Consider the following 288,358-nt stretch of genomic DNA (forward strand, 5'->3'; position numbering starts at 1 on the left):
TTTCCATATACCCCACTCCCCACCCCTGCCCCACTCCTCCCATATCAACAACCTCTTTCATCAGTGTGGCACATTCATTGCATTTGATGAATATATTTTGGAGCACTGCTGCACAGCATGGATTATAGTTTACATTTAATTTATGTTCTCTCCCAGTCCCTTCAGTGGGATATATTATGTCCTGCATCTGTCCCTGCAGTATCATTTAGGATGACTCCAAGTCCCTAAAATGCTCCCATATCACAGCTCTTCTTCCCTCTCTGTACACTCAGCAACTTCCATGGCCACTGTCTCCACATCAATGATACAATTTCTTCCATTGCTAGAGTCACAATAATGCTATAGCAGAATACCAGTAAGTTCACTCTAATCCGTATTTTATTCCTTCATCCTGAAGACCCTGGGAATGTGATATACACTCCACCTCTAAATCGAGAGGGGGCTTAGATCCCACATGGCTGATGGAAGGGAATCTCCTGCTTGCAGTTGTAGACTCTCTGGGTTCCCTGGTGGGCTGGTTGACCATCTTCACCTCACTGTTAGCTCACCTGGGTAAGTCCGACGAACCGGAGAGTAGGTGTTGAAACTCTTCTGAGGTTAAGGGCCCAGCTGGCACATGGACAGTCCAGAGATTCAAGTCTCCTGAGCGTACACCAACACCAGCGCCAACCACAGTTTCAGTAAAAGTGACAGAAGAGGCATGTGTAGAAAGGTCATATTGAGTCCAACTCCATCACACTCAGGAACACAAGTTCCAAAGTAGAGCTCACTGGCAAGGCACTGAACTCCAGAGCCATCTGCCATGACCTTAGGACCTGGATGTCTCTGTAGCCCTCTGGAGCACCTCTACCTGGAGTTGTATCTACTTTGGCTGTATCTGGGATCCTGCTGAGACGTGTGTAAGTGTGACCCCTCTGATGACCTCCCAACTCATTTTGAAGTCTCTTAGCCATATAAACTCATTTGTCTTTACCATTCCCCTCTCTTATTCAAGGTCTTTTTCTAGTTGCATCACCAGCCGGTGATTGGTAGTAATCCCTTGGTGCCAGGGATGCTCATCCCCAGGAGTCATGTACCACGCTGGAGGGAAGGTAATTCATTTACATGCTGAGTTTAGCTCAGAGAGTGGCCACATTTGAGCAACATGAAGGCTCTCAGGAGGTCACTCTTAAGCATCCTGCAGCTCTAGGCCTAGCTGAAATTTCAGGCACACAGGCTCATAAGCATAGTCATCAGAATCAAGGGCCCATCATTGGACCATCCTTCTTCACTGGTCTTTGCCATTGCACTTGGGGGATTGTTGCTGTTCCGTTAGGGAATGTGACAGAGCTCCCCTGGCTAGGAACTCAGCACTCCCTTACATTACGGTTTATATTTTAGACTATATATTTTTATAAATCGTTGGTTACATGATGGTTTACATTTTAGATGATACACTTTTATAAATTTTTGCTGTAATTTTTCATGGCCTGTGTCCATCGTTGCACTATCTCATGGAACACTTCTATTGCCCCCCAGTTACCCCCCTCTTCCAACTATTCTATTCCTCTCTCCCCCTCCCCTCAGGGCCCAAAGTGACAACCAAGCTTCACTGCTTGAAGGGCAAGACTCATAACTACTTGCAACAATGCTGAGGACTTGAGTCTGTCCTCCCTCGTTAGGAGCCACCCAGGCTTTCGAGAGATACTCTTCCCTCTGTTTGAGAACATAGCTGATAAACTTTAAAGCATTAGTCCTTCTGGCTTGTGTTTGCCCTTTAGTGACCTGAGGGAGGAAGTGATGGGAGGGAATCCCTTTAACATCTGCAGGGTCTTCTACTCCCAAAGACTAGAATTCCTGGTACTTGTCCAACTGCGGGGCCAGGAGAGCTATTCTGAGCTAAGACTGTTTCCCTCTTCTTGTTTGCTTCTTGGGTGCAAATAACTACTATATTTAATTGTGTATGTGCGAAGTGGGTAGGGTATCAGGAAAACCAATATAAGCCTGATACTAAGCTAAAAATATTAAATTTTTTGAGAAACACTTGTAATCTCAGATTCTCACAGTATTTGGGGTAAGTATTTTTATCCGCATTTTACAGTAGAGCAAATTAAGCATCAGAGAGGTGAAAGAGCTTGTCTTTGGTCACTCAGCTAGTAGGTGACAGAGACCTGATGCCTGACCTCCAGCTTCACTGTTAAATCTGAAACATGGCAGCTCTCTATCTTCTTTCTCTCTTTCTCTCATCTCAGAGATGGAGATTTTTTTTTTAAGTACCATAGACTGTGATCATCCTATGTATTGCTTAGGAACTGCTGGTTCCTCACTAGGAAGGTGGAAAATCTAGAAGGAAGAGCGAGGTAAATCCTGCACAGGGTACAACTCAGTAGTAACCACCAAAATTTCTTCAGCTTCTGTTTGAGTGTCGAGCTCTGAACACCCATCCTCCTTTGGTTTAAACAAGGAAGTGAGGATGTATATTTTATTTTCATTGTATTTAACCATCCTTTTTTTTGGTCTAATTTTTAAAGTATTTACTTGATTTCCTTAAGGCATAAATCCTAGACTGGAGTTTATATGAGAGTTTTATCAAGCCAGAATCAAAATGAACACCCATTTAGGCTCTAATAGACTAAAATACACTTGTGGACATTTAAAAATAGGTGCAGGAAGGGATTGGTTATGATCTGTAACCTTAAAATATTATGCCTTTTGCTTGGCAACTGGAATGCCTATCATTTTACTTCGTGAAATGAGTTCAAACCACCTGGTCACATTCAAGGCATAAAATTCTACAACATTGTGTGTAATTCTGCCCTGATGAAATTACATTGAGCCATAAAACACAGATTTTTCAAACTGGCACTATTTATGGTCAAAAGAGAAAGCAAAGTTTCATGCTTTACCAGAAAAGATTTAAGATTTTAAGTCAGTGATTGCACTCTAATGACCGACAAATGGAATTCCTCTCACAGATATTTATGGTTTGGCTCTCACAGTGTTTTGATTTTCCTTAAGTTAACTGCCAACATTTAGAAATCAATAGATTTCACAAGAAGATCCAGATTTTCAGTACCACTTGGAGGATCAGAAGACCCTATAATACTGGACTTGGGAGTAGCAGCTTTCGGCTTTTGCGGTGCGCACACTCTCCGGTTTAGGACAATTCCCTCTGAGTTAATTTTTCACATGCTTAGCTGCAGCAGGCATTTGAGATTTTGCTCCTAGGTTTAAAGGAATAGGCTTCAGTTTACTTTTCAAACAAAGTAATTTGTATCTGTTTCCAATTCTCTTTTCTTATCTCCCACCACCTCCACCTTAATTCTCAGAGTGGATGCTGAAGGGAGCATACTAGAGCCCAAGACTAACTTCCAACTACCAGGCACCAACCGGCTACATTGACAGCAGTCATAGGTGACCACGGCGCAGCAGCAGAAACTGGAGGTCCTTGGCAATGCAAGGCTCTAACTCTTCTCTTTCTAAATTATGGGGAGATCCAGGGCATCCTAGGGCAGAGGTTCTTAACCTTTTTTCTTTGTTCCACAGGTCCCTTTGCCAATCAGGTGGACACTATGGACCCCTTCTAGAATGTAGAGCCAGATGGTTTTACGACATTCAACATCGAAGGTCAGAGAAAATAAAGATGTTAATTTTTTCTAGCTTGAGCTCACGAACCCCCTGAAATCTTTCCATGGTTGGTGGACCCTGTTTAAGAAGCCCCATCCTAGGGAGAGGCTTCAGCAGCCAAGGCGGGCAGCCTAGTATGGAAGTACTTCAGCCTTTAAACAAAAAGTACCACGTTGTTCAGGAGCTGATGCCTATCCATTGAGAATCAACTCTGCCTGTGTTTGAAGAGAAGTGGACAGTGTATTTGCCCTTGAACACGATTTTATTAACCTGACTGTGCTTTTTACATGCATTTTTATATTAGCCATATGTGTGTGCATGTGTTTGTGTATCAAGTTTTCTTACTAGATTTAAGCTCTACAAAAGTAGCACAGTGACTTGCACAACACAGATGACCTATAAATGTATTTTAAGTGAAATGGAGTTGAATTATTTATTTCACAGACTTTGCAATGTTCATGGTCATGTAATAAAACATAACTGTGTTATGTTTCCTTTGCTTGTGTGATTTTCATATCGTTTTATTTTATAGCAAGAAGAAATCTTATAAAAACTGACCAACACATAAAGTATCTTAAACAAACTAGCATTTAACCTTTAAAATTGAAGTATAAACAGAATGAGAATTTATGGATTTTCTAATTGTCTTATCCTGCTGTGGACTCTAGCAGGCATTCTGTCTTTAGCTACTACCACGAATGCAGACAATAATTAAAGCAGAGTCTGTGGAAATTCGTCTAAAGTGTAAAGGTCATTTTTAGATCACTAGATATTGATTGTGCCTTTTGTTTCATCCTCTATTATATTTTTAAGCTTTAGGAACTTATAATAGAGATAAAAACAGTGGGAGGAAATAATTGCCAGAGGAAATATTTCTATTAAGGATTAGGGAGAAAGTAAAAATTTCCAGCTAAATACAAATTTCCCATTATAATTATAGAAAGGTCTTTAAAAAATAGTAAAGGATTCTTCCAATGAAATCCATTAAAAGTGGATTTTCTTCTAACTCTGCTGCCTTTTGTAAAACAGATGTCTTTGGAGATATCCGGTAAGACACAGAATTACCAAATGGACTTTATTAAGCAAATCTTCTCTGTTATTTTGTACCAAAAAAAAAAAAAGGTACAGTATTCTGAATATTTGATGACTTAAAAATTACTTTTAGGATAACATGCCAATAACTGATGCAAAAATATTTTTCTTTAAAATCTCAGATTTCCTCTCTAGGTAACTGTATATACAACCTTTCATTTTAATATGATGCCAATAGAATTCTTGTATTTGGTCTGTTACAATGATCTACAATTTCAAAGTCTAGGATACATAATGAATGCACTATTTTTAAGACCATTTTAAAAATAAGCTGAACCTCAGCAGAGTTGCAACTCCTATTCTCTGGTTCATTGGACTTAGGCAGGTCAGCTAACAGGGAGGTGAAGATGGTCAATCACCACACCAGGGAACTGAGAGTGCCTGCAACTGCAAGCAGGAGAATTGCATCCATCATTCATGTGGAATCTAAGCCCCCTCTCGATATAGAGGTGGAGTGGACATCACCATCCCAGGGCCCACAGAATGGAGGAATAAAAATATAGATTAGAGTGGACTTACTGATATTCTATTATAAAAGTTTTGTGACTACTAATGGAAGAAATTGTATCATTGACGGGGAGAAAGTGGCCATAGTAGTTGTAGAGGGCAGGGAGAGGGAAGAAGAGATGTGATGTGGGGGTATTTTTGGGACTTGGAGTTGTCCTAAAAGATATTGCAGGGTCAGATGCTGGACATATTACATATCCTGCCATAACCCACTGAAGGTACTGGGGGAGAGTGTGAAATACAGAGTAAACTATTATCCATGAGGTGCAGCAGTGCTCCAAAATGTGTTTATCGAGTGCTTGAGTGTGCCACAATGATGGGGGAGGTTGTTGGTGTGGGAGGAATGAGGGGTATATGGGAACCTCTTATGTTTTTTATAATGTAACCTTTTTTGTGATGTATGTATCTTCAAAAAAATACAATTTACAAAAATGATGGGGGAGTGGTAGGGTGTGGGTTATATGTTTTTTTTTTTTAAATGTAATGTTCTATGTGATCTATTAACTTTAATAAACATTTTTAAAAAATTAACTATCTTGAGGCAAAAAATGTTAAAAACTAACAAACAAGAAAAAAAAAAATACCCTAACCAAATTAGAGCGATGTCAGTGAAGAGTAAGAGAAACTCTGACAGCAGTGGCCTGGTTTGGTTGCTCCTCCTTATCATCAGAATGCTGATCTGACTCCAGGTTCTTCAGAAGGCAAAGCTGATCTTGGGCTGCTTAACCAAGAGCACCCAGCACCAAGATGATAGCAGTGAACTTGAAAGCAAGGATTGACAGCTGGCAGATGCTGAGTCTGCATTAGGGTCCCAAGGAGAATCCAGAGGATTTGGTGAAGTCAGAATCAGTCCCTTCGGTTGTGGGAGTACCTCTTGAAGATCTGAAGGCTTGCCCCCAAGGTCATGGGTTTGCCAGTCTTAAAGGTACAGGTCTTTGAAACTGGGACATGATCATAGAAGACAAAACATTTCTCCTAATTTTTCCATGTCTTACAACCTGATTGGCCATAAATTCTCAAGAATGTTCATGAACAAACCCAGTCAAATACCAACAAGAATCATTTTGCCTTGATTTATTAAGGCTTCTATGTTAAGCTGACACTTCAGTTGGGTTCTTCAGGGAGGGTTTTTTTTTGTTTTTTTGTTTTTAAATTTATTGCAAAAACAAATTTTGATTTTTAACCTTTAGCTTGATTTAAACATTGCTCTTCCCCTGAGGCCAACACTAATTGTTCAGCAAGGGCTCTGGAGAGATGGTCACAGCAGCACACACCTGTGGGCAACCATTATTACTTCATCGTACATTCTTTAGACCTTTCTGTGTGAGTGCAGAACATTCCACATATTTGACAGCGTCCAGGTCATGGGACAGCTTTTTGGCAATCTCCAGAGTGATAGTCTTCTGTTGGTTCTTGGCAAGTTTCTCAATAGTAGAGGGGTCATCCATGAGATCAATTTGGGTCTCAACAGGCAAGAACGGAGTCTTTCGACAGTGGTAAGTAATCTCAGGTACCCACTGTTCTTTTACATTTTCAAATGAGGATGGAGATACCACTGGGAAAACTGACTAGAAATACATCTGTTTGTGAAAAATACAGTGGTTATGGTCTGTCATAATCCTCTTGCCTGCGGTACCAAAAAGTTTGAGAGTATATGACTCTCCACCAATCTTAACTGTGACTGCATAATTGTCAAAAACAGTCTGTACAAATTCAGATGGAAATTTGCTTGTTGCGTAGGATAGCAAGAGACATGTTTTACCAATGGGACTATCACCCACAACAGCATACTTAATGGTCTGTATTGCTGAAACGGTTTTGTATCACTTTAAATATTTCAGATTCAGTGTTGACCTCAGCTTCTCCACTCCAGGGAATTTTAAAGGGTCATTGTCATACCTTGGTGAGTCTTCACCTCCCTTTCAAGCCTCTTTGCATTTTGTGTTATTGTCAAAATGTCTTTTCAACTGAAAGGTCATTGTCTATGAGACTAGACTAAATCCTAGAGGTGCAATATTAGCAACACATGGACTTGCCAACAATCAAACGAGCTTTGAACCTCAGTCTTCTCTACTTGAAGCTCAGTCTTCTCTACTTGAATAATTCTTACCTTACAGACTTGTGAGAATTAACAATAAAATGGTGCATATTAAATAACTTTATGAACCAGAGCACAAATATCAAGAAGTGTTTTTAAAATGCTTTGCCTATATGTGATATCAGGAGCCAATGGGCAGCAGAACTGATCATGGGGCTCTCTCATGCCCTGTAAGAATATTTATTTTCCTTTTATAATTCTATTCTGAATTATTGAAATATCTAACTATATGAAACTTATATTTACTTTCTGACTATTTCAAACTGTAGGAACAAGGGAGCTTGAGATATTTACAATGTAAGTAAATACTTTCTTCCCTGGTTTTTCTTCTACAGCTATTCTCCTTATTTCTCTATTTCCTTTCCTAGGTTCTTTACCTTTCAACTTATTTTTTCTGCTTCTCTTTATTCTTGTTTTCTCTCACATTGTGTATCTAGTGACCATCCCATCTATTAATATATACCGAATATTCCTCCATCTGCATTTTGAATTCAGAAATTCTCCTGGAACTCTTGAATAATGTTTACCTAGGTATTCTACATATACCCTTGCTTCTAACAAGCCTCTAAATTTGCTATTTTTTTTCTGTATTTTATCCCTTGGTCACATTACATTCAAATCCATTCTCCACTGCAGCTACAGTTATTCTTTTTAAGAGCAAATATGGTCATATTGTGCCCTGATTTAAACTCTTTCTAGGTGTTTTTCATTACTATTATGGGTTGAATCGTTTCTTCCTGCTCCCAAATATATGTGGAAGTCCTAAGCCCTAGTACCTCAGAATGTGACTTACTTGGAAATAGGGTGGGGGCCCTAAGCCAAAATGAATGATGCCTTTGTAAGAAGGGGAGAAGAGGGAAGTGAACATGGCTCAACTGATAGAGCATCTGCCTACCATATGGAGAGTCCAGGGTTCAAGGCCTAGGGCGTCCTGGCCCATGTGGTAAGCTGGCCTACGCACAGTTCTGCCGTGCAAGGAGTGCTGTGCCACACAGGGGCATCCTTGTGTAGGGGTGCCCCATGCGCAAGGAGTGCATCCCACAAAGAGAGCTGTCCCATGCTAAAAAAGCACAGCCTGCCCAGGAGTGGCACCACACACACGGAGAGGTGACACAGCAAGATGATGCAACAAAAAGGAGATGCAGTTTCCCAGTGCTGCAGGATACTGCTAATGGACGCAGAAGAACACACAGCGAATAGACAGAGCAGACAATGGGGGGGAAGGGGAGAGAAAAAAAATAAAAAAATAAAAAATAAAAAATAAAAAAAATAAAAGGAGAGAGGAGACACAGACTCCCACAAGAGAGAACCATGCTATGACTGAGGCAGTGATTGGAGCGCTATAAGCCAAGGAATGCCAAGGATTGCTGGCCACCACCAGAAGCCAGGGGAGGCATGGAACAGACTCTTTCCTGATTTCAGAGGGAGCGAGTCCTTTCTGGCACCTTGATTTCAGATCTCTAGCCTCCCAGCTCTACTGTTTTAAGCCACCCAGTTTGTGGTACTTTGTAATGGAAGAAAAAGGAAACTAAGACCCTTACCCCTTGACTTGTGGTTTCCTAAATGTGTTAGGCAGCCTTTTGCCATCATACTACTATTTTCCATGATTCTCTTTCTGACCTTATCTGTGTAGCAAGCTCCTATTTAACATTCAACCCATCAAAATATCTTCTGTAATATCTTTCATAATATCCCCTAAGAAATCTGCCCTACCTGCCTTCCCTCCAACCAGAGTTAATTACTTCTATTATTGTGCTTAGTTCTCTGTGTTGTGATTATTTCTTACGTGTACTTCTTTCTTAGTAATTCCAATATAAGGCCCTTGCCTTATTCATTTTTATATATGGCTTCTAGCAGGTTCCATACACATGGTGCTTAATATTGTCTCTGGACAGGAATTTAATGAGGACTATAACATTGGTACTCTATTAATCCCCTGAATAGTTTGAGTTTATTGGGTAATGGGGAAATGTGGATGTGGATAGAATATTACTTTTGTCTCTCACCTTTTCACATGTTTCTCTCAGGAATTTATGTGCTCTGTTGAAAAGAATTGTCTTCCTGGGTGAAAACAACAACAACAAAAAATGTTTTTCAAGCCGTGCTATCAATGGATTTTCTAACATGAAGAAGTAACAATTTTTTAAAAAGAAAAATACTCATTAAATGTTATTTACACAGAAAAACACTGTTCATTCATCCAACACATATTTACTGAATACCTACTCTGTGAACAAGCAGATCCAAATACTTATTCTCATGGAAAGGAAGGAGGGGGGGGGGGGTGGGAAGGAAGGAGGAAAGGAGGGAAGGAGGAAGAATGAATGAATTTTACTAGCAGAGAGAAAGCACATGCTTTATTTTTCCATAGCTATTATATTTTCTCCTTCCAAAACTCTTCTCCCTATTTTCTTACCCTAAAATGTCTTACAAACTTAAAAGGAAAGGCGAATATCAAAATTGAAATGTTCTTCAAAGGGCTGGCTTTATTGAGAATGGAATTACCAAACATATCTACAGAAAGAAGAGACTACCATTTTGTTAAGGTTAATTGGGATGCTAATCACAGAAAACCAGTATGTTCTGCAGCAAAGCCACCCCATTATCCTTGTTTTTGGGCAAGGTAAGCTTTTAAAATATATGTTTTGCTAATTTAATGTATCCTTCTCTCGTCAGTCATAGTGAATGTATGAATGTGACTTGCATAAATGCAGCTCTTTAAAATTAAATTGATCTCATGCTTATACCACTTGAGCATATGTTTTAGTAATTTTTCACTCATATAGACAGCATGTAATATTAACTCGTACTTCCCATTTTTTGATGATTCTTTCAATACCTTTTGATGAATATACACATCATATGACTCAAAGCTGTGTCTGCCCATTTTCCATCTTTTCAATTGTACATATTTTAGTTAGTACTAAAGAGGTTACAGTGCATAACCACATTGGAGAATGGAAACAGAATTTTAATGGATGCCAAGCAAGAAAGGAGCATACACTTAGAGAAAAGTGCTTTACACTTCCCTTGAGTAAACTTATATGGGAATAAGACAACTCATTCTTCTTGGCTAGAAGGCAGTTTTTAATAGCATATGTCAGGGGCAAAAAACTAGGTTTTCCATGTACATTTACAGAAGAGTCTTATATTCCTCAAGTAATGATTAATGAAGTTTACTAAGTAGAATTTTAGCCATATGGCTTTTATTTTCTCTTTCATTTAGTCACAGCTTTTCTTATTTCTTTTTGACCAGCTTCTGACTTTGGAAACTACACAAATTCACTTAGGCAAAAGCACCAGAACAATAGTTCTGGAAAATGTAGGCCAATGTTGCTGAGAGTTCTTGCCAGAAACTAATTTTAGTTAAAGGGATCTGTTTTCAAGCCATTCACTTTCTACCGTTCCCTATCAACTCACCCTGGAACATTTCAGATGAAAGTTCCGTGGAGTTTGGAATTTGTGCCTGTAATAAGTTTAAAGAGCTTTCTTTAAACTTTCTTTCATCATTTCATACCAAACTCAAGAGTTTTGCTAGGTCAGACAGAGGTTGGTGACCTCTGGTATACACACCAAAAATGGACTGTTATGTGGGGCAACATCTTGGGTACATTCCTCTTTTCTGACATTAAATCTCATTTTCTTCCTCTACATATTCTTACTTTTATTTCCACGAGGACTCCACATCCATCAAAATCCTCACTCAGTTTCTCTTTCTCTTTTAGTTTGGTTTCCACTTGCAAAAGTGTTAATTGATAGATAAGATGAAACAACTAAGGACAACCCCTCGCAGATAATTTTGCATTTTCAAGGAGACAGTAGGAACTAGAAGAGTCTTAAGGCCAGCTTTAAGAGGGAAGGAGCTGGGGTAGTGGTGGTGTGTATGCTATTTTTAGAGGTGGGCAGCAAGTTTCTCTCCTTGTAGGATTGACCCCTGAGCTTTGTAGCCAGGATAATAAGTAGATGATTACAAACACCTTCTTCAGGACAACACCCCATTTAAAAAAATTTATTGAAATATATCTCTCACACATAAACATACATAAACAATAAATGTATAGTAGTTGTGAACTTACAAAACAAACTTATATAACATCAAACGAACATATATAACGTCTTACCCTACCACCAATAACTTGCACTGTTTTTGAACTAATGATTAAAGATCATTGTCAAAATTTTACTACTAAACAAAGTATTTTCCCCTAACCAATCCGGTTATTATTATCTTTATATCATTTATATATGAACATACATAAACAATTAAGTGTATAGTAAAAGTTGTGAACTTACAGAGCAAACATGCATAACATCATACAGGGGTCCCATATATCAATCCTTCACCAACACCTTGCATTGTCATGAGACGTTTGTTACAAACGATGAAAGAACGCTGTCAAAATCTTACTACTAATCATAGTTCTTATCTTACATTTGGTGTGTTTTTCCCCGAACTCACCCTATTATTATTTTTCAAATATGTTTTTTATGACAGAAGTTGTAAACTTATAAAACAATTATGCACATGTACAGAATTCCCAAACAACACCCCACCATCAACATACCACAATGTGGTTGTGTCACTTGCTATAGAAAAAATAATATCATCTGATTGTTACCATTTCTGTAGTGTACATTTAGCTCACATTTTCCATACTGCCTCAGTATCAACACAGTACATCTTTTGCATAGATGCAAGAATATTATATTATTACTACTAACCACAGTCCATAGGTCACTCCAGCTGTATTTTTCCCATGCTTCTTCACATTCCCCAAACCCTGCAGTAGTGATATACATTTGTTCTACTTAACAAAGCACACTCTTGCATCTGTACCATCAACCACAATTCTCACCCACCTCTTGGTTTACTGTGCTATTCAGTTCCTAGATTATTCTCAACCATTCCGTCAATTGGCATTCACATAACTAGATTACCATTTTCAGTCACATCCCCATTTATAAACTAGCTGTTACTCACTGTGTGTTACCATCCACTCTATATATTTCCACAAAGCTAATTAAAACTTCTACATACATTAAACATCAGTAGTCCACTCAGCCCTCCTCATATCTCCTTTAAGAATCCACCACCTACCTCCAGGTCTTGAAGATATTTTCCAATAATTTCTTCTAGAAGTTTTATGGTTCTTGCTTTTATTTTTAGTTTTTTGATCCATTTTGAGTTAGTTTTTGGATAAGGTGTGAGATAGGGGTCCTCCTTCCTTCTTTCAGCTATGGATGTCCAATTCTTTCAGCACCATTTGTTGAACAGGTTGTTCTGCCCAAGCTGTGTGAATTTGACAGCTAGTCAAAAATCACTTGACCATACCTGTGAGGGTCTGTTTCTGAACCATAAATTTGGTTCCATTGGTCTATTGTGTCTGTCTTTAGGCCAGTGCCATGTTGTTTTTACCACTATAGCTAGCTATTATGATTTGAAGTCTGGAGATGAGGGTTCAATTTTCCTTTTTATGATGTTTCTGGCTATTCAGGACTTATTACCCTTCCAAATAAATTTAATGATCATGTTTTCAATTATTTTCTTCAATGCTGGTGGAATTTTTATTGGTATTGTATTAAAACTGTATATCAATTTGAGTAGAATTGACATCTTAATGATGTTTATTCTTCCAATCCATGAGCATGGAGTGTTCTTTCAGTTATTTAGGGCTTTTTTGATTTGTTTAACACTGAGTTGCAGTTTTCTGAACACAAGTGCTTTTCATCATTGGTTAAGTTTATTCCTGACTATTTGAGTTTTATCTGTCATATTTTATTTTCACCACTCTTTTGATACTTTTAGTTACTTTTATTGATATAATCTTCATTTCTAGACTCTCTTGCAGGCCCCTCTCTCCTGTCTTTTCTTTTCAGGCTCAAGCATATCCTTTAGTATTTCCTGAGAATCTGGTCTCTTGCTTAGAAATTCTCCCAGTTTCTGTTTATCTGTGAATATTCTAATTTCACCGTCATTTTTGAAAGACAGTCTTGCTGAATATAAGATTCTTGGTTGGAAGTTTTTCTCTTGTAGTATCTTAAGTATATCAGAGCACTGTCTTCTTGCCTCCATGGTTTCTGGTGAGAAATCAGCACTTAATCTTATTGGATATCCCTTGTATGTTATGCATTGCTTTCTTCTTGCTGCTCTCAGAATTCTCTTTTTGTCTTTGGCCTTTTACATTCTGATGAGTATGTGTCTTGGAGTTGGTCTACTTGGATTTTTTCAGATGGGAGTGCTTCTTGGGTAGGGATATTTATGTCCTTCCATAGGGTTGGGAAATTTTCTATCATTATTTCTTTAAATATTCCTTCTGCGCCTTTCCCCTTCTCTTCTCCTTCTGGGACACCCATGACAGGTATGTCTGCATGCCTTTTGCTGTCATTTAGTTCCCTGAGACCTTGTTCAATTTTTTCATTTCTTTTTTTTTTCTTTTTTTAAAGATTTATTTATTTTATTTTATTTTAATTCCCCCCCCCCCGGTTGTCTGTTCTTGATGTCTATTTGCTGCGTCTTGTTTCTTTGTCCGCCTCTGTTGTCGTCAGCGGCACGGCGCCATTCCTGGGCAGGCTGCTCTTTCTTTTCACGCTGGGTGGCTTTCCTCACAGGCACACTCCTTGCGCGTGGGGCTCCCCCACGCGGGGGACACCCTTGCGTGGCACGGCACTCCTTGCGTGCATCAGCGCTGCGCATGGCCAGCTCCACACGGGTCAAGGAGGCCTGGAGTTTGAACCGCGGACCTCCCATATGGTAGACGGATGCCCTAACCACTGGGCCAAAGTCCGTTTCCCTTTTCCATTCTTTTCTTCATTTGTTCTTTTGTATGTTCACTTTCAGGAGCCATTTCTTCAAGCTCACCAATCCTTTCTTCTGCCTCCTCAAATCTGCTCTTATATAATTCCAAAGATTTTAAAATTTCATTGATCGCACCTTTCATTCCCATAAGATCTAAGATCTGCTATTTTTCTATGTATGCTTTCAAATTCTTCTTTGTGCTCATCCAATGTCTTCTTAATATCCTTAATCTTTTTAGCGATCTCATTGAATTTATTACAGAGATTTGTTTGAACATCTATAATTAGTTTTCTCAACTCCTTTATATCACCTGGAGGCTTCTCTTGTTCTTTTAACTGGACTATAGCTTCCTGTTTCTTGGTGTGGATTGTAATTTTTTGTTGGTGTCTTTGCATCTGGCTTACTAGAGTATTTTTTTCTGGGTGCAGTTTTTCTTTCTAGCTTAGGGCTTCCTATCATTTCTCTATCGCTGGTTATGCGGTAGGAGCCAAGCATGTAGTTGGTGCTATAGACTGTGGAGGCTCAAGCTGCCCTCATTACACCTGGGACCAATGAAGCTTCTTCCAACTTTCTCCTTTGGCAGGGGTAGGGACAGAGTCACAGGCAATAATCCATGTGCAGGCCTAGACTGTAGTTGCCCAGAGAGACTGATGAAGCTTCACATCCCTTTCTTCCCTGCCTGGGGCAGGGATGGAGCTGCAGGTGTGGGCAATAATCTATGCAGTGCAGGTCCTAAGATGACTGTAGTTGCCCTGGTAGACTTCTGGTTTTCAGTCTATGCCAGCCAAAGTTCCCTGCAGTTACCTGTATAGGCTGGTGCAGGGCTCCTCAGCCTCCTACCTGCCAGAGGAGGGGCTGAAGCCTAGGTGGGCTGCAGACTGATCTGTGTGAAAGAAACTGTCAACCCAGCTTCCCCTCAGGCTGGGGGCAGAGACAGAATGGTGGCTACTGGCCTCTTTCTGACTTGGGCTGATTCACACCCCCTTGTTTCCAGGGTTATCTCTTAGCCTGCCAAGTCTACCAATCAGTAGGTGAAATCAGCAGCCAACAGTCTCTTCTTCCCCTTTTTCTGGGAAATGGAACTTCCAATTCCCATCACAGAGCAGCTCCTGGAGCAGCCTGAGCTACCAGAGGAGGATAATCACTGGCCTCTGTGGCTTGGCTGGTAATTTCCCGGAGAGGTTGGGGCAGGTTCCTCCAGCTTCTTTCCTGCTGGAGCTGGCACTGGGGCCTAGACTAGAGCTGCAATATGATTGGATGGGAAGAAGCTGGTCCCCACCAGTCTGCCCCACTTCCCCTCATGCCAGGAGTGGAGTTAAGATGGTAGCTCCCAGCCTCTTTCTGTCCTGGATAGGCTCAAACCTTAGTTGTTCTCAGGATCATACTGTAGCCCACTGAATTTCCTCATCATAGCTGAAATTGGTGACCAACCGTCTCTTCCTCCCCCATTTTGGGGAAGTGAGCTTTCAACTGCTGCCACAGAACAGCTTGTACCTCTGGTGGAGGATGGGCACTGGCCTCTGTTGTGTGGAGTGCTCTATTTATGAGTCTTCTCTGCAGACAACAGTCTCCTCCTTCCGCTCCCACATGGACGTTGCAGGATGCTCTTCTGGCCTCCTGGAGCCCCCAAACAGGTGCTTCAGCTAGAGAGCTCTGGGTCTTTGCTAACTGCCCTGTAGCAGAAGATGACTCTAGGAGAGCCTTACTCCACTGCCATCTTGATGGTTCTTCCCTCACATTCCATTTTTAAACTGATATCTTCAATTTATACCTTCAATAAAGACAATCTTAGATATATTTTACAAACTTCAAAATCCTTATGCTGTCACTTTTCAGCATCCTATTTTTCATTTTCAACTATTTTAATTCCTATAATTTTTTTTTTTTAATTTTTATTCCCCGCCTCCCCCCCCCCCCCCCCCCCGCCACCTTGAGGCTTGCATGTCTGCACTCTTCTGTGTTTTTATTTGTATCCTTTTTTGTTGGGTCACCTTGCTGAGTCAGCTCTCCTCGGTGCCTTGGGCCAGGTGTCTCTCTGCAGAATGTGGGCCAACCTTCCTTCACAAGGAGGCCCCAGGATGCGAACCCAGGGCCTCCCATATGGTAGATGGGAGCCCAGCTGTCTGAGCCAGACACTTCCCCTATAATTTCTTTTTATAGTTACCTGTTTTAATTTCCTTGCTGCTAAAACAAATACCATGCAATGTGTTGGCTTGAACAACAGGAATTTACTGGCTCACAGTTTTGAACTAGGAGAATCCAAAATTAAGGTGTCATCAAGACAACCATTCTCCCAGAAAAACTGGCATTCTGGATCTGGCTGCCAGTGATGCTTGGTTCCTGACTTTTCTTGTCTCTTCCAGATACCGTTGATTTCAGCTTTTGATTGCTCCCTGTTGCTCTCTATGTGACCTTCTCTATAAGGCCTTCAGTAATAGGATTAAGACCCAACCTGATTTACCAGAATCACACCTTAACTGAAGTAATTGCACCAAAAGATCCTATTTACAGTCACATCCACCAAGAGTTCTTAGTTTGAGAATATATTTTTCTGCATACATAGCTCCAAATGACCACATTATCTTTTCTAATTACATGACAAGTTTCACTGCTTTCTTCTGAATTGTTTCCAAGTTATCTTTTTTTCCTCTTAAATTGTGTTGTCAATAACCAGATAGATCACAACAGTAATATTCAACATGCAGAGAAGTTTGAAATAATTGTCTCAAAATTTCCGGAGGTTATACTTAACATTTTAAAATCATGAAAAAGTTACTTTTAAATTATACCTTCCAATGTATATCTCTTGAGATTATTCAACATTTTTCCTGACTAGTTTTCCAATTCACTTAGATTTCCTTGAAGTTTTATTCAAATTTTCCAAGGGTTAAGCAACTTTTCCTTCCTGGATTTCATCTTTAAAGTGGATAAACAGGATTTTCATTCTAACATCCAAGTTAAGGATAAAATGTGCAAAAGTCTCAGTACCTCCTGCTGTGGAACACATCTAGCAACCCCTCTTAGTGGATTTCCCAGAATTTATAAATAAGAAATACTATTTCTCAAACGCTTAATCACATCTACCACAGTATGGAAAATGAACAGTGAATCCCCAAAATGTTTGTCCAACTTGAATATCCCAGGTAGGTAGAGCACCGGTAGGTACCCTGGTCAATGTCCCAGGCAATGTTGTGAAGAGACATTAAAATTTTCTCTGAGCGAGAGAAGAAGTTGAGGTGGACAAAGGATGAGGGAATACAAATTCCTGAAAGACAAGAGCCCTGTGCAGTAGAAAATGAATTCAGAATATCAGTTCATTCCTTGTTCCATGTTATCTTTGAAGAACTGCTCAACATTAATTTGTAGGAATTGTTTTTAGGTATATGATGGTAGTTTATTCTTTATGACAAATGTCATAACTGATTGCTTTAGACCCAGAGTCAGACCTTGAGGTTCAGGCAGATGATTGACTCTTGGCCCACCTGCATGGTTATCTTAGTAATGAGGAATCACAAAGAGCCAGGTTCATAATTGGTTAAGGATGAGCCATGACTAGCCCATGTTTACTAAGTCATAGGCCAGTGTTCTTGCCAACACACCATCACCCACATGAAACTTTTGCAATCATTATTTATTGGTCTAGTAGTTTCTTTCAGTAAGAATCTATTCCACTAGAGTTGAAAACTCTTTTTCTAAATTTTATCTTTTCATTTTAATGAGCTACTGGTTTTGCTATCATCTGATAAAATTTTTTATTAAAATCAGCAATCAACTTCTGTTGTTTGCATTGCTTATATTTAATCAACTTTCTTTCATATTTCATTTATTTTTTAGCTGACTTTCCTCAGTTCTTTAGTAGATAAATTTTAAAAAGGCAAAAAAGGTACCCTTTCTCTATGCCAAAATTAGGTGACTGTAACTTTTCAGTTGTTTTATTGAAATCCAAATTGTAGTTAAAATGCTGAGTTCTAGCTTTATCAAATATGTCATCTCTATCAAGAAAGAAAAAAAAACTTGCTGATATTGCAGGGGTCTGATTTTATAGTTTTTTTCCTACCTTACACAGTTTCCTTTTAAATTAAGCACATACAAAAAAAAAGGGGGGGATAGTATGTTTATATTTATAAACATTCAAATACTGCGAATGTTCATAACAGAAAAGAATTTAAAATTTTACTAGGTGTCAAGGACGTCGTAATTTTCTGCTAATAATTTTTCATGTCTGGTAATTGGAGGAATTTTCCAGACTCACTTCTGGTTCTTGTGTTTTCACTATAACCTACACCCTTCAGCTCCGGGTACCATCGGGTATGCTCCTATCACAATACAATCTCTGATCTTGCACCTTTATGTCACGGTGCTGATTGAATCAGCAGGGTGGGCAGTTGAAATAGTTATAGAAGCCATTCCTACATGTGTATGGCTAATAATAACTTAACTTTACATGGAAGTGACAACAAATCTCATAAATATGTCCCTGTAAACTAAACTGAATGGATCTCCAACTCAGCTTTCTTTTAGCTGGATTCTAAATATGGTCACAGTTTTAATAATACAGTAGTACACAGGTAATTGTTTAACAATTGGTTTCGGGGTGAGAGGCATATACGCACATATATATTTATATACTGTTATAGATTTTACTGATATAAAGGATTTATACCACTGCTCGGGAAGTCAGGCAGCACAGATTTGTCTCTCTTCTCTAGTGTGAAGTGGTGTGTAGAGCTTCTATCCACTGACCTTGACCTGAGCACTTGGCCTCCCCAGGAGATGGGCTATGACAGTTTGCAGTTTTATGTGGATCCCAGAAAAGATCAGGTCCTTAAAGCTAATTTATTCCTGCACATGTAAAACTATCATAGGTGAGAACTCTTGATTAAATTACTTCTGTTAAGGTCCTTTAATTAGGTTGTGTGACTGAGGGTGGATTTTAATCCTCCTACTGGAATCCTTTAAAAATGGATGATTAAAAGCCACACACACAGAAACAAGCTGCAGAGCCAGAGAAACTCTGAGAGACAGAGAGAGATCTTGGAGGCTGGAAGCTGAAATCAGTGAAGCTCAGAGGCACAGAAAGAGGTCCCTGGAGGATGAAAGAGACAAGGCCTGGAGGAGAGGGGAGAGACGAACCTTGTGCCTGATCACCCACAGCTGAGCTTGGGGAGAAAGTAAGCCTGGAGGAGAAGGCAGAGACCCAGACTGGCAGAGCCGCTGTTGTGTCTTGCTACATGGCAGGAGTCCAGGATCGCCAGCAGCCCACCTTCTGTGAGACAGTATATTTGATAATGCCTTGATTTGGGTATTTTCATGGTCTCAGAACTGGAAGCTTTTAATTTGATAAATTTCCATTATAAAAACCAACACATTTCTGATATACTGCTCCCAGCAGCTTTTAGCAAACACTGGCCATGATGGGATCTCTTCCAGGTTTTTTTGATCCCTTTTTGATACAGTGAAGCAGTCATTTGCTACATGTCTTTGTTCTACCTGAGCCTGTATTCCCATAACCCACCATATAGCAACTTGCTTCACAAGAAGACAATTTTTAAATAGTAATAAAATATGAGCAATAAACAGGATATTTGATTTTTGTTGAAATCTTGTATTGGTGGCCAACTTATGGTTTTAAAAATTTTTTTTAATTTTTAATTTTTAAATTTTATTTCTCTCCCTCCCTCCATTGTCCATTCTCTGTGTCCATTCACTGCGTGTTCTTCTGTGTTTGCTTGTGTTTTCATTAGGTGGCTCTGGGAACTAATCCTGGGACCGTCTGGAGTGGGAGAGAGGTGCCACCTCAGCTCCCTGGTTTACTGCATCTCTTATTGTCTCTCCTCTGTGTCTCCTTTTGTTGCATCATCTTGGTGCACCAACTCCCCATGTGGGCCAGCACCCCTGTGCGGGGCAGCACTCCAGCATGGGTCTGCATTCCTGTATGGGCCAGCACTCCATGCAGGCCAGTTCTCCACACAGGCCAGCAGTCTGCATGGGCCAGCTCGCCACATGGGCCAGCTTGTCCTCACCATGAGACCCTGTATATTGAAACTGGACCTCCTATATAGTAGACAGGAGCCCAATTATTTGAGCCACATCTCCTTCCCCCTATGGTTTTAGTTCAACTGTGATTTGAAAATGAGTTGCTTCCATTTTATTATGAAAGAATGGCAAAAACAATAACAGTAACCAAAACCAAATTAGAAAAAATAAAGAAGAAAGAAATGATATTGCTTCTTAGCCATGTGGCTAAGATCAAGTGTAGTATCTGTTCTTATGGGTTTAATATCTGATACATCCTCTATCTGAGGACAACATATTAAATGGATTTTTGGAACAGGGAGATGGAATAGGAGCTTGCCCCATCCATTCCATGCATCGACCTGGTATTGCAGTACCTCCAGGAACAGTGCAGGAAAAAAAAAAGAAAACTATTGAAAATTCTTTATCCTTACCCCTCCTCCCCATTTCCAGACCCTGAGGTAATCCCTGTTTGCAGTTTCCTTCCAGATAGGTATCTCCCTATCTATCTACCTATCTATCTATCTGGTAAATCAACTGAATGAACATGCAGAAAATTAGGAGTTCCTATATACTCCACCCTTCACAAACACAGTTTTCCCTATTAGAATACTTTGCGTTAGTGTTACAATTCATAAGCATTATTATAATTATATTATTGACTATAGTCCAGTGTTTCAGTCAGGGTTTACTGTGTTGTACAGTGCTATGTGCTTCTTTTTTTTTCAATTTTATTCTATCAACATATATAGATGTAAAATTTCCCCTTTAGCCACATTCAAATATATAATACAGTTGTATTTATATTCACAATATTATGCTACCATCTTTACCATCCATTACCGAAATTTTCCATTGCCTCAAACAGAAACTCTGTACCCATTAAGCATTAACAACCCATTCCCTACCCACAATCAGCCCCTGGTAACCTGTGTTCAAGTTTGTGACTCTATGAATTTCTTATTCTAATTATTTCATAGCCATGCTATAATTCAGTAGTTGCCCTTTGCTTGTTTTATTAGTATTTGCCCTTTTGATTCTGACTTACTTCACTCAACATTATGTTAAGGTTCATCTATGTTGTCACACATATCAGAACTTAATTTCTTTTTATGGCTGAATAATACCCTGTTGTATGTATATATGACATTTTATTTATTGTTGATGGACACTTGGATTGCTTCCACCATATGGCAATTGTGAATATGCTGCTATGAACATCAGTGTGCAAATATCTGTTTGAGTCCCTACTATTAATTCTTATCAATATATACTTAGAAGAGGGATTGCCATATCATATGGTAATTTTATACTTAATTTTTTGAGGCACTGACAAATGGTTTTCCGCAGTAACTGCCCCATTTTACATTCCTGTCTCCAAATCCTCTCCTACACTTGTTATTTTTCCACTATTTGAATAGTACCCATTCTAGTAAATGTGATATCTATCTTATTTTGTTTTTGAATTGCATTTCCCTTACAGCTAATGATGTTGAGCATGTTTTCATGTGCTTATTGACTATTTGTTTATTTTCTTTGGAGAAATGTATATTCAAGTCTTTTGTCCAATTTTTTACTGAGTTGTCTTTTTGTTGTTGAGTTGGATTTCTTTATATATTCTAGATATTAATCCTTTATCAGATATGTGGTTTCCAAATATTTTCTCCCATCCTGTAGGCTCTCCTTTTACTTTCATGATGAAGTCCTTTGGGGCAAAAAATTTTAATTTTGATGAAGCTTCATTTAAGTATTTTCTCTTTTATTGCCCATGCTTTTGTGTAAAGTCTAAAAAGCCTGTAAGGAGAGCCGCCCAGTGCGAAACAAAATTCAGCTGCTACCCAGGAATGGTGCTGCACACATGGACCGCTGACACAACAAGAAGACACACAGATTCCCGTGCTGCTGACAACAACAGAAGTGGACAAAGAAGAACATGCAGAAATAGACACAGAGAACAGACAACTGGGGTAGGGGGAGGGGAGAGAAATAAATAAATAAAAATAAATCTTAAAAAAAAAAGCCATTGCCTAATATGTTTGAGGATGCTTCCCTAAGTTTTCTTCTAGGAGTTTTAGAGTTTTGAATCTTATGTATTGCTAATTCTTTGATGCAATTTGAGTTAATTTTTGTATGTAGTGTGGGTTGGAGTGCACCTTCATTCTTTTGCATATGAATATTAGTTTTCCCCATTCCATTTGTTGAAGAGATTATTCTTTCTTTATTGAGTGGTTTTTGCTCCCATTGTTAAAAAATCAATTAGCTGTTGCTATGAGGGTTTATTTCTGATCTCTCAATTTGATTTCTTTGGTCTCTATATCTGTCCTTATGCCAGTACCATACTGTTTTCATTGCTATATCTTTGTAATATTTTTTAAAATTGGAAAGTATGAGTCCTCTAACTTCATTCTTAAAAAAGGATTTTGCTTCCCCAGGGTCCCTTACATTCCATGTAAACTTGATGACTAGCTTTTCTGTTTCTGCAAAAATGGTTGTTGGACTTTTTATAGGGACTGAGTTGAATCTGTAAATCACTTTGCATAAATTGACATCTTACAATATTTCTTCTGATACATGAATACAGAATATCTTTCCATTTACCTAGGTCTTTGACATCTTTCTATCTACAAATACTTTATATCCTCAATTAAATTTATTCCAGTATACATTATTCTTTTATTACTATTGTAAATGTAATTTTTTCTTGATTTCCTTTTCAGATTTTTTATTAGTAATGTATAGAAATACTACTGATTTTTGAGTTTTGGCTTTCTAGCCCACCAGTTTTCTGAGTTCATTTATTTGCTCTTGTAGCTTTGCTGTGAAATTTTAGGGATTTTCTATATATAGGATTAGGTCATCCTTTCCAATTTGGATGCCTTTTATTTCTTCTTTCTTGTCTAATTCTCTGGCTAAACCTTCCAGCATAACGTTGAGTGACAGTGGATACAGTGAATATTATTGTCTTGCTCTGGATCCTAGAGGGAGAACTTTCAGTCTTTCATCATTAAGTATTGTGATGGTTTGAAGCTGGACGTATACCAGAAAAAACATGGTCTTAAATCTAATCCATGATTGTAGTTATTAGTCCATTTTCAGTAGGATGTTTTGATGAGGTTACTTCAGTTAAGGCATGACTCGCCTCAGTCGAAATGAGTCTTAATCCTATTACTGGAGTCCTTTATAATAGAATGAAATTCTGACATGGGAAGGAAATGCCAAAGAAAGCAAGAAACTGGACATCTATGGACTCCAGAAGAGATGAGAGAGACTAGGGGATGCCACCATGTGCCTTGCCATAAGACAGAGGAACCAAGGATTGCTGGAAGCCAGTCCTAGGATGCCACCGTTTTTGGGCAAGAAACCATCTTGATGACACCCTGATTTGCCCCTTTTCCCATTCTCAAACCATGAGCGAATAAATTCCCATTGTTTAAGCTGATCTATTTCATAATGTTTTTTTTTGAGCAGCTTAGGAAATGAATACAAGTATCATATTAGCTTTGGATTTTTCATATATACCCTTTATCATGTTGAGGAAGTTTCCTTCTATTCCTAATTTTCTGGAATTAAATGAAATAGTGATTTTATCAAGAAGGGGTACAGAATTTTGTCAAATGCATTTTTTTTTTGGTATCAGCTGAGATGATCATATGGGTTTATTCCCTTTGTTCTATTAATGCGGCATTTTAGTTTGCCAAAGGGTTGTCAATGCAGAGTTCCAGGAATGGTTTGGCTTTTATAAAGGGATTTATTTGGGGGTAAATGCTTATAGTTCCAAGGTTGTGAAAAGTCCAACTCAAGACACTATAAGAGGTGCTTTCTCTTTAATGTCAGCTGCCAAGTATTGAAGCAAGATGGCAGGTGATCTCTGACTAGGTCTCTGCCTTCCTTTCCAGGCTACCATATCCCAGAGCTCAGCTATGTGCAACCAGGCATAGAAGCTTGTCTTTTACTGGCCTCTTCTCTCAGGCTTGGCTGCTCTGCTTTCTTCCTGAGTTCAGCTGCAAGCTATCAGGCATATATACAGTTTATTTCTCCCTGGGCCTCAGCTCTTTTAGCCTCTCTTTTCCCTCACATGGCAGGATAAAATATGGTGGCACTCTCTTTTCCTATGTTTCTTTGTTTATATCAGACCTAGCAAGAGGGTGGAAACTCAGCCTGAGTCATCTCTCACTAATGGAGTCCAATTTGAAAGAGCATCCCACCCACAGGAAAGAATTAATTCACAAACATAATCTTTCTCTTTTTGGGATTCATAAAATTTCAAACTACGACGTAGTATTTTATATTAAATGATTTTCCCGTGTTGAACCATCCTTGTGCCCCTGGGATACATCCCACTTTATCACAGTGTATAATTCCTTTAATGTGCTCTTCGATTCAGTTTGCTAGTATTTTGTTGAGGATCTTCGCAAGTGTATTCATGAGGGATTTTGGTCTGTAAATTTCTTTTCTGGTAATCTTTATCTGCATTTGGTGTTAGGATGATGTTGGCCTAATAGACTAAGTTAGGCAGTGCTCCTTTCCTTTGAATAGTTTGGAAGAATTTGAACAGACTTGTATTAATTCTTCTTGGACTGCTTGGTAAAATTCACTTCTGAAGACATCTGGTTCTGAGACATCTTTTTTTTCTGGGAGATTTTTGACTACTGACTCAATCTCTTTACTTTTAATTGGTCTTTTGAGATCTTCTATATCTACTTAAATCATTGTAGGTAGTTTGTGTGTTTCCAGCAATTTGTCCCTTTCATCTACATTATTTAATATGTTGGCATACCACTGTTCATAGTATCCTCTTACAATCCTTTTTATTTCTATGGAGTCAGTAGTAATCACCCCTCCCCCCATTTCCAATTTTAGTTATTTGCATCCCCTCTTTTATTGTCAGTCTAGCTAGAAGTTTGTTTATTTTGCTGAGCTTTCCTATGAACCAAATTTTAGTTTCACTGACTCTTTCTGTTTTTTTTTTTTCTATTTCATTTATTTCCATCCTAATCTTTGTTAATTCCTTCCTTCTGCTCACATTGGATTTAGTTTGTTCTCCTTTTTCTAGATCCTCTGTTGGGAGCATTTAGAGTTATAAATTTACCTCTCAGCACTACCTTTCTGTATCCCATAAGATTTTTTGTGTTGTGTTCTCATTTTCGTTTGCCTCAAGATATTCCTTATTTCTATGAGATCTCTTCTTTGACCCATTCGTTGTTTAACAGTGTGTTGTTTAATTTCCACATGTGTGAATTTTCTAGTTATCCCTCTGTTACTGATTCCAGTTTTATTCCATTGTGGTCAGAGAAGATACATTGTATTATTTCAATATTTTTTAATTTACTGAGGCATTTTTGTGACCTAACATATAGCCTATCCTGGAGACTGATCCATGAACACTAGAAAAGACTGAATTCTCTTACTATTGGATGAAGTGTTCTACATAAGTCTGCTAGGGCCATTTGGTTTATTGTATTGTTCAAGTCTTCTATACCCTTATTGATCTCTTTCTAGATGTTCTATTCGTTTTTGAAAGTTTTGCTTTGAGTCTCTATTAATGTAGGACTGTCTATTTCTCCCTTCCATTCTGTCAATATTTGTTTCATATATTTTGGGACTTTGCCATTAGGTGTATATATATTTATAATTGTGTCTTATTGAATTTACCCCTGTATCAGTTTATAATGACCTACTTTGTCCCTTGTTGTAAATTTTTATTTACTGTCTGTCTTATCTGATATTTGTGTAGCTATTCCAGCTATCTTTTTTGTTATAGTTTGCATAGTATATTTTTTCCATCCTTTCACTTTCAACCTACTTGTGTCTTTGAATTTATGTTGTTTTCTTGTAAACAGCATTCAGTTGGGTCAAAAATTTTTATCTTTTCTACTAATCTCTGCCTTTTGTATGGAGACTTTAAACCTTTTACATTTAAAGTAGCTACTGTTATGCAGTACTTTCTTCTGCACTTTTGTTATTTGGTCTTCATAAGTCTTATAGCTTTTTTTTAATCTTTCATTAATAGCTCCTTTCTTTTGTATTTTTAAAAAAAGATTTTATTTATTTCTCTCCCCTCTCCCCCAACCCTGGTTGTCTGTTCTCTGTGTCTATTTGCTGCGTCTTATTTCTTTGTCCGCTTCTGTTATTGTCAGCAGCATGGGAATCTGTGTCTCTTTTCTTGTTGCATCATCTTGTTGTGTCAGCTCTCTGTGTGGGTGGCACCATTCCTAGGCAGGCTGCACTTTCTTTTGCTCTGGGCGGCTGTCCTTACAGGGTGCACTCCTTGTGCATGGGGCTCCCCTACACGCGGGCAGGGCACTCCTTGTGTGCATTAGCACTGCACATGGGCCAGCTGCACACGGGTCAAGGAGGCCTGGGGTTTGAACCGCTGACCTCCCATGTGGTAGACGGACACCCTAACCACTGGGCCAAGTCCACTGCCTTTCTTTTGTATTTGACTTTTTGTAGTATAACATTTTGAGTTCCTTCTCAATTATTCATCTGTATATTTTTTTCAGATAACGTCTTTCTGATCACTCTAAGGCTTAAATTTAACATCTTCAATCTATAGCAATCACATTTGATTTGATAGCAACTTAACTTCAATAGCATAGACATCGTTTTATACTCGTCTGTCCCTCCACCTTATTCTTGTACATATTACAAATTATGTATTTATAATTAATGTATAAATTACATCTGAAGTCATAGATTTTTCATTATGCATTTCAGAAACAGTAAGGAGTAAAAAGTGGAGTTATAGATTTAAAAAATCAATACAATTGTACTGATATTTATAGTTACCCAGATGGTTGCCTTTACTGAAAATTTTCATTTCTTTATGCCACTTTGATTCACAGTGTAGTGTCCTTTCTTTTCAGCCTGAAGAATTCCCTTTAGCTCTGCTTGCAGGACAGGTCTCTTGGTGATGAATTTCCTTAGCTTTTTTTCCTGGGAATCTCTTACTGTCTCCCTGATGTCTAGGTTTAGTGTTGCTGGATGCAAAATTCTTGGTTAGCACTTGTTTTCTTTCAGGACTTTACATATTTTATTCCATTGCCAACCAGTAATCTTGGTTCTTTTTCTGTTTTCCTTTACCTCTTGAGCATATGGAAGAGCATTTTAAAAAATAGTCTTTTCCAGTATATTTAAAGTCTGGTTATCTTCATTGATGGTTCTTGAATCATCCTTCTTTGGATGGTCTATCATTTAATAATTTAATTTGTTATCTCTGAGATTTAAGTCTGAGTTTTCTATTCCTTAAGTTTCTATTCAGATAGTAATACAACAGATATTTCCTTGAGTTCCAGGAGCTAACAAAAACAAACAAACAAATGCAAAAAATACCCACCATTCACAGCCTTTACAAATTTGCTCTGTGTTACCTCATGCTCTTCTTCACAATTTAGCCTTTATATCAAAAGGATCAGCCCAAAGTGAAAATGAAGTGCAGGGTCCTCTCCATCTTTTCTGAACCTATGCCTTACACTGGGCTTGTGCTCATGGTAGACTTTGGGATGCCTGTATATACAGGAATCCGAATGTCTCCTCTTTTCTCTATGAAATAAAAGTTCTCCTCTTCCTGAGTGCTTTATTGCATGCCCTACAGCTAGTAATCCTTTGACCTGGGCCAATTTGACTTAATTGTTTCTTACACTGTCTTAACTGTCTGAAAGCTGCTTCTGTCTGGAGGGTAAGTACTGGGAGGTAGAGCCAGAGTATGAATGGTGTCTTGGTTCTGCTTATCAGGTTACTTCCTGATGGACTGGCACCAATATGCAAGCCTCCCCTGTATGTGCACAGGGGTTACTCTGTTCCATTTGGAACAGGCCAGAGACCCCCAGTGGGAGCAAAAGCTGACCTCACATTGTGCAGGGGGTGGAAGAAGTAGCAGCAAGGATGCCATGATATTCTCCTACTGTTTTAAAACTCCATTTTCTTGTTTTGACACTGGCTCAGTTATTGCAGCTCTTTATCTGTTTTCTGGACTTTCTGGAGTTTTGGAGAAGATGACTTTTCCAATTTTTACTAGTTGTTCAAAGATTCTGTCGGGGAGCAGTACCTTAGAGTATCTTATGCCACCAGTGTGGTTAACTGGAACTCTTTCCTGGCACTTTTTAATGGAAACAACATGGTGTGGCAGTTAAGAGCTCCACTGCCTAGGATCCAAATTCCGATTCTGCCATCTACTCTCTGTGTGACTATACGAAAGCTACTTTACCATCATAGTCTCCATTGAAAATGAAGATCAATAATAATACCTACCTCATAGAGCTTGTGTGAGAATTACATCAGTTAATACCTAGACTTTAGAAATTAATTAATTAACAATTAAAATAGAGGAAGACAGGAGGGAAAGAGGCAAAGATGAAAAAGACATTAACTTTGCCTATTAAGAAATTAACTTATTTGCACTTTGTAAACTGATTTGCACTTTGGAATTATTCTTCTGGAATTTTGCAGGCTGTCATTTGAAGGAAGACCTCCTTCAGCTTACATTCATTGATTCATATATTCATACATGTATGAATGATCATAATATTTTATTCACGAGGAGCTTGTATAATAGTAATCAAATATGTGTGTATGTATACACATATATTAAAGAAAGAAGACATCTGTTAAGTACAAATAATATATCTGTAATTTCAGAGATGGGAGAGAGAATTTCTAATCAGTAGGGTTTGAAAAAGGAGTTATAACAGTGGAAGGTTTGGCCCGACCTGTTGAAGCAGAAGGTACAAACTGGTGTGTCAAAGCCTTAATTTGACAACAAGTTAAAATACAAATAATATTTTAAAGTCTTTTCAGGTATTATTTTTCAATATCTTAAAATTGGAAATTTTGTCATGAAAAGTCTGTATTTTGGGGTCTGGAAGATCTGGCCTCACTTGTCATTTGTTCTAGCGCTGCAACAGTTATTTGGAGGTGAGTAACAGTTTCTGCTCCAGAAGGGGCATGCTCTTTCTCCATTGCTGTGTTCTCTACCGAGCCCTGTCTGGTTCTCTGAAGGCTTTTGTTTTGAGTAGGATATAGAGAAAAGGAAGACTATTGGAATACTACTAGAGAGGTAAGGAGGGTTGGAATAAAAACAGTAGCTCCAGGAGTGAAAAAGAAAGGCTGGATATTTGAAAAAATGTGGAAATTGAGTCAACAGCTTTGAGTGCCTAATGATCCAACTGGACATAAGAGGCAAAAAACAAAAAAGAAAGAGGCAAAGATTAATCAATGCTCCCCAGTCAGAGTGGCTTAGAGAATATTATCCAAAAAATGATGTCTAGGATTGGAGATCGTTTTGTGGAAAAAATCTTGACTTCATTTGTATATAAAATAAATTCAAATTGTTCATGGGAAATCCAGGTAGAGGTTGTCAGATAGTATTTAAAGTTGTGAAGGCAGAATTCAGTGAACTGAAAATACAGCTTTGATTTGAAGGTGTGACCATGGATAGTTTTTCTAGGAAAAAGAGTCATAGGAGAAGAATATGAAGGTAAATTCAGAACTTGAAAAACACCTATGGTGTATAAATAGAAAGAACAGTCAAGTTTCTGCTCTAGAACCAAATTTTGGTAGTGGCAGTGCAGTGTCCTGGAAAAATTACAATGGGGAGCAGGCATTCCTTCTCCTCAAGAAACTTGCCTTCCCGAGCAGCCCACATGGGCTGGGTGATGGGGATGAGAAGACCCAGGACCCACACTGTTCCATGGGTAAGGAAGGCAGCTGGGTTTCCTAGGGTAGATAGGAAGGAATACAGGAGATCTGTTAATATTAGAAGCAGGAATTGGCATTAAGGGGGTCATGTGAAAAAATTCTAGCCTTCTGTTAGATCAGCTCCCCTAAAGTTCAGTTGTGCAATTCTCTGTATGTGTTGAACCCTTGGATATCCCATTTGCACCTAAAATTCAATGTGTGTCATAAAGCCCAAGCATTTGGTCTTTGAACTCAGAAAGCTCTCTGTTTGAATATGGCTCTACCAGTTATTAGCTGGGAGACTTTGGACAGTCCTTAATTTCTCAAAGCCTTAGCTTCCTCACTTCTAAAATGGAGATAATATTTATTTTGTTAGGATAACTGAGAATATTAATTGAGATAACACATGTAAAGCATCTAGTGTCTTACTAGCTGATATGTAAAAATAGTTAAAATGGGGAAAGGAATGATTAGCACACATACTGAGAAAACACTCAACATCATTACTTATTAGGGATATGCAAATCAAAATCACACTAAGGTACCATTTCACATATACTAGGATGGTTATAACACAAAAATTGAAAAACAGCACATATTGGTGAGGATGTGGGTAACTTGGAACCCTGGTACATTTCTGGTGGAAATGTAAAATGGTTCAGTCATTATGTAAAAGAGTTTGGTGATTCATCAGAAAGTTAAACATAGAATTTCTATATGGCCCCACAATTTCACTTCTAAACATCCAAAAGATTTGAAAACAGGAACTCAATTACATGTATAGGCATGTTCATAGCAGTACTATTCACAATAGCCAAATGGTAGAAACAGCCCAAATGTACATCAACAGATGAATGGATAAAGAGATCTTGGTATGTTCAGGAATGGAATGTTATTCAGTCATAAAAAGGGGTTAAGTATTGATACATGTTACAACACGAATCAGCCTCCAAAGCATTATGTTAAATGAAAGAAGCCAGGCACAAGAGTTCACATATTGTATGATTGCATTATTAGGAAATATCCAGAATAGATAAATCCATAATGAGAAAGTAGATTTATGGTTGCCAGGGACTGGGGGAAATGGAAAACTGGGAAAATTACTTAATGGGTAAGGGGTTTTATTTTGGAGTGATTCAATTGTTTAGTAACTAGACAGAGGTAGTAGTTTCTCAATATAGTGAATGTATTATAGTAAATGCCACTGAATTGCTCACTTTATAATGATTGATTTTATGTTAGATAAATTTCACTTCATTAAATTATTTTTTAAAAAATGAGAGAGGGATATGATCAGACACTATAAGAAGTATGGTCTCAGGAGGGGGGCATGGAAAAGTTAGAAATAAAGTTACTGAACTGGATCAGAGGCAGGTGGTTGGTTGTAAATTAAAAGACAGGAGTTCAGGGTCACTGGTCAAGAGGACCAGGCAAAAGGAGATCAAACCAGCTTGATTTGATGCTAACCAGCTGAGCTCCTGGTCACTTCAAAACAGCATTTTTCCCAGAGTCTGAAGAGATCTAAAATCATTTTGGGCTTCAGTTGGAAAAGGTGACAGGAGCAGAGAGACAAGAGGATCATTACAAAGTGAGAAAAGAACATTGTGAGGGATGAGGGGCTGTCAAGTAAAACAAGTAACGGCTGAGGAGAAAGGTGGATGGAACATTGTGGATAGCATAAAAATCTTTCACAGTGAAATGGGCCATCCATAGGGCACATATGAGGTCCCAGCAGGCAATGTGGGATCTGGGATGATAAAGGACCAGGCTAGAAACATTCTTCGTGTGAGAGGACAGTGGAGGGAAGTGTTCGTACTTTGGTTCTAAGTATGGGCAATAGGAACATATTAGCCATAGGAGAAGGGGACAAGTGACAGGCAGATTTGGAGTAGTTTATAAGGATGATCTGTCAAAATATTGGAATTAGGTTGTTGATGAAGGGAGCATGGGCCTTTACAATATATCTTTAGTGCAGGAGATTCACAGTTGCCTTACCCAAGTAGCAGCAAGTATTAGCATTTAATAAAAGTTTGACTTAGAATACATTTGAACTGCAGTCAAGAACCTATGGATAAAAGCTTGGAAGCTTTCAGCTCCTTACATATTCATTAAAGGATGATCTATTCTAAGGTCTTTGTATAAATTATTTAAGGATTCTTGAAGGTTATTGCATTCAATAAGTATTTGCAAGTATTAAATGGAATGAAAGTTTCCTGACCAATTTTACATTTGCCCTATTGTGATTTAAACAATTACCTAGTGATAGCAGTAGTGATATACTCAAACTTGTGTACTTGTTTCCAAACCTGCAGCCACTGAAGAATCAGTTGTATGTAAGAATTGAAGGCATCTATTGCAGGGTAACATATTGCCTGCTGCCAAGTGGCTGCCCATCAGCATCATTCTTCCACCTGTTTGGCTTTTTGTTAGGAGGCATAAATGTACCCAACAATAATACGGCACATAGTTGAACTTGCTAAACCTCTCCATTGTGCCAAAGGGGACCGACCAGATCTTTCTAGAGGAGATATCATATCAGGGGAAATTTCAAGGCCAAACTAACAGGATCACCTCTGAACAATTCTCCTTTTCGTACTTGCCTGGGTTTTAGAGACATGTGTTCTGTTATGCCATCTCTCCTCCCTTCAGCAGAAACTTCCTTCTGGGTGGCAAATTTTATGTATACCTTAAAATATGGTGTGATCAAAGAAGAATGTTAAGGTAAGTGTCAAAGTGAGATTCAACTTGAGAATTCCACAGAACTAGGAAAAGATCTGTAGAATATATGCTTTTGTTAGGCATATGGAAGCCCTAATCCCCCTTCATCCAAGAAGTTTGCTTCCTTCTAGTTGGAGTGATTTAATGGGTGTTAAAAAGATTGGCAACTTGAGTTTGAGGAATTACAGAATTTTAATATCCATCATAAAACATGTGACACAATGTACTTAAAAATTCTATACAAGGCAGGAAGAAGAAATTGGAATAAAGGACAATCTAAAGTGAATCCCTGCTTGGCATTAAAAGGAGGACTGGGGAACTATTTTCATGGCTATGTTTTCTAAATTACACAATAAAAACATTAATAGGAATGGTATGATACATAGTTTTTAGAATAAGTTCAAATTCATCATACATGTGTGGTCTAGAAACTTAGGGAATCTAAAACTTACAAGGGGTGATGACTGTTCTTGGAGAAAAAAGGGTTTGGAGACATCATTACCTACTCATCTTAGGAGGCGGTGGCTATGGGGAAAGTGGTTTGCAAAGCTTTGCACTGAGTGTCCTGCTATTGGAGAAACATGTGTCGTGGAGATAAGGGAAATTGCTCTGTATTATGGGAAAAGCTTAAGATAAAAAAAATCCTAATTTCAGGTAAGGCGGAATGGAATCCATTCTCTTTCCTCAACTTCAAGACAGAAGGCCTAAAAGAGATTGTAATTTATAGGTATTATGCCACTGTGAGAACTTCTATTAGACAGTTTGGTTAAGTGCTTATGTCCTAGTACAGAAAAAGTGAATATTCTGATGTTTAAAACTCAGTTGAATGTTAGCTTTGTTGGATAGAGTATTCAATATAACATGACTATGTAAAATGATCACTGCTGGGGAAGGGGGAAAAGGGTTTGATGTTGGATATAAGGGAGTCCCCTATACTGTATATGTGAATTACTGTGATCTAAAACTTTTTTGGGGAAGCAGATTTAGCCCAACCGATAGGGCATCTGCCTACCAAGGTTCAAACCCAGGGCCTCCTGACCCGTGTGATGAGCAGGCTCACGTGCAGTGCTGATGTGTGGAAGGAGTGCTGTGCCACACAGGGGTGTCTCCCACATAGGGGAACCCCACGTGCAAGAAGTGCGCCCTGTAAGGAGAGCCGCCCAATGCAAAACATGTGCATCTTGCCCAGGAATGGTGCCACACACATGGAGAGCTGACACAGCAAGATGATGCAACAAAATAAGATGCAGTTTCTGGGTGTGCTGATAATAATACAAGTGGATATAGAAGAACACACAGCAAATGGACACAGAGAGCAGACAACTGGGGTGGGGAACAGGGAAGGGGAGAGAAATAAAATAAAAATCTTTAAAAAATAAATAAATAAAACTTTTTTTGAATACAAAGTTAAAAATTAGAAAAAAAAAAGGATGTAGATACTGAGGAAGAAATGAAAGAAATTGCCTTGCCACTGTACACACAGGGCAACACCTATTACAGTGATGAAAGGCAAATATCAAAACAAAGTTATATAATATTTTTAATTTTTAATATCCCAATTTATTTTTAGTTTATTTTAGTTTTTCTAAATTAGTATTCATTCTATTTCTAATATTTAAACCTATCACTACTATTTCATTTTCCTATTAATTGAATTTGGCAGTATATTAGGCTTCATTATTGAAGAAGTTTTGAACCACAGAGAGGTTCAACTACGGCAGGGGAGGAATGCTGGTGTGGATGTTATTGATGAGCGGCACATGGTTGGGAGGGAGTTCTCCAGGGCATGTATACAGGGTACATAAAAATGTTCAGATACATGTTGGGTATTTTCATAGTAGTTACAGTTACAAATGACAACTGAGGGAGTGCTGAGTTCCTATCACTGGGAGCTCTGTCACATTCCCCAATGGAACAGCAACAATTTCCCCAGTGCAATGGCAAAGACCAGTGAAGAAGGATGGCCCAATGATGAGCCCTTGTTACTGATGACTACGCTTATGAGCCTGTGTGCCTGAAATATGAACTAGACCTAGAGCTGCAGGATGCCTAAAAGTTACCTCCTGAGAGCCTTCATGTTGATCAAATGTGGCCACTCTCTAATGCATGTAAATGCATTACCTTCCCCTCCCCCCCCCCCCAGTGTAGAACATGACTTCTGGGGATGAGCCTCCCTGGTGCTGAGGAATGACCAACAATCACTAACTGGTGATGCAACTAGAAAGAGACCTTGAGTAAAAAGGTCAATTCAGACCAGCAGAATATCTCAGCCTACATGTAGGATCATGTGTTAAAAACTGCTTTTTGACCTTGAATAGAAGGGGGAAATGGCAAAGACAAATGAGTTTATGTGGCTAAGAGTCTTCAAAAAAGAGTTGGGAGGTCATCAGAGGGGTTGCACTTATACATGCCTCAGCAGGGCCCCAGAGACAGCTTTAAGTAGATACAACCCCAGGTACTGGTTTTTCTGAGGGCTACAGAGACCCACAGGTTCTATGGTTATGGCAGATGGCTCTGGAGTTCAGTGCCATGTCTGTGAAACCTACTTTGGAAATCGTGTTCCTGAGTATGATGGATTGGACTCAGATGGGACCTTTCTACATATGCCTCTTCTGTCAATTTTACTGAACCTGTGGTTGGCACTAGAGTTGGTGTATACTCAGGAGACTTGAATCCTTGGACTGTCCATGTGCCAGCTGGACTCTGAGCCTTAGCAGAGTTGCAACTCCTACTCTCTGGTTCTTTGGACTTACACAGGTCAGCTAATAAGGAGGTGAAGATGGTCAAGCACCACACCAGGGAATCAAGAGTGCGCAACAACTGCAAGCAGAGGAATTGCATCCATCATCCATGTGGGATCTAAGCCCCCTTTTGACATAGAGGTGGAGTGGACATCACCATCCCAGGGTCTGCGACGGTTTGCTCGGTCGGTAGAGGTGGGGTCTGGCTGTGGACGAGGGGTCGGTCCAGCTTAGGACGAGGGGTCGGTCCCACTTGGGACGAGGGGTCGGTCACACTTGGGACGAGCGGTCGGTCTGGCAGCAGACGAGGGGTCGGTCTCACAGGGGTTGCGCGGTTCAGCTGACGGGGTCGCCTGGCAAAGCCGGCGACGAAGGGGTCCCCTGGAGAAGCAGGCAACGAACTGGGGACAAGGGAGGCCAGGCCCTTGTCGGGGGCTCTCAGGACTGGAGGGCGCACGGCAGAAGAACTACTGCGGAGACAAGGTAAACATGCAAGTCCAACTTTATTGAGGGAGAGGCAACAGTTTTATAGAGGCTGGGGAAGGCTGATTGGTCGAAGTCACGCCCTGTTCTGATTGGTTGCCAGAGAAAGGTCAGTGGGCGGTACTGGACGGGGGAGGGGTGGTGATTAGGGATTGGCTGTTGCTGTTGCTGGGGGAAGTGGCAGGGTTTAGTGATTGGTGGCTGCTGTTGCTGGGGTAGAGGGCAGACTTGAGTTTCCCGCCCACACCTGACTGTTGCTGCTGTCGGGGGGAGGGAAAAGGGCAGACTGGATTTTTCCGCCCACGCCTGGCTGTTGCTGCTGTCGGGGGGGAGGGAAAAGGGCAGACTGGATTTTTCCGCCCTGCGCCTGTGCAGGGAGAAAGAAGAAGAAGGGTGCCGCCCCACAAGGCATCGTGTGGCACCATCCGGGAGGAGGGGCGGCCGCGGAAGCATGGCTGCCGAGAAGGGGAGACCCGAGGGCACTCTGCGCCCATGCCGAGCTTCCTTCAGGGGTGGCGGTGGGCCCGACCAACCACCCTATTATGGGGGCAGCGGTTTGGAATAGGCCTACCGCGGCCGCCGCCCCTCGCCAGGCCAGCAAACCACACTTCAGCCTGAGGGGTGACCGCAAGGGTCCACAGAATGGAGGAATAAAATATGGTTTAGAGTGGACTTACTGATATTCTACTATAGAACTATTATGACTAGTAATGGAAGAAATTGTAGCATTGATGTGGAGAAAGTGGTCACGGTAGTTGCTGAGGGGAGGGAGAGGGAAGAAGAAATGTGACATGGAGGCATTTTCAGGACCTGTAGTTGTCCTAATGATATTGCAGGGACAGATGCTGGACATTAAATATCCTGCCATAACCCACTGAATGTAGTGGGAGAGAGTGTAAACTACAATGTAAACTCTTATCCATGTGGTGCAGCAGTGCTCCAAGCTCTACTCACTAAATGCGATGAATGTGCCACAGTGATGAAAGAGGTTGTTGATGTGGGAGGAGTGGAATGGGTGGGATGTGGGTATATGGAAGCCTCTTATTTTTTTTAATGTAACATTTTTTTGTGATCTATATATCTTTAAAAAATACAATAAAAAATGATGGGGATGGGGATGGGGAGTGGGGAATATGGGAACCTCATATTTTTTAATGTAATGTTTTGTGTGATCTATTAACTTTAAAAAAAGATAATTAAAAATTTAATTTAATTTAAAAAAACACAAAACTCAGTTGAATTTGGAGTTGTAGAGTCACCAAAAGACTGCTATTGGGCTACCAACTGGTATCCATCAACAAAGCCTGGGGTCATTTATCTCCCTGTTCCAGGAAAAGGAAGCCATAATTTTTAAGATTCTTCTGCTCTAGCATTTTTAGGATCCTTTGTACAGAGCCCAAGTATGGCTCAGCTTCCTTTAAAGCTGTTATATGTATTGTTTCACTGCCTCTGGACTGGAATGGCTCACTGACTTATCACTGTCACCGTTACATTTTTTTTATTAGATTCATTTTATTTATTTCTCTCCCCTTCCCTCCCCACTCCCCCAGGTTGTCTGTTCTATGTGTCCATCTTGCTGCATGTTCTTCTTTGTCCACTTCTGTTGTTGTCAGCGGCACGTGAATCTGTGTCTCTTTATGTTGCGTATTCTTGCTGCGTCAGCTCTCCCTATGTGTGGCGCCATTCCTGGGCAGGCTGCACTTTCTTTGGCGCTGGGCGGCTCTCCTTATGGGGTGCACTCCTTGCGCGTAGGTCTCCCCTATGCAGGGGACACCCCTGCGTGGCATTTCACTCCTTGCATGTCAGCATTGCATGTGTGCCAGCTCCACATGGGTCAAGAAGGCCCAGGGTTTGAACCACGGACCTCCCATGTGGTAGGCGGATGCCCTATCCACTGGGCCAAGTCCGCTTCCCTCCTTTACATTTATTCATTCCAGTTAAATCTTTATAGATCCTCATTAGTTTTTATTTCTAAAGGAAGAATTTAATATAAATTCATTCTGAAACTTGGTTGAATCAGAGCTATGTTACCTTACAACTTCTGTTTGTTTCTATACTTTTTTAGGGGGTATTCTTCTACTTTAGTTGCAAGATGAAGTACCTTTGCTCATAGGAGAAAATTAATTTACTGAATCCTTGTAATATATGTTATTTAACCAGATGAATTAACCTTTGGAACAAAAATGTGTTCTTCCCGTCAATCCACAGGTCTCTCTACTGTTTCCATTCCACACATGCTCTGTGCTTTAAAAACAGATTAGAAATGTCAATTAGTCACATGTCTGAATTTTTGACAGAAAATAAAAATGAGCTTCTGAGCACAGAAATTCCAAAATTCATCTCTCTTTCGCCTAAGGTTTACTTTCCTGAGTATCAGTTATCAGTTTAATATAATATTGTTGACTAATAATGATATATTTCAAGCTGAAGGCAGAAATGAATTTTGCATCAATAAATTGTTTTGAGATGGATTCAAAGAGTATTTCATTATATAAGAAGGGCAGCTATAAAACATGTTTGGTGATCTTTCCATCATTACTACCTGTGGCCCATTTGTGGAGATGACATTTATCAGTGTGACAGGGAATATTAAGCAAGTGATAGACAGTTATTAGCTGAAGTCCTGATATATTTACACCATGGGAAAATGCACTTGGTATTTTCTTTCTGCCAACTGGTCTGCTGTTCATAATTTGATGGAAAATTGATTAATCACACATTTAACTCAATGCAAGATCTTCTGCACTGTAATAAATTATGGCCATTAATCAATAAGTACAAAGTAATTCCAGGAGTCTGGAGACATGCTGGTTTCTAATAGAAAAACTTGCACTTAGGCCTTCCTGCCAGTGACCACTTCATCTAAGGTATTTTGCACCTGCCTCAATCCAATTAGATGACATAATTAATGATCCTCAATGCTCTTGATAATTTGTTATACAAAAGAAAGAATGCTTTACTCCATCCATTAAAACCTGATGTACAACACTTTGCAGAAAATGAAAAAAAAAACACATAACAAAACTTGGTGGACCAAAGCAACAGAGGGTCTTATGCTGGGAATCTTGGAGTTCAGGCATAAATGTGGGAAGCTGCATTCTTAATGTTGGGTGAAGTTTCAGTTGCATTTGTTAAAATAATCCACTGGGGTCTTTGTTCCATTAAGAAAGTGAATTCGGCTTGTGTGCAAGAAGTTTCATGCCATCTTGTTTCTTTTATGACAAATTAAATGGTATGATTAGAATAAGTATTCAGGAAGTATTGTTTCAGAGGCAATCTAATAAATGTTTCCTTGGTTAAGTATCAGTTACAGTTTTACATATCACAGTCATTCTGCACCTGTTTTATGTAGCTAACAATAGGCTCTCAATAGATTTTAGTGAGAGAAAGCCTGGGAAGATAAAAAGAAAACCGGTTTGCAGCTAATTCTGTCACTAGGAAACGCCAGGAGTAGATTGTGTTTAGAGACTTTGAAAAACAATTAGCTATGGATTATAGGACTAAAAGGTCTTTCCTAACTGTACCTGGAAAATACTTTGCCCGTTTAATGCCTTCTAAGCTGTCACTGAGCTTGAACTTCAGTCCCAGTGATTAATGAAAAGCTGCAGGGCACAGCTAGAAGCTAAAGTCTCAATTATGAAAAAGCAGTAACTAGTTTAATGTGCTGATGCTTTTATACTTATAGTGACAGCTATGAAAAATGGCAATATTTCCAATCATGCTTTAATAATTTATCATTCATTTATTGGCATGTCCAGTGTGCTTTGCTTCTACTGTTCTTTTTCTCTTTCTAGGCTCCTGGTATTATAACACTGAAGAGCACAATATGGTCTGGTTTTTTAAAAAGTAGACCTTCCTTTTTGGAAACTAGGGCCTATAACCACAAATTTATTCACATGCACGTGTGCGTGTGCACACACATGTGAGTGTACCTTCCAATTAGTACTGCTAGTTTCATCATATAACAATGGAATTATGAATATTTTGAAAAGACCATAAATTCCAGTGACTTCTGTCTGCTTCCAGGTCACAAACTGCCAGTCTAATTCCTGATAGACACCTTGAATTGTATGCCTTTGGTTGCAAAGAGGAGCTAGATGAGGAAGGACAGAGGAATCAGTTTAAGTCTGTATGTGGCAAGGGAAATTCAACCTAGACGTGTCAACAATGAACAAGCATGAGCAAATTATAGAGCAATAAATGAGCAGGGGGGAGACGAGACACATTTTTGTGGGCAGTGGTACCAAGATATGCTGTAAAGTTATTTAGGCTGGATTTTACATTTTTAATTTCATCAATAAACCCTTTGGTCAAAAACTGTAGCCATGCTGTTTGATACAGTTTTATTAGATTATATTGAACTCTGTCCATCACTATTTGTGCAGGGCTTAGCCCTGTACCTGGAACAACTGATAAGTAGACAAATAAACAAATGAACAAAGTGAGTCCGTGAAGCTAGGCTGTTATTTTATTTCAATTAAATTTCTCAAATACTGTTTGAGTGCTCACTGTACACAAGATGTTGCAGACATAAAAAATGAGTAAAGCTTCAAGGAACTTGTAAATCACAATTATATTTATACTTAAAATTGGGACTATAACATGATATAAAGTTTTATATAGGTTCTATGTTGATTGGTACAATATTTTCCACTCCCCTTACATGAAATGAAGGCACAAATAAATATTTTTAAGAGTCCTTAAATTGCAACACTCTAGGATTTTGTTGAATTTGGCTTTTAAAAATTAGAATGTATTTTTAGCACTTACGAAATGCTAATTTATAATATAGATAACATTTTTAAGTTACCTTACATTCTTTTGTCTAGTTTTCCTTTTCTTTTAAAATGCTTTTTCTGTAATTATATAACATATATTCTTATTTTAAAGTAAAAAATATGCAGAATAACAGTTTACATATGTTCTCAACAAAACAAATCATAGGAACTATTCTTGGGAGCATAGGAAAAAAGGGTATAATTTTAAAAATCTTGCTTATAATCTAAGAAATTATAAGATTTCTTATTGGGCAATATTTTATTTTTTTCAATTTCTGTTATTATGGTGGTAGGTACTATGCCTCTAAAACTTCAGATCTCAAATTTGTAAATGAATATATCTACAAATAAAGTCATAAAACTCAGGTTTCAAAGCAGGTGGCAGTTTTGCCAGTAAAATATGTAAGCAACCACTTTTAACTAAGATGGGCTGAGTACACCTCCTACTTGTTTGTCCAGGTGGAAGGTCAATTTTTGACACATATAGCAGTGCCAGTGCTTGCAAGACCACATAGATCCTGGTTTTTGATGAGCTATTGGAATGTTTTATGAGTCCAGCCACAGGAGTGGCACATGTTATAATCTTTTTGGTAAATACAGAAATGTGTTTTATCTGCTTCTATATATAAAGCAGGCAGATGACAAACTCTTCACATAGGATTGGACTAATCAAAACTACAAAATGGCAACAACAACAAAAACAACCACCTAGAGACTGAGTTGAAAACTTAGTTTTAAATCCAAAAGGCTATTTAATTTTTTTAAGGTAAAGGACCTAAAGCAGAATTTTATTTTGGAGGTTAAGATATTTTAAAGCATTTGGAAAAAACAATGCAATGGCACAATTATATGGAAAATTTATGTCTTTTGGGGGCAATTATATATAGCTATACTAAGAAGTACATAGAATGGCCTAACTTTCTTTCTGATGATTTTCCTCTGTAAAAGATTAGCTAAGAGAGTTGTGTCCATGTTTATTCCTTTGACTTCTCCCTCTGAGTTTATGTAATTTCTTATTATGATCCTCTTTACATTATATGCTACTATTACCTTAAACAGTACAATGTCCCTCTCATATCACCTTTTCATATTAAGGTATATCTCTGTTAATTTTTATTTCTTAATGGCCCATTGTAATCTCCTGTTGTTTAACTTACCTAATTATTTTTTTTTAATGCTTCAGATCACTTTCCAGAATTTAATATTAAATTTTATGCCGATCACACTCTATCTTTAGATTTATATTATGGTTCAGATCCATTCCTGAGCATAACATGGGTGAGAGCTTGCACGATTTGTGAATTTGCCTGCCCACATTGAAATGTTTCATGGTTTTGCCCTGTTAATCTCTGTAGAAATGATTTGTGTACAGACATTTCCTTATTCACGTATGTGGCTGTTCATACACAACTTACAACTATACACATCCCACAGGTACACACACAAACCCACAGTGAATTCTGGGTTTGGACAGAGTTCTAATTGTTTAATCAAGGCTATCAAACATATATATGTTTCCTTTGAGGGAAGGAAAGAAAGTGGGGTTTAAACCCATTTAAGGGTTTAAACAGCAGTGAAGGAAGAAATACTTTTTGGAGGGTAGAACAGCACTAGGCTTTTTAGTTGAGGATGTCATGACCTCATCATGGAACTTTGGGAAATTTTGAAATTTTCAATTATACTGCTCTCTCCAGGGGCAGTTCACCCAAAGCTATGGGGCAACTTGTCCAGATTCTTTTTCCACTAGTTCAAGGCTAAGATGCTGGAGCAGTGGATTTTATCTTCTTCATCTGTCTTCTGGGGTCACTCCTCCAACTCTTAATTTTAAGACAGTTCTTAATGTGGCAGATAATTTTCCTCTGGGGATCATTTAAGGAATTAATATAAGCTTCAATCCTAGAACATTTTTGGTTAAAATGCTCTCTTTCAAAACTTTAAGTGGTCTCTAAATGTGAATTCATGGTCTTGTTTTCATAATAATAGTGTGCAGTTGTGCAGTGAAGGGATATGACAGGGGTGTAGTGATAATATTGGGTTGGGCAGTGCAGGTTTGACAGGGGGTAGGGTGGACTGTCCATGGAACTGGGGGAAGGGTTGGGGGAGGGAGCAGGTGAACATTAGATTTTGGCAGGTACATGGTTGTAATTACAATCTTGGGAAGCCTCTTTTGGCAATATGACAAGGAAGTGTTATTGGTTTAGGGTGTTTAATGGGAAGGGCATTTGGGACAGGGCACATCTGGGGCAGGCTTCTAGGGAGTATGCAAGTGATCATTTTGTCACAGTGAGATGTTTCAGTGGGTGGAGACCCACATAATGAGCAGGAAGGAGTTGGACTCCCATACTAGGGAAGTCCACTATGTTCTCAAACAGAAGGGCAGGAGTCTCTTGAGAGCATGGTCAGTGCCTAATAGGGGAAGACAGACCAATGTGTCAAGCCCTCAGTGTTGTTGCAAGTACTATGAATCTTATCCTTCAAGGAGTGAAGTCTGGTGGTAGTTGTGGGTCCCAAGGGGAGGGGAAGGGAGAAACAGAATAGATGGAACAGGGAGTCTTTTGGGGGCAACAGAAGTGTTCTACATGATCTTGTAATGATGGATACAGGTCATGTTGAATTTCATCAAAAATTTATAAAAGCATATGGTCCAAAATGTAAGGCATAATGTAAACCATTGAACATGGTTAGTAGCTATGCTTCAATATTTGTACATCAGTTGTAACAAATAAAAATGTTATTAATACAAGAAAGATGAAAAGGGGGAGAATGTTGGGTAAATGGGAGTTCCTTTATTTTGTATATGAATTTACTGTGACCTAAATCTTCTCTGAAGACAAAATGAAAAAGTAAGACACTGGGGAAATAAATAGAAGAAAATATCACTGTACATACAAGACAACAGATCTTATAGTGATGAAAGGCAAAATGTTAAAAAAAGTTAAAATATTTTTCATTATTTTTTAATATCCCAATTGTTTTATTTTATTTTTAGTTTAAAAAATTTCTGTATTTTATTTCTCTTGCTTAAAACTGTCATTATTTCATTTTTTAAAAATTGTATTTGGCTATTTTATTGACTTCATTTTTTAAAAAATTTTGGATCACAGAAGGGTTACAACTGTGGCAGGGGAGGATCACTGGTGTGGGGTGTCAGTGATGGGAGCTACATGGGAGGAAGTTCACCTGGGCATACATATAAGGTATGTAAATGTGTTCAAATATACATGGGGCATTGCCACAGTGGGTGGAGATTCACACAATAACTAAAAGAATATGGAATAGCAACTATCCACCAAGTACAGGGGCAATGACTATGAAGGAGGATGGTCCATTGGCAGGCTCTTGACATTGATGACTATGCTTATAAGCCTTTGCTCTTAAAATTGAAAACTTAGCCTAGTGTTGTAGGGTACCTAAGAGTTACCTACTGGGGGCCTCTTTGTTGCTCAAAATTGGCCTCTCTCTAAGCCTGCAAAGTAAAAAAGCAATAACTTCCCCCAGTGAGGGACATGACTCCCTGGAATAAGCTTCCCTGGCACAGAAGGATTGCTAGCAAACACAAGCTAGCAAAGCAACTGGAAAAAAAAAAGACCTTGACCAAAAGGGGAAAATGTAAAGACCAATGAGTTTACATGGCTAAGAGACTTCAAAGTGAGTTGGGAGATCATCCCAGAGATAACGATTATGCACGTCTCAGCAGGATCTCGTTGACAGCCAAAGTAGATACTATCCCAAATAGTGAGGTTCCAGAGGGCTCTGGAAACATCCATACTCTATAGTCAGGGCAGATAGCACAGAAGTTTGGTCCCTTGTCAGTGGGCCCTACTTTGGAATTTATGCTCCCCAGTGTGACTGAGTTGAACTCAGTTGTGGTTTTACTACACATGGCTCTTCTGTCCTTCTATTTGAGCTTGTGATTAGTACTAAAGTTGGTAGGTGTATGTACAAGAGACTTAAATCTTTGGGCTGTCCATGTGCCAGCTGGGCCCTGAATCTCAATGGAGTTCCAACATCTACTTTCCGGTTCATTGGACTCACCAAAGACAACTAACAAGGAGGAGATAATGGATACCCACACACCAAGGAACCAAGAGTGTCTACAACTGCAAGCAAGAGAGTCCCATCCATCAGCCATGTGGGTTTGAAGCCCCACCTCAACTGAAGGTGAAGTAGACATCACCTTCCCAGAATATTCAGGATTGGGGAATGAACTATGGACTAAAGTAGACTTACTAGTATTCTACTATAGACTTATTGTGATTCTAGCAATGGAAGAAATACCATTTATGTGGATGCAGTGGCCACTGGAGGTTCTAAGGGCAGAGATAGGGAAGAAGAGGTGTAATATGGGGACATTTTGTGGAGTTGGGAATCATCCTCAATGACATAATAATGACAGATATATGCCATTATATATGTTGCCATAACCTACAGAATTGAGTGGGAGAGAGTGTAAACTATAATCCATGCTTAGTGGCAATGCTCCAAAATGGTTTATCAATTACTATGAATGTACCACACTAATGAAAGACGTTGCTAATGTGAGAAAATGTGGGAGGTGAGGGGAGCAAGGCATATTGTGAATCCCCTAAATACTCTCTGTAACATTAATGTAATCTAAGTATCTTTTAAAAAATAAAAAAAATTAAAAGAGAAAAAAAACTTTAAGTGGTCTATAAGTGTGAATTCATGGTCTTGTTTTCATAATAATAACATAACAATGATGATTATGGTCATGATTTCTGAATTTATTAAACAGTATTTAAATATATTTGTATACATTAATTTAATAAACAGTATATTAATTTATTAAATTTTCAAAACAACCTCATGAAATAGATATTATTTTCTCCATTAAATAGGTCAGGAAACTGATGCTCACACAATTTAAATATATTGTTTAAGTTTACACAACTGGTGAATAACAAAGCCAGGATTTGCACATAAACAGACATACTTCCAGAGTGTTCATACTTCATTGCCATACTATACATATTTCAACTAATATAAATAATGTTTGACTTTATAACATAGGTGAAATGAAGATTACAAAATACCCTGAGTTGCAGTGATGAGGTCTCCAGCAAGTAAAATTTTTATATAAAACCCTTCTGGGAGTGGGTAGCTCAAGTATTTGAGTACCAATTTCCCACATATGAGGTCCTGGGTTCAATCCCAGTACATCCTTAAAAAAAAATACTCCTTCTACTCTAATCTCTCCTCCTCACACAAAACTTATTTTGCATTTATTCCTTGTCTCCTGATCTTTAATAATAAAATGGAGAGTGGAAATTCATCAAAATTGTCATGGTGATGTCTCCTGGTACAGAAAATAGTGCCCAGACTCTGGTGACTACTGTGCTTTGATTTCTGAACCATCCATTAAATTCTCTTCACTTTCTTTTATCATATTTCTACCTCATCTCACACTACATTAAAATTACAAGTGAGCATGGTTCTTTGGAAATAGCTGTTTATCTCTGTCAAATATTATTTCCTTCATGACACTGAACGGCTCAAATTTCTCTTAATTACAGATCAGATACATAACTGATTTCCAGAAATCTCCCCATACACTTGAGTTTTATCATTCCATTCTTTATTTTTTGATAGCATTTTCTACTTCTGCTTTCAGATCCCCAAACCAGATGTCAAATCCCTAAAGCTCCAAATACTGATTGGTAGTCTAGTAGTAACATTACTAAAGTGTAACAAACTTCAATTTTTTGGCATCTTTTAAACATTTTATGGAGTTGTTTCACCAGTCAATTTTATAGTTACCTCTCTGTTGTGGTTTGAATCAAGTCCACCACAAAGGGCAGGTTAAGTCCTAACCTCTGGAACTGTGAACTCATTTATCAGTGGGATCTTTGGATGTGTTTTCAGTTTAGGTGATGCCAAACAGAATGGGGTTGGGCTTTAGTCATAGAACCAGGGAAGGGAAAGAGATCACCAAGAGAGAGAGGCTAGTATGCATCTATAAGCAGAGGGCCCCTAAGGATTGCTGGGAACACGACTGACTTCAGGAGAAGGCATGGCCTGATAATACCTTGATTTTGGACTTCAGTCTTCCAAAACTGTGAGACAATAAATTCCTGTTGTTTAAGCCATCCATTTTGTTGTATTTGTCATAGCATACCTGACAAACTAAGACACTTTTAAAAATGTATTCTGTTTCATATCGTATGCCATGGTTTTAGTTTATTGTATTTCAAAAATACAAGACTCTAGCATCCAGGATAACATTTAACATATTTTAAATACAGCATATTCAGCTATTAGAAAATATCTGAAGGCCTAGAAAATGCCATATTTTCCAAAAATCAATCATAAAATCTCATTCAGCAGTGAAAGGTAGTTAAGGAATTGAGATTTCAGACTTGTTATAAGGTTGTATTTCCTGCACGTTTTTAAAGAGTAAGTCAGTTCTTGTTATTAAAAGCTAAAATAATGAATCAGATAAATAAATCCAAAAATGCTAAGTGAATCCTGAAGTACATTTGGAGCTGACTAAACTCATTGGGCTTATAGACCATTGAAACAAACTGCTGCACAGCTCACAACTGCCAACAGTAGACCAAAAAATAAATAAATAAAGACAATGCTGAGAATACACCTATTAAATAAAACAGCAATTTATTTGTATAGTGGAGCAAAACAGGTTTGTTTTTTTTCAAAAGGTGTTAGGGAATTCACTTATACCTGTTAAGCAGCTATCATCACCCAGACCTCACCTAACCCCACCTCCTTCTCTGGGGAAGCCACAAACACAGGCTACCTGGTCATCCACCTTGCCTTTCTCTACCCCGACCTCCTCTTCCATTGTGTACTATTCCACAACCGGGGAGATGTTAATTCTAATGAAAAGACCTGATCAGACCATAACCAGGAACAAGCAGTCCCACATGCTTATCAGAACAAGAATTCTCAGTAGAAGTGCCTCTCCCACCAACTTCCTGCCCCAAGGTGAATAAAGACCACACTTAACCAGAGTATTGGTCCCTCTCCTCCAACATGAAGTACGTGTGTGGACTTGCCATCTATCAATCCTGACCTGGAAGAGTTTTCAGCCACCCCTGGAGACCGGCCGTCATAGGACTCCTTCCCCTGCACTTTCCAATTCATTGTGTTATGAACATGCCAAGGAGATTATTTGCCCTTTCTGGACTCTTTATTCTGTGCAATAAAGGATCTTTTGCTGAAAGTTTCTTTTGTGCCCTGAACCTATATTCCCATGAGAAACTGTTATAGTACCTCATACCACAAATGTTCCCAGGACTATTTGCTAATCGCTAGATATTATAACCAGTTGTGGCCTATATTGCATTTCTTAGATAATTGATGTAACATTTCTAGAAATCAATAAGTGATTGGTGTTGATTTTTCAGTTGTGTGCTTCAGCTTTCTTGTACCAGTTTCCAAGAGCTGATTGCTACTTTTTTCTCAGGAATTTTGAGAACTTTTTTCATGTATATACATGAATAAATTAGATAACAAATACTCATATTATCATTTCCTGATTATTTTACTAACATCTATGCTTTTGGATCTATTTATGTCTATTGTGTCTTTATGGTGGAAATACTATATAATGATGTACTACCGCATATTTCGTCCCAATTCTGCATTCAGTGATCATGTTGGTAACTTGAAATTGGCTATGGTAGAAATGTTTAAGTGACAGAAACTGATGAACTCTGCAAATTAAGGCACATGCCAACCATCCCATCCACCACCATCTAGATCTTGTAGTTAAACATTTAACAGCACACCATTTTAATGGAATCAAATTAATATAATCAGATTAATTTTACCTCAGTATGAAATTGATAATTTCAACATTTATCATAAACAATAATAGGAGGTTAGTCAGACTTTCTGATCAAAAATTTTTTTCTTAAAAATCAAAAACAGTAATTAAAATTAATAGATAAATTTAAGGCTTATGGTCATTGTATTAACAGGTAGCCTGTCAGCAAATATTATTGAGCCTTCATGACATTGGCTATAGTGAAGTCCAATAGAAACAGCTGTATAAAACTTTCCTGTTGAATTTCATTGTCATTTATAGGATGTTGTCCATTTTATCACATAAGTAACCCATTTTGAAGGACCAAATGATTCTGAAGAAATTCTTTCAGATTTAAATGTCTGATAGAGCTTGCTTTTTCCTTAGCTATTGGACAGAGTTATCTTCTAGTAGTGACAAATCTTGTAGCTGTTTATGCTTGCATCTTACTTGGACTGTTGTGAAGCTCAGAGACAAATACATAGCCCTCTTTTGTAGCAAGTTTAACAATGGTTTTATTTTACTATTCTATCTTGATTTTCTTTGTTTTGTGTTCTACCTATTACAGTTGGTTGTGTGCTAACCTAATTTGGGCCAGTTGAGTCTCTTTTCTTTAGTTTGGACTGAAGGCAGAGAGAGGCAAGTCAACCTCTTTTTAGGAAACTCTAAAAAAATTAAAATTTGGTGCTTTTGGTGACCTTGTGCTCTTTTGTGGAGGAAGCGCAGAGGAAGTCAGTCAGTAGTAAGAATGTAGAATGGAGCAGATGTTCGATAAGAATGCAGTTAAGAACACTTAGGAGTGTGTCAGCCATATTTGATTCCCTATGTCCAGCTGGTCCTGAGGCTAAGTCACATTCCTGTCCTTGAATTCTCTGAGTTATCCTTGAATCCTTACAGTAAATTCTATATTAGGTTTACTTCTAGCTGGTTTCTGTTATTTGCAAATAAAGGTTTCCTGACAAGTACACTACCTTTTATTCCATTGTACAATATTTTTGTTAAATATCTGTCTATTGGTAATGAGGCAGGAAGTAAATAAATAAAACATTATAATCAGCACCATATTATTCTAATATTTTATATTAATGAAGTTTTCAAAGAGATATTAAGAGAAATACCTTATGTAAAACAATCTAGATACTTCCCAATTAAGTACATAGAAAACTTGTTTATGGGAAGGACTTGGCCCAGTGGTTAAGGCGTCTGCCTACCACTTTACCACTTGGGAGGTCTGCGGTTCAAACCCCAGGCCTCCTTGACCGGTGTGGAGCTGGCCCATGAGTAGGGCTGATGCACGCAAGGAGTGCTGTGCAACGCAGGGGTGTCCCCCGTGTAGGGGAGCCCCACGTGCAAGGAGTGAGCCCTGTAAGGAGAGCCGCCCAGAGCGAAAGAAAGTTCAGCCTGCCCAAGAATGGAGCCACACACATGGAGAGCTGACACAGCAAGATGACACAACACAAGAAAGAAACGCAGATTCCGGGTGTTGCTGATAAGGATAGAAGCAGTCACAGAAGAACACACAGCGAATGGACACAGAGAACAGACAACTGGGGGCAGGGAGGGAAGGGGAGAGAAATAAATAAAAAATAAATCTTAAAAAACAGAAAAAGAAAACTTGTTTATGTTGCAATTTGTAAAGGAGTAGAAAATGCTTTTGCTATTTTGCTTTGTGGCTCAAAATTTTATGACTTCAACCTCAGCCCTTCCTCCCATAATTTGTCCTCCTCTTCCTTTTTTTTTTTTTTAAATTATTTCTAGTTTCCTTTGGTAGTAAATAATTAAAAATAAGTGCAAATTCTAACCATACATAGCTCATTCCTCTTCATATCCTGTATCTTGTTATCCAGGCTATGCTATAACTTGGTGTATTCGTTTTTCTACTGGCTATAAAAAATACCATAAACAGACCATAAAACAGCACACACATTTTATATATCTAAGTTAGAAGTATTTTGACTAAAATCAGGTGGTGGGAGTCTGAGTTCCTTTCTGGAATCTCTAGGGGAGAATGTTTCCTGCTCATTAGGATGGGGCAAAATTCAGTTCATTGTGCTTGTAGGACTGAGATACCAGTTGTTCATGTCAGCTGAGGTCTGTTACCAGCTTGTAGAGAGCATCAGCATTCCATACCTTATGGCTCCCTTCCAATATCTCAATGCAAACCATGGCAGGTGGATTCCTTCTCACATTACATCCCTCTGACTCACTCTCCTGCCTTCATTTTCCACTTTAAAGGACCCATGTAATTAGAATGGACCCATCCAGATAATCCAGGATAATCTCCCCATCTCAAAATCCTTAACCTTAGTCACATCTGCAAAGTCTGCCATGTAAGTTAACATTTTCACAGGCTCTGGGAGATTAGGATGTGGACATCTTAGGGGCCATCATTCTGCCTGTCATGCTTGTTATTGGACTTCTACCTTCCCATATCTTTGGGTTATGATGTGGACTTTTCTATTCAGTCATACCTACTCTCATTATACGCAATCCTGGCAGTCTACAGACATAATGCATTATTTTATCCAACAGAACTGATTTTAGCAGTGTTATGCTTCCCTTATCTGCCCTTCCTTCTTTATTTCTAGAAGTAGTTATTGGCGCTAAAATATAGCCACTTACCGAACAAAGACGATATGCTTTTCTTCACCCTCAGCACTATTTTCTAATTTGCAACTTTCTAAGTCCTTTTGATTCTTCATCTAAAATCTCTTTCAAACCTGTTCCTTCCTCTTCATGCTCAGTGTCTCACTTCATACCCTCATCACCTCTCCCCCAAACTACTGAAACATTCCTAATCATTTTACTAGGCTTGTATTTGTTTCCTTCCCATTGTTCTTTGTGGTAATCAAATTACATACCCTGATTTAGACATGTTTTTAAGATTACCCTCATTTCTGTGGGTGTGAACCCAATGTAAATAGGCTCTCTTGAAGATATTATTTTTAGTTAAGATGTGGTGCAACTGTATGAGGGTAAGTCTTAATCAGAATTGCTGGAGGCTTTATAAAGAGAAGAAACCAGAAGCCAGAAGTTATAGAAGGCCACAGAAAGAAGCCAGAAGTCAGCAGAAATAAGATCAGCTAGCAAAAGGAGAGATAGAAGGCAGAGCTACAAACAAGGAACCTCAAGAACTGCCAGCAGTTAGCACCAGAACACTACAGAGTCCAGGAAAATGCAAACTGTGCTGATATCTTAATTTTCAACTTCTAGCCTCAAAATATGAGCCAATAAATTCCAATCATTTAAACCACCCATTGTGTGGTATTTGTCATAGCAGCTGGACAAACTAAGACAATGCTATTTTAAAAAATTCAACTCTGATGGTGTCCCTCTCCATCTACATATTTTAGTAGTTCTTCACAAGTAGTAAAGGGTGCCCATGACCTAGTTTTATCTCTGTCTTTATCCTGTTGTCACTGTTCTCTTTTTCAAACCCTCAATCCATTCATCTCTACATTTTGCAGTTCCTTATTTTACCTGTTCAAATACTGTTTCCCTTGCCTTTACATTATTTTTCTTTCTCCCACTTTTGAGACCCTGACATCTTCCTGGTGAACAGCTCTTCATTGTTAAAGCTTAATTTAAGCTTTCTCTGAACTCCTTGCCAAAGTTGCCCATGTTCTCCTCTGAGCCATCAATGTACTTTTTGGGTATATCTTTCCAACATTCTATAAACTGTAACAAATATTTAATTTTTTCCTCCTTAAAGTTAGTCACCATGTCTCTTTCATCATTGTTTACCAAAGGGTCTTGCATAATGTGTTACACAAAGAAGGCATACAACAGTGCTAGATGAATGGACCTGCTTTGCGAAAGTAACAAGATATAAAAAACAAATTTCTGGGCTACTTACTTCAAATGCAAAAATTTAAGTACTTGCTCAGGACTGGTATGAGAAACAAAACAAAACTAAACAAAACAAAAACAAAAGAAAAGTTCAGGTTTTCCTAACAGTAAGACTTTAGCAATTGGAAAGATAAAATTTCTTGGATAGGATTTGTCCACCATATAATGTCAGGGCTCCTGAAGACTTTTAAATTACAGAATAAACAAGTTAATAACAGAAGATTTTAAAATATTCACAGGAAACCCATTTGTAAAGCTTGTTGTAAGATCATTTTTCACGCTTTTTCATTGTATCAATTAAAATTAAACACTTCATGTATATAATTATGTGGCATAGTAATCAAGACAATATATAATGGAAACCTGTAAAACAAGTCATACAAATTTGTACTTCTTCAGGGCTCTGTTAGTCCTTAATCTGCTTCTGGCCACCCACTGAGCTGGCCTGGAAGAAGCTGTCTTTTGATCTCTTTTATGAAATGACCTTTGGGGCAAAAATAGATGAGACGAAACCTTAAAAGGTTTGTTATAAATATTCCGTTTAGCATCATGTATCTTTCCCAAATGCCACAATAGAACACTTAACTAAAAAGGGTAACTTTAATGTCTTAGACAAATAAGGCTAAACCCATCTTTATAGGCTGCTTATAATATGCCCTGTCAACAAATATTGCCACAGAGTCCCCAACAATTCCCTTGTCCATAAGTAAGGGCAAGTGTGGATGAAGAAACTCCGTCTACATTTACAGTCCTGGAGCTGGTCTTTTATTATTTTGGTATCTGTTTCACCACATAATCTTCAGTCTTATCAGTGCATAACCAGTCAGGGCTCCCATCTGTCATTAGGAGAACCATGTACTCAGAAGGGAGAAACAGTTCCTATTAATGATGCCAACCTGCTCTGTCCTTCTTTAATGAAAAACGAGACTTTTTAAAGCTTCTGCAAAGGCACAGGTGAAAACAACTCATGACAATCAAATGTAATGTATTCTGACTCTATTTAAAAACTAAGTTTTCTCAATATTATATGCAAGAACAGTGACCATGATGAAATAATATCAGATTTCTCTTGAATGATGGAAAGTGGTTTGATTCCTTCTTTCGGTGTTTTAACTTCTGAACCGGATTAACCAGAGTATTTTACTTCACTCTTTGCTCATTTAGCAAACATTTACTGATGGCCCACTATCTGAGAGGCACTAGTTGCTAGAAATTGAGTAAGGGCCTAAAACTCTCTACCCTATGCTTTCTATTCTCACCATTACATGTCTAAGTTTCTATGATTCTTACCATGCTCAGTTGCTAAAGTTCGTGTGTTTTCAACTTTAGCTTCTTTGCCTAGAACTGGTTTCTATTTTTAGTATATTTTTGACCAAACTTCTACCTGTTTTTGTTGTGGAAGTGCCTGCAAGATGAAGACTCTTTATAGGACCAGCTCAGAAATAAACTACTTTTCTGAAGTTTTTGCAGAAATGATTAGATGGAACCCTAATCCTAACAGTAACCTCCAGGGAAATGGAAGAATCCAAAGAAATTGTGTTGGAGTGTTTATCTTGTGAGGAGGATAGCTTTTTCATGCAGAGGGTTAACATGATGCTAAAGGGGCAGTGAAGACCAGAAGTATTTGAAATGACTTAAAGTTCTGAATGAGGAAATCAGAGAGAAAATGGGACTGTAGATCAAGTTAGTCATTCAGAATATAGAAGATGAATGGATAGAATTCTAAATCAGAATATAGACTTATAAAAACAATAAAGTGATATATAATGCCAATTTTTAAAAAAGTTAATACAAGTTCAAGAAAAGTTACACACATACACATGTTCTCTCTCTTTTTAAAGAGAGACATTCCAGGAGGAAGGCATCAGTAATTCAATGAATGATCAAACTGATTAGGATGAAGAATGAGAAAGGGAAGAATAAGAGTGAGGAGTATGAGAAGATAAAACTTTTCTAGGCAAATAAAGTGTAAAGATAAAAATTAAAATTCTTATTTTAAAAAGTGTAAAAATTAAAATTAAAATTCTTATTAAATAAAGTTAAACATTTGAAACTGCAAGGACTCCTTCCATAGAAAGTAGCCAATCAGACAATTATTTGGCCTGTCTAAAGTAGAGGTTATTTTTTCTTTCTTAGAATATACACAAACACATGCACAAAAGAAGCAGATTTAGATAACTATTTCAAATTTCTTCTATTTTAAATGAATAAATGATAGATTGTTAACTTCTGAATCATAAAAGTGGAACAATTGTATAAAATTTTAGAAATACTTTATTACCTAAAATTCAAGTCTGTAATAGAGTTAATTAGTAATTTAATTAAGAAAATAATTGCATATTTTTAACCTGCCAATTTAATGATTCATGTCACATTAAATTGATTTAATTTTAGTATTCATAACAGTTATTGCGTATCTAATAAACACCAGAGATCTTATCTCTATGATCTCTACTGAAAATCTATGATGTGACTGAGTGTTAAGAATTAACAAATGGGATTACAAAATCATCATATAGATGCCTTTATATTATAAAATAGCTTAATATCTGAAATTGTTGAAACTGGCTGGATTTAACCTAGATCTGCTATTGTGATGGTCATTCTAAACAGGTCTCACCCCTGTTTATAGTTGCTTTAGACTTAGGCTCGCCCTTGTGTGTTCTCACAATTGAGATGATAAATCTAGATTGACTTTACCCTTATTTATAGATTAGGTTCACCCTTGTGTATGCTTAATTTTGTGATGGTAACCACTCCACCCTCTTGTTTCATATTGACATGGAAAACCTTGTGACTGACCTCTACTCTGTACTTTCCTATTTCAGAAAATTGATCTCCAATGATGATTTTAACTTTGTGACTCACCCTTATTTGGGGTCCACCCCCCATCCTTTTCAGTCCCTTAGTGTCTATTAATGAAAGGATCTGTGTCCAGCTCTTCCCCAATTATTCATTAGATCCCAATGATATAAAATACTAGAATTTCTGCAGATTGTAGAGGTAGTTTTGGGCCATTAGGCCACAGTGCTCCTTTGTTTGTGCAACCAAATAAACCTTTTCTCTCTGAAACTCTGGTATCTCAGGAACTGGCTTAAAGGCGTATTGGGAGAAAAGAACCTGCTTTTGCTCATTATCAATGTCTCTGTTCTACCTTTTACATATACTTACAGATACTTGAGTAATTTGCATCACTACAAAAGTTAAAGCTATGCCTGGGACTTAATTACTTGTGGCAGCAGACATATATTCCATAGAAGGTTAAAGTGAGTCTTTAAGTATTTATTTATTCAATGTGTTTGACTGGTAGAAAAGAAGGATAGTGGAGTGTTAAAAATCAAAACTAGCTGTTTATTACTTATTATTCTTTCACACAGAGATAACTATTACTAGCATTTCAGTGTATATTCTTTCATATTCCTTTTTTTTTCCTTCTATTACTATACATATCTATCTATACTTTTTCCTTAATATACTATACAGAGTATGATATCTGGTAATTTCCTTTTCCATTCACTGTATCATGGACATATTTCAATGTCTGCAAGTAAAATAATGGTGAAATGTGTTTCGTCTTTTTAACTGTGCCATAATTTAAGTAAATACTGTTGTGTGTTGTTATAGTTTCCAACTTTCTTCTCTCTAACCTACATTTTCTATATCAATTCTTAGGTGTTTCTCTGCTTGTTTCTTCATGAATTGAGTTAATACCATGCATGTTTAAAATCTTGTAACAAAGTTGCTAAAAAGACTGCATATTTTAGCAATATATGAATTCATTTTCCTGAATTCTGGACAATACAACTTATTTCCATTATTTAAAAATCTTTGCCAATCTGATTTTGGAAAAAAAATGGCATTTTCCATTAAAATTTCAAATTTGCATTTTTAATTAGTTGAGAGGTTGGACTTTTTTTTCATATAATATTGTACATTATATTTATTTTCTGAATAGTTTCAGCATCTAAATAGATTTATTTTAAAATTTTGTTTCACAGTGAACAAAATCAGTCCATGGGACAAAAAGGAAATTCTTATTTTTCAAGTTTTCAAGAATAAGGAGTTCTTATTTTTAAATTCAAGCAGAAAAAAAGTCAAAGAAGCTGTTTCTGTATTCTATTTTAAATAGATTTCCGTAAAAAATTTGAGTTACTATTTCCAATATGCATTACTGACTTGAGGTACTTGAATTCCAGGATTGATTTATAATTTACTTATGCCATTGTTAAATAATAAACTGTTAAAATAGTGACTATTTAATAAGAATCATGAAAAATGAGATATAATCAAAATGACTGGGGTTTAACTTTTGAAATCCTTAATATTCAATCTCATATATTGACTTCTCCGGTTTTGAAAACAGAGAGACTTTTGATCCTTAGACATCTACCCACAGGTATCAATGGCTACCATTTGTCCTTTGCCTAAATGGGCTTCCTGTGAATATTTAAAATTCTCTTTATTGGTGGTAACTTGCTTATTCAGTAACGTAAAAATCTTCAGGAACCCTGACATCATATGGTAGGCAAACTCTATCCAAGAAATAGATTATATGTTTCCAATTGCTAAAGTCTTACTGCTGGGAAATCCATATCAATCAGATCCTTGACATCTGTGCAGTTCCTGTGCAAGATTTTTTCAATGAACTGAGTCTCTCTATTCTGTTTTTATTTGCTGACAGTAGAAAATAGGTCTACTGTTCATTCCCATAATGAATGGGGTGGGAAATTTATTCTATGGGGACTGAGACTGTTTGGGTTGTCATAAGACATACTCGGCATTTAGCTTTTTTCCTTCCTTTTGTGCAATTGCACTACACTATTAAAAGATTGTGCCATAAATCCAAAAGCATGTTTTGCAAAGTTCATATCTGCATTTGCTACCTTTAATATTAATAGGAGTGTATCTTTAAAGTGAGTAAATTGAGAAAGTGGCTGAAACTATAGTTTATAAAAGAAGATTAGTGGGTTTAATATGCACTGGAGAGTAAAAGAAAAATCTTATTACTGTATGGAGAAATTACCTCATAAAGAAGCTAATACAGCAGGCTAGGGAGTAATTTTTAACAAGGTTTTTATGATGCGCAAGTGTAGGCAAGTTAATGAACTTATCTTTCTAGTTATTTTCAGATTGTAACGATGCTCTTCTTTTCTAGTTCTTGTGCTTTAAAAAGTAAAATACATTTAATCACCTACAATAAAACTAATTCATTACTTTAATAAATCAAGTACAATCTTATACTCTACACTTAAATGTTTTTGCAATAATCCTGGAAACCAGATCAGGTGCTAATGGTTAGCATGGAACAGAGCAAAAGGTAACCATGAAGCTTATTTATTATTTAAATTAAAGTGTCTCGTTTTGACAGTACACAGTCATTTTGGGAAGATTTGATTCCCTTTTCAGCTATTGGATGCAGGAAGTAGAGACAAAAGAATGAGAAAATATTTTAATAATCACAAACATCTTTGCGTATGACCATTTAGTCTGTGAAATTCACACAAAAATTCTGCAGAATGTTACATTTTACAGAAAAAATCACTTGGGGGCCATCTGGTAAACCCAGGATGTCTTTCTGCCAGCACCTTTCCTGGATCATTCAGGATTATTTAGGAAAAGCATGCCTGCATTTTTCAACTCAAAGACAAAAGATAAACTCCTGAACCCCCATCCTGATGGCTAAGACACATTCTCTAGTAAAAATGTGATGAATTTGTCCAAATAAAGAGAGGAAAAAGGTAAATGGATAAAGAAATAATGCGGAAAATAAATTCCTTTATAATATCTAACCTAAATCAGATTTATGTAATAGGTTTACCACCCACCATTCCAAATTATGGTATGTAAGGATACGCACACTCACATTCACACCCAGAATAAACAACGGAATAATACCTTATTTAAATGTAATGTTTTGCCAACACTGTAATAACAAAGGAAACATTTTTAATTAAGATGACTACTGTAATGTAAGACTATACCTCCTTAGAACAGTACTAGACTTAGGCAAAACTGTGAAGTAGGTACCCGCTCCCTTCTGTTTCTTTCCACCTGATAACCCAACCTTTCACAGCACACATAGGGTCCTAGTGCCCTGCAGCCCAAACCCTGGATGCTAAGGTCCCTTGTAGTAGTATCTGTCCTGAACGTCATTGGATCTGCTGGATACTTCCCACCTCCTTTTACCCTCCACTTCCAAAGTCAATACTCTGTTGTCTTGTACTACTCCCTCGGTACCTTCTCTGCTAAATTACAGTGGGTCATTTTGAGTTTAAAGTAATTCATGCCAATGTGCTAGCCAGCTGACAGATTAGCATTTATAGATGGCAAAATGCCTATTTCTTTGGATCACTCTCAATGATGCTGATCACAGTAAATTCAAGCATGGTAGCAGGCTGGTCGAGAAGGTACTATACTTTCATCAGTGTTCTTCTGGGTCTGCTTAAATGACTCCATACAAGCGACTGTCTACGCTGAGTTTCTGTGAGGTGGACTTTGCCAGGTAATTAATGTTAGAGAACTGTAAAATATAACTGTGTTTGGAAAAGTTCTCTGCTTTTCGTACAAAGTAATTTACAAAATACTTTGTATAATTCAACATGTAGTTAATATACATTGTCATTTAGATTTTTTGTCTGACATAAACATAGGAAGAGCAAGCATGGACATATTTACTGCTTCAAGGTATTTACCGTGTAAGTTCTGTCCTAGAAATTGGTTTCTGGGTGACAGAAATTAGATCTTTTAAGCGATGTTCAAACCATGACAATCTACTCAAACCAGTTTCAAAGGTAATAAATTGGTACATGGACAGAATTTCTCCATGCCAAAACTATTTTTGTTATGATGAAATAAGTATGCACTGGTGTGTTTTTCTGTATTGAGGTATTTTACTCCCAAAATAATTCTTGGCTTTTGGAAATAGTCTGATGGATTATATGTCTGATATGTGCCTCTTCCAAGGTCTTGGCAGATCTGTCACTGGTGGGGAAAGTGTCACATGCTTACTTTCACTCTGGAGATTTAGTTGAATTATTGGATAGAGCCCTATAATCAGCAATGAACTGAGGTCTTCATATGTAATATCCATCTTTCTGCTCCAAATCATTTATCCTGTCTCCTTTTCACCCCAGGTCATGCCTCTCTAAATCTTTAAGAGCACCGTTCTCCTGTTTTAAGGGAATGAATACCTCTGGGATGCTTTTTTCTCCTAAGCCTGGTCTAGAAGGCCCCTCTCAAATGATAAGATATATACAATAGGACAAAAGGAAGAAAGCAGCAGATATTTAAGTAGCTTCAGTGGACTGGAAATGGAGTTGGTCACTGTGGTTTTGGCAGGGAGGGTTGGGTCAGGGTGGGTCTTGGCCAGAGCAGAAAAGAGCACAGGGTGGTGAGTTCCTGAAAGGTGGTCTGTACCGTGCCAGCCGGGAGGCTCTGTGCAAGCCTCCAGAATTCAGAGAGGTGGCCAGTTGGCAATGCCTAGTACAACAGTGGGACTTACACAGTAGATATTTCAAGTCTTATATAAAATAATAATTTTCAACGTTTTTTCTTAATGCAGAAAAAATTAATTTCCTAATTTTTGGTGTTTAGGATTTTAAATTTTTCCTTCCTTTTTTCCTTTTCTCTTTCTTTCCTTTTTTCCTTTCTTAACAGTGCCATAATGATACTTAGGATAATTCAAGAAACAGAATTGCTTATTCAAGACATATTTGAAAATCAATAAATTTAACAATATTTCCAAAAGGTGCCTTTCACAGCTATTCTACCAACTTGCCCTCCTTCCAGCAATATATGGGTCACCTCACCTTCAGTGGATATTATGATTAAACAGTATTATGGGTAATTTGATAGACAGAAACTTCATATGAGACCTAGTACTTATCATAACTCAATATTCCCCAGAAACTGGACCACAGCATTCTAAAATGAGTTGCAAGAGGGGCAATGGTCTCTTTAAGGAATAATTTTATATACTAACCCTGAAACTATCCTATATACTGGGAGAGTTCAGCAAGATTTCTTATTTTTTCATGTGTCAAAAAAACTCCATATGATAATTCTAAGATGCTGGTTCACCAGTCATTAAAAAACTCCTAATCTGTGGTCACATTCTGGTCTTAACACTAGCAAATTGGTTTTAGGAATTCCATTTTCTTCTATGCCTTTTACGAGGACAATGGAATCATCAGAGGCCCCCAGATTTTTTTGATGGTGTCCTATAGGCAGTCATTTTAAAAGTTGGTCATACGTGCAACTGGGTGTAAAGACCGTGGTCAGCTGATGGTAAATTAGTGATTGTTCACAAAGAGCACAAACACCTCAGAGGTAGTCCACTCGTAACACTAGCATTCAGGGCCAGGCGGCACGTATGTATGTATGTGTATGTATTTTTGCTGGAGGTAAGGAAGTAGTGAAGAAAAGTGAATACATGATCACGTATATGAAAGATTCAATGTGAAGTGGCATTTTCCTGAAACAATAAGAGAGTTTGGTATTATTTTATTTGTGATATTAGAAAAAACAATAAGCAAAAAATTCATCCCCGTTATTTTTTCCATTCTTTGGAAAGGTGATTTTATTTTATTCTATTCTATTTATTTATTTTAAAAATTTATTTTTTTTATTTTTTACTTCTATTCTTTCTTATTTTCTTTTAAATGTTACATTAAAAAAATATAAGATCCCCATATACCCCCACCTCCCCTACCCCACTCCTTCCACATCAACAACCTCTTCCATCATCGTGGCACATGCATGTGGTGAATACATTCTGGAGCACTGCTGCACCACATGGTCTACATTGTAGTCTACACTCTCCCCCTTTCCACCCAGTGGGCCATGGCAGGACACACAGTGTCCAGCATCTGTCCCTGAAGCACCACCCAGGACAACTCCAAATCCTGAAAATATGCCCACATCCTATCTCTTCTTCCCCCTCCCTACCATCAGCACTACCGTGGCCACATTCTCCACATCACTACTACAATTTCTTCCCTTACTAATCACAATAGTTCCCCATCAGAACCCCAGTAAGTCCACTCTAATCCATACTCTATTTCTCCATCCTGTGGACCCTGGGATGGTTAAGTCCAGTCCCCCTCTACATCAAGAGGGGGCTTAGATTCCACATGGATGATGGATGCAATTCTCCTGCTTGCAGTTGTAGGCACTCTTGGTGATTTTAACAGATCCCAAAGCTTCACCAGATAATTCAGGTGAACTAATGTGTCATCTTTCTCCTATGACATGGCAACTTTGCAAAGTCCGTGTCATTCTCTAGTCCCTGTTTGTCCAAAGCTCAGTTATGAGAGCATGAACATATCAACTCATGGACATGTGGTTTATATTACCTATCTTGTTTTGGTTAACATATTCCACATGCCTCTGGCACATTAGATGAAATAGTTTCCTTTATCTATTCTATTTGTCTCATTTTCTTCTGGGCAGAACGTAGCCATTCTCTTTCATGTTATTTGCTACTGAGAATGTTTAATATAAACGTTTTCCATTCATAAATTTATTTTACATATAAATAATGATGCTTTCAGTAAAGCTTAGGACCACAGAGGGCTAATCCTCCCTACACCATATGGTATAAATATTTTACCTTTAAATATAGGCTTTAAAGATTGGGAAGCAGTCTATTTAAAATCTGTTATTCATAGAGACATCAAATAACATCATACATTCTCATTTGCTATTAGCTGTTTGTTATTTGGAAAATCTTTTACATGGATAATCAAACATGGAAACCTTACAGAGCACTTCACAAATCCATTTATTAAAGCAGATTTGCCTAACGTGTCTCTGACAGAATGTAAATGGAGGGTGACTGCATTCATATACAGAAGAGGGGACACCAAGCCCTTGACCATGATGAGAACTGGAGCACACCTTTCGTTCAATAAATCGATGCATCAGGCTAATCCCAGTGTTCTGATTCATTATCCATGCCACAATAAAATGCACCCTCTAAAGAAGCATGAGGGTTAAATACTCTCCTTCCACATCCCCCCAAAGCCAGAGGTTTATGTCATATTAGGGCTGAGACTCACTCAGCCAAAGCTGCCAGCTGCCATGGTCACTGTCTGAAGCAGCTTCCCAAGCAGCTTTCAGAAATGCTGAGAAATCTCTCAGGGCAGATGCAGCCCAAGAGTCTCCACACAAAGGCCGGGCTGTCTTTGTGAGGACTCAGGACTGGTCACGCCAGGTCCTTTCATTTCTGTGTTGAGCTCTGAACCCTGGGGATGACATGCTCCCTTTCTACTCCCCGTGGGCTGCGGTATGGTAGAGAAGGAGAGTTGCCAAGGAATTAGAGCCCAGGGGTAGCCCTGGATCTGCCATGACCCAAAGGCAACAGGCTTTGCACTTTCATTTTCTGAAACAGCTAAGTGGACAATAATCCTTATCTTGCTTAATTCATAAGACTATTGGGGGGATAAAATTCAAGAAAAGCCATGAAAATCTTGGAGAAGGTTAAGTGTTCTTCATCTGTGTGCTTTTCTGCACTTAAATATTTTCAGCAATAAACATATCACTTTTTTTTTAAAATATAAAAGGACTACTGCATTCTCTTTTTAAAAAAATTATCTATATGTGGTATAAACTTGTTTCTGGGAATGTTTGCTTGCAAATTAAAATAAGAATTAAAGAGTGGCAGAAAAATGTAATTTGTTTGCAAATATGCAGAAAGCAAAACCCCAGTGTGATGTGAGTTCATTATTAAATGTTTGAGAAATAGATCATCAGTACAAACATATACCCTCTATATTCTAACTACGTGCTTAAAACAATACAGTGTAATCCTGTTAGCCCATTAACAAAAATATGGATCCCCTTTCCTGTTCCAGTGTTATTTAGGAATCACATGCAGCAATGAAACAATTAGGAATTTGGGAGCCTTAACAAGAGCTTCAATAAGATCCTTCTTTGTGATGATGAACCCTTTACCAAGCAAAGTAACAAGATTCTTAGCACATCTGTAATTTAGGGGCTACTCATTTTTTACTAGGTTAGGCCTGGAGAAAAAAAGAACAGAAAGTAGGAACTGTCTTTCTTATCTAAGAACTTGCTAATGTGCTCTTTGAGTAGTTACCCCCCTTCCTTAGTAAATATCCAGTCTATTCCTGACCATCAGAGCCCCAGTCCTTTCCTCAGGTTGTCCAGGGGATGGTTCTGTTGGTTTATTTTGCTTTCATTCCACTATTAACATCTCCCAAATCACACTGTTGTCCCATGTGGAAATGACATCTTCTTATAAGTGGAAGTGTAGACATTTAAATAAGTGTTGGCCTATCAGCATTTCTTGATGGAGATTACAAGAAACTAGTGGTTGCTGGAGAACATACACTAGAGGGAAAAGAACTTGCCATCCTTTGACTAAATGATGAACTTGTTTAAATGATGTATTGGTTATATTTCTAATGATCTGTTAAATTGCCCTTAGGTAGCCGGGTCAACTGGTTAGTAGAGGGCAGAATTAGTTGGGAAGGAGCTTTGACTCTCCTGAGATGATAATCTTCCCCTCCTGAAGGCAGTAAGCAAAAAATAAAATATAAAAAATAAAAAATGAAAAAGAGTTACAGAATTTTAAATTTTGTTCATGCGTTTTAGCTTCATTTCTTGGCCTGTATTAGTTCCTTTACATTTTTATTTCAATGCCTACCTCAAATTCTCTTCATTTCTGCACTTAAAACTGCATTAGGTCTTCTTGGCAATGGGATCAGCAAAGGGCATTTCATTTCATAGAGCCCACCAACTTTTCCCTTCTGGAAAGTAAATGTAATGCTGGAGATCACTTCCTTTTGACATGCAGGGAAGAGCTTAGTTTGGGAGTGAAGCAGTGTGGTTCCATAAGCAATGCAGGTAACAACTGTATTTTATTACTGAAGGTTCACCTTGAGTTTTAGGTAGTGACAGAAGGTACATTTCACTGTTCAAATCAGGACTCCCAGCACCAACCTGAAAGTTGCTAGGGACTCGTCCTCCTAGGCACCCCCATCAGTGAAATTTATGACTTTCACTTTATTTCCTCTCCATAACAAGTCATTAAGTAGCCTTGATTTTCCCTTTCAAACATCTTGAATGTATTCTTTGGCCTTCATTAACATTGATATATCACTCCAGATTAAGCCCTTTTTACTTCCAATACCAATTAATGAAATATTCTATTTGATTAAATAACCATATAATGGTATAATATCTTGATAGACTATTCATCTATCATGGAATAGAAATACCAAAAGTATTCAGAGACAATAATAATTTTAAAAATGTAACTATAGCAGAGATGCCAAAACAAATGTGGAAATGGAAACATTTCAAAACAAAACTTATTTTGGCAATGGTTATATTGTCAAGTATATTAATGAGATAGCTTACAAAACGGATATTAATGTTTTCACAGTAGTACAGAGATGTACATGCAGATGCTTTCCAGGTCATTTATGACAAATGGTTGTGATCCATTTGAATAAATCTGGACAGAGCTTGTATAGTCTTGGTTATTCCATAGACTTCATTGTCTATTAATAACACAATTTTATTTTGGGAAGCCTGTATTCAGTTTCAATTGTTCCATCCTCTTTTTTTTTTCAATTTTAATACTGCCTTAGTCCTGCCACTTTATCACCATGTTGGAAGTGTCAAGTGTGTGCCTGATTTTGAAAGAGGTATAGTAGTCAGCAATTTTAGAAAGAGGTAGGTTTAGGGAGAAGATGAAGAAATAATTAGCAAAAATAAGTTGAGGGGATATTAGGTGAATTCCTATAAAATTGTGTAATCCTTTAAAAATTATAAACCTTTTTTTTTCTTTTTCCAACTACAAAGCCTTCTTTCTAGACAGTTAAGCATCCATCTGTCAGGGAACATGCATGTTGAGAGATTAGACATGTTACAGAAGGACTCAAATAGAAAGAACAAATGCAAAAGAAGTTTGTACCTCAATACAATAGGTTCATAAAATAGGCTATTGCCTTGAAAGAGGATTCCCAAGTTCTTTATTCTCCTTCTTTAGCATATCAAAAACTCAGATTTGAGTACCTAGCTTCTGGAATGTTCAATGTAGAAAAAGTTCTAAGACAGAGGCAGTGAAACCTGAGGCTTGCCACTGTAGGGAGCAAACAAGCTGGGTTTAGGATCAGTTGAAGAACTCGTCTACCTTGGGGGAAAAGGGAAGAAGAGAGGGAAGCAAAAGGAAGGCATTTGTGAATATGGGACTTAGGCCCCAGAGAATGAAAGCATATTAAGTAAGGCAAGGATAAACCCAAGGGCAGAAGTGTGCTGGGAAGATAATCTTTAAAAAAAATCCCAGGTCTATTTATTTAACCTTTTGCAAAGAAAATATCTCCACTATTTCTTGTTCACATGAGTAAGACTTCAGATTATATAAAGATGTATATGGAGACTTTAGTACCTAGTATACTCCCTGAGAGGTGGAAGATGCTTAAAAAATGTTGGATAAATTCGGAATAATTAATCTCCTTAATTGGGACACAACTCTCCTTATATATTACTGATACTTTTTCTAGGTCACTTCAAAGACAAAAGCTAATGCCGCCTTTTATATTTTTTTAAATTAGGTTGACTTGTTAATATTTGCTCTCTGATCAAAAAAAGGTATGGCAGAAAGAATATTCATAGTTAGCTCTAAGGAATACATATGATGAAAATGCAAGTTGAAAGAATAAATTTTAAATATTATTTTTGGAGAAAAAGGTGGATCATTTTCTTTTCAAACAGGAAGGATCTAAGGAGAAAGCCAATGTCCAACATTGTGTTGCTCTTCTCAACTGATGCAGTCCCCAGTCCAGGCATTCGTCTTGTTTCCAAAAGCTGTGAGCAGCACACCTATGGGAGCCACATGTCCATGGCAGGCCATTGCACAGGTGTCTCGTGAGCCCTTACTAACAGCCACCTTCCCAAAGTGCAGGAAGAGAACAGACCAGAGCAGAATAAGAACATTTAGTAGTTCCGTGTACGATAAGAATGAAATAAGAACAAGCAAAAAATATTAGCCAGGAGGTTTCCCGGGGTTTCACTCAGTTTTAATGTCATGAGAAGATACTGGCCGTTTGAGCCCCTTTTATATAAAAGTTTATTTTGGTGTCTTTCTATCCTCTACCTCCTTTTTTTCCCCCCCTTACCTAATTCTGATGCAACAGGACACAGGCAGCAAGTGACACAGCTGACTGCACTGCAAAGCTGCAAAGTGAAGCGAGGCTAGAACAGAACGAAGTGCTAAAGGTTTCTTTTTAAAATTCATCGGACATTCACACCCAACTTTACAAATCAGTGATGAGTGCATGCAGTACTTCAATCAAGAAAGTGAGGAAATGCATTAATGGGTGTCAGAAAACAGATTACAAGGTCATCATCCCAGAACCAGCAGTCCTGTGAAATGGCAACATTCAACTGTGAAAGACGGCTCCTGGAGATTCATGGTGTCTGTTTCCAAACGTTTTCCACTGCAAACTACTACATAAAATATTAGGCCTTGGCTACTGAGTCTTCAATTCATAACATATTGTTATTGTTACTCTCAATATATTTGTAACAGATCCAAAGGTAACTATCTAGGCAAAGGAAAGTACGGGTTTTGATTGTCTTTCATTTAAGTTCAAGGTTTTGTCAGTAGCTGAAAATAAATTATGTTGGAATAGAGGGAGTAGATTTAAAATAAGAGATGTTAAATGTAAGTTACATGTGGATTTTACAAAGAACAGAATGAGAAATTGAGGGTGGGGAGAACTATGGGAAAAGCACAGACACGGAATATATTCCAGACCCCGTACCGTGAGTTGTGTGGTCTGGTCCTTGCCCACTGCTCCCACCTCATCCCTCCCACACAGGTGACCTCAGGGAGATGCGACCTGTGCAGTCACACCGGGCCCCGGTTCAGGAGGGACTTGCACTGGGTTTATGCTCTGCTGTTGCTGACCTGAAATTCTTAACACTTTTATCCCTGAGTTTGTGTTTTGTAAGTGTAGTGCAGTGAGACGGTGGAGCATGCCTAGCAGCAGAAGAGATGTATGCACATGTGGGGCCACCGCGCCTGACGCCCCAGCTTGCTATGTGCTGCAAGCACAAAATTCCCGTGAACTCACGATGTGTGCGTGTTCCACGAGACTCGAAGGAAGAGCAAGGGACAGGTGCTGCTTCCTCCACTGCTGAGTAAGTGGGGCTGCTGCCAGTCCCCCGAGACTACGCTTTCCTTCCCAGCCAGACCTTGATGGGAGTGTGGAAAGAATAAACTGCAGTTCTCAGAGACACGATTGAGGAAACCTATCATATCCTTCCCTGTGTTAGCCAACCACTTAGGTGGAAAAATGATGACATAGAAGGAAAGGGGAAAGGCAGGCCACTCATAGTTCCTCTTCCACTTCGTCTTTCCTCACTCATTGGTAAAGTGAAGGTAGAATGTGTGTGTATCAGAAAGTGACATAAAAACAGTTAAGTTAGTTTTGTGCAGGATTTTTCCTCTTCTGATAACTCTGTGGGGACTCAGGGACCAGGCACCCCTGTGTGACCTAGACATAACTTAAAGGTTAACAAGCCTTCCCAGAGGGGAAAGGCTGTATAGATGGTATCATAAACCATAATCTCCTCAGAGCTGTGAAGCTCCATTCCTGTGATAAGATCACCAGACCCCATGTGTGCCATCCCAGGACCTTAGTAGGAATCTGTTCTCCTACTCTTCGGGATGCCTTTATTCTGAAACCCCTTATATTACCCCTCATTTTCCGGTATCTTTGCAGAGCGCTACTTTCATTCTCCAGACTGTTGCCACCACTCGAGACTCTCTCTTGTCTGTAAGTCCAAATAGAGCTTGTGTCTGACTCAGTGCCAGGTGCGTTCTTTGGTCTTGCGGTGGCCCCAACTTGTGCCCTTCAGGAGTTGGGTTGGAATAACTGGCAAGCCGTGAGCCAGGAGACCAAAAGACTGCCAGCAGCAGTGGGCATGAACTCAGGGAAAGGAGAATAGGTGGGGGAAATCTTGGGTTGGCCTATCATGTCCACGTAGGGAGGAGTGGCTGCCCTACTGGAGAGGGACTGCTGCGGGAGTACAGGGACACCCTAAAAACTCCAGCAGGTATACTGGCTGTGACTAGTAGCAGAGCAGTTGCACTTTAAGAAGGGAGTCTGCCAAATAGCAGTGGCTACAGCCTGGCCCCTGTTAGGAGTCTGGTGGATGGCCACCACGGGAAAACAAGTGACAAAAACCTCTATGTGCATCTTAGAAGAAAACTTAAAGCTAGAAATGAAAATATAAGAGCATTACCTTGTACACAGAATCACTGAATTACACACCCCTGGGTGGGCTCCTACATGCCTCAGATGAAGAGAAAGAGGAAGAACGGGAAGTAGAAGAAGATAAGGAACCCCCAAGGGTACACCTTATAATACAGGAGAAGTGGAAGGCATTACAAGGCCAACCCCCTGGAGTCCAACATTTCCAACCCCCCAGCAGAAGTTGCATTTAACCATGAAGGACATTACCACTGCTGGTTGGGTGATTTGGGGCAAACACATAGGCAGAGATCTGGAGAGTCCCTGCCTAAATGGCCTCTGAGGCAGAAGGAGTTGGACTATCTGGGGTGGAACTGAGTAAACTGGCATCCTTCACCCCTCACCCTTCTCTATGGCAGTGTTTCTCTACTGCCTCTAGTGAAATAGAAGCAGTGGTGCTATTGGCATGGCTGGTTGATGGATGCAAGGCTGCATGACCTAATGAAGGGCATATACCCATGCCACCCCTCACTGGCAATCCATAGAAGAGTTACAGGATGTTTTACGGGGATTGGGGCTGAAACATGCTATTTATGCCACCAATTTCATGGGCCTGACACCAAAACTTTTGTTGCAGGAATGAAAGATACTGTGCTACACACTGCTGCCAACCATTATTTTGGACCTCTGGTGTCAATTGTGAGCCCCCTAGTAGGGCAACCTGTGTCGCAAGCTGTACAGGCTACACAGACTTAGGGGGATCAGAAAGGCTGTGGATAAAGGGGCTTGGGGCTGGTGGCAGGGAAAATGCCCTAAGGACATGATGGTCCTAATTGTGTGTGCTGAGAGCAAATGTGGGTACATCATATTGCTGTGGGCCTGAACAACAGATAGGCAGCCTAATGTGGTTTTTGGTGAGACTTTGGAGCAAGCTCCCTAAGGACAAAAGATGTATGAAAACGTCTGAGGGAGAAGGTCGCCCCAACTCCGTGAACCTTCTGCTCTCCCGGCAAAGCTTGGCTGGCACCCTTCCCCTTGCCGTAGGGGAGAGGTCAAGATCCCCCAGTGAGGAGGGTAACAGGGGAAGCTGGGGATCATAGGCCACATGTAGAGTTAACTATTTACTGGTCCCCTACTAAGCAACAGCAAATATTAGCCTTAGACATGGGAGCTGAATGCACTTTAATTCATGGTAATGTAGCATGATTCATTCGTGGGCCAGGGCTGGTTATATAAAGCAGTGAGGGAAAAACAATTTATGCTAAATGTGACAGTTTGGTATTGTTTAGGAATTCCAAATTAGATATTGGATTGTGTTTATAAACTGGCCTGTTTCTCTGGTCATACTAGATTGTATTAAATCCAGAGGTTTCACTTTTACTTGATTAAATTATGATTAGGATTTTGATTCAGCCACATCAGTAGGATGTTGAGTTCCCAAACCCTTGGTGAGTGGGAACTCACACAGAAAACAACATGATAGAGGAGAGAGTTTGAAATTTGATGCTGGAGCCCTGGGAAGTAAACAAATAGGAGAAGAACACAGAACAATGGAGACAGTTCCATAGACACGACAGAGGCCCCAGGAAGAAAGAGAGCCTGAGAGTCTACAACTGACCTTGTGGTGAGAACAGCTGCAGCTGAGCCTGGAAAGAAATGAGCCCTGGGAGAGAGATGAGACTTATGCTAAGCTACAGCTGAGAACAGAAGGATCTGGGGCCATGGAGCCTTAGGAGGAAGAAGAAAGCTGAACCCTGGCAGCCATCTTGCTCCAACACTTGGCAACAGACTTTGGTGAGGGAAGTAACTTACTCTTTATGGCCTTGTGATGGCAAACTTCTACCCCAAATAAATACCCGTTACACATGCCAATAGATTTTTGATACTTTGCAAAAGCACCCCTTGGGCTGACTAATATGCTAAGTAAGTAATAAAATTTAATTTTACAAACTGGATGATTATTTCCCCAAAGATATACAGTGTATATTTCTCCTATATCTGAATATATTTGAAGAATTACATTATACAGAATACCACATTACAGATGACTATACGAGAATTCCACCTCTGATGCAGAGTAATAAATGTGGTGCTAAAAGGACAAATTAATGGTCCCTTGTGAAGGTTCCCTCACCCCAAAAAATTGTGGTGATCAAATAGTACAAATCCTGGGGGGACACCAGGAAATTACTGCTACAATTAAGGAATTAGAAAAGGTAGGGTTAATAATACCTACCCATAGTCCCTTCAATAGTCCTTTATAGCCAATACAAAAGCCTGATGGAGCATGATGGTAGAAAGCTTACCTGCTGCAGTACAGTGTCTTCAAAATCAGCCCTTTAAGTATTGAAATGCATGAGATCTGATGCTGAGTGTCTTTCGTGGAAGATTCTTTGGCTCAAATTATAACCCCCACGGTGACCACTGAAGTGCCCACTAAAGAAGGCATAGGAGCAGTTCCAGAGAATACATGGTACATAAATGGTTCAGCTAGGGGACAGCCTTCCACATGGATGGCTGAGGCTGTGCAGCCCAGCACTGACAGTATTTGGTGGGAAACTGGCCCCGTGCAAAGCAGTCCATGGGTTGAGTTAAGAGCTGTGTGAATGGTTATAGTACACAAGCCCAGGGACTCTTTAACAATCTGTACTGATAGTTTGGGCAGTATACGAAGGCTTTACTACCTGGATGGCAATTTAGAAACAAGAGCAATGGACTGTGATGGGCTGCCCTCTGTGGGGGAGACATCTACGGCAGGACATCTGGGATGCCTGCCAGCAGTGACAGGTAACTGTCCATCACATCCCTGCCCATTCTTCTAATATTTCCCTGGGAAATGTTGAGGCAATGCCCCCACAAAGGTCCAGAGCCATACCACTGAGACCTGAGAAGTAGTGGAATGGCTCTACAAAAAGTGGACATCATGGTTACTAGACCCTGTGGTGCTTAGTCCAGCAGTTCCAGCTCCCTGTCACCCATCAGTAGTTCATGGACATCACCCACAAGTGTCTATCATGCTCACTCCAGCGACCATGGCAATTACCTCACTGGATGGGACATATCAGCCCAGCGCAGACCCCAGTAACAAGATGGCAAGTAGATTACATCAGTCTCCTCCCACTCTTGGAAGGGGCAAGGTGTGCATACATTGTAGCAGACACTGCCATGGGACTCTTGATGGCCTTCCCAGTAGGAAGGCCAACCGCAGGCTATTATTCAGTGCTGAGAAAAAGTAAGTGCCTCATACAGGGTGCCAGTCCAGAGTGGCAGTTTGACCACGGAACTCTATTTACTGGTCACCTCACGCAATCTTGGACATTGGACCAAAACATTGCTTTACCCCATAACCCCACTGATGCAGGCCTTCTAGAAAGGATGAATGACCTTTTAAAGGAACAAAGAAAAGGTGATGAAAGATCTTAACAACAATGGACTAAGAGATTGTATCCAGCCTTGACTCGTATTATTCTGTTGTCTTTTATACTGTTGTTTTGGAATGTGGATTCAATATTTGCTTTATGGTCCATGTAGGCAGTTGCATGGGGTTAACTGTGGGGACCCAGGGCCCAGGCTACCCCTAAACCCTCAGCACTTAGGTGCCTGTGTGACCTAGACATAGGTTAAAGGTTAACAACCTTCCCTGGAGGGGATGAATAGATGTTATCATAAACCACAATCTCCTCAGAGTGGTAAAACTACATTCCTGTGATAACATCACCTTCCCCATATGTGCCATCATGGGACCCTAGCAGGAACTCTGTTCTCATACCCTGTGGAATGTCTTTGTTTTGAAACTCCTCATATCACCACTCATTGTCCTGTCTCTTTGTAGAGTGCTACCTTTATTCTTCAGACTGCTACCACTGGAGACTCTCTCGTCTGTAAGTCCAAAAAAGCTTAAGTGTAACTCAGTGCCAGGTGTATTCTTTGCTCTCACAGTCACCGCAGCCTGTTGCCTTCAGGAGCTGAGTTGTAACAAACACAATGCATACGTATGACCTATGAAATTGTGTAAAATTTCAGTGATTCTGTGTACAAGGTAAACACTCTTACATTTTCATTTAAAACTGGCTTTGACGAATCTAAGGATGAATGGTAAAATTCACACTAATGATTTGAAATTTTATTTTATATTTTTTACTGACACTGTTATTATATGGCAAATAAAAAACATGGGCGGTGGACTTGGCCCAGTGGTTAGGGCATCCATCTACCACCTGGGAGGTCCGCAGTTCAAACCCCAGGCCTCCGTGACAGTGTGGAGTTGGCCCATGCGCAGTGCTGATGTGTGCAACAAGTGCCCTGCCATGCAGGGGTGTCCCCCGCGTAGGGGAGCCCCACACGCAAGGAGTGTGCACCATAAGGAGAGCCGCCCAGCGCAAAAGAAAGTGCAGCCTGCCCAGGAATGGCTCCGCACACACGGAGAGCTGACACAACAAGATGACACAACGAAAAGAAACACAGATTCCTGTGCTGCTCAGAACAACAGAAGCGGACAAAGAACACGCAGCAAATAGACACAGAGAACAGCCAACCATGGTGAGGGGTGGGAAGGGGAGAGAAATAAATAAATAAGTTAATTAATTAATTTTAAAAAACATGAAAAATTGACTGTGGAAGAAAGGAAAAAGTTTGTAACTTGGTACTTTCTATGGCATTTTTTTCTTCCTTTTGAATAAGGGGCCTGCCAATTATGTAACTGGCCTTTCTCCCACTCAACACTTTGACCATTATAATCTTTCTTTTTCACAAACTCAGTAGTTCTTTCCACCTCCAATCCTTCCACCAATTCTTCTCTCTGCCTGAAATACTTCCTCTCCTGCTCTTTATGTGGTTGGCTTCCTTCATGTCTTAATTGTCATATTTTAGGGATGTGTGTCCCCGTTGTTCTCTATTACTCCTCCCTGATTAGCTCCTAGCACTATTATTTATAATAACTTATTAATCTTAATTATTCTTTTCATAAAAATCCTTCTTCACAATTATATTGCAGCTCCTCAGGGAAAGGGACCATATCTGTTTATTCACTAATGTGTACTCAGTCTGGACTGAGTAGGCAGCCAATCAGTATTTAATGAATGAATGAGATAATGGAATTTGAATTGAAGAAACTTTACCCGTATACTGAGGAATACAACTCATCTACCCATAAAAGTGCTACTTTACAGCTGGAATGTCCCTAAACAGGGTTACCAAATTAAGTATAAGAGGATGCCCCATGCAATATTTGTTTATCTGAAATTCAAATGTAACTGTGCATCCTGTATTTTTATTTGCTGAATCTGGCAACCTTACCCTAATAAATAATTGTAAAAGCATATGAGTTCTTAAATGAAGTGTGAAGATGCTAATACCACAGGGCAGTAGTTCAAGCCTTGCTTCAGTTGTGAAACCCCTTAAGAATTTGATAAAAGCTATAAACTATATGATTTCTCCAGAAAAGTGTGCATAAACCGATCTATTTTCCTTTTTGGGGAAGATTTGCAGACTCTCTAAAGTCCATATTTGGTTTCTCCTGCTCTCACATTCCCACATCAAATTGATCTTAAGTTCCCTAAATATGCTCAAACCTATCCCCTTGTTCCTATTCCCAGGGCCACTTAGTGTCATCTGGACTAATATGGTGGCTTCTTAGCTGGTCCTTCATTTAGTACTTATGCCCTTTAATTCATTTTTACACAGCCTCTAGGCTAGAGCTTTCTCCCTAGACATACGTGTGATCAAACTTCTCTATTATTTAATATTATCCACAGAAAAAGTCATTAAAATGGTGTATGAAGGAGCAGGCTAGCAGCTGGGACCCCTGGGCAGAGGGATCCTGAGCCAACCAATAGGATAAGAGAATTTTCAACCAATAAGACACCTTGCACTAATTAATAAACAGCCAATCAACACCTCCCACAAATAGCCAATCAACATCTCCCAGTTAGGATACACTATTTACATAAAATGCTAGTCTAGTGTTCAAACCCTAAGGACATTAGTTCGGGAATCAGTGATTGACTAAACAGAGCATTGCAACTGAGGGCTCCATTCCCAGGGGCAATGACATAACGAACCTTTATCAAGTGCAGTCCCAAAGTCCTGGACGCACTTTCCGTCTTAGTCCCAGCCAGATGAACATAGAGCTGTGGCACCAAGCCTAGCTACAACACTGAGCAGAGCTACGACCCGAAGCTGTGCATCTTCGCCTGGGGGTACTTCCACCAGTGCCTTGGCTAGGCTTGTTCCTCTGCCAGCCTTGAGCTGCAACACCAGAGGACATTGCCATCCTGGTCCTGACCAGGTTGATCTGCAGCACTGAGCTGTACTTATATAAATGTTTGACTGCACTGAGATCACATTTCTTCATTGTGAAATCTGTCCAAACTGAAGAATGAAAGTGGTGATAACAGTTTAGTAGCACCCTTCCTCTTCATTTGCAGTTTCCCAAAGTTTCTATGCTGTTTTACAACCCCATTTGCTGTACTCACTGTTCTCTCAGCCTAGAATACAATTTCAACCCATTCACTGTCTGCCAAGCAGCTGATGGATCCTCTGGGAAAGCATTGCCTAAAATCTCCTCCCCAAGGCAGAGCTGGTGACTCTCAGTTCTCTGCTGTTCTTCATGAATGTGCCACACTCAAAAGAAATCATTTACTCATTAGTGGTTACCAGAAATCCCTGTAATTCTTGGGGGTAGTGACTGTGCCATTCATCCTTATACCTGTATTTCTGGAACATTAATTGAGGTATAGTAGATAGTCAATAATGCCTTTTTTCTTTATTAGAGAAGTTGTGGGTTTACTGAACCATCACGAATAAAATACAGGATTCCCAAATATCACCCTATTATTTACAGTGTGAATCAGTGTAGAACATTTGTTACAACTGATGATAGCACATTTTTATGATTGTACAATTAACTGTAGTCCATGTTTTAACTTAGAGTTCACCATTTGTGCAGTGTAATTTCATGGGTTTCTAAAAAGTTTAGTCTGTTACTATATATACAATCTAGCATCCCCCCCCTTTTGTTTTACCACATTCAGATACGTATTTCAGTGCTATTAATTACATTCTCAATGTTATGTTACTATCACCCTCATCTGCTACCAAAGCAGTACCATCATTCCAAATAGGAACCCTGTACATTTTAAGCCTTAACTTCCCATTCCCTATTCCCACCCTGTCCTCTGGTAACCTATATTCTAGATTCTGACTTTATTAGTTTGTTTATTCCAATTATTTCCTATCAGTGAGGTCATACAACATTTGTCCCTTTGTGTCTGGCTTATTTCACTCAACATGAAGTCTTCAAGTTTCATCCATGCTAGCACATGTTTCAGGACTTCATTCATTTTTATGGCTGAATAATATTCTATTGTATGGATATACCACATTTTATTTATTTATCCATTTATCAATTGATGGACACTTGGATTGTTTCCATCTTTTTCAGGGACTCACCAAGGGAGATGCAGACTGTTCCAAAGGAGTCAGGGGAGTGTTCAGAAGAGGTGCGGAGAGCTTCTTCAGTGGCTCCCAAAACTGAGCTTTCTTGACCTGCCCAGCAAAGGCAGCCCTGAGGACGTGTAGGGTCCTTAAGTCTCCTCTGGCAGGACCTTTGCCCTGGGCCGGTGGAAACAATAGCTGTCCTCAGGGCCCCGCCCACTGCTCTCCGAAGTCACTAACCAAAAACCATGGTCAGTGATTGGCTGTGCCCACCTCTGGGCTTGGAGGAGAGGGTTTTTGGATTCCTTTCAGTCACTAGTGAGCTAACCAAGGACTGGACCCCCGTGCTGGCCTGCTGCAACAGTGGACGATGGACAGCGGTAGCTGTTGAGCAGAGAGCCATCTTCCCACAATTCCTTCCTCAATGAAGTGTTGACAAATGAACAAATAAATGTTTGCTGTGTTAATAGTTATTGTCATTACAGTCACAGCCACATACACACACGTATATGTATATATGTGTGTGTGTGTGTGTGTATATATATATATATATATATATATGTATGTATTTTGATAACCAACAAGGAAAGGGGTTGTTAACAGAGGAACTGATGTGGATCATGGTGGTCTCTGAGGATTTATTTTAGTAAGAGATATTGCAATAACAAAAGTATGAACAGTTCTTAGTGCTTTGCTTAGCACCAACCTTATCAATATCTACGACGATCTGACAGTTACGTTTACCTCAAGTGGAAATAAATAAATAAATACCATTTCAGGCAGAAACTGTAAGTTTTGTAATGTATGGAAAAAAATCACTAGGCAATTGTGAAAATTAAAAAATTTGCTTTCTAAGTGCTGGATTGCACAGTAAGCATGCCAACCTAATAAAATGAATTCTATTTGTTATATTACAAATATATATATATATATATATATATAATTCAAACAAAATGTGAAGTCAATTAGGTTTAACGGTAACAGGATGAAGTATGAATGTAATGACATCCTGTTAATAGTGCTTGTCTTGTTCAAGGACTGTTCATTAGGTAAAGCTATAAACTTTTGTCTTAAGGGATATGTGTTGTTTTCTAACTAAAAACTGTTTTTAGTACACAAGTAATTTATAACTACATTCTTATTATAAAATTCAAGCACTACATCTGTACATAAAGTTAAATTTGAAAAATCTCCCCTTGGTGTTATCCCCTCACAACTTCTATTTGTATGACCCACTAAAAATGTAACCATTGTTGGCAGTTTGCTGCATAACTTGAAGTCCTTTTTCTGGTTTTACATATATATTTATGCTTCTCTAAATACAGTTGTTGTTTTTTTAACACAAAGAAAATTATACTATACACATTTGATGGTGAAATTTTCACCTAACGAAACCTGGAGTAGACATTTCTAGACTTTCATTTAGATTGTACTCTCTCCTTTTCTGGGTAAAAGCAATCTGATTTTCTGCTGGGGAATCCACTGCTCCTGCCCTCTTCTCCTACAAGTTCTGAGTAGGATTGACCCTCCCGTACTTCCTGGGTGGGCCCTGATGGGTACACCTAATAGCATATCCTGCCTCCAGGCCATAGTGACTGGCTTCTGGATGGGTCCGAATCTCACTGTAGCGAAGACAAAGGGGAGACAGGATTAGGGTTTATGAGAGGTTCTCTCAGATACTTTCCAAAGGCAGGGGTTGATTCCTTCTTCCAGGCTAGACCTAATTTTTATTTCTTTAACAATAAGCAATAAGATAGGACTTTTAGGGCATCATTTTTCAAACAGATCAGTGAAACCGTTAATGTCTGACCAATATTCCCTGTTCAAAATATTACTCGTCATTAAGGTACTATTATCCTCTGAGTTCAATGGTTGCCTATGAGATTTCCTAATTTGTAATATTTCCAAGTAGGACTGTCCATCCCTCATTTCCCAAACAAACACTTTTTGACAAACAACCTGTGCTTCTACTTCAAAGGAAGAGAGTTTAAAATAACCCCTTTCTTAATGCCTTTTAAGGGAAAAATGATTGGCAGGGATAACAGTCAAATTTCATTACTTAACTTGGGATTATTAGTCAGGTCCTTCTCTGGCCTTCAGGACCAACATTAAACAGCATGTTGAGATAATTTTTAGATATTTCCCATAAGATTTACGTATTTGGCTTTTTTTTTTTTTTTGGTAAGTTTATGAATTGATTTTTTTCCCCAGAAAGATACCCACAGATCTTGGGTGACTTTCATGAGAACTATGGGCACTTTGACCCCATCCTTTTAACCTAGAGTGAATAAAAGCATTATTAAATATGAGGAGAGCATGAAGGGAACTTCAGACTTATTAGAAAATATGACCAAATGTTTGACAGAAAAGAGACAAAAGTCAAAGGAACTCCATTTCCCACTCGAAATGACCCAGGACTGCGGGATGTGGCCTTGCTGCAGCTGAAGTTCCAGGATAAAACCCCACCTCCCCACCCCCACCTGGCTTTAAAAATATTATGTACTTAAGGAGTCTGACATGAGTTTTTGTCACTTTGAATGAAGAGTTCCTGCTAATGGAGAGCACCTGTGATACAGAGATAAGCCATGGTTTCTTATCCTCGAGGAGTTTATAGTATAAAAACGGAGACCGATAATGGAATAGAGGATTATAATGCAATCCCTAGAGTTTACATGCAGAATGGACACCTAAAATATCCACAAAGCCTCCTTAGATGAGCCAATGCCTGAATATGAATCTTAAATAGACCTTAGTCTTAGATAAATGAAGGGCGTTTTCGTTTCCTTGACTGTTCAAGCAAATACCATGCAATGGGACAGCTTAAACAATGGGGTTTGCTCACAGTTTTGAGGTGAAGAGAGAGCCCAAACCAAGGCATCATCAAGGCGATGCTGTCTACCTAAAGGCTGTAACGGTCTGGGGCTGGCTGCTGGCAATCCTGGGATCTTCGCTTGTCATACGGAAAGGCACAGAGTGGTGCCCCTGGTCTCCCCCTTCTCCTTTGGGTTCTGTTGTTCAGCTGCTGGCCGTTCCCCCTGGCGCTCTCTCTGTGTGAATTCATGCCACTTCTAAAAGATTCCAGGCCTAGGGTGTAGACCCATACCGATTGGGGTGGGTCACACCTTAACTGAAGGAACCTCATCAAAAGCCCTACTTACAGTTGTTCACACCTACAGGAATGGACTAAGTTTAAGAACATATTTTTCTGGGGGGACATACAGCGTCAAACCATTACAGAAGACAGTAAGGAATTTCAGGCAGAAAGCAGAATGTAAGAAAGCATGGGGGTAGACGAGGGGAACATAGTGAGCTCAGGGATATTCTGAGCTCTTTTTCATTCAAAGTATGTTTTGAGTGGCTATGCCTATTGGGATACCAGGATTAAAAGACAAAGTTCTTGCTGTTAAGGAATTTACTTTCTCGTGGTGGGAGACAGTCAATAAAACAGCAAACAAATGTAGGTTTGTGTATGTATATACATATATAATATATAAGTTGTTGATAAGAGCTATAAATAAAAATAAGGCAGGTTAAGGAGCATTGCAAAATGAGGAGGGGAGTGTTATTTTATAAAGGTAGGTCACGGAAGATCTCTGTTAAGCCAGAGTGGATTAAAAAACTGCTAATTGACCCTCAATATCCATGTTTACTTTTTCCTTTGATTATACATTTGAGTTTTCATTTGTTTGTTTTTGCATTTAAGGTACCTTTATTCTGCACCTCAAATAAAGTTATTTTATTTCTTACACAATGCTGCAAGTAGAAACATGTACACTGTAAAAGATCCAGAAAGTAAAACAGAAAGAAGAAAAAACAAACAAACCCGCACATGATCCCAATACCCTCATTTAACATTTTGCTCTTTCCTCTTGGGCTTTTATTATTCCCCATCTGCTTACATGTGTAGTTGCGTTATACTGTAAATACTTTTGTATTTTGTTCTTTCCATTTGTGATATGCAATTCCCCATTATAAATATTTTAATGGCTATTTAATATTCCATCATGTGGATAAATCATAGTTTACTTAACAATTTCCACACTGAGAGCAGATTAATGCAATGATGACAACTGAATCTGCAGAAGGAAATGACTACCACTTAAGAAATGTCCTCTACAAGTATAAGCTTATGCTGTTTAAGAAGTACAAAATTAGCTGTGCTTTCTGATTTTGTTTGCATTTTTAAAGCACAGGCTGAAGACTCTGTGCTTGGAAAGAAAAGTTGATTTCCCCAGGCCTTAACTATGTAAAAGAGAAAAGCTCCATGTGAGGACCCAAATATACACATGAGCTTTAACTGGTTACAAATAGCCACACAGCTAAAATTACATTTCCCAGGCTTCCTTGCAATTTGTGATAAACTCTGGTCAATTTAAGTAGTAATGATGGGTGCAATGGAGCACATCCTTCCCTTGCTCTCTACACCCTCCTAATGTTTGGAGGGTGAACCTGTGGTGGGAGATGCAGCAGCTGTCCTAGACAACAAGACGGAGGTTGCATTTTGCAGATGACTAAGCAACATGATTAAAGATGCTGAAGGCCATGACTCAATAAAGCAGAGTTAACAGTCTGGGATCACTTATACTCAGATTGATTCTTGAAAGAGAGATAAACTTCTACCTGTTTAAGCCATTGTTATTTTGGCTATTTTTTATTTTATTATTTTATTTTATTTTATTTTTTATTAACAGTAGTCAAATCTGTATCCAAATGATTAGAGGTAACATTTGAGCAGGACCTGAAATAAGTGAGGAATCATGAGGATTTCTAGACAAAAAGCATTCCTGGTAAAGGAAATGGCAAGAGTAAAAGCTCTGAGGTGGAAGATGGTTGGACTGTTCCAATCACAGCAAGGAAACCAGTGAGTAGAGTAAGCAAGGAGAGTGCTAGGAGCTGAAGTCGAGGGGTTTACAGGGAAGTAAATCACCTAGGGCACTTGGTTCCATTATAAGAACTTGAAATTTTACTCTGAGTGATACCAGAAGGCACTGGGGGTGTTTGAGCAATAAGTAACATAATCTAATTTATGTTTTAAAAGCTCTTCTCTGGTTGTAAGGTGGAGAGTACTTGTGGGGCAAGGAATGAGATCAGTTTGTATGCTATGTCAACAATCCCCTAAGAAACCATTTGTCTGGACAGAAGTAGGGAGGAGGCAATGGTAAAATTTTAAATACATCTTTTAAAATAGTCAATAGGGTTTGTGGTTGGCTTGGTATTAACAAAGGGAGGTGGTAAGAAAAGTACTAAGGCTGTTGAAAGTCAAATCAAAGTTGAGTTTGTAGACTACAGTGTTTTATTCGGGACATCAAAGTTCTGTGGCAGCAAAGGATGCAGATCACTTGCAAGAACAGAAATAGCTTTGGGTTCTAGGGATGCAAATGATTTTATAGACATAAGAAGGAAGTTAGTTTGACTCATTGATTGGATGAGGGTTTGTCTGTCTTACAGGAGTGGGTTTAGGGCAGATGGGCTTTATTTTGTGTTGGGTCAAACATAATGAACTAGGACCCTGATTGGCTATCTGGGTCAGCTGCTTTGGTGGGGATTTCAAATTTCAAAAGATAAACAGGAAACTCAAGAAGGAATTCTAAGAGGAAGTAGAGCATGGGTTTTTTGGTTCTGATGGGTCCCCAGACTTTTTCTATACAGCGCTATCAAGGTTCTTGACTTGAATTATGAAAAAATGGAGGTGCCACTTATGGAGATGGAAAGTCTGCTGGAAAGGCTGTTTTTTGGAGGCATGAAAATGAGTTTGGTATGAAGTCCTGGGTTCTATCTCCAGTACCTCCTAAAAAACAAACAAACAAATGAAAAAACCAACTCTCTTTGGGGAGTGGATGTAGCTCAGTGGTTGAGTGCCTGCTTCCCATGCATGAGGTAGTCCTGGGTTCAATCCCTGGTACCTCCTTAAAAAAAAAGAAATGAAGAGTTTGGTTTTATACATATTGCATTTGAGATGTCTATTAGATAACCAAATAGGGATAAGAGTAGGATTGGGAACAAAAAAAATCTGGAGTTTAAGAACATGGCCTGAGTTGCCGAGATACATTTGGGAAACACAGCATATAGATGGAACTTAAAGGCCAGAGGTGGAAGAGATCACCAAAAAACTGGGTGCAGATAGAGGAGAGTTCTGGGGACTGAGCTCTGGGGCATTCTGTGACCTTTAGGGTTTGGGAAGAGGAGTAGGAAGCAGCAAATGAAATTTAGAAGGATAGGCCAAATGCATCTGAGAAATTGGGAGAAAGTGAGGTCCACATCACTAAGGAAAGGAAGGGTCTCAAGAAAAAGTAAGTTCTCAGTGGGGCAAATACTGCAAGCAGGTCAAATAAATTAAGGGCTGAACATTTTCTGTTGGATTTAGCATGTAGAGATCTTTAATCACCTTACAAAAACATTTTGAATGTATTGGGAGACAAAAACTTAAATGAAATGGTTTGAAGCAAAAATGAACAAGCTAGAGGGAGATGTGCATTTCAAGGACTTTTTAAAATGGGAATTATTAGGAATTATTTTTATGGGATTTTATAGAGAAATTATTGCTATTATTATTTGAATTTTTAATGGAAGTTTTGTGCTGCTCTTTAATGGAGAAGGGTAGATTGCTTGCATAAAGTGGTGTACTTTGCTTTAAAACATGAAGATTTTTATCTCTATGACAGGGGTAAAGACAAAATATACGGGTGTAAATGTAGGTACTTTCACTGATTTGGGGTGGGAGCTGAATTCAGTGTGCAGTCAGGAAGGGAGCAAAGCAAAGTGGACATGGGTATTAAAATGCAGTAAAACTGAGTATTCAGTAGAAACAGCAACTTGGAACCCAAACTGAGAGTACCGAGTAGAGAAGCCATTGGATTTCTTTAGTTTACAACTGGGTTGCGTAAAACACTCAGATTCACTCTCTCCCACACCCACATGTTTTATGATGCAAAAATGAATATATGATCTAAAGTCAGATGATCTAACACCAATATTTATAACCATGAGATTAAGGGAAAATCCTGTCTTCTCTTTGGGTTTCCATTTCAACTCAAAATAGAAATAATATTATATTTACATATAACTTTTGAATTACAGATCCATCTAGCTAAATCCTTTGCTAATATCTCCACTTGATTTTCTAAAGATATTGCAGATATCCAAAACTGAAATCTATGTTCTTTACCATATTTAGATGAATGGACACTGTCATTGACCAAGTTACATAATATATCCAGTCCTCCAATATTTAACCTAGACTTCTTCACCTTCCCATTATCTCAAGTTTAATTCATTAGTCCTAAAGTTTTACCCCCCTAAATATGTCACCTTATCATAATTTATGTTTCTAATATCTGAAGTCTAGGTCTTTGCACACAAAACAGCATGATTTCATACACTTTTCCTTGGATTTTCTTTTATTTTAGTTCTTATTGATTTCTAAATTGTGTTCGTTGTTTCTGTTATTGTGTTCTAATTTTTTCTTCTTCTGCAAGGTTTTGCTGTCATTTTCAAAGATTTAAAAATGAATTTTTAGATCATTTCAGTATTTCCTGTTCCATTTTAAAATATATTTTCTTACCTTTTTTCATAAAATATTTATTTACTAGCAATACACTAATATATACTATATGTATACTAAATATCAAGCATCTTATGCTGTGTCAGAGTTGTAGAGTATTGACCTTCAACTTTGAAAATGGGTTTCTGCATCTGAATTTCTTGCTCATTCTTGCATTTGAATTATGAGTCAAACAACATTATGAGTAATTGGATCTTTTGTGCAATTAGAAATTTTCTCTGTATTATAATTTATAGTATGGTTGAATTGAGCAACATATAATGAGTCATTTGACTGAGGCTTTTAAGGAAGTTATTTCTGAAGGTCTGCTAAGAGGCTAAAATATGTCTGAATTAAAAAGAATGACAGGCTGCAATCAAGACTCTGAAATAAAGGTGCTCAGTAAGCAGCCTTATTACAATCAGAAAGTGAAGGAAACGGATCTCTGTCTTGTGTGCAGAGGCAGAGGAAATGATGAATACCTTAGGTAATGCATTCTGTGCAAAATCAATCTTTCACTGTCAATTTTAAATGAACTAATTTGTTCACAAATCTGCTCAGTCAGTTTGGAAGCATACTCTGTTCCTTCATATTAGCAAATCCTTTAATCTTGACTAGTCCACTGAGTAAGAAATCTAGAAATGTGTTAATATGATTGGACATATGTAGTAGGATAAAAATTGATTCTTTTAATTAGTGTCTGCTCAAGTTAGAGTCCCTTTCTTGGATGAACTATTGACCTACTAATATATCCAGAGATTATGTTATGACTAACATATATTTAAAGTTCAGTTTAACTCTTTCTTTATCTGTCAATATTTCATTAAACTTTCTAGAGACTAAATCTATATTTTTTTCAAGTAATTTTTAGCTTTAGGTCTTCTTTTTTAGAAAGCAGTAAATGTATAAATATCTGAATGTTAATTTTTTATACCATAGCATATCTAGATATTGTGCTTTGATACAACCCTCACTATTTGGGGGATCCAAATTCTTCATGAATTTAATTGTCTTTTAAAATGGAAAGATGTCCAATATCATTTCTTCCATGAGCTTGGAATTTGTATGCAGATTTCATCTACAGGGCTATAGTATCATATGAGAAGGAAATCCAAGAAGTTACAGTGTGAATATAAGATTTTGTTATGAGATATGGAGATGAGATATTTAAGTATCAAGTCTCTCAGTTATTTTACATATATTGACAGTTACTGAATAGGCATGTGCATTTTGATTCAGAAAGGAGAAAATAGACATTCTGTATAAAGAATATGGCTATAAAATTTGAAGACCCATTTCAAATGTATTTAATTTTTTGCTTAAATACATTTTTAAAAAAGTATACTTAAATGAATGACATATGCCTATCTTAGAGTCTGATGAAAATTTTGAAAAGCATTATATACATGTTCTATAGCATTTTTTATCCTTATTGAGGAGGTAATCTCATAAATATTTTCAGTTTTGCTGTTTTACAGGTTTTTCAAAATTTTCCCATCAAATTAAGCACTTAGAGCATAAACACAGTGTTTAACAATGAATTTGAGAATGGAGTTGTTCATATATTTCACATATACCATAGTGAGAAAATATGAAGGTTTGAGCGAGTCAGCAAATATTCATTTTATACCTAATATGTGTAATGTCCTGTAACGGCCACATTGTGGGATTTCAAAAGCTGTCAGACATAGTCCCTGACTTAAAGGAACTTGTAATTAGAACTTTAATTTCTGAGGATAGGTCTTATTTTTAACTCGAAAGTTGGGCTTATACTTTTCCCAAAACCGATGTCCTGATCTGCATCCTCAAAATTCCTCTAATTGTAGGCGTTCTTTCCCATGTACTTGGTAGCAACTCCAGTTGCTTGGGCCCCAAACCCTTGGAATCATGTGTCGTTCTTCTCAGTCCCTCTCACCTCACATCCACTCTGTCAGGAAAGGCTGTTGCCTCTACCTTAAACTACACCCAGAATCAAAGTGTTTCTCCTCCTCCGCGGTTCCCTCACAGTCCCCAACCACCACACTCCTCTCTTGGAATGCTGCTTGCCTCGATCTTTGTCCCTCCCCCAGCCTGCCTTAGGTTCTATTCTCAACACAGCTCAGAGTGGTCCTCTTAAAACTTAAGTCAGATCCTTTTATTTTTGTGCTGCAAACTCTTTAACGGCTCTCTACATCACTCATCAAAAACGGCTAAGTACCTTTTTTTACTCTGACTTGCAGGTGCCCTAAGAACCAGTCCCCTCCTATTTCTATGACCTAGTCTCCTTCCCTTTCACTCTTTTCTGCTATCCCTAAGCACTCCGCTCCACCTGCTGCCTTAGAACGCGGACACAAGCTGTTCCCCTGCCGGAGAGGCTCCTCAACAGAGAGTCACACCTAAGACTTGCACCTCCTGCAAACCTGCTGAAATGTCACATTCTCAATGAGGCCTGCTAAGACAACTGTATTGAAAATCTCAAGCTCCACCACGGCAAATTATATTCCCCTTGACCTACTTTATTATTTTTCCCTTTTTTCTTAGCACTTATCAATTATCAGGTCTGACATACAACAGGGTTTACTTACTTATTATGCCTATGACTAAATTCCTGTGTCCCTAGAATCTCTGTTTTGTGATCTGATGGTATGGTAAGCGCCTAAAATGATCTCTGGCACATAGTAGTGGTCAGTAAGTGTTGAATGAAAGAAGAGGTAAAATTTATACTCTGCTGTGGTTTGAGTGTCAAATATTTGAAGTTCCCAGTTCTGTGATGACTTTGCCCTGTGTTTTCTGTACTACTATTTTAGTATTTTCTTTCTTCCTTTGTATCTAAAGGCATAATATGGGTTTTCTTATCAAGCCCTCAGATCTAACTCTGCCTGCTGATATCTACATTGACTTGTATCTTAATGTCATAGAATGAACCAAATATTGATATATTTTTCTCACTAATTTTATCTGTTGGTGTCTTAATTTCTCGATTTGTGTGAACTCTACTCTAAATCTTTTAGTTTGTTTGTTTAACGATCGTTAATTCTCATTTGCAAATAGCCCTGAAATAAAAGCTCTTAAAAAAAATGTGATGTTTAGATCTCCAGATTTCCTATTTGTCTCGGATGTATGATGAAAGATGTGAAATGTTTTGAATCTTTTTGATAACACCTTTCTCCCAAACTACTCTTTAACTTTGCCTACTTTAATTTACTGATGGTTACTATTTTTTAAGTTTAGATACTTTAGAGATACTTAATAAATGCTTGTGGATTATTGAGTTGGAAGCCTGTTTTTTTGGGGGGTGCTAATGCCATTTTTTTAGTATGTTGAGAGAGATCAGCTACAAGAATGGGGTTGTGTGGTTATTGATAATGCCTTGTAGAACTGGGCTTCACTATTATTTTTTCACTATTTTATTTTAACAATATAAGCTAATGTCTAATAGAAGGTGTAAATAAGCCTCAGAATTGTTAAGTTCAAGTTTCCTAATTAGGTGAAATGGTTTATCAATTTTGAAAGTTTCCAGTTACATTTATCAAAATATTCTATTAACTGGGCCCTGGAGAAAGAATACTCTCGTACAATGTTGGTGGAAATGCAAAACGATGTATGCCCTATGGAGGGAATTTGGGATATTTAGCAAAATTACAAATAGTCATAATCTTGGGTCTAGAGCTCCAAAAGCAGTCACTGTGATGAGGACTCATGTACAAATGATTAACTAAGGAAGTGCTCTTAGGAGGCACTGGTAAGGGAGTGGGAGTATGGGAAGGAAGAAGCCTTGCAAGGATTCAGTTTCAGAGTCCTCAGAAAGGAACCTCACGGAGTATCAGAAGTGAAAGAGCTGGGCTTCATGCTTTGACACTAGTCGATCTTTTGCTAAAAGCCGCCCTGGGAGGATGTAAATTCCCAGTTACTTCTAACAATCTGTGAAATAAGACAAAGCTGTTCCAGTAGCCTGAGGGCAGTCCTCTGTTGCAGCTACAGGCCCTTAGAAAACAAGGCTCAAGAAACTGGCAGAAGAGTGGACAGACATGGGAAGAAAGGAGATCCTGAGTCTGGGCCTGCTGTATTCAGCAGTCCCATCTCTAAAAATATATTCCAGATATACTGGCAAAAAACCAAAATGATGAATGCACAAGGCTGCTTAGAGTGACATTATTTATTTTACCAAAGGATAGCATCAACCCAAATGTCAGTCAATAGGACAGTGCTCGGTACATCAACATAATGGAGAAGCTTAAAACTGCAAAGTGAACGAGGGCAATATCTATCTAGTGAAACAGAATTTTATACAGGCTTTATTGTTAAATGAGAAAAGATAGTATGCTAACTTCTTTTTTTAAAATTTATTGAAATATATCACTCATACATAAATAAACATAAACAGTAAGTGTATAATAGTTGTGAACTTACAAAACAAACATATATAACATCAAACAAACATACATAACATCTCACCCTACCACCAATAACTTGCATTGTTTTTAAACTTTTTAAATTAATGATTAAAGAGCATTGTCAAACTATTACTACTAAACAAAGTAGTTTTCCCCTAACCAATCCGATTGTTATTATCTTTTTATCATTTATATATGAACATACATAAACAATGAAGTGTATAGTAAAAGTTGTGAATTTACAAAGCAAACATGCATAACATCATACAGGGGTCCCATACATTAACTTTTCACCAACACCTTGCATTGTCATGAGACGTTTGTTACAAACGATGAAAGAAAGCTGTCAAAATCTTACTACTAATCATAGCCCTTATCTTACATTTGGTGCCTTTTTCCCCCCAACCCACCCTATTACTATTTTTAAATATATTTCTTTATGACAGAAGTTGTAAACTTATAAAACAATCATGCACACGTGCAGAATTCCCAAACAACATTCCTCCATCAAGACACCACAATGTGGTATGTCATTTGCTATAGATAAAATAATATCATCTGATGGTTACCATGTCCATAGCATACATTTAGCTCACATTTTCCCATACTGCCTCAGTATCAACACAGTACATCTTTTGGATAGATGCAAGAATATTATATTATTACTATTAACCACAGTCCTTAAGTCACTCCAGCTGTATTTTTCCCATACTTCTCCACATTCCCAACACCTTCTGTTGTGATATACATTTGTTCAGGCTCACAATGGACACTCTTGCATCTGTACCATCAACCACAATTCTCAATTCTCATCCACCTCTTGGTTTACTGTGCTATCCAGTTCCTAGATTATTCTCAATCATTCTGTCAATTGGCATTTATATAACTAGACTACCATTTTCAGTCACATCCCCATTTATAAACTAGCTATTACTCACTGTTACATCCACTCTATACATTTCCTTAATTTTACAGTAAAGCTAATTAAAACTTCTACATACATTAAACATCAGTAGTCCACTCAGTCCTTCTCTTATCTCCTTTAAGAATCCACCACCTACTACCAGGTCTTGAAGATATTTTCCAATCATTTCTTCCAGAAGTTTTATGATTCTTGCTTTTATTTTTAGTATTTTGATCCATTTTGAGTTAATATTTGGATAAGGTGTGAGATAGTGGTCCTTTTTCCTTCTTTCAGCTATGGATGTCCAATTCTTTCAGCACCATTTGTAGAATGGGTTGTTTTGCCTGAGCTGTGTGAGTTTGAAAACCAGTCAAAAATCACTTGACCATACCTGTGAGGGTCTGTTTCTGAACCATAAATTTGATTCCATTGGTCTATTGTGTCTGTCTTTAGGCCAGTGCCATGCTGTTTTTACCACTATAGGCAGGTTTTATGATTTAAAGTCTGGAGATGAAGGTACACTTCCTTTTTATGATGTTTCTGGATATTTAGGACCCCTTACCCTTCCAAATAAATTTAATGATCATGTTTTCAATTTTTTCTTTAATGATGTTGTTATTTTTTATCGGGGTTGCATTAAATCTGTATATCAATTTGAGTAGAATTGACATCTTAATGATATTTAGTCTTCCAATCCATCAGCATGGAATGTTCTTGCATTTATTTAGATCTTTTTTGATTTCTTTTAATACTGAGTTGCAGTTTTCTGAATACAAGTGCTTTACACCATTGGTTAAGTTTATTCCTGACTATTTGAGTTTTATCTGTCATATTTTACTTATTGGTGAAAGTAAAATATGACAGATAAAACTCAGACTCTTTCAGTTACTTTTATTGATATAATCTTCATTTCTAGACTCTCTTGCAGGCCCCTCTCTCCTGTCTTTTCTTTTCAGGCTCTAGCACAACCTTTAGTATTTCCTGAGAAACTGGTCTCTTGCTTAGAAATTTTCTCAGTTTCTGTTTATCTGTGAATATTCTAATTTCGCCTTCATTTTTGAAAGACAGTCTTGCTGGATATAAGATTCTTCGTTGGAAGTTTTTCTCTTGTAGTATCTTAAGTATATCAGACCACTGTCTTCTTGCCTCCATGGTTTCTGGCAAGAAATCAGCACTTAATCTGATTGGATATCCCTTATATATTATGTATTGCTTTTCTCTTGCTGCTCTCAGAATTCTCTTTGTCTTTGGCCTTTGACATTTTGATGAGTATGTGTCTTGGTGTTGGTCTATTTGGATTTTTTTTTGGATGGGAGTATGTTGTGCTTCTTGGACAGAGATATCTATGTCCTTCAATAGGGTTGGGAAATTTTCTATCATTATTTCTTCAATTATTCCTTCTGTCCCTTTTCTCTTCTTTTCTCCTGCTGGGACACCCATGACACATATGCACACCTTTTGCTCTCATTTAGTTCCCTGAGACCTTGTTCAATTTTCCCATTCTTTTCTTCATCTGTTCTTTCGTATGTTCACTTTCAGAAGTCAGTCCTTTGAGCTCACCAATCTTGTCTTCAACCTCTTCAAATCTGCTATTATATGATTCCAATGTTTTTTTAATTTCACTGATTGCACCTTTCATTCCCATAAAATCTACGATCTGCTATTTTTCTATGTATGCTTTCACATTCTTTGTTCTCATCCAACGTCTTCTTAATATCCTTAATCTCTTTAGCCATCTCATTGAATTTATTAAGGAGATTTGTCTGAACATCTATAATTAGTTGTCTCAACTCTTTTATGTCATCTGGAGGCCTCTCTTGTTCCTTTAACTGGGCCATAGCTTCCTGTTTCTTGGTGTGGATTGTAATTTTTTGTTGGTGTCTTCACATCAGGCTTACTAGAGTATTTTTTTCTGGGTGCAGTTTTTCTTTCTAGTTTAGGGCTTCCTATCATTTCTCCCTTGCTGGTTATGCAGTAGGAGCCAAGCATGTTGTTGGTGCTGTAGGCCATGGAGGCTCGAGCTGCCCTCATTGCACCAGGGACTGAAGCTTCTTCCAACTTTCTCCTTTGCCAGGGGTAGGGGCAGAGGCAGAGCTGGGTTAGTCCACATGCAGACCTAGACTGTAGTTGCCCAGAGAGACTGACAAAGCTTCACGTCCCTTCATCCCTGACTGGAGCAGGGATGGAGCTGCAGGTGTGGGGAATAATCTATGCAGTGCAGGTCCTAAGATGACTGCACTTGTCCTGGTAGACTTCTGGTTTTCAGTCTATGCCAGCCAAAGTTCCCTGCAGTTACCTGTCTAGGCTGGTGCAGGGCTCCTTAGCCTCCTCCCTGCCAGAGGAGGTGCTGAAGCCTAGGTGGGCTGCAGGCTGATCTGCATGAAAGAAACTGTCAGCCCAGCTTCCCCTCAGGCTAGGGGCAGAGTCAGAATGGTGGCTACTTGCTTCTTTCTGACTTGGGCTGGTTCACACCTCCCTGTTCCCAGGGTTATCTCTTAGACAGCCACGTCTACCAATCAGTAGCTGAAATCAGCAGCCAACCATCTCCTCCTCCCCTGTTTCTGGGAAATGGAATTTCCAATTCCCATCATAGAGCAGCCCCTGGGGCAGCTTGTGCCACCAGAGTAGAATAATCACTGGCCTCTGCGACTTGGCCAGTAATTTCCCAGAGAGACTGGCACAGGTCCCCGCAGCTCCCTCCCTGCTGGAGGTGGCACTGGGGCCTAGGCTAGACCTGCAATATGATCTGGATGGGAAGAAGCCAGGTCTCACCAGCACCAGGATCCTCAGTCTGCCCCTCTTCCCCTCAAGCCAGGTGCAGAGTTAAGATGGCGGCTCTTGGCCTGGACAGGCTCAAGCTTTAGCTGTTCTCAGGATTATACTGTAGCCCACTGAGTTTCCTCTCATCAAAAGTTGAAATTGGTGCCCAACCGTGTCTTCCCCCCCTTTTTGGGGAAGTGGAGATTTCGATTCCAGCAGCAGAACAGCTCCCGAGGTGGCTTGTGCCTCCAGTGGAGGATGGGCACCAGCCTCGGCGGGGTGGAACCTCTACTTACGAGTGCTCTCTGAAGACGGGCAGTCTCCTCCTTCCACTCCTCCAGGACATGGCAGGATGCTCTTCTGGCCTGGCCTCATGGAGCCCCTAAACAGGTGCTTCAGCTAGTTCCAGAGAGCTCTGGGTGTTTGCTAACTGCCCTGTAGCAGGAGCTGACTCTAGGAGCTCCTTACTTCGCCACCATCTTGCTGGCTGTCTGTATGCTAAATTTTGTAAGAATATAGTAGAAATATGGATAGTTCTATATATCTCTGATAATTTTATAAATAACTATAAGAAATATAACCCCAAATTTAATAAAAGTGGTTACTTGAGGAGCACCAAAACATAGAAAGGAGGGGACAGAGATGGAAGCAAGACTTCTGTAAATTTATCTTATGGAACTATGTAATTTTTTAACATGATTGAAACATAAATTGAAATTAAAAAACTGAAAAACAAATGATACAATGTCATATCAATTTAGTGGAATAATCAGAGAGAACAGAGAATTACTTCATTTGACTTTTAAAGACAGTATATTCATGGTGTAAATGTTTAAAAGATTTTTTAAAAACAGCAAATAAATCTTAACCTTTATTCAAAATTCTTAACTTTAATGGTAATATTACTATTTTTATTTTGAAACTTTTATAAGCATATTGAAGAATAAAGGAAATAGTAGTCATTGGAAACCATTATATTTTGAGATTTGAGAAGAAAGAAAATTATAAAATCAGAGAAGCTAATTATTCATATCTTAAATCTAAAATATCAATAATTTATTTAAATATGTATATTTTTTCTATCTTTGAAAGAAGTCATGCAACTATTAGCAATTTGGATCTCTAGATCCATATTGTAGTCTCTAAATATCCTTTCCCAATGAAGGGAACCAGTGTTCCTTGGAGAAATGGATGATTCCAAAGCTGTGTCAGGAAATGTTTAAATCAGGACTGAACTTTTTTTTAATACCAGAAAATAAGGAAGCTCTCAACATTATTAAGCAAACATGTCAGAAGGCTATAGAAGCCAATTTGAAAGGGCCCTCACTGGCATAAAATGGGACAATTTTGGCATAAAAAGAATTATGACTAAAATTGTTAGAAACACATTAAATATAGAAATGCTCATAGACTCTTCAATGCAATTCCTATCAAAGTCTGAGCATAAAAATAAAAAGAAAAAGAAAAGAAAAAAGAAAAAAAATCCAAGGTAACTTTTCTGCAGAAATAGATGAGCTGATCCCAAAATTCACATGGAAATGCAAGGGACATAGAACAGCCAAACAATTTTGAAAAAGAACAAAGTTGATGGATTCATACTTCTGATTTAAAAACTTAAATACAAAATTACAATAATAAAGACTGTGTTACTTGCATGAGGATAGATGTATGAATCAATGGAATGGAATCCAATTTTAAGTTCAGAAATAAATCCTAATGTCTGTGGTCAATTGATTTTCAACAAAGGATGCAGGACATTTCAATGGGAAAAAATGTCTTTTCAACAAATTGTGTTGGGACAACTGGACAAGCACATGCAAAGGAATAAATTTGCATCCATACTTCACATAAAACATGAAAATGAATACAAAGTAATGACAGACCTAAATATAAGGGTTAAAACTATAAAACTCTTAGAATATGAATGAATAATAAGTACATAAATATGCCCAATATCATTAGTCATTTAGGAAATGCAAAAACCAAAATCCCGAATGAGATGTCAATTCACATGATGGCTATATTTTAAAATAGTGAAAATAAGTGTTGTTGAGGAGGTAGAAAAATTGGAACCGTCATACATTTCTGATGGGAATATAAAATGGGCAGCCACTTTCTAAAACAATTTGGCCATTTCTCAAAATATTGATTAATTGATTAGTGTTATCATATGACTTAATCACTTCACAACTAGTTATGTACCAAAGAGTAATGCAGCTATATGTTCGTGCAAAAACTTGAATGTCCATAGCAATATTATTCATAATAACCAAAAAGTGGAAACAATCTAAATGACCATAAACAGATGAATAGATAAATAAAATTGGTATATTTATAAAATGAAATATTATTTGGCAATAAAAAGGAATGCTGCAACATGAAAAAAATCTTGAAAACATCATGCTAAGTGAAAGAAGAGAGTCTCAGAAGACCACATGTTGTATGAACCCATTTATATGAAATGTTCAGAATAGGCAAATCCATAGACACAGGAAGTAGATAGCTCATTGCATAGACTGAGGGTGGGACTAGGGAGAATGGAGCCTGATTGCTAATGGTAAAAGGTTTTCTTTTTTTTTTTTTCCATTTATTTATTTTTTATTTTTTATTTCTTAAAATATTTTTATTACAGAAGTGGTGAATTTACAAAACAATCATGCCCATGTGTGGAATTCCCATCTAACATCCCTTCACCAACACATGATTGTGGAACATTTGTTACAGATTATAAGATAATATCATCATATATTATCAGTACTTTGGTCCATTGCATATATTTGGCATATTTTTCCCATACACCCCTATTATTTTTTTTCATTTTTTTATCTCTTTTAAAAAGATACATAGATCACACAAAATGTTACATTAAAAAATATAAGAGGTTCCCATATACCCCACTCCCCACAACCCCACTCTTCCCACATCAACAGCTTCTTTCATTAGTGTGGTACAATCATTGCATTTGATGAGTACATTTTGGAACACTCATACACAAGATGGATTATAATTTATGTTGTAGTTTACACTCTCCCCCAGTCCATTCAGTGGGTTATGGCAGGATATATAATGCCCTGCTTCTGTCCCTGCAATATCGTTGATGACAACTTCAAGTCCTGAAATTGCCCCAAATTGCCTCTTTTTCCCTCTCCCTCCCTTCAGTGAAAGGTTTTTTTTTGGGGGGGAAGATGAAAATGTTCTAAAATTAGTTTATGGTGGTGGTTGCACAAATACACTAAAAATCATTGAATTGTACACTTAAGCTGATAATGATATGTAAGACATACACATACACATGCACATACAATAAGTTACCACTGAAGACACCAACTTACTAGTTAGAAAATTGATAAAAGGAAAAATTTTAAAAATTACATTAGTCAAATTGTCAATTTAGTCTAAGGAATATTTACTTGTAATGCTGTTTCAATTAGATTCAACTTGAAAATATTTTATACCAAGCCTAAAATATTAAAAAGAAGTAGGTTATAAATTTGACAGTGTTCCTCACAGTGCATTGAGCAAAAAGTCAATAATGTCAGTAAAATTTATGTTTTATAAACATTACAGAACTTAATATTATAAATTATATTTACTTCTTTTTCTTCATATATTTATTTTTTTCCTTTCATGAACTTTTTTCCTTGTTTTTATTTTTACTTTGTACTTCATGGGCTTAACCACTCTCAGGAAGTACTAAATCTACTGAAAAAAATTAAATGCTAACTGGAAACAAATCTTTATGAATATATATTTGAATATATGTAATATCTTTTATGAATAAAGTAAATATATTTGAATGTTATGCATTAATTCTATTTAATTTCCATAAAATAAATATATTTATATATAATATATAAGATGATTTATACAATGTAAGCATATAATATAAACATAATTACATTACATATGTAATATAAATATATAATAGCCATACGATAATAGATTATTATATATTATTAATATATTAACATAGTTTCATATATATATGCAAACAGCCATGGAAAAATTTCTTCCCCTCAGAGAGCATTAATTTTAAAAGTCACCAATTTTAGCTTGAAGTTTACAGTAAGATGCTTTCTAAAGACCACAAAAATCAAGCAGCAAGAGCAAAATACCACCATGCCATTAGCAAAGACATATATTAGATGAAAGCAAAAATAAATTTCAATTTATACTAGAAGTGGAGAAGACAGATAATGATCTAAATGACTTGTTTGATGTTAAACATTTATGAACAGGAAGTAAAACTCTATGCATCTTCTCACCCTTAAATTTTGCTCATAGACACTAATAACTTAAAAATATCATAGTTTTTTGCAAGATGTATACATTTTTAATGGTCCTTTGTAGTTACGGCCCCCCTTTTGACTTTCAGAAGGAATCCTAACCTATACCTTGCTAGGCTGAAAAAAACAACATCGCAACAGTTCCATTTTGTAGTTACAGGGAAATAGCACAAGGGAAAGATTGGCAAGAAGTGGAACTGGTCAGTGCATCTGCCATCCCCATGTGCTGTCATGGTGAGACATGTCAGTCCTCCCTGCCTTGTGCATGGATGCTGAAGGCTCCCTTCTGACTAGATCCTCATTTTCTGCCAGGCTCTCTGCATCATGGGGAGTTAAACAAGCAACTGAACCTCACGTTCACTCTGCCGTCAAGGTATTCCAATTTTTAATCTCTGCAGGACTTGTCAGAATTAATATGAACCACATGGCCACAATAAAAGCTTCTTTAATAATGAGAATGCAAAAAAAAAAGAAAGGAAATTTAGGATTTAGGGCACAGCTCCAGTCAATGTTGAAATTCTGAAATTGAATTGAAAATTTTGTTTACACCTTGAGAAATTAAATTGCTGTCCCCTTAATTCTCACATCAAACCACTATATTGACAAAAGCATGCACCCATACTTACTGAGTCTTCCTAAATTATCCGTTGTCCCTTCATAGAGTATATTTCCACTGGGAAAATAATCTGTCGTCCATGATTAGGGAGGAGACCAGCCAAACTCGAGTTCCAGTTCTTCACACCACTCCTGTCACTTCCTTACCTACTGGGAGACAAATTCTCTTCTTGGCTATATTCAGTTAGAAATGCCACAGCATATTTTAAGATCCTTTCTTAAACTCTGGATGAGAATGTTTCAGAATCAGTGTCAATTATTTCTCTCCCAGTGTTTGAAATTCTGATTTTCCCGAGACTTGGAAATTAAGATGAAATGAAAGGCAAACATTTTATTAATCAACAATGGGAATTAATTTTCTTGCACTTATGTGGGGATAGTGATCCTATGTTTTAGACATGCGCAGAAGAGATGGGTCAAGTGCTGCTTTTTACTGTGTTCTGACAACTTTTTTTCTGTGCAGATGAAAGGCACATCAGCCAAGACGCACTTATTGAATACATAATTACTGCGGACAACCAATTCTAATTCTGCTGCATGACACCAGCATTTTACTAAGAGCTGGTCAATAATAAAAAATAGACTTGCAGTCCCTACATGAATATTCTGGCAGTAAGAAAATTCTATGTTTGGATTAATTCATTTAAAAAATCATCTTCTATTCTGGTTTCGCTCCTTATTTATTTACTGTTTTTAGAGTAGTAGTCATTTGGGTGCCTTTTTAGGCCTTTTTGTTCTAGATGTCACAAGCAGCAAAAAGCTGTGATGAGTTAATCTTTGGTTTTGTTCTTAAAACAGCATCCAACAAGAACTCTGTTGTGTGAAGCCAGGGCTAGTCAAATCCTGGGGAAGCACTAAATGTGTAAGTACTGTTGCCACGTGCCACAATCCCTTAAGATGGAAAATATTTTTTTAAAATATTTTTTTTATTGAAGTGTATCATTCATACATTATCATGTTTATACAATAAGTATATGGTAAAGTTTGTGAACTTATAAAGTAAACATGCATATCATACAGGGCTCTCATACATTAGTCCATTACCAACCCCTTGCACTGTTATAAAACATGTTACAAACTACACAAGGGCATCATCAATAGTCCTACTAACTATAGTCTCCCCAACCCATCCTATTTTTTAAAAATATATTTTTATTGCAGAGGTTGAGAACTTACAAAACAATCATGCACATGTGTAGAATTCCCATACAACACCCCTTTACCAACACATCATGCCGTGGTGGAACATTTGTTACAGATTATGAGCTAATATCATCAGACTGTTACCACCAAACATGGTCGATAGTGTATATTTGGCACATTTTTTCTATACTCCCCATTATCGACACAATGCATCTTTGGCATCGATGCATGAATATTATATTAGTGTTGTTAACCATAAGGTCATCAATTGTACCAATTGTATTTTTCCCATGCTTCACATTCCCACCACCCTGAAATAGTGATGTACATCTGCTCTAGCTCACAGAGGAACATTCTTGCATCTGTGCCATCAACCACAATTTTCATGCACCTCTGGGTTCACTGTGTTATTCAGTCCCAAAATTATTCTCTAGCTTTCTTTCAGTTGATATTTGCTTCCTCAGACTACCCTTTTCAGCCACAATCCTACTTATAAACTAGCTGCTACTCACTATAATTTGTTATCATCAACAATTTCAATTTCCACACTTTTACCTCAAGTTAATTAAAACATCTACATACATTAAGCATCAGTAGTTCTTCTCAATCTTCCTCTTCTAACAACCTATACTCTAGGTTTTAACTCCATGCATTTTATTTTTCGTATTAAGTTCATATTAATGAGACCACATAATATTTGTTCTCTTGTATCTGGCTTACTTTGCTTAGCATAATGTCTTCAAGATTCACCCATGTTATCATATGCGTCCCATTTTCATTTCTTCTTACTGCAGCATAGTATTCCATTGTACGTATATACTGCATTTTGTTTATCCATTCATTGGTTGATGGACACTTAAGTTGTTTTAATTCCTTGGCAATTTTGAATAATGCCACTATGAACATCAGTATACAGATGACTGTTTGTATCATAGTTTTGAGTTCTTCTGGATATATTCCATAGAGGAATTGCTAGATCATATGGCAGTTCTATATTTAGCTTCCTGAGAAACTGCCAGACTGTCTTCCACAGAGGCTGCACCATTTTATCGACCCATCAACAGTGAAGGAGTGTTCCTATTTCTCCACATTCTCTTCAGCACTTACTGTTGTCTGATTTTTAATAATGGCCATTCTATGTGGTATTAGATGATATCTCATTGTTTATTTGATTTTCATTTCCCTAATAGCTAGTGATATGGAACATTTTTCATGTGCTTTTTGCCATTTGTATTTCTTCTTTGGAGAAATGTCTATTTAAATCTTTTGCCCCTTTTTAAATTGAATTGCTTGCTCTTTTATTGTTGAGTTGTATGATGTCTTTATATAGAAGCAAAATCAAACCCTTATTGGATATGTAGTTTCCAAATATTTTCTCCCATTGAGTGGGTTCCCTTTTCACATTCTTCTTGAAGTCATTTGAATCACAGAAGTTTAAGTTCGAGGCGGTCCCATTTATCAATGCTTTCGTTTGTTGCTCGTGTTTTCAGTGTAAGGCTTAAGAATCCACCCTTACCACAAAGTCTTAGGTCTTTAAGGTGTTTCCCTATATTTTCTTCTAGGAGCTTTGTGGTTCTTGCTTTTGTATTTAGATTTTTGATCCATTTTTTAGTTAATTTCTGTATCAGGTGTGAGATAAGGATCTTCTTTCTTTCTGTTGGCTATGGATATCCAGTTCACCCAGCACTATGTGTTGAATAGACTGTTCTGTTCCAGCTGAGTGGGTCTGACAGGCTTGTCAAAAATCACTTGACCATAGATGTGAGGGTCTGTTTCTGAACCATCAGTTCAGTTCCATTGAACTATGTGTCTATCTTTATGCCAAATACATGTTGTTTATTTATTTATTTAAAATGTTACATTAAAAATTATAAGAAGTCCCCATATACCCCCCACTCCCCTCACCCCACATCAATAACCTCCTTCATCATCATGGGACATTCATTGCATTTAGTGAATACATTTTGGAGCACTGCTGCTCCACATGGATAATGGTTTATATTGTAGTTTACACACTCCCTCAGTCCACACAGTGGGCCATGGCAGGATATACAATACCCAGCATCTGTCCCTGCAGTCCCACTCAGGACAACTCCAAGTCCTGAAAATGCCCCCACATCATATCTCTTCTTCCCTTTCCCTACCCTCAGCAGCTACCGTGGCCACTTTCTCCATATCAATGCTACAATTTCTTCCTTTACTGTTTTTACCTCTGTAGCTAGGTAATATGATTTAAAGTCTGAAAGTGAGAGTCCTCCAATTTCGATTTTTCTGGCTATTCGAGGCCTCTTACCCTTCCAAATAAATTTGTTAATTATGTTTTCCATTATGATCAGAGAAAGTGCTTTGCATAATTTCAATTTTGTTGAATTTATCAAGATCTGCTTTATGACCCAACATATGGTTTATACTGGAGAAAGAATTGTGAGCTATTGGAAAGAATGTATATCCTTCTGTATATGTCATTAAGTTTAGTGCATTTATCATATTAATCAAACTCTCTGTTTCTTTATTGATCCTATGCCTAGATGTTCTATCCAAGGCTGAGAGTGGTGTATTGAAGTCTCCAACTATTATTGTAGAGTTGTCTATTACTCCCTTTAGATTTGCCAGTGTTTGCCTCATGTATCTTGGGCTTCCTGGTTAGGTGCATATATATTTATGATTGTTATTTCCTCCTTGTGAATCATCCCTTTTATTAATATGTAAGTCCTTCCTCATCTCTAATAACAGTTTTGCTTTTAAAGCCTATTTCATCTGATATAAGTATAGCTACCCCAGTTTTTGTTGTTGTTGTTGTTGTTGGTTACTGCAACCTTTCACTTTCAATCTATTGGTATCCTTGGGTCTAAGGTGAGTCTCTTGCAGACAGTATATAGACAGCTCAGATTTTCTTATCTATGCCACCAGTCTATGCCTTTTGATTGGGGAGTTTAATCCATTAACATTTAATGTTATTACTGTAAATGCAGTTCTGATTTCATCCATTTTGACCTTTGGGTTTTATCTGTCATTTTATTTTCACCACAGTTTGACACTTCTAGTTACTGTTACTGATACAATCATCATATCTAGACTCTCTTCCAAGCTTCTGTCTTCTGCCTTTTCCTTTCAGGCTTTAACACTCCCTTTAGTATTTCCTGCAAAGCTGGTCTTTTGTTATAAATTCTCTCAGTTTCTGTTTAACTGTGAATATTTAAAATTTATCCTCATTTTGAAAGATAATCTTCTTGGATATAAAATTCTGGGCAGGTAGTTTTTCTCTTGCAGTATCTTAAATATATCATACCACTGCCTTCTTGCCTCCAAGATTTCTGATAAGAAATTGGCACTCAATCTTATTGGGTATCCCTTATATGCTAGGCACTGCTTTTCTATTCCTGCTCTCAGAACTCTCTTTGTCTTTGGCATTGACATTCTGATTAGTATTTGTCTTGGAGTTGGTCTATTCAGATTTATTCAGTTGGGAGTGTGTTGTGCTTCTTGGACATGGATATCTATGTCCTTCAACTGGGTTTGGAAATTTTCTACCATTATTTCTTCAAATATTCCTTCTGCCCCTTCTTCCTTCTCTTCTCCTTCTTAGACACCCATTATACATATGTTTGCCTGTCTTTTTCTGTCATTTAGTTCCCTGATACCTTGTTCAATTTTTTCCATTCTTTTCTTCATCTGTTCTTTTGTATGTTCACTTTTGGAGGTCATGTCTTCAAGCTCACTAATCCCTTCTTTTGCCTCCTCAAATTTGCTGTTATATGCCTGAGCATATTTTTAAATTTCATTTATTGTGTCTTTAATTCCTGCAAGATCTGCTATTTTTCTATGTATGCTTTCAAATTCTGCTTTGTGTTCACCCAGTGTCTTAATATCCTTAATCTCTTTAGCCATCTTCTTAAATTTATTAAGGATATTGGTTTGAACATCTGTGATTAGTTGTCTCTCAACTCCTTTATGTTATCTGGAGACTTATCTTATTCCTTTAACTGGGCCATATCTTTCTGTTTCTTAGTATGGATTGTGGTTCTTTGTTTTTGTCTTTGCATCTGGTTTACTTGATGCATCTACTCTGGGTGCAGTTTCTAGTTTTAGTTTATGACTTTCTTGTCTTTTCTCCCTTTTTGGTTCTGTAGTAGGAGCCAAGAATGTAGTTGGTGCTGTAAGCTATGGAGACTGAAACTGTCCATCCTGCTCCAGGAATTGATAAAGTTTCTCCCACCTTTCTCCTCTGTCAGGCATAGGGGCAGACCTGCACCTGTGTGTAATAATCCAAATTGTGCAGGACAAGACTGTCTGTAGTTTACTAGAGAGACTGATGAAACTTCACACTCTTTCCTCCTCTACCTTGGGTAGGGATGGAGCTGCAGTTGTGGGCAGAAATCTTTGCCGTGTGGCTCCAAAACATCCACAGCTGCCCAGGTAAACCTACCTGCCCTTCCTCCCTGTGGCACCAATGATGGACCCCCTGGAGTGCCCTACAATCTAATCCATGTGGGTTGAATATGCCTGCAGTTGCCTTGAGAAGCTGAGGGAGTACTGTCCCTTCTGCCTTTAAGTGAGTGGAAATGAAACCACTGACATCCAATAATTCAGTCCCTATAGGCCAAAAGTACCTGCTGTTGCCTGGAGTGACTGAAGAAACACCAACACTCTACTATCCTATTGGGTGGTAGGAATAGATTCATGGGGACCCAACAGTTCAGCACCTTTAGGCTGGGAGTACCTGCCACTGCCCAGAGAGGCTGAGGAGACACTAGTCCCCTCCTATCCTACTGGGGATAGGAGTAGAGCCATAGGCATCCAACAGTTCAGTCTCCATAGGCCAAAAGTGCCTGCCGTTGCTTGGAGAGTCTGAGGAGACACCAGTCCCTTTCTATTCTATTGGGTGGTGGGCTTGGATCACACAGGCATCCCACAGTCCAGTCTGTGCAGGCTGAAAATGTCTGCCATTGTCCAGAATGGCTCTGGAAATACCCTTCCTTTCCTACTGGCTGGTGAGGATGGATCCACAAGTACCCACCAATCCAAGCTATGTGAGCCAAAAGCACCTGCAGTTACTCAAAGAGGCTGGACAAATACAGTCCCTCTCTTGTCCTATTGAGGATGGGATTGGAGCAACAGATGCCCAATGGTTGGGTTTGTCCAGGCTAAAAGTACCTGCAGTTGCCCTGAGAGGCTGAGGGAACACCAGCCCCCTCCTATCCTATGGGGGCGGGGGGCAGAGGTGGAGATGGACTTGAAGGTGCTCAGCAAACTAGTTCATGTGGACTGAAAATGCCTGCAGTATTCCAGAGAGGGCAAGGAAACACAGGTCCTCTCTTATCCTATTGGGATGTGGAGATGCAACCCCAGGTGTCCAACTATTCAGTCTGTGCCAGCTGAAAGAACCTGCAGTTGCCTGGCAAGCCTGGTGCAGGTCCTATCAACTCCCTCCCTGGTGTAGGTGGGGCTGGAGCCTAGGCTAGGGCTGCAGTCCAATCTTAGTGGAAAGAAGCTAGTCCCTAACTTCAGTGATTTTCAGTCATCCCAGCTTCCCCTCAAGCAAGGGGCAGAGTCAAAATGGCAGCTACTGGCCTCTTTCCAATGTGGACAGATTCAATCCTATCTGTTCCAGAGATTATACTTTAGACAGGTGAGGCCACCAATCAGTAGCTGAAGTCAGTGGACAACTGTCTCATTGTTCCCTGCTTATGGGAAATGGAGCTTCTAACTCCGGCCATAGAATAGCTCCAGAGACAGCTTTTGCCACTCGAGTAAGATGCATACTGGACCTCTGTGGCATGGCTTGCAGTTTCTCAGAGAGGTGGTGCACTTCTCCCCAGCTTCCTCCCTGCCAGATGTGGGGTTAGAGTTTCAGCTTGAGCTGCAGTCTGATCTGGGTGGAAAGAAGCTGGTCCCTACCTGTACTGTGATTTTCAGTTCGTTCTGCTTCCCCACATGCTAGGGACAGAGTTAAAATGGTGTCTACTGGCCTTTTTCTCATTTAGACAGTTTTAAACTTTAGCTGTTCTTAAGATTACACTTTAGCCTGCCAAATTTCCTAATAAGTAGCTGAAGTCAGTGCCACACCATGTCTTCCTCCCCTGTTTTTGGGAAATGGAGTTTCCAACTCTAGTCAAGGAATAGCTCCCAAGGTGGCTTGCACCATGGCTACCAGCCTCTGCAGCATGGAGGGCTCAACTCATGAACCTTCTCTGCAGATCATCAGTTCTTCTCCTTCCATATTTTCAAGGATGTGGAATGATGCTTTTCTGGTCCCCTGGGGCCACCTAACAGGTGCTTCAGATAGCTCTGGGTGATTACTAACTGCCGTGTAGGATGGCTGACTCTTGGAGATCTTTACTCCGCTGCCATCTTGGCTGCCTCTCTTGAAAACATTTTAATGGCTTCTAGAGTACACACTGTCATTAATCTCCATGTCAAATAAGTCTCATCTGCATATAAAAGCCCAGCTCTTCATTGATCTTTTAATCAGGAAACCAAGGAACAAATTCTACCTACCATTTTCTTTTCTACTTGTCTTAGGTCAGTCCTGGAAGGAGGAATATCTAAAAAGAGGAAATCAAAACAAGTGTTTTAAGTACCAAAAGTCACTTACAACTTCAGAATTTACCGAACAGAGGAGTAGAAGTATTTACAAGACCTCTCTCTGGTTTGTCAAGTACTATGTATAGCAGCAAAGGACTGGATCGTAGCACTCCTTGATGTACTGTGGTTTCTCGGGTGTAACACCACATCTTACTACACTTTGTGCCCACCAGAGGAATATAGTTCCTGGTCATGCATGCAGTAGGTGCTAACTAAAAGATTAGTAAATTAAACTTCTTATGAAGATAGGAACTAATTCCTATTAAGTCAGTAGAATTTTCATCTTAATGAATTTCCTGTGAAAATTTTTAAATTAAATACATTGAAAGAATCATGTTTGGGATTTTCATCTTTACTCTTTGTTATGAACATGCAAATGGAATATATAACACTCTGACCCTTAACTTTTCTCCCATTATGTGAGAATCAACTATACAGAATATCAGGGTCTAATCAACCTATAAAGAAGCAAAGGAAATATCCCATGCCCAGTAAACAAAAAATCCTAGAATATTTCCTATTTACTGGAACTGTAGTTGACAACTTTAAAACTGGAATTTTTTCTTCCTAATTCAACTCAAGCACACCCAGTTAAAATAAGAGGTTGATGTAATTGTGCTGGAATTCCCAATTTCCAAAGGTAGTATAACCATTAAAATCTTAGTCACATTTGAATTAATTGGCTTTTTTCCTCTACTTTGTTAGTAAAACAAATGAACTGACTGGGGCATTACATTATTAATCCACACCAATGGCTACATTTTCACAGAAGCCATTTTTTATTTATTCCAAAAATTCAAATACTTGAGTTTCAGTTATGCATTGAAGGATTTACAGTCATTGTTGGTAATTTTTATGTGGTTTTCTCACATAAAACTGTTTTCTGCTCTGCTCAGAGACATTTTTATTTACTTTTTATTTTTATTTCCCCTCCCCCCTTGCGACTTGCTTGCTGTCTGCTCTCTGTGTTCATTTGATGTGTGCTGTTCTCTGTTCTTTTGCTTGTCTCCCTTTTTCGTTGTGTCACTTTGCTGAGTCGGCTCTCCATGGCGCTTGTGGCCTAGGCAGTGTTCCACAGTGCTTGCGGGCCAGGCAGCTCTCTGCAGCATGCAGGCGAGCCTGCCTTCACAAGGAGGCCCTGGGACACACACCCAGGGCCTCCCATATGGTAGATGGGAGCCCAATTAATTGAGTCACAGCCACTTCCCTGCTCAGAGACTTTTTATGTCCTTGGGAAGCAAAGCTCTCTGCTGTGATGGTCCTAAATTGGTGCACTTGATGCTGCCTTGAGGTGATCCTGCACCTCTAACTCAGATCTTCTCCAAATCACATTTTGCTTTAGACCATGTGATACGATTCACTGAATTCACCACTGAAAACCATGGACATTGTTATAATGGTGTTTAAATTTGTTTATATATATTTTAAAAAGGTTTTTAAATAAAGATTATACTTGAGAGGCATAATCATGAAAAGAACATCTAGTCTGGGAAATAAGGTCTTTTTCTCCTTTCTTTTCTATGATGACATTTAATAACTTTGCAATATATATTTATTTTTATTTGCGATATTATGAGAGTGCTTTACACCACTTGAAAGGTTATATTCCATTAAGGATAAAAAAGTATAAGTGAATGACAGAGTTGTCAGATTTAGTAGTAAAAATATCAGGTGACCAATTAAATTTGAATTTCAGGTAAATAATATATTTTCTTTAAAAATTATGCATTGTGTATCTGAAATTATAATTTAACTGGGTGTACTGTATTTTTTTGGCAACTCCGTTTGTTGAGCTTGATTAAGAATCTATATTAAGAACAGTTTAAAAACTTCTAGAAATAAGAATGGGGTCACAATAGGGATCTCAACATGATGAATTATTACACATATTCAGCTAGATAGAAAGTCAGGTAATGTCTGTCAAAAGTGAAATATGCACCGAGTAAAAGCATAATTTGGGGTGACTTAATCTCAATTCCATTGCCATAAAAGTGGTCACTCATTGAGTACCTATGACATTTTAGAAACTGAATATACTAATCCCAAATATAACTAGGGCACCCAAAGTCACTCTGAAGTTGGGCAGGATCTCTGACACTCAGAACAGACCTATAGCAGGAGAGGTGAAGAGATTATTTAGGAGCAAAATGAAGAGGCCCAGAGCAAAAATTTACTAACCCCGACATGTAAAGACTGGTAGAAAAATATAAAGGAGACCATGAAAGGAAGGGCATCAAAGGAGAGGAGGAAGCATTCCCCAATGAAATGAACCAGAGCCCCTTGAAAAAATTGATGATTCCAAGTTTGAGACAAAAGAAAGTACAAGATGAGCTAGAATATCTGTGGTGCTAGAATTAAGTGCTCAAAAAATGATGTAGAAATGTCACAAGGATCCAGGACCAACTTGAAGGTACTCCCACAGGCCAAATCTTAGGCAATTTGTGCATAATAAAAGCAATATATTATGATTTATTAAATAATTCTATTAATATAATTCTATTAATATAATTCTCTACTGAAGATAGCTAGCTAGCCAGCTAGATAAGAGAAGGGAAAGTTCAATTTGCAGTGGGATGCCAATAAATACAGAAAGAGTGATGGAGTAAGAAATCACCATTTTGCCTCCATGGTTGCAAAAACTGACTCAAAAAAGAATAAATACATGTAAAATCTGGGGTGGGTGTGGATATAGGATATTACATGAAGAGATTAATTACATAATCTTAAGAATCTTCCACAAATGATTTATTAATTATAAAAGGAGAAATAGTAAAAATACAATGGAGAAATTAGACAATGTTCTAACCAAGAGATCCAAATTAATATTATCAATAAAGTTTAATTTTATCTTTAGGAGACATCTCTAATCAAGTTGAAGGACATTCTATAAAACAATTGGCTTGCTTTCTTCAAAAAAGATCAATGACATGAAAATCAGAGTAAGTGGTCCAGATTAAATAGACTAAGAGACAAACATTAAATTCACTATGCATTTATGCACTAAATCTTGTAGTAGAAAGAAATGCTAAGACATTATTGGAACCATTGATGTAATTGGAAAAGGCACTGTGTTAAATAACAGTACTGAATCAATGTTAAGATTCTTGAATTTGATAGTTGTACACTGGGCTGAGTATATTCTTCTTAGAAAATAAAAATGGGAGTATCATTAGCTAAAAGGAAATTATGCATGCAATTTATACTTACAAGGTTCAGAAAGGCACTCTTTCTTGATCAAAAACACTTACAAAACTAGGAATAGAAAGCAACTTTCTCAAAAATGATAAAGGCCATTTATGAAAAATCCATAGCTGACATCATATGTAATGGTGAGAGACAGTTTTCCTCACTAAGATCAGGGAAAAGACAAGAAGACCCATTTTCACCACTGCTTTCAATATTGAACTGGAAGTTCTAGACAAGGCAATTAGGCAAGGAAAAGAAATAAATGGTATACAAATTGGAAAAGAAGAAGTATCTCTTTTTGCAGATGACATGACTTATATATAAAAAATACAAAGGAATCCACAAGAAAACTATTAGTACTAATAAATTAATTAAGCGATCAATTATGTTGAGAATGGATGAGGCTTGAGCAGTTAAGAGGCTGCTTCCAACATGGGAGGTTCTGCCTTTTTTTCCCAGTGCTTCCTAAAGAAGACAAACAAACAGCATGGAAACAATGACCAGACAATGAGCAAAAACAATGACCAGACAATGAGCAAAAACAAATGAGTAGGGGGCAAATGTAGCTGAAGCAGTTGAGGACCTACCTCCCACATGGGAGGTCTTGGGTTTGGTTCCTGGTACTTCCCCCCAAAAAACAGACAACAAGCGGACCATGAGTAAAAACAACAAGCAAAAAAACTAATAAGCAACAACAATGAACAAACATTTGATGGAGCCATCTCAGAAGGAGAAAAAAATAATCAATTATGTTCCTATACTTTAGCTATTTGCAATCCAAAGAGCACATTAAGAAAACATTGTTTTCAACGGCATCTAAAATAATACAATATCTAGGATAAGTTTAGTCAAAGATATAAAAACCTGTGCAATGAAAACTACAAACTGGTATTGAATGAAATTCAAGATGACCAAAAGAAGTGGCAAGATATCCCATATTCATGGATTGGAAGAATTAATATTGTTAAGATGTTAATATTACCCAATGTGATATACAGATTCAATGCAAACCTTAGCCTTTTTCACAAAAATGGAAAAACCTATACTGAAATTCATATGGAACTGCAAGGGGTACAAAAGAGCCAAAACAATTTTCAAAAAGAAGAACAAAGTTGGAGGACTCACACTTCAAGGTTTCAAATTGTCGTACAAACTTACAGTAATAAAAACAGTGTGGTACTGGCATAAAAATAGACATATAAGCCATTGAAACAGGTTTGAAAGTCCATAAATAGACCCACACGTTGATTTATGGCAAGGGTGTTAAGTCCATGCAATGGAGAAAGAATAGTCCTTCAACAGGTGGTGCTGGGAAAATTGGATATCCATGTGCCAAAGAAGGAAGTAAGAGCCCTGTATCACACTATACCATTTTTTAATTAGTTTGTTTGTCTTTTTGTTGCTGCTTTGTAAAAGTTCTCTGCATATTCTGGATATATATTATGATTTTATATGTAATAGGATAATAATAATGCATATTATATATCTATAATATATAAATGCCAGTTTATAGTATACACACAAGAAAGCAAAAATAGTAAAATATTACTAATAGGTGAATTTGGGTAAAGGGGATTATATGTACTATTCTTGAAACCTTTGTGTCTGAAATTATTTCAAAATATAAAGTTTTCAAAGAGCAGGAAGTTCAGGAGTGTCTGTTCTCAGAGGAGGCCAGAGAAGGGGAAGTAGTCAGGGATGTTGTAATGCAGGAATAACTAGATGTTGAATTTAGATTAGATTTAACAACAAAGAGTTGCTAGTGATGCCAGTTATCATGTCTTAGTAGAATCAAAAGCCATGGGCATGAATCCAGTAGTGTTGGAAATATAGACCTGAAACTCAAAAAATTTAGCTGTAAAGGAAAGGAGTAAAATACAGTAGAAACTGAAATAAGAAAGGAGATTGATGTTTTGGTTCATTTGTTTTAAATTGGAGAGACTTGGGTATATATAAATACCACTGAGAGGGAGGAGGAAGAGTTGAAGCCACAGGAAATGGAGTAATAATTGAGAGGGAAGACTCTAATGAAGAAGAACAAGTTGGAGTAATAAGCATTGGTGAGATAGAAGGCAGCCATTTTGAATTCAACTTATGGCATGGGAAAGTGGATCTTTTTATTATAGAAATAGTATTATTGAAATCTCTTTGGTTTTCTTAAGAAATTTCATCCAAAACCATTTTATGAAACTTTTGATTATTTTAGGGGAAGTAGTATATTGGCATACAGAGCGTGTTTTAAAATTCAAGGTGCTGTAGTGTTTTCAAATCTGTCAAAAGCAATGCTTTATCTTTCCTGTTATGATATCTCAAAAGATTTGGGGATATTAATCATAATGATAAGTCTTAGACCTCTTTTCATTTTTCTCTAAAGTATCTTCCTTATGAACATGTTCATTCTCCTAATTTGGGCTCTCCTTTTTGAAGGGATGGTAGCCCAGATCTCTCTAGTTTGTAGCCCATGTTTCTAATTGCCTTCTGGAGCTTTATATACAGATGTTTCACCTTAAGCTCCATGATTTCAAAACTGAACTCAGAGTCTTTCCCCCCAAACTTGTTTCTTTACATCTTTCTCATATCTAATTGAGGTGAAAAATAACATGGTAAATTTTAAAAATCCATTAATAGACATAGTTCATTCCCATGAATGAGTGATAGTATAATTCAGTCTTCTACTCTTAAAGGAAGCTGGGGCAAGGAGTAAGGCTGTGAAGGGAAGAAAAATTTTACATTTCATTTATTTTTTGGCTATAATAGCCAAATGTAAAACTACCCTTATGGAGTAGCCTTAAAAACCAAACAGCACTATTTTAACATTTATTTTAAAGTAACATAATTATATTTTATATTATAATATAAATATAATATATATTATTTATAATTAAATAATTATAAATGTTCAACATTGGTGTTTGTGATCGAACGTGAGATGAAATTGAACAAATGCAACTACTTTGGCTGCTTTTGATACTAGATTTGCTAGCACCAGTTCCAGAATAATCTGAAGTAACTTTTTTTAAAAGTTAATATAGATTATGGGTTGTAAATACTAAATTATAAAAAATTCTAACTCAAAAATAGGACGAAGTTGAATGTAATATTTTTGTTTGCACGGGAACAGAAAGAAATGGTAGAGAACAACTGAAAAGAAAGAGGGTGCAGAGCTGAGAGTTTCTCTAGAAAAAAATAGCAAATCTGTTTGTTTGTTTGTTTTCTTTCTAGTATTATGTGCCAGAATGTTAGGTGACTATTAACTCCCTGCTTATTCTTCTTTGAATTGTTGGAACCAAAGCCATGTGACATTTATTCCAGTGTCTTTGTATGTTACATTTTTAATTTTCTTTGGACAAAAATGCATGAAAAATTACTTCATTGGGGCAACAAATAAATAAGCTTTTAGAATCTTAGAATGTATCAAATTCCTTGAGGGACCAGATGATTTTAACATTTAATTGGTATAATGCATGTTTTTTAAAAAATAGCACAACTTAAAACTTTTTATTATAGGGTTTATTTGTATAAGCAGTTCTATGAGAAATTATCTTTTTTAGTGTTATTTCTCCAAAATTATAAAACCATATATGGATAATGTAAATCTTGCTCCTCCAGACCTGTGGTACAAGCTTAGCTTCCACTTACAGGTTTTTCAGAAACTTTGGATCTGCTGCTTTTCTTTTCATAGTTAATGTTAATTTCACAATTTCACAATTCTATAAAGCATTAACACTTTTATAAAGGATGCTGAAGGCTGTTGGAGCACTGCTCAGCACCCAGGATACTGCAGGGGAACCCAATGAAATCGGATTCTGCTTATCATCTTTCCACGATCTGGGAGACATTTCCTATAGGGGCAAAACAGTCACAGTTTTAAATATCCCAAAAGATCTATCAAAGAATTCCCATTCACAAAATAATGGTGCTTGCTGATTTAAGTTCCTTTGATTACGGAAATTTTAAAAATGTGTTATTGCTTGGGTCATTTTCAAAGCCACAATTTTTGAAAGTGTGGTGTGAGTTGTAACTCTTTCTAATTAAAAACCAGGCAAGCCCTTAGGTGGGAATCACAGTGAGCTGCCTTGAGTTTTTCCCAAGCTGAACAAAAGAGAGAAGGACTTGCCACTGCTTGTGCCTGCCAACTGGGTATTGTTAAAGGAATCAAAATAAAGAGGCAAAGGGGCCAAGGGTTAGGAGCTCATATTTCCACTCTACATGACCCCGTCTCTGACTGGGGGTGCTGTTGTCCTCTCTTTCTGAAGGTCTCTCAACGCAAGACTCTCCTCCACCCTTTTTGGGAGACTCCCATGTGGACTACACTGGTGATTAATGAAAAGGGCTCACAGGAGACCTTCTTAAAGTGCTTTGGACAAAAGAGTCCTCAGCACTAAGGCTTCTGAAGAATACCTGCAGCCATTGCTGTCTTGAGACGATAGTGGCATTACTGCATATTCCACCAATTCCACCTTTTTTTTTTTACAACATTTTGCATAATTTGATTAATGGTATGCCACTTTCTATTCTTGTTACAGGCTGTCACCAGAATGCTTTTTCAAACTTTCTTACTTTATGTACTTGTGGAATAGCTGATTGATGGTTATGTTATCAAAGTTGGAAGGGTTGACTGTTGGATCGAATCTTGAAATTTCATTTAGTCCACAAATGGTAGAAACTTATAATCATGATCTATCAAATAAAATTTAGACAAATAAGACAATTTTTATCAAAATAAGACAAACTAGAACAGAAAATAATTCGTATGTTGCTTGAGACTGCAGATTCATGAATAAACATCACCCCAAAATGTCATTAATAGCCAGTGGTTGTAATCATCACATTCTCATTGGCATATTAATGTAAGTCGAAAGGTGATTTTAAAAGATTTTTACCCCCCAATACTTATACGGCAGTGGAATTAAACATCCTGCGGCTGTTATTCTTTTTTCAGTGGTTTAGGACAGTGAAATAAGACGTAGTCTCTAGCTCTAAGAGCTATCAGGGGTCCAATTTCTGGAAACCCTACAGCCTAATGTCTAACCCACAACTGTACTGATTAGAACAGTGTCTCGCCAATTCCACACTGTTTGTGCTAATGAGCTTATGGAAAACTGGAAATTATCAGTTAAAGCTGCTGGTAAGCTGCTCCCCTCTCAGTTTATCAGCTATGTGACTTTTCTTACTATCCTACAGTTCAACATAGCATCTCTTGAAATAGTCTGCTTCTAGTTAACAAAGAAATTTGTTGTGGTGGAAGAAATGAAAGGAGAAGAGGCTGTATTTGCCTCCGTCTATAAGTATAAAATATGCCCCCCTCACCAAAGTTGCAATTTTAAATACTGCCCCATTGCTGATTGATGGAGTTTCTGGAAATATGTTTTACCAAACGCATTTTTTTACTCCCATTTTCTGTGCTTATACCAGCTGTCTAAAGCAAAAGGTGTTCAGATTTCCCAAACCACTGAAGTGCATGAGACAAGCATGAGACTGCGAAATAACTCTGACCAAACTGAAGAGAAACAAGAAAAATGTAAAGCATCACCTTTCACTAAACCCAAATAACTAGGGTGAAAAAAAGCAGCTACCCCATTTTATCATAGTGTCTGACCTACCTCTAAAATAACCATTGCTGTGAAGAAGTAATATATTTATTTTGAAAAGTACATTAACACTTTCCTAGATAAACTGAATTATAATTACCAAATAGTCTTAGTTTCAGAGAGATATACTGTCAATTTCCAGGTTGAAGAAAAAATGATACAATGGGAAGGTTTAACACAGTACATATCTGCAATTTGAAGAAAATAAATGAAAACTTTTGTTTTCTAAGTTGTTTAGAAGGCCTCTTTGCTTACTTCCTGGGAGCACTGGTCAAATTTAAAGTTTCTGTTCATATTGCCCTTTTCCTCTGAAATGGTTCTTTGATCATATTCAGTTAAGTGCTCCTCTGTCTTCATTACCACAGACTACATCTCCCCTCATTCCTTACACTCCACACCCTCCCCCACTTTCTTTCTCTTCTGTCTTTCTGCTGTAGATTAAGCAAGTGGCAGCTGGTATGACGCGTAAGACCTTGGATGCTGGAAACAGATTTCCTCAAGCTGGGTCTGAAACTTGCTTTTTCAGTTATCAGATGTGTGACCTCAGACAAGTTACTTAATGGCTCCAAGCTTTCTTTCCTCCAATAAAATGGAGATCATAATATTACTTACTCGTTAGGCTTGATAAGAGGGATACATTGCTGTTTTATGCAAAGTACCTAGAACGGTGCTTGAAACCTAATAAGCACAATATCATTATTAGAAATCAGTGCTTACAGGCATTGTTGTCCATGCAAATTTCTTGAAGGAATGAGCCAGGTTATCTTCCTCCTTTTTAAAAAATTCCCTGCATTACCTTGCTTAGCGTCCAGGGGTAGTAGTTTTTAAATTAATACCTGAATGAAGGAAAGAGTTTAAAAATATGGGTATGTTGTTAGAGTTGGAAGTTTTATCATTTGACAACCTGTTTCCTCAGTATGAATTTTTTGACTATTGCTTTCTTCCTTGCTTCCATTTCATCATGGTTTCACCTAAAATGAGTTAAGCAACCTGTCTGCAGCCTGAACCCAAATTTGGTGTGCCATTTTTGAAGCTAATAGGAGCTTCTGGAGAAAAAAGAAGGAATTCATCTCAGCAGCATGTGTCCCAGTACATTTCAAAATGAATTTAAGTATCAGAGTAAATCTAAGATGTTTTTAGGATCTTGGAACTGATTCTCGGTGATAGACATTTTTACTTTAAAAATAAACTTTAATTTGAAAACTAAATCACTTGTTTCTTAAGAAGGAATTGAAGTTTTGTGGAGAGCGAAGGCCAGCAGCTTTCTGCCTTAAAAGATGATTTCTAATTCTGCCAGGGCAGTGAGGACACAGGTATGTTTAAATTTGCATATAAACATAATATCAAGTGCAGATATTCTTCGTGTCCAGTGCCTTTGTGAGCTGTCAGTCATGTCATGTATAGCAGTGAATCCTCTTGCATTTGTATGTGGCAATCACTGCCTTGACAGAATTAAATAAGTACCTGTAGAGATTTTAAAAAGAAATTTGTTCCCTTTATCTGCAAACTGTCAGTACTTTTAAACACCTTTGCCTTACACAATATAGGTTTTTAGTTTGAAGAGTTGAATTAGCGAGATGTTGTAACTGTGGGGGCAGGGAGCAAACCACCCATAACCAAGAGAAGAACTGCACCATTTTAACTGTTCAAGGGAGGACTGGCACAGACTGGCCACAGGAGTTAAGAAATGAATATGTCTAGAGAGATTGTCTTCCAATTTAAAATGCAAGCCCAATAAATCTCTAATTTTATGTATTAATGACAACTGGTGACAATCAATCGATTAAGGAGGGTGTCAATTGTTCATTCAGCTACCTGGCTTATTTGAGGTGGAAATAAAATACTTTTCAAGAACTCCAGAGTGACTTTGTGCTTTGCAAAAAGCACGTTTATTTGTTAGCCTTTATGACATAGACATTACTGTGCCATGCTTTCCAAAGAAGCTTCCCACTCAGAAAATCTAAGGTAATCTCATCTAATATTTTGGCATTCTCAAAAAAATCAGAGTCCAGGAAGTGAAAAAAGAATATTAGTGATTAGACGAAATACCCTTGAAGTGATTAATAGAATTGTAAGACTTCTTTTTTATACACTTCTCTCTGTTCTAGCTTTTATGTATTACCCCTTAAATTATTTTAGAATTTTTTGGTGCTGAATTATTAGAAGTGGTATATTTTTCAGTATCTGACTTGTAGATTATTTATGATGCTTTTTTCCCCCTAAACCACACCATATTTAAATTACTTTACTTTAATATTTCTTTGGTTTAAATTCCAAGCAGATGAAAGATGAAATAATTCTTGAAGATGGATTTTTCTCCAGGCACATTGACTTAGCTTTCCTAACTATTTCATAAAATCCTCTATTGTCAGTCATTTCTGGAAAAAGATAAGAGATATATTAAAAATTCTCAAAGAAGTTTTCTGTCACCTCACAAACTGTCTGATGTTTTTCAAATCACTTAGTCTCTGGTCTTCAGTGCCTGTATCTAAGATATAACTGACTTGAACCAGATGATTTTGCAAGTTGCTTCCGCAGTGGATTCATGTTAGACACTGCTGGTGGACAGGAAGTGGAGGCCCTACCCCGTATGGTTTGATTGAAGCTCTGTAAGTGAAATTGGAGGGTAAGTTAGTCTGGAGAGCTAAGCATTTTATGTGGCATAAAGCACTCTGACTAAAAGGCATGGGATGTAAAATAAGAACTATAAAGTATGCAGTCTCTGGTGATGTTCTATCTCCAACAATACATCCATTTTCTAAACTGCAATCTGCAGGTTCAAACACTCCAATTCAAGACCTCAGGCAAAGTGGCTGTAAAGTGGATTGAATAAACATGCTCCTGGAATCATTTTTAAGAATCATATAGGAAAACAGTCATTGTCAAAACCTATACTTTCATTGAAATAAAAAACACCTTTCTTTCTTGATTGTTAATAAGATAACATTCTAAAGGTACTTTATTTGGTTTCAAATTGCTCATAAAATATGTAATATTCCAAAATATTAACAAATACTTGTCTAAATTTGTAAACAGTACTATCAGTTTTCTCTCTGCCCTTCTCACACTAATGAGACTGGTAGAATCTTTTCCCTAATTTAATTCAACCAAGCTACCCCAATGCAATTGTCTGATTCCCAAGTCTTTCAGTTAACTGCAGAACTGAAGTTCTTGGCTAAGTCAAAGCTATTATATACCTAAGTTGCCATGAATAACGATTCATTGAGAAGAATATGGGTCATAAACATAAAGAATATAATATAAAAGACAGTTTCAAACATATGTTGCTTCATTTCTGTTCAAATAGTCTAGATAGCCTGTTAAGATGCTCCAACTTCCTGTAATAGACAGTGAAATGAACATTTTTCTACAAAATGTGTCCCTCTTGGTTCTTTAATGTAGCAGAACAATAGCAAAATAAAATACCTGCAGAATATCTGATAATTTTTTATTGAGGAAACAGGGAAGTTAGGATGAAATGTAGGACTCTTCAAGTTAACAGGAAAATACACTTATAGCTTTCAAGCCCACCTCAAGATTGGTTACCATTTATCAAAAAATCTCTTCAGTTTTCAAAAGCCCTCTAAAGACCTCCTGGGACTATAAACAAAGGCCATATTGTATCCTTGGCTGAAGCTTGTTAAGTGGCTCATGAATAACACTAAATGCATCCTCCCTGTAAATCTCCTTGATGTAGGACTACCGTTATCCAGCCACAAACTTCACTGACATCCATCATCAACTCGGAGATGGGAGCTCTGTAACTCACATCCAAATAACTGCTTCCAACGTCCCATCTATGTGACTCTCTTCAATACTTGAAATTAGAGAAAAGAAAAATGCAGGACCTTTTTTTTTTTTTTTTGTCTCCAGTACAATGAGTTGAAATCACTTCTGATATTATTTGGGTTGATCTTTCAGAACAATAAATTAATACGATGAATTATTGGAACTTTTTTATACTAGCATTTCAGGCAAAGTAAATGGAAAGAACTGAATGTTGTGAGAGTATTTAAGAGATTATTAGCTTTTTATTTAACTTTTTATTATAAGGGAAAACTACAAGTAATGTCTTTAGAAGCTTATGTAAGTTGGCAACAGCTACAAAGTATTTCTCCTAATGAGCAATCTATTTCTGACAGATCTGTTTGAGGAGAAGGGGAAAATGGATGGCAAAAAAGACCTAATGTTTCCTGAAGAGAAGAAGAGGAAGTCTGAGGTGCTTTTACAAGTTTGGAGTCCCTCTGTGATTAACAGAATTTAGTAGTAGGTCCAGTGTCACCTGAAGGAAGCATAAGTAGTTGTTTTTCTTAACGGGAATATTTATCACATAAAGTTCTATAGTTTCAAAAAGGAAAGGATTTTTTTTAACCGTCTCACAATGGACTTTTGCAGAATAAACATAAGCAGCATGGGCGACTTTAATGGCCAAAGAAGTGAAAGACCATGTAAAATAGTTTTCATCCACTGTCCTATGATTTAAATAAACTAGGGAAATACCTCCAAAAAAACAGAATATTCTTATATGCAACGTTGTAATCCAAACATCATTGTTCTTTGCCAGAAGTATATTTGCTGTTCAGTCCATTAGTGCCTGTGTAGCACATGTAACTTACTGAATGCCTCAGTTTTACTTCTACACAGTGAATATAGATCAAGCTATGACTGCTTATTTAGACAGGTGCATATCAGTCTCCAGTTGTATTTGCATATAAATTTTGTTTAATTCTTCTAAGAATCAGACAATACAGCTTGTCTGCATGTTGATGTATTCTCCAAGTATTATACTTTGGAGTAAAACAAAGAGACCTTCAAAATTTAGCAGGTTCTTATAGCAACTTAAATGAAAATTAAGATCTTGTTGGTGTAGACATAGAATATTAGATTAACCAACTGAGAGTTGCTGTTGATAACAGTTTCCAGACCTGGAGTTTGGGAGGGTTAGGTGGATTTATTTAAGAACACATGGGGATTTTTATAATTATTCATGAAGAAAATTATGAATGCTTAAAATTACTACAGAGTTGTTCCCTGACCTTATCAAGATTGCAGAGTAAGAAACTTCAGGGCACTATACCCCAACAGAAGCTTTGAACATCCAGCAAGAACTGGCAGAAATATCTCTCTCAAAAACTCCAGAAAAATAGTTAAAGAGCTGCAGTGACAGGTCAAGTACTGAATCAAGAAAAAGGCTACTAAAAGGAGTAAGATCTTGTGGAGCCATGACTTGCCCCTCCATCACTCTTCATGGGCTCTTCATGGAGCTGGTCCATGTTTCCAATGCAGATCTCTGGTCCTGGTAACAGAGGGAGAAAAGTATACCTTGTGCACATACTGGGAGCATGTATGTCTGGTCCAATCTGTCTAGTGTTGACCTGAGAGACTCAACATCTCAGAGTTTGTCCTACATGTATAAGATGGCTCATGGGCTTGCTATGGAACACTATTGGGGAGTAATAAAGTGGATACCTAGGGAAAAAGATTACTTGCGGTAGAGCATACAGTGCAGTGCTCAGAACTCTAAGGAAATGGGTTGGGACCATGTAAATGGGGGAATTCCTAGGGTCAGGTGCACATGCCCAAGAGAGGACACATGCACAGAAAAGACCTTATGGTTTGGCCTACAACTATTCTCTAAACTCATTTTATGGATAAGCTCTGAGGAGAGAACTCACAAAGGTTGATCTGCAAAGACTGGTAAAAATGTGGCCTTTTTTTCTTTATTTCTGTTTTTGTTAGCTCTTGGTATTCAAGGAAAACTCTGTCATACTACTAGTTGGATATAAGCTTAAAGAATAGATGCTACAAAGTTGAAATTCTAGTTATAACATATTAAAATATCAAAATTTATAAGATTAAACAAAAAATTTCTTTGTAAAGAAATAGGAAGCAATGACACAGGAGGAGAAGATTAAAGCATTAATAGCCATCAGTGAGAAAGATCGGACCTGAGACATCCAGACAAAGACTTAAAAAAAAAGGTCCTACATATGCTCAAAGAGCTAAAGGAAAAATATAAACAAAAAATTAAAGAAAACCAGGAAAACAATAGAAGAACACAAAGAGAGTATCACTAGAGAGATTGAAATTATGAAAAGAAACTAAACAGAGCTGAAGACCCCAGTAACATAAATTTTAAAGTTCTCTAGAGAGTTTCAACAGCAGATTGGCACTGGCAGAATAAAGAATCAGTGAAGAGACAACTAGCAAGATGGCAGCAGACTAAGGCACCCCTAGAGTTAGTCAGCTCATGCTACACGGCTCTTAGTAATCACCCAGAGCTATCTAAAGCACCGGTTTGGGGGCTCCAGGAGACCAGAAGAGCATCCTGCAACACCCTGAAAGAATGGAAGGAGGAGATGGCCTATCTACAGAGCAGATTCATAAGTAGAACACTCCATGCCATGGAGGCCAGTGCCTATCCTCCACTGGCAGCACAAGCTGCATTGGGAGCTATTACATGGCTGAAATAGGAAGCTCCACTTTCCCAAAATGGGGGAGGAACAGAGAGCTGAGCACCAACTTCAGTTACTGATTAGTAAATTTGGTGAGCTAAAATATAACCCTAAGAACAGCTGAAGTTTGAATATGTTCAAGTCAGAAAGAGGCCAGTAGCCACCATTTTAACTCTGCCCCTGGCACAAGGGGAAGCAGGGCAGATTGAAAATCCCAGTGCTGGTGGGGACTGGCTTCTTTCCCTCCAGATTAGATTGCAGCTCTAGTCTAGGCCTCAGCCACACTTCTGGCAGAGAGGAAGCTGGGTGGACCTGGACCAGCCTTTCTGGGAAAATACAGATCATGCTGCAGAGGCCAGTGATGATCCTACTCTGGTGGTGTAAGCTGCCTTAGGAGCTATTCTGTGGCTGGAGTTGGTAGCTCCACTTCCCAAAAACAGGAGAGGAAGAGATGGTTGACAACTGATTTCAGTTACTGATTAGTAAATTTAGCTGACAAAAGTATAACCCTAAGAACAGTTAAAGTTCAAACCTATCCAAGTTGGAAAGAGGCTGGTGGTCACTATTTTGACCCTGCCCCCAGCATAAGGGAAAGCTGGGCTGACTGAAAATCACACTGGAGCCTATGCTTCAGCACCACCTCCAGCAGAGAGGAAGCTGGCAGGCCCTGCACCTGCCTCTCTGGGTAACTGCAGGTACATTCAGCTGACACAGACAGAATAGTCATTTGTATACCAGGGCAGCTGCAGTCAGTTTGGACTGGCATGGCATAGACTGCTGCCCACACCTGCAGCTCCATCCTTACCCCTGGCAAGGGAGAAAGGGCATGAAGCTTCATCAGTCTCTCTGGGCAACTACAGTATAGACCTGCATGATTTGTATAATTTCACACAGCTGTGGCTCTGTCCCTACTGCTGGTAAAGGAGAAAGGTGAGAGAAGTTTCATTGGTCCCTGGGGCAATGAAGGCAGCTTGAGACTCCAAAGCTTTCTTGTCTCCTACTATATAACCAGCAAAGGAGAAAGGGCAAGGAAACCCTAAGCTAAAGATAGAAACTGTACCCAGAAGAAACACATCTAGTATATTGGTCAGCCAAAAGGGTGCTGGTGTAAAATACCAGAAATCTATCGAATTTTTATAAAGGGCATTTATTTGGGGTAGAAGCTTACAGTTACCAGGCCATAAAGCATAAGTTACTTCTCTCACCTAAGTCTGTTGCCACATGTTGGAGTGAGTTGGCTGCCAACATCTGCCAAGAATTTAGGCTTCTTGGGTTCCTCTCTTCCTGGAGCTGTTTCTCTCTGGGTTCAGCTGCCCTGCTTTCATTACAGGGCCAACTGTCACTGAAGCCACATGAAGAAATAAAGATCTCCAGTAAAAATAATGACATGGGTAAATATAAATACCAGACCTTTTGGAGTTTAGATTTGCAACTATATTAGACTTTTTACATCATACAGGATTTAAAAAAGTAAATCCATAAAATATAGAGATAAATCAATGGTTTAGTACTCATAATGTATAGAAAGGTAATTTGTGACTTAACCTACATAAATCTGGGGAAATGGTGGAGTATAGGAAGATAATTTATGTATGCTATTGAACTTAAGTTGGTATCAAAGTAAATAAGCTTACCATAGATTTAGGGTATAAATTTAAGCCCCACAGTAACTACAAAGAAAATAGCATAGAACATGAAAACTTACAGAGACAGAAAGAAGAATACAAGTTACTTGGGGGGGTGGGAAAGTGTAATGGAGAATGAAGAGTTGTGGCAATTTGAGATTATTTTATGAATTCCCAAAAGAAAGATTTTATTTTAAACTAATCTAATACTGTGCCTGTGAAATCCTTTGATTGCATTAAATTTAGGGTCCTTTGAGTAGGTTAATTGGTAAGATTGCTTTAGGGCTTTTGATTGAACTACGTCAGTGAGGCATAACTCAGGTTGAGACTCTGCCCTTTGCTGATATAAACCCAAGACACAGAAAGAGACAGACATAAGAAAAGGAAATTGCCAGGCTTGATCCTGCCATGTAAAAGAGAGCACTAGAGGACTGCTTAAACACCAATATGCCAAGAGGCTAGGTCCATGGAGCAGCTCAAGAGGAGATGAGCCCTACTATATGCCTGATAGCTTACAGTTGAACTCAAAAAAGAAGGCAGAACAGCTGAGATTGATATTGGAGACCCAGAAAAAGGCAAGCTCTATGCCTGGTTGCCCTCAGCTGAGCTCAAACCTCAGCAGAGATCAGTGGCCATCTTGTTCCAACTCACGGCAGTTGATTTTGGTGGGAAAACAACTCTGACAGTGCCTTAATGTAGACATTTTTACAGCCTTGGAAAATGTAGGTTTTTACCCCAAATAAATCCCCTTTATAATAGTCAATTCATGTCTGGTACTTTTCATCCCAGCCCTTTGGCAAACTAAAACAGGAACGAAGGGAAATTATTAAAATGGTCGGTGGTGAAAGTACTGAAACATTGTGAATGTGAATAGTTCTACTTAATGGTATATTTGGGAGGGGATGGGATGAGAAGATTTATGTTGCATATATACTTCTACAGTTATAAAAAGGAAAAGATAAACTTTTAAAATCTTTATCTCTAGAGAGAATAACAATTAATTACAATACATGGTTCTGGATGTGGTCTAAGAATGGTGGAGAAAAGGCTTAAAAGGACATTATTAGAGATTTCTGGGGAAATGGCATTGGAGTAGGCAGGCAGAGCTCAACTCTTTTACCAAAACAGTGGAAGAAGGTCAAAAAGCTGTCCAAAAAGCTGCTTTGGAGATCTGTGGCCCAGGAGAGTTCTGTTCATTATCTGGGAGGGTGAGCTAAGTGAATAGCCTGGATAAAACCCATGGTTCACTGCAGACCTCTGAGAAGGAAAGAGACATCTTCCTCCCTGGGAAAAGGAAGGGTGCAGGAAGAGCAGAGAGTGGTTTCTCTTTGGTGATTTTCGACAGAATAGCATACTTTGAAACGCACCTCTGTCCAGACCAGATTTACAACTAAGTGAAGGTTGAAAGAGCCACCTCCTTGGAAAGAATCACCTAAGAGTGACATCTGCTGGCAGTTGGGAAACTGCAGGAAAAAAAAAAATTCTGGAGTCTCTCAAGTCCCAACCATCTTGGATCTGATCTGTATCCCATTATTGGATCCTTGGTCTTATTTATATAACTTAAGCTGGGCAATTTTAAAGACTTAGAATAAATTGAATCAAAAATCAAAAACAAACCATGAAACAAAACCACTAGGTAAGAGAGAGAAAATGACTATCAAAGTAAATTCATCAGCATAATCATACTAAGAAACATAGAGATACAGACCAGCAAAAGAAACAAACTAAAAATCCTGACAAGACCCAGAATTTAAGTCAAATAATCAGTGATAATAACACAAACCTCCTAAATTAATTCAAGGAGTTGAAGGAATATATAATGAGATAAAGCATATTGAGAAGACACTGAGTGAGCATAAAGAACAATTTGAAAGTATGCAAAAAAAGTAACAGAGCTTATGGGAATGACAGGCACAATGAATGAGATTAAAAATATATTAGAGACATGTAACAACAGATTTGAAATGACAGAAGAACAAGTAAGTGAAATCAAACAGAACATCTGCCTTTAAAAGATGGGAAAACTGACAAATAAAAAGAATGGAAAATATTGAACAGGGTCTCAGGAATTGAATGACAACATGAAATGCACAAACTTGTGCTTTATAGGTGTCCCAGATGGAGAAGAGAATGGAAAGGGGCAGAAAAAATATTTGAGGAAATAATGATTGAAAATTTCTCAACACTTACGAAAGACATAAATTTCTGTATCCAAGAAGGACAGCATACCCCAAACAGAATAAATCCCAATAGACCTCCTTGGGACACCTGCTATTCAGAATGACAAACACCAGGCATAATGGAAAGATTCTAAAAGCAGCAAGAGAAAAACAAAGCATCACATATCGCATATAAAGGGAAGTTCCATGAGGTTAAATGCTCATCAGAATCATGGAGGTGAGAAGAAAGTGGTATGATGTATATTTAAGGGACTGAAAGAGAAAAACTGCCAGCCAAGAATTCTATACCCAGCAAAACTCTCTTTCAAAAATGAAGGTGAGTTTAAAGTCTTCACAGACAAACAAAACCTGAGAAAATATGTTACCGAAAAACCAGATTTATATGAGATACTAAAGGGAGTGCTGCAGCCTGAAAGGCAAAGGTAAAGATGAGAGTCTGGGAGAAGAGTGTAGAAATGAAGATTATTAGTAAGAGTAACCAAAGAGTAAAAAGACAGACAATAGTAGGATACAGCAATGGAAAGTCAAAGGATAAGTTTGACAAAGTAAGTAATGCCTTTGAAGTAATAACATTGAACATTAATGAACTGAACTCCCAATCAAATGACATAGACTGACAGAATGAATAACAAAATATGACTCACTTCAGATATAAAGACACAATCAGGTTGAAAGTGAAAGTTTGGAAAAAGATATTCCATGCAAATAATAACCAAAAAAGATCTGGAGTAGTGTTACTAATACCAAACAAATTGATTTTAAATACAAAACTGTAATAAGGGATGAAGAAGGTCATTATATATTAATAAAAGGGACAATTCACTAAGAAGAAATAACTATACTAAATATTTATGCACCTAACCTTGGTACCCCGAAATACATGAGGCACACACTGGTAAAACTGAAAGGAGAAAAAACTTCTCTACAGTAATAATCGGAAAGTTCAATACATCACTCTTAACATTGGATAGAACATTTGACAGGATATATAAGGGAACAGAGAGCTTGAATAATATATATTATTTATATATAACATTTATAGAACATTACACCCAAAATAGCATGATACACATTCTTCTCAAGTACTCTTGGGTCCTTCTCCTGGAATGACCATATTTTGGTCACAAGATAGGTCTCAATAAATGTAAAAAGATTGAAATTATACAAAGCACTTAATCTAATCATAACGGAATGAAACTGGAAATCAATAATGGATGGTCAAGGGGAAAATTCACAAATATATGGAGATTAAACAAAATACTCTTAAATAATCAGTGGGTCAATAAGAAATTTCAAGAGAAATTAGTAAATAGCTTGAGATGAATATAAATGAGAACACAACATATACAAGTTTATGGATATAGCAAAGGCAATACTGAGAGGGAAATTTACAGACCTCAGGCTTACATTAAAAAAAAAGAAAGAGCTAAAATTGAAGACTTAACTGCACACCTGGAGGAAAAAGAACATCAAACTAATCCCAAGTCAAGCTGAAGGAAATAAATAACAAAGATCAGAGCAGAAATAAATGAAACTGAGGACAACAACAAAATAGAGAGAATAGAGAGAGAATCAACACATCCAAAACTTGAATCTTTGAGAAGATCAACCAAATTGACAAACCTTAGCTAGAATACCAAAGAAAAGCAAAAAAAAAAAAAAAAAAAAAAAAAAATTCCAAGAAAATATGCAAATAAATAAAATCAGAAAATAGGGGGAAATCACCACTGAACTCACAGAAATAAAGGAGATCGTAAGAGGGAAGCAGATATGACTCAAGTGATAGAGATTCCACCTATCATTTGGGAGGACCTAGGTTCAATCCCTGGGGCCTCCTGGTAGAAAAGAAGAGAAAGCGTGCCCACATGATGAGCCAGTGCTTGAGCAAGTGCCAGCGTGGTGAGTGCAAGTGCCCATGTGGTGAGCCAGTGCCCATGCAAGTGAGTCATGCAGTAAGATGATGATGCATCAAAAGAGAGACAAGGGGAGAGTCAAGGTGAAGGGCAGCAGAAACAAAGAACTGAGATAGCACAATTGACAGGGAACCTCTCTTCACTTCAGGGTCTCCAGGATTGAATCCTGGTGAATCCTAGAGGAGAGAAAATGAGAAAAGAAGACAACACAGACAGCAAAAACAGCAGGGCAGGAGAAGTGGAAGGAGGAAAAATAATTAAATAAATAAATCTTTAAAATAAAGTGATTATAAGAGAATATTATTAGCAACTGTATGCCAACAAACTAGACAATGTGGAAGAAACGGACAAATTCTTTGCAACACATGATAACCTACACTGACCCTAGAAGAAATAGAAGATCTCAATAATTCAATCACAAGTAAAGAGATTGAAACAGTTATTAAATCCTCCCCAAAATGAAAAACACATTACCAGATGGTTTCACAGGTAAATTCTACCAGTAATTCAAAGTTAAACTAGTGCCAATCTTGCTCAATTTCTTCCAAAAATTGAACAGGAAGGAAAGCTACTAAACTCATTCTATGAAGCCAATGTCACCCTAATACCAAAGCCAGTCACAGATATCATGAAAAAGAAAATTACAGACCAATATCTCTAATGAATATAGATGCAAAATTGTTAAATATTATTTGCAAACCAAATCCAAAGCATATTAAAAAAATTATGCACCAAGAACAAGTTTGTTTTAACCCAGGTATGCAAGGGTGCTTCAAATCAAGAAAATCAATTAATATATTATGCCACATTAATAAACTGAAGGAGAAAAAACACATGATCATCTTGATTGACACAAAAAAGTTATTTGACAAAATACACCAAACTTTCTTGATAAAAACAACCCAAAAGAATGGAATAGAGTGAAACTTTTCAACATACTAAAGTGCAAATAAGAAAAATGCACAGCTAACATTATATCCACTGGTGAAAGACTGATAACTTTCTTGCTGAGATTGGGAATAAGACAGTGATGCCCATTGTCACTACCATTATTCAGTATTGTGGTAGAAGTTCTAGTTAGAGCAGTTACACATGAGAAAAAGAAATAAAATAACCTAAATAAGAAAGGAAGAAGTAAAACTTTCACTATTTACTGATGTTATGGTCCTATACCTAGAAAATCCCCAAAAGTCCACAACAAAACTCTAGAACTAACAGATGTATTCAGCAAAGTGGCAGGACACATGATTAATGTGCAAAAATCCATAGGGTTTCTATAGACTACTAATGAACAATCTGTTGAGAAAGTCAGAAAAATATTCTAATTTCATGAATGAATAAAAAAATCAAATATGCAGAAATAAACTTAACCAAGGACATAAAGGACCTATATTCATAAAACTATAAAACGTTGTTAAAAGAAACCAATGAAGATCTAAATAAATGGAAGAATATTGCATGTTCTTAGATTGAAAGAATAAATATCATTAAAATGTCAATTTTACCTAAACTGATTTACAGATTCAATACAATCCCAATAAAAGTCCCCAAAGCCTTTTTTTTTTAGAAATGGAAAAAGCAATTATCAAATGTATTTGGAAGGGTAAGGGGCTCTGAATAGACAAAAATGTCTTAAAAATGAAGAATCATGTTAGAGATTCTCACTTCTGACTTTAAACCACATTGGTTAGCTACATTTGTAAAAACAGCATGGTACTGGCATAAAGATAGACATTTTGACCACTAGAATCAATGGTCAATTGCAAACCCTCACATCTACAGTCAAGTAAATTTTGACAAACTTATCCAGCTGGGCCAAAACAGTTTATTCCAAAAATGGTGCTGGGAGAATTCTATATCCATAAACAAAAAGAAAGATGATAGAACTCTATCTCACACCTTACACAAAAATCGACTCAAAATAGATCAAGGATCTAAATAAAAATGCTACAACCACAAAATTCATAGACAAAAATATAGGGAAACATCTTCAAGATCTTGTGGTAGGTGGTAGGTCCTTAAATCTTGCACCCAAAGCATGAATAATGAAAGAAAAAACAGGAACTCCTCAAAATTAATCACTTTTGGGAGAGTGGATATAGCTGAAGTGATTGAGCATTTGTTTCTATGTAAGAGATCCTGGTTTCAACTCCTGGTACCTCCTAAAAAAAATTAAACACTTTTGCTCTTTAAAAGACTTTGTCAAGAAAGAATAAAATCACCCCACTCAATGGAGAGAATGTTTGGAAACCACATATCCAATAAAGGTTTGATTTCCATGTTATATAAAGAGATCATACTACTCAACAATAAAAAGACAAGCAACTCAATTTAAAAATGGGCCAAAGATTTGAGTAGACATTTTTCCACAAAGGAAATACAAATGGCCACAAAGGAGAGGATGTGGAGAAATAGGAACACTCCTTCACTGTTGGTGAGAAGGTTAATGGTGTAGCCTCTGTCAAAGGCAATTTGGCAACACCTCAAGAAGGTGACTATAGAACTGCCATATGGTCCAGCAATGCTGTTACTAGGAATATATTCTGAATTACGGAAAGCAAAGAAGTGAACTGACATTTGCTCTCTGATGTTCATAGCAGCGTTATTCTCAGTTGCTAAAAGATGGAAACAACCCAAGTGTCCATCAGCTAATGAATGGATAAACAAATTGGCATACCCACAATGGAATACCATTCACCTGTAAGAAGAAATGAAATTGGGATGCATATTATATTGAGTGAAATAATCCAGACACACAAGGACAAATACTCTATGGTCTCACTAATATGAACTAAATACAACAAGTAAACTCACAAAGGTAAACTCTAGAGTAGAAGCTACCAGGAGATAGAATGTGGATTGAGATTGGGAGCTGATGTTTAATGTACATAGAGTTTTTAATAAGGCTTATTGTAAAAGTGTGGAAATGAAAGAGCTGGATTTATTTATTTCTCTACCCCTTTCCCCCACCTGCCCCGGTTGTCTGTTCTCTGTGTCTATTTGCTGCGTCTTCTTCTTTGTCCGTTTCTGTTGTTGTCAGCGGCATGCGAATCTGTGTTTCTTTTTGTTGCATCATCTTGTTGTGTCAGCTCTCCATGTGGGCAGCACCATTCTTAGGCAGGCTGCACTTTCTGTTGCACTGGGCGGCTCTCCTTATGGGGGGCACTCTTGTGCATGGGGCTCCCCTATGCAGGGGACACCCCTGAGTGGCATGGCACTCCTTGCGCACATCAGCACTGCACATGGGCCAGCTCCACACGGGTCAAGGAGGCCCGGGGTTTGAACTGCAGACCTCCCATGTGGTAGACGGAAGCCCTAACCACTGGGCCAAGGCTGCTTCCCTGAGTGTACATTTGAACGGATTGTATGAGGCACCACAGTGATTCTTGTGGTGGAAGAAGGACTGTGGTTAGCAGAGCAAATATGAGGATGGTCTCTCATGAACCATTACAGATATATAATACGAATACTAGCTGCTAATAATTGGGTGGTGTAGCAGTTTGATATTATTGATGAATTCCAAAAACAAATACTGGATTATGTTTGTAAACAGATCTTCTCCTCTGGGCATATTAGATTATATCAGATTCATAGGTTTATTTGATTAAGTAATTATGTAAACCTCTTTTGCCAGTAGGGAACCAAAGGGTGGGGACTCACAGATAAAAGGCATGACAAAGGACAGAGTTTGGGGTTCTTAATGTTGGAGTTTTGATGTTGGAGTTTGATGCTGAAGCTGGAGCCCTGAGAAATGAGGAACCCTGAAGCCAGAGAGAAGCAAGACCCTGGAAGAGAAGAACACAGGAAGCCTGAACCCTTGCTGACATTGGCAGCCATCTTGCTTCAACACATGAAAATAGACTTTGGTGAGGGAGGTAACTTATGCTTTATGGCCTGGTATCTGTAAGCTCCTACCCCAAATAAATATCCTTTATAAAAACCAATTGATTTCTGGTATTTTGCATCAGCACCCCTTTCGCTGACTAATACAGAATTTGGTACTGAGGAGTAGGGAAGTGCTTTTGCAATTACCAAAATGCTGGAACTGTTTTATAAATGGGTAAGGAGTATTTTTTGGGTGAATTGTGAGATGCTTGATGGAAAAGGCCTAGATCACTTGGAAGGGACTGTCGATATCAATATGGATGATAAAGAGACTTTCATGATGCCTTAGAAGTAAATGATGAAACTATTATTGGAAACTGGAGGAAAGGCAATCTGTGTTTTAGAGTTGCAGAGAACTTAGCAAGATTAACTCCTGGTGTTTTATGGAAGGCAGAATTTGAAAATGGTGAGCCTGGACATTTATCTGAAGAAACTTTCAAAGTAAACCTGGAGAATGTGGCTTGGCTTCTGCTTTTAGCTTATAGCAAAATGCTAGATGAGCGAGATAAACTGAGGACTGAACTATTGGACACAAAGAAACCAGAAACTGTTTCTGGAAATTCCAAGCCTCTGGAAATCAGGCTTCCAGAAGAAAGTGCCCCATTGGAGGACTTAACTAAACTTGAAACCTGTAAATCAGGATTGAAGATGCAGTTAGGTTGGAAAGATTGTGGAAATTCTTACTGTCTGATGGCTTGGACCCCTGCTTCTGTATGCTAAACCAGAATGAGAGAGCTATATGAACAAACCACTGTCAGCCTGGAATAAAAGGGACATGGAAAGGAAAGATTGAAGGGGAAAGGACTTCAAGAGAAGAACCCCACCCATGTTTCCAGAGAGGGTGAGTTTGCCCCAGCAGTTGAAGGGAGTAGATGTTCGATTAGGGTGATTAAGGTCAGCACCCCACAGGTCTGTGGGGGATGGACCTGTCCCCCATGGATTAGGGAAAGCCAGGTGGTCAACTCGTTACTCTGAGAGGGTTGAGCCTGTATGCCAAAAGTTTGGGAGAATGTTGTCTTTACATCACTGTACGAGGGAGGTTAAGACTCTAACCCAAAGATTGGGTAAGGTGTGGCGATCACCGCAACACTTTTAGAGGGAGAGGTCTGGAGGTTGGTCAATACTTAGATGCTTGATTAGGGTGGAACCAAGAAAATGGCCATTGGGCAAGGCTGTGGAAAGGGTGGGTTCCCATAAGGCCCTAAGGAGAAGAAACCATCTTCTTAAGAATGACTCTCAGACTTTGAAATCAAACAGAGGATTCCCTGCAGGTCTACTGAACTGTAGAGAAACTGTTACTCATGTTTCCCACTCAATTTCTCCTTATTGTAATGAAAACATTTATCCTTTGTCTGTTCATTTGTGTATTGGAAACAGATGAATTGTTTTGTAAGTTTCAGAGGTCTATAGCAGACAGGGCTTTGCTCCAAGACAAACTGTATTGCTTTAAATTGATTGTGATATGATTTACTACTTGCATTGTAATTGATTTAAGGTTTGTTTGTTTTTTTTAAATATTGTAATCTCTTTTTGTAATTCAGAGGGTGGAGTGTAGCAGTTTGATATTATTGATGAATTTCAAAAACAAATACTGGATTATGTTTGTAAACTGATCTTCTCTGGGCATATTAGATTATATCAGATTCAAAGGTTACTTGATTAAGTAATTATGTAAACCTCTTTTGCCAGTAGGGCGTTGAGTCCCCACCCTTTGGTGGGTGGAGACCCACAGATAAAGACATGGCACAGGACAGAGTTAGGGGTTCCTAATGTTGGAGTTTTGATGTTGGAGTTTGATAATGAAGCTGGAGCCCTGAGAAGCAAGGATCCCTGAAGCCAGAGAGAAGCAAGACCCTGGAAGAGAGGAATACAGGAAACCTGAACCCTTGCAGACATTGGCAGCCATCTTGCTTCAACACGTGAAAATAAACTTTGGTGAGGAAAGTAACTTATGCTTTATAGGCTGTATCTGTAAGCTCCTACCCCAAATAAATACCCAATTGATTTCTGGTATTTTGCATCAGTACCCCTTTGGCCAACTAATATAGATGGTTTGGGAAAAAATACACCAAATGTGAGATATAAGCTATTGTTAGCAGTAATATGTGGATAATGCTATTTCAGTTTGCAACAAACATTTCACAACAATGCAAGGTGTTAGTGGTTAAGTGATATACGTGAGCCCTGTATGATGAGACACATGTTTGTTTTGTAAGTTCACAACTTTTACAATAAATTATTGTTTATGTATTTTCACGTATGAATGATATACTTCAATAAACTTTTTTAATGAAAAAAGGAAATTATTGGGACATAAGAAAAATCAAAAGATAGAATGTAAGCTTATATTAATGTTAAACATTTTGAACTTGATAACTGCACTTCAGGTGATTAAGTAAGTGAATATCCTGGCTCATAGACAGTGTACATGGAAATATTATCTGTTCAAGGATGACAATGATGTATGCATCCCATTCTCAAATGTTCAGAAAATAGCTCTATCTATCTATCTGTTAGCATTTGAAGATTTTTGTGGATCCCAGAAAAGATCATGTCCTTAGAGCTAATCCACTTTATTGTAGGTGGGATTTCTTGATTAAATGATTTCTTTTAAGGACCTTTGATTAGATTGCATGACCCAAGATGGGCCTTAATCCTTTTACCAGAGTCCTTTATAAATGGAGGACTAGAAGCAGCAGAGACAGAGAGAGGCTTCCAGAAGCTGGAGAGAGAAAAGTCCTGGAGGACAGGGGAGAGATGAGCAGATTGTTGAGCCCTGCCATGTGCTTAATTGTGCACAGCCAAACTCAGAGAGAAAGCATATTTAGATGACCCTGTTGTGTGCCTGATGACCTGCAGCTGCAACTTGGTGAGACATCATCTCTTGATGATGCCTTGACTCAGACATTTTCACAGCCTCAGAATTGTAAGCTTTTAATCTAATAAATTCCCATTATAAAAGCCAACATACTTCTGGTCTATCTGACCTATCTATCTGTCTGTCTATCTATCTATCTATCTATCTATCTATCTATCTATCTATCTATCTATCTATCTATCTATCTATCTATCTATCTATCTACCTATCCATCCATCCATCCATCCATCCCTCTATCTATCCCTCTATCTATCTATCTATCTATCTATCTATCTATCTATCTATCTATCTATCTATCTATCTAGAATGAAACAGCAAAGGTAGCAAAGTGTTAAAATTGGTGGATCTGTGTACCTGGGGGGAATTGTGAGAGTATATTGTAGTTCTCTGTATGGGGTTTATAATATTTTTGCATCTGTCCTGTAAATTTGAATTTATTTCAAAATAAAAAGTTAAAAAAATAAATTCAATACAAAGGAGAAAGTAAAACAACTACAACAGCAACAACAAAATCCTACTACAGAATTTAATCCATAAGCAGTTGCATAGAGGGATGTTTTGAGTTAAACAGAAAATAATTTTCAAACATTTTCCCTCACACTGACCATGGGTAGTGGCTAACCACAATTTAATTTACAAATCTGTAGTGTTTACATGAATATATATAGTAAAAGAAAAAGCAAGTTTTAGAAGTAGATTGGACATTCTTGTGCTCAATTGAATAACTTATAAGATCATAAATGAAATAAGCATAATTATATTCTCTATTCCCTGCTTCCTCACTGACTCCCATAAGCTTGTTCAGGGCAAGTTTTCCACAGTTATGCTCATGGGCAATGAAGGTCATATTTTGCATCATTGGCCTAATATGTCAAACCTGACATGCAACATCAGCTGCATTCCAAAAGAAAAGAATATTCTGTTGATACAGCTGTAGCAGAATATGTTTTTCTTACTACAGAAACAATCATTTCTTTACTGCAAATAACCAAAACTGTTGTAGATTATCTCCCCAATAATCTTGAGGCATATGTAGTACATCTAAACATGTTAGTAGAGCAAAAATGATTTTTTTATTGAATTTGTCAATATTTTATGTGAGAACATGTGCATGTATATATGTGTGTCTTTGAGTTATAAGCTTTGTTTAGTTATATTTGCTTCGACATGTGTTTATATCATCAGAAGCTCTACAACTGGACAAGATAATTCCTGCCAATAATAACTAAGAGTTGGCACTTAGAAAGTTAGCCTTGTTCTAGAGCAGGGGATGACAATTTTCTTTTCTTTTTTTTTTTTTCTGTCAAGAGCCATATAGTAAATATTTTACATGTCAATGGCCATCCAGGCTCTGTCACAACTACTGAACTCCCTCATTGTTGCATGAAAGTGACATTAGACAATATGAAAAGAAATAAGCATAGCTCTGTTCCAATAAAAAATTTTATTTATGGACCCTGAAATTTAAGTTTCATACAATTTTCATGTGTCGTGATACATTATTCTTCTTTCAATTTTTTCAGCCACTTGAAAATGTGAAAAACAATCTTAACTCATGAGCCATATCAAACAGGCATGAGTTGGATTTGGCTAGCAGGTCATAGTTTGTTGACCCTTGTTTAAAAAAGTGTTTGAACAAAAAATTATGTCATAATTCATTTCATTATATTTTTAAACTTTTTAAAAAAGAACAACATAAATACAGAAAATTACACAATTCATGAATATGCTTAGCTTGCTAATTACTTTACAAACTGCCAGCTTTTTATTGCATATAAATGGAACTTTACAGTGATTACTCTTGTGTGTCTGATTTCTTTAACTCTGTATATTTTTGAAATTATTCCATGTTGTTATGTGAAGCTTTATTTCAATTATTCTTGTTGCTCTATGGTATTCCATTGTAGGAATGGGATGTACCATAGTTTATTTAGCTGTTCTATTGTTGATGAATGTTAGGTGTTTCCAGTTATATATAGTGCTGCTTTGAACATTCTTAAACATTTTTTGTGAATATGTCTAAATATTTCTGTTCTGTATTCACCAAGGAGTAGAATTTCTGTGTCATAGGATACATGTGTTCCACCTTAATAAATATTTCCAAATCATTTTACCAATTTATATTTCCATCAGCAGCATACAGAAGCTCTAGTTCCTCCACATTCTCATCAATTCTTGGTATTGACAGTCTTTAATTTTTGCTATTTATGTCAGTAGATAGCCATGCTTCATTGAATGCTGAGAAATTGTGTTAAGTCACTTTATGCTTTGTTTTTCTGTTAGGGTAATATTTCTATTTTCCTTTCATAATAATTTTGTAGACCTTAAACATATCTTTAAATTTAATTTTTTCCCTCTTTTTCTCCATTCTTCTTTCCTCCTTTCTTTTCTTCTTTCTTGATAAACTGTCTAGATGTATAATTATTTTTTTCTATAAAACTATGCTAGGAAGAATTATTCTCAACTGCGCTATTTTTATTAGAATCACTTGTGAAAAATAGTAAAAATATCATTATCAAGCTACCACCCCAGTTCCATTCCCAAGTAATCAGAATCTTCAGGGATTGAATTCAGGCATGTGTACTTTATAAAAGCATCTTTGATTATAAATTATTGGTTTCAAACCTACTGAGACTTTTTGAGCTGTAGGATGAAGTATTTCCTCAGCTCAGAAAGTTTTCTTCTATTATATCATTAAACATTTTCTCTCTTTCCAGTAATTTTTTTCATTCTGAGGCTTGGTTTTCCATTTTTTCTCCTCCAAGTCTACTATTTTCTTTCTCAGCAGTCTAAACATTGCAGTTTTCCTCCATTCTACCAGTCAAGGAACACAAAACTCTGTAGTTTTTTACTTCCAGATGCTGCTGCTGCTAAGATTGGTCTCTTTTTGTGAAAAGATAGTTTAAAAATCTCCAGTAAGTAACCAATACTAAGTTATACCTGAGATTTGGTTTGCCTTCATAACTGCCTTATAGTATTTCATGTTTGATTGAGACTCTGTCAATGAAACCTGTAGTATCTGAAATCTTTTTTAAAAGTTGGGCAGAGTTGATATGCTAATATCCTATCTTGAGTTAATGTGTAAAGGAATAGCTGGGGAGACTTTAAGGCAGGACAGCCAGGGGTAAACTTTTTAGGGAGTTGTGGAGCCCTTTTAGAAGAAATTCATTCTATGGGGAGAGAAAGACCAAGCATATAATGAATTTGTCATTCCTGGGTATATATATAGCAGTTAAAGTGAAGGTATTTCATGTGTATTTTCTCCCTTTTCTAACTACTTTAATTGGTTTTTCCATTTGATTCCTTTGGCCCTAACAGACAAACCATTTATTAAGGTACTTGAGCCAGAACCATAGTGATGGGAGGCTGTTTGATTGTAATTTCTCTAAGACTTTAAAAGCACAAAACTCAAAGCATTTAGTATACTGACCTTTAAAAGGGGGAAAGTGATTGATGTCACTTTGGCATGAAACACATCATTGTTTCAGAACAAGGCAGATTCTAGTATAAATAGTATGATTTTGGCATACACAAGGCTTATTAGCAACTTCTATGGCCTTGGATGCCAGTGGTGGGACCCATTACCCATATCTATCTCAGCTTCTGTAAAGGCAACACCCTTGGTAATAAACATTAGCAGCTTTGATGCAAACCTTGGCAAACATCACCAACTTCTGGATCAGCTTTGTCATGTTCAGCACCCTTGGCAATAGATCATGAATTTAAGCAAGCGCAGACCATAATGTCAGTGACACAGAGGATACATATTGGGGAACTCTAGAAATAAATGAATGGAGATTTTGAAGGAAGAATGAGAATTATATAAAAAGAAGTAGACTCAGAGCAATACTGTCTACTTTTTTCATTAATCTGTCCTCTATATTTGCAACTCCTGGCTGGTACAGTCTTAGGAAGCACAAAAGATCCCATTTTTATATACTTGAGATTGGATTTACCTTGTCCATGCAGAAGACATCACTTTGGCAAAACTTTGTGTTCAAAGTTCTCTTTTACACTTCTAAAAGTGTGTCTTTGTTCCATCCTTGGAATCTCTCCATTTTGTGGACTAATCCCAGCTGTGTGGATGTGAAGTTGGATGTGGCATCTACAGTAGATTCAAGCTTTACAGCCACACAAATCACTAGCCATTTTATTTGCATGTTTCAAATTTTTAAAAATAGATTATGCAGAACATTGACTAAAGGCTGTATTCATAGTTCATATGACACTATTATGTCAAGAGAAGCACATAGTCCCAGACTGGCAATATTTATTTCATCATAAAACACAGTACACTTTCTTTAATAAGTAAATATATGGACTGTTAAGTGTAGACTTAATAGCTGTAGCTTATGCAAAGAAATATTTAATCATTAGGTTTTATTTTTTTTAGTTTTGAAATTATTTTTGTGAATTTTATCTTTTATAAGTATATTTTAAAATGGACTCCTCAGTCCATTTCAGACATTAAAGGCCAAAAAAGGCATGAGAATGTGAAATTCATGAGACTCTCTTTTTAGGAAAATAATCATCAATAATTAATATGCCAATTTTCAGAAATAAGTTCAGTGCTAAGCACAGCTTAAAAAACAACAGAAATTTTACACAGTTTAGACTTCAGAGCATTACTCCTTTTATACCAAATACAGACAAAGGAGTGCTCCAGGAAGCCTGCAGACTGGTAATCCATAAAAGTTTGGCTGGTTTTGATGAAAATTAGTGTGATATGATGCTCAGATGAAAGAGCAAATGGTTTTTCTTTATTTGATGAAAGCACTGAATTCTGAAATTATGCACAGCAGGTACAGAAGGAAGATATTGCATAGATTTCAAAAGAGAGTTCACATAGTCTTTATGCTGAAACATTTGTTTTATCCTTTTACCTCACAGCCTTTTTATGGGGAGAGGAAGAGAAACAGTGAGCATGTTAGTCTAAATAAGGCGACCTAATTCTATGGAGGAATGGTAAATGATGAAAAGACAATTATAAATCATGGTGCATACTCTTCACTCATCCATTCATTGAACAAATATTTATTGGGTACCTACTATGTGGTGGATACTGTGCCACCTCCCTCAGTTGATTCGTCTATCATTGTATAATCAGGGCCATTTCTAGGCAAAATGTGAAGCAAGCGAATTTTCTATAGATCTCAGTCTTCTATCTCCCGAGACTCTGACTACTCCATTTTCAGACATTTCATTCAAAGTAAAGCTAGCAGTTCACTTCCTTCCTGTCAATTACGATGTTCTTTTTTAAAAAAAAAACAAAAACAAAACAAAATTAATACATCTTAGTTTAATTTTCAAAAAATTAGTGACACAAAGAAAACAAATTTTGCCATGTTCTCTATGGCAGATAATTCCTGATGACATGAATCATATAATATAAATGTGATTTAAAAAGTCACACATGTTTACCTCCCCCCTTTGTCTTCCACATATCCTCTCCTCAAGGGTAAACATTCTGACTTTCTTATAATTAATAAAACTTCTATATTTTATCTGATTACCTTTCTATGAATTTTTAGATGTATCAGTAATTATGTACCACTAATTAACATTGATTCAGAGATGTATCCCAATTTCAGAAATGTTAAATGTAGAAGAAAATGTATAAGGTGTTCTTTTAAGTACTTCTTTATAGAGACTTAGGACTTGGTAATCCAATGCTAAAATAAAACAGTAAGACGATGTGCACTTGTGTGTGTGCATATGTGTACAGAAAGGTACTTTGGGGTGAAATTTCTATTTAGAGGCCTGCAAACCACACCATGTTGTTGTAATCCTCACCTTCAAAATCAAACTTTAGAATAGGTAATGTATGAAGAAGAGCAGCAGGAATATAATTTATATTGCCAATAGCCCATAACCTCTTGGACTGCACTGGATATTAGGCACACACATCTTTTTTGGGTGATTGCCTTGTGCATACCTTGAAGTCCTTGGGACTGAAACTGTGTCTATTTCTTACGTATCTATTCACTATAGATACTCAATATGTCTTTTCTAGTGTGAGTTAGATATTTTTATTTATTCATTCATTCAATATCAGAATAAATATTAGTTAGTACTTACTCAGAGTTATTCCAGTAGTTTGGGATGTAGTCATGAAACTAACAAAAATACAATCTCTACCTTCATTGAGATTACATTCTAGGGGAATCAGTGGATAATAAAGAATAAGCATCATAAGTAAATTAAACAGTGTATAAGAATGCAATAAATTTCAAGCAGAAAATAATAGAGCAAGAAAAAGAAAAACTGGGAATGTGTAGGGGTGGGGGAATTGCACTTTTAAGTAGGAATGTCAGTGAAGACTTCGCTGAAGTGGCCACCCCCAGCTCTCACCTACCCCACTGCCTTCTCTGGGGAAGTCACAAACACAGGCTAGGAGGCAACCTCTGGCCTTCCACTAACCCCCCCCCCCCCCTTCCTCTAAGTCTAATGAAAAGGCCCTGCCAAAACTTAAACCCAGACACCAGGAACAAGCAGCCCTGGATGCTTATCAGAACAGTAATTCTCCGTGGCAGCTCCCACCCCTGCCCCACTGTGGATAAAAACCACACTCAAGCAGTAAAGACTTGTCTCTCTTCTCCAGCCTGAAGTGAGGCCTGCAGAATTGCCATCTATTGGCCCCAACCCAGAATAATTTTCAAGCAACCCTGGGAAACTGGCTGTGAGGGGACTTCTTCCCCTGCTCTTTTGTGCACTTTGTGCTGTGTAAGTGACAAAGGGATTATTAGCCCTTTCTGGACTCTTTTTTATGGTGCATGTAATAAAGAGATCCTTCGTTGAAAGTTTCTGTTGTTGTTCCAACAATGCACAGTTATAGCAACTTGCTCTACAGTGACATTTGAGCAAATACTACCAGAAGGGAGTGAGGAAATCAGCCATTCAGCTATTTGGGGAAGAGTATTCCAGGCAGAGGGCAAGCCTGTGCAATAGTACACAGGTGGGAGAGTTTGTGGCATGTTCCTGGAACAGCTGAGCAGCCAGTATAGCAGGAGCAGGGTGAGCAAAAGGAAGAGTGGTGGGTGATGACTTCAGAAGGAGGCACTGCAGTTTTACTCTGATTAAAATATGGAGTCATTGCACGGCTTTGGGCAAGGAAAGGACATGACCCGATCTGTAATTTTAAAGATCCCTCTGGCTACTGTGTGACATACAGTCAGGGCAAAAGTGAAAGATAAGGGAACTGTTGGGAAGCAAGTTAAGTAACTGAAGAGCAAGTGGGTTTCTCTGCTTGAAGTGGATAACTGATTTCCTTCAATAGAATTACTCTGTCTAAAGCTAGCATCCACAGGAAGAAAACTTTTACTGATTTGTAGGCAAACTTTGATGAATCCTATGCCTGAGGGCAGGGTGGCATCTCTCTCAAGGGAAAAGACAAGCAGGAAAGGGCAATTCGTGTTGTAACCATTCACTGTACTTAGGTCCTTAAGTGTTCTCACTTTAGAAGCACCATGGAATCCCTATCAACAACAACATAACAATATTAACAGTAATAGCAATAATAGTTCCTAGGCCCAAACCCAAGCTAATTAAATCAGAATATTGCAGCTGACACAGCCACCAGAACATTTTAGAGACTCTCTGAGTGATTCTAAAGTGCGGCCAAGGATGTGAGCCTCTGAACCTCAAGAAATCAATTCCTAGCAAAATGCTTGGTTTGCCAGGGCTGCTATAAAAAAATTACCGCAGACTGGTTGGCTTAAATGATAGGAATTTATTATCTCACAGTTTTAGAGGCTGGAAGTCCAAAATCAAGGTGTCGGCAGGACTATGCTTTCTCTGAAGTCTATTGTTTTCTGGTGGTGATGAGCAGTCAGCTTGTAACTCAGTCTCTGCCTCTAACACCTGGCTTTTTCCTTCTGTCTCCTACTGCTACTGTGTCTAATTTCTTCTGCTTATAAGGAGTCTAGTCATATTGAACCAAGACTCACCCTGACTCAGTTTGGCCTCACCTTAACTAATAACATCTTCAAAGATCCTATTTGTAAATGGATTCAGATTCACAGGACTGGGGTTAGATGTGAACATGTCTTTGTGGAGATATGATTCAATCCATAAGAGGGGCCCAATAAATTTCTTAGGAAACAGTAAATATAGTACAATTCTGTATAGCACAATCAATGTTGGCATATTTTCCCCTGAGGTTGCTTTGCTGGGGAAGATAAAGCCCAGGATGAAATTCAGTTATCAGAATTAGGATTGCTTTTATGAGTCAAATCTATGAGATAGCATTGAAAGTCATTGATGGTATTATCAGCAGAGACTGAGAGCAAATAAAAATAGGATTTTCAATGATCATATGGTAAAGTTAGCCAAGAGTTCACCTCCTCATATGTTTTTAATGCTAGACATAGAGTATTTTTTCTCTAGATATAATTACACACTGTTAGCAATCAAAACAGGAAAGATTGTTTTAGAATACAGGACCACACATTCATTACAATAAGAGAAAGTAATGGAAAGAGCAAGCCTTTTAGAATCTGAAAATGCAGTTTAGATCCTGGATATGATGAATGAATCATGGGACCATAGGGCAAGTTATTTAGTCTCTTGGCTTTTGTAAAAAGTTTTTTTGAAAGATTGTCAAGTATGGCCATTTATGTGTAAGTTCTTTGTAAACTATGCAAGTTGTTATTGTTATAACTTGGGGAATTAAACCAATATATTTTTGTTCAGTATAGAAAATCATGTGTATTCGTTAAGGTGAAAGATAAACTGCTGTAACAATAGAGATCCTTAAAAGTATGGCTCAAAAAAGATGGAACTTTATTTCTTTCTCCCAAACAGTTCGGGGTTGATAGGAGGCTGCTTCTCCAGAAAGGCATGTTGGGAAACCAGTTAGCTGGGCAGTTCTGTCATCCTCTACACAGGGTTTCCAAGGTTACCCCAACCATATCCATTTATTTACAACCAATGGAAAAGAAACGGGAAAAGCATGTCCAGGGCTAGTACCTTTTGAGCAAGTGGCAGGAGTTGTACGTCTCACTTCCTTTGGCATTTCACTGATAAATACTGAGTCTTATGGCCACACCTGACTGCCAGGGACACCAGGTAATATGTTGATTGGGCAGCCATGGGCAGCCAGGAATGAGAAGGCAATAGGTATTGTGGGGAGGAAGGGCACACAGGAGTGTCTGTCATGTTGTCTCATTATGGCTAAGGGGAAGAAAAAGGTTTGGGAGTGACTTGGTGTAGTCCAGTTTTTTACTGGTATTTATAGTTATAGATGAAAGCAAAAGTCCCAAAAAATGGGGATGAGGAAGTAGTTGAATTATGGAAAGTTTTCCTTCCTCATCCACTCTGTGTCAAAGTAACATTTGAAGGGAACTGCAGTTGACTATGAGTGTAAGAATTGTGCCAATGGGTTGTTTCCGTAGTTTCCATCTGGACATTGATGCAAGATCCTGGTGTATGGGAGGGAATGGGATGGTCATAAGATATTGTCCCATTGTGGTGATAACCTCCATCTGCTGAAGACATACACTAGTCATCTGCTACTCCCACTTTGTGCCACCATTGTGGTTTCGCTAAATTATAGTGGATTGGAAATAAAGCATCAGAGTTCGAATCTGTTCTCTCAATCATCTTTTACAAACAGGAATTGCTGTGCAATAAGACTGGAAATTTCATGCATGATCATTGTGCCCTGATGGTCTGTGGTAGCAGGGGAATGGGATGCTGGCATACTGAATTCCTGCTGGATGGATAATGGGGACATCCTCATTTGCCTCACACAGAACAAGCACAGTCTAACACTCCATGGAAGAAAGAGAGAGAAGAGAGGAAAGAAGAAGAGCAAGAGGAAAACAACTTTTCATTTTGGATATAGCTAACTTGAGGTATGGGAATCTGAACAAAGCCTGCTCATATCAGCTGAGCATGATTAGGCAATTAAGAGCTACCAACCCCCAATCCAAAACTCACAGCTGCTTCTTTGGGACCTATGATTGTATCAATTGTTCTCTTAATCAGAGAGATTAATTAACTTTCCCAAGGTCACAGAGATTCATATCCAAGACTGCTACTTCATCAGACTGTGTCTTTTAATCTTGCTTGATTGGTTTATTTTATTATATAACTTTCTTTGGTTTATTACTTCTCTATCCTCTAGGCATTAAGTTGCATGAATGCAAAAAGCTTCAGTATCACTGCTCGGAATAATTCTTTTTATGTAATGGGCTCAAAAAATGCTTATGAAATAAATGCATGAAAATGAAATAGAAAATGTTCTATTCCTCCACATACCAACCAAAGTATATCCTTTTAAAACTCATACATTCCTTTCAGAATGGCATACTGAATTGTGGGAAATTTTGAGATTTTCCCCTCAGAAGTAGTCAGGTTATCTCTCTTGGGATCATTGCTTTAGCAAATACTTTCCCACCGAATCAGAACCCCATAAAAATAACTTTTCTTTAGCTAGATGAAAAATCCACTTGAATAGAACTAAATGGGTTCAATTCCCTTAATGAAACTGTGTACAACATCTGCTGTCATTTATTTTTCTTAATAAATTGTAACAGGTGAGCCAGACTGGCGCTTAGTGGTCGTATTACTCTGGGGCACGCCATTTCCCAGTCTAAATGCCAAAGTAAATAGGGAGAAAAGCTAAATTAAGCTTTAGGATCTCAAATAGATACTATGCTAGCCTATGATGCTGGTCAACTCAAATAAGAGTGAAGCACAGCTGTGTTGTTCTGGGATTGTTTCTGGTGTTTTAGGTACAGACTTGTAAGGAGCTGTTCTGGAGTTCTAGTCTAAATGGATTAAGAGTAAACAAATACAATCGTAGGGAGTGGGAGGAGGAAATGATTTTTATCTCTTTTTCATGGCTACACCCTTATTCATAGACTTGTGCCTGGAATACAGGAGGTGCCCAGTAAGCCTTTGCTACTTTAATGACCAGATCACATTTGAATCACTTTTGTCCCCATGGAATGGTCTTTTCTAAGTGGGGGTGAAGGAGGACAGTAAAGATGTTTGCAGTCTAGCTTTGAGGACCGAAGATTTAAACATGCCAGGGCCATACTGTCTGTCTGGACTCAGTGCCATCTTGTGACACTCAAATGTGCAGGCCCAGATAAAATTCCACATTTCTATGGATGTTGTTCCTAGTTTCGTCACCCAGACGTGATCTTGATCTCTTCTGGTTCCTTTAGGAGTTATGCCCTGTGTAGAATATCACACCTAGCACCTTTATTCTTAGCTGCTACTGTCCTTTAGTCTCATCTCTCTGGCTTGACATAATGCCTACCCTCTAGGAGTTTTATAATCCTTACTTTGATGATTGACCAAACTATGATTACTCAATGTAGAAACCATTTTTTTAAAACTCATGCTTCATTTTAGAATAGAAGAATAATGTAACAGAATAATGGAATTACAGGTACTTTAAAACTTAAGAATATTTCTCTTAGTAAAACTTAGGCAAACAAATCCTACCATGTAAAAGGAATTTCTCAGAGAAGAGAGACTGAAGTTTTAAGAAGAAAATGCTGGGAAATAGATGGCTACCTTGTGTCCTAGATCCTTTGTTCTGATTGATAAAAACAGTAATCAGAAGGGGGAAGGGGAACGGGGGGTAAAAATAAAGAGGCGAGTAAGGAAGCAAGAGAGAGGAGGGAGAGAAAGAAGAATGCGGAGAAGCAATTGTGATATTTTTGGATGAGGAGGCTACTCTGAAGATATAGGAATTCTGTAAATTTTAATCACTTTAAATGTTAGAATAAAGAGGTTTGTAAACTGTATAAAGCTACTTCATATTTTTTTAAAGAAGAAACAGAGTCATTGCCATGACAGCAAAGCACTTCAGTAATTGTATTTTCTAGTCTTCTTAAAGGGGAAAGAGAAATCATCTTTTACTCACAAATTTAGCTGTGTAGCAAGTTAATTTAAAAATATTCCAGGAAAGCAAACTTGGCCCAGTGGATAGGGTATCCGTCTATCACATGGGAGGTCTGCGGTTCAAACCCCGGGCCTCCTTGACCCGTGTGGAGCTGGCCCATGCACAGTGCTGATGCGTGCAAGGAGTGCCGTGCCACGCAGGGGTGTCCCCGGCGTAGGAGAGCCCCACGTGCAAGGAGTGCGCCATGTAAGGAGAGCTGCCCAGCACGAAAGAAAGTGCAGCCTGCCCAGGAATGGCACCACACACACGGAGAGTTGACGCAGCAAGATGACGCAACGAAAAGAAACACAGATTCCCATGCCGCTGACAACAGAAGCGGACAAAAGAAGAACACGCAGCAAATGGACACAGAGAACAGACAAAGGTGGGAGGGGAGAGAAATAAATAAAATAAATCTTTGAAAAAAAATACTCCTTAGCATTCTCTTGGCCATTTTATTGATTTCTATCAAAATTGATTGGTGATGTTGGAGTGCAGATGTATGAAATCTTGCAGATATAGAGGTAAAATATGAAATGACACATATCAATTTCCAAAGCTTCTGAGTTAAGGAAAGCCCTTTTCATTGACAATTATTCTACATCCACTATCTTAGATATGTACCTACAGCAAAAGGTTTTCAACCAGAAAGTTATTAGTCATATTCATAAATATATGATCTTAAATCATTAACCAAGGACTGTATATGTAAAACCATTTTCCAATATCAAAATTTTAATCTAATTTTATAGACCAGGCAGTTTACATTAGGAAATCAAATACTGTTATGAAAAAAAAAATCTAATGTACCTGACAAGCTTGGGTCCTGTACTTTGAATAGTTTTAGTTTCTAAATGATGCCATACTAAATCATGCATCATTTTAACTTTTAAATGTTAAAGTGTTAATATTTGACACCAGTGATTTTTCCCTGGCTAATTTAATTATATCTTATTATATTAATATTAATGTGAAACTACATCTGATATTTAGCCATTTAAAGTACAACAAAAATATCATTAAGCTTTCATATGGTATCTGGCCTAGTGATATAGTGTTTATTAATTGTACATCCTTATCATTATAGATGTTTAAGAATGCTTTTAGGTTAATATACTTAGTTTAAAAAGACTAGAAGATACAATTACTGAAATGCTTTGCTGTTATGGCTTAATATACTTAAGCTAATGTACTTAAGATGTTTAAGAATGTAGTTAAGTTTATACATCTTATAGAGCATAAATGAAACTAAAAATACTGAAGTAGAACTTCTATTTAAATATTTTTCACCTAAAAGAACTGACTTGCAAAGACTCTAAATTGCATGTATCTTTTGAGCTACAGACGATGTTAAATGCATAACAACAAAGGAATATAAAAAACATAAGATTCAGGCCAGTAACTACAACAAAAATGGAGGTAGTAACAATGTCAATGAAGAAAACACTCAATACTTAGTGAATGCTGGCAGGAGAGGCTCCTGACACATGGACACAGAATAATGCTGTAATTATTAATATCACATCAGTTCTAGGAAGGACTATTGTTTTTAATCCCATCTTATCAAAATGATAGCCAGAATATATGGGGTGCATGTGTATGTGTGTGTTTTTCCATAATTGCTAAATGAACAAAAAGCTATTACGTAATAAAGTTTTAAAGGTCACTTCATGTCAAAGTTCAGCTCAAAATGAGCAGCCTAGTTCTTGAAGACTGATTCTCTTCAAATGACATGATGAGAAATGCAAATTAAGGCTTGAGAGCCTCATTTGCCTTTTGTGCCTATCTAGTGCCTTCATTGTATCATAACATCATGATTTAAGTATGTCTTTGGCTGGAAATTTCCTCATGTATTTTTCAAAAGTCATGCTGTAAAAAACACTTCCAGGAACATTATAAATCACATCTTACTATACTGAGATACTTAACTAAATCCAGAGGCATTCTTGCTTTTTCAAGTAAATATGAATTCAGTCTTGTTTAAATATGTACCCAGAATTAGCACTATAAATTATTTTGCCTTTTGTCCCTAAATACACACACATTTCAAAATGGGTATTATTTTAGAAATTGACTGTAACTAAATACTTAGGCACTTTAAAGGGAAATTTTTAAAAATGAATGGACCTTAGGAATTTCTTTTCAAGCCATTAAAGCCCACACTATCTGTAGAGTGCCAAGTGGGAAACATTTTATATGCACGTTGGAAAGGCACACTAAATGTGTTTTTAAAATAAAATTGACCACTTCTAGTTTTCTAAGATTAATAACAAGTGAAAACTCCATTACTGGCAAATAGCCACACAAATTTCCGTTTAGAAATAGAGGCCCAACAGCAGATGTACCTGACTATTTGGATACCTCACATTTAATTATCTTCAGGAATAGCATATTATTGCTTCTGATAAGAGAGTTCTGAAACAGGTCAATTCCCAGCAGGCACCTGGGTATTATGGGAGTACCAGAGTGGAGCTCTGTCACTGAGAAATATCCTAGGAATATCTCAACACCAGGGGAGAGAGGTATTTTTTTTAATGTGGCAAAAATTTTTTTTTCTTCTCTTTAAGCTTCTGGATCCTCCTATATCATCATTCCAATAACACGAGCAGTTGTCATTTTACTTTCTGTCTACGTAACCTCAAGCACAGCTAGGAAATAATGATTTAGGACTTGAAATTCAAAACATAATAGTGTTTCTTTTTTTTTCATTCCTCATTTTACTCAACACCCCTGCAGAGTTGATGCAAGTACTGAGCTCCCTTTGAAGTCAGCTTGCATCATCTTTGATGGAGTATAAAGCAATAGGAGATACCGACTACAGTTTTGAGCATCTCAATTCTCATCTGAGATGATGCTGATACATTTGTCATTAAATGCATGGCGTGAGTAAATCCTTGGAAGAATTGCCAACCAGTTAAAATTGGCAGGCACGGGCTACATAGTTCAACTACAATAAAGCAGAAAATAAAAACACTAACCTGCTTTTAAAGCAATTTATCCCATGTTCCATTTGGGTTATTTTTACATCGGTGGGTGAATCTGTAGCACATTCCCGTTCCGAATACTTTAGATGCTTTGTGAAAAGTTAGGTTAAACAGACAGACGTAGATTCCAAAAACATTTGAACCCCAGAAGGATGATGCTCTTCTTTGTTTAAGGAGTGGCAAAATAAATCACTATCTGTGGGTGGACGCTGTTAGTGTCGACTTTCTGCTACCCTTTGCTCTTGACAACAATTAGATGCCACAGAGTGAAGATGAAAATCGTTTGGGGATAAAAGAAGAGCAAGGCATTCATTCGATTATGAAATTCCTGTCTGCATTTGTGGTAGGCATTCCTACCGTTCACCCGCCTCTGGTTTTCATCTTCTGTGACGCGTACGGGAAAAGGGCGCTTCCCTGTGCCCCTTGAAGTGCGTTTTTACCCATGTGACATGTTTTGGCCAATGAAATAGGAGCAGAGGGACTGTGTAAAGTATTTAATTACCTCAGCTCTCTTCCCGCCCATCTTTTGCAGAGGTGATTATGGAAGTCTGTTATAAGATCAAAGCGGCTCCAATGCCAAGGGAACACATGGACTACAGCTGCTGTGGAGGCTGACCGAGGCTGCCTGGACTTGCCTGATCGGAAATTTAACTTCTGTGTGTTAAACCACTGATATATTAGGGTTGCTCATCACCACAGCACAACCTAGCATGTCCTGACTGATATATGTGTACACACTTTTAAAAGAAAAACAAATCCAATAATTAAAAATGTGTCCACAAAGATACCCAAAATCTGTCTGTGAAATATTACACAATAATTTTGTGATTGCCACTGGAATATATTTTATATCTTCCAACAGTAAATGTCTCTAAGCTTTCACCAAGTGTGCTTATTCTACTTTTATTAGGATGATCGTTAATTTCCATTGCATTATATCTTAGAGCCTTCAAAAATTATTATTTTTTTAAATAACAATTCAGACTCAATTTTGAGTGTTGGAGAAAAAGGAATTTCAGAGAAGGACCAGCAGGGAACAACTTCAGAGGAGTTTTGAAGAGCAGAGTTTATTTTAGATAATGTCTACTTGCTCTGGGTAGGGGGTGGGAGGGAGGGGATGGGGTGGGTAATGGTTTATAAGAAGGCCTGAAGTAGAGAGGAGAATTGTGGTAGAAAATGTGTGTGGATAATTCTTTCCTGTGCTGCCTTACATCTATATATCACAACAAGAGATTGCATTCCATTAACATGTACAACATTTCCATTTAAAAATAATCCGGATCCTAAAAGGAAAAAAACAAAAACAAAAACACAACTGACCACTAGAAATATAAGATTCTCAGCGGGCCTAGCAAACCATATCCTAAATTGCAAGCAGACATATTCGTCTCCTTTTGAATCAATATCTTAAATCTCCCTCTTATTTTTCCATCTAATTTCAGAAGGTCACTCTCATGTCGAAATTTAATTTTATGTGGTTAAAGTGGTAGAGCCAAAATGAAATTGCATGCTGTAGGGGGAAATTTTTTAACCTACTTTTAATAGCCCCTTTGAAAGATACTTTGAAGACATGACTTACTCTCATAGTATGTTGACTATCTGAAGAATGAATTATTATATCCTTGTCAAATTTTAAATATCATGCTGTTAAAAATATTAGTCACACAGGGGCCTGTTTGACAGTAATGTCTAGGAAAAGCTCTGGTCTATATGGACAGGCAAAGTCTGCAAACTAATATCACGGATCCATGGAGCTCTGCCTTCCACTGGCATCCACAAAGGGATGGGGATTGAGTCTGCTTCAAGTTTCCAGGGAACGCTGGCAGAACTCTGCCAACTGATGCATTATACTTCTGTTCCAGCTTGCGGAGGGGCCTTGACTCCCCCTCTCATGCTCCCTTGCCAGAGCTTTAGAGGAGAGCCTTAAAGAAATGAGCGAGCTATCATTTCAAGTGAGGAAGTGGTTTTTATTTTATTTTTTAAAAACATCCAAGAAATATGAGTTGAGATCTAGAATGTGAGAAAAAAACTAGAGGTTGTAAAGAAAGTGATCCAAAGAATTTCTTTTAAAAGACCTTTTTTTTTTTAGCCTAAAAAATAAGATTAGAAACTGGCTTGGATGAGCCCAACTGTGATTAAAAAAAAATAAACCTTTTATAGTTAAGTCAAGATTTTTCTCCCCTTTTTGTTCTTTGACTTTTCCTTGCAGGGAAAGAGGCCATCTTTACCTAATCAGAGTGAAGAAAGAATCACTGAGGCAGTGGAAGCATCCTGTAGGTGAAGGTCAGGCCAATTTTCACCCAAGTAATGCTGTTTTATCACTCTTCGAACAAAGATTGTGGCCTTTCTTTCCTTGATCCTTTTGTGCTTTCCCCTATTACTTTAACAGATCTGAGCAAACCCAGGATTCTTCATCCAAAAGTTCCATTTAGCTGCATTTATTTCAAATCGACCATATTCCACGACTCAATGTTGTAACAACTTAAGGATGACACAAAACCTATGTGTTTAGGCAGGAAGTCCGAATTGCCTAAAAACAGAATTAACACAGAACACAGTGATTGTTTTCGTTGGTGCTTAGCCATTTAGCACTGGGCTTCACGTCAGTCTTATTAATCCAGCCATCTTTTAGATTTCAAGGCTTTCCGTCTTCTGTACAAAACATGAATGTTGTTGATGAAACATTGAGTTACAAATTGGATGATGTTACACTTGGCAGCTTGGAAAAGGGTCAGACTGAGAAGCCAAGACTATAAAACACTCACACTAGGGATTACTGGTGTCCTAAATAAATGTGTTATGCAGTTGCCCTAAGTAACTGCTACAATGCTTTCACACTCCAGGCCACATCATGTCATTCCAGTTAACTCTCCCGAGTAGATTCAGTCAGCTTTTCACAATGGAGTATGGGTAGTAGGAAGTGGGAAAAGTTGTCATTTTGCAAAGACGATAAAGCCAAGAATTAGTTTGATGATTTAAAAAGCCATCTTATTTTAAAAGCATAGCATCTTTAGTTATCAGCAGCACTGAGACCCTCTCTTCAGTCCTGACCATTTGGACTCTGTTTTCTCATGTCTGGGTGACTCTAAATTACCCTTCCTTGCTTGTCCTTGCCCTCTCGTCTTCCTTTCTCTTTTCTCATTGATCTTCTTTCCTCACATCTTTACTTGCCAATTATTTCTCTCTCTTTTTTCCCTCTCTTCCCTGCCCAGAGCCCACACGGGGGTGGGGGTGGGGGTTGGTGGCTGCTTTCAGGATGAGAAATCCATCTGGATACTTGTCCCCTCTTAAAATGGTTTGGAGCAGGTTTTTAAAGCTAAAAGTTGTATGTATAGCTTTCTGGACATACTAGAAATGTTATTTTGAGAATACTATAATGACTCTAAATACTAGTGATCTGTATTCTTTCAAGATTATTAGATTAGGGACTCTACCTTTTGTATTCCTGAAAATGTGCCCAAACTTGACCTATTCTCTGTTCCTCTAACATGGAAAGGAAGGCGCTATATAATTCAATGATTTTTATTCTTTGAACAAATGGTAAAATTAGAAAAGATTCCACACCCCCCACACACTAATTTGTCTTTCATCTCTGGTGACAGATACATGGTATTCCAACATACCAAAGAAGAAAGTGGGGAGAGGAATAGGGCACGCATAGATGTAGACAGGTGAAAGAAGACACTGTCCTGGCTGGGGAGGTTTATAACTAGTTCTGCTAATCCTTCCCACACAGTATCCCTCAGCATGGCCTTTTCCTGGTCTTTTGATCAGCCAGCCCTCACCCAAGTCCTGATCACAGAATGCTCTGGTATCTACCAAAGCCTCTTACTGACCTCCATGCCTCCATCCTCTCCCCTCACCACTTCTTATACTGAAATAAAATGAAGACACTCTGGGAACTCTCCCAACCCTGTAAATTTCATGTCTACTTATTTAAGATTCAGAGCAGGCAGAGCTAGCAGAACTGATGGATAATATAATCCTCCACTACAAGGACAGTACCTTCTTTCTGTTGTCCATAGTTGAGTAATTGGATTATTTTTTACTTTGTTTTGACACCACATTTCTACTCCATTGAAATGAAACAATGAATGGAGGCGGGAGAAGCCAAGCAATAGCGCAAAAATAATAAAAATAAAAGAGTAGAGAGGGGTGTTTTATCCTGCAAGAAGACAAACTCTTTACACACCCTGATACAGCTTTTAAGCATTGAGAGAATCAAAGTATATATTTAATTATAAATACTTTGTGTTCATTAAAAGAGACCCATTGTGGTGGCCTTTCTTTAGCAAACTGCTTGTAATAAAATTTCACATCACTGTTGGTCTTGAAAGAAAAAGAACTTTGTACCTAAAATATCACCAGCATTTTCTTTATTTTGGAATAAACTTTCTACTACCCACTTCAAATCAGTGAACTTTCACTCTACATTTTCTTCCCATTTTCTATTATCTTCAAACGGACTGATTTTAAACCACTTTTTTTTCTTTATTATTAAAATAATGCAGTGACTTCCAGTTTTCTCACAAATACGGCTAATGTAGAAATGCTTACTTAATAACTTCTTATTTGATTCCTAAATCAGTTTTCAGAAACCAATAACCTACCAGTCTTGGCCTGGAACAGTGAGCAACAGAGCATTTTTTATCTGCTCAGCTGATGTTTGCCTGCTCAGTTAACCAGCCCTTGTATGCTCTGTCCCTTTTAAGGGTTGTGGAAATTTAAATACAGTAATTGCTCAATGACAGTGCTGCTGTTGTGGAGTTAATTCATTTCACTGACTAGAAGATCAGTTCACAATTACTTCAGGGCAGTCCATACTGGCCATCTTATTTGACCATTAATTAAGCAATAAGACATGACAGGCAATATATTTCTGGGCCATTTAACATACCTCTCGGGGGAGTTTTAAAACAAGAGGCTAAAGGTCAAGTGACTTTAACCACTGGAGAAGTTCACTGCCGGGAGCTTTCTATTACTACAAGGAAATTTGAATATGAATTGTTGAAACTAAGAATAAGCGCAGGATTTTGTTGATGCGGAGGTAGAATATCAAGCCAAAACAAATTTAAAAAGAACACAGGAAGAACCGGCAAGATGGCAGCGTAATAAGGCGCTGCTAGAGTCAGCAGTTAGTAAACACCCAGAGCCCTCTGGAGCTAGCTGAAGCACCTGTTTGGGGGGTCCAGGAGACCAGGAGAGCATCCTGCAATGTCCTTGGGGGAGTGGAAGGGGGAGACTGCCCATCTGCAGAGAAGTCCTAAGCAGAGCACTCCAGGCCCTGGAGGCTGGTGCCCATCCTCTACTGGAGGCACAAATCGCCTTGGGAGCTGTTCCGCTGCTCCAATCAAAAGCTCCACTTCCCCAAAATGGGGGAGGAAGAGACGGTTGGGCACCAACTTCAGCTATCGATGAGGAAATTCAGTGGGTTAAAGTCTAATCCTGAGAACAGCTGAAGTTTGAGCCTGTCTAAGTCAGAACGAGGCTGGAAGCCGCCATCTTAACTCTGCACCTGGAAAGAGGGGAAATGGGGTGGACTGAGAATCCCAGTGCTGGTGGGGACCGGCTTCTTCCCATCCAGGTCAGATGGCAGCTCTAGCCTAGGCCCCAGTGCCACCTCCAGCAGGGAGGAAGCTGCAGGGACTTATGCCAGCCTATCCAGGAAATTACCGGCCAAGCCATGGAGGCTGGTGATCATCCTACTCTGGTGGCACGAGCCGCTCCAGGAGCTACTCTGTGATGGGAATTGGAAGCTCCATTTCCCAGAACCAGAGGAGGAGGAGACAGTTGACTGCCAATTTCAGCTATTGATTGGTAGACTTGGCTGGCTAAGAGATAACTCTGGGAACAGGGAGGTGTGAACCAGCCCGAGTCAGAAAGAGGCCAGTAGCCACCATTCTGTCTCTGCCCCCAGCCTGAGGGGAAGCTGGGCTGACAGTTTCTTTCACACAGATCAGCCTGAAGCCCACCTAGGCTTCAGCCCCGCCTCTGGCAGGGAGGAGGCTGAGGAGCCCTGCACCAGCCTATACAGGTAACTGCAGGGAACTTCAGCTGGCATAGACTGAAAACCAGGAGTCTACCAGGGCAACTGCAGTCATCTTAGGACCTACACTGCATAGATTATTGCCCACACCTGCAGCTCCATCCCTGCCCCAGGCAGGGAAGAAAGGGATGTAAAACTTCATCAGTCTCTCTGGGCAACTACAGTCTAGGCCTGCACATGGATTATTTCACATACCTGTGACTCTCCCTACCCCTGGCAAAGGAGAAAGTTGGAAGAAGCTTCATTGGTCCCTGGTGCAATGAGGGTAGCTTGAGCCTCCACAGCTTACAGCACCAACTACATGCTTGGTTCCTACTCTACAACCAGCAAGGGAGAAGTGATAGAAAGCCCTAAACTAGAGAGAAAAACTGCACCCAGAATAAATACTCCAGTAAGCCAGATGTGAAGACACCAATAAAAAATTACAATCCACACCAAGAAACAGGAAGCTATGGCCCAGTTAAAGGAACAAGAGCAGCCTCCAGAGGACACAAGGAGTTGAGACTACTAATTATAAATGCTCAAACAAATCTTAATAAATTCAATGAGATGGCTAAAGAAATTAAGGATATTAAGAAGACATTGGATGAGCACAAAGAAGAATTTGACAGCATACATAGAAAAATAGCAGATTTTTTTTTTTAAAGATTTATTTATTTCTCTCCCCTTCCCCCTCACCCTGGTTGTCTGTTCTCTGTGTTGATTTGCTGCATCTACTTTGTCCACTTCTGTTGTCAGCAGCATGGGAATCTGTGTTTTCTTTTTGCTGCGTCATCTTGTTGTGTCAGCTCTCCGTGTGGGCAGCGCCATTATTAGGCAGGCTGCACTTTCTTTCACACTGGGTGGCTCTCTTTACGGGGCTCACTCCTTGAGCATGGGGCTCCCCTACATGGGGACGCCCCTGCGTGGCATGGCACTCCTTGTGCACATCAGCACTGCGCATGGGACAGCTCCACATGGGTCAAGGAGGCCCAGGGTTTGAACCATGGACCTCCCATGTAGTAGATGGATGCCCTAACAGCTGGGCCAAGTCTGCTTCCCAATAGCAGATCTTATGGGATATGAAATATGCAATCAATGAAATTAAAAAAAACATTGGAATCATATAATAGCAGATTTGAGGAGGCAGAAGAAAGGATTGGTGAGCTTGAAGAAATGGCTCTGAAAGTGAACATACAGAAGAAGAGATGAAGAAGAGAATGGAAAAAGTGAACAAGGTCTCAGGGAACTAAAATGACAGCAAAAGGCATGCAAACATGCATGTCATGGGTATCCCAGAAGGAGAAGAGAAGGGGAAAAGAACAGAAGGACTGTTTAAAGAAATAATGATAGAAAATTTCCCAACCCTATTGAAGGACATACATATCCCTGTCCAAGAAGTACAACGTACCCCCATCTGAAAAAATCCAAGTAGACCAACTCCAAAACACATACTCATCAGAATGTCAAAGGTCAAAGACAAAGAGAGAATTCTGAGAGCAGCAAGAGAAAAGCAATGCATAACATATACGGGATATCCAATCAGATTAAGTGCTGATTTCTCACCAGAAACCATGAAGGCAAGTAGACAGTGGTCTGATAAATTTAAGATATTACAGGAGAAAAACTTCCAGCCAAGAATCTTATATCCAGCAAGACCATCTTTCAAAAATGAGGGCAAAATTAGAATAGTCACAGATAAACAGAAACTGAGAGAATTTCTAAGCAAGAGACCAGATTCTCAGGAAATACTAAAGGCTGTGCTAGAGCCTGAAAAGAAAAGACAGGAGAGAGGGGCCTGCAAGAGAGTCTAGAAATGAAGATTGTATCAATAAAAGTAACTAAAAATGTCAAAAGAATAGGGAAATAAAATATGACAGATAAAACTCAAAGAGGAATAAACTTAACCAATGATGTAAAGCACTTGTATTCAGAAAGCTGCATCTCAATGTTAAAACAAATTTAAAAAGCCATAAATAACTGGAAGAACATTCCATGCTCATTAATTGAAAGTCTAAATATTAAGATGTCAATTCTACCCAAATGCAATACCGATAAAATTCCACCAGCATTAAAAAAAAAAATGAAAACATGATCATTAAATTTATTTGGAAGGGTAAGGAGTCCTGAACAACCAGAAACCCCTTAAAAAGAAAAAGTTAACCCTCCTCTCCAGACTTTAAATCATAATATCTGCCTATAGTGGTAAAAACAGGATGGTACTGGCCTAAAGACAGACACAATAGGCCAACGGAGCCAAATTTATGGTTCAGAAACAGACCCTAACAGGTATAGCCAAGTGATTTTTGACTAGCCTGTCAAATTCACACAGCTCCGGCAGTACCATCCATTCAACAATTGGTGCTGAAAGAATTGGACATCCATAGCTGAAAGAAGGAAAGAGGACCCCTATCTCATACCTTATCCAAGAATTAACTCAAAATGGATCAAAAAACTGAAAATAAAAGCAAGAACCATAAGACTTCTAGAAGAAATGATTGGAAAATATCTTCAAGACCTGGTGGTAGGTGGTGGATTCTTAAAGGAGATATGAGGAGGGCTGAGTGGTTTACTCATGTTTAATGTATGTAGAAGTATTAATTAGCTTTTTGGAATTGTGTGGAGTGGATGGTAACACACAGTGAGTAACAGCTAGTTTATAAATGGGGATGTGACTGAAAATGGTAATATAGTTATGTGAATGCCAATTGACAGAATGGTTGAGAATAATCTAGGAACTGAATAGCGCAGTAAACCAAGAGGTGGGCGAGAATTGTGGTTGATGGTACAGATGCAAGAGTGTCCTATGTTAGCTAGAACAAATGTATATCACTACTGCAGGGTGTTGGGAATGTAGAGAAACACGGGAAAAATACAGCTGGAGTGACCTATGGACTGTGGTTAGTAGTAATAATATAATACTTTTGCATCTATGCATAAGATGTATTGTGTTGATACTGAGGCAGTATGGAAAATGTGAGCCAAATCTACACTAAAGACATGGTAACAATCAGATGATATTATTTTATCTATAGCAGATGACACACCACATTGTGGTGTGCTGATGGAGGCATGTTGTTTGGGAATTCTGCACATGTGCATGACTGTTTTATAAGTTTACAACTTCTGTCATAAAAAATACATATTTGAAAAATAATAATAGGGTGAGTTCAGGGAAAAACACACCAAATGTAAGATAAGGACTATGATTAGTAGTAAGATTTTGACAGTGTTCTTTCATCGTTTGTAACAAACGTCTCATGACAATGCAAGGTGTTGGTGGAGGGTTGATGTATGGGACCCCTGTATGATGTTATGCATGTTTGCTTTGTAAGTTCACAACTTTTACTATACACCTTATTGTTTATGTATGTTCATATATAAATGATATAAAGATAATAATCGGGTTGGTTAGGGGAAAAATTGTTTAGTAGTAATATGTTGATGATGCTCTTTAATCATAAGTTAAAAAGATTTAAAAACAATGCCAGTTATTACTGGTAGGGTGAGACGTTATATATGTTTGATGTTATATGTTTGTTTTATAAGGTCACAACTATTATACATTTATTGTTTATGTATGTTTATGTATGAGCGATATATTTCAATAAAAAAGTTAAAAAACAAAACAAAACATGGGAGTGCTGCACATTGTACTATAGTTTACCATATATTGCCTCATTTAATTTTTCCATTAGCTGTGTGAAGTGCCTATCATTTCCCCCAAAATAGTTCAGGCATCTGAAGCTTGGGTAAGGTTGATGGCTTTCCCATTTTAAGAGAAGAGAGTTCCTGCATAACTAAAATGCTTTGCACTAGTATTTAGAATTCTGAAATTAGTATTTATTGGATTATAAACTCTCAGGTTAGCCAGGGCTGAAATATTTTTCTCCCTTCCCCTGCCACCCAAACCCCAACTTTTTTGATGAGAGAAATGCTCTTTTTAGAAAGTATGGCCACCCCATGGGCTGCTGGGAAACCACTTCTCTAGACTTCATGACTGCTTTTGGTGAGTCTTGTAAGAAGAAATAACAGATATTTATTAGGTATATTATTTATTAGTGCCCCAAACGAATAGATATATAATAGATTTTAGTCTCCCAAAAGAATAGACAAACCACCTGGAAGAACTTTTGGGATTCACTGATAAATATTTTAGATTTGTTTAGAAACTGCCCCTTCTCTCCACCCCTACCCCCCTCCATGCTGAGACTTTTTTGTTTTTCTGAATAAGACTTTCCCATTGACACAGCCTACTCCATCTCCTTTGGCCCAGACATTCATTGTCCTTAGATGTCCTCTTCTACTCCATGCTCTCTGTATGTATAGCCACGTTGCCTTAATTTCTTTCATTTTTATTAATTTTCATTTCCAAAAGAATTGTGAAAAGAACACGGCCATCTCTCTTTCAGAAGCTATTGGACAACTTTCCGTATCCTGCTTTTAACCCCACACACAGCACTCTGGAGGCTACTGACTTAACCCCTTCTAACCACTCCCACCTTTCCCTGCTCGTTGTTTTCAGTAAAGATTCTCTGATAAGCCCATAAGCAATTTCATTTTATATTCCAAGTGCTGATCATGGTATTAGACATATATTATGTTCTCAGTAGATAATTGTTTGATTGATAGTATACACAAAACTTTATGAAATCCAAAATTTTAAAATTTTCAAACTACTACTAAGCACTGACCAAAACAGATTGTTCTCTAGAGTGAATGTGATTCCTCCCCAGCCTTTTTGTTGTTGTTGTTTTTCCTTGAATCCTGAAATCATTTTCACTTTTTTTTTTTCAGTAATGGGGCTGGGGATTGAACTTGGACCTCGTAGGTGGGAAGCCTGTGCTCAGCCACTGAGCCACATCAGCTCCTCTGGCTTTCACTTTTAATACTCCTAGCGTGAAAACTCCTAGGTTTTATTTCTTTGCCTTGATTGAAGTAGTTTCTTTTGTGAACATGCATGACACACCACTCTCCTTGTTTATGTTCAGTCTAATCAAATCACTTATTATTCAATATTTACTGAAGAGCTATTATGCTTCTCCTTTTTCATTTTTCATTTTTTGGCAAATTATCAAAGTTACAGTCTTAGCAGGACTCAATCCAAACTCAATGACTTTATGCTTAGTTGAAATTGTCCCCAGGGCCTGATACTAGATTGTGTAAAACTTATTTCCCAAATAGGAAGGTTTTGTTGTGTACATATGTGTGTGCATGTGTGTGTATGAGTGTGTATTCCTACATATATTCCAGGTCAGAATTTATTGAGTCATCAAGTTATTATGACTCATATAATTCATAATCAAATGCATAATATGACTATACTTCCAAATTGCTATTTCTTTTTCCCTTTATTAGAGAAGTTGTAGGTTTCCAGAACAATCATGCATAAAATACAGGATTCCCATATACCACCCTATTATTAACACCTTGCATTCATGTGGAATGTTTGTTACAACTGATGATAGCACATTTATGTAATTCTACTATTAAGTAAAGTCATGGTTTAACTTAGGGCTCACTGTGTAGTGTAATTTCATAGATTTTTATTTAAAAATTTATTCTGTCACTATATATATATATATATAATCTAATACTTCCCCTTTTAGCCATATTCAGACACATATATTTCAGTGCTGTTGTGTTCAGAGTGTTGTGCTACCATCACCACCATCCATTACCAAAACATTTTCATCATTCCAAATAGAACCCTGTACTTTTTAAGTCTTAACTTCCCATTCTCTATCTCCATACTGTCCCCTGGTAACTTACATTCTAGATTCTGATTCTATGGGTTTACTTATTTTAATTGTTTCAAATCAGTGAGATCACACAATATTTGTCCTTTTCTGTCTGACTTATTTTAGTCAACATGATGTGTTCAAGGTTTTTCCATGGTGTCTTCAAGGTTTATTCATGTTGTAAGAAATCTGTCAACTTAACAATAAAAAGAAAACAACCCAATTAAAAAATGGCCAGAAGACTTGAATAGCCATCTCTCCAGAGAAGATACACAAATGATCGAAAAGCACATGAAAAGGTACTGAACATCAGGGAAAAACAAATCAAAACCAAAATGAAATATCATTTCATATCTATTAAAATGGCTGCTATTTTTTTTAAAAAAGGGAAAGTATGTGTAGGAGAGGATGCAGAGAAATAGGAACACTCATTCATTGCTGGTGGGAATGGGCAAAGCTGTAATAGCCACTGTGGAAAACAATTTGGTAGTTTATCAGAAAGCTAAGTAGAGAACAACCATGTGACCCAGCAATCCCACTATTAGGTATATATCCAAAAGAGGGGAAAGCAGGACTCAAACAGATATTTGCACACTGATGGTCATAGCAGCAATATGCACAATTGCCTAAAGATGGAAACAACCCCAGTGTTAGTCAGCTGATGACTGGATAAATAAAATGTGGCATATACATGGAATATTTTTTAGTCATAAAAAGAATGAAGTCCTGGATACATGTGACAACAAGGATGAACCTCATTTTGACATTTTAAGCCAAAAGAATCAATCTCCTTTGCTTATTCTTTTGGTCATACTCATAAGAAAGTCAACATACATGAGTTTCCTGATGTTTCCATTTGGTAAAATCAAAGGAAATCTGGAAATCTGGTAATATATCTTTTATAACTTAAATCTAAACCATTTTAAGTGAACAAATAATTGAGCAGCTGTTGATTTTTGAAAGGTCTTTTTTTTTTGAAAATGAAATTTTTATTGTCTTATTTTTTAAAGATACATAGATTACACAAACTGTTACGTTAAAAAATATAAGAGGTTCCCAAATACCCACTCCCCACCCCATCCCTTACTCCTACATCAACAACCTCTTTCACCAGTGTGTCACATTCATTGCATACGAAGAATAAATTTTGGAGCCCTGCTACTCGGCGTGGATTATAGCTTACATTGTAGTTTATACTCTTCCCCTGTCCATTCAGTGGGTTATGGCAGGATATATAATGTTCTGCACCTGTCCCTGCAATATCCTTCAGGACAATGCCAAGTCCTGAAAATGCCCCCATATCACACCTCTTCTTCCCTGTCCCTGCCTTCTGGACCTCCCAACGACTGTGGCCACTTCCTCCACATTAATGATACAATGTCTTTCATTGCTAGAGTCACAATAGTTCTATAGTAGAATACCAGTAAGTCCACTCTAATCCATATTTTATTCCTCCATCCTGTGGACCCTGGGATGGTGATGTCCACTCCACCTCTAAATTGAGAGGGCTGAAAGGCCATTTTGCCTTGAAATGTTGGTGAAGGGCATAGCTGTTTCCACAGAGTGTGCGCTTGTGAGGACATGTGAGATTCTGGAGCTGCTGGCAGCCTTCTTGGCAGACTGAGGTGGTGCCTGTCTGACAGGAGTGCCTGTGTGAGCAGAGAGATGTGGACCTGAGCAGTGGAGACGGAGCTGTCTTTTGACGGCATCCTGTGCACTTCTGGTCCAGTTTTGCCCTCAAACCTGTTCTGCATTATTGATCGTGCAAACCAACAATGATTGTGCTTATCTCATTTTTAAAAACCAGGGAAACAAATGTGGCTCAACCAATTGGGCTCCCGTCTACCACATAGAAGGTCCATGGTTCAATGCCCAGGGCCTCCTGGTGAGGGCAAGCTGGCCCATTTGAAATGCTGGCCCAGCGGAAATGCACCCCCTCCCCCCCGTGCAGGAGGGCCGCTGTGTGTGGGAATGCCACCCTGTGTGGGAAAGCCACCCCTCGCAGGGGTGCTGGTCGACTGGAAGAGCTGACGCATGATGCAACATGAGACACAGAGGAGAGAAACTAAGATGTAGCAGAACAGGGAGCTGAGGTGGTGCAAGAGCGTAATTGCTTCTCCCCCACTCTGGAAGGTCCCAGGATTGGTTCCTCGAGACACCTATTGAGAATACAGGCAGACACAGAAGAACACACAGTGAATGGACACAGAGAACAGACAACAGGGGAATGGGGAGGGAGAAATAAATTTAAAAAATAAATCTTTAAAAAAAAAAACCAATTTGAGTTAAAAATTTTTATTTCATTTATCACTTAACACTAATATAATCCTGATATGTTTATAAAATTTCTGTTAGAGTAGGGATGAATCATAGGTCCCAAGTGATTATATTCTCCAAAGTCTATTACCTGAAATGTTTACCCAGTCCTCAGATTTAATCAGTAAAAAACAAATTTCAGCTTTGAAAGCACTGTTTATGTGTTTGGGTTATCCACATTTTGGAATCATGGTTCATATTTGCAATCACTTAGACTCCAGTAGGCCCCAGGGAATTATACATAATGCAACTGGTGGATAAAGAGGTTATTTTCAAAATTCAGTATTATTCTAACCTTGATGATGTTCCAAGGGAGAATGATATAAATTACCACAAGTACACTAAACCTAGATCAAATATAGTGTTCTGAGACATAAATTTATGGCAGAAGTAGACTTCCAGCAGTTTCTTGAGGGTTTTTTTATAAGGTGGATTAGACAGAATGTTTACCACATGTCTTTCATAGTTTCACTGTCAAGGAAGACTCTTACCAGTCAAATTATGGTGGCATGTGTTAAGTTACTGAATAAAGTGTTCTTGTAGAAATCTCAGGCAAAATAATGTCCTTACGATGAACCGTTTGAGTAATACTTCCTGTTTAAAATGAAATTCTATGGAGACCACGCAGTTTGAGGGCCAACATGGACACGGAACTTCAGGGAGTATTTTGTTAATCTTTTCCTAGGCATCTGTGGTCTGCACAAATATTAAGCTTTTATCTTTAGAATGCTTTTTCAGACCATTGCCTGGAAGACCTTGTCTACTATTTTATTACAGATGGCTGCCTCTCCATAATATACCAATAGTTATTAAAGGCTCAAATCATGGGTTCTTAGATTTTTTCCTCATTTTTCCCTTTTTTATTTGTAAAAGGCTTCTATGAGAATTACTGCACATGCACAAAAAAGGCCCCATTTAGAAAATAGTTTGTGAATCCCCATTCTGTACTGTAATGGTCCATATAACTGTATTAAGCCAGTTCCTTTAATAGGGAGAGTGCCTTTTTAGTTTGTGAGAAATCTGCCCCTGCTGAGGTTTGAACCAGGTACCCTTGGATCTAAAAGCATTTTGCTTTACTCTTTCGATAAAGTGAAATCTCCTTAAAAAGGGGGTGGGGGTGGGATGGAGGATGTGGAAAGTCTTTCTGACTTTGGTGCCATATCTTGAACTATTTTAGTTTCCTTTCTGCCTTACTTTTTCAGTCTCTTCCCTCCCCTCTTTGTTTTATCTGTTCTGGGTCTTTTTCCATTTCATCATTTACCTAGCATTTAGTCTTTGGACATTTGAACACGAACCTCTGCTTCCAAGACGAGCATTTGATTTCTAATTGTTGCAACATTGTTATAGGAAATAATCTGTGAATGTGAGACCCCAGGTTCGACCTGGAGCATCTCTAAAATCCTTTCCAGCTCTAAGAATTTATGAGTCTAAGTTATCTGTGTGAAGTTAAAAATGGAAATATTTTTTTCTGTGGCAGAAAAATGACCATGTGGTACTTGGAATTGAATATACTCTGTGTATTGTTTGATGGTGACCATTCTGCTAACAAGTCTCTTAGAATCCTTTTCTTAAAACACATGTGGTAATGAGAGAAAAGTTTAATTTCCTATACCCCTTATTATGTATCCACTAGCAAAATTCTAATGGCCCTGTAATTTGTGATGTAGCACACTCATCATACATTATGACGTTTAACAAGAGAATTTACAGATGCTTATAAGCTTTTATGGAATGGACGCATTCTATTTTCAAAGCTAGATTGTGTTCAAAGTGTTTTCCAAACAAAACAGATGTGAGAATCTCTAATAAATAGGACGGATGGGACAATAGGCTATAATATTATAGCAAACAAAGTGTTTTTTTCTCCTTTGTCATAGCAGAATTCCACTTAGATTACAATAGCCACAGGAAACTAGGGTTTAGTTTCTTTGTAGTTGCCATTGTTTTATCATTAAACATTTCTTAAACGCTCACAATATGCCAGGTGCTTTATGGAAAACATAAAGACTAGTTCTCACATTGAGAAAAAAGATCACTCAAGGATGACATTGGGCACATTGTAATTACTCCCACTGGAACCATATGTATAACAAAAAGTGTTTGGGGTGACAAAAAAGAGAACGTAGCAAAGAATGTTTTCTTTTTTGTTGCAGTTTCAGCCCCGTTTCTTTACCCATAACTCTCTGAGGCCAACCTAGTAAAAATCCAAATTGAGATTTGGGAATTTATTCAAGTCCAGAATGCTGCAAAACTTTGTTTTGAAAAACAGGGATGCTTTTATGGATTATTCCTTGGACAGTCTCAACTGTAATCTAGCAATACCAAATTCCTTGAGTAACCTTTCATTTGTCTTTGAATCAGCTTGAAGTTCAGAGATGACCTGAAATCAGTCTGAACACAATGGAGAGTTTCTTTATCAAATAGTAAAGCTAATTCTCTAGCAGATGGGAAACAAAACCCCCAAAATAAATGCTGTTTATGTACCCACAGTCTGTAATGTCAGAGTTTAATTACACAGCAAATATTTAATGAATATCCAGCAAAGTGATTGCAACATAGCAACCATTCAATAAATATTTCGTAGACATAGGAAGTTCCAAAAACTGTGGTAAGAAAATATAAATCATGATCCCTGATGATAAGAAAATGAAATTAACATTTGCAAACCAATGAAATAGATTTCTAATTGAGAAATATGAGGTCTGATTTTCTGTTTTCATGACCTAGCCTGTTGTGGTAGACTGTGGGATTCAGCGATCACAGTATTGAGAGCCAGGACACATGAAATTCTTCTGGGAAGACAGTTTTATTAACATCTGGCTGGGCCTGACAGACTTTTGTCCAAAGACCACGCCCCTAACAGGGTTTTCAGGTCCCTTTTATACAGAGGATTTGGGGTCAGGGTTAGGAGGCATTTCCATGTAAAAGGACTTTCTTTGTTGGATTACGTTTCATTTTCTCGGGATTTAGGGGCTTTTAGGAGACTAGGTAAGCTTAAATACACACACAGCCCTTATCATTCTTGAAAACACATACAACCCTTATCATTCTTGAATACACACACAGCCCATATCATTCCCCCCTTTGATGCATGCTTAAATTTGTTAAGCTTTGGCATCCTTATCATTAGAGTCCTTCTGGACTGACTGGTATGTATACAGGGCCATGAGGTGGGTGGCTGTTTGTGTTTTTACCACATTATTTATCAGGACACATACCCTGTTTATAAAGAGGGGAAGGAGGCAAGGGAATATAGTGCATCCTCCTATGAAGAAGGCAAATATCCCCCCTAGAAGTTTGAAGTTTTCTGCTATTGCCTGCCACCCCTGAAGAGATTACCTGGGTTCCAGCCATTCCAACTTTGTACTGGAACATGAGCAAATTTTACCATTTTGTTTGTAATTTCTTCAGTAACTTTTCCAGTGCTCTAGTTTGAGACAGCAGTTAGAGAGATTGAATTTTCCACACACTCCTCCCTTCACTGCTAAGAGATAGTCTAGGGCAAGGCAATTTTGGTTGATAGTATTTTTGAACTTTCTTTGTTGCTGGGTGAGGAGGGTTAAGACACGAGCATTTTCATTGGTTATTATTTCTACCACTGCTTATTGGCAGATGATATGGTTTAGCATGTAAATGGGGGTACGGTAACTCCACATGCCATCTTCTGCCCTTGTGGCCGACCTGTAATATTGGATTATGCGTTTGGGGGGCCATTCATTATCTGCCCAGGAGGTAATGGTTCTTTTTTCCCTTTTCATTTCCTGATACACAGGTTGGCCCAACATTTCTCCTTCCTTCAAGGGAATTAGGAAAAAGGAAGGTTTTATTGTACTGAGCATACTCGTGCCACACCAGTGTTGGGGAAGCTCTCAGAATGCAACTTTCCCACAAATCCAGTATAGACCATTTGAGGCAGTAAAGGGGCCCCTTGCAGTGGAGTTCCATACTGCAATTAATTTGGGGAAAGTACAGTTTATGAGAATGAGGTTAGATTCATTCCACCTTCCCCATGGTTCTATTCTATTGGTGGTGTGATTTTGAAAATATCCCCTGTGCATGTTAGATTTCTGACAGGTATAGAGGAGTTTAGGCATACCCTTGAAGTGCAATATCTTCCTATGACAGAAGTTTGCAAGGGTCACATACCATCTCGATGGACTACCAGGAGGCCAGTTTCATTATGTGGTTAGCTGTAGTTGTATTCTTTAGTTTCCCAAGGCCATTGGTCTCTCATATTAGTGCCTCCACACACATAGCATGAGGAGACATTTAGGGTTGCTCCTATAGTTTCAGCTAAGTTTATGAAGAGGTTTTTTCCCACCTGCAGAGTGGAAAAGGGATTTTCTATCTCTTCATAGAAACACAGAGGGCTTTACTTGTGAGTGAATGTTACCGATACCCGACCCAGATGTAGACTCCTGGGTCTACTCCTTTACCGTAAATGAGAGTCCCATCTGAATTCCCCCCTTGAGTTCAGCAGAGGATTTTAGGAAGGTAAGGTTTAAGGGGTTACATTGTTTGAGGAGGCATTTGGGTGGAGTCATTCCTTTGCTGAGGATGCTTTATGCTCTTTGCTGGGCATGTACTAGGCATTCCTGTTTGGGTGCCAGGTTGCCTTGTGACACAGGTCCAGTATGGGCAATAAGCTGGCTTTGCATTTAACAGATGTGTGATTTCTTGAGAGTGGCTACTGTTTGGATAACACAAAAACTTATCATTATAAGTGTACTCTTGCTCCCAGCTGAGCCCTCCACAATTACTCCCTTTACCTGCTTGACAGGCATCAAATAGGAGGGACACTTGTTGGTTTGGGCTAGTGACTGGGGTAGAATTAAACAGCTTTCCATATTGATTAGGTACTCTTATTTCCCACTGATGGGAGACTGCTGGGGCCTTGGGGTCAAAGTAGGTTATTTGGCCAGATATGCTACAGACACTATAGGAGACTCCCTGAAACTGGCAGGTGGTTGTATGCCCCTTACAGGTGTAATGGCTATGATATATTAATGTAGTATTGACATGGGCCCCTGTTTGAACCTGTTGGATACATGACCCACACTCTGTGGCATCTGCCCAGGACCAAGGGAGGATCAGGGCCAGAATTAGGGGGAGTAGGCAATAGGCCATTTTTTTAAATGAAGGTTGGACTGAATTCCTGATTTTTGACTGTGTGTAGACCAATCAGCTTCTGGGGTGTGATTGGAGCAGAGCTCAGCATTCCATCCTCAATTTTTGGCCATGAGTGGACCAGTCAGCTTTCAAGGTGTGACTGGGGCAGGGCTCGGTGTTCTGTCTTTTCGAAGATAAGTTTGGTTGAGTTGTGGTTATCTGGAATACAGGTTCAGGATTCTGGGGCAGCTCGTTTGACCTGGCTATGGTGTATCCATGGGATGATTTCTGCCACCTTAACTGCAGTAAGGACAGATAGAATAACAAGATAGTGTCTTCACCATCGGGGGGTTAGTGGGGCTGATTTCCAGTCTCTGACCCAGACTGTATCTTCCAGTTGGTATGGGTTGTACAAAGCTGTTTAGGCTAATGGCTAATGGGGCTTTTTCTTGGATCCAGTGATGCAGGTTTTGTAGGTTTTTTCCTAAGCTGAGCATTTGCTGAGCTATCAATAAGTTCCCTCTTTCTCTGAGGTCCCCTACTATACTTTCGATTAAGAGGTGGGCCTCTGAAAAAGGGTTTCATAAGGGGTTAGGCCTAGCTTTCAGTTTGGGTTGGCACAGACTTGAAGGGGGGCCCTGGGAAGCACTTGCACCCATGTTAGTCTAGTTTCCTGGCATATTTTGGTAATATAAGTCTCTATTGTGCAGTTCATACTTTTCCTGAGCTTTGAGTGTGGTAAACGGTGTGCAGTTTCCATTATATTGCAGTGTTTTGGCAACCTTTCGGGTGACCTCAGAGACAAAGACAGGTCCGTTGTCAGAGCCAACTGAAAGGAGTAGCCCGTAGTGAGGGATGATTTCCTTGAGTAGAACTTTGGCTACTTCCTCAACCTTCTTGGTGAGAGGGGGGAAGGCTTCCACCCAGCTGGAAAAGGTGAAAACTAGGAGGTACTTGTAGCCTCCAGATCACGGCATTTCAGTGAAATCAACTACTAAATCTTCAAGGGAAAGGTTGCCAGTTAACTGGATTCCTGGAGATTCCCTGGGTCCTTAGGAAGGGTTATTTTTTCACATGTCATGCACCGCTGGCATACAGCATGGGTTATAGTGGACAGACTTGGAATATAAAAGAATCTTTTCAATACTTCTCCAAGATGAGTTTTTCCCTAAGTGTGAGCCTTCATGGTAGACTTGTTCTACAATTGTGGCTAGTATCTGGGGCATGACTATTCTGTGATTGGACAGTGTCTACCTTCCATCCATTCCCTGGGTTCCATTTTCAGTGAGGATCCATTCTTTTTCAGCTTGAGTGTACTGTGGTTGCTGGTCATTTAAGGGTCGGGGACAAGGCTTGGTTGTGTATATTGGAGTTCTTGATAATCAGAGGATGGGGAGGCCTGGGGATGAGGGCTGCAGTTAAGCTTTCAGGCAGCTGTTCCTCCTGTGCTCCCCTTCTCATTTTGGTGTCTGCTTTCCAGTTTCCCAGAGCCACAGGGCTATGGCCCATTTGTTGTCCTCTGCAGTGGATTATGGCCACCTTGGCAGGCTTCCAAACTGCTTCTAGTAATTAAAAAATTTGTGTGCCATGTTTAATAATGAGTCCTTTTTGCTTGTACTAGGCTTCATACACATGCAAGTTTAGGAAGGCATATTTGGAATCTGGGTAGATTTGACTTTGGCTCCAGCTACAAGTTGTAGGGCCCAGGTGAGGGCAATGAGTTTGGCCTTTTGTGCCAAGGTGTTGTCTGGGAGATGTTGGGCTTCTACTGTGGATTCAGAGGTTACTAGGGCATACCTCACCTGTCAGTTGTTGTCTTGGACAAAGCTACTCCCATCTGTGAAGAATTCCATGTCAGAGTTGGATAATTGCTGATCCTAAAGGTCCAGCCTGCTGGAATACACTTCTTGCAATGTTTCAACACAGCTGTGGGTAGGAGCTCCCAGCTTGACAGGTAGGAGAGTAGTAGGATTAAGGGTTTTCACGACTTCCAGTTGAATGTGTGGGTTTGGTATTTGACCAGGTGGTTGTTGGAGAGCCAGTGTGTTCCTTTGGCTTCTAAAATTGTGACTATTGCATGCTGAACTTGAACAAACATAGGTTGCCCAAGAGTTAATTTTATGGCTTTCATTGTTAGCATTGCTGCAGCAGTCACAGCTTGCAGGCATGAGGGTTATCCTTGGGCTCAGGGTCCAAATATTTGGGCACGTAGGTTACAGGTCTTTGCCAGGAACCCAGGTACTAAGTGAGTACTCTTACTGTGATACCCTGGTGATTGATTATAGAAATAGAGGTAGAAGAGTTTACTGAGATCCAGAAGCCCAAGCCTTGGTACTTCCATTAGGGCCTGCTTGAGAGCAGTGAAAGTGCTTTTCTGTGAACTCTCCCAGAGCAGGGGCTTACTATATCCCCACTTTGTAACCTTGTACAAGGGGCGTGTAAAGACTCCAAAATTAGGGATCCAAATGTGGCAAAATCCGGCCACTCTGAGGAATTCTCATAGTTTTTGGTGGGTGCTGGGCTCAGGGAGGCTTCTTTTCTTTCAGACCCCAATTCACAAAGCCCCTGTGCTATCCTGTAACCTAGATATTTCACTTGAGGCAGGCAAATTTGGGTCTTCCTTTTGGACACTCAGTGACTCTTTTGTTTTAGATGCCTTAAGAGGGCATGGGTTCCACTGGTGCAGTCCTGGTGGGTGGGACTTCTGAGGATGAGGTCATCTACATATTGGAGGAGGAAACTATTATGCTTTTCTGGTTCAAAGGACTTAAGATCACTGGCCAGGGCTTGTCCAAAAATAGTGGGTGCATTTTTTAATCTTTGAGGGGGCTGTATCCAGGTGAGTTGTTGCTTTTGCCAGAGCTCAGATCGTCCCATGTAAAGGTGAAGATTGGTTGACTTTGGGTTGCCATCCAATTGCAGAAGAAAGCATTCTTGAGATCCAGTCAGGAAAAGTAGGTTATCAAGCTAAGGAGAGTGTAAGGGTTGGAGACCACCAGATATAGAGTCTCTACCTCTGAGTTGACCACTTGCAGGTCCTGGACCAGGCAAGTTGGCCTTTTTAACTGGGCCTTTTTAACTGGGAAGAGTAGGGTATTCCAAGGGAACGGCACAACTTCAGTATGCCTTCATTTAGCAACCTTTGAATATGTAACTGGATTCTTCCTTGCACTTCACATGGAATGGGATATTGTTTCATGCTTACTGGGCTGGCAGTGGCCTTTAATTCAGCAATCAGGGAAATGGCGTGTGCTATCCCCGCTGGGTTGCCTTCTGCCCATACTTTGGGCACATCTTCTAAGGGGAACGATATGGGCGTGGATAGGCTGGCTTCAGTGAGGGAGAACAGTTTCCATTCTTCCTACAGAGGGAGGGTTAGCACCATTGTTGGAGGCTTTGGTGGTCTAAGTGTTAGTGAGGATTGGCCTCTGGCATCAAAGGTAATCTGAGCTTGTATTTAGACAGCAGTTTCAACCCAGGAGGGGGACTGGACATTCTGGGAGATACAGGAAATTGTGTGTGACTTCTTTACCCCCAGTGTTACAAGTTCTGGCTTGGAGGAAGGGCCACTGGGTGCTCTTACCAGTTGCCCTACAATAGTGGCCTGTCTTTTTGATAAGGGCCCAACTGGCCTGATCATCACAAAATGTTGGGCTCCAGTGTCAACCATCATATGTATGGTGCGGCCCACAACTTGGACTCTGACCATGGACTCCATGGGGCCAAGAAAGTAGGAGCCCAGTCCATCATAATAGTCCACATCAGAGCCCTCTATTCCTGCAGGTCCAATGAGTTGATTTGTAGGCTTTCCTTCCGAATTCCTGCAAGCCCAGGGTTTAGTTTGTGGTGCCTTGTTTGCTTTCATGGCCCTTGTTTTCACCGCTTTCTTGGAAGTGATGGGATTGAGTGGTATGTTGGGGCACTCTTGTTTCCAGTGACCTTCCTCCTTGCAGTATGAACATTGATTTTGTCCTAGGGGTGGGCAGCCCCTCCTTGGGACATGGGTGTCCCAGTTCACACTCCTTGGCCAGGATTGCTTCTTTCGACCATTGCTACTCCAAGAAGGTCAGTCTTTTTTTCATTTTCTGGTTTTCTTCCCTCTTGGTCTCTACATCATGGTTGACATAGACCTTGGTGGTAACTTCCATGAACTAGGAGATTTTCATGCTGGAGAACCCATCTAATTTTTGTAGTTTCCTTCAGATGTCAGCCTGTGATTGATTGACAAATGGTGCATTCACCATTGTTTGGCTCTCAGAGTCATCCAAGTTGAAGGGTGTGTATACATGAAACACCTTACATAACCATTTGTAGAACTGAGCAGGGCTTTCATCGGGAGTCTATAGGACTTGGGTGGTCTTGGCCATGCTTACTGCCTTTTGGCTCTCAGCCCTGAACCTTTCGACTAAGGCTCTGTGGAAGGTTTCTAGTCTGTTGAACCCAGTTGCACCATTGGGATTGCATTGGGGGTCCTCCTCTGGGAACTGTGTGTGGGCATATTGACCACTGTCCAGGGTTTCTACAGGTGGGCACTCTTTGAGCCAGGTTAGGGTTCCTTGTGTGACCCACATTCTCTCCTCGAAGTTGAGTAAGGTCCTGAGGAGTTGTTTGCAGTCAGCCCAGGTGGGTCTGTGGGTTTGTATGATGGATTGGAAGAGATCTGTCATGGCCTGAGGCTTCTCTGAGTATGATGGGGTGTGACTTTTCCAGTTAAAAAGGTCAGTGGTCGTGAAGGGTTGGTACACAAACGTTGGGTTTCCTCCTTGAACCTGGACATTGACATTGTAATAAATTGCAGCTCAGATTTCATGGAGAGGTAGCTGCAGGGTGGCCCTCCCTGCTGCACTTGTTTCCAGGGCTCCCTGTGGTCTGAGTTGTCATCTTTCAGGGGCTCCTTCCTGACTGACTGTCAGCACTGGGGTCTGGGAGGACGACACTGTGCTGCCGGAGGACAAGATTGGTAGAGACAGCATCACCAGGGATGATAAGGGTGTGTTACTTGAAGAAAGAGGCTGTGGGGGTGATGAGGCCACACTACTTGAAGAAGGCAGCTCATCCTCACTCCTCAGCACTGGCACAGTAGGAGTAACTGCATAAGATGGTCATCTTCATCTGGTCCCTTCAGAATGGCTGGGTCAGAACTAGATTTTGAGCCTACTTTCCCCAGACCCTTCGCAAGGTGCTTGTTTGACCCAGTCCGCTGGACAACACCAGTGGGCTCTTGTATCAGGCAGATTCTGGCTTCTTTAGTTATACATTTCTTCAACCAGGGCAGACTTTGACTCACAGTGTGCTGCCAGGTGTTGATGTATGGGAACTGGTCAGGGTTCCCTGGTTTTCCAGTCACCATGTCATAAACTTTATGGATGATCCAGGGGTCAAGGGTACCCTCTGGGGGCCAGCCCATGCTGAAAGTTGGCCATTCTAGCTCACAAAGGGCTCTAAGTCTTCCTGGCTGGAACCTTATGCCATATACACCCTTGTGGAATTCTTGGGGAAAATTTTTCAGCTTGCAGCCTAGTGGGGTCCTACTTTGTGTGTTTCCCATGTTCCTCCACTGTGTTGGTGCTGCGCAACACGCATTCAGCCTTTCATTTCATTCATCTCCAGCCACTCCCCTCATAGGGACTTAGAGCACCTCTTAGTATAGCAGTATGGTATAAACCCCCATATAGGATGAAGGGCCCTTAACAGAGCTCCTCCACTGCTTCTAACCATATGAGGTCACTAAGGAACTGTGGATTGGGACTCCACCTTTGCCCCACAAAGGTTCTTTGAGTCTCACTCATTCTTCTCAATCACATGCACATGAACACTGTCGTTCTCCTTTCCTTTCTCAGACCTGGAGAAGACCATTTTCTTCCCCTCTTGGGAGTACTCAGGTATTCCTGGGAGGTGACTGGGCTCCCTTTCTGACCTCCAGTGTCAGACTATCCCTAGACTATGACCCTGGCAGACTTACCCATCTGGCATGTGGAGCCCTATGCTACATTCAGAGAGTCTCCATTGGACCTCTCAGCACCCTGACTCCTTCCAGGAGGGCTCCAACATAGTTCATTGCCCTTTTGCTGGATCAATGAGTCCAGGGGTACCTCAGGCAGGGACATCATCTGGAACCCTCCCGGCCTTCTCGGGACCTGAGAGGGACAACCAAGCGTTACTATCTCTGGCTTTCACAGCAATCCTGGATGACCCCCAGAAATGTGGCAGACTGTGGGATTCAGCAATCATGGTTTTGAGAGCCCAGATGCATGAGACTCTTCTGGAAATGCAGTTTTATTACCAGCCAGCTGAGCCTGAGAGACTTGTGTCCAAAGACTGAGCCCCAAGCAGGGTTTTCAGGCCCCTTTTATACAGAGGATTTTGGGGTCAGGTCAGGAGGCATTTCAGTGTGAAAGGACTTTCTTTGTTGGATTAGGTTCAGTTTTGGGGGCCTAGGGGCTTTTAGGAAACTAGGTAAGCTTGAATACACACAGTCCTTAATAGTCTTGAATACACATACAGCCCATGTCATTCTTGAATACACACACAGCCCCTATCAAGCCTTTTACATGCATAAAACGTTGAAAATAATTTTTCTTTCAGGCATTTTTATATTTTAGGGACAATAAAATGTTTCTAATTAACCCTTCCCAAATAATTTCCCCCTCCTCATCTTTTGTTTTTTCCTGAAACAAAACACCCCCTCACCTTTTTTTTAAGAGAGAGAGAGTTCCAATTTCAGAATTAGTGATATTCCATGGCCATACTACCCTGAATGCAGAAGCTGAGCAGGATCAGGCCTGGGTAGTAGTTGGATGGGGAATTAACGATAAAGGGCTTAACTGTTTTGTTCCACTAAATGAAAGAGCCAAGATAAAAAGGATTACTAGTCCCTCTTATTTCTCTGGGACATGGATAATAGAGTCTGAAGACACTTGGTGCCTAAAGGGAATAAAATAAGTATCACAGAAATGGTCTAAGTATTCAGAAAGGGAAAGGTAAAGATCTCAACAAGAAAATTTAAAGACCTTTCCTTTTGCCTGGAAAAGTAAACATAGACATTGTAGCAGTTTGATATAATTGATGAATTCCAAAAAGAAATATTGGATTACGTTTGTAATCTGATCTGTACCTGAGCATGATAGAGCTATGATTAAGACATTGAGTCCCCACCAAGGGGTGAGGACTCACAGATAAAAGCCATGGTAAAGAACGGAGTTGAGGGTTTCTAATGTTGAAGTTTTGATGTTGGAGTTTGATGCTGAAGACTTAAACTGTAGTCCTGGGAAGCCAGCACACAGAGGAAAGAGAAGCCAGCTCCAGGAAGAAAGGAACCTTGAACCCAGAGAAAAGCAAGCCCCAGGAATGTTGGAACCCAGGGAGCCTGAACCTTTGCAGATCTTGGCAGCCATTTTGCTCCAAATAGACTTTGGTGAGGGAAGTAATTTATGCATTATGGCCTGGTATCTGTAAGCTCCTACCCCAAATAAATACCCTTAATGAAAACTAACCAATTTCTGGTATTTTGCATCAGCACCCCTTTGGCTGACTAATACAGAACTGAGTGCAATTATTTCAAACAATCACAAACACTCCAGTTGAGAATTTTGGTTATTTTTCTCTGATTGGGTTTTCCTGTTAGGTAGCATTAAAAATTCTCTCCAGGCAGTGATTACTGGCTCCTCAACTCTGACTCAAGATAGTCACTGTCTTTTCTTTCCAATTTCAATTTTTTAATAAAGAAGCATAGCCATTAGCAAATTTGTCCTACAGAAAGATAAGAAAAGATGAAATTGCAATTTGTTTGCGTGAATGATTGCTTTACACTGTATTTTCCATTAAATAATTTCATTTTCATTTCTTATAGTATAACATTGAAAGATGGAGAATTGACAAGGTGCCACACAGTTCATCCACTCCCTGGGAAACACATGTCTTTGCTTCTGCCAAGTGAAGGTTACTTCCAAAGTTATCATGTCTCTTTCCTCTCTAGCTCCACAGCCACCTCCAGTGGCCTATAGCCTTTCTTTTTTTTAAGATTTATTTTTTTATTTATCTATTTCTCTCCCCTTAAACCCCCCCCCCCTCAGTTGTCTGTTCTCTGTGTCCATTTGCTGTGTGTTCTTCTGTGTCTGCTTGTATTCTTCTCAATGGCACCAGGAATCTCTGTCTCTTTTTTGTTGCATCATCTTGCTGCATTAGCTCTCTGTGTGTGCAGTGCTACTCCTGGGCAGGCTGTACTTTTTTCATGCAAGGTGGATCTCCCTACGGGGAGCACTCCTTGCATGTGGACTACCCTATGCAGGGGTCACCCCTGTGTGTCATGGCATTCCTTGTGTACATCGCACTGCGCATGGGCCAGCTCCACACGGGTCAAGGAGGCCCTGAGTTTGAAACCTGGACTTCCCATGTGGCAGGCAGATGCTCTATCAGTTGAGCCAAATCTGCTTCCTGGCCTTTAGCCTTTTAATTTCTCAGGTACATGTCAAAAATCACTAATTCCAGAAGATACATGTTAAGATCTCTCCAGGAGGTCTCTTTACAATCCCTTGACCTACACCCTTTCTCCATGATAAGGTAATGAGCAATCTTACAATTTTCCCCAAAGAAATTTCTTCTCTCCAACAGTCATTTCTTTGGCTCCTCCAATCTTTAAATATCCTCAAGATAAGGATAAGGGTAGGAATTAGAAAACTTGTTTACAGCCAAGTCTTGCAAGTCTTACATTAATTATCTAGCACCTTATTTTGTGGGATCCTGAGCACCTATAATGATTTGTTCTTTGTGTTTGGGGTCTTGGCTAAAATAGGAAGAAAGACCTCATTTTAACATCCTGCTATCAATGTTGATAATTAACTTAGTTTTCTTACTGGCGATATTTATCACAAAGCTGAAGCTTCTGCCTCTCTGTGGTTGAAATCTTTAAATCAGGTCAATTAGTTAAGGAAATATTATCAAAAAGCCTGCATCCACATTTACTTGTATTTCTAAATGAAGATTTTCCCCGTTTCAGATAATGTTGCAGCTCTTTTCCTTGTTCTTCATCTGATTTAATTTCATGTAAATTCAGAGACCAAGGCCTTGCCTTTCTCCAACTAGGAGTCTTCCTGTCTGGTCCAAGTATGGGTACACAATATTTACAGCAACTCTAAATCATTTACTGTGAAACAGAAGAGACACCTCACCTCTCTTTTTGGTCAGTTCCTGCCAATTTAGCATACTTTGGAAGTTGTCTGGGGTTTTTTGTTTTTCTCTCGGCTTCCAACAGGAAATATTATTCGGTAAAATAATTTAGTAGCATAAATTCATAACTGAAATAATGTCTTAATTTTACCTCTGAAGAATGTTGGAAACTTCAAGACAAACAAAGAGAAGTAAGACATAAAAAGAGTTAACGTAAATATGATCTGTTGAGTGCTATTAAGACATTCAAGAAAAATATTGGGAATAATGAGAGGAAAGAAACTTCACTCTAGTTTAGAGAGGTGAGCCACCAGAGAGAACTTTTTAGAAGGAATTCCATTTCACTTGGTCCTTGAAAATATGGTAGTATTTCAATGAGAAAGATGTTAGAGGGGAGCATTCCAGATTAAAGAAATAGCATGGATACAGGAGTGAATATTGGGACATGTGTTTAGAAAAATCTTTTAGTTGTATAAGTTATATATAAGAGAAAAAAAAGAAAAACTGAAAAGGAAGAGTGCAGCCAGATTTGGGAGGGTCATAAATGCCAGAATTAGAGAAGTTGGACTTTCTTCAATAAGAAAAGTGTCAGAAGCGGCATTAAAATTTCTGAGGAAGGGAATTAAATGATTGCAACAGCTATTTAGAAAGGTTAATTTGATCAAAGAAAATGTTAAAAAGTAATAAACAGAATGTTTCAAATGGAATGTTGAAAAGGGAAAATAGAAAGTTAACATGAATTTAAGACAATGTTATTATCAAGAAGCAATGAATTACTGAATGCATGAGCATTGTGGAAAGGGAAGACAGAAGAATGAATAAGGGAGGTTTTATGGTGATAAAATGAACAAGAATTGAGTACTGATTGGATGTGGAGATTAGAAAATGAGAGCAGTTGTTATGACTGCAAGATTTATATTCCAAAGATACAATTAAACAATATAAGAAAGAAGAATAAGTTCCAGTACAAGAATAACTGATGGCATAAAATCAAGTACTATTTGGTGTTCAGAAAAGAGCACAACCAAGGAATGGAGTAGTTGGGAAAAGTCTTTTTTGGACACTGAAAGCTGAGCAAGAATTCATAGTAAAAAATGTAAGAAAGAATGGAGAGATAATATTGGAATAAAGGACTCTAATTTAAAATTGGGACTAGGGTTTCTAAAAAAAATTGTAATTATGGTACATCTGTCCTGAAATAGTACCAAAGATGATCACAATTAGACAAAACTGAAGTTTAGATTCATATGGTGTTTAAGGTAGCTCAGTCCAAGAAGGAAGAGACTTTGAATTTGCTTTTATTTTTGGTTTCAATTAAAAAAAAATACAAAGAGTAAAATTCATTCTTGTTGGAGCACAGTTCTAGAAGTTTTGATAAATGCATAAAGTTGTGCAGCCACTATTGAAATTAAAATATAAAACATGCCCATCATTTCAAAAACATTTTTTATGTTGACCTTTTATAGTCAGCTTTTACTTCACACCTAATCCATGGCAACAGCTGATCAGTTCTCCCTCTGTATAGTTTTACCTTTCCCCAAAAGTCATTGTGGTAGGCACAATTTCAGGATAATTCCTGAGATTATGCTACATCATATAGCTGGGCCTAATTTAATCACATGAACTTTAAAAAGCAGAACATTTTCTCCAGTTGGAAAGGAAGAGGAAGTCAGAAATTCAAAGCATGAGTTGGATTCAAGATATTGTTGCTGGCTTGCAGATGGAGGGGTCATGTGAAACAAATGAAAAAACCAAAAAGTTGCCTCTAGGAGATGAGAACAATCCCCAGCTGACAATCAGCAAGGAAACAAGGACCTCAGTCAACTCTACAGTTAACCAAGGAACTGAAATCTGCTACCAATCTGAATGAGCTGGCTTCTCCCCAGGGATTCCAGATAAGAGTTCAGGTCAGTAGATTCCTAATGAGAGAATCCATCTCAGGCTTCTGACCTACAAAAGTATTAACTAATAAATGGATATTGTTTTAAGCTACTGAGTTTGTGGTCATTTGTCATGCTGTAATCTAAATCGAATACAGTCACATAAATGAAATCACAGTTTGTAGATGTTTGAGTCTGGCTTCTTTCATTCAACATAAGGTTGATTCACATTGTTATATGAATTGCTGAATAATATTCTATTGTATGGATGTACCACAGTTGGTTTATCCATTCAACCCTTGTAAGACATTTGGATTATTTCTAGTAATTACAAATTGGAGAAAACCTATTTTAAATGATTTTGTTCAGATTTTTGTGTGAAAATAAGTTTTCACTTCTCTTGTGTAACAATGTAGAGTGGAATTTCTGGGAAATGTAAGCATATGTTGAAATTTATAAGAAACTGCCAAATTGTTTTCCAAAGTGGTTGTAACCATTTTGTATTCCCACCAGCAACATATGAGAGTTCCATTTGTTCTGTGTCCTTGTCAAACTTGGTTTATATATTTTAGCCATTCTAATACATGTATAGTCATATATCATTGTTGAATTTCATTTTATATGTATTTAGCATAGATATTAGAGATTTGATACAAATGAACATTTTCATAAAATTGTAACAGAAACATAAGCACATTTCAGTTTCTTCCTTTGAAAATCAAATACTGAAAATAAGTCTTAGGTCAAAACTGTCATGTTTTTAGATAAGTATAGTCTCTCACTGAAATACTAATGAAGCAGATTTAGGCTAAGAACCGTTCATTCATTCATTTATTCAACAACTGTGTATTAGTCATGATGCTAATTCTAGGGATAAAAGAGTGTGATATATGGACCAGGCTTCAAGAAGTTCACTCTTTCTGGGGAATTCTACATTCTCAATGTGTAAGTGTAATAAAATATGGTAGTTGTCATGATGGAGTTATGTGAACAGTGCTATTAGATCACAAGTAAGGGAGCAATGAATTCTGCTGTGGGAGCAGGCCAACAGGACAAGGAGATGTAACTATCAGGAGTTGGTAGGCAATGACTGATTCATTAGCAGTGAAGATGGATATGATAAAATAGACCACTGGTGTCCAATTGGAACCACTTTCAACAATCGAACGACAAATTTTTCAGATTTTTGGGATCCTTCTCAAATAATGGTGCTGGATATATCATTAAGGATCATATGTAACATGACTTTGTAGATTCCAAATAGAAAGGATTCTTATTCTTCCAGATGTGTTTACATGGTCAAAGCACAAAACTTGACAGAAAAAAAACATGTTCTTGAATTGTATCTTTTTGAGGATACCAATAAACCAATAACAAACTTCTTGATGTAATATTTCTCATTTTGATGTTTTCTTTGTCTTGTAGTGAATGATGTATGCAGTACATAAACACACTCATATGTTAATAGGAATCTATAATACAGAGTTATTTGGGAATTAGCAAAAATGAGTTATCTAGGTGGCCAACTAACACATCCCAAGTTCTTGTTAAGTGGTTGCCTCTGCTAGTGCTATGATCTTGGAAGTTCATATTTAAGAACAATTTACCAATATGCTAAAATATGAATAACTTTATGCATATTAGTGGTAATGAAAGTGACATTGGAGGTTCTGTTTTCCTAGAACATTCTGTATTATATCCAGGTAGCAAAATATATGTGGTAAAGTATATGTGAAGAGAGTAACTGAGGGTACTCATTTCGTTTAGTGACTGCACATAACTGAGTTAATGTAGGGTTAATTATTTAATAATTGTAAAATTTATTAATAATCCTAGGACCTTTACATTTATTTTATATGGTCATCTTATGTAAGTATATAAGGCCATGCCTTTTCAACACTAAGAATCATAAATCATTGATCATAGTACTTAAAACCTTTTGAAAAATCAATCATGTTTTCATCTCATTTGAACATTAGTAGGTCATTCTTACTGGGTTTTTTTTTTTGGTCATTGTTGCTGTTGATGTTGCTTTTTACAAAGGTGATAATATCATAAAAATTGTTCCCTATGGTCAGTTTCTGATACTGAGCATTTAAAAATATTATATTGCACTCTGTCTCTTCAAAAGTAATCTACTAATTTTTGTTGTAAGGTATATCTGGATGATGCTTGGGTCAGGGGCTAAGTGTTTTAATTGAGAAACAATCTTTTGAAGAAACTTCTAAAGAAAAAATTTGGACATTTTGAGCTTTATTTGATTATAAATTTCAGGAAAGTTCTCACTGAGGTAACATTTATTTTTGAGGTGTGTAATCTGAGCTCAGCATGCTGTAATGCTATAGCCTTTGATGTTCACCAAGTTTGTTTATGAACTGTGCTAGAGATGGCAATTCAATATTTTCTATGAAAATTCTGAAACACACAGGACATCTTTTCCTGCTTTACTCAAAATAATGTCTTTACTGCCAGATTGTAACCAAGGGTCTCTTAGAAATGTAAACAAGATTGCCTCTGTGCACCAAAGAGAATGTGATTGGTGTACTAATATCAAATGCCAGTTCATTTTAGTTGACACAAAAGGCACTGCAATGTGTGCAACATTTGAAGCATTTCTAAAGCTGCCTGAAGCATACTATAGGCATTGAATATACAGAATGTGAGTGATTTCTATGTACCAACATGTTTGAAAATATTAAGTACCATTTCTTTTCTTTTTTTTTTGGAGGGGTGGGGTGTTGTTTTGCAGCCTATGAACTTGTGTTAGTTTTTCTAAGAGGTACTGAGATACCATATTGCAATTTTTGAGAGCTCTGCTTTTGATGACTTGCTATAAACCACACAGGATATTCCCAAAGGGGGATAAGAAGTTGTAAACTGTCACCAATATTACAATTTACATGATTTGGAGCTTGGGGATCTCTTGTTTAGATTTTTAACTCTAGCTAATCACAGATTTCTCTGTTCTGAAAACAATGATTTGAATGTAAACCAGCTCAAAGTGGCACAATAAGGCAGTTTCAGCAAGCTAATGAATTTCAATAAAAAAGAGAGAAATTTCACATGCTCTGAATTTCTTTTTAAGGATGGCTCAAGAACATACACATCATTGGCAGAATCAGTCAAAACCAGTTCTACCGATAAGCGTAGAGTAGAACTCAACTGTCTGTGTCTAAAGATGACATCCACCTAGGTAGTACTGTGAAAATATATTAACACTTATCCAAAAGATGTAATTAGGAAGTGTCAGATGAAAACACTAAAAGAAATCCACTACAGACAGAAATGGATTTTCATTTTCATAAAACTATTAATTTAGAATTTTAAATGATAGACTTATCTTCTCTGTATTGTTCAAAGTAGACAGAATAATGGAAGAGCACAATCTCCTTTTATTCATTTTTCCTCCTAAATAAAGATTTTCTTCTTGAATTTTCCACACATGCCGCCATCTTGTCAGATTCACTTTGGAAGGGAAATGTCTCAAGAGTCAGTAAACCACATGAATATGACAATGGAGCATTTTATAAAAGTAAATATCTGTCTAAAATAAATATTCTGTACATTTTCATTAATAAAAGTGTCCATGTACATGTATGGACAACTTTAAATATTTCTACATATCTTTTTTTCAATTTATAAATGTTTAATTTATATGTTTAAATAAAGCATTAGTCATTGCTATTGAGGAGGATAGGCTTCACTATCAATAGTTTGTTAAATATTTATCAAGGACAAGAAGCCAATCACCTCGCATTTTTGATGCTACTCTTTCCATTGGTTTCACCGTCATATCTCTCCTGGGTTGTTACACTGGGCTCCTAATGCTGCCTTGTTTCTGTGATTGATTTCTTATAGTCTATTCTCAAAGAGTAGCCTAAATGATGCTTCTCATGTCATCTCATGGTCCAAAATTTTCCAATGGTTCTCATTTCACTAAGCCTAAAAGTCATCAATATCTCTTTTTCTGGTCTCAGGACTGTAAATGAGCTGATGGGAAATTTGCTGATGAAATGAAAATGAACCTACACATACTTTTCTTCTCTGGCTGCATTTCCTACATTTTCTCCCCCTCTCTTTTGCTATTTCAGATTCTTAGGAAATTTGAACCATTCCAAGAACATTCAAGGTATACTTCTGTCTTAGGATATTAGCACTTATTGTTTTCTCCACTTGAAATGCTCTTCACCAAATATCTGCAAGATTCAGTCTCAATGTCTTTGGTGTATACTCAAATGCCATCTTCTCAGTGAGGTCTTCCATGGCTATCACCTCCCATCCCCTCCACATGCTCACCAATCCCTCTTCCCTTAATTATTTTCTTCCTTAGCATTTATTACTAAGAGGCTATATATTTGTTAATTTTATTGTCTGTCTTTCCCACTGTAATGTAAACTCCCAGAAGGAAAGTAGCTTTGTTGTTTTGTTTACTTCTTTATCCCTAGCAGCTAGAACACTGCCTGACACAAAATATGCTATGCTGGGACAGGCACTGTGGTAAGTGCTGGGATCCAGGAGTGGCCAAGATCAACAAGTTTTGCTCCTATGATATTGACTCTCTCTGGGGAAAAATAGAGTAATAAAGTAGTATCAGATTAGAGTTAAATTTTATGAAGAATTACATTATCAACATAGCATGGTAGGGAGTGACTAGTGATTATGAACAAGGGGATACTTTAACTTGAGAGGTCAGAGGAGGCATCCCTGAGAAGTAACATTTGAGGTATAATATGTAACATGGGGCTTGAAGTACAAGCAGCAGTGCAGAGAGAGATATGTCAAAGGCTAAGTGGGAGAACATATGGAAGAGCAGAATTTTATGTTCAATAACATTCATTATTAATCATCAAGGAGCATTTTTCCCCTCATCTGTGTGCTAGTTGGTATGCTGGTTGTGGTATTATAAAGGTACTGAACATAAGACACACAGATATGAAGAAGCACATTATGAAAGATGGACTTCCATTAAGGTGACATTAGATATGAATGGGGATATAATGTCAGGGCCAGAGAATGTGGGCATTGAGTTGAGCACCAGTAGCTGTGCGATATTTGGATAGAAGAATGAAGATTGGAAAACCATTTGAGTAAAGGGATAGAGGAAGGAATGAGTGTCCTGTGTGAAAAGAATCATAAGGAAATGTGCTTTACTGAAATTGAGGTTACATAGTAGAGAGAGAGAGGAAACTCAGGGTATATAGAAAGGTAAGCACTTGTCTTGAAAGCTAGACAAATGCATTTAGGCTCATTTGCTAGAAACCATGGTGGGCCATGCTTGACTCTTCATTTCACCAATTCCCACATCCAGTTCATCAGCAAGATAAGCAGGCTATGCTCCAAAATATATTCCAAATCATCCACTTTTCCTGTTACAACCTTATCCAATCCACCATCTTCTCTTACCTGGACTAACAGAGTCCTGATCATTCTCTGCTTCCACTCTTGATCCCCTGTCTTATATTCTCCACCCAATGCTTATGTAATCTCTTAAATATAAATCATATTGTGGAATACCCCTGCTCAGAACCGTACAATAACTTCCCATGGCCTTAGATTATAATTCAAACTCTTTAACATGCCTGCATGGACCTATACAACATAGGCTCTGCCCATCGCTCCATCCCAGTCTTTACAAGTACTTCTCTGTCTCACCATGTTCTGGTCACACTGGCTTTCTTTATGTTCCTTGTTTCCTAGAAACTATGAGGAGCTACTAGGATTTAGGAATTTAGCCTTTGGTATGCCCTCTGCCTCAAATATTTTCATCCCATCTTCATAGGTCTGTGTCTTTCTCACTATTCAGGACTCACCATGGATATCAAATGCACACAGAGGACCTCCCTGATCATGTTATCTAAAATACCACCCCCCCCCCATTATTCTCTATAACAGTACTCGATTGCATTATCTTCCTAGTTTGTAACTACTATCTGAAAACGCATATTATTTTTCTTTATATTGGTAAGCCTGTTTATTGTCTGTTTCCCTCTACCAGAATGTAAGCTCTGTGAGAGCAGAGATTTTGTTTGTTTCATCACTGTGTCCCCAGAATCTGAAAATATTTTTCTAGGTATTCCCAGAATGTGGTAAATAGGTAACAAACTTAGTAGAATTAATGAAAATAGGGAATCATTGAAACGTTTTAACCTATTTATAGGACATTGGAAAAGCATATTTCAGATTAGTCAGACAGGGAGATGCTGGAATATCTGGATGGAAAACAGGAGTTGACAGTTGTGAGATATTTTGTGAAAGAAATCTATAGGACACATTCACTAACAGGAGATGGGGGATTATATGAAATCAGAGAATATATCAAAGATGAGTTATTCTATGAACTTCAGTGGGGTCAAAATACTTTTAAAAATGATTCCAGTGACTAAATCAAATAATTATTATGGAATATTAGAAATAAGAAAATATTGAACTATGTTTAGGGATATTTCTTTGTACAAATGTGTTTTTTGTTTTTATCCTGGCATATTTTTGTAATATTATAGTTGTTCTCATTTCTGCGCATTTATTTGCAATCGTGGGCCCATAATGAGGTGTGAAATGTTCCCAAGGAATAAATTAGGCACTTTTAGAAAGTTTGTATCTTGTCTTTGGATCCAGCAGGGTCCTGCTGAATAAGCTTCTACTCCATCCGTCCTGGTTCCCATGTCTGCCTTCCTCATTATCCTCTAGCCTGAAAGAAAAATTGTAATGAAACTTTCAGCTGTTTCTGTTTCCCAGCTCCTTTGTATTAGAATGCATTTTAACCATCATATTTTCCAACCTCTTGAGTGCTTTCTTTTGAGAATTGTTTTATCAATGTACCTCAAGTTCAGTTTTTTTTTTAATTTAAATTTTTTATTTTTTTTTTAAGGTTCAGTTTACATTCTTAAAAATTATTGAAGACCCCAAAGAACTCTTGGTTATGTGGGTTTTAGATATCTATCAATGTTCACCATATTAGATATCAATACTGAGAAATTTAAAAATATTTAACTCTTCCTTTTCAAAGGAAAGCTAATGAAAATACCTACACATGTGAACACAAATAACATATTTTAAAATAATATATTTTCTTTAAAATTCAGCTTCATTACCATATCTACTTTTAGATACTATCTGTTGCAAGAGAATGAGACTGAAAAATCAAATACCTTAGTATTGTTTTGAAAATAGGTTTGACTTCGGGTATTTCTTGAAAGAGTTGTGGGGAGCCAAGGTCCTCAAACCATATTTGGAGAACCACCAGTATATATTATCTAGTTTTGTATTCCATTTCTACTTTATAGGGCTGAATAGCATCAGATGAGGTAATGAATATAAAATTTTTAGTAAGTGTGTAAAGCATTATATGCCTGTAAGAATTATCACTAACTCAGTTTCTAATAATAATGGAGGTTTTTAAGAATCTAACATTTTTCATTGACTTCTGAAGTTTTCTGCCTTCTGTCTTTGTGAAATATGGGAGATGATTTTTTTAAAGCCCATCCAGGGACACACTGTTTCGTTAAAAGCATGACGTAGTTTGGCATATTTGCCAGCAAAATCTATGAGTGTGTTTTATTTCAGTTTATGCTTTGTTCTCAGACTCAAGACATATTGTGGAATATAAAAAGTGCCAGTTTATGCCTTCTTCATAAAGTATAGGATTGTATGGTTAAGGCCAAATATGTAATTGAGAGTGCAGTCGATTCAATTGCTTATTCCTCAAAGAAAACATGAGGATAAGAGGGATTAATTTTCCTATGAAATATAATATCTAAAAATTTCATTGTGTTTATAATTTATATTATAAGTTGTTTGTCCCCACAATAATTCTATGAGTTTTACACAGAAGAAAAATATGGAGGTTTAGGGAATGTATTATTTTTCAATGGCTGCTCTAACAAAGTACCACATATATAGTGGCTTAAAACAACATACATTTATTATCTTACAGTTCTGTAGTTTAGAAATCTGAAAGAACCAAAACAGTTCTTACTGGGCTAAAATCAAGCAGGACTGTGTTCCTTTCTAGAAGTTCTAGGTAAGAAACCATTTCCTTGACCTTTCCACCTTCTGGAGGTTGTCCGCATTCCTTCCTTTATGGCCCTTTTTCTCTATCTTCAAAACCAGCCAAGTTGGGCAAAATTGTCCTCATGTTGCCATCTTTCTGGTTCTTTCTTCTGATTCCCTATTTCACTTTTAAAGATGTTGTGATTATGGTGGGCCCAATGAATATAATACATGATAGTCTTCCTATTTTGATGTCAGTTTATAGCAACTTTAGTTCCATCTGCAAATCTAATTCTCCTTTGCCGTGTAACCTGTATATTCACAGGTCCCAGCAATTAGGAGGTTGATAGTTGATGGATGGGGATATTTTTTTTTTCTCCAGCACAGGGAGGATAATTTACCTAGGTCAGAAATTTACCTAGGTAAGAAAAGCAAGGTTTAGGCTCAAGTCTGACCCTCTGACTCACTTGGTTTTTTCAGGACATACTGTCCTTGCTCTGGCCAGTTTCACTGCAGGGTGATACTGCTGTTGAAGAGAATTGGGATAGGAATTCTAAATCACTTATGAGAGATTTGAGGCCTTCAAGGTGAAGAAGTGGGCTGGAATAAGAGTTGTTTGCTGGAGCAATAAGGTATTTGATTTTTCTGCTTTTGTTCTCTCTGCAACTAACATTTTTATTTTTATTGTTCTGTACTTTTCATCTTCTCTTTATTTCTTTGAATCATTATATGGAGATGACATAGAACTTAAATGTGTTAATTTTACATTCATTGTTATAATACCTATCTTTAATTTATAGTACTTCATTTTTTAAGTTAAATATAAAATAAAATAAATGTGTTTTAATTCTGTAAACCAATGTCAGTGTTGGACAAATAAACTTTTGTTTAGGCTGTAAATAAAAATGAGTCAGTGATTTTTTTTTATAGGAAAGAAAAAGATGTATTCACTTATCTCTTTTTAAAACACTGGAGGTATTTATTTGATACAAATGTATTATCTTGGAAAGTTGACACATTAGTTAACAGATTTGACATGAATTTATTTAGTTGATCAATTATATATTTATATAGATTCTGGGAACACATATGTTTTGATGAGGGCTAATAGAGAAGTGAAAAGAGAGGAAAAAGTTAACAATATCAAGGATTCTGGGAATGGAAGATGAATACTTTTGGTGGTGGATAACTTGGGAAAGCTATTCTTTCTGTGCCATGGTTTCTTCATCTATAAAATGGGGATCATGATAGTATCCTATTTTAGAATTGCTATGAAAATTAATTGAGCTAATTTATGTAAGTTGCTTAGAATACCGCTTGGGGTTTTACATATTTTAACTTCATTTATAGCAATATATGCAGCTATTCTTATTGTACTTTTATTTTTATTAAAAAGATTCCCTAAGAGAAAAATAAAGGGAATGAAAAGAGAAACATTCTTTGCCTAATTCACAATTTCTTCTGTAGCTAGACTGGTCTAGGTATTTAAACTTTTGAGAATTTGTATATCCCTGTTAACATGAGAGAAATACTTTCCAAATGCTTCCTTCTCTCTGGGAAGGAATGTGCCTATAAATATACAGCACTCTATCCTAAAGTAAAGACGCTTCTACTTGAACCTGAGAACTACTATAATCATTACCTTGTTCTCCTAAGTTTTGATGCTAAATATCTCCATCCAGTGGGTGACTCCTAGCCTCACCACAAACTCCTCTCAACTCTCTACAGTCCACCTTTAACTGCTACCATGAAAATTTTAGTTTCCTATCACTATAAAACATTTCTCAAAAAGTGGGCTTAATTAAACAAATTGGTAGAAAAAAGACAAGATTGGAATTCACAAAGATTTAGGTTAAACCCTTATGTTTTTCAACAGCAGAGGGAGTGCTGAGTTCCTAGCCAGGGCGGTTAGATCACATTCCCCAATGGAACAGCAACTATCCCTCAAGTGCAATGGCAAAAACCAATAAAGAAGGATGGTCTAAGAGTGAGCCCTTGATACTGATGACTATGCTTATGAGTCTGTGTGCCTGAAATATGAACTAGGCCTAGAGCTGCAGGATGCCTAAAAGTTACCTCCTGAGAGCCTCCATGTTACTCAAATGTGGCCACTCTCTAAGCCAAACTCAGCATGTAAATGCATTACCTTCCCCCCAGCGTAGGACATGACTCCCAGGGATGAGCCTCCCTGGTGCCAAGGGATTACTACCAAGCACCAGCTGGTGATGCAACTAGAAAAAGACCTTGAATAAAAGGGTCAACTCAGATCAGCAGAATATCTTGGCCAACATGTTGGATTATGTGTTAAAAACTGCTTTTTGACCTTGAGTAAAAGGATAAATGAGTTTATATGGCTATAAGTCTCCAAAAAAGAGTCAGGAGGTCATCAGACAGGTTGCACTTATGCATTCCTCAGCAGGGTCCCAGAGAGAGCCAAAGTAGATACAACCCCAGGTACTGGTTCTCCTGAGGACTACAGAGGCATACAGGTTCTATGGTCATGGCAGATGACTCTGGAGTTCAGTGCCATATCAGTTGGCTCTACTTTGGAGTTTGTGTTCCTGAGTGTGATGGAGTTGGACTCAGATGTGACCTTTCTACACATGCCTCTTCTGTCACTTTTACTGAACCTGTAGTTGGTATATACTCAGGAGACCTGAATCTCTGGACTGTCCATGTGACAGCCAGGCCCTGAGCCTCAACAGACTTGCAACTCCTACCTTCTGGTGTATTGGACTTACCCTGGCCAGCTAACAGGGAAGTGAAGATGGTCAACCACCATACCAGGGAGCCAAGAGAGCCTACAACTGCAAGCAGAAGAATTGCATCCATCATCCATTTGGAATCTAAGCCCCCTCTCAATATAGAGGTGGAGTGGACATCACCATCCCAGGGTCCACAGGATGCAGGAATAGAGTATGGATTAGAGTGGACTTACTGATATTCTACTATGGAACTATTGTGATTAGTAATGGAAGAAATTGTAGCACTGATGTGGAGAAAGTGGTCACTGTAGCTGCTGAGGGTAGGGAGAGGGAAGAAGAGATACGATGTGGGCACATTTTCAGGACTTGGAGTTGTCCTGGGTGATACTGCAGGGACAGATGCTAGACATTGTATGTCCTGCCATGGTCCACTGTGTGGACTGGAAAAGAGTGTAAACTACAATGTAAACCATTATCATGTGGTGCAGCAGTGCTCCAAATTGTATTCAACAAATGCAGTGAATGGCCCATGATGATGAAAGAGGTTCTTGATGTGGGAGGAGTGGGATGAGGGGGGTGGAGGGTATATGGGGACCTCTTGCTTTTTTTGAATGTAACATTTAAAGAAATAGAGAGAAAAAAATAGTAAAAAAAACACACTAAACCCCAAAACCTTATGTGTTTGCCTGTTTCTTGGCTATGAAAGAAAATACCAGAAAATGAATTGGCTTAAACAACAGAAATTTACTGGCTCACAGTTCTGAGCCTAGGAGAAGTACAAAATCAAGGCAAAATCCATTAAAGTGATGTTTTCTTTCAGAATACTTTGGTATTCTGCTTTGGTTGTTGACTTTTTTGTCACATGACAATGCACATGGCAACCTGTCCTGGCTTCTTGGATCCACTTGCTGGCAGCTTCTAGCTGCTCTCTTAGGCTTCTTTCTCTGTGTGTCTGCATTTCAACAAAGGGAGTAAGATCCATCCTGATTCAGATGAGTCACACCTTACCTGAAGTAATTGCATCAAAAGGTCCAGTTTACAATGGATTCACATCCACCCTCATGAACTAAATTTAAGAATATAGTTTTCTGGGGTAAATAGCTCTAAGCCACCACACTTTCCCAAGTTACCCAACCCAATGGGACCTTAATCCCTTTATCTCTAAAATAGGAATAATCAGGAATAAAGAGCACTCAACATATTTTTATCACACAGAAATAACGAGTGAATGGCTTTTCATGTATAATTTGAAATAAGTTAATTTCATAATGTGTGAAAAAAATACATTTCATTTTGTGCAGCAAATTTGAAAAATTGCCAAGAATTCTGTAATTTAAAAGGGCAGGTGGGGTTAATTATAATTTGTGTATATGCTATTGTCACATGGTAACAGCACTTTCTGGATGGTTAGGCTGTGTCAACTTGGCCAGGTAATGGTGCCCATTTGTTAGGACAAGCAAGCACCGGGTTAGTTGTAATAAAAGGACATTTCATGGACTTTAATCATCAATGAGTTGATAGCATAGATGGCTGGTTACATCTACAATCCACTGAGGAACTTCTCATCAGCACTGAGTGACACCTCACCAATCAGTTGAAAGCCATACTTATAAGACATAAGGATCTGGGTGAAAGTATTTTTAACTCCTTAACAGAATTTTGTGGAGTTAAAAATTACAATGATGGTTGGATTTTCCTAAATATGCCAGACACAGTTACAAAAGAAAGGGATGAGCTGAAGGCTTCAAATTTGCAACTTAAGCACCATATGAATGATGTAAAAGTTTCTATGTGTGCTCTGAAAGAAAATCTTGTTTTGTGCAACCTCAAACTTGAGATCCCTGAAAACCTGTCTCAGAGTCTCTTGTATGAGGAGCAGAGTTACAACAGTAATTAAACTTTCAACCTTGTAGGGTGTTTGCTGTTAAAGTGAGGGCGTTGATTAGAAAGCAGTGGATCCCGGAGGATTGGGATGCAGACATATAGGTTGGTGATGATGGCAGTGGGGACACTGAAACTCTAAATTCTGTGGAAACTTTGCCAGATAAACTTGTAATGGTCTGTCCTGAAAAGACCACCCAATGTCAAGCTTTCATCAGCTCACATCCAGCATGCCGTAAGGAATCCAAACCTTCTCCCTGCCCTGAGGCAGGTACCGCCCCACCCCAAGCCTGCACTGACCAATCTCCAGCATGCCCTAAAGAAACAATCACCTAAATTCCACCATGCTCTGACGAATCTGTCACCCAACCCCAGCTTGAAAAGTTTAATCCTGTTTCACCAGATCAAACTACAGGAGATGCCCTGAGGTAATTAGCTTGCAGAACACTTCTAATTCTTCTCCCTACCCATTCCTACCGCTTTTCTTCTCTTCCAGACCTATAAGTAGAATAAAATAACAAACCCCCAAAGGTGAAATACAAAGTGTGACCCATGTGGAAATATGCTATACTCTAAAAGAACTGCATGAGTTTTCCAATTCTGTAGACAGAAATCAGGGGAATATGTGCAGGAATAGATATTAAGGGAATGGGGTAATGGGGGCAATGATGGAAGGAATATAAAGTTCTATCAGACTGAATTTATTGATGTGTAACCATTAAGGAGAGATTCTAGATCAGTGTTTTAATTCAAGGGGTTAGAAAGTGTTCTAACAATTTGTTCAGGTGGCTGGCTAAAACATGGACCAAAAGATGGCCTACGATGACTGACGTTGAGATATCAGAATTACTCTGGTATACTGTAGATGAGGGGATTCAAAGGCTTAGAGAAATTGGAAACCTAGAGTGGATTCACCCTTTAAGAACAGGCAGCTCACCCCAGGAATGTCCAGAGGACACACCTTTTACAAGGACTGTGAAGAATAAATTTGTGAGACTACTCCATCTTCCCTGAAAAGCTCTGCAGTTGGTCTTCTCTGTTGGTCAAATATTATTATGGGATCTGCTGCCATGGAACTAGAAATCTTATACACTGTGGGGATGATCAGATCTCAGGCTTACAGATGCCAAGGAGCACTACTTTCTTGCCAACAACAAAGTGGGCATGGCTATCACAATGAAAGGCAGACTCAAAGCAGCAATAAAAAGAGTCTGAGTTGCATAGACTTATGGCATTGGCTAATAGATCATGGGGTACCCAGAAATAAAATATATGGATGATCTACTAAATTCTTACTTGATCTGTATAAGCAAAAGTGTTCTAGGTCAAGTGAAAAAAACCCTATTTTGAATTACAGAAACAGAGAGTTGCAGCCCCTTAATCAATTCCCAGATTTGAGATGGTTTACAGACCCAGAGCTATTTGAATAAGAGGAAAGCCAGGTCCCCTTGGAGAAGAATCCTGTTACACTATAAAAAATGTATACTGTTAATCTTCCTCCTAGCTTTCCCTGAAGAGACCTATGGTCTTTTAACAGAGTAACTATGCTTTGGGACAAAGGAAATGAACAGACATTTGGGAGATTATTAGACACTGTCTCAGAAGTGACATTAATTCCAGTTGACCCAAAACATCCCTGTGGTCCACCAGTCAGAGGAAGGGCTTATGGAGGTCAGGTGATCAACAAAGTTTTAGCACAGGTCCATCTCATAGTGGGAACAGTGGGCCCCCAGACCCATTCAGTGGTTATTTCCCCAGTTCCAGAATGTATAATACTCAACAGAAATACTCAGTAACTGGAATAATCCCCACCTGGGTCACTGACTTGTGGAGTGAGGGCTATAAAGGTAGGAAAGGCCCAGTGGAAGCCACTAGAACTGCCCTTACCTATTAAAACAGTAAATCAAAAGCAATTATGGAGAATTATGGGAAGATGATGACAGATTAGATAGGAAGGGCCCAAATCTTTCTCTCAAAAAAAAAAAAAACAATGAAGAAAGAACTAAAAGCTGCCCGAAGAACTTGCTTTGGGGGTCAGCAGATAAGGACAGTGCTTCACAACTCACAGGAGGGTGAGGGACAGAGAGATAGAGATGAAGAACCCAAAACAACAAACTTGAGTTACCAAACCTCCATCGAAGCCAAGAAGAGCTCTCTTCACCCTCCCCAAAATATTATGCTGGAATAAAACCCCTGGATCCTGTTGCTGCCTGAGAGAACAGACATCTTCCTCACTGTCAGTTGTTAACAAGGGAGAAGGGAGGAAGGTAAGCAGGCTTTTCTTCAGTGAATTCAGCCAGCAGAGACCACTTTGAATCTGGGCTCTAAGACCAGAACACAGGAAAACGGAGCTTGAAACACTTCTGTGGAAAGGTATGTCAACAAACACCATTTGCTGGTTGGTCTGGAAATTTCCTGGACAAACACTGCTTTGGGCCTCTCTCTACACTAATTCCTGGGAGAAAATCTGTGCCAAATTATTGAGTCCCTGGTCCAATTTTGATAACTTAAGTTGGGCAATTTTAAAGACTTAGAATAAGCTGAACCAAATATCGAAGAAGAGTTGTGAAAAAAAAAAAAGCATTAGGCAAGAGAGAGAAACTGCACATCAGAGTAAATTCACCAACATGTTCAGATGATTAGATATCAGATAAAAACCTTCAAGCCATACTAGGAAGCAGAAAAAGATGGCCAAGCCAAGGAATAAGCCAAAAATCCTGAAGAGATACAGATTTAAGATAATTAATCAATAATAATCACACAACTTTCCTAGATCAATTCAAAGAATTGAAAGAAAGCATGACTAAAGAGATAAGGAATATTAAGAAGATACTGGGTGAGCACAAAGAACCATATGAAAGCTTGCAAAGAAAAGTAACAGATTTTATGGGAATGAAAGACATGATGGATGAGATTAAAAATACATTGAACAGGGAGCTGATGTAGCTCAAGTGGTTGAGCATCTGCTTACCATGTATGAAGTCCTGGGTTCAATACCAGGTACCTCCTAAAAAAATACATTGAGACACTAAAGAGTAGATTTGAAATGCTTGAAGGCAGAATTAGTAATTTTGAAGGCATAACATATGAACTGGAAAAGACAGGAAAAAAGAGAAAGAAGAGAATGGAAAAAATGGAACAGGGTCTCAGGGATTGAATAACAATGTAAAATGCACAAACATATGCATTATTAGTGTCCCAGAAGGAGAAGAGAATGGAAAAGGGGCAAAAAGAATATTTGAGGAAATGACCAAAAACTCCCAACCCTTCTGAAAGACATAAATATCAATATTCAAGAAGGACAACACACCCTAAAGAGAATAAATCTGAATAGACCTAGCCTGAAACACCTATTATTCAGAATGACAAATATCAGAGATAAACAGATGATTCTTAAAGAAGCAAGAGAAAAGCAAAGTATCATATTCAAGGAACTTCAATTAGATTAAGAGCCAACCTCTCATCAGAAACCATGGAGGTGAGAATAAAATGGTATGATGTATTTAAAGCACTGAAAGAGAAAAACTGCTGAACAAGAGTTCAGTATCCAGCAAAGCTGTCCTTCAAAAAATTAGGATGAATTCATAATCTTCACAGACAAACCAAAAAATGATAGAATATGTTACCAAAGTACCAGAATTAAAGAGATACTAAAGGGAGTGCTGCAGACTGAGGAAAAATCTTGGAGAAGAATGTAGAAATGAAGATTATTAGGAAGGGTAAAAAGACAATATGACAACTGAAAGTCAAAGGACAAAATGGATGAAGTAAGTAATGCCTTTACAGTAATAACATTGAGTGTTCATGACTTGAGCTCCTCAATCAAAGGACATAGACTGATAGAATGTATATATAAAAAAAGAGCCATCTATATGTTGTCTACAAGAAATTCACTTCAGATGTAAGGATACAACCAAGTTAAAAGTGAAAGGTTGGAAAAAGATATTCCATGCAAATGGTAACCAAAATGAGCTGGAGTTGTGATATTAACAATGGACAAAATCAATTTTAAATGTAAAACTGTCATTATAAGGGATGAAGAAGGCCACTATATTAATAAGAGGAGGAATTTACTAAGAAGAAATAACCATACTAAACTTATTCACCTAACCTGAGTGCCCCAAGATACAAGAAGGACACACTGACAAAGCTGAAAGGAGAAATAAACATATGTACAATAATAGTTGGAGGTTTCAATACACCACTCTCAATGCTGGATAGAACATCTGAATGGAGGATAAATAAAGAAACAGAGAGCTTGAAAAATATGATAAATGAACTATACCTAATAGACATCTATAGAACATTGCACCCCAAAACTGGAGGATATACATTCTTTTCAAGTGCTCATGGATCATTCTCTAATATAGATTATCCATATATTGTGTCACAAGTCTCAATATATTTAAAAAATCACACAAAACACTTTCTCTGGTCATAATGACATGAAGCTGAAAATCAATAATGGATGAATAAAGGGAAAATTGATACATATATGGAGATTAAACAACATACTCAAATAATCAGTGGGTCAAAGAAGAAATTGAAAGAGGATTTGGCAGATATCTTGAAACAAATGAAAATGAGAACACAACATATCAAAACCTATAGGACACCACAAAAGCAGAGCTGAGAGATAAATTTACAGCCCTCAATGCTTATGTTAAAAAAAAAAAAAAAGGAGAGTTAAAATTGAAGATCTAACTGCACACCTGGAGGAACTAGAAAAAGAACAGCAAACTAATTCCAAACCAAGCCTAAGGAAAGGAATAGTAAAGATCAGAAATAAATGAAATTTGTGCCAAAAAACCCAAAACAATAGAGAGACTCAACAAAGCCAAAATTGGTTCTTTGAGAAAGTCAAAAAAATTGACAAACCCTTAGCTAGACTGACAAATAAAAAAGGAGACTACACAAATAAATAAAATCAGAAATGAAAGGATGGACATTACAACTGACCCTGCAGAAATAACAGAGTGGATAATATGAACAACTGTATGCCAAAAAATTAGACAATGTAGATGAGATGGGTGCATTCCTAGAAACACATGAACCCCCTACACTGACCCTAGAAGACCTCAACAAACCAATCACAAGTGAAAAGATTGAAACAGTCAATAAAACTTCCCAAAGATGAAAAGCCAAGAACCAGATGGCTTCACAGGTAAATTCTATCAATCTTTCAAAGATGATCTAGACCAATCTTGCTCAAACTTTTCTAAAAAATTAGAGAGGAAAGAACACTGACAAACTCATTCCATGAAGCCAACATCACTCTAATACCAAAACCAGAAAAGTTACTACAGGAAAAAAATTACAGAACAATATCTTTAATGAATATAGATTCAATAATTCTCAACAAAATATTTGCAAACTGAATCCAAAAGTACATTAAAAGAAATATACACCATGAGCAAGTGAATTTTATCCAAGGTATGCAAGGGTGGTTCAACACAAGTATTAGTGTAATAATTAGTGTAATAAACTACTTGAATGAGCTGAAAAAGAAAAATCACATCATCCAATCAATTAATGCTGAAAAGTCATTTGACAAAATATAGCAAACTCTCTTGATAAAAACACTCTAAAAGATTGGGATAGAAGGAAGCTTTCTCATTATGGTGAAGTGCACATATGAAAAAACGAGTTAGCATTGTATTCAATGGTGAAAGTCTGAAAGCTTTCCCCCTGAGATCAGGAATAAGACAAGAATACCCACTACCATCATTATTATTCAATATTGTGCTAGATGTTCTAGTTATAACAGTTAGGCTAAATAAAGAAATAAAAGGCACACTAACAGGAAAAGAAGAAGTCAGTCTTTCACTATTCACTTATGAATCCCATATTTAGAGCCTATATCTTATATCTATAAAGTCCTGAAAAATCCACAACAAAGCTTCTAGAAATAAGAGACAAATTCAGAAAAGTGGCAGGATACAAGATTAATATGCAAAAAACAATAACATTTCTATGTGCTAATGATGTGCAATCTGAGGAAGAAATCAGAAAAAAAAATCCATTTATACTTGCAACTAAAAAATAAAATATGTAGTAATAAACCTAACCAAGAACATAAAGGACTTGTATTCAGAAAACTACAAAATATTGCTAAAAGAAATTGAAGAAGACTTAAATAAATGGACATGAAGGACATTCATGTTCATGAATTGGAAGACTAAATATCATTTAGTATTTAAAATTTCAACACACTCCCAATAAAAATCCCAAGAACCTTTTTTGCATAAATGGAAAAGCCAATTATCAAATTTATTTAGAAAGGTAAGGGGCCCTGAAGAGCCAAAATTATCTTTAAAAAGAACAAAGTTGGAGGATTCCCACTTACAGACTTTAAGGCATATCACTTAGCAACAGTGGTAAATGCAGCAAGGTACTGGCATAAATACAGAAAGATTGAACAATAACTGAATTGAGAACTCAGAAATGGAACTTCACATCTACAGTCAAGTGATTTTTGACAAGGCTGTTAAGTCTACCAAGCTGGGGCAGAACAGTCTATTCAAAAACTGGTGCTGGGAGTACTAAAGAAAGAGGACCCCTATTTCATACCTTATACAAAAATTATCTAAAAATTGATCCAGGACCTAAATATAAAAGCAACAACCATAAAACTCCTAGAAGAAAATGTAGGAAAACATCTTCAAGATCATGTGGTAGGTGTAAGTTTCTTATACCTTATACCCAACCAAGAGCAACAAAAGAAAACATAGACAAATGGAACATCCTCAAAATTAAACACTTTTGCACCTTAAGGGACTTTGTCAAAAGAGTGACAAGGCAGCTGACACAATGGGAGAAAATATTTGGCAATCATATATCTGATACAGGTTTTATAACCATGATATATAAAGAGATCATACTCAACAATATAAAGTCAAGTCAAATGATCCAATTAAAAAATGGGCAAAAGATTTGAAAAGACAATTGTCCAAAAAAGAAATACAAATATTGAAGAAACACATGAAAAAAGGTTCAACATCCCTTGTGATTAGGTAAATACAAATCAAACTACAATGAGATATCATTTCATACCTATTAGACTGGCCTTATTAAAAAGTCAGAAAACTGTAAATATTGGAGAGGATGTGAAGAAATACGAATGCTTATTCACTGTTGGTGGTGGGAATGTAGAATAGTACAGTGATGGAGGAGGTTTGGCAGTTCTTAAGGAAGTTGACTATAGACTTGCCATATGACCTCACAATACCATTTCTAGGTATATACCCTGAAGAACTGAAAGCTGTATCATGAACAGACATCAGCACACCAATGTTCATAGTGGTATTATTCATGATTTGCAAAAGCTGGAAACAACCCAGGTGCCCATCAACTGAGGAATGCTTAAACAAATTGTGATGTATACACAGGACGGAATATTATGCAGCGGTAAGAAGAAATGAAGTTGTGAAGCATATGACAACACAGATGAACCTGGAGGACATTATGTTGAGTGAAGCAAGGCAGAAACAAAAGGACAAATCCTGAATGATGGCACTATTATGAACTAAATATATTATGTAAACTCATGGAATTAATAATTAGAATATAGGTCACCAGAAAATAGAATGAGGGTAGAGAATGGAAAGCTGATGGTTATTCTGTGTTGAATGGGTTAAAAGATTATAAATCTTTGAAAATGAATGGAAATGATGAGTGCACATCATGGTGTTTGTGACTAGCAAAGATATTATATGGGTTTGACAGTTGTTGAAAGGGAAAGCCTAAGGACTTTTATTTTCTAGAAGGAAAGCTAAAAAATGTAACATAGGACTGTATAACATATTGAAACGTCATGAAATATATGAATATGGGTGATATTGCATATATAAGTAATTTATATTGTAAGTATATATTACAAAATATAAATACAAATAAACTAGAGAGAAGGAAACAGAATAACAGCTGTACAGTATGGGGAGCATAGAGTGATTGTGAGGTGATGAGTTTTGTTTGACTGGTTTTTGTTTATTATTATTACTGGAATAACAAAAATGCTCTAAAATAATTAATGTGATGAATGCCCGACTATGTAACGATACTGAATAACATTGATTGTACACTTTGGACGGATTTATGCTTTATTAATATGAACCAATACAATTTATTTGCTAAATTAAAAAAAAGCAATACTGGATTCCTGGAGGGACTGTAGTGATTAGCGCTACCATCAAGAACTTGAAGAATGCAGGTATGGTGATTGCCAGCACATCCCAATTCAACTCTCCTATTTGGCCTCTGCAGAAAACTTGATTGATTTTGGAAGATGACAGTAAATTATTATAAACTTAATCAGGATGGGAGATAAATGTAACAAACATGGGCCTTTTACCTAGGTGAAATTTCTAGTTGTCCAGTGGTGTGGGATATGTTGAGATATCCCTTTTAAAGTGAGAATATGCTGTTACATCTGAACCCTTCTATGAACAAAAAAAGAGGAAAAACACTTAGTTGCTCTTTTTGGATTTTGGAGACAACACATTCCTCATTTGGGTGTGTTACTCCAGCCCTTTTATCAAGGGACCAGAAACCTGCTAGTTTTGAGTGGGGAATGGAGTAAGAGGAGGCTCTGCCCCACTGCCAATTGAGCCATATGATCCAGCAGATCCAATGATGTTGGAAGTGTCAGTGGCAAATGGAGATACTGTCTGGAGCCTTTGGTAGGTTCCTTAGGAGAACCACATCAAAGACTGTTAGGATTTTGGAGCAAAGCCCAACCATCCTCTGTAAATAACTACTCTCCTTTTGAGAAAGAGCTTTTGGCCTGCTACTGGGCATTTAGAGACTGAACACTTAACCATGGGCCACCAAGTTACCATGATGCCTTAGTTGCTTATCATGAGCTGGGTATTGTCTGACCCACCAAACAACAAATTTGGACATGCACAGCAGCATTCTATCATAAAGTGTTAGTGGTATATATGAGATAGGGCTTGAGTGGGTCCTGAAGGCACAAGTAAGTTACATGAGGAAGTGGCCCAAATGCCCATGGTCACCACTCCTGCCACATTACCTTCTCTTTGCCAGTCCCCAGCTATGGTCTTTTGGGGTGTTCCTTACAATCAGTTGATTGAGAAAGAGAAAACTTGGTCCCTATTTACATGTGGTTCTGGATGATATGTAGGTACCACCTGAAAGTGGGCAGCTGTAACACAGCAGCCCCTTTCTGGAGACAGTCCCTGAAGGACAGTGGTAAGGAAAGTCCTCCCAGTGGGCAGAACTTCAATCAGTACACCTGGTTCTTCATTTTGTTTCAAAATAGACATCACCAGAGGTGCATTAGTGTATTGATTCATGGGCTGTTGCCAATTTGGCTGGGTGGTCAGGGACTCTGAAAGAACATAATTAGAACATTGCTGACAAAGATGACTGGGCAAGAGGTATGTGGATAGACCTTTCTCAGTGAGCAAAAAACATGAAAATATTTGTGTCCCATGTGAATGGTCACCAGAGGGTGACTTCAGCAGAGGCAGATTTTAATAATAAAGTGGAAAAGGTGAAGATGACCCACTCAGCCTCTTTTTCCAGTTACTCCTGTCATTTCCCAATGAGTCAGAACAAAGTGGCCATGGTGGTAGGGATGGAGGTTATGCATGGGCTCAGCAACATGGAATTTCTCTCACCAAGGCTGACTTGGCTACAGCCACTGCTGAGTGCCCCAATATGGCATCATTTCCCAAGGTGATCAGCCTGTTATCTGGTGGCAGGTTGATTACATTGGGCCACTTCCATCATGAAGGGGGTGGTGTTTCTCCCATAGCCAGGATTTACAGGTCCAGGAATCAAGAAGTGGAAATGGGAGTGGCACCACTCACTATTATCCTGAGTAATCAAATAGAAAAATTTTTGCTTCCTGTCCCTGAAACCTTAAGGTCTCCTGGTCTACAGGTCTTAGTTCCAAAATGAAGAATGCTTCCACCAGGGAAATGCAACTTGATTCCATTGAACTGAAATTAAGATCACCACCCAGCCACTTTGAGCTCATTATGCCTCCAAATAAACAGGCAAAAAGGTAATTACTATACTGGGTAGTGTGATTGATCCCTGACTATCAAGGAAGAATAGGACTGCACTTACACAATGGAGGTAAAGAAGAGTTTGCCTGGAATACAGATCTTCTAGGGCATCTCTTAGTACTTCCATGGCCTGTGATTAAAATCAATGGAAAATTGCCACAAACCAATCCAAGCAGGACTAACAATGGCCCAGAATCTTCAGGAATGAAAGTTTGGTTCAACCCACCATCCAAAGAACCATAACCAGCTAAGGTGCTTGCTGAGGGTAAAGGGACCACAGAATGGGTAGTGGAAGAAGGCAATGATAAATATGAACTTTGATCACATGACCAAGGACTGTAAATGGCCATGAATAGCTCTTCCTTGTTTTGTTATGAGTATTGTATAAGTACATAAAAGAAATATCTTTGTTTTCTTCCCTAACCTCTCCCCTTATCATATGATATAAGATGTATTAGTTTCAGGTCATAGTATATAGGGATGTCATGTTTAAGAATGAATATTACCTAAGGATTTGTGCCCTATTCTGGAGGAAATTAGTGCACTTCTGGTTGTACACAGGACAGTTGAGTATTGTTAGGTGGAATTTTATATATTATATTATATTATATTATATTATATTATATTATATTATATTATATTATATTATATTATATTATATTATATTATATTATTATATGTTATTGCTTTATTTAGAGACTAAGTATGGTTTAAGGTGATGTGTATAGCTGCCAAGTTGACAAGGGATAGACTTTGATGGTTAGGCTAATATGTCAACTCGGTCAGGTAATCGTGCCCATTTGTTTAGTCAAGAAGCACTGGGCTGGGGAGTGGACTTGGCCCAGTGGATGGGGCATCCGTCTACTACATGGGAGGGCTGCGGTTCGGACCCCGGGCCTCCTTGACCCAGCACTGGCCCAGGTGCAGTGCTGATGCGCGCAGGGGGTGCTGTGCTGTGCAGGGATGTCCCCCGCGTGGGAACCCCACACACAAGGAGTGTGCCCCGTAAGGAGAGCTGCCCAGTGCAAAAGAAAGTGCAGCCTGCCCAGGAATGGCTCCGCACACGCGGAGAACTGACAAAGCAGGATGACGAGACAAGGAGAGACAAAGGTTCCTGTGCCGCTGACAACAACAGAGGCGGACAGGAAAGAGCATGCAGCAGATGGGACACAGAGAACAGACAACTGGGGTGGGGGGGGGGGGTGAAGGGGAGAGAAATAAATAAAATAAATCTTAAAAAAAAAAAGATGCACTGGGCTAATTGTAATACGAGGGCATTTCATGGACTTTAATCATCAATGAGTTGATTGCATAGATGGCTCCTTACATCTACAATCAACCGAGAAGCTTGCTGTCAGCAAGCATGACATCTCATCCAATCAGCTGAAGGCATTAAAATGGAAAGTGATTTCAGCATTCAGAGAGAATTCTCATCTCTACTTCAGAGAGCCACTGTGTCCTGGGGGACTCATCAAGGACCTTCATTGTACTCCATAGTATGCAGCCTGCCCTACAAAATTTGGACTTGTGCCTCTCCATGGTCAAATGAGACAATTTTATAAAATCTCATACTATTTACAGGTATCTCCTGTCAGTTCTGTTTCCCTAGGGAACCCTGACTAATGCAATAGGTAACATCATTGGTCATATTTTACTTGTTATCAGAACTTCTCCAAGTAAGTTTCATAATGATCATACCATTATTTTTTAAAATGTCAATATTTAAATACAGTTGTTAATTTTATAACAATGTTGCTCCAGTTTTCCTTAAGCTATGGGACAATAATGTTGCTCAAAATATGAAAAACTTTGTAAAGATATTTAGATGTGATAAAAAACACTCTGAGGAATGCTTAGAATCACCACAATACCACATCCTACTAATTTAGGAGATGGCATTCTGTGAAATTTTAGAGAAAGTATTGAGAATGATAAAAGGCATCATTTGGTTCACACACTTCATCATATAACTTTGTAAATATAATTTAAAAAAAAGGAAAAAGAATCTGCATGTCTTGACATGGTTACAAGACAGAGAAACAAGGCCCAGGTCCGTTAAGCCACATGGAGATGTATGCAGATCAAAAACACAACCTTTACATTTATTTCTATGGGAAAGGGGAAATTCATCTTAAACTCATGCGTATTTGGAAATACATGAGGTCTTCAGGAACACATCCTTTTCATAATATTAGACCACCCTGTAACTTTAATGTCAAGTCCCATTTCAGTCACTGCATGCTGATGGAGTGTTTAAACAAGTTGATTAAATAGCCTTTGTAAAGCTTGCATTTACAAACTGATCCCTTATTTTTTAAAGTACCTCTGATATATCATCCTAAATGAACAAAGAAATGTGTCCTGTGGTGAGGAAGCACATTTTTCTCCTCCGCAGCCTCAAAGAGTGGTCTTCGGCTCAATTCTCATTGCTGAGCTGCAGAAAATTCCCTGACATGTTTGGCCTGTATTAGAGACACTAGTTTCGCAGAGTTCAGCAGCTGTCTGACTCTCTTAGGTATATGGAAGTGACAGAGCAGGGACCAACATCTAGCTCAGCAGCGACACTTGAGAGGCCAGGGATACTTCTTGTTTTGCTAATGGAACCTGCTGAAGACTTTCCCTACCCGCATCAATTCTCCATGTCTTTGACCCCTGGAAACCTCCATCAGAGATTAGTGCTTCCTAGAGATGTGGGGGAATAGAAAATATATCCATCACACTAGCGACCATTTGACAGCCCTTTATGGTCCTCAGTATCAAGTGGCTGGACTGGGATATCTTCTGCTCATGAGCCCCAGAGTTAGCTCTGGGGGTTTGGGAGCTCTGGGGCAGAACTGAGCACAGGCACCCACCCAAAGTTCTAAAGGCAGAGGGAGCCTGTACACGGTTAATTGATTTGGTGTATTTATTAATGGAAACATTGTTCTATATAAAAAAACTATTTGCAAATAAGTTTGCAACACTAACAATAAAAACAAAGCAAAACAAAACAAAAAACACATAACTTGGACCATAATTTGCTCTCAGTTTAAAAATGAGCCACTATAATCCTTGAAAAATTGGAAACCATGAATATTCCAAATGGAAGCTACTTCTGCCAAATGCTACAGACATAATGTATGGAAAAGATTTTTTTCAAATTGCTCAGTATATAAGCTCAGCACATATTTCCTTTTCTTAAGGCTGCCAATCTAACTGTTAAAATAAATACTACTTAGAAAGCTTATATGAGTAAGAGCTTTATTATCTAAGGTGCTCATTTTATGAAGTCTCTCATTCTCAAGGCATACTTCAAATATACACTTTCTCTCCTTTTCTCTAACTCTTGCCACCAGAATTTTGAACCACAGACATAGGAATGTAATGCAGGCTTTTTTAAAAAAAATGCTTACTTCTACACTTCAGTTTATTAGATCCTTTTGAATTTACAAACAAATGAAAACTATAGAAATGTTACAAAAGTATCTTGATTTTAATGTGCACCGTTAGAATGATATGCATATTCCTTAGAACAACAACAAATAAGCTATTTTCTTGCTAAAAATTGCATAGTTTTTTAAAAGTGAGTAGGGAAAAAGCACTTTACTTTTTACTATAAAACTTCTAATTTGGAACTAACATGATAAAAACAGTTTAATGTCATTATTGTGAGTGATATTAAAATATGTAATAAATCCGAAGGGCATGGGTGCCAATCAAACAGTGATATGGACCCAGTTGTTCTGTATTCTGTCATTTACATGGCTTTTTCCTAGAGAATAAACCCAGAAAAAGAAAAATGGTGATGGAGAATTTTTGCTTTTCCATCTACTATGTGTAGGATAAAATACTACATACATTGAAACTTGCAATGCTACTAAAAGGATTCCTAAAGAATATCAATTTTGAATAAGTCAGCCAAGAAATGTTTGCTGAATATATAAATTTGCTCAAATTCTTCCAGTGCATGAGATACCATTTATAAGTTATTGTGCTGGTCAGGACATAGTGACATACAAGAACAAGACTGAAAAATGTAAAATTGCACCAATGAAGTACATTGTTCACAGAAATGGAGATGTGGCCGTCAGTCATTCTAGCCACCGACCCACTATGTAAATGAGCAGCCCACTCCCCTCTCTCCTCAGGAAAAAATAATCATATTGATCATCTACTGTCTTCCAGGCATTGCTGGGGGCATTTTAAGTATCTTACATTAGAGCTGTATCTTCTGCAGGTTTAGGTTCTAAAGTCACCTTGTGGAGGCTGATTCATTAATATCAAAATTATCCTTGTAAATCTCTTACAAAGACATCACCATGGAGACTGAAATTCCATCTCTCAATAAATCCGGAACCATTTTTTCCTTCAGCTTTGGAACGGATTGCTGTTTTTTCATTTGATTCACAGATTAAGTTGTTGCTTGTATTTAAAGAGAAATGCTTATCTCAAAACACTATAAAAATAATTCAATGACAAAATGCTTATACCACAAGAGAAGTATAGGGCCTGAGACTGACTGAAGGAAGCTGGGATTTACACTCCTCAGCTAATGCTCACACTGGGACATACAAGTAATTTGAATATAAAAGTAGGTGGGATCTCCCGCATCTATCAAATGTTGGGAGATTCTTTTTTTCATCCCCCCACTCCTGTGGCCCAAGCTGTAGTTTCAATTTGCCTTATTTGTGGTTAAACATGCATGTAATGTTACTCGACTGCATCTATAATACTTGCAACAATCCTGCAAGATAAGATAAGGTCATTATTCTCACTTAAAAGATGAAGAAACTGCAGCTCAGGAAGTTAAATGGCATACTTAAGGCCATACAGCTGGCACTGCTGAGTTTGAGGCTGCAAGGACATCAAGTTTCCACTGGCACTCATGACCCCGTGAACTAATGCTCTGGTGCCAAATTGTTCTCAGAAGTTCCAATGGGGCCCTTTCCCAATCTCTGAAAGCCTCATCTTCAAAAATTCTGTCCATAGAAGCTTTACTGTAATCTGGGAAGACCACTTAGATAACTGTCTGACCTGTAGACTGAAAGGACTCTCATCCTGTCTGTCCATCTAGGGTTGGACAAAAATACCAAGTCTTAGAGAATTCAGGCTCAGAGCAATTATACATTTGAAACAAAAATTTAAACTAAAAATCCTAACTCTTAAAATTCTGTTATTACTTTTCAGGGTTATTGGCTATTAAGTCGAAACATATGAAATTGTCATTTTTATGGGTGGAAAATGTTGATTATTGGTAATTTCCTGGGGCCCAGTCTAAATTTATTACCATGACTATTATATTTTAGAAAGGACCATAAAATGATATAAAGTAGGAAACAGATGTGGCTCAACCAATTGGGCTCCCATCTACCATATAGGAGGTCCAGGGTTTGATGCCCAGGGCCTCCTGGTGAGGGCAAGCTGGCTCACACAGCAAGCTAACCCACATAGTGTGCTGGCCCACCTGGGAAGGTCTACCCAGGCAGGAGTGTTGGCCAATGTGGAGAGTTGGAAAAGCAAGATGATGCAACAAGAGACACTTGGAGGAGAGACTATAAGAAGACATAGCCAAACAGGGAGCTGAGGTGGCGCAAGAGAGTAATCACCTCGCTCCCACTCTGGAAGATCCCAGGATTGGTTCCTGGAGCTGCCTAATGAGAATATAAGCAGGCACAGAAGAACACACAGCAAATGGACAGAGAGAGCAGGCAATGGAGGGGAATAGGGGGGAGAATTATTTTTTTTTAAATGACGTAAAGTGTTTTCTGATTACCTTATGAAATATAGCCTCCTGGGGAATTTTTATCCACTCAAATTCTCTGCCCCTCCCCCTGCCATGGCTCCAGACTCATCCCCTTTCTAGCACTTATCAAAATCTTCAGTTGCCTTATCTATTTTTTCCTTTTTATTCATTTGCCTACTGTCTCCTCCCAGAAGAATTTAAGCTTACTACTATATCCCTAGCACCTAGAACAGTACGGAGAATATGGGAAGAACTTAATAAATATTCATTGAGTGAATAAACTTGATGGGTTAAAATATCTGCCTAAAAGCTTGAATTATTAAATACATTTTCTATTTGGACTGTTGCTATAAAACATACATTTACAATTCCCCAATGCCCCTTTGAAAAAATAAATTAATTCATTTCATTAATGATATTCTATTGCCTGTGGCATGACTTGTCAGTGTGGTTACAATAGACTAATGATTGGATAACGAGAGTTTATTTATCATAGAACTAATTTCTGCTACAGAACTGAAGTATAAATAATGGTATATCAGCATTTCCATTATAAATACTGTTTTAGGGTTTGTTAGTTGGTCATAAAATTCTCCTTAGGCTGAAAGAGCTATTGGGTAAACATTGCATATACCACATATAATACTTCAAAATAAGATTTCATGCCCTGCTTTTTTAGGCAAAGAATAAATCTTGCATTCAAAATTATTTCTTTACAATGAGAGTGAAGGTATTGAAAGACCCCACCCAATCTGTCCTTTGTCATTTATATTTCTTGTTGACTCTCAGCCCCTTGGAAATAATGATAGGTTTAAAATAATCTTGAGGAGGGGAAGATGTGAACCAGTATGAAAAAATATGAAGTTCTTCTAGAATATTCATTTGGAGTAGAAAATTAAATTTCTCAGATAATATGAGGGGCAAGACTGATTTAATAACTGTGGGGCAAAAACAAAATTTATGGGGTGAGGGGAAAGTGGTACCAAAAAGAGCCTGCAAGAAGTAGAACTCTGGCTGCTGGTATTCCATTGTGCCAGCACTCTTGACATTGAAGTACAAAGTGACCTCTCACAAGTAAGAGATTGGTTTTAGGAAACCTTCTGAACATGTCATTACTTTTGGAGAAAACACAATTTGGCTACAAAATCTCTCTCATGCCCCCAAATCTTACTTTGTAAAACAATAATTTGGCCAGCTGAGACTACTCAAAAATCATTCCTCCTCTCCTGCTTCCTTTAGACCATGGAGGTGCCCACCAAGTGACTTCTACAGTGGAATTATATGATGGAAGATGTTACCTATTAGAAACCAACTCAGTGATTATCCTGAGGATGGAAGACCATCCTGGAACTTCTGGTTTTTTGGTTGCAAAAGGTAGGCAGATTTTGCAAACTCCCAGCCTCAGGAAATACCTATTTTTGTAACCAATAACCATTAAAAGTTATTGTTCTATGGGAAATGGATGTAGCTCAAGCGACTGGGCTCCCATCTACCATACAGGAGGTCCAGGGTTCAATTCCCCAGGTGAAAGACAAGCTGGCCTGCACAGGAGTGCTGACCTGTACAGAGAGCTGGTGCAGCAAGATGATTAAAAAAAAAGAGACACAGAGAAGAGACAATAAGAGATACAGCAGACCAGGGAGCTGAGGTGGCTCAAGAGATTGAGCGCCTCTCTTCCACTCCAGAAGGTCCCAGGATCTATTCCTGCTGCCACCTAAAAAGAAGATAAACAGACACAGAAGAACACACAGAGAGAAGACAAACAAGGGAAGGCGGGAGAAATAAAATAAAATAAAAATCTTAAAAAAAAATTAAAAAGAAGTTATCGTTCTAATTACTTACCTAAAATATTTTAAACTTCCTGTAAAGTAACAAGTCTTCCCACTCCATGGATTTTGCACATCTTGTTTTAATTGCTTAGACTGCTCTTTTCTCACTAAGGCCTACAGTAAACGTCATTTTCTCAGTAAGGTATTCCCTCTCCTTTTCCCATAGAGGTTTCTCCATTGTATTTTCTAATAGTAGCATCTACATTTCCTTCATAGCTCCTAATATACTCACGTGTGTGACCATAGTTCCATAAAGGCAGGTATATATTTTCATTTATTGCTGCATCCCTAGATTCTAGCAGAATACTGGGCACATAATAGGTGCTTAATAAATATTGCCAAATGTTTGACTCTTTAAAGTTGCTTTTATTCTGTTCCTCTGTGGGACTTGTTTCTAGTCTTAACCCTAAATTCCCACTAAACAACGCACTTGTCACCTCCCCTAGAGGACCCAATGGCTCCCACTTGCAGGTGCTGTTCTGGGATCGGCTCTCCAGTAACATTCACGGCTGAGGCAAGTTCCTTCAGCTTCAAGGTTTTAGTTTGTTCAATTAACATTGACAGAGCATCTGCTATTTGCCAGACACTGCACTAGCTGCTTAGATGTAAAAATTAAGAACGTGTACTTTTATCTTTGAAGAACTTTGAGTCAACGGGTGGAGAGAAAAACACCGGAATGGATCAATATGGTGAAATGTGCTAAATGCAGTAACAGGGTCACATTCAAGAGCTTTGGGATTTAGCCTAAAATAGGGGAAAGTCTCCTTACACTCCTGGTAGGCCAGGGTCCCTAGTATTTGTATATTCACTGATTCTCTCATGAGAAGCAAGGGCTCTGCAGGTGATATCATAATATGAGATGGCGATACAAATTCTTCAATATTCACCATAAAAAGTTTTGTCTGGGTAAGGAACTTCATAGGTTTCATTCTTAGGTTTTTTTTTGTTTTGTTTTGTTCTAAAATTAATTTAAAAATTTTGAAATGCAGAGTTCCAGGCTCTAATCTCAGAGAACCTGATTTGGTAGGTTTCTTTTTAATAAGATTTCTAAGGTATTTCTGATGTGGGTAAGCAATGGGTCTACCCCTTTCTTCACAAAAAACATCACCATTAACCTGTTTGGGTTATAGACATTGAATTTAATCTAGCCATAAGCTTCTCTTTCACCTTGCCATCAATGCTTTGCAAGGAATTTAATTGATTTTCCTAGAAATCATCCCTCACATTTTGAAGATATTCCTAATTTAAACCACAGGAAGAAATAACTATACGTGGTGCACAGTTCTGTTTTTAAGTAAATATGCCCTCACACTGTTGCCCAAGGTGATGGATGGAAATGCAGAGTCAGCTCCAGGGGAAGAAGGGTTGCATCCTGGTACCTCACTCATTAATGGCCATTCTCTGAAATGCCCATACACAGTGGTTTGGGGTTGTTGGGGAAGTTGTAGGATGCAAAGTCAATGGGTTTTCAGGCATTTAAATCATCCCATGGTGGAAATCTGTGCCATTATCGTTAGGTCCATTTCAGTTCTATTTGTGAACCTTTCTGCTATTTTCCCGGTAGGATATGATTTGTGTTTTAAGGTTTCTTTTTTTCACTTTATCTTTATTATAGGTACTTCTTTGTTGAAATACAATCTGATGGAAGATAGAATCTGAACCCTGAAAGGTACCTCATCTCCGAAGGACTGAAAAAGATCTAGCGAGCAGGGCTAGCTATCATAGAAACCGTAAGTGCTGCCTTTGGCCAAGTTGTAGCTACCATTTGTTTAACACTTCACATGTTTGAAACACATTTTCCACTTATTATCTCATTTAATTCTCATATCTTTCTTGTTAGTTATTAGCACCCCCATTTTACAGATAAAAAAATAGGGTTCAGGGGAAGTCAAGGGGCTGGCCCAAGATGGTAGAACAAAGTAGAGGCAAACAGCAGTGAAAATGAAGACCTCGGCTTTCCAATTAAGTAATCCTCACACAGCTCACAAGTGCTGTGAATGCAGGGCCTCTTCTCACGGGCTTTCTGGGTCTCCTGCAGGCAAAAGATGTCACTCACCTTTATGTCCACACACCCTGGTCCTTCTAGCTGGCATATTATGGGATTTAAGGTGGGTATTTCTTACGTGGGATTGGGCCAAGCGTTTTATTAGTAATCTTCTATTTTCCTTAGGGGGAAAAAAAAAGTATTTTTCAAATTTATTTTCAAAGTCCGGAAGGAAAAAAAAGAGTAACCCAAAAGCAAAGCAAATAAAACAATAAAAACAAACCAGCATTTACTGTAGAAAGAACGCGATGACATTTCAGCTTCAGTTACACTCCTGGCTCAGCTCCCCCAAGCCGCCGGCCAAGCGCAAAGCCTCGTGCTGACTGAGAGCACATTCGGAGCTCCCCGCATTGTTCCTGGCAGGCCTGCGCCTGGGTAGCAAGCAGGATATTCAACTTGACAAGGCTCTTTCTCCCTCGATCAGGGAGCGAGCAAGGTTCTTGTCAGCTTGAATCACGAGCCCCCAGTTGGCCGAGCCCTGTGGACAGGCCCGGGCAGGGGGCGGGGGCGTGCCACGTGAGCGCCCCCGGCGCGCATGCCCAGTGGCCTCTCCCCAGCCCCCGAAGGACAGGGCTCGAGTCCCCCGGCCGCGAAAGGGCTGCTCTACTGTTTGTCCAGTGGGTCTGCGTCAGATGCTAAATCTCAATGTCCAGATTGTAAAAAATTTTACTGTAAGTCTTCATCTCTATACTCATATAGGTATGTGCGCGTATTTTCAGAGATGGAACAAGAATATCCAATTCTGTACTTAAGATTTTAATGTTTTAAAACACACATTTCTGAGGGTGAAAATGTCCTTTTTGGAGTCCACATCAAAAGGCTTTTAGAAGTCATCAAAGAAAACGGAAAACCTAGTATATGCTGCCCTGAAAAAATAGTTTGACTTTATTACTTTTTAAAAGCAGAGCTTTAAAAGATTGATGAATAGAATTAATGAAAGGTATAGCTTGGAAGTCCTGCTTATGTAATGAAGAAAACAAAAGCACCAAATTATTTCAGCTATTTATCCCTAATGGTTCACACTTCGTTTTAAGAGGGGAAAAAAGAACACACTTTTATTGGATAAAGATCCTAAAAGGCACCTGAAGACTAAATTATATGGCTCTTGTGAAAATACTGTTTCATAAGCACAGAACAATATTTTTATTACATCAATGTGGGATATTATTCCTTGTTGTTTTTGTTTTGAATGATAAAATAACAGTAAAGGCTTTGTCTTAAAATTGTTTGCATCTTTGATTAGAATCTTTTTACTTCAATAGATTCCATTTTTACTATTTGTGATTTTATTAATGAATTTTCTGATGCTGACTAACCAATCTACTTGCTAAACATATCTGCAAACCAGGTGTTTAAGAGAGAAAGAAAAAGAATAACAAAATAATGTTAAATTCAATGAAAACAATTTTCCTGGACTTGTAACAATTTTTTTAATTGGCTCAGCTGAAACTCAAATAATAAATGCAACACTTTTATAACAAAATCTATGTTTGTTAAGGAAACCTTTCTATGAACATTTAGACTGTGGTAAGTATCTCTAACAATAACTATAAAAACATTGTTCTTTGGGACTGTTGACCATATTCTTTTTCAGTTTTTGGTCTCCATGTTCTAGTTACATCCTGTTGGCTCCATTAGCAGAAAAGAACTATAACAGAAAGTTAAGAGAGAAAATATATTATTGTCATTATTATTCTATTATTGACTTAGCCAAGTCAGTAGCTTAGTAACTTTGGATGTGGCTCTTTCCCACTGACATGCTTTATAAATTGCTCCAAGGCACCAAACCATCATTGTCATCATTTGCTGATAATTATATTTTGAGGAACCAACAAGACAGTACCTAACAGGGCCCTGTAATGCTATATTTTTTAGTTATGGTTATAATTTCTACCTTAAATGTAATCTACAACCAGTAATGTGTATCAGCACCAAGGTTTTTCATAGTATTTGAAAAAGAACTCAAATATCTATATGCAATTTACCACTTAAAATTGGAACTACATAGTGTTTGGAATAAAGAAGAGTTGAGAGCCAAGCAAATAGATAAGACTCAGGACAGTTGAATTTAATAGTGAATTATTTAGGACTGGAGAGTTATCTACACCCAGGCTTTCATATTAAGTGTGGTAAGAAAGGGTCGCTTAAACTCTTCTTGGTCACTGTTAAAGATTGAATTGTGTCCCTCAAAAAATATATTGAAATCCTACTCCCTGTGACCTCAGAATGTGACCCTATTTGGAAACAGGGTCATTATAGATGGAATTAGGCAAGGTAAAATGAGGTCCTACTGGAGTAGGGTGGCCCGTAATCCTATGTTAGTGGTATCCATATAAGAGGGAATTTGGACACACACACAGAGGGGGCGGGGGAGAAGATGGCCGTGTGATGGAGGCTGAGATGGAGTTCACTGCCAAATGCCAAGGAGCACCAAGGATTCCTGGTAAACCCCCAGCAACTAGAAGAAGCTCAGAACAGATTCTTTCCTACCGACTTTGGGAGTCTGCTGATACTTTTCAGACTTCTGGCCTCCAGAACCGTGAGACAATACATTTCTGTTGTTTTAAACCACCCCGTTTGTGGAACTCTGTTAGCCCTAGGAAACTAAGGCAGTCACTAACCTCAGGGTACAGAGAACTCTCAGCTGTTTCGAGGACAGTGAAAAAGGACATCTCTGGCCCACTCCCTCGCGTTAACATCAGACTCCACTGGAAATAGGTTTGTGGCAGGGGCTCCCAGTTTACCAGGATCTGAAAAAGGCTCTTCCACATTGAATGATATTAGTATAGCCCTGGGTTGGGGTGGGAGAGGCAGTGATGGGGGAAGGAGGTGGCGTGGGTTACTGATTTCTCATGTCCCAATTTAGTTAATAGATTTCAAAAGTGCAAATAAAGTTAGTTTAACACAAAGCTTGCCTAAAAAGTCTGATTCGACTAATTTTTGGTTCATCAGTTTAATTGTAATACAGACAAATAAGAATATGCAAAAATGTTAAAATAGTTCACAGATTATCCAGTAAATTATTTGCAGTGGAGTCCCTAGAGTGTATTTTAAATTGGAACGTTCGATCACCTGGAGAGGGCTAGATTTTTAACCAACTGGGCACATGAACATGTGTTATGAGTTAGTGGTTTTAAGATTTTCAAATTATGCCACTGTACATAATAGAGTGTTGTTTGACAAACCTCACTAAGTGGCCTGGCATTAAACCAGATCTGTCATCTAGAGAAGTGCAAGGCAATTCTAATTTCATCTAAATAAGCTCATATTAAAAAAGGAAGAACAAATGTGACACAGCTGCAGTAGCCTGGCCGTGTTAAAGTACTTACATATATTTTATGTCTGTAATATAAGACTGCTTACTAATGGGAGAATCTGATGTGTAAGAAATGCCACATTGCCATTGATATAAGTTGGTAATAAAAATGCTACAGGGTTAGAATTTATGATCCCTTTATGTTATAATAACGTACTTCCTGTGTTATTACTTTAACAGACACTAAAAAAAAATCTATACAATATGGTCAATTTCCTTAAGTAGCAAGAACGACAAGTGCACAATCAGCTAGGATATTGAATGAATAGTTTATAGGGCCTCGTTCCATACCTTGGAAGTAATACTTGATGGAAACATGTTCCTATCTTTCCTGGAGAGAATGTTGTATGTGCTCTGCATCATGCTAATTTCCACTGCTGTACAAATGTGAAAATACATAAAACTAACAAACGTCGTGCTGTAGTCAGTACCACACAGTGTTCTTTAGAGGGAAGAAAAGAATAGAGCTGAATTAAAGCAATGTAACGAATGGTTAAGTTCTGAGAGTGAAGTAAAAGATACCTTATTTATTATAAAAAGTTATGAAACTTCCCCTTGGGGAAAAGAAAATGCCACATAACCCTACTGATGTATTTGAAATGAAAAATAGTCTGCTAAATTTCACAATAGTGAAATTCCCATTTTCTTTCAGTCGGCACTGGTAATTTGGAAATATGGGAATACTTGAAGGAAAACAAATTTGACAGTATTGTAGATCATCAGGCTAAAGGAAGATGATACTGATATTTTGGTTTTGAGGCTGACCTAGGATTTAACGAATATTACTTTAGCAAACATACATGTATGGATACTTATATGGGTACATGAATGGATACAAACCAGAGGTAAGAAGGTGCATCTGTAGAAATGTATTAACAATGAATTTGAATCGACCTCCTCCAACACCACCTAACCACATCTTTGACCTGTTGACTATTAACTGGCTATTGATTATGAGCTGTTAACCATTCTGGAGATAAATTTCACAGAAGGATTTGATTGAAATTGCTGTTAGCCTGGGAAGAAATTTTTCAGCAGGTGTGGTCATATGGCATTTCATATGCACCTGCCTACTTTGCCTCCATCCCCAAGGTTTCCTCTTGAAAAAGAGTTCTTTAGGTATTTTTGATATAAACAGGATTTTCATCTGCCTAACATTTAGGGCTAGACCCAGTAATTAAGTGGAAAGTAATATAGTTCGGGGTCAGCTACGCAAACATGAAGATAGCGTGATAGGCAGAATTCCAAGGTGGTCCCCACAATTCCTGCCTTCAGTGTGCATGCTCTGTTTAACCCTCTCCCCTTTATTGTGGGCAAGACCCCTTAATATCCTGGGATGTTGTTCCCATGACTAGGTTACATTACATGGCAAAGGTGAAGTCATTTTACAGGTGTAATTAAGGTCCCTAATTAGTTGATTTTGAATCAATCAAAAGAGGCATTATCCTGGGTGGGCCTGACCTAATTAGGTGAGCCTAGTCAAAGAAGGTATAGAGGTAAGAGAAAACAAATAGCAGTAGACACTTTCCTCAACAGGAAAAGATCAATTTGCCATGTTGTGGAGAGGGCCATGTGGCAGAGATTGGGCCTCAGTCTTACAGATAGAAGGAACTGAATTCTGTCAACAATCAGGAAGCTTGGCAGAGGACCCAGAGATTGGAAGGGACTACAGCTGCAGCCCACACTCCGACTGCAGCTCTGTGAGACCCTGATCAAAGACCCAGTTAAGCAAGGCCCAGTTCCTGACATGTAAAAATGGTGAGATAATAAAAATTTGAGGTAAATTTTTACACCTCATAGAAAACAATGAAGATAGTCTACCATCTTCTTTGTTAGGGTTTAGATACCCTTATATCAATGAGAGTTTCTTATTGAATTAAGTCTATGTCCTTCAGTTCTATGTTTTCAGGAGTCAGAGAGTGGTTGGAAAATTCACTTCAAAATAACTTAGTACACTTTCCCTCAGCTTTTTTAATATAGACATTAAGAAATCTGGATGCTCTTAAACTTTACACACACTTTTTTTTTAAAAGAGATATTGGGAATTGAACTTAGGACCTTGTACAGGGGAAGCAAGTGCTCAACCACTTGAGCTACACTGCCTCCCCTACACATAAACTTTTAATTTCTATATCACTTTAATATTACTGTGACCCATATTTCTAGTTCTTATGAAGTTTCTTTCTGAACACACTTCTATTTCTCACATATACTATCTTAACCCCAACTGAATTCAAGACCCCAAAAAGAACTTGTTACTCATGATAACAAGTTCTTGCCTTTATCTATTATGCATTTTTAATATATTTAATTTTTATTTTTTAAAAGAAACTTAGATTACATAAATGTTACACACAAAAAATAGGGGATTCCAATAGGCCCTGCTCCCAAGCCCTCCCACATTTTCCCACATCAGCAACATCCTTCAGTAGTGTGGTACATTTGTCACAAAGGAGAAAATCTCATTAGACTGGCTTTTGTCTATTTGTTTATTTGTAACTATTTTTAATAATAACTGGAAACTGTTGATTCAAATTCAGTTTGGGAATCCATTATGATTTGTCTCTTTTCTTCGTCCCTTGAGCCAAAACAGACATTTTCTAATTTTTTTCTCTGTAATTTGTTTTGGAACCAATAGAGCCAGGCAGGTGTTGACAGCGTGCTTTTTTTAACTGGAAAGTTTACTTGAATCATTGTCTTCTTTATATAATGCTATAAAAATTTGTTTGATCTTCTTCCTTCAATTCCCTGTTTCTGAATAAATTGTTTAGTTTTCCTCTTTGTTTGTTTTTTTAAGGGGTGGAGGGTGTAGTGGTAGTGATACAGTGGAGGAATCATAATGTAGACTATTATAAAAAACAGGAGAAAGACAGAATTTTCAATTTGTAACTCACTTCATGGCAGTGGAAAGTACATGTTTCCTGTATGCTTGTCTTCTATCATTCTAATTACTTTCAACCCCATAGATTTAATCTCAGAATTACACTAGTCTGAGATTTATGTCTCCTCTTTCCAAAATAGTTTTGAAATAAAAGAAAAAATATAAAAACAAAACCATGACAGTGTTTCCTTTGTTGAAGGAAAGCCAGGAAGTTTTCCATCTGTTGGCTAGAAGGGTGAACATTTTAGGGAAATTTAAAGCAGATGAAAAAGGATTGTTGATAAGATATAAGGAAGTTGAGGCACTCACAAGTCCATGAGGGCAAAAGATAGGTCTCTCTAAAGAGGAAAATTTTCCAACAAAACACCAAGACCAGGGGCTTAGAAACGATGTAGACCAAAAATGGTTGGTTGGATAATTAATTAAAGGGTAGTAGAGTAGTAATATGACCGCCTTCCTTCACAGCTTTCAAAGTGGCTGACTCAGGCGTTTATCATCTGGCTAATACTGAAAGTAAAACTCTCTAAAATAGAAAGTCTGACACCTAAGATTCTCTGAATGAATCCTGGGGCCAGAAAAACAGGGCAAAGATACTTGTTTAAGAGCTGCTGGGAAGGATAAATACTCCAGCACTTGATGGACAAGCAATCTGAATAACTTAAAACAGGCTGTTATATATTTTGTCATAACTTACAAAATTGTGTGGGGCAGAGTATAAAGTATACTGTAAATAATAATCCACAGTTAGTGGCAATGCTTCAATATGTGTTCATCAATTGTAACAAATGTACCACACTAATGAAAGATGTCGTTAATATGAGAAAGTGTGGGAAGGTGAGGGAGTGAGGCATATGGAAATATTCTATATTTTTTATTAACATTTATGTAATCTAAAGTGTCTTAAAAATAAAAATAAATGTAAAAATAAATAAAAATAATTTTTTAAAAAGCCCTGACCTGGGCCCCACACCCATGTCTCATTCTGTAGAACACCTGCAGGCCATGCCTCAAATTATGTACTTTTCTCATTTTTTCTTATTTTTTTTTTATTGACTTTGTAATAATATTACATTAAAAATATATATGTGAGGTCCCATTCAACCCCACCCCCCACCCCCCCTCTCCCCCCCCCAACAACACTCGTTCCCATCATCATGACACATCCATTGGATTTGGTAAGTACATCTTTGGGCACCTCTGCACCTCATAGACAATGGTTCACATCATGGCCCATACTCTCCTCCATTCCATCCAGTGGGCCCTGTGAGGATTTACAATGTCCGGTGATTACCTCTGAAGCACCATCCAGGGCAGCTCCATGTCCCAAAGACGCCTCCACCTCTCATCTCTTCCTGCCTTTCCCCATACCCATCGTCCACCATGTCCACTTTTCCCAATCCAATGCCACCTCTTCTATGTGGACATTGGATTGGTTGTGTCCATTGCACCTCTATGTCAAGAGGAGGCTCAGATTCCACATGGATGCTGGATGCAATCCTCCCATTTTCAGTTGTAATCACTCTAGGCTCCATGGTGTGGTGGTTGTCCTTCTTCAACTCCAACTTAGCTGAGTGTGGTAAGTCCAATAGATCAGATTGTAGGTGCTAGAGTCTGTTGAGGCTCAGGACCTGGCTATCACATTGTCAGTCCAGAGATTCAAATCCCCTAAATATATCTTAAACCCCAACATTAACTGCACCTCCAGCACATTAGCATGAAAGTCTTATGAAGGGAGATCCCATCTGAGTCCAGATTCATCACACATAAACACCATTTCCAAAGAGGGGCCATCTGCCCTGGTAGTTAACCCCATCGGCCATGACCATAACTCCCATGGGTCTCTTTAGCCCTCAAAGGAACCAATATCTGGGGGTTGTATCTGCTTTATCTGTCTCTCTGACTCTGCTCAGTTGTGCATGAGGGCAATCCTTCTGCCAGCCTCCAGACTCTTTTTTAGAAACTCGTAGCCATATAAACTCATTTCTCCTTTCCATTTCCCCCTTACTTTAGGTCAAACAGCATTTTAAAGTCATGGTATTTTATGTAGACATGGATATTCTGCTGATCTGCATTGAACCTTCCGTATAAGGTCATTTTCCAGTTGCATCATCAGTTGGTAGTTGATAGTGGTCCCTCGTTGCCAGGGAGGCTCATCCCCAGGTGTCATGTCCCACGCTGGGGGGAAGGCATTGCATTTACATGCTGAGTTTGGCTTCGAGACTGGCCACATTTGAGTAACATGAAGGTTGACAGGAGGAAATTCCCAGGCACAATGTTGCTCTAGGCCTTGTTCTTATTTTAGGTTTATCAGCTCACAAGCATAGTCATTAGCATCAGGGGCTCACTGTTGAACCCTCACTCCCTCCTGGTCCCCGCCACTGTACCTGGGAGACTGTCGCTGCTCCCCTAGGGACCAGGACAGAGCACCACTGGCCAGGAACCCAGTACCCCCCCTGCTGTGGTTTTTAATTGTTGCCACTATGAGTATATCCAAACATTACCATGCACCCTGGACATATGTTCTGTACAGCTCCCTGTCAGCCATATATCACCTGTCATTGGTATCCCATACCAGTATCCCTCCATTGCCATTGTTGAAACACTCTGTGATCCAGAACTCCCCGAAATTTGAAGCCCAATATAATGTCATGGTCCCTTACTAGGGAATGGCATATGGCGATGGGTTTAAAGGATAGATAAAGAACTTGGATAAAGTTAGATAAAGAACTTAGATAAAGAATGTTGACTTGAAAAAATTCCACATCCTATCTTTTTCTTTTTCTTTTTTTTTTTCCCCCCCTAATTATTCAGCTTTTCTTCACAGGAGTCCTAGACCACAGCAATGTATATATATAATATACAGCACTCCCACACATCCACCAGAAAACCTTTTCCCTTCCACAGTGATACTCTTACGCCCTATTCATATCATATTTACTTAAAGTGATGTACAGAGTCTGAGACATTAGCTTTCTAACAAGGTGACATCTGTGCTTACATTATGGTGCATACTTTAGGATACACAGTTTTTAGTTATCCTATGTTTTACATTATGGTTTACATTATCAGTCTGTCATCTCCTATATGTTATGGTGTAATATTACATGTTTTATATCCATCCTTGTGTACTCTCAAGAAACTCCTCTCTTACCCCCCTTTAACTTTGGTTCCACACATTTAACGTCCATTTTCCCTTCCACCTTGGTGCCCACAGTGACAGCCAACCTCCGTTTCCTGAGGAGCCACTTCCAGAGATAGATGGAATAGTGTTCAGGGCCTAACTTGCTCAACTGCCCCAATGCCCTGGGAGCCACCCTTTCTCTCGAGGGATACAGTTCCCTCTATTGGATGGCATTAGTCCTCCCCAGGATGTGGGTCCACCCCCACTCTCACTACTTGGGTTTCTACCCCATGGTGTCACCCACTCTGGCAGAATGAGCATTTAGACATTCCCCAGGAGCCTGTCCTGCATCAGACCCTCCCCTCCGAGCATTCTAAACAGGTAACCCTCTTTATTATATTTTGATATGATTTTCTCGGCATTTTACTCTCCACCAACACCTGACCCTCTCCTGTGTTCGTATGCTACCCCTCCCTCCCCCCAGTTTTGGGCAACGTTACCCATCCGTCCCTCCCCAGCCACCCTCAAACCCGCAAAGCCCCAACCAAAGGCAACCCCTTGCCCCCCTTTTATCTCTTCTTTGTGTTCATACTTACCACCATCTCGTCTTAAATTCCACCCCTGCAGACATCGGCTCATATCCTTCCTCCACCCTCCGATTTCCTGTAAGCCTATCGTTCAGTCTCTTGCTATCTAGGACAGCTTGTTTATTTCATATCATTGAGGTCATGTAGTATTTGTCCTTCAATGTCTGGGTTGCTTCACTCAACATAAGGTTCTCAAGATTCATCCATGTTATCACATGTGTTTGTAGTGTGTTTGTTCTTACAGCCGAGTAGTATTCCATTGTGTGTATATACCACATTTTATTGATCCACTCATCTGTTGATGGGCATTTGGGTTGATTCCAACTTTTGGCAATAGTGAACAATGCTGCTATGAACATTGGTGTACATATATCGGTTTGTGTCCTTGTTTTCAGTTCTGCTGGGTATATACCCAGCAGTGGTATTGCTGGGTCATATGGCAAATCTATGGCTAGTTTTTTGAGAAACCGCCATACTGTCCTCCAGAATGGTTGGATCCTTCTGCATTCCCACCAGCAGTGGATGAGTGTTCCCCTTCCTTCACATCCTCTCCAGCACTTGTATTCTTCTGTTTTTTTCATAGCTGCCAATCTTATGGGTGTAAGATGGTATCTCATTGTAGTTTTGATTTGCATTTCCCTGATAGCTAGAGATTTGGAACATTTTTTCATGTGCTTTCTTGCCATTTGTATTTCTTCTTCGGAGAAGTGTCTGTTTAAGTCTTTTTCCCATTTTTTAAATGGGTTGTTTATCTTTTTATTTTCAAGATATAGGAGTTCTTTATATATGCAAGTTATAAGTTTCTTATCAGATATATGATTGCCAAATACTTTCTCCCACTGTGTGGGCTCCCTTTTTACTTTCTTGACAAACTCCTTTGAGGTGCAGAAGGCTTTAATTTTGAGGAAGTCCCATTTATCTATTAGTTCTTTTGCTGCTCGTGCTTTTGGTGAGATATTCATAAATCCATTTCCTATTACAAGGTCCTGTAGATGTTTCCCTACACTGCTTTCTAAGGTTTTTATGGTCTTGGCTCTTATATTTAGGTCTTTGATCCATCTTGAGTTGATCTTTGTATAAGGTGTGAGATGGTAATCCTCTTTCATTCTTCTACATATGGCTATCCAGTTCTCCAGACACCATTTGTTGAATAGGCCACTCTCTCCCAGTTGAGAGGGTTTGGTGGCTTTATCGAATATTATGTGGTTGTATATATGAGGTTCTATATCAGAATTTTCAATTCGATTGCATTGGTCTATGTGTCTCTCCTTATGCCAATACCATGCTGTTTTCACCACCGTAGCTTTATAGTATGTTTTGAAGTCAGGTAGTGTGATTCCTCCAATTTCGTTTTTCTTTTTCAGTATGTCTTTGGCTATTCGGGGTCTCTTTCCTTTCCAAATAAATTTCATAGTTAGTTTTTCTAGTTCCTTAAAGAAGGCTGCGTTGATTTTTATTGGGATTGCATTGAATGTGTAGATCAGTTTTGGTAGGATAGACATCTTAATAATGTTCAGTTTTCCTATCCATGAACAAGGAATAGTCTTCCATTTATTTAGGTCTTCTTTGATTTCCTTGAACAATCTTGTATAGTTCTCGGTGTATAAGTTCTTTACCTCTTTAGTTAAATTTATTCCTAAGTATTTGATTTTTTTATTTACTATTGTGAATGGTATTTGTTTCTTGATTTCCTCCTGATCTTGCTCATTATTGGTGTACAGAAATGCTACTGATTTTTGCGCATTGATCTTATAACCTGCGACTTTACTAAACTCATTTATGAGTTCTAGAATCTTCGTTGTAGATCTCTCAGGGTTTTCTATGTATAGGATCATGTCATCTGCAAATAATGAAATTTTGACTTCTTCCTTTCCAATTTGAATGCCTTTTATTTCTGGTTCTTGCCTCAGTGCTCGAGCAAGTACTTCTAAGACAATGTTAAATAGGAGCGGAGACAGTGGGCATCCTTGTCTTATTCCTGAGTTTAGAGGGAAGGAGTCTAGGATTTCTCCATTGTAAACAATATTGGCTTTAGGTTTTTCATATATACTCTTTATCATGTTCAAAAAATTCCCTTGTATTCCAATCTTTTGGAGTGTTTTTATCAAGAAAGGGTGCTGTATTTTGTCAAATGCTTTTTCTGCATCAATAGATATAATCATGTGATTTTTTTCCTTCAATCTGTTTATATGGTGTATTACGTTGATTGATTTTCTTATGTTGAACCATCCTTGCATACCTGGGATGAATCCCACTTGGTCGTGGTGTATAATACGTTTAATGTGTTGCTGAATACGATTAGCAAGTATTTTGTTAAGTATTTTTGCGTCTAGGTTCATTAGAGAAATTGGTCTGTAATTTTCCTTTCTTGTGATGTCTTTGTTTGGCTTTGGTACTAGGGTAATGTTGGCATCATAGAAGGAGTTGGGTAACGTTCTTTCTGTTTCGATGTTTTGGAATAGTTTCAGCAGGATTGGTGTCAGTTCTTTCCGGAATGTTTTGTAGAATTCACCTGTGAAGCCATCTGGCCCTGGGCTCTTCTTAGTTGGGAGATTTTTAATAACCGATTCTATCTCTCTGCTTGTGATTGGTTTGTTAAGATCTTCAATTTCTTCTTTTGTCAATATGGGCTGCTTATGTGTTTCTAGGAATTTGTCCATTTCCTCTAGATTGTCATTTTTGTTGGAATATAGTTTTTCAAAATATCCTCTTATGATAGTCTTTATTTCTGTGGGGTCAGTGGTGATATCGCCTTTCTCATTTCTTATTTTGTGTATTTGCATCTTCTCTCTTTTTTTCTTTGTTAGTGTTGCTAAAGGTTTGTCAATTTTGTTAATCTTCTCAAAAAACCAGCTCTTGGTCTTGTTTATCTGTTCAAGTGCTTTCTTATTTTCTATTTCATTTAGTTCTGCTCTTATCTTTGTTATTTCCTTCCTTCTTCTTCCTGTTGGGTTACTTTGTTGTTGTTTTTCTAATTCCTTCAAATGTGCAGTTAGTTCTTCAATTTTTGCTCTTTCTTCTTTTTTGATATATGAATTTATGGCTATAAACTTCCCTCTCAGTACTGCTTTTGCTGCATTCCATAAATTTTGGTATGTTGTGTTATCATTATCATTTGTTTCAAGGTAGTCATTGATTTCTTTTGAGATTTCCTCTTTGACCCACTCTTTTTCTAAGAGTGTGCTGTTTAATTTCCAAATCGTGGTGTGAAATCTGGGCTTCTGTCCCTTGCAAATCTCCAGCTTGACTCCACTGTGGTCAGAGATAATGTTTTGTATGATTTCAATCTTTCTGAATTCGTTCAGCCTTTCTTTGTGGCCTAGCATATGATCTATCTTGGAGAATGATCCATGTGCGCTTGAGAAAAATGTATATCCTGCTGTGTTTGGGTGTAGCGATCTATATATGTCTATTAGATCGAGCTCCTCTAATATACTATTCAGATGTTTTGTTTCTTTGGTGATTCTCTTTTGAGATGTTCTGTCCAGAGTTGATATGGTGTATTAAAATCCCCCACTATAATTGTAGATGTATCTATTCTTTCACTTAGTTTTTCCAGCGTTTGCCTGACGTATTTAGAGGCACCCTTGTTAGGGGCATAGATATTTATGATTGTTCGATCTTCTTGACAGATTTTCCCTTTGACTAAAATGTAGTATCCTTCTTTGTCTCTCACAATTGTTTCACATTTAAAGTCTATTTTGTCTGATATTAATATAGCTACTCCTGCCTTTTTTTGGTTATTGTTAGCTTGTATGATTGTTTCCAGCCATTCACTTTCAATCTCCATGTGTCTCTGGGTCTAAGATGTGTCTCTTGTAGACAGCATTTGGATGGGTCATATTTCCTTATCCAATGTCCCAGTCTGAATCTTTTGATAGGTGAGTTTAATCCGTTGACATTCAGTGTTATTACTATCAAGGAATTATTTGTGTTAGCCATATTTTGATTGGATTTGTGTTTGTCATATTTTGTTTGTATATTTTTTTTTGTCTTTTTTGTTGTTGTTGTTGGTCTTATACTCTCCTCCAACTTTGCCTTTCCTGTTTTTTCCTTTCTTCCTGCAGAACTCCCTTTAGAATTTCTTGAAGGGGAGGTTTCTTGTTGGTATACTCTTTCAGTTTCTGTTTGTCTGCGAATATTTTGAACTCTCCATCATGTTTGAATGCTAGTTTAGCTGGATAGAGTATTCTTGGTTGGAAATTTTTTTCCTTTAGTACCTTGACTATATTATACCACTGTCTTCTTGCCTCCATGGTTTCAGAAGAGAAATCAGCACTTAATCTAATTGAGCTTCCCTTGTATGTGATGGTTTTCTTTTCTCTTGCTGCTTTCAAAATTTTCTCTTTGTCTTGAGCATTGGATAATTTGACAAGTATATGTCTTGGGGTGGGCCTGTTGGGGTTTATGACTTGTGGAGTGCGCTGTGCTTCTTGGATATGTACATCTGTCTCTTTCAGTAGATTTGGGAAGTTTTCAGCCATTATTTCCTGCAACACTCCTTCTGACCCCTTTCCCTTCTCTTCACCTTCTGGAATGCCTATAATACGTATGTTTGAGCGTTTTGCATTGTCATTCAGGTCCCTAAATCCTAATTGGATTTTTTCTATCTTCTTATTGACCCCTTCTACTATCTGTTTGATTTCTGATGTACTGTCTTCCACATCACTAATTCTCTGCTCTGTCTCTTCTAGTCTGCTGATATTTGCTGCAAGTGTATTTTTGATTTCTTGAACTGTGGTGTTCATTCCCATCATATCTGTTATGTTTTTGTGTATGTCTGCAATTTCCCCTCCAAGTGATGTCTTCATGTTGTTAACCTCTTTCATTACTGCATCAAATTTGTCGGTGATAAATGTTCTGAGATCTTTCATTGCTTGTGCCAAGTTTTGCTCCCCTTCATGATTATTGGTTTGTTGATTGGATTCAGCCATATTTTCCTGATTATTGGTTTGGTTTGTAGATTTTTGTTGCTTTCTGGTCATCTCTTTATTTTGACGAATTTAATCAGTTCCTTAGCTTCTTTGTCTGCTCTTGGAGGTTAATTAGTTGTTATTTTTGCATAGGTGTTATATCTTCTCTTTGTCACTTTTTTCTCCTTATTCTAGTTACTTGTTGTTGGTTAAGTTCACTTTAGAGGAAAGTATTAGTGTTGGGGAAAGGCAAATGTGTAAGCAAGGGAAAAGTGTAAAGTAGTATTGGTGATGTATGTTAACAAAGCAAGAATATGAGATCTGGGAGGATGGAGGTTAGATTCATGTAGATTGTATAGAGTTATAGCTGTAGGTAGAGTACCTTTTATGAAGTAGATGACTGAATATGGGAGGAATATGGTATGAACTACAAAGCTATTGTTTTCATGAGAGAGGGAAAAAGAAAAGAAAGGTAGTAGTTTCAAGAGTGGATAACAGACAGAAAACAGAACAAAGGTATTAGAAATTAAGAGTTAGACACTTTGTGGATCAAAGAACGGGAGGTGGGGGGTGGAATATAGGAGAGACAGTAGATGATAGTGGATATCAAGATGCAGGGGAAGGGGGATAGTGTAGGTAGCCTAAATCAGTTCACACAGAAATGAGGCAGTGGAGGATGGGAAAACCCAGCAAATGTGAGGTGTTCCCTGTAGCACCTATTGTATACTTGAATTAAAATAAAATAAGTGGAAGATGAGGGACAAGAGGGAAAGAGAAAACCGAAAAAAAAAACTAATTATAATAAAGAAAAAAAGAAAGACAAGAAGAAAGGAAGAAAGAAAAAGAGGATGGGCAAACAGTGGGGAATGGATAGGGGGAAGAGAGATATAGGTATACACGTGTCACAATTGCAACACTATCTAAAACAACAACTTCCCCCCGCTTTGCCCTATAAACCCCCGTCTGTCTGCCCAAATGGTTCTGCAAGCACCTCCCTTCCCACAAACCCCCAATAGGCCGCCCAGGGCCCACGAACTCCCCAGTACTGCAGATGCTCCAAAAAAAAAAAAAAAAACAAAAACAAAGAACAGAAACCCCTCCGCAGGCCCGGCTCCGCCCGCCGCTGCCCGCCGTGGAGGCCTGGACCGGCTCTGCCTGGCTCCTTACGCCGCCGCGGCCTGGCCTGGCTCCGCCCGGCTCCGCTTGCTACAGCGGCCCAGCCGGCTCCCGCGTCCACCTCCCGCCGCCGCGGCCTGGACCGGCCCCGCCCAGCTCCGTACGCCGCCGCGGCCCGGCCCGGCTACGCCCGGCTCCGCTCGCTACAGCGGCCCAGGCCCGGCTCCGGCGTCCGCCGCCCGCCGCCGCGGCCTGAACCAGCCCCGCCTGGCTCCGCACGCCGCCGCAGCCCGGCTCGGCCCGGCTCGGCCCCGCCCGGCCCCGCTCGCCGCCGGCGCAGCCCGGCCCGGCTCCGGCGTCCGCCGCTGCGGCCCGGCCTGGCTCAGCCCCACCGAGCGGGGCTAGATGCCTCGTCTCCGCCTACCCAAGGAGGGAATCCTCTACAGGTAGCTGGGATCTCCGTGTGTATTTCACAGACGGATCCTCTGTTACCTTCCCTCCAAATCGATGTCCAGACACCTCCGGACCAGCAAAAATCCCGAAACAATCCGGTCCCAAAGAGTCTCCAACGCCGCCCAGCCGATTCCCTGCAGAAGACCCTAACAGGGATGTTCACTCAGCCGCCATCTTGCCCCCTTCTCTTATTTCTTAATAAACATTTTACTTCCTTGCCTACCCTAAAAATAAAAACAAAGTAAAACAAAACAAAACAGAAAAATTCAAAGTACGCTCTGCTACATGTACTCACTTCCCCCCTCTCTGGAGCCACAACTTCTATAGCGAAAGCCCCACCATCAGATGCTATATTTACTGCCAGGCACATAGGAACTCTCATTTGAATTAAGGAAATGTATGTTAGATACCATACATACTGATCCACATCCCTTCTTCAAATATGAAGGAGGTGGGAAAAACACCAAAATTTAAAAAAAAAAAAAGGAAGGGGGAAGAGCTAATCTGAAAAGATGAGTTTTTATAGGAAACAGAAGAAAATATTAAAATAGGTATCGTTAGTATCCTCATGGAGACTTGAGAGGATAATATCACATCCACTAGAACAATTCAACTACAACAGTTAAAATCAGTACTTAAAAAGTTTTTGGAAGTTAAACTTAACCCTCCATGTGTTACTTTTCATCTTTCATTTTTAAAGCTGATTTCTCTATTCCAGTGATTCTCAAAGTTTTGTCCCTAGACCAGCAGTATTAGCATCACCTGAGAACTTGTTAGAATTAAACAAGTGAGCACAATGCACAAATGAGCCCCACCCTAAGCCTACTGAATTAGAAAGATTGGGGAGGAGGCCCAACAATCCTTATTTTATTGAGTCTCTCAGTTGATTCTGATGCTTGCTAAAGTTTGAGAACCACTTCTTGATTGCACATTTTAATCACTTAAAGTGGTTTAAAAAATACTGGTTCCTGGCTTCCACCCCAGAGATTTTGATGTAATAGACTTGGGGTGTAACTTGAGCTGTGGGATTTTTAAAAGTTCCCCAGGTGATTCTAATGTGCAGCCAAATTAAGAGGAAAAGATCCATGTCAACTAATCTCCAACACTTAGATTCCTCTCCAGGTCTGGTTAAAGCATTGGTTTCCAAACTTTTCTACTCTTTGGAATCATCTGGGGAACATCAAGAACTATGGATGCTGTTTACCACCCCCAGAGATTGTGATTTAATTGTTCTGGTGTGTGGCCGAGGCTTTGAAACTAGAAACAAAAACACAGGTGATTCAAATAAACAGACAAGTTTAAAAACATTGAATTAGATACTAAACACCTAGTTCTAAAGCAGACACTAAATTTACATGGCCTTTATACAGAAAATACAGACTGATTAAGTATGTGTATAACAAAAGTAAAACTGAACTGCCTCCCACCAACTCTAAATAAAATGGAGATTAAAATAATTAAAAGATGGCACCTAGCTTAAGGTAAAGAGGACAGTGTTTCCCAATCTTGATGGCATATTAAAATCACACGGGAGCTTTCAAAGCTTCTAATGCCTAGCCCCCACCCCCGACCACTTAAATTAGGACTTCTGGGTATAACTTAGGTATCAGTATTGTTTAAATTAAATCAAAACATTTCAGAGTACTCAAGAGTTCTGTATTACTTAAATTCCCCAGAAGTTTCCCAAAGGGTATCTGAAGCTGAGAACTATATTGCACCAGTTCAGCTGAGAAGGAGATAAGCTCAATACAGCTTTCTTACAGGTCCTTGAGGAGCTGGACCTGTGTTGTGTGCTCAGGAGAGGAGTAGCAATGTCATCAGAAGGGCTGATACAGACACCAGTAATGTCACAGGCTGTTCTGCAGAGGGGCATAGAACCTATTCTAATATGTGGCTATACAGTATACTTTTGACTTTCATTGAGAGTGGTTTGGCATTTGGTGGCTGGATGCAGCCTGTGCAAGCCACTCACCAATCCTTTAATATGTTATTACTAAGGGTAAGACATTTGAGCCTGATTCAAATTGCTGCCATAATGGTAAGTTGTCAAAGCTGATGATTCTCAACCAACTGTGATCCTCCCCCACCCAGGGGACATACGGCAATGTCTGTAGATAGTTTGGTTGTCCCAACTGCAAGGAGGGGTACTTCTCCTGGTATCTAGTAGGTAAAATCAAGGGAAGCTGTTAAATATCCTACAATGTACAGGAGAGGCCCCCACCCCAAATAAAACATTATTGAGTCTAAAATATCAATAGTGCCAAGGTAGAGAAACTCTGCATGTGTTCAGGATCCAACTAACTTAATTGAATCTGCAGACCAAACTGAGAAAAAAACTATTTAACTGGGAGTGGGTCCAGAGGAGCTACAGAACTTTATGACAGAAATGAATGCTTTGAAGACCAGACCTTGTTCCTAAGAAAATAAGAAACTTAGCCACATCATGACTTTAAATTGGCAAATAACTATCATCACAGCCTCTATTTAAATTTGGTCCCTGTGTTTCTCAAAGTATATTCAGATTTGCAGTATCAAACATACTCTTAACAATATAACCCTATCTACATATAAGATTTCTCACCTCCCTACTTCTATTCCTGATTTTCCCTCAGCTCGAGTGCCCTTCCCTAACTTGTTTCCAGGCCAGCCTAAGTTCACAGTTGGAGTGTCAGGAGTCAAATACTCCAGAAAGCCTTGTTTGACTTAAGGATGCCATGCTAGAATAGTGGCCCTCCTTTGTGTTCTCATAATAACTCGAGTACATTTCTATTGAAGTACTCATGAAAAGAAATAATTTTTTAAAATGTATATCTATCTCTTCCAATAAACTGTATTTCCTAAAGGCAAAGCTTTATCTCTGTAGTTCCAGGACTTAGAAAAACCCCTGGCACATTGAGGTACTCAAATATGTGTTAAATGAACACAAATGATGAACATTTGCATCACTAGCTATTCCTTATGGAATACTAGGAAAACCACCCATTTTGTATTCAGTCTTATATAGGAACCATGTTCAAAACCCTTAGTTTGTCATATCAGAAACCATTCTGAAGTCTATTTAACCACAAAAGTCCAGTTTTACACCTTCTCTCATTTATCTGTGCTATTTCCTTCTTCTGCTAGTCATTTTCAGACCTCACTGTAGAACCCAAGGGCACTGAGCACAAATAATAAATTCTGTTTCTCCTCCCCCAAAAAGCAAACTAACATGAATTAGCAAGAAGTCATGCTCCCTTTAACTTACCTAAGCACTAGAACTTATATTTATAAATAGGCGTGGAAAATGGAAACTTCTCTTTAATCCCCATGTAGATGGAAGATAGCAATCCCAGTCAGAAGGAACAGAAAAGGATAGAGAGAATAAGTGACACATACACTGGGAGGCATTGCTTAGCGCAATTTAATCGTGGACTCTGTGACTCCTGGCTCATTTTTTAATCTCCCTGAACTTCAGTTTCCTCATTTCTTTTGGGGTTGGAGCTCCTACCCCATTTGGACATTTTGAGTATTAAATCCTGTCTTGAAAAATGCTTGAAAACAATAAAAAGATATTTCCATGAAGTTTTTTTTTCAGGCCCCCTATTTAAAAAACAAAACAAAACAAAAACTTCATGGAAATACCTTTTTATTGTGTTCAAATATTTTTATAAAGATAAAAATGGGATCTTGAAACCTTGACTTCTAACTAAAGATATATTTTTCAGCTCCCTCTAGCTATATCTGCCAAAATCCAAGTTGGTACTTGTAAGATTTTTTTTTAAAAACAATTTGTGCCTTTCCAATTTGATTAAAGGAATTGGAGGGAAAAGGAAAGCAAGTCCTTCCAGAAAGGGCGGCAGAAGTATGTCATCAACATTTTTCTACCGCCAAATTTAGTCATCAACTTAATTGCTCAGATTTAATTGTTCTCATGAAGTTTTCACAGTGACTGCTTCATTGAACATCTTGTTCTCCAAAGAAGCTATATGTACAGACTGAAATTATATATTATTTCTGGGAAAAGATAGGAAAGCAAACATATCTAGTTCAAAATATGTAATTGTGAGCACTTTGGAGACTAGGCACTGCTAATCTAAGAATATTTTGCATTCTACCAGTCCCTAACAGCTGAAGATCTCAATGCTCCATTTAAGGCATAACAGAGCCAGCAGCTAGTCAACAAACCTCTAATAAAACCTTCTTTCTGTTCACTTATATTTAACAAAAAATAGAAAGATCATTGAAATGCAGACTAAAGAAAAATCAAGACTATAAACTGTCTGACTCACTAAGGGCTTTTTCTGTCTTCCCTGGTTCTGAATCCCAATTGTTTATGTGCTTTTGCTCCATTTCTGTGAGTGCTTTTCCTGTTCTCCCAAGATAATTTTGCGTTGAGGAAGAGGGAGGACTTGTGTTTTAGAGCTTTGTGTTTTATAGCTGAGAGTCAGGACTCTATATATATATGTGCCTTAACATTGTTACTGACTTGCACTGTACAATTAACATCCCCACTGCATCTGTTCTCTGTGTACCCCATAAATCATCACCGGATACAGGTTAATTCTAAGTTAAAAGGCTCTAAATCTTATTTCATCTCATTACACCTCACCAAAGCTATATTTGTATCTGTGTGTGTGTGTGTGCATATATATATGTATATATGCATCGTTTCAGAGGGAAAGTTTAATGGCTCCAGAAACCACTAATTGAGTAATGTGATAGATGTCATGGAAAGAAAAATACAAGGTACATTTTCAAAGTTATGCACATACACAAATGCATGTGGGGGGTGTGCTTACTGGATATGGAAAAATGGTAGGCATGAAGGTCTGGTTGGGAGTGGCATTTGTCCACATGTATTTGAGTGGTGGCAAAGATGTACAGGCATGAAGAAAGACATAAAAACATGTTATATACATGTTTATATATAACATAAATACATGTTATATGAAAGACATAAATACATGTTATATATAAGAAAGACATAAATACATGTATATAAATACATGTTATATATAAATACATATATATATGTATGTATTATACCTATATTATAGGTGAATCAATTACCCATAAATCAGAGTGTGGAACTAGATTATGTAGAAGATCTCTTAAGTAAAATTTTTGGATTCTTTGAATGCATTTTTTAAAAAGCAATTTTTGCATGGGTGAGGGCCGCAGTCTATATTTTTTGTGGTCCTCCTAACTGTGTTCAGATTTTTTATAAATGCAGATATCGTCACCTTGCTCTATCATTTCATTTTTCTGCTCTTTCTTTTAATTCTCTATGATTCATTCATTGAACCATTAGAGATGGTGTTCAGAGATTTAACCGTGGAAGAAAATTGTAGAGAATGATATGAAACATGAAAAACTAGGCGATTAAAAGTTGTTCTATCTCTTCCCAGAGGCCATACCAACAAATGACAATATAGTCTGCCAATCTTCTCATTGGCAACCAAACAGCATACTTTAAAATATTCTGTTACTTCAAATTATTTCAGAGATGTATATGCTTTTGGAAGAAAATGACTTGTCTGGACTGTTCAACACTTATCACCAACACTTAATTCAGTCCTAGATCCATTATTAGAAGTCTAGAAGTATAATTTGTCCATGTAAAAATGTGACCTCACAGAAGGAGTCACATATAGATTTTTTTCCCAGAAAATGAAATAATAGCTACAGAATTTGCTGTTTTTGAATTATAATGTTCTATTCCAACATATAAACCGTATCAGTCATGGTTCTTAGTTGTAGACAACAGAGTATACTCTAGTCAATTAAAGCAATAGAGGAGTGTTTTAGTCGGCTGGGCTGCCAAAAACAATGTACCAGAAATGGGTTGGCTTTTAAAATGGGGATTTATTGGCTTACAAGTTTACAGTTCCAAGGCTAAGAATACTATCCAAATCAAGGCAACAGGGGATGCTTTCTCCCCAAACACCAGCTGCCAGCGATCCTGGGCTCCTCTGTCACATGACAAGGCGCATGGCAGCATCAGCTGGGCATTCCATTCTCTTCCAGGTTTTTCTGTTTATAGCTTCTCTCTTTGTGGCTTTCTTTCTATGGGATTTCACCTGTTTGTAAAGGACCCCAGTAAGAGCTGACCCCCACTGGGCCCTGCCTTACTGAAGTAACTTAATCAAAAGGACCTGCTTGCAATAGCTTTACACCTACAGGAATAGATTAGCTTTAAGAACATGATTATTTCTGGGGTACATACAGTCTTAAACTACCACAAGGAGTTATTAACAAATATAAATATGAAACAGAACTACTGGAAGGGCTGAGGGCATAGACTCTAGTTAAAGTTTACAGTAATAACTCCAATTATTACTGCAAAACTGTTACTGCCAACAGTAAAAACTCAATAGTTCTACTGAAGTTAGGCCATTTCTGCTACTAATCCTAGAAACATGCTTCTTCTTCCATGACACAAAAACTGTTAGATTGCTGACAGTCTCAGATACACACCATCTTTGACATTCCACAGTCTGTAACCTGACTCCTTCCTCATGCGTCTTACTTCCATAATTAAAGTCTTATTCTAGAGCATCTGATTAATGAAAAAAATGCACATATCCTCAAAGGAGAAATGTGTAGATTTTAAGATTCTACACATTTCTATCATGAGGATGCAGTTCAGAAGATCTGAGGCATCAACCAATGATAGCTACCTACCTATGAATTCTTTGTTAAGCAAAGGAAAACGAAACAACAAACAATAAAAAACAACCAGTACTGTGGAGTTAACTTTATAATAGTTTTACCACTAATTAGCATGGTCAGAATAAGAACCAGGAACTTAAGTGGCTTACAAGAATTGAAATAATCCAACAAAGAAGTCAGGGTTTGTTGTTCACTCTGTGATGAATTATCTATCCAGCAAACATTTTAGTCAGCCTTGATATGACATCAAATTCCATTTTAATGTAGGAAGTCTAACTTATTGGTTCAGGGCCATTATAACAAAAATTAGATTTCTTAGTTATTAATGAATGGCATAGACAATAAGGTCTGGATCAAGCCAATATAAATCCAAAGATTTCAGTTCATATAACTTTTAGACAGCTGAAATTTCCAATTTCATTTGAAACATTTCTTTATGGGAGCCCCATAAACATGGTTTTAATTTTCCCACGTAATGAAAAGTTAGATATTTCCTCTAAACCTAGGCAACTTCTTCCAAATCTATCTTGGGTTAATATAAATGTCTGTCTAAAATAAATGTTATTTTCACACTTTACAAATGAAAACCATTATCCACCTTTATGCTTTCTAGGGTATTCGAAAGAATTCTAAAGGAATATATGAAAATTTAACTCAATTTTGCCAACTTGTCTTCCCTTTGGATTAAGTATATGTGATCAACACTTTATACAAATAACAGCATGTGTTCAAGGTTCAGGCAAGCACATAATTGCTTAATGAAAACAATTAGTAGCATTAGAAAACATCTTGATGTTTTCTTTTTCAATGCCCCTGAATGAATCTATGTGGAAAACACTCTTGCATTCATAGCTATTCCAATATTACTGTTATAATTTATGTTCCTCAAAATAATTTCTAGGGCTTACCTCATCTTTTTGTTTGTTTGTTTTTGTTTTTGTCTTCTGCCTACCTACAAATATTAACTTCAAGGAATGCTTAGGTTGCTCTCTTCTCAATGTATTGTTTTTATTGCTCCCTAAGTTTATATGGACGCATTATCAAAATTTTGCTTCCATGACTAAACTATGCCTTCCTCAGTGTTAAAGATCCCATCTTAATTAATTTTGTAAATCTTTCAACAAAACATGTCTGGTTCATAAGAAGCATCTCCTTCCCCCCCCCACCCCAAAAAAGAAAAAAATGTGAATTAAATGAATCTAGCCTTAATAAAGGATTTAGAACAAATGAAATAATTTGTCTGCATTGCCTTATCTGAAAAAGAGCAAAGAATTTTGACTTCCCTTACAGGTGCATTTTGAGGATCAATATATAGTAGTAGGAAAGTATTTGCTCAGAAGGTGATTATCATTCAAAATCAATGAAAAATCACCATCTGGTGTGACATGTCTGCATAAAATTCTATTCTTAATATTGTGCTGATGTTGCAAGTACCTGAGCAATTTGCTGTTTCCACCCATTCCTGGATCTATGTAGTATTAGTGCTTTATACGATTCTCATCCCCATTGAATAGCTGCTTTTCAGTTTTTGCATAATCTCAGAATTTAATTAGAACTCAGAGCAAACGTCAGTTGGTGTTTTTCTCTGTGGTCTGAGAGAGAGAATTTGAAGATGACTAGTTATTTGCCTGATGCCCACTGATTTTTTTAAAGAAAATATAATCACTGCTCTAATTATTAATATGTAAATTTAAACAAGAATAAGAAATCAACAGAACCTAGAAGAGAAGGGAGAGACTAACAGATGCTGTCATGTGCCTTGCTATGGTAAAAATATATGGATTCAGAGAAACACCACATTTGCAGGTAGAAGACTAGATACACTACCAACTTCCTAGGTGATAAGAATTCAGTTGTGGTGAATTTTAGGGTTAAGATTCATATGCACTATTAACTAAATTGGGATCATGTTATGGAAATACAGTTTTGAAAATTCGTATGTAGTGGAAAGAATGAAAGGTAAATCAGTTATATTCTGGCCATTTCAGGTTTTTAATAAACATACTTAGAACTGCTTGGAAAGAGCTCTGATTGGAAATTGGGCCTAGCAGGGCTTCTTTTGTTAAATCAGATTCTGTCTGGAACTAGAACTGGAGGCAACTTTTTTGTTCAGTTGGATCATATTTCATAATTTAATAACAGTATGTGAGAAATAACTAATAAAATTGTTTTCAGGAATGCTATGAATGTAAAATATGAACAAACACATAATGTGTTTAATGAACTAGAAAAAGAAAAAAAGTAGATTAATATTTGCAAAACTTTAGCAAGTTAATTATGCTACAATGAAGGCAAAGCCATATGTAGTTTACTTTGCTCTGTGTGGAAAGGGATTTTACATATCCCTGGTACCTAGGTGATTACTGGGTGGGCTGAATCACAGAAAGGAAAAAGGACAAGATGTTCATTAAGGCATAGTGGGGAAATTAAAAATGAAGCAATTATGGCAAATATGTCGTTTTCAAGTTTCAATTGTTTATTTAAATATTTAAAGACTCCCAGGTGATATATATTAAGTCTTGCAGTAAAATGATCTAAAAATGAGCAAAGCCATTTTTTGGAGAGTTACAGGGACACAAAATGATAAAGTCACTAGAAATTGGAAATCTTTTCATGGACACTATCAAAATAGTATATGTATGGGCCTACTTTGTAATTTGTGCTCCTGAGAGTGATGGAGCTGCACTCAGATGCGACCTTTCTACACATGCCTCTTCTGTCACTTTTACTGAACCTGCAGTTGGTGTGAGGAATGGTATATACTCAGGGGACTTGAATCTCTGGACTGCCCATGTGCCAGCTGGGCCCTGAGCCTCAGCAGAGTTGCAACCCCTACTCTCTGGTTCATTGGTCTTACCCAGGTCAACCACCACACCAGGGAACCAAGAGTGCCTACAACTGAAAGCAGAATTGCATCCATCAGCCATGTGGAATCTAAGCCTCCTCTTTATATAGAGGTGGAGGGGACATCACCATCCCAGGGTGCACAGGATGGAGGAATAAAATATGGATCAGAGTGGACTTACTGATATTTACTATAAAACTATTATGACTAGTAATAGAAGAAATTGTGTCATTGACATGGAGAAAGTGGCCACAGTAGTTGCTGAGGGAAGGGAGAGGGAAGAAGAGATGTGATGAGGGGGCATTTTTGGGACTTGGAGTTGTCTTAAATGATATTGCAGGGTCAGATGCTGGACATTATATATCCTGCCATAACTCGCTGAATGTACCGGGGGAGAGTGCAAACTACAGAGTAAACTATTATCCATGTGGTGCAGCAGTGCTCCAAAATGTGTTTGCCGAGTGTGATGAGTGTGCCACAATGATGGGTGAGGTTGTTGGTGTGGGAGGAGTGAGGTGGGGGGATGGGGGGTATGCAGGAACCTCTTATGTATTTTATAATGTAACCTTTTTAGTGATGTATGTACCTTCAAAAAATACAACTTACAAAAATGATGGGGGTGGGAGGGCGGGGAGTGGGTAATATGGGAACCTCATGTTTTTTTAATGTAACGTTCTATGTGATCTATTATCTTTAATTTTAAAAATGAATTAATAATAAAAAATAGTGTATGTAAGACAATGCATTAAAGGATTAGCTCATTCATTCTTTATTTTTAGATAACTACTTTAATGACAGTAATGTCACCTTTCTGATAAGATGTACTTACACTCATTGCACTAATTTTAGCAAGTACAGAGAACTAGGCAGAAGAAATAAAGGTCACCAGTTTTTTCCACCACCCAGAGATATTTTGTTGTGCATCCTTAGAAAATAGTCTTGGGAGAGGAGGGATGGATATCAGCCTTAACCTAACCTTTTGTAAACTGCTAGTTTTCTCTTAATGTGATGCATAGTCTTTTCAATATAAACCATTGGCAATGGTTGTAACCCTCCTGCTCTGGGACCGTAAGTTCTTACCATTAAAAAAAATATATAAACAAAATGGCAATAAACATCCTTGCATGTATACTTTCACACACTTATCTAATTACCTATTTAGGGTAACTAAGTTATTAACATTAAAGTTAAATGACCAAATTGACTTTCAGAAAGTGCTAATTAATGCTAAAACTGTTTAAATCCTAAGTGATTTCATAGCTGAAAATATGTCTAAACAGACTTTTAATGTTTTTTTGACATATATGTATTCTTTTTTTTTTACACTTTTTAAAATCAAAGTTAATAGATCACAAAGAATGTTATATTAAAAAAGGAGAGGTTCCCATATAACCCACTCCCAACCCCCATCATTTTTGTACATTGTATTTTTTAAAGATATAAACATCACAAAAAAGTAACATTAAAAAACATGAGGTTCCCCTAATACCCCCCATCCCTCCACCCCACTCCTCCCACACCAACAACCTCCCCTGTCATTGTGGCACACTCATCACACTCGGCGAACACATTTTGGAGCACTGCTGTACCACATGGATGATAGTTTACCCTGTAGTTCACACTCTCCCCCAGTACGTTCAGTGGGTTTTAGCAGGATATATAAAGTCCAGCATCTGACCCTGCAATATCATTAGGACAACTCAAAGTTATTCTTTTATACATAATCCTGCTCATTACTACATTTTATATTATATAAATGTTATGTAATTCAATCTAGCAATCTTTTCTTTAAAAAGTTATTCCCACACCTAAATTATTAAAATAACTTCTTAAATTTTCTTATAATTTTATGATTATTTTTCTTACAATTAAATCATTAATTCATTTTAAATATTTGGCATAAGGTATGAAGAAAGGATACCTCTTTCTAAACTGGAATAAAATTGTCCCAAAGTCTTTTATTATCTAATCCACCTTTTCCCCACTGATAGGAAAATGCCAATTTTGTTACATATTAAATCCCCATATATACTTGAGTCTCTTTCTGGACTCTTTAATCTGTTGCATTAATATTTTTTCCTATTTTTGTGTTAGCAACAAGCAGTTTAATTGATTATATTTTTACAATAGATTTATAATACCTGATAGAGTAAATCTTTCTCATATTTCTATATTTTTAAAAAACCTGATTATACTAATTTCTTTATTATTTTTAATAACTTTAAAATAAATTTATTTTTCCCATTTCAACTGGAATATTAATTAGGATACATTGCATTGATAGATTATTTCTTAGAAAATCTATATCTGTGCAATACTGAGTGTTACTGTCTAAAATCTTGGCATGTAACTCTACTTCAAGGCAATTTTTAATCCTTTTGTTGAGGTTTGTAGTTTTCTTTACAAAACTACTGCCTATTTCTTTTTAGATTTATTCCTAAGTTTATTATGTTTTTGTTTGTTTTTATTGTTGTACTTATTGCTATTTTAGATGCATCTTTTTGCCTAATATATTACCTTAATGATTTTGCATATTAATTTTGGGATTAACTGTTTTACAGAATTCTTAATGTTCTTGAACATTTACCTTTGATTCTACTGGATTTTCCTTGTATCATATAACTTGAAAATTATGCTATTTTCACCCTCTCCTTTTCATATTTGTAAGTTCTATTGTAGGAAAGGTAAAGCAATATTAAAATTAATAGTGACAATATGCAAACCCATGTGGTCCTGGACTTTAATAGGTTTATTTATTGTGTTTTGCTATTGGGCATAGCTGCCTGTAAATAGATAAAAACATACCACACACACTCACAACATATTGAATTTTAACAAATGCCTTTTTTTGTAATCATTTCATATGATTAGCTGTTGACTTCCTTTATTTTCTTAACCATTAATATTGCAAACACTATAGATTTCCTAATATTGAACAAACCTAACATTCCTGGGATGAAAACTCTTTATGTTATTTGATATTTGATATTATTCTTTTAGTGTAGAAGGACTTTAAATTTGTCAACATTTTAATTAGGTTACTTGTCTCTCAATTCATAAGTGATATTGGCTACCCTTTTTTTTGTGTCATTTGTGTAAATTTGGTATTATGTAGCACAAAATTTTTCTAAGAAATGCCTTCTTTTTTTAAGATTGTTTGATTTATTTTCTCTTCCCTTCCCTCACCTGCTCCGGGTTGTCTGCTCTCTTGTGTTCATTCGCTGTGTGTTCTTCTTTGTTCACTTGCATTCTCAGCAGCACCAGGAATGTGTGTCTCTTTTTGTTGTATCATCTTGCTGCGTCAGCTCTCCATGTGTGCAGTGCCACTCCTGGGCGGGCTGTGCTATTCTTGTGCAGGGCGTCTCTCCTTGAGGGGTACACTCCTTGTGCTTGGGGCTCTCCTACGTGGGAGACACCCCTGCATGGTATGGCACTCCTTGTGTGTGACAGCACTGCGTGTGGGCCAGCTCACCACATGGGCCAGGAGACCCTGGGTTCGAACCCTGGTAAGCAAATGCTCTATCAGTTGAGCCACATCTGCTTCCCAGAAATGCCTTTTTTTTTTTTTAACCACATTTTTTTTACCGCCATGAAACCATGGTTAATGAAAGTTAATCAGTCAGTACTCATCCCACAAAGACTTTCTCAGCAGCCATGCCTGCTACCCCCCACCCCCAGATCAGCATCCTCTCATGTTTTTGGGGGCCTCCATCAGTCTAAAATCTTCTTCTCATCTCCTCTTCAAAGATCCCAATTCTATTCTCATGGCACCAACATAAAATTATGAAATTCTTACTTATTCTGCAGAGCAACTTAAGTATATATATATATGTGTGTGTGTGTGTGTGTTTAATCTAAAACCAGTGGTCCCCAAAGTGGAGTGGTACATTCAGGTTAGTGAAAGAAAAAGTAATAATAATACATCTATGGCAATCTTCTAAGTCATTTTTAAGCTATTATGTAAAATATTAGTAAAATGTTACTTCTATATAAATTTTAAATAAATTAAACACATATTTGGTTTGGACACTCAAAATATTTTATCTTTCATAGTCTCCTAGATAAGAGGTAGAGATATAAGGGGGTTCCACGGTTTTTTTGAAACAAAGAAGAAATTATCTCCCTCAGTGAAATTATGCTACTCTCTGAGATCAATCGTCTCTAAGTATAGTTGATCTTTACAGTTGCAATTTGTTTTCCTCCAATCACATTGATTACATTGGTGCTATGGTATTTGGCATATTAACATCTGTTCATAAAATTAAGTTTCATACAGTCTATCTATTACAAATGGAAAATGTTCTCATGTTCCAATTTAATGTTTTGATATTGACTATTTTCTGACATTGATATTGTGCACCCTAATTTTTTGTTGCCTGCCTGTTGTATTTTTACCCATGCAAATCTGAGACACCTTTATTCAAGCTCTGCATTATGCACAATAGTTCTTTCAACTTACTTTTCAGATGAGATGAACCCTTGTTCTTGTATATCCAGAAATTCATCTCTATAAAAATTCAATCTTAGTAAATATTTTTTTAAAATAAAACTACTTACCATTGTTGTGTTCAATGTCCATATAGCTGCCCAGGCCAGGGATCTGTATTTAGCTTTAAACATGTTACATCTAGACCTTACATTCATACAAATATAAAAGGAATGTAAGTTACTTAATGGTGTGAAATGTTCTTCACCCACTGTAGGTAACTGTTGTAAATCTAGCACTAGTTTGCGAGTACCTCAGGGACCAAGTATTTTCGAACATGCAGAAAAACAAGAAAAAAGATGATTGGCTCTGTTGTGAAAGAATTCTTTTTTTTTTTTTTTAATGTATACACTTTTATTATAGAGAAATAAAGGTTTCTTTAAAATTAGTAAGCCAGTATTCAGCAAGTTAACCTTGTTGCATTTTTGGCTAAACAACATTGTTCTATATATATATTTTTTGTCTATTTTTTAAATATTGCATTAAAAAAATATGAGGTCCCCATATACCCCCCACCCCCCTCACCCACTCCTCCCCCCATAACAACAATCTCCATCATCATGACACATCCACTGCATTTGGTGAATACATCTCTGAACACCGCTGCACCTCATGGTCAATGGTCCACATCATAGCCCACACTCTACCACGTTCCACCCAGTGGGCCATGGGAGGACATACAGTGTCCGGTAACTGTCCCTACAGCATCACCCAGGACAACTCCAAGTCCCGAAAACGCCTCCACATCTCATCTCTTCCTCCCATTCCCTACCCCCAGCAGCCACCATGGCCACTTTCTCCACACCAATGCCACATAATTCTTCGATTACTAATCATAATAGTTCATGAATATATTATCAGTAAGTCCACTCTAATCCATACTCTATTCCTCTATCCTGTGGACCTTGGAATGGTTGTGTCTACTCCACATTTGTAACAAGAGGGGGCTTAGATTCCACATGGATGCTGGATGCAATCCTCCTGCTTTCAGTTGTAGGCACTCTAGGCTCCATGGTGTGGTGGTTGACTTTCTTCAACTCCATATTAGCTGAGTGGGGTAAGTCCAGTAAACCAGAGTGTAGGAGCTGAAGTCTGTTGAGGCTCAGGGCCTGGCTATCACATGGTCAGTCCAGAGATTTAGGTTCCCTGGGTATATATTAAACCCCAGCACCAACTACAATTCCAGTAAAGTAGCATGAAAGGCTTGTGAAAAGAGATCACATCTGAGTCCAGCTCTATCACACAGAAACACTAACTCCAGAGAAGGGCCAACTGACATGGCACTGAACTCCATCTGCCATGACCATAGAACCTGTGGGTCTCTGTAGCCCTCAGAAGAACCAATACCCGGGTTTGTATCTACTTTATCTGTCTCTGGGACTCTGCTCAGGTGTGCATAAGGGCAACCCCTCTGATAACCTCCTGGCTCTTTTTGGAGACTCATAGCTGTATAAACCCATTTGTCCTTTCCATTTCCCCCTTGATTCAGGTGAAAAAGCATTTTTTTTTTTTTAAAGATTTATTTATTTATTTAATTTCCCCCCTCCCCTGGTTGTCTGTTCTTGGTGTCTATTTGCTGCGTCTTGTTTCTTTGTCCGCTTCTGTTGTCGTCAGCGGCACGGAAAGTGTGGGCGGCGCCATTCCTGGGCAGGCTGCTCTTTCTTTTCATGCTGGGCGGCTTTCCTCATGGGCGCACTCCTTGCGCGTGGGGCTCCCGCACGCGGGGGACACCCTTGCGTGGCACGGCACTCCTTGCGCGCATCAGCACTGCGCATGGCCAGCTCCACACGGGTCAAGGAGGTCCGGGGTTTGAACCGCGGACCTCCCATATGGTAGACGGACGCCCTGACCACTGGGCCAAAGTCTATTTCCCAAAAAAGCATTTTTAACTCCTGGTGTTATATGTAGATTGAGATACACAAACCGATATATACACACCAATGTTCATAGCAGCATTGTTCACTATTGCCAAAAGTTGGAATCAACCCAAATGCCCATCAACAGATGAATGGATAAATAAAATGTGGTATATACATACAATGGAATACTACTCGGCTTTAAGAACGAATACACTACAAACACATGTGATAACGTGGATGAATCTTGAAAACCTTATGTTGAGTGAAGCAACCCAGGCATTGAAGGACAAATACTACATGACCTCAGTGATATGAAATAAGTAAACCAAGCTGCCTCAGAGAGCTAGAGACTGGATGATAGGCTTATAGGAAATTGGGGGGTAGAGGAAGGATGTAAGCTGACACCTACATGGGTGAAATCCATGATAAGCTGGAGGTAAGTATTTGTACAAGGAAGGGATAAAATGGGGGTATAGGATTACCTTTGGGTGGGGCTTTGTGGGCTTGAGGGGAGCTAGGGATGGGAGGATGGGTAATATTGCCCAAGAAATTGGGGGGAGAGTAGGGCAACATACGAACATAGGAGATTGTCAGGTATTTGGTTGAGAGTATAATGCTAAGAATTCTTTATCGTAAGAAATGTTACAGTCATGCTTCCTGAGATGAAGTAGTTTGCAAGTATTTCTGCTACCAAAATTCTCCTCCAACTCTGAAGCAGGGTTCATCTCTGCTGGTACAACCTCGAAACTCTCACGGCATTTGGATGACTATATGCCTTTTGTTTGGAGAACAATGGGCAAAAGCTGTGGACGAGAGTTCCCCAGGCCTGGATGGCATTAGTCCCAAGAGCTGATGTTTAGGCTTGTGTGGTGCTAGCACTGAGCATTGCACTCTTTACGACAGAGAGGCCTGTATGTGCTCTAATGAATTTCCTTTTTTGTGATTCTAATATACAGTATAAATAAGACCTCTAAAATGTGGGACCCAGGACAGGGATCCCTCTTTCCTGTGTCAGTACTGCTCATTACTAAGGGCAGTACAATGATTAAAATCCCAAAGAGTCTTCCTAGTCTTACCATAGCTCACGTCTGCGTCTGCCTCTTGCCCAGGTCCCACCTCTTCAACCTGTTTGTAGTAGAGCCATTCAGAATTGTCGTGCTTTCTATCCTCTAGAGATTTGTTTTTAAGCTGAATATTGAAATCCTATGTCTTCTATTGCTTTGCTTTAAAGTTCATTATGTCTGGTTTTCACCTGCCTTCCTTCCCTTGATAAATCTAAACTCCATTCACGTGAGGCTAACAAAGGGGGCCTGAGAAAAAATACAGGCTTTGAGTTAATATCAAAAGAATGGGCAGTTACTGAACAGAACCCAAGAAATGAGAATAAGTAACATCAGGGAAAAAAACAATAATGTATTAATATATATAGAAACTTTGTAGACCACGGACTCTGGTGTTCAAAGAATATTCTTAAAGTGTGCCTATAGATCCATTTTATTTCAAAACAGAAAATGTTACAACTTGGTTAATCAGAAGAAAAAGAAATATAACAATTCTGTAAAAAAGCAGTTATTAAGTTAATGAAATTTTAAAAATTAAAAACTACTGATTAAAATCTACTCTGAAATAGATTCTTGTTTCCATAATTATTGAGTAGCAAGCCTTCTAAAATACACATTTAGTTCCTTCTTTAACCCTAGTTTATGGCATGCAAATATTTTCTGGAAATTAAAGGTTACACAGCACCTCTGGGTCATTCTATACAGTAAATAATTTGGTATATACAGGCACATTGATTGATTAGAACTTCATCTAGAGCAGTTGTTCTTTGGGTCAAACTTCTACCTGTTTTACTGCTTTTTAATTTTTTCCCTAAGATTCAAGTGTAGATAGTTGTTATCTGCATATGTCCAGAAAGTATTATTGCTGTGGAATTCCATCCTGCTTCACCTACTCAAGAAAGTCCTTCAGGGAGTTCTTTTCTCTCTTCTTTATATTATAAAAATTCCCCTCCCTACTGGTCATTGCCAGTAGCATATAAATATGCTACTATTACTGTCATTTAAAAAATATTTTCTCAAAATACATTCCATGTGAGATGCCTTCCCATTTCTCTGAATGATTTTCAGAAAAACTCCTAAAAACAATGGCATAGATCTGCTGCCTTCAATTCCTCTGCTTATTTTTCCCCTTTAAATTATTTCATTTATGTTCTTGGGTGGACCACATCACTGAAACCTCATTTTTCAGGGTCATCTCCATGTTGCTAAAATCAAAGTCACATTCCAGTCATTACTAGATCCTGCAGCAGTACTTGCTCAATTAATCACTTTCTCTTCCTTGATGCACATTCTTTCTTTGACTTTTAGGATACCAAGGACAATCTTGAGTATCAGCCTATATCAGTGCTTACTCTTTCTCACTCTTCTTTTGTTCAATCCTTCTCTTCTTTAAAACTCTTAATAGTGGAATTCTTCTTTGTCTACACTTATTGTCTTGATGTTCTCATGCAGACTCACATTTATAAACATCGTTATAGGTCAACAACTCCAAAATTTATATCTCCAAACCAGCTCCCTATCCTAAAGTCCAGAATGTATATCCAACCACCTGCTCAACATCTCCACTTGGAAACTGAATAGATAACACAAACTTAACATGTCCATAAGCGGACTCCTGGTCTTCCCACAAAAATCTACTTTACTTACAGCATCAGAGGATGACAACACTTTCCTTCCAATTGCAAGGGTGACCCCTGTTTGACTGGGACTGAGGGGGTTTCCAGGATATAGGACTTTCACTGCTAAAACTGGAAAAATTCTGGGGAAAACCAGACCAAGCTGGTCATCCTGTCAGTTTCTCAGAGGATCCATCCTTGATTCTCTCTCTCACATCTCCTATCTAACATCTTAAAAAATCCTGTTGGTTCTACTTGTAACTCGACTGATTCCCACCACCTCCCTTGCCTTCATCTGGTCAAGTCACCATCATCTTTCACATGGATAGCTGAAGCAGCTTCCTAAGTGGTCTTCCTGCTCCAACTCCTTCTCTTACCATTCATTTCAATACAGCAGCCAAAGCAAACTTTCTAAAAATGTAAACTAGGTGGACTTCCAGGAAGATGGCATTGGAGTAAGCAGGCAGGGCTCAACTCTCTCACAAAAGCAATGGAGGAAGGGCAAAAAACAACCCGAGGTTGCTGCTTTAGGGATCTACAGACCAGGAGAGTGCTGCACATCATCGAGGATGGAGAGGGACAGAGAGACAAAAAGGCCAGATGAAAACCTTGACTTACTTGCCCCTGTGGCTGGGAATGGCACATAGACCCCACCCTCAAGGCAAATAGCCTCAATAAAACTCCTGACTTGCTGCAGCCAAATGAGTGAGGAAAGAATATCTGCCTCTCTGGGAGGAAGAAGGTTCTGGCAGAGGGTGGAGTGTGGTTTCTCTTTAGTGAGATCGGCGGGCTGAGCTGCCTTTGAATCTCAAAAAAGAAGCCACTCAGCATGAATTGGTCCCAGGGAGAGGGGAGGAGTGATTTGATCAGGCAGGCTGTCACAACCAGTTGCCCTGGGAGAGAGGAACTAGGTCAGTGAGGAGTTCCTAACCAGAGAGATAGCCAGCAAACTGTTAGAAGTCCAACTTGCCTGAGGGAAAAGAAGGCAGGGAGAGCAAGACAAGCTTTCAGAACTCTATCTAATCGATGGAGTGGGTGTTGGTCAGTAGAGGAGTGCCTGCCTCACATATACTAGGTCCCTGATTCAGTTACCCGTACCTCCTAGGAGAAGGAATCCAGAGAGTGAGTGATTCAGTGTTTTGTCAGGCACCCAGCTTGGCTCCCTGTGACAGGGAACTTAAACACTGAGATTTTTTTGTTTGTTTTCAGTTTTGATCTGTTATTTTATATTTATTATTATTTTTTTATCCTTTATTTTATTTGCTAAAAGCAGGTAACTTACCTGTAGAAGGCAGGCTGCAGGGTGATTGAGAAGCACTGGTAGCCTGAGATGGCTACTAGGGGCCTAAGACGGAAGGCTGTTTTTCCTGGGTTGATTTTGGTTTCTCTGTTTGTTTTTTTCTCTTTCCTTTTTTTATTTTTTCTTATTTTTTTCTCTGTAGTTTCTTTATTTCTTTTCTTTCTCTCATTTTTCACTCTTTTGCTGCTTTTCTTTCATTCTATCTTCTCTTGTTCTCTTTCTTTTTTTCCCCTTCTCTTCTCATCTTTCCTGTCTTATTCAATTTTTTTCATTTAATTTTTATCTGACCTTTTTTTAATTCTATTTCTTTGTATTTTTAAATGATTTTTCACTTTTATTACTTATTTTGTTATCCTGGCTCTTTCATTGGTTCCTTTTCTATCTTTTAAAAAAATTATTACTATTGTTATTTTTCTCTTCTTCTCTCTTTCCATTTCTATGGTGTTAATATTTTTCAAGGGAACAAGACAACTACAAGGATATAGAATAAGTAGAAGAGTGTCAAAGAGGAGCCTTAACTCTAAATAAAACAAAATAATACCCTAGAGTAGAAAGAGCAGCTAACCATCTGAATAAGTTCACCAAGATAAACAGATGCTTAGACAACAACAAAAAATTACAAGGCATACTAAGAAACAGGAAGACCTGGCCCAGTGCAATGAACAAACTGAAAAACAGGAGGAAGTACAGCACATGGAACATCTGATCAAGTATATCCAAACAAACATCATGAATCAACTTAATGAAGTGAAAGAAGAGATAAAGGATATTAAGAAGACACTGTGGAACACACTGAGGAAATCATAAACATACATAAAAAGATGATGGTAAATGGCACAATGCAAGAAATAAAAAATATGCTGGAAGCACATAACAGCAGGTTTGAATAGGCAAAGGAAAGATTAGTGATATCAAAGATAGTACATCTGAAATCAAATAGATAGCATAATAGATAGACTTTAAAAATTCATCAGGGACTCAGGGACTTGAATGACAACATGAAACACACAAACATGCATTATAGACATCCCAGAGGGTGAAGTGAAGAGAAAGGGAGCAGAAGGAGTATTGGAGGAAATTAAGGCTGAAAATTTCCCAACTCTTTTGAGGGACATAGATGTACATGTCCAGGAAGCACAGTGCACTCCAAATAGTATAAATCTTAACAGGCCTACTCCAAGACATATATTTATCTAATTGTCAAATGCTCAAGACAGAAAGAAAACTGAAAGCAGCATGCAAAAAGAGATCCATCATATACAAGGGAAACTTGATAAGATTATGTGCTGATTTCTCATCTGAAACCATGGAGGTGAGAAGGCAGTGGTATCGCATAATTAAGGTGCTAAAAGGAAAAAAAAAACAACTGCTGGCCAAACATTCTGTATCCAGCAAAAGCTGGCATGGAAAATTAGGAGAGTTTAAAATATTCACAGATAAAAAGAAACTAAGGGAGTTTGTCAACAAGAAATCTGCCCATCAAGAAATACTAAAAGGAGTTCTGCAGGTTGGAAGGAAAAAAATCATGAGAGAGACAGTTGGAGGACATTGCAGAAAAGAAGATTATTAGTGCAAAAAAAATTGAAAAGATGAAAAGAGAAATAAAGACAAAATATGACATATATAAACCTGCAGGAAAAAAATGACTGTTAGTACTACTTTGACAATAATAACATTGGATGTTAATGGATTAAAATTTCTAATCAAAAGACATAGATTGACAAAATGGATAAGGAAATATGTTCCATCTATATTCTTTTCTGTCTACAAGAAACTCACCTTAGACCCAGGGACAAAAAGTGACTTGTTGGAAAACAAATTTACATGCAAGCAATACCAAAAAAGGGTGGATGTGGCTATATTAATAATAGACAAATGACTTTAAATGCAAAACTATTGTAAGAGACAAAAAAAGGACACTATGTATTAATAAAAGGGGATATCTATCAAGAAGAAAGAACAATCACAAACTTTTATGCATCTAACCAGGGTGCCCCAAAATACATGAGGCAAACATTGGAAAAACTAAGTGGAGAAATAGATGCCTCTTCAATTATAGTGGGAGACTTTAGTACACCATTATCACCATTAGAACATCTTGACAGAGACTCAATAAAGAAACAGAAAACTTGAATAATATTTCAGATGATCTAGACCTGGTAGACATGTACAGAACATTATGCCCACATAATGCAGGGTATACATTCTTCCTGAATGCACATGGATCATCCTCTGGGACAGATCACATGTCAAGTCACATACCAACTTTCAATGAATTCAGAAAGATTGAAATTATACAAAGTGATTTCTCTGACCACAGTGTAATGAAGCTGGAAATTAATAAAGGGCAGAGGACAAGAACAGGCACAAAGATATGGAAGTTAAGCAGAGTCTTGGACAATCAATGGGTCAAGGAGAAAATTGCAAAAGAAATCAGTAACTAACCTTGAAATGAGTGAAAAGTGAGAACACAACATATCAAAACTATGAGATGTGGCAAAAGCTGTGCTGAGAAAGAAATTTACAGCCATAAATGCCTATAATAAAAAGAAGAAAGACCTAAAATCAAAGACCTAACTGCACACCTTGAGTAACTAGATAAAGAACAACAAACTAATCTCAAAGCAAGCAGAAAGAAGGAAATAACAAAGATTAGAGCAGAGCTAAATTAAATTGAGAATAAAAAAACACTAGAAAAATTAACAAAACTAAAATCTGCTTCCTTGAGAAGATTAATAAAATTGACAAACCCTAACTAGTATAACAAAGAAAAAACAGAGAAAATGCAAATACATAAAATAAAAAATAGGCGGCAGACTTGGCCCAGTGGTTAGGGCATCTGTCTACCACATGGGAGGCCTGCGGTTCAAACCCTGGGCCTCCTTGACCCATGTGGAGCTGGCCCATGTGCAGTGCTGATGTGCACAAGGAGTGCTGTGCCACACAGGGGTGTCCCCCATGTAGGGGAGCCCCACGCGCAAGGAGTGTGCCACGGAAGGAGAGCCGTGCAGCGTGAAAGAAAGTGCAGCCTGCCCAGGAATGGCACCACACACATGGAGAACTGACATAACAAGATGATGCAACAAGATGACGCAACAAAAAGAGACACAGATTCCCATGCCTCTGACAACAACAGAAGCGGACAAAGAAGACGATGCAGCAAATAGACACAGAAAACAGACAACCAGGGTCGGGGGGGCAGGGGGGGGAAGGGGAGGGAAATAAATAAATAAATAAATCTTTAAAAAAAATAAAAATTAAAAAATTAAAAATAAAGGAGGGATATCACCACTGGCCCCACAGAAATAAATAGTATCATAAGGGAATATTTTGAAGAATTATATGTCAACAAGATGGATAACTTAGATGAAAAGGACAAATTTCTAGAAACATACAAGAAGCCTACATTGATAAAAGAAGAAATTGGTGAACTCAACTGACCAATCAAAAGTAAGAGATTGAAGAAGTCATCAAAAACCTCCCAACTAATAAGAGTCCAGGGCCAGATGACTTCACAGGCAAATTCTACCAGTCATTCCAGAAAGAACTAATACCAATTCTGCTTAAAACTTTTCCAAAAAATAGAAGTGGTTGGAATGTCACCGACTTGATTTGATGATGCCAACATCACACTAATACCAAAGACACTATAAAGATGCCACAAGAAAAGACTACTACAGACTAATCTCTCTTAAGAACCTGGATACTAAAATTCTCAACAAAATATTTGCAAATCATATTCAATAACATATCAAACTAATTATACACTATAATCAAATGGGTTTCAGTGCTGGTATGCAAGGATGGTTCAACATAAGAAAGTCAATCAATAGAGTGCACCACATTAACAGATTGAAAGAAAAAAATCACATGATCATCTTTATTGAGGCAGAAAAAACATTTGACAAAATATAGCACTGGTTTTAGATGAAAACACTTCAAAGGATAGGAATGAAGGAAACTTCCTTAACATAATAAAGAGTATATATGGAAAACCCATAGCTAACATCACATCCAATGGTAAAATGCTAAAGGCTTTCACTCTAAAATCTGAAACAAGACAAGGATGCCCACTGACACTGCCCTTGTTTAACATTATAAGTACTTGCTTGAACCCTTAGGCAAGAAAAAAGAATAAAAAGCATCCAAATTGGGAAGGAAGAAATAAAAATTTCACAATTTGTTGATGATATTTTCCTATACATAGAAAGCCCTGAAAAAGCTAAACACAACAAAGCTTCTAGCACTGACAAACAAGATTAGTTAAGTGACAGGATGTAAGATCAACATGCAAAAATCAGTAGCAGGATATCAAGAAAAAAATTTCATTTACACTAGCAACTAAAGTAATCAAATATCTAGGAATAGTCTTAACTAAAGATGGAAAGGCTTATACTCAGAAAACTACATAACATTGTTAAAGGAAATCAAATAAGACCTAAATGAAAAATATTCCATGTTCACAGATTAGAAGATTAAACATCATTAAGAGATCTCTCCTACCCCAAGTGAGTTACAGATTTAACACAATCCTAATTAAAATTACAACAGCATATTTTACAGAATTGGAAAGGCTAATTATGAAATTTATTTGGAAGGTAAAAGACCCCAAATAGCAAAAACATATTGATAAAGAAAAATGAAATTGATGGACACATGTTACCTGACTTTACAGCCTACAAAGCTACAGTGGTCAAAACTGCATGATTTTAGCACAAGCACAGACACACTTACCAATATAACTGAATTGAGAGTTCTGATATAGATTCTTACATATAAAGTTAACTGATATTCAACAAGGCATCAAGCCCACAGAACTGGAATTGTATGGCCTCTTAAAATTGTACTGGGAATATTGGATATTTATATCCAAAAGAATGAGAGAGGATCACCATCTCATGGTTAACTCAAGATGGATCAAAGATCTAAATATAAGCTCCTAGTAGATAATGTAGGAAAACATCTATGAGATCTTGTAATAGGAAATTGTTTCATAAACTTTACACCCAAAGTGTGAGCAAAAGCAGAAAAAATAGATAAATGGAACTTCCTCAAAATTAAACTTTGCTTTTCAAAGGAGTTTGTAAAGAAAGTGAAAAGGCAGCCTGCTCAATGGGAGAAAATATTTGGTAAGCACTTATCCAATAAGGGCCTAATGCCCAGCATATATAAAGAAATCCTACATCTCAAAAATTAAAAGACAAATGACCCACTTAAAAAATGGACAAGAGATTTGAACAGACACTTTTCCAAAGGGGAAATATAAATGGTTAAAAAGCCCATGAAAAGATGCTCAGCAACACTAGCTATTAGGGAAATACAAATCAAACTACAATGAAATATCATCTTATACCTATTAGATTGGTGGCTATTAGAAAACAGAGAACTAAAAGTGCTGGAAAAGTTTTGGAGGAAAGGGAACCCTCATTTGCTGCTGATGGGAATGTAGAATGGTGCAGTCATTGTGGAGGATGATTTAGTGTTTCCTCAGCATGCTAACTATAGAACTGCCGTATGATCCAGCAGTGCCACTGTTGGGTATATATCTAGAAGAACTGAAAACAGGGGCACAAATGGATATATGCACACCAATGTTCATAGTGGCATTATTCACTATTGCCAAAAGTTGGAAGCAACACAAATGTCCATCAACAGATGGATGGATAAGCTAACTGTGGTATGTACATATGCTAGAATCTTAGTCAACTGTAAGAAGGAATTAAGTATCGACACATGGGACAACATGGATGAATCTTGAAGACCTTAGGTTGAGTGAAGTAATCCAACCACTAAAGGACAAACATCACATGCCTTTACTGATATGACCTAAGTAAATTGGTCAGACTCACAGAGCTAGAGTTTGGAAGATATGTTATCCGGAGGCAGAAAGGGAGTAGAGTTTGGTGAACCAATGTTCTATATGGGCAAAACCTATAATATGTGGAAGGTGGTGGTTTGGCAGTGGAGGGGTGTGATAGTGGTACAGGGATGTGAGGGGGGGACTTGTAGGTGTGTGGTTAAAATTACAATGGTGGGAATGTTCTTTCAGCAAATATGGCAGGGGAGGGTTATTGTGCTGGGCATCAGGGATGGAGGAATATGTGGGAAAGAGTGCACCTGAGGCATGCTTCTTCAGAGTATGAAAGTGTTCATACTGTCTTAGGGTGTTATCTCAGTCAAGACTCACATAATAAACAAGAAAATGATAAACTCCCATCCTGAGGAGTCCTGCTGGGTTTTAAAATAGAGGGGCAAGAGTCTCTCGAGAACATAAGCAGTACCTAATAAAAGAAGATGGACCAATATGTCAAGTCTTCCCTATTAATGCATGTAACTATGAACCTTATGCTTCAAAAACTGCAATCTAGTGATTACCATGGGTTCTGAGGATGAAGGAAGAATGGATGGAGCACTGGGCATTTTTAGGGCCTTGGAATTGTTCTGCATGATTTTATAGTAACAGATACAGGTCATTATGCATTTTGTAAGAACCTATAAAATATATGGTGCAGAATGAAAATTTCAATGTAAACCATTGACCATGGTTAGTGGCACTATCTCAATATTTGTTCATCACTTGTAACAAATATATTAAATACCATACTCATGTAAGATATTATAAATAGGGAAAAATATGAGGGGGGAGTGGTAGGGTATATGGAAAACCCCTAAATCTTCTTTGTGACTTTACTGTTACCTAAAGCTTCTTTGAAAATAAATTGAAAAAATTTGACCCTGAGGAAACATACAGAAGAAATTGTCATTGTATATAAAAGATAGATTTTATGGGAAAGAAAGGCACAATGCAAAAATAAATATATTTATTTTATTTTACTTTTTATTTATTTTAAAGAAACTTTAGGTTACATAAATGTTACATTAAAAATATTGGGGATCCCCTTATGCACCATTCCGTATGCCTTCCACACTTTCCCACATTAACAACATCTTTCACTAGTGTGGTACATTTGTTACAAATGATGAACACATATTGAAGCATTGCCACTTACCACGGATTATGGATTACATTACAGTTCACATCTGCCTCATGCAATTTTGTAAATTATGACAAAATATATAATGGCCTGTATCCATCACTGCAATGTCATCCAATGTCCTGAAAATGCTCCTATATTACACCTATTTTTCCCTCCGCCTTTCCTCAGAACCTCCAGTGGGCACTGCCTTCATGTCATTGATAAAAGTGCTTCCGTTGTCAGAATAACAATAAGTCTATAGTAGAATAATAGTAGCTTACTTTAGTCCATTGTTCCTGCCCCAATCTTGAGGATTTGGGGATGGTGATGCCCCTCTGCCTCTAATTGAGATGGGGCTTAGATCCCATGGGGCAGGTGGATGAAACTATCTCGCTTGCAGTTGCAGCCTCTCTCTGTTCCTTGGGATGGGCATTGTCCATCATCATAACCTTGTTACTTTTCCTGGGTGAGTCCAATGACCTGGAGAGTAGGTGTTACAACTCTTCTGAGATTCAGGGCCCAACTGGCACATGGACAGACCAAAGATTTAAGTCTCTTGGATGTATACCTATCCAATTTAGCACTAAATATAGGTTCAAATAGAAAGGATAGAAGAACCATGTATAGGGAAACCACAATGAGTCCTACTCTTCACACTGAAGACCATAAATTCCATGGTAAAGCCCACTTCAGGGTGCCAAACTTCTGAGTTGTCTGTCCTGTCTATAGTGTCTGGATGTCTCTAGAGCCCTCAGGAGACCTGCTCTTTGAGGCAATACTTACTATGGCATTCAATGATATCCTGCTGAGATGTGCATAAGTGTAACCTTTGGAATGACCTTTCAACTCACTTTTTATTTTTTTATTATTTATTTTTTTGGCTTTGCTTTTAGGGAGGTTTTTAGATTGCAGAAGAGTCACAACTGTGGCAAGGGAGGATCACTGGTGCAGTCTGTCAGTGTTGGGGAGTTGTGTGGGGAGGGGTGCACCTGAGGCAAAGCTCTATGGAATATGAATGTGTTCAAGTGATCATGGGATGTTGTCTCAGTAGGTGGAGATTCACACAATAAGCAAAACAATATAATTCCCTTCTATTCTCTACCACAGTGGCAATAATCCCTAGAGTATATGGGCAGTGCCTAGCAAAGGAAGACAGACCAGTATGTAGGCTCTTGATATTGGTGCTTGTACTTATGAACCTTTTTTCTTGTGAAATTGAAACTTAGCCTAGTAAGATATATTGCCTAAGAGTTACATCCTGAAAGCCTCCTTGTTGCCAAACTCAACATATAAACTCACTACTTTCCCCCTGGCATGGGGCATGAGTCCCAGGGATGAGCCTCCCTGGCACTGAGGGACTATTACCAAGCACCAACTAGTGATGTATTTGGAGAAAGATCTTGACTAAAAGGGGGAAAGGGTAAATATATTTGAGTTTTATGGCTAAGATATTTCAAAGTGAGTTGCGAGGTCATTCCAGAGGTTATGCTTATACTCACCTTATGAGGATCTCACTGACTTCTACAGTAAACAGTGCCTCAAGCAAGGGTCTCCTTAGGGCTATAGAGACATCTGGACACTATGTCAGTGAGCTTTACCTTGGAATATATGATAACCTATCCCCTCAGTGTATTGCAGTTGGACTCATTTATAGTTTTCCTACACATGGTTCTTACACCCCTTTTATTTGAACCTATAATTAGCACTATACCTATTAAATATGTGTCCCAGAGACTTAAATTTTCCAGCTCTTCATATGACAGTTGAGCCTTGAATAATCTCAGCAGTTTCAACCCAGACCTACCCCCCCAATTCATTGGACTCACACAGGACAACTGCCAATAGTATGATGATAGTCAACACTCATCCCAAAAAACGGAGTATTGACAACTGCAAGCAAGAGAGTTCTACCCTTCTGCCCCATGGGATCTAAGCCCCCTCTCAGTTGGAAGTAGGATGGACATGGCCTTCCCAAATTTATCAAGATTGAAGACTGAACAAACATAAGAGGGAAATGCAACTATGGACTAAAGTAGCCTTATTATTATTCTCATAATGGAAGAACCTGTAACACTGATATAAAGGCAGTCATCACCAGAGCTTCTGAGGGGAGGAAGAGGGAAGAATAGGTGTAACATGGGGCATTTTAGGGACACTGGAATTGTCCTGCATGGCATTGCAATGACAGACACAGGTCATTATACATTTTGTCAAAACCTACAAAATTGTATGGTGCAAAGTGTAAACCATGATGTCAACTATAGACCATGATGAGTAGCAATACTTCAATACATGTTCATCAATTGTAACAAATGTATCACACTAATGAAAGATGTTAATGGGGAAAAATGTGGGAGAGGTGGGGGTGAGGTATTTGGGAATCCTCTGTATTTTTTATGTAATGTTTATGTAATCTAACACTTCTTTAAAAAAAATATATAGATAGATAGATAGATAGATTTATATATACCAGATCATTACACTCCTTAATTATTTAATAAACCCTCTTATCCATTACTGTTTTGATCAAAGTAAAAATCAAAATCCTTAAAATGGCACATAAAGTCTTTATGATCTAATTCCTATTCCTGCCCCACCCAAGCCTCCACCCCCATTCTTTTCTTTACCTCAACTCCTACAGTTCTTTTCCTCTTTCATTCTACTGTAGCCATTTTAGTTTACTTGCTGTTCTCTTCCCCACAGAGAGGCTATTGTTTAAGGGCCTTTGCATTGGCACTTCTTTCTGTTTGAAACACTTCCAAAGGATCTGTATGATTCACTCTTTCCCTTGCTTTAAGTCTTGGCTCAGATATCACCACCTCCACACTGATAACACTAAAAAATTACACTCTTCTCCATTATTTTTCTCTCCTACTGTGCTTTATCTTCACCCCCAGTTCATTTAAGAATCAACTATTTTGCTCTTGTGCTATAATGGCAAAACTCAGTAGTTGTCACAGAGACTTTATGGCCTCAAAGCTCAAAGTATTTACCAACTGGCCCTTTTACAGAAAAAATTTTATGATTTCGGGGACAGAGAGTAGCTGGGTATTTTTCAATTTGCCAGAAGGCTGTAAGGAAGTACCAGGCACTACTTGGTTTATACAGCAGAAATATATTGTCATGGTTCAGAGGCTAGAAATTTGAAATTAAGTTGATGGCAGAGCTATATTACTTTTTTAAAGGAGAATCAGCTCCATGTCTCTCCCCTGTCCTGCAATTCTTGGCTTGTGCCAGCATGACTCAATATCTGCCTCTGTCATATTTCTCTCTGACTTTGCCTTTCTTAACTGTGTCCAAATTTACTTTCCTTATAAGGACAATGTCATATTGGATTAGGGCCCTCTTTAATCCATCTTGACCCATCTTAACTAATTAAGTTAGCTTAATTAGTTAACTAACTAGTAAACTAACACCTTCAAAGATCCTATTTATAAATAGGTTCACATTCATATGACCAGGGTTTAGGAACTGAACATGTCTTTTTGGGAAACACAGTTAAGCCCATACCAGCTTTCCTCTGGACTCTAAAAAGACATGTCCTTTCCATAGGCAAAATACATCATTCCATCCTAGCATCCTCAAAGCCTTAAGCCATTCAGTAACAACTTTAAGTCCAAAATCTTATCAAATTCAATTTTTGGTATGGTCCATCCTGGGCTTCTTCAACTGTTGACCTGTGGAACCTAGAAAACAAGTTATCTGCTTCCAAAATACAATAATGAGAAAGACATAGGATAGACATTCCCATTCAAGAAGGGAGAAATTGGAGAGAAAAAAGGGGTCTGTATTAGTCAGTGTTCCCTAGGGAACAGAATCAACAAGAGATATCTGTCAATAGTAAGAGATTTTTATAGAGTCTCTTACGTGACCATGGGGATGCACAAGTCCAGGTTCCGCAGGCAGGTTACAACCAGGGACTCCAATGAAACTCCAATGAAGGTTCCTGATGAGTTATGGAACATGTTCTCTGTCCAAAGGTGAGCTGGGAAATTCTCACTCAATCCTGGAATCACTTCCCCTTTTAAGGGATAAAACTGATTGGATAAATCATTCATTGACTGACTGATGTAATTGTAATCAGCTATCTATGATTTACCACTGCAGTAAAGTCAATGGTGACTAAAGTCCATAAATGCCCTTGTATTACAGTTAGCCCAGTGCTTGCTTGACCAAACACCTGGGCACAACTACCTGGCCAAGTTGAAACAATAGCCTAACCATCACAGGGTCATTTATCCTCCCCTCCCCCTCCCCCATCATTTGTGCTTACTCTCTGCTCTCTGTGTCCATTTGCTGTGTGTTCATTTTCTCTTTAGGAGGGACAGGGAACTGAACCTGGGACCTCCCATGTGGGAGAGAGGCTTTTAGTTGTCTGAGACACCTCAACCCCTGCTTTGTTGTGTCTCCTTGTTGCCTCATCTTGTTTTGTCAGCTTGCTCCATCTGCTTATTGCACCAGCTGACTGTCTTGCTTAATCTTCTCTAAGAGGCACCAGGAACTGAACCTGGAACTTCCCATGTGGTAGATGGGAGCTCACTCGTTTGAGTCACATCCTTTAGATTTTAAGGCCTGAGAGTAATCTATGGTTCAATATTTTGTCCTCTTGGCCCATGGCAGTGGCTGCCCTACCCTCTCTGAACCTTCAAGTAGTGGCCCATCCACTTTGAACACTGGGGAAGTGGTCCAACTCTCTCTGAACCCTAGGGTGGCAGACTCATCCTTCCTAAACACTGTCTAATTAGGTTTCTTTAGCTCATATCTCTCCATCCCATGGTTTTGCCTTTTGGGTCATTTTTTTCTTCATTTTGTTTTGTCTGTTCCTCTTGGTCCAGGCTGACAGTGTTCTGCTCATATAAAACTAAAAATAAACTTGCTGATTTTCTGTACAATTCACTGATATCCATGCCATCAGACAAAAGGATCTTCTGCACATCTTTCCTGAATAATTTCATATTCATTCCTATCTTCCTGTGAGGTGGTTGATTGGCACCATGAGTCATATGCCTAAACTCTTTAGCAAATTCTTGTCCAGACACTCATTCTGACCTAATAGCCAAGCACACAATAGGCTGAGAATTTTCCAAATCATCAAGTGCCGGTTCCTTTCTCCTTAGCAGTTCATTCTTCAATTTATCCCTTTCTTTTTGAATTTTACTATAAGCATTAAGACTGCACCTTCCATACTTTGCCTCAAAATCTTCTCAGCTAAATATCTGAGTGAATTTCTGACAGCTTCTATTTTATACCTGACATCAGAGCGCTATTCCACCAAATCCTCAGCCACTTTATTATAAATATTGCCTTTCCTCCAGTTTCCAATAATGCATTAATCATTTCCTTCTAACACTTCCCCAGAAACACATTTAATATTTGTATTTCTATGTGTAGCAGTTTAATATGGTTATGAATTCCAAAAATAGATATTGGAATATGTTTGTAATCTGATCTGTACCTGGGCATGATTAACTTATGATTAGGGCTTTGACTGGGTTACATCATTAGGGCATTGAGTCCCCACCCCTTGGTGGGTGGGGCTCACAGATAAAAGACATGGCAAAGGACAGGGGTGAGGGTTTTTGATGTTGGAGTTTTGATGTTGGAGTCTGATGCTGAAGCCTTAAGCTGGAGCCCCAGGAAGTAAGCTCACAGAGGGAAGAGAAATAAGCCCTATGAAGAGAGGAAGCCTGAGTCCAGGAAGAAGGAAGCCCTGGGAAGAGAGGAACCCTGAACTCAGAGAGAAGCAAGATGCTGGAAGGGAAGAATCCAGGAAGCCTGAACTCTTGCAGGCATTGTAAGCTCCTACTCCAAATAAATACCCAGCAGATTTCTTGTATTTTACATCAGCACCCCTTTGGCTGACTAATACACGATGAGCAGTTTTTTCAGGCAATCTAGGTTTTTCCTATCAAGTACCTCAAAATTCTTCTAGCCTCTCCTATTACCCAATTCTAAAACCACTTTCACATTTTTAGGTATGCAGTATAGCAGTATCCACTTCTGGTACCAAAAATATAGTCTTAGTTTTCCAGGGCTGATATAATAAAGTACTAAATAATGGGCTAGCTTAAAAACAGAAATCTAAATTGTCTCACAACTCTAGGAATTTGACATCAAACTTGGCAGGAACATTCTTCCTCTTAAAGGAGAGAAGGTGTCCCATGCCTCTGCCTAGATTTTAGTGTGTGACTGACAATTCTTTTTATCACATTTTCCCCTCAAACTGTTAATTTTACTCTATTATCAGTATTAAAGTTACATAATATGAGAAAAATATTTTCAGCTGGGCTAAGAAAGAAAAATTTTACTTTATACTGCATGCAAAAGTTATACCTAAAGTAAACTGAATTGAAAAGGTTAAAGATAAAAACATGAGCAAAAATATACCAATCAAAGGCAAGTAAGAAGAAAGCAGGGGCTATGATCTTGATCTAAAACAAGATAGAATTCAGGCCAAGAAAAATTAAACAATACAAAGTAGGACACTCTATAATGCTAAAGGCTACAATTCACTGTGAAGATATTAATATCTATTCACCAAATACCAGTAGCAACTTTCATAAAGCAGAAACTAGAGAAGATGAAAGGAGAAATAGACCCACATTAAAAATAGGAAACTTTAACACACATCTCTCAGATCTAGATAGATCAAGGGGAAAAAATGTTAGTAAGGATATAGAAGACCTGAAAAACATAATAAAATAGAACCTGAAGATATATAATAAGCAATCTGTTTTTAAAAAATTACTTTTTTTAACTCTTTTTTTAAAAGATGCTTTAGATTTACATAAATGATACATAGAAAATCTAGGGGGATTTCCATATACCTCACACTCTCCTCTCCCACAATTTTCCCCATTAACAATATATCATTTTTTACAACTGATGAACTCATATAGAAGTATAAGCAATATATTCTGATAGCAAATATATCTTGGTTTCATGTGTACATAAACATCTGTAAAAACTAACTATATATTAGGTTACAAGTAGCTCAAAAATAGAAATAGAAATAACATTTTCTGACCATAATGCAATAAATTCTGATTTAGTAAGACTAATAAGAAACAAAAGCCCTTGTACTAGGAAATTTTAAAAAAATTAAATAACCCTTATATGGAAAGAAAAGGCCTAACCAAAATTGTAGAATTTTTAGTAGAGATATTGAAAAAAATTACTCTAGAATCTAATGAAAATAAGAATGCCATAAAAGAGCTTGTAGAACATCTTGTGTTTGGGAAGGTCTTTCTAAGCATAAAGGACTAGGTAGAACCATATTTTAAAATCTATTTAATGAGATAAATGGGACCACCTCAAAATTTAAATATTTTGCCCCTCAAAGGAGTTTGTCCAGAAAGTGAAAAGACGGCTTACTCAATAGGAGAAAATATTTGGTAACCATATATTGGATAGGATCCTAATACCTAGCATATGTAAAGAAATCCTGTATCTCAAAAATAAAAAGACAAAACAACCCATTTAAAAAATGGGCAAGTGATTTGAACAGACACTTCTCCAAAGAAGAAATACAAATGGAGAAAAAGCACATGAAAAAATGCTCACTGGCTATTAGGGAAGTGCAAATCAAAACTATAATGAAATACCATCTTATACCCATTAGACTGGTGGCCATTAAAAAAACAGAGCTACAAGTGTTGGAGAGGATGTGGAGGAATGGGAACCCTCATCCACTGCTGGTGGGAATGTAGAATGGTCCAGCCATTGTGGAGGACAGTTTGGCATTTTCTAGAAAAACTAACTATAGAGCTACCATATGACCCAGCAACTCCACTGCTGGTATACCCAGAAGAACTGAAAACAAGAACATGAATAGATATATGCACACCAATGTTCATAGCAGCATTATGCACTATTGCTACAAGTTGGAATCAACCCAAATGCCCATCAACAGATTAATGGATAAACAAATGGAATGTTACTCAGCTGTAAGAAGGAATACAATACTAACACACGGGATAACATGGATAAATCTTGAGAACCTTATGTCAAGTGAAGCAAGCCAGGCATGGAAGGACAACTACTATATGACCTCTCTGATATTAAGCAAATTGAATTAAGCAAATTGAGCTGACTCAGAGAGCTAGCGTCTGGAAAAATAGGTTTACAGGAAATAGAAAAGGTGAAGTCTATGAGCCAACATCCACACAGACGAAATCTATGATAAGGTGGAAGTGAGTGGTTGTGCAGTGAAGGGATATGACAGGAGTATAGGGATGCTATTGGGTTGGGTGGTGCAAGCTTGACAGGGGGGCTAAGGTGGGGGAATGGGTCATATGGTCCATAGAAATGGGGGAAGGTTGGGGGAGGGAGCAGGTGAACACGGGATTGGAGGGTATGTAGTTGAAACTACAATGTTGAGGAAACTCTTTTGGCAATATGACAAGGAAGGGCTACTGGTTTAGGGTGTTGGATAGGGGGGCATTTGGAAAAGGCACACCTGGGGCAGGATTCTAGAGAGTGTCCAGGTGTTCATCTTGTCATAATGTGTTATGTGGAGACTCATATAATGAGTGGGAAGGTGTTGTATTCACGTCCTGGGGAGGCCCGATAAGTTCTTAAACAGAGGGGAGGGTGTCTCTCGAGAGCATGGTGGTTCTTAATAAGGGAGGAGAGACTAGTGTGTCAAGTCCTCAGCATTGTTGCAAGTATCTATGAATCTTGTCCTTCAAGCAGTGAAGCCTAGTGGTCACTGAGGGCTCCAAGGGGAGGGGGAAGGAGGAATAGAAGAGATGGAAGAGGAGGTGGTTAGGGGGTAAAGGAAGTGTTCTGCATGATCTTCCAATCATGGATACAGGCCATGTTAAATTTCTCCAAAAATTTATAAAAATGTATGGCCTGAAATGTAATAATTTAAACTACTGACCATGGTTAGTAGCTATGTTTCAATATTTGTATTTCAGTTGTAATAAATGTACTATTCACATGTAAAAAGATCACTAATAGGGAAGGGGAAAAAGTGGGCGGATGTTGGGTATATGGGAATCCCCTATATTCTGTATGTGACTTTACTGCGACCTAAAACTTCTTTGAAGACATAATAAAAAAAAGTAAGACAATGAGGAAAAAATGGAAGAAATAGCCACTGTACATACAGGACAACAGTTATTAGAATGATGAAAGGCAAAATGTCAAAAAATTTTTAAAAATATTTTTCATTTTTTTAAATGCATCGAATTTTTTTACTTTATTTTAGTTTTCCTAAATTATTATTATTTTATTTCTTATGTTTAAACCAATCATTACTATCTCATTTTCCTATTAATTGAATTTGGCAATATATTTGGCTTCATTTTTGAAGACGTTTTGGATCATAGAAGGGTTCAATTATGGCAAGGGAGAATTGATTGGGGTGTCAGTGATGGGAAATACATGAGAGGAAGTTCACCTGGGCATACATACAAGGCATATAAATGTGTTTAAATGTTCATGGGGCATTGTCACAGTGGGTAGAGCTTCGTACAACAATTGAAAGAACACTGAGTTCCTATCTTGGGGAGCTCTATCACATTCTTTAATGGAATAGCAACAATTCCCCAAGTACAGGGGCAATGACCAGTAAAGAAGGATGGTCCATTGATGGGCCCTAGATATTGATAACTATGCTTTTGAGTCTTTTGCTCTTGAAATTTCAACTTAGCCTAGTGTTGTAGGGTGCCTAAGAGTTACCTCCTGAGAGCCATTTTGATCAAATGTGGCCACTCTCTAAGCCAAACTCAGCATATAAATGCATTACCTTCTTCCCAGCATAAGACATGACTCGTGAGGATGAATCTCCCTGGCACCGAGGGATTATTACAAAGCACCAGCTGGTGATGCAACCAGAAATATACCTTGCATAAAAGGGGGAAATGGTAAAAACAAGTGAGTTTATATGGCTAAATTCATTCAAAATTAGTCAGGAGATCATCAGAGAGGTACCACTTCTGCATGTCTCAGCAGGATCTCATAGACAGCCAAAGTAGATATGATTCCAAATAGTGGGGCTCTGGAGGGCTACAGATACACCCAGGTCCTATGGTCATGACCGTAGTTCAGTGTCTAGCCAGTGGGGCCTACTTTGGAGTTTGTGCTCCTGAGTGTGACCAAGTTGGACTCAGATGTTACTTCTCTACACATGCTTCTTCTGTCCCTTTTGTTGAACCTATAGTTTGTGCTGGAGTTGGTAGCTGTATGTCCAAGAGACTTGAATCTCTGGGCTGTTGATGTGCCAGCTGAGCCGTGAGCCTCAGTGTTGTTGTAATACCTACTCTCCAGTTCATTGTACTCACCCAGGACAATTAACAAGGAGGTAAGGATGGACAACTACCACACCAAGGAACCAAGAGAGTCTACAGATGCAAGCAAGAGAGTCCCATCCAGCAGCCATATGGGATCAAAGTCCTCTCTTAATTAGAGGTAGAGTGGGCATCACCATCCCAGAACCTCAGGACTGGGGAATAAAATATGGACTAGAGTGGACTTACTGGTATTCTACTTTAGACTTATTATGATTCGAGCAATGGAAGAAATTATATCACTGGCATGAAGATAGTGGCCACTGGAGTTGCTGAAGTCAGGGAGAGTGAAAAAGAGGTATAGTATGGGGGCATTTTCAGGACTTGGAATAGTCCTGAATGACATTGCAAAGACAGATGCAGGACATTATATATCCTGCCATAACCCACAGAATTGAATAGGAGAGAGTATAAACTACAATGTAAACTATAATCCAAGCTGTGTTGAAATGCTCCAAAATGTGTTCATAAATTGCAATGAATGTGCCACACTAATGAAAGAAGTTGCTAATGTGGGGAAAGTGGGAGGTGTGGGGAGTGGGCCCTATGAAAAGCCCCTATATTTTTTTATGTAACATTTTATGTAATCTATGTATCTTTTAAAAATAAATTAATGCATTAAAAAAATCTATTTAATGCATGTTATTTCAGTTGCATATGTTCTCATCAATCTTTTTAGGGTGTGCACATGAATTTTTAGCTTATATCAATGGAGATCTTTGAAATTAGCAAAGCTATCTGCACAAAGCCTCATTTTAAATATACAGATAAAAAAATCTCATTAAAGTAAGAAACACAATGAATGTATCAAGGTAAAATACCATGCGATGTTATGAAAAGAGAAATGAAAAGAAGTATTAGCATAGCATTCCTAAAGACAATGAAAGTCTACCAGAAAGACTTACTTAAAAAGCAGAAACTATTGCATGCTATTTAAAAATAAGACAAAAAACATTAAGAAAATTATTCAGGACATGAATGTGATTGCTATGTTCAAGTGTCTAGTTGGCCAGCTTATGGTGTCCAGTTGTTTAGTCAAGCAAGTGCTGGCCTGATTGTTACTGTGAGGATATTTCGTGGACTTAAATCATCAGTAAGTTGAACGCATCTATGATTGATTACATCTACAACCAGCTGAGGAGATTGTCTTCAACAATGAGAAAAATCTCCTCCAATCAGCTGAAGGCTTTAAAAGGAGAAACAATTATTTCAGCAGTCAGAAGAGAGAATTTCCATCTTTACTTCAGCCAGCAAACTTCTGGGAATTCATTGAATACCTTAATCAGAGTTCCCAGCCTGTGGCCTGTTCTAAGGAATTTGTACTTACACATCCCCACAGTTGCCTGAGATAATTCTTATAAAATCTTACAATATTTAGATAATTTACATATATAGATTGTGTTGGTTCTGTTTCTCTAGAAAACCCCTATTAATATAATGAAAGAACAGCATTAAAAAGAATTAGAAAAATTCAGAAATCAGGTGATAGAAGCCAACAAAAATTAGGATTGTAAGAAAAAAGTAATTTTAGAAATAGACTAAATGTGTAGAAATGCTAAAACAAATAAAGCAATATGATCATGTTTTAGGACACTTAGAAGGTAAAAAGGTAAATTTCAAAAGGAAATTAATAAGAAAAAAAAGGATTTGAAAAGAAAAGCCAAATCATGAAGGTAGATAAAATATACCCAATATAGGGATAGAGGAGTTCCTTGAGAGCAAAACTAAAGAAGGGAACAGAAGCAACACTAAACTATAATTCAAAACATTTTTGTTGGCTCAAACAAAAGACTTGAACCTACATATTAAAAGAGCCTGCATTGTACATGAGATTATCAATCCAGAAAGACCAACACCAAGTAATATTGTAAAATTACTGGACCTCAATGAAAAACAAAATATCCCCTGAGCATATTAGTTTATCATGAGAACTTTGGACCGCCATTCTTGAACCCAAAAGAAAATGAGTATCACATTTAAGATACTCAGGAAAGAAAATTTAAACCAAAGTTTTTTTTTTTTTTAATGAAGCAAAATTATTTTCGACTATAGAGGGCAGAGGAAAGCTGTTATCACAATGGTAGATCTCAGGGAATATTGTTTCCATGAGCCTTTCTAAAGAACCTACCAAAGGACTGGCTTCATAGAAACCAAAATTACTTGTGAGACATCAACTTAAGAACTGGTGGTGAGCATTAAAACATCATACCTTATAGAAGAAGGCTAAAATCAGGATTAAAAGAAATAATAATATGTAAAGGAAATATGACTTGATAATGTAAATATATTACAAAAACTAAAAATGGGTAAATTGAAAAGGTACTTGAAAAAAATTAACTCCCTCTCTTCCTCCTTTCCTCCCTTTCTTTGTTCCTTCCAATGTGACCAAGTTTTTAACAGCTTAGAATTCAGAAAAAAAAATTAAATTTTTCTCCCCTCCCTGTTTTAGCCAAAGAAGTTGACCACCACAAACAAAGTGCTAGAAATAATAGAAATAATATTCAGTTGGTAAAGAAAATAGGCATTTGAAGTAACTTATTTGGTAAAAGGGAGGTTTATGGACAGTTAAAACAGTGCTGACTCAATGAAAAGTGAGAAACATTGCTTTGAAAGCATTTTTTTAATGCAAAACTTTTTCCCAAAATGTGTTTTAGCTTTATCAAATTCTGCTTTTGAATCTTTGAAAAAAGTATTATTGATCTGTTCTGAAGGCTTTCTTCAAGAATAAAAATTGGTTTTCTTAGCTTCTCAAGTGATCTTTAAACTCCATTAGATTTTTATTTTATTTTTTATTTAACATAGTTTCTCATTCTTTTAGTTGTCAACTGATTCCCTCCTCTAGGCAGTATAGGCCTACTAATTACTGCTGCTGCATTTGGAAGCCACTAATGAACAGCCACCATTATTGAACATGTCTTTGGCATGTATATACCCTATGTTCTCCCCAACTTCTCCAGATATTCTGAAATTTTCCTATATAAATATCATTATGTGGGTGAAGAAATCAACAGATTTCCTGGAAAACTCCTGATCCAAGGAGTTCAGGTGTTTATGTTTTAAAATAAATCTTCAGCTGAGATCATCACCTCTTTAAAAATTAAATGAATACATTTAAAATCAATCATTTTAAATAAATAATAATGTCGTTTCAAAGCTATCTTGTAGTTACATGCGTGTGTTTTAATAACCCTTCCTCTCTCCTCTTCCATATCTTAGGGTTATCATTCTCTAACATTGTGCCACCAGAAAATAAGTCACCTTGTATTTTGAAGTCCAGGTTTTTACTGGCTTTCTCTCTACAGTTGTTTCTGAGAATACCAATGAAATGCTTGCATGTTCCACAAATCTATCCTGGTGATCCTTTGCCAAGACAGATAGTCTTGGACCTCTCTTGCAATTACTATAGATAACATTTTATTTCTTTACAATGGTTTCTCCAGGCTCTTAGTGCTATTCCGTAATTTCCCAAATATAGCTAATACCAGGATATGTTCATTTACCTAAGCTTTACTGAAACATTGGAGATAACAATAGGAAATTACAATGTGAAAAGCAAAAGATTCAAAATTAGATGTTGGACATCACAGCTTCCTGCCACAAAGATTAAAACTGCCAAAATGTCTGTCTCCTTAGCTTTGTCATTTGTCAGCAGTCAGCTTAATTTTCCTTAACTAAACTGTTTTGCCCCTAAATAAACTCTTTCCAATTTTCTCTGTCCCAGTGATAATTTTTCAGTGATGTAATGAATTCTGCTCTGACAGAAAACTGCAAAATGACAGTGAATTAAATAAGGTATAGTTTATTTCTCTCATGTAAAAGAATTCAAGAGGCAGTCACCCAGGGCTGGAGTGGGGGCTCAGGGCTGTATTTTGTTGCTCTTCCATCTTTAGCATTCCACCCATAGTTCCAAGTTGGACACTTGAACTGCAGTGGTAGTTTTCTTATTCTGCCTGGAAGGAAGGAGAAAAAGGGCGAGCTCATTCCCTTGGATGAAGACAATCTTTGGTAGGACTACATAAGCCATTGCTTATATTTCATTGGCCATAAATTACTTAAATGGCCACAACCAACGTCAATGGTGGGAAGGAAATGCAATCTTTTTGCTGCAAGACCATGTGCCCCCCTGAATAAATTTGAAGGTCCGTTACTAAAGGGTAGAAGCATTCTAGTAGTAGGCAACAAGGCGTCACTGCCAGAGAAAGGATAAAATCTAAATCGATTTGGTCTTCAGCTCAATTTCTGTGGCCTAACTCTCTATTATTCAACACATGGCTATTACAAAATATTATAAAATACATCATTTTATAAAGAATAATTTTGTTATGTTCATAATACTGCCCCATCTGGTAGGCTTCTTTTAATTAAAAAGAAAAAATTATTTCTCTCCCCTTCCCTCCCCCCCTTCCCCCACTGTCTGCTCTCTGTGTCCATTCACTTTGTGTTCTTCTGTGTCCGCTTGCATTCTTGTCAGCAGCAATGGGAATCTGTGTCTCTTTTTGTAGTGTCATCTTGCTGCATCAGCTCTCTGTGTGTGCTGTGCCGCTCTGGTGGGCTGCACTTGTTTTTGTGCAGAGCGGCTCTCCTTATGGGGTGCACTCCTCATGTGTGGGGCTTCCCTACATGGGGGACACCCCTGCATGGCATGACACTCCTTGCATGCAGCAGCACTGTGTGTGGGCCAGCTCACCACATGGGTCAGGAGGTCCTGGGTTTGGACCCTGGGCCTCCCATATGGTAGGCAGATGCTCTATCAGTTGATAGCTTCTTTTAATTTAAAGTGTCCAGAAACTCATCTCAAACTCTTAAACAAACAAGAACATTTATTGGATCCCATGATTGAAGTTGTCTATATTGTTTAAATACACATCAACTAAACATAATTGCTTGAAATATATTTGGAATAACCAGTGCCCCAAGTAGAAGAGTTACTGTGTGTAACACATAATTGTATCTAATGTATGCTGGTAGATGTCATGACAATAATATCTAAACATCTTTTTTGGTGATTATTATTTGCTTAGTGTTAGTTCAAACACGTTTCACACATTATTTCATTTATCATCAGACCACCCTAACAAGGAATGAAGCATTACCTTTGTCCCTGTTTTGAAGATGGAGAAACTGAGACTGAAAGAGTCTAAATAACTTGCCTCATTTTAAGTCTAAATCTTTCTCATATTCATTCATCAGATTATGCATCATTTCACTGATTTTTTTTTCTGGCTTTTACCTGCAGGCATGAAAGATCTCTTTGACTCTACTTAAACCCCATTTCAGTCAGTGAGAAACTAATCTTGGAAAAACCACTGCCAGTTTACCAGAAGCAGTGGGGGCTTTCTACCCACACTTATTTAATCAGTTAAACTATTCATCAAATACCACTTCTAGTTTTGCTTATTACTGCATTTTAAGCTTCTGTTTCATTATTTTCTTAACAACAGAACACAACAAAATAAAAAACAAATATAACAAAAAGCTTGTATTTTACTAGCGTTGTCAGCAAAATATGGAACACCCAGAAAAATCTGAATTTCAGATAAATAAAAAAAATAATTTAACTGGATGTTGTGTTTTTTACTTGCTAAATCTAGCAACCCTAGGTTTTTGCAATTAGTCATGTAATCATTTCCTATTGCTGCTGCAATAAATTACCATAAACTTAGTGGCTTAACACAAAGCAAATTTATTCTCTTACAGTTCTGGAGGTCAGAAATAAAAAATCAAGGTGTTAGCAGGTTTGTGTTTATTCTGGGGGCTTCAGTAGAAAATCCATTTCCTTGCCTTTTTCAGCTTCTCAACTCTGCCTGCTTCTCTTGACTCATGGTCCCTATCTCCATCTTTAAAACTAGCAGCATATTCTTTCTAATCTAAATTCTGCTTCCCTCTTATAAGGACCCATATGATAATAATGGGTCCTTCCAATAAGTTAGTATGTTACCCCCATTTTAGGATCTTTAACTTAATGACATCTGTGAAGTTCATTTTGAATGTAAGGTATCATATTCTAAGGTTCTGGGGATTAGAACATTGACATCTTTGGGACTCCATTTTTTAAGCTTTCTAAATTTATCCATTTATATGCCACCTGTTCTTTTCTTGTTTCCTAGCTCTCCTCTTGAGTTTACTTTTCTTTCTGCTGAAGTAGATGCTTCAGTAGTTCTTTCAATAATGTAAAGTTTCTTAGTCTACATGTATCAAAAAATGTGTTGCCATTGCTACCCATTTACCCATCCTTCATATTTCATCATCCTGTGATTTTACACTGGAGAACTATATTCTATCCTTAGCTTTTCTTGGGGTGGAATGTGAGTCAGACCTGAACAATCAGAGCATTTCATTTCCTTAGTTACAGTTCAGGAATGGACAAGTGTCCTATTCAGTACCGGTGATTTGCGAAGATGCTTTGGATGGAATTACTGAGTCATCTGGGAGAATTTAAATCAAAGGAGGGGGTTACCATCTTGAGGGGGAAAAAAACCTGACTCATAATGGAGCCAATACTCCAGGAAGCAGAGTAGAGAGATGGAAAGAAACAGAATCCAGAATTTATGCCCCTAAATTAAGTTGTGAGTGAAGCCAAGTCCTTGTTGGGGTGATCTGGTAATGAATGAGATAATGTGTGAAAAGTGTTTGAACTGATACTGAGAAAATAATAATCCCCAAAAGATGTTTAGGCATTATTATCATAACAGTGACATAATCATGTATATATGCATAGTACTTTCTCTACTTGGGGTTCCTATTATTCTTTCCAACCAATTACACTTAATTGATGTGTGTTTAGACAATATAGACAACTTTTCTTTCATAGTCTCACTGTTCTGCACATTCTCTTCTTGGGTTTCACTCAAAAATCATATTATATTTTAATACTACATTCCACAAGTCTAAATTCACTTCAAGTGCATCCTCCATTTCACCAATGAAAATTAAAACGCAACTTTGCCAATTTACCTAAGCTCAAAATACACTATACTGCAGGTGACTATGTACCTGCATTTAATTTTATTGTTAGAGATGTATTTTCTAGTCTCTTGATTGATAAGAATAAAAGGCCCAGAGTCAAAAAGGAATTAACAGTTGGTCAACTCTCCCATTTTGCAGGAACAGAAACAGCTCAGGGAGATGAATAGTTTTCTTCATTTGAAATGTTACTTTTGGTAAGTAAAAGTTAAACAGTATTTTAATCACATTACTTATATGTGGAATAAGCTTTTCAGTTTTATTGATAATTAACTTTATTCAGCACATTTAGATGTGTCAAAATACATAACAAAGCAATGGGGCTATTTTATATTCTAAGCTTTTTCACTTATCATTCATATTACATTTCCCTGATGCAGATGTAAGAACCAGGAGCGACTCTACAAAGCATACATCAGTGTCATTTTTATCCTATATTTCCCTTAAGTGTCTGAGACATTTTCTTCTTTTATAAAATATCTTTGTAGATTCCAAAGAAGAGATCTATCAATTGTACAGATTTTTATATAGATTTTATAGTCAAAAGAATATTTCTATAGCTTTATCAGGCTTTACCTTTATTTTCTCTATTGAGACACTGGCAGACCCTGGAATCCAATAGAAGGCTACATGTATAGTGAATTGGAGCTTTCAACACATTAGCAAAGCAAGCTGGGATCTAAGATCCACAGGAAGTATGTGTGCATGCACTCTTTTCATGTGTATTATATGAATACATACATTACACATTTTATATGTATGTGCATGTGTATATATATAAATACATGCATATATATTTAAAAATTTAGTGGTCCTGCAAAGGCAAGCCAAGGGATCTTGAATTACTTCATTCTAATCCATGTTTCTAGCATTATGGAGGCTTAGATTATTTTCTATTGAGCTTTCTTGTTCTATTGAGCATTAAAAGAAAAAAATCAGGGACTAATTTGTTAAGCCACAAAGCCTGGCCCTACTCAAACCATTTTAAGCTGTGGATGTGCTGAATATGAGAGAAAGCCATGAATGAAATGTAATCACTATCTTTGGGTTATAACACTTCTAAGAAAATGCAGATTGCTTTTTTTGAAATGACTGCTATTATGTGTAGGTGTGTAAACACTACATACACACAATATCTATGTAACAGACTTGTATAGATCTTAATGCATGCCTTTTAAAATTCATTTTATATGGCCTGACAGTATTCTTTCTATCATAAACTGTTATTATATTTGAAATCATTATGTGTCTTGAGCACCTGGTTAATCTTTTGCTTAAATTCTGTATCAGCCAGGTGTCCTCTTACTGACCACATTAAGATTGGACCTCATATAAGTGTGAAATAATCCTGTTTCTTCTGTCTGAGAGTGAATGAGCCCAGGATTAGATCAGATAAAACACACTCAAGCTAAAGTGCACAAGGTGGATTATGCAAGAAAAGAGGATTTAGTGAAGAACAGATCCACAACTTTTTGTTAAAACAGAGAATGGTGGCTTTTGTAAGCAACATTTGTGGAAACTCAACTGGAGCATTAAAAGCTATGTCTTTTGTTGTACATTTCTCTGCATACATTTGCTTTGTAGTGAGGAGTACGAACTTTGGAAGCCATGCTGGGCCAGGACTCATGCTCATTTTGCCTAATGAAAGGCTAAGGATGTACTTTTACTCATACATTCTTGTTTTTTCTTCTTTGAAGTTTATTAAGCTCTCCTGAAAGATGTGAAGTTCATTAGGTTCTTATTATCATGACCACAAATGAAATATCTGTTCCCTGGGGAGTGATAAGCTTCAAATATAAGCTATATTTACTATATAATATTTACTTAATCACTAACAAATTGTTTGTTCTTAATAGAAGAAAAGAGATAACACACCTGTAAAAGTCTATTAGGGTATGTTCTGAATTCTGAGTTACGTTTATTTAATTGTTAATGTCCTATTACACTTTCCCAAAGTTATACGTTCTATATTTGCAGCTGAAAGGTATAAATCAAGGAATGTTTTATGCATTAAGGTAAGGTTTTGTACTAGACCTTCTAAATATATATATATTTTTAGTTCAACTTCTGAGCTGGAGTTATTTCTATCTTCAGAAGCATATTACTTCAAACTCCAAGTTGCCCAGATACAATGCTGAAATGGAACTATGTGTTCATATGTGACATCTTCAGTACATTTCTGGTTTAATATAAGATTCTTCCAAATGTGAAGGGAAATAGGCTTTTTATTGCATCTAATGGTTTTAGTTTGTGGTAGAACCTATCACTGGCACCTCTAATTTAGGGATTAAAAGATGACCTAATCGATTCCATTCATTTATTTCTACTTTGCTGTAATTTATTTTTAATATCTATGTGTTTGTTCTCTGGTCAACCAAATTATTAAATATTAGATGACAATAAGTACCCTCAAACCTGCTTTTACCAACAGAATTTACCATGCATTAAACTTAATGATATTTTTTGTTAACCTCATATAAAAAAGTGATGATAAAGGAAATATGGCCCCAAACAAACAATTTTTATAAGCTGGAAATAAAAACATCTGACTTTGTCAATTTTTGTTTGAGAGAATATTTTAATATGTGCTCTCAGGAATGAGCCTACTCATCATTTTCTTTCTTTCAGAATTTTGTTGCGCAATAATTAATTCCTAATGAAGACGTATAAAAGCATACTTACCATTCCATGGAACAATCACATGCTTATTCATAAAAATGGAGATAGTCCTACTTTTAGCACAATGCGATTTGATTTAAGGTAGAATGAAAGGTCTGACTGCTTCAAAGTACCTCTTCTACCAGACTACCTCATCTACATTTTTTTTACCTAGAGAATTTTTTATTGGATATGTAACACATTGGTAGACTTTTCTTAAAACATCTTAAAATTTGAGTGATATATTTCACAAAAAAGGAAATAGAGGAGAGGCTAATAACAGATGAATGATTCATTACATATTTATTATTTATAATGTGTAATGTTGTATTAACTAATGAGTGAATATATTAATAGCTCACTATTGAAGGATGATATGGGACAATGCTTTTGTCAGTGGAACTTCAGTGAAAGGGATGTGTTTCTGGTACCTCATCTGGGTTTTGGATGATTTAGTAGGCTGTAGCTAACAGGACACTTGAACCAAAATTATGGTCCAGGTCTCTTATGCTGTAGAAACTCTTAGTATGAATTTTCACATGTTAATTCTCCTCATGGATTTTCTTGCATTAATCACATCCCCCTTCAGCCAGATTCCTTTGGATATTTATTTTATCCTTTTGTAACACTGGTATTTATATAATCTTCTTTTACTACTATGTAGAATGGAACAGGAAATAAATACATAATGCCATAAATAATAGTAACTTTATCAATTCATTTAATTTTATTTACTTTTAAATTTTTTTTTTTAAAATGACATTTTTATTAAGTGTGACTTACATAGATTTCCTCACTTAACTTTGAAATCCATGGCAGTTCAGCCAGAGAGTTCAATAAGCTTTTATATAGACTTGTTGAAATGCCAACCACAATTTTGAATTTTGTTTCTCAAAGAACAGTCAATAGGTCAAGTGGACTATAGAAAGTTTAGCAGTTTAGGGAGCAAAATTGATGGTACAATTTTGTTCACATATATTTCAGAACTTTGAAAAGAAAAGCTGATTATGATTATCATAAAAATCTTAGCACTTGCTTAATAGTCTTTACTAACATAACGATTGTGAATGTACTGCGAAGAATGTGTTTATTAGTTTAATTTAGCTGCATTTATTTGTCAAGAGGCAGCTCATCTTGGTAATTTTTTTTATCCCATTGTATATTTTATTTTTCATATGTTAAATCTGTATTTTCAAAAGTATAACTATTAGGTTGTACTATGCTCACGTTTTATTTCTAAAAGTGTCAATTGCTCAAAAGGGGCCCATTGAAGAATAAAAGTCTTTAAAATCAAATAGCTGTATTCAGAAAAATGCCAGAGTTTTAAATATTGAACAATGCTCCTGCGAATTTATAAATGTAAATCTTCATATGTAGGAACAAGAGAATGTATCATGATGTCTTTGAAGGCAGTGATTAAAAAAAACAAAATTGAAACAAAAAATGTGATAAATGATATCAATAAACAAGATTTTATTTGACCAGCTAGAGGCCATCCTAATTCTCAGGATACTGTTTGTTATAAAATGTTTATTATAAATAGTGACAAAAAGCTATGAGGATTTGTAGGCCACTTTCAAAAGCACAGTGACCTCTCCTGTAAAACAATTAAATTTTTCCAAACCAATCACAAAATCATGAAGGTCATGCTTTTAAGTATTAAATTGATTAATTTTCATGCTGAAATAATAACAAAAATTTACTCTTGCCCTTAGAGCAAAACCATTTGCAAGTCACAAATTGACAACAAGCATATAAAACCTTCTGTAAGGTGACAAATATGTTCAGAAGAAAAACAAGACAATCTAGAAGCAACATTCATTTATGAAATCATACTGGCTTTGTATATCAATAGCACACAATATGTAAGAGAAATATTACCTTGGCTATGAAGAGATTTTGACTTATGGTTGGATGAAAGATCTGTACAGAGTGAGAATTCACTCTGTATACATGTGCATAGAAAGATACATACCAAATAAATTGTTATTAGATTTGTCTCTAAACACCTAAGCTACAGAAGGAGAAATTTTATTTTATGAGTTGTGAGGTATATTGGAGAACGTGCTTTAACTTCAGTCCTGAGGAAACACAAGCAATGTGTACACTGAGAAAGGGCACAACTGAATGAATAAAGTGGCCTTGGTAATCCACACACTGCTTTGCTGCTTTACTGCTTTGATTCACAGAGACCAGTTGGTAATTAACAAAATGTCTCCAGAGGTCGTTTTAGGGCTGAAGGAAATGGTGAAAATTGTGGTCCAAACATTTGAAAAACACTTTTAAATGTCAGGGTCTTAAATAGCCTCATTAGAATTATTGCTAGAACATTTCTAATTTGTTTCTGAAATATTCTTGGCTCACCTTAATTCAAGGATCAGCTAACTTTTCTTGTAAAGGGCTTGATAGTAAATGCTTTCAGCTTTGCAGGATATATGGCCTCTGTTGTTGTAGCACAAATGCAACCATAGACTACATATAAAAAAGTAAGCATCACTGTGTTCCAATAACACTTTATTTACAAACAAAACAAAAAAATAGGTAATGCTGTCCTACAACTAACATTAATCTTCCTAGACTACTCGTTTCAGCCACAATCACATCCATAAATCAACAGTGTTTGTTACATTCATTCATTGTAAGGGGTTATCATCAAATCCAACCATAACCATATATTTACATTTGCCCTTATTAAACATGTTACATACATCCAGCATCTTCTCCCTCTTCTCATCCCACATTCCATCTCCCATCAACCTATACTTCAGAGTCCACTTCTGTAAGTCTACTCATTGTATTCCGTTCATGTCAGCAAAACCACACAGTATACATTCTTTTGTGTCTGATTTATTTCACTCAACATAATATCCTCAAAGTTCCTCCATGTTGTCTTGTGCTTCTCCAATTGATTTCTTGACACAGTGGAGTAATTTTCTATTGTATAAATATACTATATCTTGTTTATCCATTCATCAGTTGATGGACATTTAGATTATTTCCATCTTTTAACAATTGTGAATAATGACACTATGAATGTCAGTGTGCAAGTATCTTTTTGTGTCCTTGCTTTCAGTTCTTCTGAATATATTGCTAGTAGTGGGATTGCTGTATCAGATCATAGTTCTATGTTCAGTTTCCTGAGGAACCACCAGATTATCTTCTACGGAGGTTGCACCATTCTACTTTCCCACTAACAGTAAAAGAGTGTTTCTATTTCTCCACGTCTTCTCTACCACTTGAAGTTTTCTGTTTTTTTAATAATGGCCATTCTATATGGTGTGAGATGATATCTCAATATAGTTTTGATCTGCATTTTCCTAATAACTAATGATGTTGAACATTTTTTCAAGTGTCTTTTGACCATTTGGATTTCTACTGCAGAAAAATATCTGTTCAATTCTTTTGCCCATTTTTTAACAGGGCTGCTTGTCATTTTGATCTTAAGTTGTGTGATCACTTTATAAAATTGGGAATGTATGACAAATCACTTTGGAAGTATATGAGGATTGTGGTTAATAATATAACCACAGGAATGTTCATCTACTACAAGGTGTTAAGAATGTGGTAAAAATGGGGAAGTGTAACTAATTTATGGACTACAGTTAAGAACAACATTGTAATGTTTTTGTAGCAAAAGCAAAGTTGGTACTATATTAATTCTAAAGTTAAAAAAAAATGTAGGGCTTGTTTTGTGAGATAAGAATACAATTAAGCACTTTTTTCTCTTCATTTTTTTTTCATTAATAAGAAGATCTTGACTATTGACTATGTCATTTAACTAATCTGTGTTCATCTGTGTACAATTTTTGAACCCTAGAGGAACAATTGAGTTAGAAGCTGTAATTAGATGAGATAAAGGTGCCTGAAAAAGACCTTTTTAGAAGTAATATTTTTATACCTTTTTGAGCTGCCTTTTTTTGTTCTTTTATTTTCATGAATTTGAAATAAAATTGTTAATTAAAAATTAAACTGGTAGTGGGCCATAATTGCCCTGTGGGCTATAGTTTGATAACTCTTGCAAAACCATCTGATACTTATTTTAATCTTGGGGATTATATGTAATATAAAAGTTTATCATTGCACAACCCTACTTAAATGCCTTCAAGTGCTCCTTATTTTCCTCTTAAAAGGTCTGGATTCTTTATAATGATATTCAAGTGCCTTCATTATTTGATTCCTCTTTTCCTTTTCAATCTCTTCTTTTGCTTTTTTTCATCATGCCCCTATAAAAGGCATAATTAAGCCATTCATAGTTTCCTCAATGTGCCATACTCTTTAAGCCTCTGTGATTTTAATAAGAGTATATTCCTTGAAAATACCTTGACTATAGATCTTAGTATTTGCATTATGATTATTTGTTTATATGATTGGCTATTGGATGGCAGTGTGAGTCTCTCATGGTAATGAAGTGTATCCTATTTATTTTCATGTAATAGTTCCTAGGACAGCACCTGGTCAATTCTAGACACTAAATATATGGCAGTTGGCTGATTAAGGCCCATCCAACAATGAAGAGACTACTTGTCAAAGTAGTGAATTAGCTATTCCTGGAAGTGTTGAGACAGAAATGTTGAAACTATCCACTTGTTAAAGAAGTTTTGAAGTAGATTTTACACTTGAAAGTCTACTTAAAATAGTTACAAATTTATCATTTAAATCCAATTCAGATCTCCACATGGGCCAGCACTCCTGTCCCGGGGCGGCATTCCTGTGCAGGGTGGCACTCCTGACACAGCAAGATGATTCAACAAAAAGAGAAACAGAGGAGAGACAATAAGAGACTCAACAGATTAGGGAGCTGAGGCAGTGCAAGAGAATGACTGCCGCTCCCCACCTCCAGAAGGTCCCAGGGTCGATTCCAGAGCTGCCTAATGAGAATACAAGCAGACACAGAAGAACACGCAGTGAATGGACAGAGAGCAGACAATGGAGGAAGGGGGGAGAAATAAATAAACCTTTAAAGAAAAAAAGAAAAAAAAATCCAGTTCAGATTGTTTGACACACTTGTATTACCTAAATTTTCCCCAACAATTTAGCAAACATTAAAATATTAAATTCCTGTTTGATAATGGCATTCAAATTGTATGTGCTTTTCTTTTTCTTACATAATCATTCAAAAATAGTTTTAATAAGTTTCAAAAGGAACAATGGATTTCTTTTCTGTTTCCAGCAAATCTGTGATAACAAGGACTGGATGTACAATCTGATCACAGATCACTAAGAAGTGTAAAAATATATGAAACAATGATTCTCAAGATGCTAAACATCAAGACACTATATTGGAAACATATGAGGTAAGTACTATGACTTCCCCAGCTTTCTATCTGGAAAAAATTTCAGTGTGCAGTGTAGATAGGGGGAATATAGGTGGAAAATGACTGTCTCCTTGAGATGACAAGAGGTTGCTGGAGGTCAGTAATTCCACAGCCAACTAGGAGACTGCTGCACAGAGAGAAAATGCCTGAGATCTGAACAGGGTTCTCCTTGAGTCTTTAGCTGATTACTGCTCAGTGTATGTGTGTAAGGAAATAACCTGAGGAAAGTGAAAGAATTATTCAAAGGCTTAGAGGAAATAATTCATGAAACTCTAGAAGGACTGGGAATAGTACCTGTACTCAATAGAATTATGAGTGAAATATAGGTCACAGGTAATTAAGTAGATACCTCAGAAGGGTGTGGCTTCAAAAGTAAGGGAAAATAAGCCTTATACTAAAGCCTGTTTTGATCCTGCATAATAAAGCTAAAACTAATACCTGTAAGAATCAAACTATTTCCGTTATATTCATGACTTCCAAGGATAAACTTTAACAACAGAGTAATAGTCACAATATCTGCCATCCAACACAAGTTATGCATGCAGAGGCAAATAAATGAGTCATCCATGGGGAGAAAAACAATAAATTGAAACTGACCCAGAAATGACAAAGATGATAGAATTAGTAGACAAGAACATTAAATTAGCTAATACAATTGAATTCCAAATATTTAAGAAACTAGTGGAAAGATTTAGCACAATAAAAACAGACATAGAAAATATATAAAAGACCTGAAATGATATTTTAGAGAAAAAAAAAACTACATTGTCTGAGCTGAAAAATGCACTGGAGGGGATTAAGGAGAGATTAGACATTGCAGAAGAAAATATTAGTGAACTTGAACACATAGCATTGAAACTATTCAAAATGAAGCACAAAAAGAAAAAGATGAAAAGAAGTGAATAATAGTGTGCCAATTTGTAAACTGTAAACTCACAGATACAAAAAGCTGAATGAGTCCCCAAGCACAGAAAACAAGAAGAAAACTAAAACAGAGCATATTATAATAAAATTGTTTAGAAATTGTAATAAAGAAAAAAATCTTAAAAGCAGAGAGAGTAAAACGTCACAATGTGTACAGAGGAACAGAAACAAACATAACAGATTTCAACTGGAATCAATGCAAGCCAAAAGACAGTGAAGAAACATCTTTAATATACTTAAACAACAAAAGGAAAAAAAACCCTCTCAACATACAGTTATTTACACAGGTAAAATATCTTTCAAAAACAAAGGTAAGAATTTCTGGGGAAGATAGTGGAGTAGGAAGCTACAGGATATACAGGATATACTCCTCCATAAACAGGCTAGTTACTGTCTGAAACAGCAGTTCTCGGGATCAAGAGGCCAGGGAAACACTGTACAACATCCAGGAAAGAGCAGGATGGGGAGACTGAGAAGCTGCATATAAAAACTATGAGTGACAGGCTTTGTAGCTGTGGAGCCCAAACCACACCCTCGGGGGAAGTGGCTTAGGGTATGGTCTGTGACTTTCTGCTGCTGAGAGGGACATGGAGACCTTCTTCCCTCAGAGTGGGGGAAGGAGTGCCATGGTTGTGTACTGAGCATAACTTCTGGTCAGTGAGTTTGGATTCCTGAGTCCCAGCTCTGAATTGTGATTCTAGCCTGTCCCATAAAGGGATCCCATGGCCATTATTTCAACACCAGTCAGTGAAGATTGAAAAAAATACACCCCTTAATTAGGGCTGCATAGAATAGTTTTCAAGAGTGCCATCCACTAAGCAGGTAAAGAAAGCATAGTTTGGGGGAGCTGGTAAAAAAGAATATTTACCAGGAAGCGGACTTGGCCCAATGGCTAGGGCATCTGCCTACCAGATGGGAGGTCCACGGTTCAAACCCCGGGCCTCCTTGACCCGTGTGGAGCTGGCCCACGTGCAGTGCTGATGCACACAAGAAGTGCCCTGCTATGCAGGGGTGTCCCCTGCGTAGGGGAGTCCCATGTGCAAGGAGTGTGCCCCATAAGGAGAGCCGCCCAGTGCGAAGGAAAGTGCAGCCTGCCCAGGAATGGCGTCGCACACACAGAGAGCTGACACAACAAGGTGATGCAACAAAAAGAGACACAGATTCCCATGCTGCTGAAAACAACAGAAGTGGACAAAGAACATGCAGCCAATAGACACAAAGAACAGACAACTGGGGTTGGGGGGGGGAGAGAAATAAATAAATAAATAAATCTTAAAAAAAAAAGAATATTTATTATCTTTCCTGACCCTCTTCCAAGGGTCCCTTATTTATTTATTTGTTTGCTTGTTTATTCATTTATTTTTATTATTATTATTTTTTAAAGATACATAAATCACACAATATGTTACATTAAAAAATATGAGGTCCCTTTATACCCCCTTCACCCCCTCCACCCTCCCCCCCCCCCCCCCCAGTTCTCCCACATTGACAACTTCGTTCATTAGTGTGGTACATTCATTGCATTTGATGAATACATTTTGGAGCACTGCTACACAGCTTGGATTATAGTTTACATTGTAGTTTACACTCTTTCCTAGTCCATTCAGTGGGTTGTGGCAGGATACATAATGTCCTGCATCTTTCCCTGCAATATCATTCAGGACTGCGGTCACCCCTCGGGCTGAAGTGTGGTTTGCTGGCCTGGCGGGGGAGCAGCCGCGGCAGGCCAAGCCGCTGCCCCCATAATAGGGTGGCTGGTCGGACTCACCGCCACCCCTGAAGGAAGCTCGGCATGGGCGCAGAGTGCCCTCGGGTCTCCCCTTCTCGGCAGCCATGCTTCCGTGGCCGCCCCTCCTCCCGGATGGCGCCACACGATGCCTTGTGGGGCGGCACCCTTCTTCTTTCTCCCTGCGCAGGCGCAGGGCGGAAAATTCCAGTCTGCCCTTTTCTCTCCCCCCCCCCCCCCCCCCCCCCCGACAGCAGCAACAGCTAGGCGTGGGTGGAAAAATCCAGTCTGCCCTTTTCCCTCCCCCCAACAGCAGCAACAGCCAGGCGTGGGCGGGAAACTCAAGTCTGCCCTCCACCCCAGCAACAGCAGCCACTAATCCCTAAACCCTGCCACTTCCCCCAGCAACAGCAGCCACCAATCCCTAAACCCTGCCCCTTCCCCCAGCAACAGCAACAGCCAATCCCTAACCACTACCCCTCCCCCGTCCAGTACCGCCCACTGACCTTTCGCCGGCAACCAATCAGAACAGGGCGTGGCTTCGACCAATCAGCCTTCCCCAGCCCCTATAAAACTGTTGCCTCTCCCTCAGTAAAGTGGACTTGCGTGTTTACCTTGTCTCCGTGGTAGTTCTTCTGCCGTGCGCCCTCCAGTCCTGAGAGCCCCCGACAAGGGCCTGGCCTCCCTTGCCCCCAGTTCGTCGCCTGCTTCTCCGGGCGACCCCTTCGTCGCCAGCTTCGCCGGGTGACCCCATCAGCCGAACCGCGCAACCCCTGTGAGACCGATCCCTCGTCTGCTGCCGGACCGACCCCTCGTCCCAAGTGGGACCGACCCCTCGTCCCAAGTGGGACCGACCCCTCGTCCAGAGCTGGACCAACCCCTCGTCCGCAGCCAGACCCCACCTCTACCGACCGAGCAAGCCGCCGCAAGGACAACTCCAAGTCCTGAAAATGCCCCCATATCATATCTCTTTTTCCCTCTCCCTGCCTTCAACAACTCACATGGCCACTGTCTCCACATCAATGATATAAATTCTTCCATTGCTAGAGTCACAATAATTCTATAGCAGAATACCAGTAAGTCCACTCATTCTAATTCATATTTTATTCCTCCATCCTGAGGACCCTGGGATGGCAATGTCCACTCCACCTCTAAATTGAGAGGGGGCTTACATCTCACATGGATGATGGATGGGATTTTCCTGCTCATAGTTGCAGATTCTCTCAGTTCCCTGATGTGGTGGTTGACCATCCTTACCTCCTTGTTAGCCAACCTGGGTAAGTCCAATGAAGTGGAGAGTAGGTGTTGCAACTCTGCTGAGTCTCAGGGACCAGCTGGCACATGGACAGTCCAGAGATTCAGGTCTCCTGGGCCTACACCAACCCCAGAGCCACCATAAGTTCAGTAAACATGACAGAAGAGGGATATATAGAGAAGTAACATCTGAATCCAAATCTCAGGAGTACGAATGCCAGTGTAGGGCCCACTGGCAAGGCACTGAACTCCAGAGCCATCTGCCATAACAGTAGGACCTGAGTGTCTCTATAGCCCTCAGGAGCACCACTACCTGGGGTTGTATCTACTTTGGCTTTCTTTGAGATTCTGCTGAGATGTGTATAAGTGCAACCCTTCTGATGACCTCCCGACTCATTTTCAAGTCTCTTAGCCATATTAACTCATTTGTCTTTACCATTTCCCCTTATTAAAGGTCTTTTCCTAGTGCATCACCAGCTGTGCTTGATAGTAATCCCTTGGCTCCAGGGAGGCTCATCCCTGGGAGTCATGTCACACACTGGGGGGAAGGTAATGCATTTATGTGCTGAGTTTGACTTAAAGAGTGGCCACATATGAGCAACATGGAGACTCTCAGAAGGTAACTTTTAGGCACCCTGCAGCTCTAGGCCTAGTTGTAATTTCAAGCACACAGGCTCATAAGCATAGTCATCAGTATCAAGGATTTATCATTTGACCACCTTTTTCACTGGTCATTGTCCTTGTGCTTGGAAGATTGTTGCTGCTCCATTGGGGAAAGTGACAGAACTCCCCAGAATGGGAACGCAGCACTCCCTCAGTTGTTGTATGAGACTCTACCCACTATGTCAATACCCAACGAATGTCCAAACATATCTATATACCCTATATGCATGCCCTGGATAAATCCCTCCCACCCATGCATCCCTCATCAATGACACCCCACACCTATGTTCCTCCCCTGCCATAGTTGAACCCCTCTGTGATCCAAAACGTCTTCAAAAAGGAAGCCTAATATATTGCCAAATTCAATCAATAGGAAATGGAATAGTAATGATAGGTTTAAAGATTAGAAATGAAATACATAGAAATTTAGAAAAAATAAAGCAAAAATTAAACTGAGGTATTAAAAAATGAAAGATATCATAAATTTTTTTTTTGGCATTTTGCCTTTCATCACTGTAATAGGTATTGCCCTGTATGTACAGGGGCAAGGCAATCTCTTCCATTTCTTTCTCAGTGTCTTACATCTTTTTTTTATTGTGTCCTCAAAAATTTTTAGGTCAAAGTAAAGTCACATACAAAGTACAGTGGACTCCCACATACCCAACATCTTCCCCCTTTTCCCCCTTCCCCAGCAATGATTTTTTACATGTGGATGTTATATTTGCTACAACTGATGTACAAATATTGAAATATAGTTACTAAACCATGGTTACATTATTGTTTACACTGTGGTTTACATTTTAGACCGTACACTTTTATAAATTTTTGGTGACATTTAACACTGCCTGTATTATCATTGCATGATCATGCAGAACACTTCCATTGCCCCCAGTTACCCCCCTTCCATCTATTCTATTCCTCTCACCTCTCCTCTCAGGGCCCACAGTGACTACCAAACTTCACTGCTTGAAGGACAAGATTCATAGATAGTTGCAAAAATGCTTGGGGCTTGATACACTAGTCAGTCCTCCCCCAAGGACCCTTTTGAAATGATCTGTTCCCCCTTTGTGTGTCCATGACACTGTTTTGATCAATTAAACATGGGAAATTCCAAAGATCTAAAATACTTTTGACCAAGAGTCAAAGAAGAATCTTACCCCAAATCCAATCAACAAAATACCTAGGCAAGAAAGAGAAGTTGACCACCAGAGTAAATTGACCAAGATAATCAGATGTAATCAACAAAAAATTGTAAGTAATACTAAGGAGCAGGAAGTCATGGTTCAGTCATAAGACCAATTAAAAACTTGGAGGAAACACAGAGAATTTTAATCAACTAATCAAAGAAGGTCAAACAAATTTCCTAAATCAATTCAAGGAGATGAAGGAAAATATGGCTAAAGAGATAATGGGGGAAGTGAACATGTCTCAAATGACAGAAGGTCTGTCTACCATATTTAGGGTCCAGGGCTTGGTACCCAGGGCCTCCTGGCTTGTGCAGTGAGCTGGCCCATGCATTGTGTTGCCACATGTAAGGAATACAGTGCCACACAGAAGCACCCCTGTGTAGGGGTGCCCATGGACTAGGAGTGCATCCCGCAAGGAGAGCCACCCTGCATGAAAAGCGCAGCCCACCTAGGAGTGGCAGTGCACATGGAGAGCTGATGCAGAAAGATGATGCAACAAAAAAGAGATGCAGTTTCCCAGTGCCACTTAATAATGCAAGCAGATGCAGAAGAACACACAGTAAATGGACACAGAGAGCAGACAACAGGGAGGAAGGGAAAAATAAAATAAAATAAATCTTAAAAAAAAAAGAAAGTTGAAAAAAAGAGATAATGGTTTTTAAGAAGACAATGGGTGAGCATAAAGAAGAATTTGAAAACATGCAAGGAAAAATAAGAGAACTTATGGGAATAAAGGGCAAAATAAGAGAAATTAAAAATTACAGTGGATGCATACAACAGCATATTTGAACAACAAGAAGAAAGGCTGACCAAACTAGAAGATAAGAAATCTGATATCTTACAGACAGAAGAACAGATAGTGAAAAGAATGGTAAAATTGATCTGGGCCTCAGAAAACTGAATGACAGCATGAAAAACACAAATATATGCATCATCAGTGTTCCAAAAGGAAAAGAGAGGGGAAAAGGGACAGAAAGAATATTTGAGGAAATCATAGCTGAAAATTTCCCAACTCTAATGAAAGACATAACTTTCCATGTCCCAGAAGAACACTGTACTCCAAACAGAAGAAATCATAATGGACCTACTCCAAGATACATATAATCAGATGTCAAATGCCAAAGAAAAAAATAAAATTTTGGAAGGAGCAAGAGAAAAGTGATTCATGACATATGAAGGAAATGAAATAGGACTCAGTAACTAATTCTCATCAGAAACCATGGAGGTGAGTGGTATGACATATTTAAGGTACTGAAGAGAAAAGCTGACAGCCAAGAATTCTTTATCCAGCAATATTGTCCTTCAAAAAGTAAAGGAGAATTTTAAAATCACTTATAAACAGAAACTGATTTAATTTGCCAACAAAAGTCAAGAAAATACTACACGAAATAATAAAGGGAATTTTGCAGGTCGAATATCCATATGAAAATAATGAAAGAGGACTCCTACCTCACACCTTATACAAAAATTAACTCAAAATGGATCAAAGAGGAATTCCGGGAAGATGCTGTCATAGTAGGAAGGCAGGACTCAACTCTCACAAAAACAACAGAGAAAGAGCAAACGCTGCCTGAGGGACATGTTTTGAGGGTCAGTAGACCAGGATAATGCTACAGGACTCCCAAAAGGTTGAGAGACAGAGAGACAACAATGCTAAACAACAAATGTGAGGTACCAAACACCCCTGGTGACTGGGAAGGGCTCTCCTCCACACCCCCAAGATATTGAGACAGGGCAAAATCACGGGCTCAATGCAGGCAACTGAGAGGAGAACAGATGTCTTCCTCACTGTCAGCTCTTACAAGGGAAAAGGCAGTGGGAGTAGCGGGGTTTTTTTTCAGTGAATTTGGCCAGCAGAGCCTGCTTTGAATCTTAGTTCTGACCAAACCGAAAGAAAGGAAAGTGGAGACTGAAACACCTCCATGGAAAGGTGTGCTGATGAGTGCCTTCTGCTGGTCAGTTTGAAAATATTGCATGGGCAAAAACTGCTTTGGGTCTCTGTACCCTAAGTCCTGGGAGAAAATCTATGCTCCATTAGTGAGTCTATGGCCTAATTTTGATAACTTAAGTTGGGCAATGTTAAAGAGTTAAAATAAGTTGAACCAAATATCAAAGAAAAGCTGTGAAAAAAAATAGGCAAGAGAGAGAAATTGGCCATCAGAGTAAATTCACCAACATATTCACATGCCTAGACATTAGCAAAATTTTCAAGCCATACTAGGAAACAGGAAGAGATGGCCCAACCAAAGGAACAAACCAAATACCCTGGAGAGATATAGGATTTTAGGGAATTAATCAAAGATAATCACACAACTCTCCAAAATCAATTCAAACAATTGAAAGAAAATATGACCAAAGAAATAGAGAATATAAGAAGACACTGTGTGAGCTTAAAAAACAACTTGAATGCCTGCAAAAAGAAGTAACAAACATTACAGTAACAAAAGATATGATGAATGAGATTAAAAATATATTAGAGGAATATAAGAGCAGATTTGAATTGCTCAGACAGAATTAGTCATTTCAAAGACTAAAATCTGAACTAGAAAAGACAGGAGAATGAGAGAGAAGAGAATAGAAAAAATGGAACAGGATCATAAAGAATTGAATGACAACATGAAACACACAAACATGTATAATATCAGTGTCCCAGAAGAAGAAAAGGGAAAAGGGGAAGAGCGAATATTTGAGGAAATAATGACTGAAAACTTCCCAAACCTTATGAAAGACATAAATATCAATATCCAAGAACAGCCCACCGCAAAATGGGTAAATCGGAATAGACCTACCTCGAGGCACCTACTATTCAGAATGACAAATATCAGAGATAAACAGAGGATTCTTAAAGCAGCAAAAGAAAAGAAAAGCATTACATATAAGGGAACTTCAGTAAGATTAAGTGCTGACCTCCATTCAGAAACCATGGAGGCAAGAAAAAAAATAGCATGATCTATTTAAGGTACTGAAAGAGAAAGAATGCCAGCCAAAAATTCTGTGTCCAGCATAGCTGTCCTTCAAAAGTAGGAGTGAGTTTGAAGTCTTCACAGACAAACAAAAACTGATAGGATATGATACCAAAAGACCAGAATTACAAAGGTACTAAAGAGAGTGCTCCAGCCTGAAAGGAAAATCAAGGGTGAGAGATTGGAGAAGAGTATAGAAATGAAAATTATTAGGAAGGGTAAATTAAAAGGTAAAAAGACAAACAATTGTATGATATGATAACAGAAAGCCAGAGGACAAAATAGATGGAGTAAGTAATGCCTTTACAGTAATAAGATTGAATATTAATGGCTTGAACTCCCCAGTGAATAGACAGACTGTGTAGCAAATGTATTTCATTGGTTGAGTGCCTGCTTACCATGTACAAGGTCATTGGATGGATCCCCAGTAACTCCTAAAAAAATCAAACAAACAAGAAAAACAACTCTCACTGGAGAACTGAGTAGCTCAGTGGTTGAGTGCCTCTTTCCCATGGATAAGGTCCTAGATTCAATTCCAAGAATATCTTAAAAACACACACACACAGAAACAGAAAAACAAAAACAAAAACACAGAATGTGTAAAAAAAGATGAGTCCTATATGTTGTCTACAAGATACCAAGACATAAAGATATAACCAGGCTAAAAGGGAAAGGTTGGGAAAAGATGTTCAGGCAAATAGTAACCAAAAAAGAGCTGGAGTGATGGTATTAATAGCAGATAAAATAGATTTTAAATGCAAAACTAGAATAAAGGATGAAGATTTTCATTATATAATAATAAATTCGGCAATTTGCCAAGAAATAAAGATAGTAAATATTTATGCACCTAACCTGAGTGCCCCAAGAACATGAGAAATGTATTGGCAAGGCTGAAAGGAGAAATATATGTCTCTACAATCATATTTGGAGACTTCAGTCACCACTCTCAGTATTAGATAGAACATCTGGATGGAAGATAAATAAAGAAACACAGAGATTGAATAATATATTAAGTGAATTAGACCTAATAGACATATTTATAGAGCAATGCACCTCAAAACAGCAGGATATACATCCTTTTCAAGCACTTATGGATCCTTCTCCAAGATAGACCATATTTTGTGTACAAGACAAGATTCAATAAATTTAAAAAGATTGAAATTATACAAAACACTTTCTCTGATCACCATAGAGTAAAGATGAAAATTAAAAATGGATGAAAGAGGGAAAATTCAGAAATATATTGAGATTAAATGAGACACTCTTAAATAAATAGTTGGTCAAAGAAGAAATTGAAAGAGAATTTAGCAAATATCTGGACACTACTGGAAATGAGAATACAACATATCAAAACCTACGGGACATTGCAAAGGCAGTGCTGAGAGGAAAATTTATAGCCCTCAATGATTCCATTTAAAAAAAAGAAGAAGAAAGCTAAAATTGAAGATCTAACTGCACATCTGGAGGAACTAGAAAAAGAACAGCAAGCTAATCCCAAACCAAACCAAAGGAAAGAAATGTAAAGATCAGAGCTGAAATAAAAGATATTGAGGAAAAAAAAGGAGAGAGAGAATCAACAAAACCAAAGGTTGTTTCACTGAGAAGATCAACAAAGTTAACAAACCCTTAACTGGACTGAGAAAGAGAAGATGCAAATAAATATCAAATCAGTAATGAGAGGGGAATATCCCACTGACCTCACAGAAATAAGAGAGATTATCTGAGTATACTATGAACAACTGTATGCCAAAAAGTAGACAATGTAGATGAGATGGACAAATTCCTAGAAATACATGAATCACCTACACTGACCCTGAAAAAATAGAGAACTTCAACAAACCAATCACAAGTAAAGAGATTGAAAGCCATCAAAAATCTTCCAAAGGTGAAAAGCTCAGAACCAGATGGCTTCACAGGTGAAGTCTACCAATCATTCAAAACTGATCTAATACCAATCTTGCTCAAGCGCTGCCTAAAATTTGAATAAAAAAGAATGCTACCAAACTTATTTTATGAAGTCTTCATAGCCTTAATACCAAAACCAGATAAAGATACCACAAAAAGGAACATTACCCCAATATCTCTAATGAATATAGATGTAAAATTCCTAAATAAAATACTTGAAAACAGAATCCAAAAGCACAGGAAAATAACTACACACCACAACCAAGTGGGTTTT

The 288,358-nt window shown here is 38.1% G+C and overlaps 1 non-coding gene and 1 pseudogene across 1 annotated transcript; one reads left to right on the forward strand and one right to left on the reverse strand.

Annotated features, from left to right (window-relative positions):
- Positions 1-6,463: 6,463 nt before the first annotated feature.
- LOC105744803 (cell division control protein 42 homolog pseudogene) lies at positions 6,464-169,665 on the reverse strand (annotated as a pseudogene).
- On the forward strand, positions 20,323-20,513 carry LOC111760821 (U2 spliceosomal RNA). The gene has a single exon (XR_002794405.1). It is a non-coding gene; the product is annotated as a U2 spliceosomal RNA (small nuclear RNA).
- Positions 169,666-288,358: the final 118,693 nt, after the last annotated feature.

Source organism: Dasypus novemcinctus, chromosome 4, assembly GCF_030445035.2.
Source record: "Dasypus novemcinctus isolate mDasNov1 chromosome 4, mDasNov1.1.hap2, whole genome shotgun sequence".
Classification (NCBI taxonomy): Eukaryota; Metazoa; Chordata; class Mammalia; order Cingulata; family Dasypodidae; genus Dasypus; species Dasypus novemcinctus.